This window comes from Saimiri boliviensis, chromosome 7 (genome assembly GCF_048565385.1).
Source record: "Saimiri boliviensis isolate mSaiBol1 chromosome 7, mSaiBol1.pri, whole genome shotgun sequence".
In the NCBI taxonomy this organism is placed as follows: Eukaryota; Metazoa; Chordata; class Mammalia; order Primates; family Cebidae; genus Saimiri; species Saimiri boliviensis.
Genome location: NC_133455.1, coordinates 70,633,082 through 70,870,099, shown reverse-complemented (window position 1 = coordinate 70,870,099; position 237,018 = coordinate 70,633,082). Strand labels below are relative to the sequence as shown.

At 49.2% G+C, this 237,018-nt stretch overlaps 14 protein-coding genes, 2 long non-coding RNA genes and 2 other non-coding genes across 35 annotated transcripts in view; 5 read left to right on the top strand and 13 right to left on the bottom strand.

The window, feature by feature from the left end:
• Nucleotides 1-3,594: 3,594 nt before the first annotated feature.
• LOC120364922 (SRA stem-loop-interacting RNA-binding protein, mitochondrial-like) lies at nucleotides 3,595-4,615 on the top strand (the record flags this gene model as incomplete). Its single annotated transcript, XM_039471755.2, has 2 exons — nucleotides 3,595-4,134; nucleotides 4,457-4,615. Coding segments are annotated over exons 1-2 (321 nt in total), but the record flags the coding sequence as incomplete, so codon positions are not given.
• Nucleotides 4,616-8,845: 4,230 nt separating this feature from the next.
• Nucleotides 8,846-32,004, top strand: ANKRD52 (ankyrin repeat domain 52). Of its 2 annotated transcripts, XM_039471754.2 has the most exons (28): nucleotides 8,846-8,999; nucleotides 9,324-9,407; nucleotides 9,870-9,948; nucleotides 10,145-10,215; nucleotides 11,279-11,479; nucleotides 11,990-12,077; nucleotides 12,282-12,424; nucleotides 12,724-12,936; nucleotides 13,200-13,278; nucleotides 13,577-13,691; nucleotides 13,893-13,975; nucleotides 14,080-14,197; nucleotides 14,406-14,474; nucleotides 14,661-14,801; nucleotides 14,881-14,961; nucleotides 20,553-20,664; nucleotides 20,859-20,930; nucleotides 21,211-21,412; nucleotides 21,660-21,747; nucleotides 21,824-21,941; nucleotides 24,214-24,433; nucleotides 24,616-24,703; nucleotides 24,816-24,899; nucleotides 25,008-25,153; nucleotides 25,376-25,458; nucleotides 25,681-25,763; nucleotides 25,938-26,029; nucleotides 26,418-32,004. In XM_039471754.2, the coding sequence occupies exons 1-28, from the start codon at nucleotides 8,973-8,975 to the stop codon at nucleotides 26,666-26,668; spliced, it is 3,231 nt and encodes a 1,076-aa protein (XP_039327688.1). In that variant the 5' UTR covers nucleotides 8,846-8,972; the 3' UTR covers nucleotides 26,669-32,004. The 2 variants fall into 2 exon arrangements, with proteins under 2 accessions (XP_039327688.1, XP_010348264.1); XM_010349962.3 differs by lacking the exons at nucleotides 8,846-8,999; nucleotides 9,324-9,407 and adding an exon at nucleotides 9,421-9,570 and having other exon boundaries at nucleotides 26,418-29,995.
• SLC39A5 (solute carrier family 39 member 5) lies at nucleotides 31,962-39,182 on the bottom strand. 4 transcript variants are annotated; one of them, XM_074402744.1, is made up of 12 exons: nucleotides 39,075-39,178; nucleotides 38,302-38,619; nucleotides 37,643-37,999; nucleotides 36,365-36,548; nucleotides 34,533-34,695; nucleotides 34,192-34,361; nucleotides 33,799-33,939; nucleotides 33,321-33,417; nucleotides 33,070-33,234; nucleotides 32,805-32,885; nucleotides 32,475-32,665; nucleotides 31,962-32,221 (listed from the first exon to the last, which is right to left on the bottom strand). In XM_074402744.1, exons 3-12 carry the CDS (start codon nucleotides 37,927-37,929, stop codon nucleotides 32,078-32,080), a joined length of 1,623 nt encoding a protein of 540 aa, XP_074258845.1. In that variant the 5' UTR covers nucleotides 37,930-37,999; nucleotides 38,302-38,619; nucleotides 39,075-39,178; the 3' UTR covers nucleotides 31,962-32,077. The 4 variants fall into 4 exon arrangements, with proteins under 4 accessions (XP_074258845.1, XP_074258844.1, XP_010348266.1 ...); XM_074402743.1 differs by having other exon boundaries at nucleotides 38,329-38,619; XM_010349964.2 differs by lacking the exon at nucleotides 38,302-38,619 and having other exon boundaries at nucleotides 39,075-39,182.
• A 149-nt stretch (nucleotides 39,183-39,331) lies between these two features.
• NABP2 (nucleic acid binding protein 2) lies at nucleotides 39,332-46,195 on the bottom strand. The gene is made up of 7 exons (XM_010349961.3): nucleotides 46,088-46,195; nucleotides 45,594-45,695; nucleotides 45,005-45,143; nucleotides 44,823-44,894; nucleotides 43,941-44,022; nucleotides 43,782-43,845; nucleotides 39,332-40,175 (listed from the first exon to the last, which is right to left on the bottom strand). The coding sequence occupies exons 2-7, from the start codon at nucleotides 45,670-45,672 to the stop codon at nucleotides 39,976-39,978; spliced, it is 636 nt and encodes a 211-aa protein (XP_010348263.1). The 5' UTR covers nucleotides 45,673-45,695; nucleotides 46,088-46,195; the 3' UTR covers nucleotides 39,332-39,975.
• Nucleotides 46,196-49,146: 2,951 nt separating this feature from the next.
• On the top strand, nucleotides 49,147-85,675 carry RNF41 (ring finger protein 41). Of its 3 annotated transcripts, XM_074402739.1 has the most exons (8): nucleotides 49,147-49,346; nucleotides 53,852-54,035; nucleotides 74,824-74,929; nucleotides 75,273-75,385; nucleotides 81,037-81,308; nucleotides 82,846-82,981; nucleotides 83,372-83,475; nucleotides 84,322-85,675. In XM_074402739.1, exons 4-8 carry the CDS (start codon nucleotides 75,296-75,298, stop codon nucleotides 84,671-84,673), a joined length of 954 nt encoding a protein of 317 aa, XP_074258840.1. In that variant the 5' UTR covers nucleotides 49,147-49,346; nucleotides 53,852-54,035; nucleotides 74,824-74,929; nucleotides 75,273-75,295; the 3' UTR covers nucleotides 84,674-85,675. The 3 variants fall into 3 exon arrangements, with proteins under 3 accessions (XP_074258840.1, XP_003939368.1, XP_010348262.1); XM_003939319.4 differs by lacking the exon at nucleotides 74,824-74,929; XM_010349960.3 differs by lacking the exons at nucleotides 49,147-49,346; nucleotides 74,824-74,929 and adding an exon at nucleotides 49,485-49,514.
• On the top strand, nucleotides 64,153-64,256 carry LOC120365139 (U6 spliceosomal RNA). The gene has a single exon (XR_005580158.1). It is a non-coding gene; the product is annotated as a U6 spliceosomal RNA (small nuclear RNA).
• On the bottom strand, nucleotides 85,517-102,252 carry LOC141585129 (uncharacterized). The gene is made up of 2 exons (XR_012518456.1): nucleotides 101,687-102,252; nucleotides 85,517-97,610 (listed from the first exon to the last, which is right to left on the bottom strand). It is a non-coding gene; the product is annotated as an uncharacterized LOC141585129 (long non-coding RNA).
• TRNAS-CGA (transfer RNA serine (anticodon CGA)) lies at nucleotides 101,473-101,554 on the bottom strand. The gene has a single exon. It is a non-coding gene; the product is annotated as a tRNA-Ser (tRNA).
• Nucleotides 102,253-102,315: 63 nt separating the features above from the next.
• On the top strand, nucleotides 102,316-133,340 carry SMARCC2 (SWI/SNF related BAF chromatin remodeling complex subunit C2). 7 transcript variants are annotated; one of them, XM_039472398.2, is made up of 30 exons: nucleotides 102,316-102,559; nucleotides 104,596-104,715; nucleotides 106,260-106,345; nucleotides 107,617-107,698; nucleotides 107,792-107,884; nucleotides 108,484-108,553; nucleotides 108,794-108,863; nucleotides 110,678-110,753; nucleotides 110,908-111,039; nucleotides 111,145-111,260; nucleotides 111,639-111,763; nucleotides 113,783-113,842; nucleotides 113,994-114,031; nucleotides 114,308-114,438; nucleotides 114,747-114,818; nucleotides 118,911-119,024; nucleotides 120,271-120,424; nucleotides 121,100-121,192; nucleotides 121,428-121,544; nucleotides 121,640-121,702; nucleotides 122,379-122,637; nucleotides 122,880-123,041; nucleotides 124,209-124,273; nucleotides 124,506-124,641; nucleotides 124,721-124,887; nucleotides 126,369-126,503; nucleotides 130,291-130,672; nucleotides 130,946-131,029; nucleotides 131,309-131,374; nucleotides 131,915-133,340. In XM_039472398.2, the coding sequence occupies exons 1-30, from the start codon at nucleotides 102,449-102,451 to the stop codon at nucleotides 131,989-131,991; spliced, it is 3,456 nt and encodes a 1,151-aa protein (XP_039328332.1). In that variant the 5' UTR covers nucleotides 102,316-102,448; the 3' UTR covers nucleotides 131,992-133,340. The 7 variants fall into 7 exon arrangements, with proteins under 7 accessions (XP_039328332.1, XP_039328331.1, XP_039328327.1 ...); XM_039472397.2 differs by having other exon boundaries at nucleotides 121,425-121,544; XM_039472393.2 differs by having other exon boundaries at nucleotides 130,946-131,374.
• A 1,140-nt stretch (nucleotides 133,341-134,480) lies between these two features.
• Nucleotides 134,481-137,741, bottom strand: MYL6 (myosin light chain 6). 4 transcript variants are annotated; one of them, XM_003939314.4, is made up of 7 exons: nucleotides 137,649-137,736; nucleotides 137,351-137,378; nucleotides 136,320-136,463; nucleotides 135,911-136,084; nucleotides 135,735-135,812; nucleotides 135,386-135,430; nucleotides 134,481-134,674 (listed from the first exon to the last, which is right to left on the bottom strand). In XM_003939314.4, the coding sequence occupies exons 1-6, from the start codon at nucleotides 137,649-137,651 to the stop codon at nucleotides 135,402-135,404; spliced, it is 456 nt and encodes a 151-aa protein (XP_003939363.2). In that variant the 5' UTR covers nucleotides 137,652-137,736; the 3' UTR covers nucleotides 134,481-134,674; nucleotides 135,386-135,401. The 4 variants fall into 4 exon arrangements, with proteins under 4 accessions (XP_003939363.2, XP_003939364.2, XP_074258841.1 ...); XM_003939315.4 differs by lacking the exon at nucleotides 135,386-135,430 and having other exon boundaries at nucleotides 137,649-137,741; XM_074402740.1 differs by lacking the exon at nucleotides 137,649-137,736.
• Nucleotides 137,742-138,045: 304 nt separating this feature from the next.
• Nucleotides 138,046-144,350, bottom strand: MYL6B (myosin light chain 6B). 2 transcript variants are annotated; one of them, XM_003939312.4, is made up of 8 exons: nucleotides 144,267-144,350; nucleotides 142,814-143,033; nucleotides 142,083-142,110; nucleotides 141,721-141,864; nucleotides 141,330-141,503; nucleotides 138,483-138,560; nucleotides 138,292-138,329; nucleotides 138,046-138,145 (listed from the first exon to the last, which is right to left on the bottom strand). In XM_003939312.4, exons 2-7 carry the CDS (start codon nucleotides 142,985-142,987, stop codon nucleotides 138,301-138,303), a joined length of 627 nt encoding a protein of 208 aa, XP_003939361.1. In that variant the 5' UTR covers nucleotides 142,988-143,033; nucleotides 144,267-144,350; the 3' UTR covers nucleotides 138,046-138,145; nucleotides 138,292-138,300. The 2 variants fall into 2 exon arrangements, with proteins under 2 accessions (XP_003939361.1, XP_010348258.1); XM_010349956.3 differs by lacking the exon at nucleotides 144,267-144,350 and adding an exon at nucleotides 144,228-144,248.
• On the bottom strand, nucleotides 144,333-145,142 carry LOC141585128 (uncharacterized). The gene is made up of 3 exons (XM_074402742.1): nucleotides 144,847-145,142; nucleotides 144,709-144,770; nucleotides 144,333-144,500 (listed from the first exon to the last, which is right to left on the bottom strand). The coding sequence occupies exons 1-3, from the start codon at nucleotides 144,911-144,913 to the stop codon at nucleotides 144,333-144,335; spliced, it is 297 nt and encodes a 98-aa protein (XP_074258843.1). The 5' UTR covers nucleotides 144,914-145,142.
• Nucleotides 145,143-151,201: 6,059 nt separating this feature from the next.
• ESYT1 (extended synaptotagmin 1) lies at nucleotides 151,202-170,812 on the bottom strand. The gene is made up of 31 exons (XM_039472391.2): nucleotides 170,312-170,812; nucleotides 168,226-168,267; nucleotides 167,606-167,740; nucleotides 167,397-167,470; nucleotides 167,194-167,266; nucleotides 166,944-167,033; nucleotides 166,706-166,761; nucleotides 165,702-165,825; nucleotides 165,428-165,604; nucleotides 165,224-165,306; nucleotides 164,556-164,604; nucleotides 164,347-164,433; nucleotides 164,152-164,244; nucleotides 163,863-163,934; nucleotides 163,609-163,695; nucleotides 160,562-160,711; nucleotides 160,084-160,239; nucleotides 159,781-159,957; nucleotides 159,537-159,619; nucleotides 159,367-159,415; nucleotides 159,169-159,258; nucleotides 158,943-159,038; nucleotides 158,608-158,679; nucleotides 158,434-158,520; nucleotides 153,808-153,948; nucleotides 153,501-153,655; nucleotides 153,325-153,423; nucleotides 153,111-153,242; nucleotides 152,926-153,031; nucleotides 152,635-152,684; nucleotides 151,202-152,057 (listed from the first exon to the last, which is right to left on the bottom strand). The coding sequence occupies exons 1-31, from the start codon at nucleotides 170,699-170,701 to the stop codon at nucleotides 152,018-152,020; spliced, it is 3,315 nt and encodes a 1,104-aa protein (XP_039328325.1). The 5' UTR covers nucleotides 170,702-170,812; the 3' UTR covers nucleotides 151,202-152,017.
• Nucleotides 170,813-173,821: 3,009 nt separating this feature from the next.
• Nucleotides 173,822-182,024, bottom strand: ZC3H10 (zinc finger CCCH-type containing 10). Its single transcript, XM_010349954.2, has 3 exons — nucleotides 181,945-182,024; nucleotides 181,085-181,148; nucleotides 173,822-179,692 (listed from the first exon to the last, which is right to left on the bottom strand). The coding sequence occupies exon 3, from the start codon at nucleotides 179,638-179,640 to the stop codon at nucleotides 178,336-178,338; it is 1,305 nt and encodes a 434-aa protein (XP_010348256.1). The 5' UTR covers nucleotides 179,641-179,692; nucleotides 181,085-181,148; nucleotides 181,945-182,024; the 3' UTR covers nucleotides 173,822-178,335.
• A 527-nt stretch (nucleotides 182,025-182,551) lies between these two features.
• Nucleotides 182,552-183,652, bottom strand: LOC141585127 (uncharacterized). Of its 2 annotated transcripts, XR_012518455.1 has the most exons (4): nucleotides 183,615-183,647; nucleotides 183,476-183,500; nucleotides 183,066-183,088; nucleotides 182,552-182,780 (listed from the first exon to the last, which is right to left on the bottom strand). It is a non-coding gene; the product is annotated as an uncharacterized LOC141585127 (long non-coding RNA). The 2 variants fall into 2 exon arrangements; XR_012518454.1 differs by having other exon boundaries at nucleotides 183,476-183,652.
• Nucleotides 183,653-187,873: 4,221 nt separating this feature from the next.
• Nucleotides 187,874-199,566, bottom strand: PA2G4 (proliferation-associated 2G4). The gene is made up of 14 exons (XM_010349953.2): nucleotides 199,386-199,566; nucleotides 196,494-196,622; nucleotides 196,094-196,199; nucleotides 195,843-195,912; nucleotides 195,474-195,566; nucleotides 193,253-193,316; nucleotides 192,934-193,012; nucleotides 192,177-192,255; nucleotides 191,962-192,095; nucleotides 191,590-191,684; nucleotides 191,336-191,463; nucleotides 191,117-191,170; nucleotides 188,883-188,949; nucleotides 187,874-188,789 (listed from the first exon to the last, which is right to left on the bottom strand). Exons 1-13 carry the CDS (start codon nucleotides 199,471-199,473, stop codon nucleotides 188,884-188,886), a joined length of 1,185 nt encoding a protein of 394 aa, XP_010348255.1. The 5' UTR covers nucleotides 199,474-199,566; the 3' UTR covers nucleotides 187,874-188,789; nucleotide 188,883.
• A 1,119-nt stretch (nucleotides 199,567-200,685) lies between these two features.
• Nucleotides 200,686-225,571, bottom strand: ERBB3 (erb-b2 receptor tyrosine kinase 3). Its single transcript, XM_003939310.3, has 28 exons — nucleotides 225,198-225,571; nucleotides 221,654-221,805; nucleotides 220,431-220,617; nucleotides 219,293-219,418; nucleotides 218,301-218,366; nucleotides 218,031-218,149; nucleotides 217,781-217,922; nucleotides 217,283-217,396; nucleotides 217,070-217,190; nucleotides 211,997-212,070; nucleotides 211,742-211,832; nucleotides 210,971-211,176; nucleotides 210,627-210,759; nucleotides 210,336-210,426; nucleotides 209,970-210,124; nucleotides 209,525-209,578; nucleotides 208,996-209,137; nucleotides 208,187-208,306; nucleotides 207,964-208,062; nucleotides 207,571-207,756; nucleotides 206,550-206,705; nucleotides 205,421-205,496; nucleotides 205,083-205,229; nucleotides 204,271-204,368; nucleotides 203,988-204,179; nucleotides 203,772-203,843; nucleotides 202,678-202,978; nucleotides 200,686-202,503 (listed from the first exon to the last, which is right to left on the bottom strand). The coding sequence occupies exons 1-28, from the start codon at nucleotides 225,277-225,279 to the stop codon at nucleotides 201,977-201,979; spliced, it is 4,029 nt and encodes a 1,342-aa protein (XP_003939359.1). The 5' UTR covers nucleotides 225,280-225,571; the 3' UTR covers nucleotides 200,686-201,976.
• Nucleotides 225,572-236,324: 10,753 nt separating this feature from the next.
• The window catches only part of LOC120365017 (small ribosomal subunit protein uS15-like), a 776-nt gene continuing 82 nt past the window's right edge, over nucleotides 236,325-237,018 (bottom strand). The window contains exons 1-2 of the mRNA XM_039472253.1: nucleotides 236,806-237,018; nucleotides 236,325-236,500 (exon numbers count right to left, since the gene is read on the bottom strand). The exon at nucleotides 236,806-237,018 is cut by the window's right edge and continues 82 nt beyond it. Coding sequence (XP_039328187.1) covers nucleotides 236,325-236,500; nucleotides 236,806-237,018 — 389 coding nt within the window. The remainder of the gene's footprint in view (nucleotides 236,501-236,805) is intronic.

The following is a 237,018-nucleotide window of genomic DNA, read 5'->3' as shown; positions in this document are numbered from 1 at the left end:
ACCCCTCATGGGGGCCTGTGCCTCTTGAGCCCCACTATTTCCCTGACTTTCCACTTTCAGGAATGCTTTGCCTGAGAAGTGCTGTGTGTGGTGGTTGTGGAGAGGGGCAGGGGGTAAAGTAAATAAAGACTGCTGTAGTCAGTCGTGGTGTCTTATACCTGTAATCCCAGCACTTTGGGAGGCGAAGGTGAGTGGATCACCTGAGCCTGATAGTTTTTTTGTATTTTTTTTTTGAGATGGAGTTTCGCTCTTGTTACTCAGGCTGGAGTGCAATGGCACGATCTTGGCTCACCGCAACCTCCGCCTCCTGGGTTCAGGCAATTCTCCTGCCTCAGCCTCCTGAGTAGCTGGGATTACAGGCACGTGCCACCATGCCCAGCTAATTTTTTGCATTTTTAGTAGAGACGGGGTTTCACCATGTTGACTAGGATGGTCTCGATCTCTCGACCTCGTGATCCACCCGCCTCGGCCTCCCAAAGTGCTGGGATTACAGGCTTGAGCCACAGCACCCGTCCAAGCCTGAGAGTTTGAGACCAGCCTGTCTCAAACTATATGGCGAAACTTTGTTTCTACAAAAAAATTAGCCAGGCATGGTGTCACATACCTGTAATCCCAGCTACTTGGGAGTCTGAGTTGGATCACCTGAGCCCAGGAGGTTGAGACTGCAGTGAGCCGTGATTACACGACTGCACTCCCAGCCTTGGTGATGAGAGTGAGACCCTGTCTCAAAACAAACAAAAAGATTGTGTTGCAATGCTGGTCTAATTAGTGTGGAAGAGACATCTGACCTAGGCACAGGGTGGTTCTGGAAGCACTATAAATCCTTCAATACCCCTACTCCTTGAGTTTGGCATTAATCTGGGGACTTCCATTGGATATGGACTGATTTAATGTTTGAGCCCATCGGTTGGGTACGGTGGCTCACGCCTGTAATCCCAGCACTTTGGGAGACCGAGGGAAGCGGATAACCTGAGGTCAGAGTTCAAGACCAGCCTGGCCAAAGTGGCAAAACCCTGTCTCTACAAAACATACCAAAAACAAAAAAATTAGCCAGGTGTGATGGTGCATGTCCCAGCTACTCAGGAGGTTGGGGCACAAGAATCACTTGAACCCGGGAGGCAGAGGTTGTAGTAAGTGGAGATTGTGCCACTGTACTCCAGCCTGGGTGACAGATGGAGACTCTGTCTCAAAAAAAAAAAAAAAGTTTGAGCCCATCTTCTCTGGATTTCATGTAAGCAAGAGCCATTGGGTGATCACCAAAAGCCATTTTCTTTTTTTTTTTTTTTTTCTTTTCGAGACGGAGTTTCGCTCTTGTTACCCAGGCTGGAGTGCAATGGCATGATCTTGGCTCACCGCAACCTCTGCCTCCTGGGTTCAGGCAATTCTCCCGCCTCAACCTCCTGAGTAGCTGGGATTACAGGCACACGCCACCATGCCCAGCTAATTTTTTTTTGTATTTTTAGTAGAGACGGGGTTTCACCATGTTGACTAGGATGGTCTTGATCTCTTTTTTTTTTTTTTTTTTTTGAGACGGAGTTTCGCTCTTGTTACCCAGGCTGGAGTGCAATGGCGCGATCTCGGCTCACCGCAACCTCTGCCTCCTGGGTTCAAGCAATTCTCCTGCCTCAGCCTCCAGAGTAGCTGGGATTACAGGCACGCGCCACCATGCCCAGCTAATTTTTTGTATTTTTAATAGAGACGGGGTTTCACCAGGTTGGCCAGGATGGTCTCGATCTCTCGACCTCGTGATCCACCCGCCTCGGCCTCCCAAAGTGCTGGGATTACAGGCTTGAGCCACCGTGCCCGGCCCCCTTTTTTTTTTTTTTAAAGACAGAGTTTCACTCTGGTTGCACCGGCTAGAGTGCAATGGCGTGATCTCAGCTCACCACAAGCTCCGCCTCCTGGGTTCAAGTGATTCTTCTACCTCAGCCTCCTGAGTAACTGGGATTACAGGTGTGTGCCACCACACCTAGCTAAGTTTTTGTATTTTTAGTAGAGACAGGGTTTCTCCTTGTTGGTCAGGCTGGTCTCGTACTCCCGACCTCAGATTGTCCGCCCACCTCTGCCTCCGAAAGTGTTGGGATTACAGGCGTGAGCCACCAAGCCCTTTCATTTTATCCTCTTCCAGGAAACCCCAAGTTGGAGGATGATCTCACTTATTTTGTCTCCTAAGGTCTCTTCTTTTCCCCTCAGCACTCCAGAGAGAGCCTGTTAAAATGTCCACATCCCCCAGTCCTCCTCTTTACTACCGTAGTATGGTATCTCCTTCCAGTTCACAAGCGGTAATCTGGAGCCACCTTCAGATGGGCACATGACATAAAAGGACAGATTTACTCTTTCCAATCCCACTCCAGCCCCACCCTCCCTCTAAGGGCTTATACATGTGAGACAGCTGCTTTGAATGAGGAGTAAGGATCTGGTTGGTTAAAAGACAGAAATTAACTGGGACACATAACTGAACTGTCACCTCACTATCACTCTGCCTTAACGAAGTTGACTGTTAACAGAATCCCCAAGGTCCAGTAGGCCTGCCAAGCCAATTTACTTGCTGTGCCCCTACTAATTAGTTTAACTAAGTACTGCCATTTAAACCTTTCCTAGTTTATTACCTGTACTGGAAACAACTGATTTCCTTCCCATGTCTCCACCATTCAACCTCAACAACTTCTTTCAAGTACTGACTCAAAACACACCTCCTCCAGGAAGACCCCCCTGACTGAACCCTTCCTTCAACATTGAACAAACACATAGTGCCATGTAATCTAGCATGTATCCTCTATTCTGTAGTTCTTTCACATGTATATGTATGTTCATCTACTAAGTTATAATCTCCTCATAAAGAGACACCATTACCTCTTTTTTTTTTTTTTTTTTTGAAACAGAGTCTCACTCTATCGCCCAGGCTGGACTGCAGTGCCACAATGTCAGCTCACTGCAACCTCCACCTCCCAGGTTCAAGCAATTCTCCTGCCTCAGCCTCCTGAGTAGCTGGGACTACAGGTGCATGCTTCCACACCCAGCTAATTTTTTGTATTTTAGTAGAGACAGGGTTTCATCATGTTGCCCAGGCTGGTCGAGAACTCCCAAGCTCCGGCAATCCGTCTGCCTTGGCTTCCCAAAGTACTAGGATTACAGGCGTGAGCCATTGCACCTGGCTGACACCATTACTTCTCATTTTTGACCTCCCAACCAGTTAGTACAGGGCTGTACATAGGGTGAATCCTCACATTTAGTCCTCACATTGTTAGGAGAAGGAAAACTGAGACTTAAAAATAGGCAGGCATCTGACTACAGTTACCCAAATATGAATGCAGTTGTTCAATCCAGAAGGACTGTCCACCTAAGAGGCTTTTCTCACCACTTCTGGCCTCCTTCTCCCACACCCTGCGTGTCTCCCTGAGCCCTGAAAGTATCAGTGTTACCTACCTTACATCCTTTTTTTCCCTACTGGGAAATCCTCTTTCGGTGCTCTAAATAATATTAAAAATAACTCTTCTAGCCCTTCCTCCTCCCTCCAGTTGCCCAGAGAACCAGGCTGGCAGCCTCTCTTGTTCACCTCCATCCTCTAGCCAGACCCAGGCACGTGACCCTAGCTCAAGCCCTGACTCCAATTCCTCAGGTTACCAAGAGTTATTTTGGGTAATGGAGACCGTGTATGCCCCTCCTTCCTATCCTCTGGGCCATATCCTAGCTTAGCCTTTTCTGGAAGGCCCATCATACCCAATAGCCAAGTTTCAACATCCATATCCATTTGATCCTTTGTTACGTTTCTGCTTCTTCATCAACATCATCATCATCAATCACCAAATATTAAATGCCTGTTTCTGTATACTGATATGCTGGAGCCAAAAAAACAAAACAAAACAAAACAAAACAAAACAAAACAAAACACAACTGTTTAACATATACCTTTGCCTTCAGAAAGCTCAAAATCATTTTTTTCATAAAAAAAATAAAAACAATTTGAGTCTAATGATGGCGGCCTTAGCAGCGAGTGGTGCTGTGGCACTGTGTAGAAATATCAGTCGGCCAGTTGCTTTTGTGAGAAAAATTCCTTGGACCGTGGCGTCCAGTCAGCTGAGAGAACACTTTGTACAGTTTGGCCATATAAGAAAGCGTATTGAGCCGGGCGCGGTGGCTCACGCCTGTAATCCCAGCACTTTGGGAGGCCGAGGCGGGTGGATCACGAGGTCAAGAGATCGAGACCATCCTGGTCAACATAGTGAAACCCCGTCTCTACTAAAAATACAAAAAATTAGCTGGGCATGGTGGCGCGTGCCTGTAATCCCTGCTACTCAGGAGGCTGAGGCAGGAGAATTGCCTGAACCCAGGAGGCGGAGGTTGCGGTGAGCCGAGATCACGCCATTGCACTCCAGCCTGGGTAACAAGAGCGAAACTCCGTCTCAAAAAAAAAAAAAAAAAAAAAAAAAGAAAGCGTATGGTACCTTTTGACAAGGAGGAGACTGGTTTTCACAGAGGTTTGGGTTGGGTTCAGTTTTCTTCAGAAGAAATTCAGAATACACTACAACAGGAAAATCATATTATAGATGGAGTAAAGCTCCAGGTTCAAGTTCAAAGGCCAAAAATTTTGCAAATATCTGATGAAGAGAAAGATTTTTTTTTTTTTTTTTTTTTTTTTGAGACGGAGTTTCGCTCTTGTTACCCAGGCTGGAGTGCAATGGCGTGATCTCGGCTCACCGCAACCTCCGCCTCCTGGGTTCAGGCAATTCTCCTGCCTCAGCCTCCTGAGTAGCTGGGATTACAGGCACGCGCCACCATGCCCAGCTAATTTTTTGTATTTTTAGTAGAGGCGGGGTTTCACCATGTTGATCAGGATGGTCTCGATCTCTCGACCTCGTGATCCACCCGCCTCGGCCTCCCAAAGTGCTGGGATTACAGGCGTGAGCCACCGTGCCCGGTGAAGAGAAAGATTTTTGAGACTACCAGCCTATTAAATAAAGTTAACATAACTAAAAAAAAAAAAAAAAAAAAAAAGAAAAAGAAAAATTTTATTGTCCATGTTAGGGGCTGAAGCTGCAGTGAGCCGAAATCGTGCCACTGCACTCCTGCCTAGGCAAAAGACTCCAGTGTAGGCGACAAAGCAAGACCCTGTCTCAAAAAAAAAAAAAAAAAAAAAAAAAGCCGGGCGCGGTGGCTCAAGCCTGTAATCCCAGCACTTTGGGAGGCCGAGGCGGGTGGATCACGAGGTCGAGAGATCGAGACCATCCTGGTCAACATGGTGAAACCCCGTCTCTACTAAAAATACAAAAAGTTAGCTGGGCATGGTGGCGCGTGCCTGTAATCCCAGCTACTCAGGAGGCTGAGGCAAGAGAATTGCCTGAACTCAGGAGGCGGAGGTTGCGGTGAGCCGAGATCGCGCCATTGCACTCCAGCCTGGGTAACAAGAGTGAAACTCCGTCTCAAAAAAAAAAAAAAAAAAAAAGTGAAATGAGAAACAAAGGTGTACAATTTAAACCAGACTGTGGCAGTATAAACTAAGTATGTAAGTGTTAAGGAGAACTAAAAAAAGAAAAGAGCCTGTTAACCAGGGGAGACTTCCTGGAAGAGGTAAGTTTAAAGAAATATTTCATTTATTTTTAATTTTTGTGTGTGCACAGAATCACAGAATGATTGCTCCTAAGCAACATTTTAACTTTTTTTTTGAGAAAGTTTCGTTCTTGTTGCCCAGGCTGGAAAGCAATGGTATGATTTTGGCTGACTGCAACCTCTGCCTCCGAGATTCAAGTGATTCTCCTGCCTCAGCCTCCCGAGTAGCTGAGACTACAGGCATGCGCCACCATGCCCGGCTAATTTTGTATTTTTGGTAGAAGTGGGGTTTCTCCATATTGGTCAAGCTGGTCTCGAACTCCCGACCTCAGGTGATCCATGCACCTCAGCTTCCCAAAGTGCTGGGATTATAGGCTTGAGCCACCATACTGGGCAATAGTTTTTTCAATAGTTTTTTTTTGTTTTGTTTTGTTTTTTTTTTTTTTTGAGACGGAGTTTCGCTCTTGTTACCCAGGCTGGAGTGCAATGGCGCGATCTCGGCTCACCGCAACCTCCGCCTCCTGGGTTCAGGCAATTCTCCTGCCTCAGCCTCCTGAGTAGCTGGGATTACAGGCATGTGCCACCATGCCCAGCTAATTTTTTGTATTTTTAGTAGAGACGAGGTTTCACCATGTTGACTGGGATGGTTTAGATCTGTTGACCTCGTGATCCACCCGCCTTGGCCTCCCAAAGTGCTGGGATTACAGGCGTGAGCCACCGCGCCCTGCCTGGGCAATAGTTTAACTTGTCTTTTCTTTCTTTCTTTTCTTTTCTTTTTTTTTTTTTGAGACAAAGTCTCACTCTGTTGCCCAAGCTGGAGTGCAGTGGTGCGATCTCAGCTCACTGCAACCTTCACCTCCCAAGTTGAAGCAGTTCTCCTGCCTCAGCCCCTGAGTAGCTGGGATTATACACATGTGCCACCATGCCCAGCTAGTTTTTTTGTATTTTTAGTAGAGACCGGGTTTCACTATGTTGGCCAGGCTGGTCTTGAATTTGTGACCTTGTGATCTGCCCGCCTGGGCCTCCCAAAGTGCTGAAATTACAGGCATGAACCACTGTGCCTGGCCAACTTTTATTTTCAATACTGTAAAAACTAAAAAAATTCTAGGCCCGGCGCGTGGTTTACACCTGTAATCCCAGTACTTTGAGAGGCTGAGGCGGGCCTATCACCTGAGATCAGGATTTCAAGACCAGCCTGAGCAACATGGAGAAACTCTGCTGTCTCTACTAAAAATACAAAATGAGCTGGGTGTGGTGGCCATGCCTGTAATCCCAGCTACTCAAGAGGCTGAGGTTTCGGTTAGCTGAGATTGCGCTAATCCCGTCACTTTGAGAGGTCGAGGCAGGTAGATCATGAGGTCAGGAGTTCAAGACCAGCCTGGCCAAAATGTTGAAACCCCGTCTCTACTAAGAATACAAAAATTAGCCGGGCATGGTGGCAGGCGCCTGTAATCCCAGCTACTTGGGAGGCTGAGACAAGAGAATTGCTTGAACTCGGCGTGGGGGTGGGGGGTAGGGGGCAGCGGTTGCAGTGAGCTGAGATCGGGTCACAGCACTCCAACCTGGGTGACAGAGTGAGACTCTCTAAAAAAAATTGTGTGTGTGTGTGTGTGTGTGTGTGTATGTGTATATATATAAATGTGTGTGTGTGTGTGTGTGTGTGTGTGTGTGTGTGTGTGTATACGATAGGTAAATTTCCCTCTCATTCCTTATTTCCTGTAAGGCAGTTTTTCACTACAGGAAAAAGGAATGTTACTAGTGTCTTAAGTATCTTTCTGGCAGGAAATCAAAGGGAAGGCTTTTTTTTTTTTTTTTTTTTTTTTTAAGATGGCATCTGGCTCTGTCCCCCAGGTTGGAGTGCAGTGGCTCTGTCTCAGCTCACTACAATCTCTACCTCTCGGGTTCAAGCGATTCTCCTGCCTCAGCCTCTCAAGTAGCTGAGATTACAGGCACGCACCACCACACCCGGCTGATTTTTTACGTTTTTGGTAGAGACGGGGTTTCACCATGTTGGCTGAGAAGGCTTTTTTTAAAATGTATTTTTGCTGGGCACGGTGGCTCACACCTGTAATCCCAGCACTTTGGGAGGCTGAAGCGGATGGATCACCTGAGGTCAGGAATTTGAGACCAGCCTGACCAACATGGTGAAACCCCGTCTCTACTAAAATACAAAAATTATCTGGGCGTGGTGGTGCATGCCTGTAATCCCAGCTACTCGGGAGGCTGAGACAGGATAATCACTTGAACCCGGGAGGCAGAGGTTGCAGTGAGACAAGATTGTGCCACTGCACTCCAGCCTGGGTGATGAGAGTAAAACTCCGTCACAAAAAAATAATAAAATGAAATAGAATGTATTTTTATTTTTTCCTCTCCCAGCAAGGGAGGCCTTTTATATATAAAGACTTGACAGGATGCCAGCATGCTACACTTCTTCCATTACATGTTCCCTTCAATGTACTGAGTTGTGAAACTGAACAGGACTCTGGATCACCTTTTATAAATTGTACCAATTTTTCAGTCTCCACTTTTCGTCTTCCTTTTTTTTCCGTTTCTGGGCCGGGATGACTTCCATTCATTCCTTCTCTAACTGACAGCTCTCCAGCCTCTCCATTGGAGGAGGGGAAGCACCGCATGCTGTTCTAGGGGGAAATTTTTGTTGAGTGTTTTCCACTTTCACCTTGCAATGGAGTCATTAAGGAGTTGGAAAATGCCCCTTCTGTTAGTCTTGGCGGCCTCTTCCACCTGCCAGTTGTCATGGCCTCTTTGTGGGTGTTTTCTGCAGTAGAATCCTCCTTGGGGTTTCTCTGCAGTTTGAGCACTTCTGCTATTTCTTCTCTGCCAAACTCACCCCTCCGCCAGTGGAGATACACGTCTTCCCTCCCTCTGGGGCTATTGCCATACCTCATTCTCAGTTCCCGACCTGCCAGTTCCCCCTAGTCTGTGGGGGATTTCGGGGTGTGGAATAGCTGACGGGAGGAGTTAGCTCGGGCGGGAGCATCGTCGGCTGGGTGAGATCTGGCCAGCCGTACGGTCCTCAGATTGGAAAGCATAGCGGGACCAAGGCCCAGGTTTCCGCTAGGGTCTTGTGGAGAACCCCCTGGGCCGCCAGACTGGAGCGGAGAGGATTGCGCGGCCGGCTGCGGAAACCGGGGAGCGGGCGCGCGCGTTCGGGGGTGCAGGGGCTGCTGGGGCCGCCAGGGTGGGGCGGAGAGTGCGGCGGTCCGGGTCGGTTTGCGCGGGGAGCGTCGGGCCCAGGACCGCCGCCAGAGAGCGCTGCGGCCTCCCGCTCGCCCGCCCCCCGGTAGGCGGGGCCGCGCTCTCCCCGCAGCCGCCGCCGCAGCCGCCGCCTGGGCCGCTCCGTGTCCCCGGTGGAGCCGCCGCCGCCGCCGCCGGGAGCTCGATGCGGACGGAGCCCGGGCCGGGCCATGGGGATCCTCAGCATCACGGACCAGGTCAGCCCTCCTGCCCTTCCCCGCTTCCTCCTTCCCGGGCTCGGCGTCGCCGCCACGCGAGCCCGGGGATGTGCGGCCTAGGTTGGGCCCGAGCCCGGGGCTCCCGCAGCTCCCGCCCCGCCCCATGCCGCGCTCCCCTCTACCGAGCCGGTGTCCTTGGGGACCTGGCAACCGGCGGAGGCACCGCGGGAGCCCGCTGCAGCCAGAATCCCCAGAACGGAGCCCCTCCACGGACGCCCCCCCACAAACCTGGGTGCTCCCCCACCCCCACCCCGGTTCCGCTCCGGCTCCAGCCCGCTCCCTGAATGCCGGTTCTCCCTGCAGCCGCCCCTGGTCCAGGCCATCTTTAGCCGAGATGTGGAGGAAGTGCGTTCCCTACTCTCGCAGAAGGAGAACATCAATGTGCTGGTGAGTTGGGAGCAGGGAGGATGGCGAGATCGGAATCCTGGCTCCCGTGTTCTGGACCCCTCCCCACCGGTGGGGCGGCTCCGTGTCTCCTCTGCTCAGAAGAGGCCGCAGTTCTTTCCATCCTGGAGTGAAAGCCTGCTCTGCATTTGGGGATGGATAGCAGGTCAGGCTTGGAGCCCAGATCACTTGGGCTGGGGATGCCCAGGAACGTTGTTCTCTTCTGAACCACCGGAGTCTGCAGCGCCCCCACCCCTCCTGGAAAAAGGAGCCGGCTTCTCAGCCCATTGGCCCTGACTCCACCCTCCCTAGGTGCTTGCCTTTGACTCCCAGTACCGGGACTTAGGATGCTGCAGAAACTATGGGAAGAGGTTGTGGGGAAGGGCCTGGAGCTCTGAGGCTTGGGCTGGGGTCCTTGATAGCCCCCCATCCCCCACCCACAGTCCCTCTTTTCTGCCTTCCCAGGACCAAGAGAGGCGAACTCCATTGCATGCTGCTGCCTACGTAGGCGATGTCCCCATCCTCCAGTTGCTACTGATGTCAGGTGAAAGTGGGGAGCTAGAAGGTGTGGCACATAGGGAGGGAAGGAAGGGGAGGAGTCTTTTTTGATATTCAAGGATTGGTATCCCTTGCTCGGTCCAGGCGAGACTCCAGCTCCATTCAGATTTTCTGGCCTGATTACTGGCTTTCTTCCCACCCCCTCCCCGCCTTCCATCAAAACAGGAATTATATCCCCACAGGTGCTAATGTCAACGCTAAGGACACACTGTGGCTGACTCCTCTTCATCGTGCTGCTGCCTCCCGAAACGAGGTATGCACCCTCACCTTCTTTCACCCTTTCAAAAAGGATGAGTTGCTTAAAGGTGGAGGTTAAGGGTTAAGGAGCCTCAGTCCTCAGCCCTACAAACTGTTCTACCCCAGGTAGGGAGGAGATCAAATCCTGGCCCCTCCCTCCTACCCCTAGAACTGGCTGGTAAGGGGGCTGAGCGCTGCCAGCTGATGTGACTCAGGGAGAGCTTAACACTGGGCTGGCAGACTGCGGGGGCCCTGCTGCCAGGCCTGAGTGACTCATCCCTCCCTGGGGGGCCACCTTGAGTCTGATCCCCCTCTGGGCACTGAGATGTCTTTCCTTGTGATGGGGGATGGGTATAATAATCTGTTGCACCTTGGCCCTCAAGCAACTTGAAAGTTGACAGCACAGGGGCCAAACATATTTCATCAGTTGGGTCCTTAACCCTATTAGCCCTGAAGAGAGGGAAAGGGGGCCTCCTCCTCAGTTCATCACTTCCTTGGCTTCAACCACCGGGGGGTGGGGGGCCAAGGCCACTGAGAATGCGATGGGTAGTGGTTAGGGGGCGCATTTTACCCTGGGTTTTGCGAAGGAACTGCTGTTTGCTTACTGAGATACTGAAAATAATTTTGGTGCCTATGAGGAGGCTACATGTTCAGGGTAAGGCATGGATAGCAAGAGCATTTAGTTTTCCTAGAAGTAGTTGGGGGTTGGGATGTGTGGCTCTGCATGTGTGGATTTGTTTGGGAATGGATGTATGTGTGAGTGAAGAATTTTATTTTGCAAAAAAAGAACATGTTTCAGTGTGAGTGAAGATTTTCAGGGTCTAGGTTAACGAGTTAGGTGGCTTGAAGAAGAGCAAAGGGTCCCTGTTTTCCTCAGCAAGGTAAGGAAGAGTTTAAGCTCTAAGAAGATCCAGAAGATGGGAAGTAGGTATTGAGAGTCTAGGTATGTTGGAAAAATGAGAAGAGACTGTGCTGGGGAATACGGGGCCATATATGCTATGCTGACCTATCCCTCCTTCTATTTCCTGTTGTTTTACCTCCTGCTCCCACTCTCTCTTTTGTCCCCTGCCCCTCAACAGAAGGTGCTGGGGCTGCTGCTGGCACATTCAGCAGATGTGAATGCCCGGGACAAGCTGTGGCAGACACCGCTGCATGTGGCTGCTGCCAACCGGGCCACCAAGTGTGCTGAGGCTCTGGCACCCCTGTTGAGCAGCCTCAACGTGGCTGACAGGAGTGGACGCAGTGCTTTGCACCATGCAGTGCATAGTGGGCATCTTGAGGTGAGGACTGTTCCCACCTTCCCTTCCCTTTTCTTACCTTCCTACTTAACCTTTCCCTGTTTCTGGGTCCTCAAACCTGAAGGAGAAGCAGCCCGGGTGGTTATATAAACACTTGAGCTCACACAGTAAATGAATGGTTAGACTAGATTAAAATTCTTAACTTGGAGTTCAGGAAGTTGATAAAACCTGGATTTTGTGTGGAAAATATTTGCATACATGCCTTTCTGAAGAGAGTCTATGTCTTTCAGCACCTTTGCAAAGACTTACAAGAGTTTAAGAACCACCAAATCACCTGAAGAGACTCCCTTGTTTCCCTCAAAGTTCCAAATCTCTCTAGTATCTCCTCCTTAGTGTCTGCCTCTGCTGTTCCCTCGAGTCTTCCAGGTAGTTTTGCTCACGGAAAAAGGCATTAGGCTGCCTCATCCTTTTCAGGAGATGAGGCCTCTGCTCTTAGGTAGGTTGAGGGCATGAGTCTGGCTCTGAACAAGAATTTTTCATGTCCTGATACAGACAGTGAACCTGCTTCTCAACAAGGGGGCCAGCCTGAATGTCTGTGACAAAAAGGAGCGGCAGCCTCTGCACTGGGCAGCTTTCCTAGGTGAGAGAGAACACACGGGAAAATCAGAAATTTGACATTTAATTCAGCTAAAACTAGATTCTTGTTACATGAAATAAGTAAATAAATAAATTTGACATTTAGAATTTCTAGGGCAGGGTTACGGGGTTGCAGCCTTTGAAGAGAGGCGCACAGGGCCTTAGAGTTTACCTTCTACTTCCTTGAGAATGCCTTCTCTTTGCTCAGGGCACTTGGAGGTCCTGAAACTGCTCGTGGCACGGGGAGCAGACCTCGGCTGCAAGGATCGCAAGGGCTACGGGCTGCTCCATACAGCTGCTGCCAGTGGCCAGATTGAAGTGGTGAAATACCTGCTTCGGATGGGAGCGGAGGTCAGGGCGCTCAGCACTGGGATTGGGGACTCTGGGCAGGGAGTAGGAGATTATAGGGTCTGTTACGGAGATATGAGGTATTGGGTTGTTGGTGTGGTTTTGGGAGCTTGGAAGGTGTGGCAGAGAGGTTCTGAATAATGCTTACCTTAGCCATAGTCCCCCCAGTACCTTAGTACCTTGGGTCAGAAACCCAAGGGGAACTGAGGCAGTCGTTGGATTTCTGGGATATGCAGGCTACATGTGCTGGCTTCTACTTTGTTTAAACTGATATCGCCTTACTCTCACCCCTGAATATCCAGATCGATGAGCCCAACGCTTTTGGAAACACAGCTTTGCACATCGCCTGCTACCTGGGCCAGGATGCTGTGGCTATTGAGCTGGTGAATGCTGGAGCCAATGTCAACCAGCCGAACGACAAGGGCTTCACGCCGCTGCATGTGGCTGCAGTCTCCACCAATGGCGCGCTCTGCTTGGAGCTGTTGGTTAATAACGGGGCTGATGTCAACTACCAGGTGCCTGAAGGGATAAAGCTTAGACCAGTGGGGAGCGAAACCTGGCTCTTGGGGTCCTGACTATATCTGGATAGCTTTCTTGGGGAATTATCCACTTGCTTCCTGGGGTGATCAGACCTTGCCAGGGACTCAGGAGAGAGTGGGCTAAGAAGGTGCCATATGACCCTTTTGTCTTTAGAGATATGTCCTTCGGGATAGGGCATTCTCTGTGCTTTGCACTGGAAAAACAGAAACAACAAAAAAACCCCACCATGTTTCCACAGAGCAAAGAAGGGAAAAGTCCTCTGCACATGGCTGCAATCCATGGCCGTTTCACACGCTCTCAGATCCTCATCCAGAATGGTATGGACCTGGGAAACTTTGTGCTGTCTTCCCCTCTTCCCCTAAGGAACTCATTTCTAAAATCTCCCTAGCTTCCTTCTACCCTCTTCCAGTAGGATAGAGGAACTCTGACCTTGGAACTCTGACCAAGGGACCTGTGAAAATGGCCACAGTCTCCTAAGGCTTAGAAACAGGATAAAACATGTAGAAAGCTGGGCCTGGCACCTGATGCATAGTAGGCACTCATGTGGTGGCTAGTTTGTGAGAGTGGTCTTACCCCTGAGGTCCACCTGAGCTGTGTGTGTGCATCCCCTCGCAGGCAGTGAGATCGATTGTGCCGACAAATTTGGGAACACGCCACTGCATGTGGCTGCTCGCTACGGACACGAACTGCTCATCAGCACCCTCATGACCAATGGCGCAGATACCGCCCGGTGAGTCAGGGCCCCGACCCCACTTCTGGGCTGCCCACCTCTGCACAGACTGCTCACATCAGCCATGGAGGCACAGAGAAGTTTCCCAGAGGGCACCTTGGAGAACCTCCTCCCCTGACTATAGGGTGTTGGTGGGTCACAGAAGAGGTCTTACCTTGTCCCTCCTTGACCCAAGGACTGAGTCCCGCAACTTCTCTCCAGGCGTGGCATCCATGACATGTTCCCCCTGCACTTAGCTGTTCTCTTTGGATTCTCTGACTGTTGTCGTAAGCTTCTTTCCTCAGGTATGTGCCGATGGGCTGGGGATTGTCAGGTGTATAGGAGAGCAAAGGCCTTTCCCTCCCTGCTGAACACTCAGATGTGACCTGTGGCTGGTCTGTGCCTCCAGGTCAGCTGTACAGCATTGTGTCTTCACTCAGCAATGAGCATGTCCTTTCAGCTGGGTTTGACATCAATACACCTGATAACCTTGGCCGTACCTGTCTTCATGCTGCTGCTTCTGGAGGGTGAGTTGTCTTTCTCTCTCGCATGCTTTAAGCAGGGAGCTGGGCAAAGGTCTGAGCCCCTCATTCTTGCCTGCCCAGATCTATTCTCCCTCTCACCATAGAACAGTCACAGCAGAAAGGGCTTGCTAGTTCCATCCTTCTTTAGCCCCACCCTGGGCCTGTGGCTTCCCTTTGAGGCTGTAACTCTGTTAACATATCTTTCTTTTAGGAATGTTGAATGTCTTAATTTGCTGTTGAGCAGTGGAGCTGACTTGAGGAGGAGAGACAAATTTGGCAGGTGTGCTAATGTGCAGGGGTATACATAGGGAATACCCGATGGAGAAACAAATGGTAGAGGGAGGAAGGGGTGGAAACTGGAGAGTTAAGTAAGGAGAATGTTACAAAGCAGCGTTTAGCTGCACCTCAGATTGCATTTGGATCTGTCTCTGATTCTCTTCTCTGCCCTCCTTCACTTCTTCCCCAGGACCCCACTGCACTATGCAGCTGCTAACGGTAGCTACCAGTGTGCAGTAACACTGGTGACTGCTGGGGCAGATGTCAACGAGGCCGACTGTAAAGGCTGCTCTCCCCTCCACTATGCTGCTGCTTCTGACACTTATCGGAGGTGAGGCTATTGGTCTGGACCTTCTCAACCTCGTTTACCTCCCTTAGCCCCACCCTAACTTTCTCTCTCTCTTCCCTAGAGCGGAACCCCACACACCTTCCAGCCATGATGCCGAAGAGGACGAGCCACTGAAGGAGTCCCGCAGGAAGGAGGCCTTCTTGTGAGTAGCAGAGAGGGCCCCTGGGATGTGCTTTCCCACCCATGCAAGCTCTGGCCCTACTGTCCTCCTTCTTACTCTGAACCTCCACCCTACACTGCTGCTATCCTGCTGGTCAGCCAGCAATGTGTCTTCAGCTCTCTGGTTTAGTCTAGAGTGGGCAAAGACAAAAGTATGAGATTGAAGCTCAGGAGTTTGAGGACAAGAAACCCCAAAAGTGTGAGACATAGTTCCTTCCCTAAAGGAATGATGGTCTTTTTGAGAGGATCGGAGAAGCTAAATGTAAAAAATCATTTGTTTATTCCACAAGCATTAATTGAATATTTACATATTCGGTTCCAAATACTGTGCTAGATACTAAGGATAAAAGATGAGGCCTGGCAGGGCGCGGTGGCTCACGCCTGTAATCCCAGCACTTTGGGAGGCCGAGGCGGGCAGATCATGAGGTCAGGAATTTGAGACCAGCCTGGCCAACATGGTAAAACCCCGTCTCTACTAAAAATACAAAAATTAGCCAGGCATGGTAGTGGGCACCTGTAATCCCAGCTGCTTGGGAGGCTGAGGCAGGAGAATCGCTTGAGCCCAGGAGGCAGATGTTGTAGTGAGCTGAGATCCCATCACTGCACTTCAGCCTGTGCAACAGAGTGAGACTCTCTCAAAAAAAAAAGACGAGGCCCGGCATGGTGGTTCAAGCCTGTAATCCCAACACTTTGGGAGGCTGAGGTGGGCAGATCACCTGAGGTCAGGAGTTCAAGACCAGCCTGACCAACATGGTGAAACCCTGTCTCTACTAAAAATACAAAACGCCGGGCGCGGTGGCTCACGCCTGTAATCCCAACACTTTGGGAGGCCGAGGCGGGCGGATCATGAGGTCAAGAGATCGAGACCATTCTGGTCAACATGGTGAAACCTCGTCTCTACTAAAAATACAAAAAATTAGCTGGGCATGGTGGAGCGTGCCTGTAATCCCAGCTACTCAGGAGGCTGAGGCAGGAGAATTGCCTGAACCCAGGAGGCGGAGGTTGTGGTGAGCCGAGATCGCGCCATTGCACTCCAGCCTGGGTAACAAGAGCGAAACTCCACCTCAAAAAAAACAAAAAACAATAAACAGGTATAGTGGTGTGAGACTGTAATCCCAGCTCCTTGGGAGGCAGAGGCAGGAGAGTCACTTGAACCCAGGAGGCAAAGGTTGCAGTGAGCCGAGATCACACCACTGTATTCTAGCCTCAGTAACAGAGCAAGACTGTGTCTCAAAATAATAAAATTAAAATTAAAAATAGGCCGGCCATGGTGGCTTACGCCTATAATCCCAGCACTTTGGGAGGCCGAGGCAGGCAGGTCATATGAGGTCAGGAGTTCGAGACCAGCCTGGCCAATGTAGTGCAACTCATGTCTACTAAAAATACAAAAATTCACTGGGCGTGGTGGCAGGTGCCTGTAATCCCAGCTACTCAGTTGCCTAAGGCTGGAGAATCGCTTGAACCAGGGAAGTGGAGGTTGTGAGCCAAGATCACCCCACTGCACTGCATTCCAACCTGGGCGACAGAGTGAGACTCCATCTCCAAAATTTTTTTTTTTTTTTTTTTTTTGAGGCGGAGTTTCGCTCTTGTTACCCAGGCTGGAGTGCAATGGTGCAATCTCGGCTCACCGCAACCTCCGCCTCCTGGGTTCAGGCAATTCTCCTGCCTCAGCCTCCTGAGTAGCTGGGATTACAGGCACACGCCACCATGCCCAGCTAATTTTTTTTGTATTTTTAGTAGAGACGGGGTTTCACCATGTTGACCAGGATGGTCTCGATCTCTTGACCTTATGATCCACCCGCCTCGGCCTCCCAAAGTGCTGGGATTACAGGCTTGAGCCACCGCGCCCGGCTTTTTTTTTTTTTTTTTTTTAGTAGAGACGGGGTTTCATAATGTTGACCAGGATGGTCTTGATCTCTTGACCTCGTGATCCACCCACCTCTGCCTCCCAAAGTGCTGGGATTACAGGCGTAAGCCACCGCGCCTGGCCCAAAAATTAAAATTAAAAGATGAATTGTCCCAAATTTCTGTCTTTTGAAAGCTAAGAATCTATTGGGAAAAATAAATAAAAGGCTGCTTACACATATGGTAAGATATTAATGACGGGAAACTAGGTGTACAGTATGTGAGAACTCCCTGTACTTTCTTCACAATTTTTCTTTTTCTTTTTTTTAAATTTATTTATTTTATGGAGACAGGGATCTCTCTATTTCCCACACTGGTCTTGAACTCCTGGGCTCAAGCAGTCCTCCTGCCTCAGACTCCCAGAGTGCTGGGATTACAGATGTGAGTCACCATGCCCAACCCACAATTTTTCTATAAATCTAATAATATTCTAAAACAAAAAGTTTATTTTTTTGCTGAGCACGGTGGCACATGCCTTTATTGCCAGCTACTTGGGAGGCAGGTGCAGGTAAGGGAGGAGGATTGTGCAAACCCAGGAGTTTGAGACTGTAGTGCACTATGATCATGCCTATGAGCAGCCAGTGCACCCCAACCGGGACAGAATAGTGAGAACCAATCTCTAAAAAAAAATAATAATAATTAGCTAGGCAGAGTGACTCATGCCTGTAATCCCCACACTGAGGTAAGAGGGTTGCTTTTGGCCGGGCGCGGTGGCTCAAGCCTGTAATCCCAGCACTTTGGGAGGCCGAGGCGGGTGGATCACAAGGTTAAGAGATCGAGACCATCCTGGTCAACATGGTGAAACCCCGTCTCTACTAAAAATACAAAAAATTAGCTGGGCATGTTGGCGCGTGCCTGTAATCCCAGCTACTCAGGAGGCTGAGGCAGGAGAATTGCTTGAACCCAGGAGGCGGAGGTTGCGGTGAGCCAAGATTGTGCCATTGCACTCCAGCCTGGGTAACAAGAGCAAAACTCCGTCTCAAAAAAAAAAAAAAAAAAAAAAAAAGAGGGTTGCCTGAGCCCAGGAGGATGAGACTAGCCTGGCCAAAACATAGTGAGGACCCATCCCTATTTTATTTTATTTTATTTTATTTATTTGAGATGGAGAAGTCTTGCTCTGTCACCCAGGCTGGAATGCAGTGACATGATCTTAGCTCACTGCAACCTTTACCTCCTGGGTTCAAGCAATTCTCCTGCCTCAGCTTCCCAAGTAGCTGGAACTGCAGGTGTACGTGGCCACGCCCAGCTAATTTTTTATATTTTAGTAGAGACAGGATTTCACCATGTTGCCCAGGCTGGTCTCTAACTCCTGAGCTCAGGCACTCCTCCTGCCTCGGCCTCCCAAAATGCTGGTATTGCAGGCTTGAGCCACCATACCCAGCCTAATTTTTTTTTTTATTATTATTTTTTTTTTGAGACGGAGTTTCGCTCTTGTTACCCAGGCTGGAGTGCAATGGCGCGATCTCGGCTCACCGCAACCTCCGCCTCCTGGGATCAGGCAATTCTCCTGCCTCAGCCTCCTGAGTAGCTGGGATTACAGGCACGTGCCACCATGCCCAGCTAATTTTTTGTATCTTTAGTAGAGACGGGGTTTCACCATGTTGACCAGGATGGTCTCGATCTCTCAACCTTGTGATCCACCCGCCTCAGCCTCCCAAAGTGCTGGGATTACAGGCTTGAGCCGCCACACCCGGCTGACCCAGCCTAATTTTTGTATTTTTAGTAGAGACAGGGTTTTGCCATGTTGGCCAGGCTGGTCATGAACTCCTGACCTCAAGTGATTGGCCTACTTAGGCCTCCCAAAGGACTGGGATTACAGGCATGAGCCACCACACCAGGCCACCATCTCTATTTTAAATAAATGAATAAATAATTTTTTTTTTAAGATTTATTTTTTTAGGCCAGGCACGGTGGACCAAGCCTGTAATCCCAGCACTTTGGGAGGCCGAGGCGGGTGGATCATGAGGTCAAGAGATCGAGACCATCCTGGTCAACATGGTGAAACCCCGTCTCTACTAAAAATACAAAAAAATTAGCTGGGCATGGTGGCACGTGCCTGTAATCCCAGCTACTCAGGAGGCTGAGGCAGGAGAATTGCCTGAACCCAGGAGGCGGAGGTTGCGGTGAGCCGAGATCGCACCATTGCACTCCAGCCTGGGTAACAAGAGCGAAACTCTGTCTCAAAAAAAAAAAAAAAAAAAAAAAAAGATTTATTTTTTTAGGCCGGGTGCAGTGGCTCACGCCTATAATCCCAGCATTTTGGGAGGCTGAGGTGGGCAAATCATGAGGTCAGGAGTTCAAGACCAGCTTGGCCAACATGGTGAAAGCCCATCTCTACTAAATATAAAAAAATTAGCTGGGCATAGTGGTGGGTGCCGGTAATCCCAGCTACTCGACAGCTGAGGCAGGAGAATCGCTTGAACCTGGGAGGTGGAGGTAGCAGTGAGCTGAGATCGCTCCACTGCACAGAGTGCAGTGAAGACTCTGTCTCAAAAAAAAAAAAAAAAAAAAAAGAAAGGACACTAAAATCGAAGAGGCTCAGGTGTTACCTTCAGAGGTTACTTCACTTCTCTGTGCCTCAATTTCATCACTCACAGTAGGGATAAAAATATAGTATCTACTTTAGGCCAGGAGCGGTGGCTCATGCCTGTAATCCCAGCACTTTGGGAGGCCGAGGCAGGCAGATCACGAGGTCAGGAGATTGAAACCAGCCTGTGGCCAACTAGTATCTACTTTATAGAATCTTTATTAGGATTAAATTATTTAATATAAATGAAGTACTGGCCGGGCGCGGTGGCTCAAGCCTGTAATCCCAGCACTTTGGGAGGCTGAGGCGGGTGGATCACGAGGTCGAGAGATCGAGACCATCCTGGTCAACATGGTGAAACCCCGTCTCTACTAAAAATACAAAAAAAATTAGCTGGGCGTGGTGGCGCGTGCCTGTAATCCCAGCTACTCAGGAGGCTGAGGCAGGAGAATTGCCTGAACCCAGGAGGCGGAGGTTGCGGTGAGCCGAGGTCGCGCCATTGCACTCCAGCCTGGGTGACGAGAGCGAAACTCCGTCTCACAAAAAAAAAAAAAAATATATATATATATATATATATAAATGAAGTACTTAGAACTGTGCTTGACAGTAAGTGCTAAATACTTTATTATTGTTATTATTACTACCACTACAACTACCACTAAGGTATGAGAAGGCTGCCAAGAGAGTACAGAGGAAAAGGCACCTTCCGCAGGGAAGACTGGGAAAGGCTACCGAGGAGAGATGCTGGGACTGAGTTTGAGATGAGCAGGACTTGTTCAGATGGGCTGGGAGGAAAAGATGTCCTAGGGCAGGGCTCGGCATGCCTGGAGGTTGGGGAAAGTGTCAGTCAGCAGAAGGTTGATAACTGAACATCATGCTCTAGGTTCTCTAGGAGAGCGTTCAGAGGATAAAGGAGGGCATTGAAGCCAGAGAGGTTCAGGGCAGACCTTGAGAAGGTAAAGTGGGTCTGGAGCTGGGATTGAAGAATGGGTAGGATATAAAGAACCTACCTAGAGCTGAGGACGCACGGTAGCCAGGTATGCTTGGAGGCGTTCCCTTGGTCCTCTCCTCTGGCCCTCCTGGAACTGTGCCCTCCTGGGCTGGGTCTGTCCTTGCCTCACAATCCACCCCCGGCTCCCCAGCTGTCTGGAGTTCTTACTGGATAACGGTGCAGACCCCTCCCTGCGGGACAAGCAGGGCTACACAGCTGTGCACTATGCAGCCGCCTATGGCAACAGACAGAACCTCGAACTGGTATGTGTTGGGCCCGGCCTGCGGGAGGGGAGGCTGGGACAGGGCACGGAGGGTTGGTGGATTCGGAAACCAAGGGTGGTTCGATCAAATGTGGTCTTTAGATCCAGAAGCTTAGCGGGGACTGCTGCTAGCTGGGGACTGGGGCACTATCTTGGGAGTTCCAGAGTCAGCACCTACTTTCCTGTCCATTGCAGCTCTTAGAAATGTCCTTTAACTGCCTGGAGGATGTGGAGAGCACCATTCCAGTCAGCCCTTTGCACTTAGCTGTGAGTCCCACGTCTTTTTCTCTTGCCTTCCTTGTCCTACCTGCTCACAGGCCCAAGCAAAGATGCCAGTACTTGTGAAGTTATCCTTGCTTCTGTCTTCTTGTGGGAGAGGGGATAAGCACAGCTCAGGGTCAGAAGGCTCAAGGGGTCCAAGGAGCTTGTTGACAACTAAGGCCTTGAGCTTTCCATGGGCCCCAAGAGCAGAGAAGGGGCAGGGAGGAGCAGAGAAGGGGCAGGGAATGTCCCGAGCTATGTGCTCTGGTTGCCTGCACCCCGCCAGGCCTACAACGGTCACTGTGAAGCCTTGAAGACCCTGGCGGAAACGCTGGTGAATCTGGACGTAAGGGACCACAAGGGCCGGACCGCACTCTTCCTGGCCACGGAGCGCGGCTCTACTGAGTGTGTGGAGGTGCTTACGGCCCACGGCGCCTCTGCCCTCATCAAGGAGCGCAAGCGCAAGTGGACGCCCCTGCACGCTGCTGGTTAGTGCCCACTTCAGGCTGTTGCTCTACCCTTGCCATGCCAGATCCCTCCTGGATGGGGATGGGGCTGGAAGTGGAATAGGGTGAGGAGAATGGAAACTTCAAGCCCTGATTCATAGCTTCCTATCCTCAAAGATTTTTCCCTGCCCCAGGTCTTCCCATAACATTGACCCCAAGTCCTTTAGGCTTGACCTGGCCTCCCTTCCTCCTCCTGGCCCTGCCCTGACACGGGGTCCCTTTCCCCTAGCTGCCTCTGGCCACACTGACTCCCTGCACTTGCTGATCGACAGTGGGGAACGAGCTGACATCACAGATGTCATGGATGCCTATGGACAGTGAGTGTGGGCCAGGGTGGGGTGCAGGTTTTCCAGTCCTTATGGGACCCTCACTCCACCTCCTCTCCCTCTGTAGGACCCCACTGATGCTGGCCATCATGAATGGCCATGTGGACTGTGTACATCTGCTGCTAGAGAAAGGATCCACAGCTGATGCTGCTGACCTCCGGGGCCGCACCGCCCTCCACCGCGGGGTGAGTGAGCTTCCTGGGGGGATCATTTGCATGTGGGCCTCAGTGTGGGAGCATAGGACTCACCAGCAGTAGAGTGTGCTATTGTTTAGTTATTGTCTAGGAGGCAAGCCAGGATTTTGTGCCCAGTCTTTTTTTTTTTTTTTTTTTTTTTGAGATAGGGTCTTACTCCCATTGCCCAGGTTGGAGTACAGTGACACTATCACAGCTCACTGTAGCCTCCACCTCCTGGGCTCAGGTGATCCTCCTACCTCAGCCTCCTGAGCAGCTGGAACTATAGGAACATGCCACCATGCCTGGCTAATTTTGTATTTTTAGTAGAATTTTTGTATTTCTTTTTTTTGTTTGAGACACAGAGTCTTTTTGTATTTTTTGTAGATACGGGGTCTGGCCATCTTGCTTAAGCTGGTCTTGAACTCCTGGGCTCAAGTGATTCCCCAACCTTAAGCCTCCCAAAGTACTGGGATTACAGGCATAAGCCACCATGAGCTCTGCCCAAGGTCTTATTGAGCCTTGTGCTTGCTCCAGGATGAGTCCCTGATATCCCCAGCTGATTTCCCTGATATCTGTGCTTTTTGTTTGTTTGTTTTGTTTTTGAGATGGAGTTTCACTCTTGTTGCCCAGGCTGGAGTACAATGGTGTGATCTCGGCGACTGCAACCTCCACCTCCCAGGTTCAAGTGATTCTCCTGCCCCAGCCTCCCGAGTAGCTGGGATTACAGGCATGTGCCACCATGCCTGGCTAATTTTGTATTTTTAGTAGAATTTTTGTATTTCTTTTTTTTTTTTTTTTTTTTTTTTTTTTTTTTTTGAGACACAGAGTCTTGCTTTGTCACCAGGCATCAGGCTGGAGTACAATGGCGCGATCTCGGCTTACTGCAACCTCCGCCTCCCTGCAACCTCCGCCTCCCTGCAACCTCTGCCTCCCGGGTTCAAGCAATTCTCTTGCCTCAGCCTCCTGAGTAGCTGGGACTACAGGCACGCACCACCATGCCCAGCTCATTTTTGTATTTTTAGTGGAGACGGGGCTTCACCATGTTGGCCAGGATTGTCTCGATCTCTTGACCTTGTGATCCACCCGCCTCAGCCTCCCAAAGTGCTTGGATTATAGGCGTGAGCTACTGCACACAGCCTTGTATTTCTACAAATACAAAAATTGGTAGAAATACAAATACAAAAATTTCCATGTTGGTCTCGAACTCCCAACCTCAGGTGATCTGCCTGCCTCGGCCTCCCAAAGTGCTGGGATTACAGGTGTGAGCCACCGCACCTGGCCTGTTTTTTGTTTGTTTGTTTTTACTATTTTTGAGATGGAGTCTCGCTCTGTCACCCAGGCTGGAGTACAATGGCACGATATCTGCTCACTACAACCTCCACCTCCTGGGTTCAAGTAATTCTCCTGCTTCAGCCTTTCAAGTAGCTGGGACTACAGGCGTGTGCCACTGTGCCTGGCTAATTTTTGTATTTTTAGTAGAGACAAGGTTTCACCGCATTAGCCATGATGTCTCAATATCCTGACCTCGTGATCCACTTGCCTCAGCCTCCCAACATGTTGGGACTATAGGCGTGAGCCACTGCTCCTGGCCAATATCTGTGCTTTGTAAGACTCTGCCTGGGATACCCTGCTGGCCCCATCCCATCACATAATGTTGCCACCACCTAGATCCTCTTACACGACCACCTGTCCTAAGCTGCCTTCTCCTCCCATAAGATGTTTTGATCCCTTAGTCTCCTTCTTCTCTCCATTTAGTCTTTCACTCCAGAGCTCCAGTGTTAACTCTCAGCATCCTGATTGTCTGTTAGCATAGAGAGAGTCAAGGAGGAAGATGTGGGTCCCTAACACTTAGAATCATTGTAAAGGGCTGGGCACGGTGGCTCATGTCTATATAATTCCAACACTTTGGAAGGCCAAGGCGGGCGGATCACCTAAGGTAAGGAGTTTGAGACTAGCCTGGCCAACATGGTGAAACTCTGTCTCTACTAAAAATACAAAAATTAGCTGGGCATGGTGGTGCATGCCTAAATCCCAGCTACTCAGGAGGCTGAGGCAGGAGAATCACTGGAACCTGAGAGGTAGAGGTTGCGGTGAGCCAAGATCACACCATTGCACTCCAGCCTGGATGACAAAACGAGACTGTATTTTAAAAAAATAATCATCATCATTGCTATAAAGACAAGGATTGGAGCCCTGGAAGTGGTTTTTACTCCTGAGCCAGACCCCAGCCAGTGGAAAAGGAGGAGCTTTTCATCCCCCTCACTCCCCATGTTACTCACAGGCAGTGACTGGCTGTGAGGATTGCCTGGCTGCCCTGCTGGACCATGACGCGTTTGTCCTGTGCCGAGACTTCAAGGGCCGCACGCCCATTCACCTGGCCTCAGCCTGTGGCCACACTGCAGTACTGCGGACCCTGCTGCAGGCCGCCCTTTCCACAGACCCCCTGGATGCCGGGGTGGATTACAGCGGATACTCGCCCATGCACTGGGCCTCCTACACTGGTATTAGCCTGGGGCCTCTAGAGGCACGGGAGTGTGTGTTGGAGTGTGTGTAGAGGAGGATGGGTGGGTTGTGGGAGGGACCTGGGTTGATCTCAACCTGGAAGTGGAATGTAGTGTCAAGACACAGGACAGACAGGGACCATTGCTGTTTTTCTCCATCACTATTTCTTCCTCATGCCCAGGACATGAAGATTGTCTGGAGTTGTTACTTGAACACAGCCCGTTTTCATACCTGGAAGGAAATCCCTTCACTCCTTTGCACTGTGCAGTGTAAGTGCCTTCTGCTGCATCAGCCCTTCTCTCGAGGGCCCATGACCTGAGCTTAGGACAGGTAGTCCACTTCCCTTGTCCTTCCTGATGACCCTCCTCCCTCTTCCTCTAGGATTAATAACCAGGACAGCACCACAGAGATGCTGCTGGGAGCTCTGGGTGCCAAGATTGTGAACAGCCGAGATGCCAAAGGACGGTGAGTGACGGAAGACTTGGGGAGAAGCCCGGTTGCCTGTGGCTTCCTCTTTCTGCTCCAGCAGTAGACTCATCCCTATTTTAATCTACCCTGATCCCCGCCTCACAGGACCCCCCTTCACGCCGCTGCCTTCGCGGACAATGTCTCTGGGCTCCGGATGCTGCTGCAGCACCAAGCCGAGGTGAACGCCACTGACCACACTGGCCGCACTGCGCTCATGACGGCGGCTGAGAACGGGCAGACCGCTGCTGTGGGTGTGTAGAGGCCGCGTGTGGAAGGGAGGAGCTCCCCTGGGGCGTTTGCAGGATGGGTCAGCCCTGCCTGCTAGCTGGGGCTGGGGTTCAGAAAGCAGGAGGGTTGTCTTTGGACATCTGTGGACGGGATGCAGAGTGTTTGCAGATAGAGGAGAGTGGAGAGCCGGGGTGGCTGCTGCTCTGGAGGGAGGCGTCAGCTCCTCTGTCACATTTCTCTTGTAGAATTTCTGCTGTACCGAGGGAAGGCAGACCTTACTGTGTTGGATGAGAACAAGAACACGGCCCTCCACTTGGCTTGTAGCAAGGTACTGCCGGAAGCGATTAGGGGTCTGCCTGCGTAAGGGGCAGAGCTTGATGAAGCGGGGTAGGTCTCGGTTGCAGAGGGGACTGGGCCAGAAGTGAGGATTGTCCAGCTTATCCAACTGGTGGGGCAGCTGTTTGTCCTCCTGTCACTCTTCCCAATTCCTGCCTTGCAGCCTGCCACACTTCTACTTCACAAGTCTCCACTCTCTGTTCCCCTTTCTCAGGGCCATGAGAAATGTGCCCTCATGATCCTGGCAGAAACCCAAGACCTTGGCCTTATCAATGCTACCAACAGTGCGCTGCAGATGTGAGTGCCTGGGGAAGGGGGCTCCGGGCTGGGGGAGGCTGGTGGGTGACAAAAGAGTAGCCGTTGTTAAGGGGCTCTCTGGAGCCGATAATACTCATTCAGCACCCTTGCCACGCTGTCTGGAGGTGGAAGGGCAACTTAGCATCAAGCTCCTTCTTTTTCCTTTTTTCCAAGGCCACTCCACATTGCTGCCCGGAATGGTCTAGCTTCTGTGGTGCAGGCCCTGCTGAGTCGTGGGGCCACAGTGCTGGCTGTGGATGAAGAAGGTGGGTGGGGTCCGGAGCCCCCTGCCTCTCCTGGGTTTTGGGTCAGAGACGTTCTTCAAGAGTGACTTCTTAATCTTGCTCTACATGGGATTTTCTACCCAAGGGAACTCTTCAGAGCAGGGAGTCCACACCAGTACTCTGGAGTCTCAGAGGGGAGCCTGCAGGGTCAGGAGGACTCCACACCCAGGCTCTGTCTCCCATGCCCTCCCTTTAGCTGGCACTTAGAGAATCTGCCTGTCAGCCTTCCTGGGCCCTTGTCACCCTTGGATTCTGCCCCTGCTGGGTACCTGCCTGCCTTGACTTCCTCCATAGAGAAGAGACTTCAGGGCCTGGGGGAGGCTGGCTGGGATACAGGACTCTGCCTCAGTTCTCCCCATTGGCCCTGCAGGTCACACCCCAGCACTGGCCTGTGCTCCCAACAAAGATGTGGCAGACTGCCTGGCCTTGATCCTTTCCACCATGAAGCCTTTCCCACCCAAGGACGCCGTCAGTCCTTTCAGCTTCAGCCTGCTCAAGAACTGCGGCATTGCAGCCGCCAAGACGGTGGGTGGCTGCGGCGCCCTGCCCCACGGGGCCTCCTGCCCCTACAGCCAGGAGCGGCCCGGTGCCATTGGGTTAGACGGCTGCTACTCTGAGTAGCCCCCTCCAGTGTCCCTTCCCCGCCAGTGGCTTGATATCTAATTCTATTTATTTAGAAAAAGTCTAAACATTTAGGGCACTTTAAAGGAGAACACGACTGGGTGGAGGGGGCAGAGGGGAAGAAAGCCCTGGGGAGCAGCTGCTCACCCCTTTGCCACACCATCTTGGCCTGGCAGGGGTCTGGGACTGACAGGGAGCACCCCAGGCCCTTGGCACCCCCAGGGTGACCCCTTCTGCCAAGTGTCCCAAAATGATTGCTAAATGCCTGGCTCCCCCACTCTTTGACTCCATCTCTTGGTTCCCTCTTTCTGCTGCCAGCTACCCCCACTCTTCCCTGGGGACTCCTCTCTGTGTCCCCCTTCTTCCCTGCCCCTACTGCCAGGCAGATCCCCTCTTCTTCCATACCCATCACTGCCTCCCTGCTCGGCCGGTCCCTCCATCCCCGCAGCAGTGAGAAGCCTTAATTTCTGGTACTGTGTGAGCACTCTGGGGGTGTCCCCCTCCCCCTTCAGGGGCAGCTAGAGGATGAGGGGGGAGGATATTTAGCACTGGGGCCTGGAGCTTTTTCCCCACTTTGTACCCTATCACCCCTAAAGTCCAAATGCAAAACACTTGAAGCAGCAACTACTGTACCTGGGCCCCAATCCTGCACTCTCCCCTGGCTCCTCATATGCAAATCAAGGGCTGGTTCTGCCCCCACAGCCTGCCCCTTTCCCCTTCCTTCCCACTCCTAGCCTGGCCCCTAACCACGCACTTTAACCTTGCTTCTTTTATCTTCTTTTGGGAGGGCAGAGCCTTTGGCCATTCCCACCCTAGCTCTCCTTTCCTTGAACTTTGAGGCTTGTCATGAATTTTTAAGTAAGCGTTTTATCCTTTAGGGGAAGACACAAGTTAACTTCCTGCCCATTTCAAAACCACAGCCCTAGTATGTCCTCTGTGTTTCAGGCATGTGTTTGCATGTATTTGGAGGGAGGGACCATGTTCTTCCTCCTGTGCCCCTGATCCCACAGTTTCTCTGTGCTCCCTGTCTGCCTCCACCTCCACCTTCCTTTATGTCCAAGAGTACCCACTGCCCCAGTCACTCCTGATCTGAAGCCAAAGATGGTAGGAGGGGCAGGGCCAACAAGGGACCGTGGCTACTCGGGACCCAGGCTTCCCCTCCAGTGTGAGGAAGAAGCTCTGACCTAGAGAAAGATGAATAGGTACTGGGGCTTGGTCCCTGCCTTCCCAGCAGGGAGGAGAGATGGGATCGAGCTAGGGACTGCACTGGTAAGATTTCTAACAGTCACACCCCAAAAGCCAAACTGGGCTGGAGTGAGGAGGGGGCAGTTTTCTCTCTAAATGTAGCATTGAATTTGGCCCTGGTCCCTTTAAGTGCTCTGTCCACCCATCTCCTAGTGCAGCCTCCTGGACAGTTGGACCCACTCCTGCAGCCCAGTGTTCCCTTCCTCACACTCAATACCTCAGCCAGGGGCCAAGACACAGAACTTGAATAGAGGTCATGCCCCCTCTGCCCCCACAGTGCATCCTTGCCCAGTTTGGCTGCCATCAGTATTGTCCCCTGAGAACTGGACAGGCTTCGTTTACACCGTACAGGGTCTCCCCCTGGGGGGGATCCTTCAGCCTCCCTCCCCTACCCAAGTTTGCTTTATTCACAGTCTTGCCCATCTTTCAGTTGTGTCCCCTGAATGTCTCGCCACCCTTGCCAAGGGTGGGCTGAGGGGAGGGGGGCGTCCCAGGGACCCCCTCCCTCCCCAGTGGATACCCTTAACCATACCTCATGCTGGTTTCCAGACGCTTGGGGTGTTTTCCAAGTCCCTATCTTTTGATGGTCCCTTTTGATCCCGTTTCTCTGCGTCTTGCTTCTCCCAACCCTCAGTTCCTAAACCATTTCAAGGCTTCCAAATGACCATGATTGGTGAGAAGGATTGTGCAGCTTTTAGTTTTTATTTTTGTTTTCAAAGCCAAAGGGCCTGTGACGCCCCTCTTGCCCACCTCCCTCCACACCATGTCCTTCCCTATACGACAATCAATGTGACCTCTCTTAAGGGCTGCAGCCCCCATCCCCAACCCTGCTGGCTCTGCAAAGCTTACCCTCTCTTCAATTCTCTCTCCTGAAATCTTCCCATTCCACCCCCTCCCTCTCATCTTGGTGCTGGGAATTAGGTGGTGGGGGGCAAGGGGAGCGGGGAGATGGGTCCTCCAGAGAGAACTTGTGGGGTGTGAGTCGTGTTCTCCTTTCTTGACATTTGGCGATGGCGGGAAGCATCTGAGTATCTGTCAGGAGCCCCGCTGTCTTGCTAGATGAGATTTCTGGGGGCTGACTGCTCCCTGCTGCCCTCCGTGCACTGTCAGCAGTGCCGGGAGGTGGTGGGGAGTCCTCTGTCCCTACATATGTGGCTGTGAGGAAGCCTGGGGGGACAAGCAGCCTCCTCTCCTTATGCCAAAGGAAACTCCACGCCCCACCCCGGGCTCCCCAGCCCTAGTGTTTTTTGAAGCATTTTGACCATTCTCATGGCCACTGAATATTTATTTAAATGTTAAGATTTTTTTTTTAAACCTCTTTGACTTAAACGGGTGTGGAGAAGTAAAACAGGCAGAATGCCCCCCAATCTTCAGGGGGATGGGGGGGAACAGCGCCTTCCCTTTGTCCTCCCCGTCCCCCCTCTCCCACCGCAGCTCTAAAGCACTTGCTTCAAGTAATAAGCACTTTTGTGAAAAGGCCTATTTTAAGCAAGGACCCTGGGAGCAACCCCAGGTCCCAGCAAAGGAAACAGAGCGAGGGTGACATAGGAGACAGGGAAACGGATGTGTGAATCAGAGGGTGAGATGGAAAGAGCCAGTTTTTAGTTTCTGATTTTTGGAGAGCTGTTCCTGGTTGGGCGGTGGCTCTGGTAGGGCCGTGTACTATCCTTCAGAAAGACGAACGGCACAAACTGTGGGTCCCAGGATGGACCAGCAGACCCGGGTCACTGCCACTGTCCACTGCGACTGATGGGCCACCTCCCCTGCCCCGTGGCCCCCTGAGCCATAGGACTGCTGAAAACCACTGAATGTACAGCCCAGGTTGGGGTGGGGAGCAGCCCCTGGGGGAGGGGGCTTCTCCTTTTGTTTGGTGCTGTGGGGGGTGGGAGAGACGAGACTGAGGGACTGCCACCCCACGTAGACGTGTTCCTTGGGGTGGAGGGGCTGAGGAGGGCCTACCTCCCTCTCCAACCCCAGCCATGGCCCCTCCTCCTTCCTCACCCCTATCCGTTTTGACTGTAAGTCCAGCTCACCTTTGCCTTCAATATGTAACCAAAGGAAAACTCAATACTGTTTCCACCACTGTCTGCCCACCCGAGCACCTTCTTACTCCCTGGACCTAGAAGAGGAGAAGAGGCTGGGGGTGGGGTGGATGGGGCCCGAGTGAATGGTCTCCAGCTATACCCCCAAAACCTCCTCCAGGGTCTTGGAAGGGGTCCTGAGAGGTGGGATTAGGGCCAGGCTGGTGGGGCTGAGTACGCACACTGTGTATCTTACGCACATGAGTGTTTTTGTCTAAATGACTCCAGTGACTGCTCCAGCGGGGAGGCCCCTTCCTCCTTCCCTCTCAGCCATTTCTCACCCCCTTCCCATACCCAGTGTTCATCCCCTGCCTCCCCTTCCCACCGCAAAGGAAAATAGCCTTACAGACCCTAGCCCAGAAACCCTCCTCCTGGGGCAAACCAGTATGGGCCCCCATCCCGCCTAGTTTGAGCCCTACCTTGTAAGAAGGAGGGATAAAGAACAAAGCAGCCCCTTCCCCTCTCATTGTGGTGGCTCCAGCCTTCTGCAGCCTTGACCCAGGTTGGGCAAGGGTGGAGGTGAGGAATCTTTGAGGACCAAGCCCAGTGGTCTGGGAAGCGGGAGGTAGAGAGGGAAGGGTCTGCCTTGGGGGCTCCCTCCTCCCAACCCAACCCCTAGAGAAGCGACCAAATCCCAGAGATGGGGTGAAGCTGGGGTGGGGAGGGTCTGCTCTTTGAATTACTTGAAGGTACTGACTCTAAGGCTGCTGTTGCCCACTTAGGTGTGAGGGGGACACTGTCACTGCATTTGGGAGGGTAGAGGGTGGCGGGTAACCAGAGGATCCACCTTGGCCCTCGCCCGCTCCTGCTAGGCCCTTTCCCTGGGGGATCTGGAAGCCTGACATTGCCCCCAGGGAAGTAGGGGAGCACCTTCCCTCCCTTCTCCACCCCTCACTCTGGGCACCCTCTCCAATTGCACTAAAGTAGCTGTTGTGCCAGTCTTCCCCCCGCAAGGGGGAGGTCTCTGCTTCCAGTCTTCTTCCCCCGCTGCCTCCACTCCCTCCCCAGACAATCTCCTTGTTCCCCTTGTGTTCCTGGATAGCTCAGCTTTGTATGTGTGTTTGGGGTGGGGGTGGGTCCTGGCTGGAGTGGGTTCGGCAGGGGTTTGGGAAGGGTTAGGGAGGATGGAGGATGAAGTCTCCTGCCCCCTTCCCCAGCTCCAGGCCGCAGAAGCCTGGGAGGGAGGGTGCCTACTCTCGCTGCTGTGTGTCTTGCAGATGTGCCAAAATGGGGGTGGGTGGGAGGGGAGGGTGCCTGGCAGAGCAGCCCCCGGGGTGGCTCTCTCAAAGCAATATAGTTCCCCTGCGGGGGACAGCAAGACAGGGGAGAGGGTTGGGGTGGGGACCTGGGGGTTCCCCGTGTACAGCTGTGTATATTCAGGGGTGTTCTCTGTCTGGTACCCGCTGTGGGCATCTATGTGTGCGTGAACCTCCCCTTCCCCATGCCCTGCATGACCTGTGATGCTGCAGACACCACCATCCTGTGTGCAGGTGTGTGTTGGGGGGCACGGAGGGGCATGTTCCACGTCCTGTTGCACCCTCCACCCTGTGACCCATGTACTCGGTTGTAGGAAGTAAAGAGAACTGAGCACAATTCACTGGATTCTAGTGGAATCTTTCTCTAAGCAATTTTCCCATTCCTGCCTCCCTGCCCCAGAACCACCTGTGGTGCTAGTGTTGGGATCGGGGGTGTTTAACGCTGGTGGGCAGCAATAAGGGGCAGATGTGCCCAGATGCCTGCATCCCCAGGGTGTTAAGGGCAGCAGGAAAAAGTGGGGACCTCGGTGCATTTGCCCCACCCCTCCCCTCCCTGGGCTAAAGCACAATGCTCTCCCTGCAGATTAATGACCCTGCACCCTCCAGGCCCCTACTCATGTTCACATCCTCCCCCAACTGGCTTCGGGTTCTCCCACCACACCCTGATTTTCTATGCTGTTTTGGTGCAAGTACAACTGTCGTAGTCATGGCTTTGGGATGGGTTCTGTTTATTAAAATCCTATTGCTCCTACTGGCCCTGTGTCCCGCCTCCATTCCTGTGGTTGGGGGGAAGGAAGGGCAACCCTGACCCCTTTCCACTGGCCCTGTCAGCCCTCAGCAGCCACAGGCAGTAGCCGCTCCTCCAGCAGGGCTATGGCAAGCATGAGGCTGCCCCCCAGCAGCAGCCCCAGCCCCTGCAGGAGCACGTGGAGCGTAGGCAGGGGCTCCGGAGGACGAAGCAGGGCTGGCAGCTAAAAGAAAAGGAGGGAGGATGTCAGGATTCTGGCCTTGCCCCTGACCTCTCAACACCAGGGGGAGGGTGTCAGAAAGCATCGCCAGCCCCCACCCAAACACCTCAGCCCCTTGTTTCTCAGACTTTTGCGGGCTTGCGGTCTGACGCCCTTCCAGGAGCTGGTGGTGGAGGCGGAAGGACTGCTGCCTCCCTCTGCTCCATGCCTGCTCCCCACTGCCCTTCATTTCTCTGCTCTACCCGACATCTCTCACCATGTCCACAAGGGCCACGTAGAGGAAGACCCCGGCAGTGACCCCAAACACCCAGGGAGTGAGGGGGACAGGGCCCCGGCTCAGCCCCACCCCCAAGGCTGCGCCTCCCAGTCCCAGGGCTCCAGACACAAGGCTCAGCAGCAGCAGCCGCCGAAAGGACAGCCCTGACTGGAGCAGCATGGCAAAGTCACCTGTTGGAGAGAGAGGACAGGATGAGAGGGAGTCAACTGGGGCTGCCCCTCACCCATGCCACCCGCCAGTCTCCAAGCTGTACCCCTTAGAGCTGTCTCCTCTCTGGTGTCCACCCCACCCTACTCCTGCCATTCCTACCCAGTTCGTGGGGCAGCTCATGGCAGAAGACTGCTAAGGTGGTACTGAGGCCACTGGAGAAGCCATCAGAGAAGGCAGCACCTGGGGCCAGCAGGGTTGGAAGTTGTCATTCCAGAAGAAAAGTCTCCCCAGAAGCAGGCTCCTGTGTTCCATGGTGCTCCCATCCTCTCCCCGTCCTCCTGATGACCCTCTCCTAGTCCCAGCTGATAACTCGGAGCCCTGGCCTCCCCTCGGACCTGCCTCCCTCCATTCCCACCCCTCACACCTATGGCCAACCCATCAGTGAGGTTGTGTAGACCATCTCCCAGGAGGACCATCCACGTGATATCGGTGCCTCCCTGGTGCCCATGACTGTGGCCTTGGTGCCCAGGAGGGGCTGGGGCTGGTGGGTGCTGGTGGTTCTGCTCCCTCTGGCCCTGAGCCCCTGGCTCTGTGGTAAGAAGCACAGGACAGTGTTGGTGGCTGCAAGTAAGGACTGTGAGCTAGGAACCTACTCTTCAAATTTTCTCCTGTCACCTCGAGCTGCCTGTAGGGGCTGAAGGGCCATCCCACTGCCATCCTCTGGGTCCAGGTTTCGTGTTTCCAGGTCCCTTCGTTTTCGCCTGCAGCATCTCTGAAATAGGAAGGCATTCCTTCCGCTGGAGGAGGCAGCAGAGCCAGGGACTAAGGGGAAGCCAGGGCACAAGCTGGGAAGATGAACACCTGGTTCCACCTCTGGCACCTGGGATGTTCTTTGGCCTCTACCTTCTTCCCAGGTTGGCACCTCCCCTCTGTTTTTTGTTGACTTGAGATCAGGAGAGGACGAGATTTGGCCAGAAGTCTTGGCTCTGTGCTTAAGGAGTCCCTACCCACTCCCTGTTAGCCAATAGGCCCTGCACACCAGGCAAATGTCAGAGATCCAGGAGCACACACTGCTCCTCACCTTCTGGCTTTTTGGGCCAGTTCTTGACTGGGACTCTGGTCTCAGCAGAAGGAAGAGAAGAGTATAACTCACTGGCCTGAGCCCTCGGTGTCGCAAAAGCCCCAGCACGTTCTCCAGCACAAAGAGCAGGAAGATGCCTCCGAGCACAGACAGCCCTGGGCCCAGGTCCTCCTCTGGTAGTCCGCCAGGTCCTGTGTGCCACCCTTCTTGTGCCTGACAGAGAAAAGGTCAGGGCAGACCCTGGAAGCCCCTATACCCGACAGCAGCCCCTTCACGCATGGGCAGTGGCAAGCCTTTGCTCATATGCTCTGCTACAAGGCAGCCATGGGCTGAAGCCAGGGTCCGGGAGTAGGATGCGAGAGCTGATAGAAAGGGAGAGGGGATGCCCTACAGCTGGGGACACCTTAGAGCCAAGGAGGCCATCCTCCACTGGGGACAGGGGTACAGGGAAGGGGTTTCACATACATGTGGCAGCAGGTGTAGGAGTGCGTCCCCACAAAGAGTGCCCACGGCCAGGGCCCCCAGGAAGCCCAGCAGGGGCCGCAGTAGACGAGGTCCCAGGAGCCGCAGCAGCAGCAGGGATAGGGGAGAAGGGAGGCTGAGCAACAGGACTGCCAGGGCACTCTGAAGCAGGGCTAGGGAGAATCAGGGGCCGAAGTTAGACCAGGGCCAGAGGAGGGTTCCATACGTAAGGTAGGACAGAGAGAACACTCCAAGGAGTGGCAGGACCCCAGTAAGCCTCCTTCCTTGGCATGGGCCCCACTTCCAGGATTCGGGGTGCCCCCCACCCACTCCTACTTGCTGACCAGATAGTAGATCCCCTGGGGGTGCAGGGGCTGGAGCTCCTATGCAGACACGGCTGTCGATCTGATAAAGCAGGGCTGGACACAGCAGAGCAAACTGACGAGGGGTCAGAGGAACAGCAGGGCTCAGGCCAAAATTGACCAGTAGCTGGGAGCCATTCAGACACTAGGGGAGTCGAGGGTCATACATTGGAGAATCGCCAGGAACTATGACTCAGATCTTTTAACACCTGGCCAGGTGCAGTGGCTCACACCTGTAATCCCAGCACTGGGGAGACCGAGGCAGGCTGATCACCTGAGGTCAGGAGTTCGAGACCAGGCCAACATGGCGAAACCCTGTCTCTATTAAAAATACAAAAATTAGCTGGGGATGGTAGTGAATACCTATAATCCCACTACTTGGGAGGCTGAGGCAGGAGAATTGCTTTTACCCAGGAGGTGGAGGTTGCAGTGAGCCGAGATGGTACCATTGCACTCCAGCCTGGGTAACAGCAGACTCCGCCAAAAAAAAAAAAGTGATATTTTACACCTGTCCTTCCATTGCATAGACTCCTGGGTCTCTCCTAGGGTCCCCTTTGCTCCTACTAGCAGGTCCCGTGGGGACTGGAGCAAGGGTACTTATAAATCAATGTGTATTTATTATTAGTGGATATTCAATCCAATACAGACACTCAATTCAGTACAAACTGGGTGCTAGTGAGCATCGTCCTCATTCCCCCGCCAAACCCTGATCATTTCAATCATCGCATTGATTTGATAAAGGAAGCTCCAAAACTAGAGTTCTCCATGCCAGAATCTTAAAAGGGAAAAGACCTGAAATGCCATCCAACCTCCCTCTCAACATCCCTGTCCCATGTTCATCCGGTCTCAGCTTGAATGCTTCCTGTGATGAGGCACTCACTGGACCCCCATCAGGTTAGAGCAGCTTTGTCTGCATTCTCTGTCTTTCTGGATGAAGACAGCCATCCATTCCCTGCAGGTCTCCTCTCCAGATGACAATCCAGATTCTACCCTGGGCTGCTTCTCTACAGTCTCTGCTTTGCCAACTGTGACCCTAAACTGGGTCCTGGAGCTCTGAATATGGGTTCACCTGTTCTGATCCCAAAGGGAACATAGCTCACTATTGAAATAACATTCCCTAAAGCCACAATGGGATTTTTTTTTTTTTTTTTTTTTTTTTTTTTTTTTTTTTTTTGAGACACAGTCTCACTCTGTTGCCCAGGCTGGAGTGCAGTGGCACGATCTCGGCTCACTGCAATCTCTGCCTCCTGGGTTCAAGCAATTCTCCTGCCTCAACCTCCAGAGTAGCTGGGATTATCAGCATGCACCACCACACCTGGCTAAGTATTTTTAGTAGAGACAGGGTTGGTCTTAAATTCCTGAACTCAGATGATTCACCCGCCTCGGCCTCCCAAATTGCTGGGATTATAGGTGTGAGCCATTGGGCCTGGCCTTTTTTATTTTTTATTTTTTTGAGACAGAGTTTCACTCTTCTTGCCCAGGCTGAAGTGCAAATGGCGCAATCTTGGGTCACGGCAATCTCTGTCTCCCAGGTTTAATGGATTCTCTCATCTCAGCCTCCTGAGTAGCTGGGATTCTAGGTGCCTGCCACTACACCCGGCTAATTTTTGTATTTTTTAGTAGAGATGGAGTTTCACCATGTTGGCCAGACTGGTCTCCAACGCCTGGCCTCAGGTGATCCACTCACCTCAGCCTCCCAAAGTGCTGGGATTACAGATGTGAGTCACCCCTCCTGGCCCAACTCCTGATTATTTAAACACTTCAGCCCATCCGATCCCATGGCTCCTTCCCCCTCTAGAGACCATCAGACTCACATCCTCATTCAGGTGGTCAGCCAATGAGTGGTCCAGCAGCAGAAGCCTGTGAAAGAGGTCCAGGCCCGAGGGGGCTGGCCCACGAGGTAGGTGAGGGGCCTTTGACTCTTCCAGGTCATCCCACCCTGAGGGACCCAGAGGCATCCCTGCCCAGATATCCACACTCAGCTCAGGGTTCTGCGGCCTGGAATGGATGAGATAGCAGGTCAGCCTCCCTTGTGTCCTATCGACCCGCTTTGAGAGGCTCCCAGGGAGCTTAGGGGAGAAGGGGGAACCAGCCGCTGACTGGAGATCCTGGGACGCAGAAACCATGGAATGTCATCCTTAGGAAGATCTGAGAGTTATCCATATTCTGCCTCTGGGGTGACAGAAAACAAAAGGAGGACAACTGAAAGGGCTATGAATGGCTGGGCACGGTGGCTCACGCCTGTAATCCAAGTACTTTGGGAGGCCAAGGCAGATACGTTACCTGAGGTCGGGAGTTCAAGACCAGCCTGACAAATATGGTGAAACCCTGTCTCTACTAAAATTACAAACATGAGCTGGGTGTGGTGTGTACCTCTAGTCCCCGCTACTCAGGAGGCTGAGGCAGGAGGATCATTTGAAATCGGGAGGTGGAGGTTGCAGTGAGCCGAGATTGTACAATTGCACTCCAGCCTGGGTGACAGAGTGAGACTCTGTCTCAAAAAAAAAGAAAAAGGGCTGTGAATTTGGAGCCAAGTCAGCCCAGAGACACTGAACATTGGGACTAACAGCATGAAACCTAAGGGCTTAGAGATTTGGAGGAGAGAATTAGAAGGCAACAGAGGGCCAGGGTGGTGGCTTACATCTGTAGTCCCAGCACTTTGGAAGCCCAAGGCAGGCAGATCCCTGAGCCCAGGAGTTTGTGACTAGCTGGGCTGGGCAACATGTCGAAAACATTTTCTCTACAAAAAATTTAAAAAATTAGCCGGGCATGGTGGTGTGTGCCTGTGGTCCCAGCTGCTTGGGAGGCTGAGGTGGGAAGATGGCTTCAGCCTGGGAGGTGCAGGTTGTAGTGAGCCGTGAATGTATCACTGCACTCCAGCTGGGTGACAAAGTGAGACCCCTGCCTCAACAAAACAAAACAATAGAGAAGGCAATAGAGGCATGAGAGGCCTTGAGAAGATACCAAGGAGCTGGGTTCTGAAGAATTTGTAACTCCAGGGATCTCATGAGGAAGCCAGAACAAGGCAACTCGGGGCAAGCACTGAGAGAGCTGGGGGATTGACCCTGTGGGGTAGAGGAAGGGGTCAGTACCTGTGCGTGGAATTGTCTGCAGTTGGGGGTGCAGCCCGTCCAGTCAGAGGCCCATGCTGTCCCAGGCGAAGCCCCTGAACTCGGCCTAGCCCCAGGCTGTGGAGAAGCCTTGCCAAGCCCCCTGCAGTCAATGTCCCGTTCTCTCCGTACAGGCCAAACAGCTGGGCAAGGTAATGGCTCTGCTCCTGCTCAGCAGGGCCCAGGTTGGGGACTGAGCCCCCTACCCAGCCCAAGACAACCCACACACAGAAGCTGGCCAGCAGATGACTCACTGGGGACCCCATCATTGCAGGGGAAATGGCTCAGGAGCTCTGGTTCTGGCTCCTATTCTCCCCGAAGCATCCTGAGGACAGTGTCCTGGAAGAACAAGGATTGGGCTGGAGCTGTTGCTCTGCTCTCCAGCTCAGGGCCACAGGGGAGCCAGAGCTCCCTGTACCTGCCCCACACCGAATCCAGCCGCAGCCCCTACTGCAGCCTTCCTCCCTCCACACTGCCTCCTGCAGGAGCAGCCTCCGGCTTGCCAGTTCCTAGGGCACCTCCCTGACTCGGAGCTCTCCCCATACTTCATCCAGAGCGGAGTGTCCATCCCTTGTCCTCTAAACCCCACCTCTCAACTTTGCCCCACCTCTCTATTCCCCCCTCAATCCCCAGGGCCTCACCCCCACTGGCAACGTGAGAGCTGTCACCTCAGGTCCCCTATTAGGCCTTGATGTGGAAATTAAGCAGTTCCTGAGTCAGGGAGGGGGAAATCCAGACTGAGCCTCCAGGTGTCCAGGTGGAACAGAGGCCACGTCACATAGAAGGCTGAGATGGACACTTACCCACTCCTAGCCCACCTGCCTTGGGGTGGGGTCAGGGGTGGGGCCAGTGTGGGAAGGCTCACCACAGAGAGGAGTTAATGGTTCACTGGTCTCTGGGGTGGGGGTCAAAGGTCAGTCTCTGCTGGGCCTCTGAGTAGGGAGGGGCCACCCTCTGCCCTGGGAAAGCCACATGGTTAAGGAGAACCTGGGCCTAGTTTTTTTTCCTCTTAAATAATTCACCCCACTTTTAACACAGTACCATTTTAGCCTTTTCCCGCATATACTTCCACCCCATCTACCTTACATCTGGCCCTGAATTCATCTCCAACCCCCATCCCCATATTCCCTGGGAAGGTTGGATTCAGGTATCCCTAACCTGGGAGGAGGGAGAAGAGGCAGATGAATGCCAAGCCCAGATGCATGCATGGGAAAGAAACTGTTCTTAGCAACAGTTTCTCACCCCAAGGAGAGAAAGAGCCGGAGCTCTAGGGATCGATGACCAATAAAGGGGACGCTCTGCAGGGGAGAAGAAACAGGGATCTGGGCTCCCCTCTGAAGTCTGACCTGACCTAAAATCAGGCAAGCAATGTCTGATCGGGGTGACCAGTCCATGGGGTTGAGGTTGGCATTACCTGTTATCAGGAGACAAGAAAGACACCCAGAGGAAGGGGGACACAACCTTCTTGCTTCCAGCTGGGGGCGCAGGCAGGCAGGCAGGCGGGCAAGGGTCACCTGCAGGGAGCGGGTAGGGGAGGGACACTACCTTAAAGGGGCAGGTCTGCTTTGCCTGGGCCTCCTTATCTGTAACCTATCTTCCTTCCACCTTCCCAAATGCCTCATTGCTAACTTCTTCCTTTTCCCACAAAAAGCAAAGGAGTCCAATACAGAGTAGAGTGATAACATTTATTAGGAAAGAGATTTCAGTTAGACCCCCATGTCTCACACAGAAGAAATAGATGGTAACTGCCATTTCTTTTCTTTTTTTTTTTTTTTGTTTTTTGTTTTTTGAGATGGAGTTTCACTCTTGTTGCCCAGGCTGGAGTGCAATGGCACAATCTCAGCTCACTGCAACCTCCACCTCCCGGGTTCGAGCGGTTCTCCTGCCTCAGCCTCCTGAGTAGCTGAAACTACAAACATGAGCTACCATGCCCAGCTAATTTTGTATTTTTAGTAGAGATGGGGTTTCTTCATGTTGGTCAGAATGGTCTCGAACTCCCGACCTCAGGTGATCCGCCTGCCTTGACCTCCCAAAGTGCTGGGATTACAGGCATGAGCCACCGCGCCCAGCCGGTAACTGCCATTTCTAAAGAGGAAAGAGAGCAGGTGGAGGGTCCTGATTCCCAGGGGACAGGTAGTTCATCTGGACAATGGGGGAGTACAAGATTAGGGTTGATAAGGCCACTGCTCACCACCCCGCCACTGAAGTTCAGTGGCTAAAATACTACTACACCAGCCAGCCAGTAGAAGGCTATCTTGCTCTCCAGCAGACACTTGGAACGTGGTTGGTTGGTGGCAGGAAGGAAGAATGCCATGCTATCTCTTGCTGCTCCTCCGGGTTTCTTTGCCGTTACTAACAGCATTGCTGGAAGGGCCAGGCGGGCCTGCAGGTGTGTGGTTGGGCTGGCTTCGAGTGATTCGGGTGCTGGGTGGGTGGGAGGGAGTATGAGGGGGATGTGGGCCACCACTGGGACCTGATGGGGCACTCAGTCCATTCCCGTTCTGGCTCTCCAAGGCTAGTTGTTGGAGGAGAAGAAACAAAGGAATTAGTTAACATAGAAGAGGGTTCCATCCCAAGACCTGCCTGCATGCCCTAAAGAGTGGCACTGTCTTCACCATGCACAACTGCACCTTAAGGCCAAATGGACCAAATGCAAAAGACAGTGGGCCGCAAATATGAACCACGCTCCGGAGAAGACTCACACGATCATTTTGGAAGTTGCTACATGAACCTTGGTAGGATATTTTTCTCTTGTACTTACCTGTCTTACTGGGAATCAGACCTAATTAGCTGTTTAGTTCTAGGCTCAAGGACCTGACAAAAATGCCCCTTTACCAAAAGTGATTGTAAAACTGGAGAAGCATGACAAGGGGAAAGGCCTGAAGTATCAGTGTTAAAATATGAGGCACTTAAAAAAAAAAAAGGTGTGTATGTGTGTACCACAATGATACTGTTCATTTTAGAAAACATAGATAAAGTGGTTGGGCGCGGTGGCTCATGCCTGTAATCCCAGCACTTTGGGAGGCCAAGGTGGGTGGATCATGAGGTCAGGAGTTCAAGACCAGCCTGGCCAAATAGTGAAACCCCATCTCTACTAAAAATACAAAAATTAGCTGGGTGTGGTGGCACATGCCTGTAATCCCAGCTACTCAGGAGGCTGAGGCAAAAGAATCACTTGAACCTGGGAGGTGGAGGTTGCAGTGAGCCAAGATCATGCCACTGCACTCCAGCCTAGATGACAGAGCAAGACTTTGTCTCAAAGAAAAAACAAACAAACAAACAAAAAATATATATATATAAGCATAAGTGAAAAGATAAGATTATTATACATAATCTTACCCGCCAAGGGTAATAAGTCAACATTTTTTTTGTATATCTATTTTTATTTTTTAATTTTTACTGTTTTAGAGATGAGGTTTCACTTTGTCACCCCGGCTGGAATGCAGCGGTGTGATTATGGCTCACGTAGCCTCAAACTCCTGGCTCAAGCAATCCTCCTGCTTCAGCCTCCTGAGTAGCTAGGACAATGGGTGTGCACCACTGCATCTGGCTTAGATTTTCTTTCTTTTTTGTTTTTCTTTTGAGATGGACTCTTGCTCTGTCGCCCAGGCTGGAGTACAGTGGCTCAATCTTGGCTCACTGCAATGTCTGTCTCCTGGGTTCAAGCAATTTTCCTGCCTCAGCTTCCCAGCAAAAAAAATATTTTTAGTAAGATACATTTGGCCAGGTGTGGTGACTCATGCCTGTGATCCCAGCACTTGTGAGGCCAAGGTGGGAAGATCACCTGAGGTCAGGAGTTCCAGACCAGCCTGGCCAACATGGTGAAACTCTGTCTCTACTAAAAATATAAAACAGGACAGGCGAGGTGGCTCATGCCTGTAATCCCAGCACTTTGGGAGACTGAGGCGGGTGGATCAGGGGTTCGAGACCAGCCTGGCCAACATGGTGAAATGCTGTCTCTACTAAAAATACAACAATTTAGCTGGGCATGGTGGTGGGTACCTGTAATCCCAGCTACTCGGAGGCTGAGGCAGGAGAATCGCTTGAATCTGGGAGGTGGAGGTTGCAGTGAGCCAAGATCACGCCACTGCACTCTAGCCTGGGGCAACAAGAGCAAAAACTCCGTCTGGGGGGCGGGGGGGAAGCCAGGCGTGGTGGCATGTGCCTATAATCCCAGCTACTCAGAAGGCCAGAGAATCACTTGAACCCAGGAGGTGGAGGTTGCAGTGAGGAAGATCTTGCCACTGCACTCCAGCCTGGGCAAAACAGTAAAACTCCAAAATAGTGAAACTCTGTATTTAAAAAAAAAGAAAAGATATATTTAAGTCTCTTTGCCCCTAATGTTCCTTTGCTACATGTGGAAAAGTTGTTATTTTTCACCTTTGAGTGACAGTTACAGAAGGGTACCCAAGGTCTGTCATGATTGAAATAGGTTCCCAGGCCAGCTGTGGTGGCTCACATCTGTAATCCCAGCACACTGGGAGGCTGAGGTCAGGAGTTTTGAGACCAGTCTGGCTAACATGGTGAAACCCCACCTCTACTAAAAATACAAAAAATTGGCCAGGTGTGGTGGTAGGCGCCTGTAATCCCAGCTACTCAGGAGGCTGAGGCAGGAGAATCGCTTGAACCTGGGAGGCAGAGGTTTCAGTGAGCCGAGATCAAGCCACCACACCCCAGCCTGGGTGACAGAGCTAGCCTCTATCAAAAAAAGAAGAAAAAAAAAGGTTCCCAAATTTTTCACTATAGGCACTTACAAAAGGTATCAAAAAAGGGTGTGCTGGGCATGGTGATTCATGCCTGTTAATCCCAGCACTTTGGGAGGCCAAGGTGGGCAGATCACTTGAGGTCAGGAGTTCGAGATCAGCCTGGCCAACATGGTGAAACTCCATCTCTTTTAAAAATAGAAAATTAGGCTGGGTGTGGTAGCTCACACTTGTAATCCAAGCACTTTGGAGGCCAAGGAGGGCGGATCACCTGAAGTTGGGAGTTCAAGACCAGCCTGACCAACATAGTGAAACCCCGTCTTTAAAAAAAAAAAAAAAGATTATAATAATAATAAAAAAAGAAAATTAGCTGGGCATGGTAGCACATGCTTGTAATCCCAAGTATTAGGGAGGCTGAGGCATGAGAATCGCTTGAACCTGGGAGGCAGAGGTTCAGTCAGCCGAGATCATGACATTGTATTCCAGCCTGGGTGACAGAATGAGACTCCTTCTCCAAAAAAAAAAAAGGCTGGGAGCAGTGGCTCAAGCCTGTAATCCCAGCACTTTGGGAGGCCGAGGCGGGTGGATCACAAGGTCAAGAGATCGAGACCATCCTGGTCAACATGGTGAAACCCCGTCTCTACTAAAAATACAAAAAATTAGCTGGGCATGGTGGCGCGTGCCTGTAATCCCAGCCACTCAGGAGGCTGAGGCAGGAGAATTGCCTGAACCCAGGAGGCGGAGGTTGCGGTGAGCCGAGATCGCGCCATTGCACTCCAGCCTGGGTAACAGGAGTGAAACTCCGTCTCAAAAAAAAAAAAAAAAAAAAAAAATTAGTTGGGCATGGTGGCATGCACTTGTAGTCCCAACTACTCCGGAGGCTGAGGCAGGAGAATTGCTTGAACCCGGGAGGCAGAGGTTGCAGTGAATCGAGATCACGCCACTGCCCTCCAGCATGGCACCTGGTGACAAAGCAAGACTCTGTCTCAAAAAAAAAAAAAAAAAGCCAGGCACAGTGGCTCATGCCTCTAATCTCCGCACTTTGGGAGGCCAAGGCAGGCAGATTGCCTGAGGTCAGGAGTTCGAGACCAGCCTGGCCAACAAAATACAAGAATTAGCCAAGTGTGGTGGCGCATGCCTGTAGTCCCAGCTACTTGGGAGGCTGAGGCAGGAGAATCGCTTGAACCTGCAAAGCAGAGGTTGCAGTGAGCCAAGATCACGCCATTGCACTCCAGCCTGAGCAACAAGCACAAGACTTCGTCTCAAGAAAAAAATAAAGAGGGGGCTGGGAGAATTGAGTGAAGGCGGCTATACTGAGAAAAGAGAGATTTGGAAAAGGGATGAGGGAAATGCATTTTTCTAGGCTGAGGAGAGTGGGGAAGCTAGGAGGACCAGTGGATGGAAGGGAACAGATTTACCTGGAGAAGCAGCTGGAGGTCCAGTGGTAGGCTGGGAAGCTGAAGGGTTGCTGTCATTCTGCACCTGAAGGCCCAGATTACATATTCAGATCCTGCTCCCTCCCATGCTTCTTGTCTTGATCTGCCCTCCTTTCCCACCATTGTAGCCACAGGACTCACCGCCTTGTTGGGTGCCTGCTGGGTGCTATACTCTGGGTTTGGCTCACTGAAGTTAGGAACCTCAGAATAAACCATACAGAATCTGTAAGGGAAGAAAGCAGCTAAAGCCTTGGATTCATCCTCTGGGCCATTGCTGGAGGCCTCAGAAAAGTCCAGATAGGTTGTGTGTGGTCACTCACACCCGTAATCCTAGCACTTTGGGAGGCAGAGGCAGGAGGATCACTTGAGCCCAGGAGTTCAAGACTAGCCTGCACAACATGGTGAAACCCTGTCTCTACAAAAAATTTTAAAAAATTAGCAAGGTGTGGTGAAGCATGCCTGTAATCTCAGCTACTTGGGAGGCTGAGGTGGAAGGATCAGCTGATCCCGGGAGGTCAAGGTTGCAGTGAGCTGAGATCATGCCACCGCACACTCCAGCCTAGGTGACAGAGACCGTGTCTCAAAAAAAAAAAAAAAAAAAGTCCAGGCCGGGCGCGGTGGCTCAAGCCTGTAATCCCAGCACTTTGGGAGGCCGAGGCGGGTGGATCACGAGGTCAAGAGATCGAGACCATCCTGGTCAACATGGTGAAACCCTGTCTCTACTAAAGATACAAAAAAATTAGCTGGGCATGGTGGCACGTGCCTGTAATCCCAGCTACTCAGGAGGCTGAGGCAGGAGAATTGCTTGAACCCAGGAGGCGGAGGTTGCGGTGAGCCGAGATCGCGCCATTGCACTCCAGCCTGGGTAACAAGAGCGAAACTCCGTCTCAAGAAAAAAAAAAAAAAAAAAAAAAAGTCCAGAAATAGGGCTTGGACTGCACAGCCTGTGCTACCTCCTTGCAAACCTCAATTTTCCTCCTTGTGCTGGTGCTGCTTCCTCCCAATCCCCAAGACCGCACTTACTCTCCAATCTTCTGCAGATCACCCCCACGGCCCGTATACAGTGTCAGACAACCTTTGAAAACTGAAGCATACCTATGGAGGCAAAGAAAGCAAAATTCAGACTACTGAGAAGTCTTACAGGAACTGTTAACCCCACTATTGATTGTTGCCTTTGGAAGGCTAAAAGTTACCACCTGGCTTACCCTTTGGTGAGCCGGATAATGTCCCCAGGCTGAATCAGATTGCCGACGTCATCCCAGACGGAGATATTGATGCTGCCTGTTTTGTCTGCCACTTTGCAGGTCCGAACCTCATGCCCGTCCTTTGTCTTGGTCACTCGGCCTGAACGGAACAGATAAATCGAGGTGGGAGGACGATCAAATAAATGGAGTGGTAGTTGTCAGAAGAATGAGATGTGGATATTGGTGGGATGAGGGAGAAGGTGTACAAACAGGGCAATGCCCAAATCCCTGAGGCATAAGGGGCTGGGATTATGGAAGGTGTGTGTGGGAGGGGGCGGGGGGGGGGTAGCAGTTCAGGGGCCAGCACCATGGAGAGGGCCCTGAGGGGAAAGAGACACATGTGGCACAGGAGGTCTAGATCTGGCAAGACTTCTATCTACCCTATACCAGACTGCAGCCTTCTGTCCCAGGGTCGAAGAGAGAGACTGGGAGTGAGGGGTGTCTTGTGGCTCGCCTTGCCATCCTCACACCAAGTTAAGAACGCAAACAGCGTTCTTCCCCTCCTGCCCCCTACCCCCACCCCGCGAACCTGCCACCCCAGTATAGACACCTGTCTCCAGCACAATGAAGATAAGGTTCAGATTCTTGAGCCCGGGCTTGATATCCTTCACAAAGGTCTCCGTCGTCATGCTGCCCGAGCCTCGGCACCCCACTGGATGGGGAATAGGGTATGAAGGCTCAACGCTTGGATCCTTTGCCCCCATGCTCCACTTCCCAAGGCCTACCTACCACATTAGGCTGGGGTCAGGCAGCCTCAACCCCTCTAACCCTTCTAAAAGATTTAAAAAGAACATCCCCGGAGGCCTCCAACTTCAAGATCAGAATTTGGGGGTCTCTGGACAGGCTGCTTTGGGGCTGGAAGGCCCCCTGCCGAGATGCTCTTTTAGTCTCAAGCCATGAAGTGGCGGAGCCGACGTAGACAGGGGTAGGGAACCCGGTGCAGAGCCAGGGAGTAGAATCTTACTGGCCAGACCTTCCCGAACCCTCATCCCGACAACCCGGGACTCGGTCCATCCCCTCCCCCACCCGCAGCCCACCACCCACCCAGCCAGCCGGCAGGACTGTGCACGCCGCTGAGCAGCCCGCAGGGGGAGCCACAGGCTCTGCTGCCGCCGGAAGCTGCTCGCTGGAACGCTGGAGTGCAGACATTCCCGGAAGTTTCCCCAGGCTGCCCTCCTCCGGCCAATCAGCACCGCCCGGGCGCGCCCTGCGTCGGGCCGCCTGCCCTGCCCAGCCAATCGGGATCTGAGACTCGTGCGCCGGGAAGGGGGCGAATTTCAGGTATTAAAGGAGCCTCGGAGATAGTTGGCTCTGTAGGGGGAAAAGATTCACCGCTAGTGGGCGCACAGGGCCCCAATTTTCCGTGACATGGCTAGAGAGAATGCGCTTAGCCTCTGAGATGTTTCTTTCCAAAGAGTGATACCATGGGAAAAGGAGCAAGGGCTTCGGAATCTGGCGGACAAAAGTTTGAATCCTGGCTCAATGCTTCACTTCTTTTCTCGACGATTTAAACATACGTAATTCCGTCAGGCGCAGTGGCTCACGCTTGTAATCCCAGCTCTTAGGGAGGTGTAGAGGCTGGAGGATAGCATGAGCCCAGGAGTCCAGACCTGCCTGGGCAATATAGCGAGACCCCATTCTCCACAAAAAGGCAAAAATAGACAAAAAAAAAAAAAAAATGTAATTCCATCTTGCAGACGAGAAAACAGAGGTTGTTAAAAAGCAGTGCCTTGCACACAAGGTTTCCTCCATTTTATTGCTCTAACTCTTATATTTATTCCTTATTTGGGGTTTTCATCTTTTTATTTTTTAATTTTTTATTTATTTTTTATTTTTTTATTTTTATTTTTTTTGAGACGGAGTTTCGCCCTTGTTACCAGGCTGGAGTGCAATGGCGCGATCTCAGCTCACCGCAACCTCCGCCTCCTGGGGTCAGGCAATTCTCCTGCCTCAGCCTCCTGAGTAGCTGGGATTACAGGCACACGCCACCATGCCCAGCTAATTTTTTGCACTTTTAGTAGAGACGGGGTTTCACCATGTTGACCAGGATGGTCTCCATCTCTCGACCTCGTGATCCACCTGCCTCGGCCTCCCAAAGTGCTGGGATTACAGGCTTGAGCCACCGCGCCCGGCTATCTTTTTATTTTTATTTATTTATTTATTTTTGAGACGGAGTTTCGCTCTTGTTACCCAGGCTGGAGTGCAATGGCGCGATCTCGGCTCACCGCAACCTCCGCCTCCTGGGTTCAAGCAATTCTCCTGCCTCAGCCTCCTGAGTAGCTGGGATTACAGGCACGCGCCACCATGCCCAGCTAATTTTTTGTATTTTTAGTAAAGACGGGGTTTCACCATGTTGACCAGGATGGTCTCGATCTCTTGACCTCGTGATCCACCCGCCTCGGCCTTCCAAAGGGGGTTTTCATCTTTAATGCACTACCTAGCTTGGTCAAGGTCTCTGGGAAAAGTGGCACACCAGAGACAAAAGGCAGGCTCACCTTTCTTGGAAGAAATGGAACCTGCAGCATAGAGAGAAATACTTGTTAGCCCCTCCTGTTTTTGGAAACAGCCTCGCTGTGTAGCCCAGGCTGGAGTGCAGTGGTACAATTTCTTTTTTTTTTTTTTTTTTTTTTTTTTTGAGACGGAGTTTCGCTCTTGTTGCCCAGGCTGGAGTGCAATGGCGCGATCTCGGCTCACCGCAACCTCCGCCTCCTGGGTTCAAGCAATTCTCCTGCCTCAGCCTCCTGAGTAGCTGGGATTACAGGCACGTGCCACCATGCCCAGCTAATTTTTTGTATTTTAAGTAGAGACGGGGTTTCACCATGTTGACCAGGATGTCTCGATCTCTTGACCTCGTGATCCACAGTGGTACAATCTTGACTCACTGCAACCTCTGCCTCCCTGGCTCAAGCGATCCTCCCACCACAGCCTCCCTAGTAGCTGGGACTACAGTGTGTCCCACCACTCTCGGTTAATTTTTATATTCTTTTGTAGAGACGGAGTTTTGCCATGTTGCCCAGGCTGGTCTCGAACTCTGACTTCAAACGATCCGCCCACCTCGGCCTCCCAAAGTGTTGGGATTACAAGCGTGAGCCACTGTACCCGACCATACTACTTTTATCTTACTCGATCTGAGTCCCCTCTAGTGGACGGCAGAAAAAAAGTCTGAAACTTTGGTTCCTTTTGGGAGCTGTCAAATTGTCCACAAAAGATAGCTAGCTCTGTATTGTTGAGTATAAACAAATTTACATAGAGGTGTGTGTGTGTGTGTGTGTGTGTGTGTGTGTGTGTGTATTAATGTGCAGTAACATTGCTTAGCCAACGTCCACAATAAATGCCATACCATTTAATACCAGATTAGCCTAAGAGGTCATGTAATTGTAATGCCTTAGTTTGCTTAATTAACCCCTTATCTTTTCATGGAGCTCTTTAGGCTCCACATTGACTTCCCTTGGATCCCAGGTTCTCTACCACCCACACCCCCAACACCATGGTGTTGTAAGCTAAGGAAATCAAACTCCAACTGAGGAAGAGGGAAATTTTCTCTCCTTTCCTTCTTAGGTGTTTCAGGAACTCCTCAAGTGTTCGAGGAGCCATCGTGGATACGGGAAGAGTGCGCCTGGGAGACAGGCAGGCAACCCATTGAGCACCCCAGATCTAAGCTTTGCGGTCAGACTCCCTCACTCCCCACCCCGCGACCGCCTTGTTAACTGCAATATCCATTCCCATGACAGGGGTCAAGGGGTGACGAGACTCCGGGATGCCGACCGGGGCTCTGGAAAAGGGAGAGGGGCTGGACCCACAGCCGGTCACGCTGCAGACCCGCCCCTCCGCAATGATCTCGCACCAATCCGCGTCAGCTCTAGGACACAAGTCACGTGCACCCTTTAAAAGCGAAGCGTGGCCGGCCAGGCCCACCCGTTCTTGTCGGGAAGATCATAGAGTTCTTCCTCCCAAATGACTATATAGTCCTGACTGAGACCACAAAGACTTCCCGTCTAGAGCGGAGGCCTGGCTAGCCTTCGTCTCTCCTCGTAGGTCGCTCGTGGCGGCTAGCGTAGGGGCTGAGTTAAACAAAGAGGCGGGGCTTGGTGACGAGCTTCCGCCGGGTTGCGTAGCAGCAGTGGGCGGGGCAAAGGATCCACCAGAGACAGCGACGAGTGGTCGGAGCCTTCTTTCCCCTCCTTCCCCTTTCCCTTCCCTTCCCGGGAAAGGCTGGGACCCGGCATCAGGGCAGACCTGTGGCCGCTGCTGCCTGAGCTCCAACTGGGCCAGGGTGCGGAGAGTCCAGGCAGCTACCAGGGCGGTGCGTACTGCGCCTGCGCGATCTTCCACCTAAAAGAGGGTGTGGGAGGGGAGGAGGTGATGTCCCAGGGGTATTGGGGCAGGGGGTTGAAATACTGGGGTTCAGGAGGAGGGATGTTGGTAAAGATGAAAATGGGGGAAGGAAGCAGCACTGGCGAGGAGTCGAGAGGTGAGAAAGGAGCTCTGGAGATTGGGTTGTTGGGGAAGGTCCATTGGAATAGGGGAGCTTTGAGAAGTGCGGGAGGGGCCCGGGGCTAGCTGGAGGACCGGCAGCTGCGGACCTAGGGGAACAACGCGGTGTTTAAATGGGCAATGATTGACGGACCAGAAGGGGAGGAAGGGAGCATTCCGGGGGCCAGCCTGGGCCGGGGCGGTGGAACCTAAGCCCCCGCCCTCGAAGCGCCATAGCTTGGCTCCTCTCCCATGCCTTGTCTTTGGCAGCCTTGTCCTCTCATTCCTTCCCCGCTCCTCTCCCCCTCTTAGCCCTCCATGAAGGAATCTCACATTCTTCACATCTCTGCGCCTAGTTTGCAGCCTGGTCCTCTGATAGGCTTCACACACCACACACTGGAAGGCCTTCCCTAACCCAGGACTTTGGGAAATTGGGGAGTGGGAAGGAGGGGGCCAGAGGAAGAGCAGAAAGCTAAGAGGGTTAAGGGCGTTTTTCTTGAGGGATTGACAGACTCCTTCCCCATTCAGAAACTTCCTTTCACCTAATAACAAGTGGAGTTGTTAATGAGGCCACTGTTCCTGGGGACTGGCCCGCGATAGTGTTATCCCTTTCTATAGAGTGGTTTTAGAGTCTGACAATAGGGCAAGAGGTTGAGTGTGTTGTTGGCTGATAGTTTTGCCCCAAATAAGAATGGGGTGGATTCGTGGTAGGGAATGTGAGTGATGCAACGTTACTACCTTGCATGTCCAGCCCACCTGTGGCTAGGCCTACCTTCTAGTAAAAAGAACGAACAAACTTCTTTTAAGCATTTTCTCTCCGACTTTCAGTACTCTAAATTTATTTATTTTGCCTTTTTTTTTTTTTTTTTTTCGAGACTGAGTCTCACCCTTGCCCAGGCTGGAGTACAGTGGCACAATCTCAGCTCACTGCAACCTCCTTCTCCTGGGTTCAAGCGATTCTCCTGCCTCAGCCTCCCGAGTAGCTGGGATTACAGGCACCCGCCACCGTGCCCAGCTAATTTTTTGTATTTTTAGTAGAGATGGGGTTTCACCATGTTGGCCAGGCTGATCTCAAACCCCTGACCTTGGCCAGGCGCGGTGGCTCACGCCTATAATCCTAGCACTTTGGGAGACCGCGGCAGGCGGGTTGCCTGAGCTCAGGAGTTTGTGACCAGCCTGGGCAACACAGTGAAACCCCGTCTCTACTAAAAATACAAACAATTAGCCAGGTGTGGCTGTATGCACCTGTAGTCCCAGCTGCTCAGGAGGCTGAGGCAGGAGAATTGCTCGAACCCAGGAGGCAGAGGTTGCCATGAGCCGAGATTGTGCCACTGCACTCCAGCCTGGACGACAGGGTGAGGCTCCATCTCCAAAAAACAAAAACCCTCACCTCAGGTGATCAGCCCACCTTGGCCTCCCAAAGTGAGAGGATTACAGGTGTGAGCCACCGTGCCCACCCTTATTTTGCATTCTGTTGCTACAAATAATATCTCACTTGAGGATGACAGTATTCAGTATCCTTTCATGTTTGTGTATTTATTTATTTATTTTTGAGATGAGGTCTCACTGTCACCCAGGCTGGTGTGCAGTGGTGCGATCTCTGCTCACTGCAACCTCTCCTCCTGGGCTCAGGTGATCTTCCTGCTTCAGCCTCCTCAGTAGCTGGGACTACAAGCGCTCACGCCACCATGCCTGGCTAATGTTTGTATTTTTTGTAGAGACAAGGTTTCACTATGTTGCCCAGGCTGGTCTCGAACTCCTGGACTCAAGTGATCCATCCACTTCAACCTCCCAAAGTGTTGGGATTACAGGCATGAGCCACTGCGTCCAGCCTCCTTCCATATTTATTATTTCACTTGATTTACAGGACAGTATGTATAAGGGGTGTGTGTGTGTGTGTGTGTGTGTGTGTGTGTGTGTGTATGTATGTATGTGTGTATACACATACACACATAAACACAACTTATATTAGGCGGGGCTCAGTGGCTCACACCTGTAATCCCAGGACTTTGGGAGGTCAAGGTGGATGGATCACATGAGGCCAGGAATTTGAGATCAGCCCGTCCAACCTGTTGAAACTCCATCTCTACTAAAAATATAAAAATTAGGTTAGGAGATCGAGACCATCCTAACATGGTGAAACCCATCTCTACTAAAAATTCAAAAAATTAGCTGGGCGTGGTGGTGTGCACCTGTAGTTCCAGCTGCTTGGAAAGCTGAGGCAGAAGAATTGCTTGAACCCAGGAAGTAAAGGTTGCAGTGAGCTGAGATCGCACCACTGCACTCCAGCCTGGGTGACAGAGTGAGACTCAGGCTCAAAAAGAAAAAAAAAAAATTAGCTTGGCATGGTGACATGGGCCTGCGATTCCAGCTACTCAGGAGGCTGAGGCAGAAGAATAGCTTGAACCTGGGAGGTGGAGGTTGCAGTGAGCCGAGGAGATCACATCACTGCACTCCATTCTGGGTGAAAGAGCAAGGCTCCATCTCAAAAACAAAAACAAACAAACAAAAAAAAAATATATATATATATATATATATGTCTTGTATTAATATATAAGGCAGGTATCATTTTCCCTACTTGACAGTTGAAGAAACAAAACTACAGAAGGGTTACTTGACTTGTTTAAATTTGTACATTTGGGGGTGGGTGCAGTGGCTGGTGCCTGTAATCCAGGCACTTTGGGAGGCTGAGGTGGGAAGATTGCTAGAAGCTGCCCAGGAGTTCAAGACCAGCCTGGGCCACGTGGCAAAACCCCATTTCTACCAAAAATGCAAAAATTAACCAGGCGTGGTGGTGTGTGCCTGTAGTCCCAGCTATTTGCGAGACTAAGTTGGGAGGATTCCTGGAGCCTGGGAAGGGAGGCTGCAGTGAGCTCTGATCATGCCATTGTATTCCAGCCTGAGCAATAGAGCAAGACCCCCTGTCTCATAATAATAATAATAATAATAATAGTAATAATTTATGTGGGCTGCAGTGGCTCATGCCTGTAATCCCAACACTTTGGGAGGCTGTGTTGGGCGGATCACCTGAGGTCAAGAGTTTGAGACCAGTCTGGCCAACATGGTGAAACCCTGTCTCTACTAAAAATACAAAAATTAGGCCAGATGCAGTGGCTTACTCCTGTAATCCCAGCACTTTGGGAGGCCGAAGTGGGCAGATCACCTGAGGTCGGGAGTTCGAGACCAGCCTGACCAACATGGAGAAACCCCGTCTGTACTAAAAATACAGACTTAGCCTGGCATGGTGTTGGGCGCCTGTAATCCCAGCTACTCAGAAGGCTGAGACAGGAGAATTGTTTGAACCCGAGAGGCGGAGGTTGTGGTGAGCCAAGTTTGTAGTTTGTGCCACTGCACTCCAGCCTGGGCAACAAGAGTGAAACTCCATATCAAAAAAAAAAAAAACAGCCGGGTATGGTGGCAGTTGCCTGTAATCTCAGCTACTCAGGAGGCTGAAGTAGGAGAATCACTTGAACCCAGGAGGCACAGGCTACAGCAAGCCAAGATCATGCCACTGCATCCTAGTCTAGGTGAGAGAGCAAGACTCCGTCTCAAAAAAAGAAAAAAATAATAATTATGTGGAAGCACTTTGGAAACTAATATTTTTTTCTTATTATTTTTTGGAAATTAATATTAAAGCAGCAATCCCCAACCTTTTTTGGAAGACAGTTTTTCCACAGATGGCGAGCAAGAGGGTGGTTTCGGGATGAAACTGTTCCACCTCAGATCATCAGGCATTAGATTCTCATAGGGAGTGTGCAACCTAGATCCCTCGCATGGGCAGTTCACAATAAGGTTTGTGCTCCTATGAGAATCAAATGCCACTGCTGATATGACAGGAGGTAGAGCTTAGGCCTTAGTGCTTGCCCGTTTCCCGCTTACCTCCTGCTGTATGACTCGGTTCCTAGCAGGCCACAGTCTGGTACTAGTCCACCTGGGGAGTTGGGGACCCCTGCATTAAAGCATTGTACTGTACACTTAAGGTATTATGGATCGATGCATTTTGTAGCCACAGATTTGAAGTCATTATTACTTGCAGTTATGTGCACTGAATAAAGGAATCTTAAATCTCCAACAATTCCTCTTGTCCACTTTTCCTCTTCTCCTTTTCTTTCCCCCTCCCAGCTATGTTCAGATCTACTGGACCCTGTGTGTGTTCTTCCTTGGCCACTGAGCTCCCTCCTTAGAAGGTAGTCTTGCCTAGCACTGAAAAACTGTAGTGCTTAATGGAATTATCTCATCCTCCCCAGCCAACTGCCAGATTTGTCTTTCCAGTCTCCCTGCCAAGTGAAGGTAGTTGTACTGACTCTTCTTTCTCTTCCTTGTTCCCATTACTAGAGTTCTCCTGATTGTGACATCACATTCATCCCCTGGGCGATGGAGCTTGTTACTGGGAAGGAAGACTCAGTTGGAGAATAGCCAACAAGATGGGTTACTGGGAGAATCTCTTCAGGGGCTCTGAGTGGAGGCATCAGGGGGTTGGAGCCTTGTGAACAGGAAACCTGCCCCCAACGCTTGGAAGGTAAAGAGCTTTGATTCAGAATCCTCTTCTAGGCTTCAGCCTCTACTCTGTCACTTGGGATTCCTTCTGGCCTTGAAAGCCCAGTTTTTAAAACTCCTTTCTGCAGAAAGCTTTCTGTAATTAGTTTATACCATTTGTTCTTTTTTGCCTATTTACGACTTACATTAATTATTAACTTTTACTTGTTAATAATTTGCTTAATACATTTATATCTTTTTATGTGTTTTTTATCCTATGTACTGATTCGGTTCGAGCCTACACCTTAGTTGGAGAATAAGGATTATGTGTGTGTTTCTTTTATTTTTTTGAGACAAGAGTTTTGCTCTGGCACCCAGGCTGGAGTGCAATGGCATGATCTCGGCTCACTTCAGCCTCCACCTCCTGGGTTCAAGCAATTCTCCTGCCTCAGCCTCCCGAGTAGCTGAGATTAGAGGCACACACCACCATGCCCAGCTAATTTTTGTGCTTTTAGTAGAGATGAGGTTTCACCATGTTGGCCAGACTGGTCTCAAACTCCTGACCTCAGGCGATCCGCTCACCTCGACTTCCCAAAGTGCTGGGATTGCAGGCATGAGCCACCATGCCTGGCCCATGTATTTTTTCTTTATGTCTTTACTGACAAGGGGATTATGTATTTAAAGTGATGAAGTTTGGGGTATCCACACAAATAGTGCTTGGAGCTGGTGACCAATTGAGAGGTCATTGCTGGCCTTTGATGCCTGGCAGACCTCTTTTTAGACATTAGATGAACTCTTGGAAGAATTATATGCGTTCTAGATTCTTTTGTAAATCGAATAAATTAAAACTAAAAGACCTCACTTTAAAATCCCCATGTGTTTAATCCAGTATGAACCACAGCATTCTGGAATTAGACAGAACTTTAGAACCTCTCATCTCACAAGTGAGGAAACTGAGTTCTGAAGAGAGGAAGTGACTACAGTCTAAGAGTTGTATTGCTTAAGTAAAAACGATCACTTCCCTTCACTTAAAAAGTCAGGAGCTGGCTGGGCATGGTGGCTCACGCCTATAATCTCAGCACTTTGGGAAGCTGAGGTGGGTGGATCATGTCAGAAGATCGAGACCATCCTAGTCAACATGGTGAAACCCCATCTCTACTAAAAATTCAAAAATTAGCTGGACGTGGTGGCAGGCGCCTGTAATCCCAGCTACTCGGGAGGCTGAGGCAGGAGAATCGCTTGAACTAGGGAGTTGGAGGTTGCAGTTAGCCGAGATCGTGCCACTGCACTCCAGCCTGGAGACAGAGCAGAACTCCATCTCAAAAAAAAAAAAAATGTCAGGCCAGGCGTGGTGGCTCAAGCCTGTAATCCCAGCACTTTGGGAGGCCGAGGCGGGTGGATCACGAGGTCAAGAGATCGAGACCATCCTGGTCAACATGATGAAACCCCGTCTCTACTAAAAATACAAAAAATCAGCTGGGCATGGTGGCGCGTGCCTGTAATCCCAGCTACTCAGGAGGCTGAGGCAGGAGAATTGCCTGATCCCAGGAGGCAGAGGTTGCGGTGAGCCGAGACCGCACCATTGCACTCCAGCCTGGGTAACAAGAGTGAAACTCCGTCTCAAAAAAAAAAAAATGTCAAGAGCTGCTTGGAGAAGCAAGGTCAATAATGTTAAAGCCAGGACATCGGGCCGGGCGCAGTGGCTCAAACCTGTAATCCCAGCACTTTGGGAGGCCGAGGCGGGTGGATCACGAGGTCAAGAGATCGAGACCATCCTGGTCAACACGGTGAAACCCCATCTCTACTAAAAATACAAAAAATTAGCTGGGCATGGTGGCGTGTGCCTGTAATCCCAGCTACTCAGGAGGCTGAGGCAGGAGAATTGCCTGAACCCAGGAGGCGGACGTTGCGGTGAGCCGAGATCGCGCCATTGCACTCCAGCCTGGGTAACAAGAGTGAAACTCTGTCTCAAAAAAAAAAAAAAAAAAAAAAGCCAGGACATCTTGGCCGGGTGCAGTGCCTCACGACTATAATCCCAGCACTTTGAGAGGCCAAGACGGGCAGATCACGAGGTTAAGAGATTGAGAGCATCCTGGTTGACATGGTGAAACCCTGTCTCTACTAAAAAATACAAAAATTAGCTGGGTGTGGTGCCACATGCCTGATGTCCCAGCTACTCGGAAGGCTGAGGCAGGATAATTGCTTGAACCTGTGAGGCAGAGATGGCAATGAGCTGAGATCTCACCACTGCACTCCAGCCTGAGACAGAGCAGGACACTGTCTCAAAAAAAAAAAGAAAAAAGAAAAAAAAGCCCAGACACCTTTTATAACATTATTACTCATTGACTCATCTATTTTATTTATTTATTTATTTATTTATTTATTTATTTATTTATTTATTGAGATGGAGTCTCCCTCTGTCACTAGGCTGGAGTGCAGTGGCTCAATCTTGGCTAACTGTGGTTTCCACCTCCCAGGTTCAAGTGATTCTCCTGCCTCAGCCTCCCAAGTAGCTGGGACTATAGGCATGTGCCACCATGCCCAGCTAATATTTTGTATTTTAGTAGAGACCTGGGGTTTCACCATGTTGGCCAGGCTGGTCTCCATCTCCTGACCTCATGATCCTCCTGCCTCAGCCTCCCAAAGTGCTAAGACTACAGTCATGAGCCACCGCGCCTGGCTAGAGTGACTTAATGGTTCTCTACACGTGTGCATGAATGAATGTGCATGGTTTCATCTATGCTTATGGGTTCAAGAAATCCTGAATAAGTGAGGATAAATGTCTTTTAGGAAAAATGTGAATTCCTAGCTTTCTGTAGTGGGGGACCAGAGAAAACAACCCCAACAGTAAGTTAAAGGAGCATAGAAAGGGATCTGATAAGGCTCTTATATTCCTTAATAAAAATTAAGTCTATTATAATGCTGACCAGAAAGAAAAAGAGATATCCCAGTGTGGCACAGAGGAGGTAAAGCATTGTAGTTACCTGTTTTGGATCTGGACTATGGAAAAGGAGACTGGGAATGCAGTTTTCCTTTTGGGTTTAGGATGGTCAGATAAGGGAGGTTGACAGAAGTCCTGTAAGGCCTCAAGGGGCACTTCAGTGCTACTTCACTTGAGCTCCCCAGTTTGAGTAAAACCGTCCAAGGCCTTTTCCTATCCACCCAAGGAGAATATCCAGGAAACTGCTTCCAGGGGCTGTGGTCACTGTCTATGACTCTTGAGGTCCCTGTGGTTTCAGTTTTACTAAGGGCTTTTGCCCCAGGGCAGTGAGCAGCTCAATTCTTGTGAGGTGTCTCCACTGGAATGATAACCTTTCCCTATGACAACCCACCACAGTGTTAAGAGTCCCAGAGATTAGAAGGAATAGTCAAGTAAACCTAACCTGACAGATTTAGATTGTTTGCCTGGGGGCAAGGCAAGGCACCTAGTCTGTAGCTGACTTCCAAGGTTTCGTATAACCATGTCAACATTTGCTTCCCATAGATGACAAATAGGAAATACCTTAACTGGATTAGAAATCTAAATGTTCCCTTAATTCTTTAATTCTTTTCTTTCTTTCTTTTTTTTTTTTTTTTTTTTTTTTTTGAGACGGAGTTTTGTTCTTGTTACCCAGGCTGGAGTGCAATGGTGCAATCTCGGCTCACTGCAACCTCCACCTCCTGGGTTCAAGCAATTCTCCTGCCTCAGCCTCCCGAGAAGCTGGGACTACAGGCGTGCGCCACCATGCCCAGCTGATTTTTTGTATTTTTAATAAAGGCGGGGTTTCACCATGTTGACCAGGATGGTCTCGATCTCTTGACCTCGTGATCCACCCATCTCGGCCTCCCAAAGTGCTGGGATTATAGGCGTGAGCCACTGAGCCTGGCCTCTTTTCTTTATTTATTTAAATAAAAGGGTATGGGATGAGACCTGGCCCTGGTCACAGGTTCCCCAGACTAGGGGCTGCCTCCACACACTAATTTTCCCTTAATTCTTAAGGCCACATCCCTGAAAGGGTACAGTTACAGAAAGGTGGATAAAGCAGGAGAACCTCCAGGCAGATAAAGAGTGGTTTAGATTTAGGAAGAACATTGCTTAGCATCTCTGCAGTTTTGTGAATGATGACTTTATGGTGGGAACGTTGATTCTCGTACTCTGTAGCCATCTCTGCACCAAGTCAGGCGAGTTCTTTGCTGTTTATTTTGGGGGACTGGGGATCTCCTGAAATCCCATTAAGAAAAATTTTCAGTATTTGTGTTTCTCCTCAAGACACTATTACTAGCATTGCTTTAAAATTAAAAGACGGCTGGGCATGGTAGCTCATGCCTATATCCCAGTGCTTTGGGGAGGCTGAGGTGGGAGGATCACTTGACCCTGGTAGTTCAAGACCAGCCTGGAAACATGGCAAGACCCCATCTCTATTTAAAAAAAAAAAAATTAGCTGATATGGTGGCACACATGTATAGTCCCAGCTTCTCAAGGGGCTGAGGTGAGAGGATCGCTTGAGCCTGGGAGATTGAGGTGGCAGTGATTGTGCCACTGAACTCCAGCCTGGGTGGCAGAATGAGACCGTGTCTTTAAAAAAAAGAAAGAGAAAAAATATATATACAATGAAGCACAGTACAAGCACTAGGTCTATTTTCTGCATTATCTCTACATAGCAACAAGGAGAAGAGATTAATGGTTTGGTTTTTTTTTATTTTTGAGACAGTCTCACTGTGTTACCCAGGTTAGAGTATAAATGCACCATCATGGCTCATTGCAGCCTCCACCTCCTGGATGAAAGCGGTTCTCCTGCCTTAGCATCCCAAGTAGCTGGGATTACAGTTGCCTATCACTGTGCCCAGCTATTTTTTGTATATATTTTTCTGAGACGGAGTCTTGCTCTGTCGCTCAGGCTGGAGTGCAATGACGCAATCTTGGCTCACTGCAACTTCTGCCTCTTGGTTCAAGTGATTCTCCTGCCTCAGTCTCCTGAGTAGCTGGGACTACAGGCGTGCGCCACCATTCCCAGCTAATTTTTTTTTTTTTAAGGTGGAGTCTTGCTCTGTTGCCCAAGCTGGAGTGCAGTGGCATGATCTTGGCTCACTGCAACCTCTGCCTCCTGGGTTCAAGCAATTCTCCTGCCTTAGCCTCCCAAGTAGCTGGGAATACAGGCTCATGCTACCATGCCCAGCTAATGTTTTTTTGTATTTTTAGTAAAGATAGGGTTTTACCGTGTTAGCCAGGATGGTCTCGATTTCCTGGCTTCATGATCCACCCGTCTCAGCTTCCCAAAGTGTTGGGATTATAGGCTTGAGTCACCACGCCTGGCTAATTTTCTATTTTTTTTTTCAGTAGACATGGGGTTTCTCCACGTTGGTCAGGCTGGTCTTGAACTCCTAACCTTGGTGATCTGCCCGCATTAGCCTCCCAAAGTGCTGGGATTACAGGTGTGAGCCACTGTGCCTGGCCTTAGTTTTTTGTTTTGTCTTGTTTCTGAGATGGAGTTTCGCTCTATCATCCAGGCTAGATATAATGGCGTGATCTCGGCTCACTGCATCCTCTGCCTCCCAGGTTCAAGTGATTCTTCTGCCTCAGCCTCCCAAGTAGCTGGGATTACAGGTGCCTGCCACCACACCCAGCTAATTTTTTGTATTTTTAGTAGAGACGGGGTTTCACCATGTTGGCCATGCTGGTCTTGATTGCCTAACCTCAGGTGATCTCCCCGCCTTGTCCTCCCAAAGTGCTGTGATTACAGGCATGAGCCACTGCACCCAGCCCCAGCCCTAGATTTTTAAAATGTATACGCTACATTTATTTTCCTTTGTTATTATAATTATTGTTAAGTTGGAGTCTCAGTCTCTCACCCAGGCTAGAATGCAGTGGTGCCATCTCAGCTCACTGCAACCTTTGCCTCCTGGGTTCAAGCAATTTTCCTGCCTCAGCCTCCCACGTAGATGGTACTTAAGGGTGCGTGCCATCACACCCAGCTTATTTTTGTATTTTTTGTTTGTTTGTTTGTTTTGTTTGTTTGTTTTTTTTCAGATGGAGTTTCGCTCTTGTTACCCAGGCTGGAGTGCAATGACGCGATCTCAGCTCACCGCAGCCTCCACCTCCTGGGTTCAGGCAATTCTCCTGCCTCAGCCTCCTGAGTAGCTGGGATTACAGGCACGCGCCACCATGCCCAGCTAATTTTTATTTTGTATTTTTAGTAGAGATGGGGTTTCACCATGTTGACCAGGATGGTCTTGATCTCTTTACCTCATGATCCACCCGCCTCGGCCTCCCAAAGTGCTGGGATTACAGGTGTGAGCCACCGCGCCCGGCCCCTATTTTTGTGTTTTTAGTAGAGATGGGGTTTCACCATGTTGGCCAGGCTGGTCTCGATCTCTTGACCTTGTGATCTTCCCACTTCGGTCTCCCAAAGTGTTGGGATTACAGGCATGAGCCATCATGCCTGGCCCAAGTTATTTTAATAAAAATGGACGCATACACTACATACTGTTATTGCAACTTGTTTATTTCAGTTTGAAAAGCAATTTAGCCAAGCAGTTAGAAGCTTGGGCTTAGCAGCCAGTCTGTCTGGGTTTGAACTGGCTCTACCACTTGTTAGCTATATGATTCTGGAAAAGCTTTTTAACCTTTGTACCTCTGTTACTCATCTGTAAAATGTGAATAATTATAGTCCCAACCTTCTGGAGCTGTTGTAGGGATTAGATGAGTTAATAGGCAAAAAAATGCTTAAAATACTGCCTGCCATATAGTAAGGCTCAATAAATGCTTGCTTTGTTATTATTTAATTATATATGTAGAATCAAGGCTGCAGTGAGCTGTGATTCTACCACTGTACTCCAGCCTGGGCTACAGAGTGAGAATCTGTCTCTTAAAAAAAAATAGCACAAAGCATATATAATATCTGTAAGTATAAATTTTTTTTTTTTTTTTTTTTTTTTTTGAGAAGGAGCTTCGCTCTTGTTACCCAGGCTGGAGTGCAATGGCGCGATCTCGGCTCACCGCAACCTCCGCCTCCTGGGTTCAGGCAATTCTCCTGCCTCAGCCTCCTGAGTAGCTGGGATTACAGGCACGTGCCACCATGCCCAGCTAATTTTTTGTATTTTTAGTAGAGACGGGGTCTCACTATGTTGACCAGGATGGTCTCGATCTCTTGACCTCGTGATCCACCCGCCTTGGCCTCCCAAAGTGCTGGGATTACAGGCTTGAGCCACCGCGCCCGGCTAAGTATAAATAATTTTTATTTCTATATAACAAATATATTAAAACAGTTTATTTAGAGACAGGATCTCGGTCTGTCACCCAGGCTGGAGTGGAGTGGTGCAGTCATAGCTCACCGTACCCTTGAACTCCTGGCCTCAAGTGATCTTCCTGCCTTGGCCCCCCCAAAGTGCTGAGAGCCAGTGTACCCAGCACAAATAATTTTTTTTTTTTTTTGAGACAGAGTTTCACTCTTGTACCCAGGCTGGAGTGCAATGGTGCGATCTCGGCTCACTGCAACCTCCGCCTCCTGGGTTCAGGCAACTCTCCTGCCTCAGCCTCCCGAGTAGCTGGGATTACAGGCACGCGCCACCATGCCCAGCTAATTTTTTGTACTTTTAGTAGAGACGGGATTTCACCGTGTTGACCAGGATGGTCTCAATCTCTTGACCTTGTGATCCACCCACCTCGGCCTCCCAAAGTGCTGGGATTACAGGCTTGAGCCACCGCGCCTGGCTTGTTTACTTACTTGAATAGTGAATACACACACACACAAAACCTTTTTCAAAGGTACAAAGGGTTAATTAGAGAAATTAAAATTTCCTACCTATTCTTGTTTCTTTGTACCTCCTCCTTAGCAGCAAACACTGTTGGCAGTTTTCTATTTATCCTTCTGGAGAGTTCCATGCATATGTAAGCATATACTCATACATATTGTTTTTCGTACTCTTGGTAGTGACCTTTTGTACTTTATATATACTAGTCTATATCTTAGTTTTTTTCTTTTCTTTTCTTTCTTTTTTCTGTTTTTTTTTTTTTTTTTTTTTTTTTTTTTTTTTTTGAGACAGACTCTTGCTTTATTGCCCAGGCTGGAGTATAGTGGCACAATCTTGGCTTACTGCAACCTGCCCCTCCCAGATTCAAGCAATCCTCCTGCCTCAGCCTCCCTAGTAGCTGGGAATACAGGCACATGCCACCATGCCTGGCTTTTTTTTTTTCTTTTCCTCTTTTTTTGAGACGGAGTCTTGCTGTCTCCTAGGCTGGAGTACAGTGGCATGATCTTAGCTCATTGCAAACTCTGCCTCCCGGGTTCAAGCGATTCTCCTGCCTCAGCCTTCCTGAGTAGCTGGGATTAAAGGTGCACATCACCATGCTGGCTGTGTTTTGTTGTTGTTGTTGTTGTTTTGTTTTTTTAAGTAGAGATGAGGTTTTGCCATGTTGGCCAGGCTGGACTTGAACTCCAGACCTCAGTGAACTCCACCCGTCTTGGGCTCCCAAAGTTCTGGCATTACAGGTATGAGTCACCATGCCCAGCCTATCTTAGCTTTTTTTCTCTTAATAGTATATCTTGGAATTTTTCCATACCTGGTGTATTTTAAGGACAGCAAGGGTTTTTTTTTTTTTTTTTCTGGAGGCAGAGTCTCAGTCTGTTGCCCAGGCTGGAGTGCAGTGGCGCAGTCTCGGCTCACTGCAGCCTCTACTTCCCAGGTTTAAGTGATTGTCCTCCCTCAGCTTCCCGAGTAGCTGGGATTACAGGTACCTGACACCATGCCTGGCTAATTTTTGTATTTTTAGTAGAGACAGGGTTTCACCATGCTGGCCAGGCTGGTCTTGAACTCCCAACCTCAGGCAATCTGCCCGCCTCTGCCTCCCAAAGTGTTGGGGTTACAGGCATGAGCCATGCCCAGATGAATTTTTTTCTCTAATTAATTAATTAATTTTTTTTTTTTTTGAGACAGTTTCGCTCTTGTTACCCAGGCTGGAGTACAATGGCGCGATCTCGGCTCACCGCAACCTCCGCCTCCTGGGTTCAGGCAATTCTCCTGCCTCAGCCTCCTGAGTAGCTGGGATTACAGGCACGCGCCACCATGCCCAGCTAATTTTTTGTATTTTTAGTAGAGACGGGGTTTCACCATGTTGACCAGGATGGTCTCGATCTCTTGACCTCGTGATCCACCCGCCTCGGCCTCCCAAAGTGCTGGGATTACAGGCTCGAGCCACCGCGCCCGCCTCTCTGATTAATTTCATAGCTATTGTAGAGAAAACAAATTGCAGCTTGTTTCATTGAGGTAAATATTGTAAAGTCAGCAGTTTAATGGATGAATTATGGATATTTGGGGATATTTTTGCTCTCATGTAGTAGTTATCTCAGCCAACTCCTCTTCTTGACATTTTCTCTTGCCCCTTTCCCTTCTTCCCAGCCCTATGTATTTGTCTAGACTATGAAAGTAGCAGTAGCTATCATCTTTAATAGCACTAAGCAGTCTGAAGTTGCATTAATTGAAGTAGGGAAGTAAAGTTGTGTCCATATCGGTCAGTCCACATGTACAACTCTGGACATCCTGTTTTATTTATTTATTTATTTGTGTTGTTTTTTTGAGTCAGTGTCTCACTCTGTCCTCCAGGCTGGAGTGCAGTAGCGCAATCTTGGCTCACTGCAACCCTCGTCTCCCGGGTTCAAGTGATTCTCCTGCCTCAGCCTCCTGAGTAGCTCGGATTTCAGGTGCTTGCCACCACTCCTGGCTACTTTTTGTGATTTTAGTAGGGATGAGGTTTCACGATGTTGGCCAGGCTGGTCTCGAACTCCTGACCTCAGATGATCTGCCTGCCTCGGCCTCACAAAGTGCTGGGATTATAGGCATCAGCCACTGCACCTGGCCTGATTTTTACAAGTTTATTGGTATGAATTTTTGAAAACCTGTCTGTCACTGGACCTCTGACCTCTGTTTACCATTTTCCCTTCCTTCATGCTTTAGAATTGTCTTGTTTTTGTTTAAGATAATTCCAGATCTCCCTACTGCTACCTCAGTGACCAGATTCTCTCCTGTCTTTATCTTTCCCTCTTCCCCCATGCTTTCCTCTCAGTACATAAAGACACTTAAGCCTTTCTCACCGTAAGGGAAGACGCCCCCACACAACCCACTTCCTCAGCTTCCTTTCCCCGCTAGCTAGTTCTGTTTCGCTTCCTTTGAAATTTGGCTTTTGAGTGCTGGCTTCAGAGTCACATATACTAAAATTGGAATGATAAAGAGATTAGCAGGGCCCCTGTGCAAGGGTGACATGAAAATTTGTGAAGTGTTCCATATTTTTCCTGCAGCCCCACAAGGTCCTGGCATCTCTAGCAGAAGCCAACACTTCACCACCATGAGGCCCAACACCTTCTTCTAGGTGCATAACCCTTACCCTGAGTCTGGCCAAATAAACTCAAGAATGCTCCCCCACCAGAACGTCAGGTTTTTGACAGAGTTGAGTCTTTGGTCCCTGTCTCTCCATCTCACCTCTTGTTCACTTTGTGCCACTGAAGTCTAGCTTCACTTTCAGTGCTACACAAACACTACCCTCCATGGAACTGCTTTACTGTGGTGTCCACTGTCCCACATCCCAGCAATTCTTTGTTTTCTTTATCTGATTTGTCTGTTCGTAGCTTTGGACAGTTATCTTCCCTCCTGTAAGTTCTCCACTCCTTGACATTTTATTTTTCTGAGATGGAGTCTCGCACTGTCGCCTGGGCTGGTGTTCAGCGGCACAATCTCGACTTGCTGCAACCTCCACCTCCCCAGTTTCGGTCGATTCTCCTGCCTCAGCCTCCCAAGTAGCTAGGATTACAGGCGCCGGCCTCTACACCTGTCTAATTTTTTTGTATTTTTAGTAGAGGCAGGGTTTCACTATGTTGGCCAGGCTGGTCTCAAACTCCTGACCTCATGATCCACCTCCAAAAGTGCTGGGATTACAGGCATGAGCCACCGCACCTGGCCCCTTGACAATTTTTTTTGTTGTTGTAAAAACAAAAATAAAAATTTACCATCTTAACCATTTTTAAAGGTACAGTTCGGTAGTGTTAAATATATTAATATTGTTGTAAAACAGATCTCTAGAACATTTTCCTCTTGCAAAACCAAAATAAAAACTCCCCTTTCCCTCCCACTAGCCAAGACTCCCTTGACTTTGTGAACCTCTTCTCTCCAGGGTTTTTTTCTATCTCTGGCCTGGCCAATCATTTTTAGTCTTTTTAAAAATTTTTTTGTAGGCTCCTTTTCTTTCAATGTTATTGTTAAAGAATTATCATGCACTGCTGGTGGTAGTGTAAACTGAAAATGCCTTTCCAGAGGAAAGTATCTAGGAAAACAAATAATAGGCATACCGTTCAGTCCAACAACTCCACTTCTAGGTATCTGTTCTAGGAGAGAGATTTGTTCCCTGCTCAAAAAGATCATGCTGCAAGGGTGCTAAATGCAATATAATTTGTTTCAGGGGGGAAATATCCAGTCATGAGGGAAATGGTAAAATGCATTGTAATCAAGGTTTAGATTGGTGGGTTGGAAGTTTTTACCACTAGAATGTAGACTGTGTGAGTCCAGGGGCCCTGTCTGTCTATCTCACTCATACATGAGTCAGTGAATAGCAGAGAAGGGCAATTGAAAGCATTAATACACACCAAGCAACTGATAGGAAGAGGAGTGTGAGAAGAGAGGCTCATAGTTATGTTGTTTCAGTCTTTTAAAATGAGAATATATTCATATATCACTTGTGAAAAAGGATAAAAAAATAAAGCAAAGACTGATCAGGCGTGGTGGCTCATGCTTGTAATCCCAGCACTTTGGGAGACCGAGGCAGATGGATCACAAGGTCAGGAGTTGGAGACTAGCCTGTCCAATATAGTGAAACCCCGTTTCTACTAAAAAATACAAAAATTAGCCTGGTGTGGTGGCATGTGCCTATAATCCCAGCTACTTGGGAGGCTGAGGTGGGAGGATCACTTGAGTCCAGGAGATGGAGGCTGCAGTGAGCTGAGATCATGCTACTGCACTCCAGCCTGGGTAATAGATTGAGACTCCTGTCTCAAAAACAAACAGAAAAACCCCAAACACGTCAATTTCTTGCTTAAACTTCTTCAGGTGTGCCTACACTCAAAGTATATCCACAGGTCTTAGTCTGTTTAGTGTTACTATAAAGGAATACCTAAGACTGGGTATTTATAAAGAAAAGAAGTTTATTTAGTTCATGGTTCTGCAGGCTGTCCAAGAAGCATAGTGCTAGCATCTGCTTCTGATAAAGGCCTCGGGCTGCTTCCACTTACAGCGGAAAGCAAAGGGGAGCAGAGATCGCATGGCAATAGAGAAAAGAGAGGGGGAGGTACCAGGTTCTCTTTAACAACCAGCTTTTGTGGGAACTTACAAAGCTTGAGAACTCAACTACCCCCCAACTCCCCAGGAGGTGCATTAATCCGTTCATGAGCAATTTGCACACATGACTCAAATACCTCCCATTAGGCCTCACCTCCAAAGTTGGGGATCAAGTTTCAATACAAGATATGGAAGGGATAAACATCCAGATTGTAGCACCCCGTAAGTTTCTTATTAATTATAAAAAGGAAAAAACAGTAACCCTATAGTAGACAAATGTGGTAAACAGCACTTAACCAAAAGATCAAAGTTAATATCAGTACAAATCAACATCATGTGCTACTGATCTCTATTGCCCAGGCTGGAGTGCAGTGGTGTGATCTCAGCTCACTGCAGCCTTGACATCCTAGGCTTAGGTGATCCTTCTCCCTCAGCCTCTCAAGTGGCTGGGATTACAGGCGTGCGCCACCATGCCTGGCTAATTTCTTGGGCTCAAGTGATCTTCCTGCCTTGGCCTCCCAAAGTGCTAGAATTATAGGCATGAGCCACCACATATGGCCCAGATGTTCTTTTGCTAAAGGAGATTATTGGGCCAACTGGCAAAATTGGAATAAGGTTTATAGATAACACAGTGTCAATTTCCTGATTTTGATAAGTTTACTGTCATGTAAGAGAATATTCTTTAGGAAATACACAGAAAGGTATTTAGAGATAAAAGTATCAAGTATACACTCCCCCAGGCTAGAGTGCAGTAGAGTGATCTTGGCTCACTGCGACCTCTGCCTTCTGGGTTCAAGCAATTCTCCCTGCTTCAACCTCCTGAGTAGCTGGGATTACAGGTACCTGCCACCACACCTAGCTAATTTTTGTATTTTTAGTAGAGAGGGTTTTTGCCATGTTGGCCAGGCTCATCTTGAACTCCTAACCTCAGGTGATCTGCCTGCCTTGGCCTCTCAAAGTTCTGGGATTAAAGGTGTGAGCCACCACCCCTGGCCAATTCCCAGATTTTTTTTTTTTTTTTTGTGATGGTGTTTTCGTTCTTGTTACCCAGGCTGGAGTGTAATGGCGCGATCTCGGCTCACTGCAACCTCCGCCTCCTGGGTTCAGGCAATTCTCCTGCCTCAGCTTCCTGAGTAGCTGGGATTACAGGCACACGCAACCATGCCCAGCTAATTTTTTGTATTTTTAGTAGAGACGGGGTTTCACCATGTTCACCAGGATGGTCTCGATCTGTTGACCTCGTGATCCACCCGCCTCGGCCTCCCAAAGTGCTGGGATTACAGGCTTGAGCCACCGCGCCCGGCCTACCAGATATTTTTTTCAGAAAATTTAAAAAAATTTATCCTGGCCGGGCGCGGTGGCTCAAACCTGTAATCCCAGCACTTTGGGAGGCCGAGGCGGGTGGATCACAAGGTCAAGAGATCGAGACCATCCTGGTCAACATGGTGAAACCCCGTCTCTACTAAAAATACAAAAAAAAATCAACTGGGCATGGTGGTGCGTGCCTGTAATCCCAGCTACTCAGGAGGCTGAGGCAGGAGAATTGCCTGAACCCAGGAGGCGGAGGTTGCAGTGAGCCGAGATCGCGCCATTGCACTCCAGCCTGGGTAACAAGAGCGAAACTCTGTCTCAAAAAAAAAAAAAAAAAAAATTTATTCATCTGTGTGTATATATAGAGATAATTATTAAAATGGTAAAAATGTTAACATTTGGAAAACTGGAATGAAGTACATATGGAAATTTGTATTATTTTTACAACTTTTTTGAGTCCAAAATTGTCCAAATAAAAGGTTAAAACATCAAAATTTGGCCGGGTGTGGTGGCTCACACCTGTATCCAAGCACTTTGGAGGCCAAGGCGGGCGGATCACCTGATGTCGGGAGTTCAAGACCAGCCTGACCAACATGGTGAAACCCGTCTTAAAAAGAAAAAAAAAAAAAATTAAAAAAACAAAAACAAAAAAGCATCTTAATTCATGTTAACAAAATAAATCCCTCCGGTGCGCCCTACAGATTATTTTTTTGGGATAGACTCTCTGTTGCCCAAGCTGCTGGAGTTCAGCAGTACAATCTTGGCCCAACCTCCGCCGCCCGGTTCAAGCAATTCTCCTGCCTCAGCTTCCCGAGTAGCTGGGACTACAGATGTGCACCACCACACCTGGCTAATTTTTTATATTTTAGTAGAGATGGGGTTTCACCATGTTGGCCAGGATGGTCTCAATCTCCTGACCTTGTGATCTGCCCCCATTTGCCTTCCAGTGTTGGGGATTACAGGTATGAGCCACCGCACACAACTATGTTTTATATATATATATATATTTTTTTAGGACGGAGTTTCACTCTTGTTACCCAGGCTGGAGTGCAATGGCGCGATCTCAGCTCACCGCAACCTCCGCCTCCTGGGTTCAGGCAATTCTCCTGCCTCAGCCTCCTGAGTAGCTGGGATTACAGGCACGCGCCACCATGCCCAGCTAATTTTTTGTATTTTTAGTAGAGATGGAGTTTCACCACATTGACCAGGATGGTCTCGATCTCTTGACCTCGTGATCCACCCGCCTCGGCCTCCCGAAGTGCTGGGATTACAGGCGTGAGCCACTGCGCCCAGCCTCATGTTTTATATTTTTAGTAGTGATGGGGCTTCACCATGTTGGTCAGGCTGGAGGCTGGTCTTGAACTCCCAACCTCAGGTGCTCTGCCTGCCTCGGCCTCCCAAAGTGCTGGGATTACAGGCATCAACCACCACGCCCAGCCTCCTACAGCTTTTTCAGGTTAACTCTAACCATAGCTAGTGGCCTTTGGTGCTTGGTTCCTGCCCTTCTTTCTGTCCTCATCTTCCAGCACAACTCTATACAAACCCCTTCAATTTCTTTTTTTTTTTTTTTTTTTGAGACAATTTCTCTGTCACCTTGGCTGGAGTGCAGTGGCACAATCACAACTCACTGCAGCTTCGACCTCCTAGACTCAAATGATCCTCCCACTTCATCCTGAGTAGCTGGGACTACAGGTGCATGCCATCATGCCCAACTAATTTCTAGCTAAAAAGTTTCTGGCTTATTTTTCAATTTTTTGTGTAGAGATGGGGTCTCACTATTTTGCCCAGAGTTGATTTGTTGCTTTTATTTTTGCTTTTTTATGCCCCAGAAGCCCTGTGCTCTGTTCCAGGACGTTAACTCCTTCTCCTATTTCTAGATCACTGATTCTCAACCAGGGGCAATTTTATCTTCTAGAGGATATTTGCCATTTGTCTGGAGACATGTTTGGTGTTCACAATGGGGGAAACCTATTGATATCTAGTGGGTAGAGGCCAGAGATGCTGCCAAACATTCTACAGTATACAAGATAGCCTCCCACGACAAAGAATTTTCTAGCTCATTATGCATATAGTGATGACGCTGAGGAACTTTGTTATAAACAAATCTCAATAATCAGTTCTGGCGGTCTGGCGTGGTGGCTCACTCCTGTAAGCCCAGCATTTCGGGAAGCCAAGGTGGGCGGATCACCTGAGGTCAGGAGTTGGGAGACTAGCCCGGCCAACATGGTGAAATCCTGTCTCTAATAAAAATACAAAAGCCGAATGCTATGGTCCGTAAACCCAGCTACTCAGGAGGCTGAGGCAGGAGAATCGCTTGAACGTGGGAGGGAAAGGTTGCAGTAAGCTGAGATTGTACCACTGAATTCCAGCAGCCTGGGCGACAGAGCCAGACTCTGTCTCAAAAAAAAAAAAAAAAATGCAATTCTGGGAAGGCTTTCTAAGCCCATCCCAGTCTGCTACGGAACCCGCTGTCTGGTGGAGGGTGCCGTGGTTCACGCTTGTAATCCCAGTGCCTTAGAAGGCCAAGGCAGGAGGATCACTTGAAACCAGGGGTTCAAGACCAGCCTGGCCAACATAGTAAGATCCTGTCTCTACCAAAAAGAACCCTTTCTTCTGTGTTTCTCATACTTACGTTTACCTCCCCCATCACTTATCTCATAGGAACTAGGATTTTTTTTTTTTTTTTTTTTTTTTTTGAGATGGAGTTTCGCTCTTGTTACCCAGGCTTGAGTGCTGGAGTGCAATGGCACGATCTCGGCTCACCGCAACCTCCGCCTCCTGGGTTCAGGCAATTCTCCTGTCTCAGCCTCCTGAGTAGCTGGGATTACAGGCACGCGCCACCATGCCCAGCTAATTTTTGTATTTTTTAGTAGAGACGGGGTTTCACCATGTTGACCGGGATGGTCTCGATCTCTTGACCTCGTGATCCACCCGCATCGGCCTCCCAAAGTGCTGGGATTACAGTCTTGAGCTACCGCACCCAGCCTAGGAACTAGGATTTATTAGGCTTCTTGATGTACGGATGGTACTCATTAAATGTTTATATATGAATATATATAGATTTATATATTTATTTATATCGAGATGGAGTGTTGTTCTGTCAACCAGGCTGGAGTGCAGTGGTGTAATCTTGGCTCACTGCAACCTCTGCCTTCCAGGTCCAAGCGATTCTTCTGCCTCAGCCTCCCAATTAGCTGGGATTACAGGCACCCACCACCATCCCTAGCTAAGTTTCGTATTTTCAGCAGAGATGGGGTTTCACCATGTTGGCCACGCTGGTCTTGAACTCCTGACCTCAGGTGATCTGACCCTTAGCCTCCCAAAGTGCTGGGATTACAGGTGCGAGCCCCTGCACCCAACCTTATTTATATTTGAGACAAGGTCTCACTTTGTTGCCCAGGTTGGAGTGCAGTGGCACAGTCATGGCTCACTCCCTCAACCTCCTGGACTCAAGCAAACCTCCCCCTGAAGCCTTTCCAGTAAGTGGCACTGCAGGCACATGTGACTGCACCAGCTAATTTTTCCCTGTGCAGCTAATTAAATTTTTTCTGTAGACGCAGGATCTTGCCATGTTGCCCAGGCAGGTCTTGAACTCCTGGACTCAAGCAATCCTCCCGCCTGTGCCACCCAAAATGCTGGGATTACAGGAGTGAGTCATTGTACCTGGCCTTTTAAAAAGTTTTAAGTATCGGCCGGGCGCAGTGGCTCACATCTGTAATCCCAGCACTTTGGGAGGCCGAGGTGGGTAGATCACGAGGTCAAGAGATCGAGACCATCCTGGTCAACATGGTGAAACCCCATCTCTACTAAAAATACAAAAAATTAGCTGGGCATGGTGGCGCGTGCCTGTAATCCCAGCTACTCGGGAGGCTGAGGCAGGAGAATTGCCTGAACCCAGGAGGCGGAGGTTGCGGTGAGCTCAGATCGCGCCATTGCACTCCAGCCTGGGTAACGAGCGAAACTCCGTCTCAAAAAAAAAAAAAAAAAAAAAAAAGTTTTAAGTATCAAAAAAAAAAAAAAAATAGATACAGAGGTTCACTCTCCATGTTGCCCAGGCATCTTGAACTCCTGGCCTCCAGTGATCCACTTCAGCCTCCAGAAGTGCTGGGATTACAGGCCTAAAAACATCATTTTGTTTGTTTGTTTGAGACAGGGTCTCACTCTATCGCCAGGCTGGAGTGCAGTGGTGCGTTCTTAGATCACTGCAACCTCAGCCTCCTGAGTAGCCAGGATTACAGCTATGCGCCACCATGCCCAGCTAATTTTTGCATTTTTAGTAGAGACGGGGTTTTGCCATGTTGGCTAAGCTGGTCCCAAACTCTTTACCTCAAGTAATCTGCCTGCCTTGGCCTCCCAAAGTGCTGGGATTACAGGCGTGAGCTACTGTGCTCAGCCAAAACATTGTTCTTAACTTCATCCTTCCCTGCCAGAATTCTCAAGTGATGCTAAAATGCTATTTTTTGTATGAGCCAGGACTCTTTTGGTTGTAAGGTACAGAATCCCAACTCAAAGTGGCCAAAAGAGGCTATTGTATTGTCTCACAGAACTCAAAGACAGGCAGGCAGCTCAGTTTTGGGAATAAACTAGGACCTGACTCTACAGGACACTTTCCAGCTCTCATTTGTGTCTTTCTCACTGTGACTTTCAGTCTTTTATTTCCATCTTTAGACCTGATTTCTGAGTTCAAGGCAGCCAGAGAAAGACAAACTCAACTTTCTTGGTATCAAGCTCACATTTTCAAGGATAGGATTCATTAGTCCCGCTTGGTTCACATGTGCACCCTTGGCTCAGTCAGCTGTAGCTTAGGGTAAGGTCTCCTAATACTAGGGAGCCAACTCCTACCAGAGTCAAGTGGATAGAGAAGGAAAGGGAGTACAATTCTCAGAATGTGGTTGCTGGTGAACAGTACCAGGAATACCTACTGCAGCTCTCAACAGTCTAGGTACTTAGAAGAACAAAGACACTGTGGACTGCTCTTGTTCTGTTACCACTATTCTCCCTTTTCAGTTCAGTAAATTTCAACAATAATCACAAAGGGCCGGGTGCAGTGGCTCACACTTCTAATCCCAGCACTTTGGGATGCCAAGGTGGGTATATCACTTGAGCCCAGGAGTGCCACACCAGCCTGGGCTATGTAGCAAGAGCCCTGTCTCTACCAAAAAAAAAAAAAAAAAAAAAAGTCAAGTGTGGTGGTGCATGCCTGTAGTCCCAGCTACTTGGGAGTCTGAGATGGGAGGATCGCTTGAACCAGGAGGACAAGGCTTCAGTGAGCCATCATGGCACTCCAGCATGAGTCAAAGAATGAGATTGTGTCTCAAACAAACAAAAAGATTAAACACACCAAACATTTCTTTTTTGGGGGGTGGGGGGATGGAGTCTTGCTCTGTCACCGAGGCTGGAGTGCAGTGGCACGATCTTGGCTCACTGCAACCTCTGCCTCCTGAGTTCAAGCAATTCTGCCTCAGCCCATAGAGTAGCTGGGACTACAGGAATGCACCACCACGCCAAACTAATTTTTGTATTTTTAGTACAGATGGGGTTTCACCGTGTTGGCCAAGATGGTCTTGATCTCTTGACCTCGTGATCTGCTTGCCTTGGCCTCCCATAGTGCTGGGATTACAGGTGTGAGCCACCATGCCTGGCCTATTATACTTATTTTATCTATTAAAAAGTAACTTCAGGGGCTGGGCGTGGTGGCTCACGCCTGTAATCCAAGCACTTTGGAGGCCAAGGCGGGTGGATCACCTGAGGTTGGGAGTTCAAGACCAGCCTGACCAACATGGTGAAACCCTGTCTTAAAAAAAAAAAAGTAACTTCAGCTTAGGAAGGCTGTGTTGCCTGCCCCAGGTTACACAGCTAATGAGTAGTAGAACTGGGAATGTGAACCCAATTGGTTTTGACTTAATTCAGTGCTGTACATTAGCTTGCACTAAAGAGCTATCAAGACCTCTCTGCACCTCACGTTTTAAAATTGGGCAGTTTTTTTTTTTTTTTTTAATGGGGAGATGCAGCCTTCAGATTAAACTGAAGATGCATTCCAGAATTGGACAGTTTGAGCTTAAATTCCTGAAAACTGTCTGATTGACTCTGCTCATCTTTTCTAGGACATCACAGATTGATGCCTGGTCTGTCGACTGGCTGCCCTCCTATCAAGTGACCATCCTTGATCCAATTAGCTCCCCAGTTGCTATGTTGCCCAGGCTGATCTCAGATGCACACAGTGGGGCTCTCATTAATTGTTTACTGACCTCTTTGGGTTTGACCTTTGGGAGTCCAAAGAAGGGGCATGGCCTCATTCCTGCTGTTTGAATCCTTGCTCTTTTGAACCTTTCTTATTCTTTTTTTTTTTGAGACGGAGTTTCGCTTGTTACCCAGGCTGGAGTGCAATGGCGCGATCTTGGCTCACCGCAACCTCCGCCTCCCGGGTTCAGGCAATTCTCCTGCCTCAGCCTCCCGAGTAGCTGGGATTACAGGCATGCGCCACCATGCCCAGCTAATTTTTTGTATTTTTAGTGGAGACGGGGTTTCACCATGTTGACCAGGATGGTCTTGATCTCTTGACCTCATGATCCACCCGCCTCGGCCTCCCAAAGTGCTGGGATTACAGGCGTGAGCCACCGCGTCCGGCCGAACCTCTCTTATTCTATATCCCCATCACCACCACCTAAGTTCAGACTCTCACCGTCTCTCTTTTGCTTAGATGTTCTTCCAGTCTCTGGTTTCTCCCCGGTTAATATAGTGATTCTAAAATAGAACTATTATCACATTCTTTTTAATTCCTTCAGTGGCTCTTTCATAGCCTTCAGAGTAAAGTCCAAACTCCTCACAGAAGACTTTTCACAGCATGACCGTTGCTTGCCTCTCCAGCCTTGTCTCTTGACAGGTCTTCCCTCCCACCCCTCAGGTCAGCCTTTTCCTGAACCACTTGAAATTCTCTGAACCTACCTTATGCCCTCTCCTGTTCTGTTTTATGTGCATAACATCCTAATGCCATGCTCCCTTAGCTCACTCTTGCCCTACAGGACACATTTCTGGTGACACCCAGTCCTGGAAAACTTGTCAAAACCACCCTCTGCTTTCAGCCAGGGTTAGGTATTCATGTCTCTTATCCTCATAAGGTCCTGGGTCTACTCTGAGTATTTATCACTTTATATTTTAAATGTGTGCTTGTATATTGTCTTTTCCCCATTGGAATTAAATTTCTCTCTTTTTTTTTTTTTAAGATGGATTCTCACTCTGTCACCCAGTCTGGAGTGCTGTGGCGCAATCTTGGCACACTGCAACCTCCGCCTCCCAGGTTCAAGTGATTCTTGTGCCTCACCCTTCCAGGTAGCTGGGATTACAGATGTGTGCTACCACGCCCAGCTAATTTTTTTTATTTTTAGTAGAGATGGGTTTTCATCATGTTGGCCAGGCTGGTCTCGAACTCCTGACCTCAGGTGATCTGCCCACCTTGGCCTCCCAAAGTGCTGGGATTACAGGCGTGAGCCACTGTGCTGGGCCTTAGCATTAAATTTCTTGAGTCAGTTTCCACCCAGCCAAATGACTGCCACATAGTAGACTCCCAATAAATATTTGTTGGATAAATAATGGATCTTGGCAATGAGTTTATTTTTGTCACGTATTTGTAGGGTTCTTCTGAACTGGCCTCTTTTTCTTGTTGACCTTTCAGGACCTGGGTTTCAGTGATGAGACATGGGGTATGATGTAACCCGTTTCCAGGGGGATGTTGACGAAGATCTTATCTGCCCTATTTGCAGCGGAGTCTTGGAGGAGCCTGTTCAGGTGAGTTGGTCTGATGGCAGGTTTGGTGGGGCAGGAGGTAGCAGTGGAACTAGTAGAAAATATTCATGGGTCATAGGACCCATGGGGAAGTCGCTGTGTTCTTCCCTCGACCCCCACCCAATAAAGGTTTAGGTCAGAGGAGTAATGGTTGCTACAAGAATAAGGCCTTCCATAATCAATCTAGAGGTGGATGCTACAGAGATCCAGTGGTTCAGATTTTTTTCTGAAGTCACTCTCAAAGTTTTCTCCTGTAAAATGGTCAACTGCTTGTTTCTGTCTTGTGATAGTAGCTCAGTAGCTTCCTTTCCTCTGCAGGAACTCTTACTAGGTTCCATCTTCCTGTCCATGATTGAACTTCTGGACTCTCCTAATAAGTTCTCTCTGCGTTTTTATGATGTAGTGCTTCAGGTAATCAGCCAGTCTCCCTGCAGGCCTCTTCTACCTACCTACTGTCTAACAAATAGGAAGTGGGGAACTATATGTACTGACCTATTTTCTTCCTGGGATCTACTGAAAAGACCAGCTTTTGATGCAGCCATGCACTCTGCATTTTGATGTGAAAGCTGCTACCTGTAATAGGTCATTTCTCTGCCACCCTTGCCAGACCAGAGTCAGTTGTATCATCCTGGGGCAAGTATGAGGAGAAGCTCACAGTTACCAGGCAAGTACAATTAGTGAGGTATCCTTAGCAGTTGTATTCATGGGACAGCATCTTCCAGGATCCTTATTGCCCTCATTCTGGCTATCTAGAAATTATCACATTTTCCAAACCAGGACAATAGGCAATGAGGTCTCATGGCCCTTCCCTTATTCACTGCTTACCTAACTCCCAGGTGCTCCGCTTGAGCCTTTGAGTTTATTTTTTCTCCCAGTACTCCCAAAGGAGTACAGATGCTTGAACTGAATAAAATTCAGACTGCGTTCCAGTGGCAGCCAGCTCTGGGCCTGTCTTCTTTCTAGGCCTTTGCAGCCTACTGCCATTAGAGGCATATTGGATAGATGTGGAGCAAGTCCATCCAGTAGTAGTGTCAAGAGGTCACAGGGTGTGTCAGGTTCCCTCCTTGCCCTGGCAGGGGCTGTTTTCTGGCACTATCATTTGAGCCAAGCCACTTCGGGAAAGGTGAGTCTTAGTTGGTGACAGTCTAGTCAGAAGCCACCCATCTACCTCCAGGGTTTAGCTTCTGAGGAGCAGAGCAGGCAACCCTCATGATGCCAGGTTCTCAGACACATTTTCAAGGTTAGAAAGCTCCTGCTAGGGATGCTGATTTCCCCATGTCATATATATTTATTTTTTTGAATAAGTGAAAAATGAACATTCTTCAGAAATCAAAATAGTAGAAAAAGGCATACAGTGAGAATTCTCACTTCTGTCATTATTACTGTCCACCTAATTCCCCCATAGATAACTATTTTTATTAATTTGGTATCCTTTCAGTGTGTATTAAGGCAGATACAAGCAAATATGAATAGGTATGTCTACATGTATATGTATGTGTATACATGTGTATATGTCAATATATGTGTTTTATGTCTACATGTATATGTATGTGTATACATGTGTATATATCAATATATCTGTGTTTTTACAAGCAAATATGAATAGGTATGTCTACATGTATATGTATGTGTATACATGTGTATATATCAATATATCTGTGTTTTTTCACACCTACTTTTCTTTCTTACACAAAAGGTAGCACATTCTGTATGCATATGCAGGGGTGGCAGATTTAGCTAAGACGGTTATGAAAAAGTTGACAGGCCAAGCAGGTGGTTCACACTTGTAATCCTAGCACTTTGGGAAGCTGAGGCAGGTGGAGTCAGGAGTTTGAGACCAGCCTGGCTAACATGGTGAAACCCCATCTCTACTAAAAATAAAAAAAAAAATTAGCTGGGCATGGTGGTCTGCACCTGTAATCCCAGCTACTCAGGAGGCTGAGGTAGGGGAATCACTTGAACCCAGGAGGCGGAGGTTGCGGTGACCCAAGATCGCGCCACTGCACTCCAGCCTGGGCAACAAGGGTGAAAATCCATCCAAAAAAGAAAAAATGGGAAACTACTGTAAAGTTTTTTGTTTTGTTTTGAGACAGTCTTGCTCTGGCGCCCAGGCTGGAGTACAGTGGTGCGATCTTGGCTCACTGCAACCTCTGCCTCCCAGGTTCAAGTGATTCTTGTGCCTCAGCCTCCCAAGTAGCTGGGATTACAGGTGCATGCCACTATACCTGGCTAATTTCTGTATTTTTAGTAGAGACAGGGTTTTACCATGTTGGCCAGTCTGGTCTTGAACGCCTGACCTCAAGTGATCTGACTGCCTCAGCTTCCCGAAGTGCTGGGATTACAGGCGTGAGCCACTGCACCCAGCCTCACTGTAAAGTTTTTTTTTTTTTCCCTTTTTTTTTTTTTTTTTTTTTTTTTTTGAGACGGGGTTTCGCTCTTGTTACCCAGGCTGGAGTGCAATGGCGCGATCTCGGCTCACCGCAACCTCCGCCTCCTGGGTTCAGGCAATTCTCCTGTCTCAGCCTCCTGAGTAGCTGGGATCACAGGCACGCGCCACCATGCCCAGCTAATTTTTTTTTTTGTATTTTTAGTAGAGGCGGGGTTTCACCATGTTGACCAGGATGGTCTCGATCTCTTGACCTTGTGATCCACCCACCTCGGCCTCCCAAAGTGCTGGGATTACAGGCGTGAGCCACCGCGCCCGGCTTTTTTTTTTTTTTTTTTTTTTTTTTGTCCTTGTCTCAGGGTCTGCTTTCAGAAGATACTCTAAAGTTTTAAGCAGGGGAGTGATATGGTGTGGTTTGCATTTTTTTTTTTTAATTGAGTCCAGTTCGGCCGTAGAGACCCCCACCCAAGCGGTGCTGAAGGCATTAAGAAGCAGACACCCAGATAGAACAGCAAAGTGGGACTGTTGAGGGGGCCAGCAGCCTTCCAAGCTGAGAGCCTCAGGGGCTGACAGCATTCTGGGCTGAAGGCCTTGAGCAGACTCTGACCCACATATGTATTGTCTCTGAACAGTTGATTATTACTAAGAAACAGGTGTTCTGTGTTTTCTCATAGAACCAAGAGAAACCAGGTAGGCAGCTCGTGCCTGCTTACCACTGATCACAGACGAACTAAAAAGTAGTCGCCACGAGGGAGCCAGGGAGGGGGTGGAGTGACAGGGTCACATATCCTGTGCTTAAAGAATTGTTTTAGCCAGGCGCGGTGGCTCAAGCCTGTAATCCCAGCACTTTGGGAGGCCGAGGCGGGTGGATCACGAGGTCGAGAAATCGAGACCATCCTGGTCAACATGGTGAAACCCCGTCTCTACTAAAAATACAAAAAAATTAGCTGGGCATGGTGGCACGTGCCTGTAATCCCAGCTACTCAGGAGGCTGAGGCAGGAGAATTGCCTGAACCCAGGAGGCGGAGGTTGCGGTGAGCCGAGATCGCGCCATTGCACTCCAGCCTGGGTAACAAGAGCAAAACTCCGTCTCAAAAAAAAAAAAAAAAAAAAGAATTGTTTTAAAACTCATATATGATACACATATATTATCTTGCTACTTGAGAACGCCCCAAGTAGTTTTCCACATGTTGGGGCAGGGGTTAGGTTTTCTTTGCTGCTGTTCTTAGCAAACAATATATTTTATCATACACTCAGCATTTCTCAACTTTTTTTTTTTTTTTGAGCCAGAGCTCACTCTGTCACCCAGGCCGGAGTGCAGTGGCACGATCTCAGCTCACTGCAACCTCCACCTCCCAAGTTCAAGCGATTCTCCTGCCTCAGCCTCCCAAGTAGCTGGACTACAGGTGCATGCCACCATGCCTGGCTAATTTTTTGTATTTTAGTAGAGACAGGGTTTCACCGTGTTGCCCTGGCTGGTCGAGAACTCCTGAGCTCAGGCAATCTGCCTGCCTGGGCCTCCCAAAGTGCTGGGATTACAGACGTGAGCCACCACACCCAGCTGGTGCGGTTTGCATTTTTAAGTCATCACTCCAGGTGCTAAATGTAGAATGGATTATTAAGGGACAAAGTAGAAGTAGGGAAACCAGTTAGAAAACATTTAATAATTCAGGTGAGAGGTGATAGCAGCTTCAACTAAGTTAGTGGCAGTAGAGATAGAAAAAGGTGGAGAAATTAAGGGTTTCTTTGGAGATACTGTATATACTACTTTGAAAAGAATCAGGTATATCTTTGAAAAATAAAAATCAGGCTGGGCACATTGACTAACACCTGTGAGCACTTTGAGAGGCTGAGGTGGGTGGATTGCTTGAGACCAACCTGGCCAAGATGGCAAAACCCCAATTCTACAAAAAAGAAAAACAAAAATTAGCCAGGTGTGGTGACGCGGGCCTGTATTTCCAGCTATTTGGTGGGTGAGGCTGGAGGACTGCTTGCGGCTGGGAGGTCAAGGATGTGAAGAGCCAAGATGATGCCCTTTTACTCCAGTCTGGATGACAGAAAAACAAAAACAACTCCGGCCCTGTTTAGGAAGCTAGATGTGGCTACTGGGCCTCAGGGCAACACCTCAGGTCATCCCTCATAAAATAAGAACTTGAGCCCTATGAGAGGTGTCTTAACCTCTCAACAGGAGGGCTTTTTTGTTGTTGTTTAGCTTTTTTTTTTTTTTTTTTTTTTTTTTTTTTTTTTTGAGACAGTGTCTCACTCTATTGCCCAGGCTGGAGTGCAGCGTTGCAGTTTTGGCTCACTACAGCCTCTGTCTCCTGGGTTCAAGCAGTTTTCTCACCTCAGTCTCCCAAGTAGCTGGGAGTACAGGCACACTCCACCACGCCTGGCTAACTTTTGTATTTTTAGTAGAGACAGGGTTTTGCCATGTTGGTCAGGCTGGTCTCGAACTCCTGGCCTCAAGTGACCTGCCTGCCTCGGCCTCCCAAAGTGCTGGGATTACAGGTGTGAGCCACTGCAACCGGCCTTATTTAGCTTTCTTACATGAATTTTTGCCGGTAAAATGTCCCCTTCCTCTCTAAATCTGTAATGATCTTTCAAGACCCATATCAAATTCTGTCCTCTCTGTAAATACCTGGCATGATTGAGCTGGCCTGAAAAGACCTTACCCTCCTCTGGACTTTTTTGGCAATTACTGTGTATGCAATCCAGATGGCAATTAATAATTGGCTGCCTTGTGTCATCTGTCCTGTTGTCTGGGAATATCATTTATATCTCTTATTGTTATATAACTTTTTACTTGTTTGTCTTGTTTCACAACTCATTTTTAATCTTGATCACAGGGAACATATATATACATTTTGAAACAGGTTCTGGCTGTCACTCAGGCTGGAGTGCAGTAGTGCAATCCTGGCTCACTGCAACCTCCACCTCCCGTGCTCAAGTCATCCAGTGTCCTCCCACCTCAGCCTCCTGTGTATCTGGGACTATAGGTTTGTGCCATCATGCCCAGCTAATTTTTGTAGAAACAGGGTTTTGTCATGTTGCCCAGGCCAGTCTCAAACTCCTGAGCTCAAGCAGTGTGCCCGCCTTAGCCTCCCCTACAATACCTTGCCCATAGTAGATCTGTACTTTGTTGTGACCCAAGGGACCTCTTGTCTTAGAAGCTGCACAATGGCTTGATTGGCTTTGTAGAGTTATCATATCCAGGCTCTTCGTTTCTGCCAATTCCCTTGTGCCCCTTTTGCCTTGTTCTCCCTTCTAGGCACCGCATTGTGAGCATGCTTTCTGCAACGCCTGCATCACCCAGTGGTTTTCTCAGCAACAGACGTGTCCAGTGGACCGTAGTGTCGTGACGGTCGCCCATCTGCGCCCAGTACCTCGGATCATGCGGAACATGTTATCAAAGCTGCAGATTGCCTGTGACAACGCTGTGTTTGGCTGTAGTGCTGTTGTCCGTCTTGACAACCTCATGTCTCACCTCAGTGACTGTGAGCACAACCCGAAGCGGCCTGTGACCTGTGAACAGGGCTGTGGGTGAGATTCCCTCCCTTCTTTTACCCCACATGGATAAGAGCCATCTCATTTATGCCCCGGTCTCTGGATGCCCTCCCCACTAGCTGAGGAGGTGTCTTATGCATGTTGGCAAGGGGTATTCCTAACCTTCTTGGCTTCCTGCCAATCACACCTGTAATCCCAGATGTGATTGCAGGTGTGAATGAGACTGTGTTCCCTCCAGCTAAATAATAAAAACAGGTCCGGTACTGTGGCTTACACCTTTAATCCCAGCACTTTGGGAGGCCAAGGCAGGCAGATTCCCTGAGGTCAGGAGTTCAAGACCAGCCTGGCCAACATGGTGAAACCTCGTGTCTGCTAAAAATACAAAAAATTAGTCGGGCATGGTGGTGGACACCTGTAATCCCAGCTACTTGGGAGGCTGAGGCAGGAGAATTGCTTGAACCTGGGGGGCAGAGGTTGCAGTGAGCCAAGATCACACCACTGCATTCCAACCTAGGCCACAAGAGTGAAATTCCATCTCAAAAAGTAAAAAAATAAAAAGAATGTTGATAGCTGGGGCTGTGTATATAGGGCTTCTCTGAAGGAATAAGTGCATAGGCAGAATCTGGAGGAAAAGCAGAGCTGTGCGGTAGATAAAATAGTGTGTCAAAATAAATAGGCCAGGTGTGGTGGCTCATGCCAGTAATTCCAGCACTTTGGGAGGCTGAGGCCAGCAGATCACCTGAGGTCAGGAGTTTGAGACTAGCCTAGCCAACATGTTGAAACTCCGTCTCTACTAAAAATATAAAAATTAGCCAGGCATGGTGGCAGATATCTGTAATCCCAGCTACTTGGGAGATGAGGCACCAGAAGTGCTTGAACCCGGGAGGTGGAGGTTGCCGTGAGCCAAGATGGTGCCATTGCACTGCAGCTGGGCGACAGGAGTGAAACTCCATCTCAAACATATATACATACATACATACAAACATATGTACATTAGAGGCTGGGTGCAGTGGCTCATGCCTGTTATCCGGCACTTTGGGAGGCCAAGGCAGGCAGATCACCTGAGGTCTGGAGTTTGAGACCAACCTGGCTAACATGTTGAAACCCAGTTTTTACTAAAAATACAAAGAATAAACCAGGTGTGGTGGCGCGTGCCTGTACTCTCAGCTACTCAGGAGGCTGAAACAGGAATATCACTTGAACCCGGGAAGCAGAGGTTTTAGTGAGCTGAGATTGTACCATTGCCCTCCAGCTTGGACAACAAGAGCAAAACACTGTCTCAAAAAAAAAAAAAAAAAAAAGAAAATACTAAATAAAATACATTTTAAAAAATGGATAAAACACTGTGTCTTGATTGGGGAAAGAAATTTAAGGAAAATAGACAGCAAAGGGGCAAGCTGGAAGGTTGGAAGAAGAAAGTGAAGGTAATAAACAAGAGGGAGGCCTGAAATGAACGTTAGAAATTTTGGGTAGGACAAAATCTACTTAGCAGTTTTCTGCCACAGAATAGGCCATTTTCATACATGTCCCATTGATCACCACTATTCTGCTCTTTCCCCACCCTGGCCTGCAGCCTGGAGATGCCCAAAGATGAGCTGCCAAACCATAACTGCATTAAGCACCTGCGCTCAGTGGTACAACAGCAGCAGACACGCATCGCAGAGCTGGAGAAGACATCGGCTGAACACAAACACCAGCTGGCAGAGCAGGTAGGCTCGGAGACATGGGGGAGAGTATATCCCTCATATGCAGACAACTGCCTACCCGGTTGTGAACACACAGACCTGTGTTTACACTTGTGAGCCTGGATGAGTGGATATTCTGCCTGTGGCTTAGCATGGAATCAGATTGGAGCTGTCCTTGACTTCCATTCATAGCATTCATTCACCTAATAGTTACCAGATGCCTTCTCTGCGAAGGCACATTTGTAAGTACTAAGGAGACAGCTGTGAGTGAGACAGTCCTATCCCTGTCTTCCTGAAGCTTACAAACTGGTTGTTCTTTGGATCTCTCAGCTTGCCCTCATTCTCGGATAAACTTTTGTCTTTTTTCTGTTTTCTGCCCTAACCATTATTCCTGGTTTTTCTTCCCCACGACAGAAGCGAGACATCCAGCTGCTAAAGGCGTACATGCGTGCAATCCGCAGCGTCAACCCCAACCTTCAGAACCTGGAGGAGACAATTGAATACAACGAGATCCTAGAGTGAGTGTCACTCAGGACGTGGAGTGATTCCACGTCTTGACAACAAGGCCTGAAAGGAGGAAGAGCAGGAGAGTGGCAGAAGGAGGGTCTTAGGAGAGCTGGGCTGGGGTCATTGCTTCTCAGATGTTCGTATTAAGGACAGGGGCAGAGGAGAAGAGGATAACCCTTAGCTGCACCACAGGATATCTATGCATTTGGGTGGATGGAAGGGAAAGCCTGCCCAAGGATGCACTTTGTCCAGAATTAGGTGAGTACCCATGTACGAATCCCTGTATTAAAGGCTGTGGAGTGCTAGGAGGGCCAAAAAGAAATAGAAGATATCGTCCCTGTCTTCAGGTAGCTTACAACCCAGAGAAGAGGAGGCAGAGTGCAAGTCCAGGAAAGTGATCTCTAAAATGCAACAAAGACAAGCGAAGTATACAAACGAAGTCTAAGATCTCTTTCAGTTCTGGAGTCCTATACAGTTCATAGACACTGTAAGTGTGAATCAATATATATAGGGCAACTAGTGCTGAGTGGGACATAGTATAAGGAATAATTGTTTTATTCATTAAACATAGAGCACTAACTATGTGTTAAGTGCTATGTGTGCTAAGTATTTGGATTTCAAAGAAAAGTAACAGGGACAGAGTGCAGACTTGTGGAATTTAATCTGGTGAGTAACGTGTGGTGACTCAGCTGGGACTAGCTGGGGAAAGATTTGGGGTTTCTGAACCAATGATGTAAGGAAAGAAAGAAGAATAGGTAAGCTGAGTATAGAGTGGGTGGCTGTTTCTATTAGCAGAAAAAGCCAATACAGAGTAAAGAGATGAGCTGAAATGACCGACTTTAATCATCTCCACACAGGTGGGTGAACTCCCTTCAGCCAGCAAGAGTGACCCGCTGGGGAGGGATGATCTCAACTCCTGATGCTGTGCTCCAGGCTGTAATCAAGCGCTCCCTGGTGGAGAGTGGCTGTCCTGCTTCTATTGTCAACGAGCTGATTGAAAATGCCCACGAGCGTAGCTGGCCCCAGGGTCTGGCCACACTAGAGACTAGACAGATGAACCGACGCTACTATGAGAACTACGTGGCCAAGCGCATCCCTGGCAAGCAGGCTGTTGTCGTGATGGCCTGTGAGAACCAGCATATGGGTGATGACATGGTGCAAGAGCCAGGCCTTGTCATGATATTTGCGCATGGCGTGGAAGAAATATAGAACTCGACTGGCTATCAGGAAGAGACGGAAATCAGAGAATCCCACACTCCAGCAGCTGGGACCTGAGTCCTCCCCACTATCCTTAATACTGTGGCTTATGCCTGAGCCACATATCTCCCTAGGCTCTTCTGGCACTGAAGGGCTCTGGGGTACTTTGCTCAGCCTTTCAGGTGGGAAACCCAGATTTCCTCCCTTGCCATGTTCCCCTAAAATGTCTATAAATTATCAGTCTGGGTGGGAAAGCCCCCACTTCCATCCATTTTCCTGCTTAGGGTCCCTGGTCCCAGATATTTTCAGAAAGCACAAAGAGATTCATTTTCCCTGGAGGATCAGGGCAGAGTGAGGAATCTCTAATCGTCCGTCTCCTCTAAAACCAGGGAACCAGAGCAGGCAGGCCTATTGACTCTTAAGTAGCAGACATCCTGAAGAAATGGTAAGGGTGGAGCCAAATCCCCAGAAATATGTAGTGAGGCCAATGATTGGCCACCACTGATGGCCCATAGGGAAAGACTGGACCTCTGTGCCAAGCAGTATCCTTGTTCAGCCCACCTTAAAGGTGCAGGCTCCCACCGGGTCTACCAGTATGCAGGCTGGGATACTGAACATTTCCAGATGAGCTCTTCTTTCCTGCAAGTTTTCATAATTAGAGAATGCCAGGGTTTAGGGTAGGGGTTAGTCTGTTGGGGTTGATGTGTTCAGCAAGAAGCTATGTCTAGCTTTTGCTAAAATGTGGTCAGCACTGCCTCTTGTGGCATGAGCCATAATTGTTCCACAGACCCCTCTCTAGCCCTGTGACTAGAGTTAGTTATTTTGATAATTTCCTTTTGCCATTGTTTGTTTATATTTCGTAAACCCTACCTACTGCCCACTTTTTTTTTTTTTTTTTAAGAATGGCCTGATCATGGCTAGCCCAGCCACATTGTTGGCAATTTAATTTATTTACTTCCTTTTTTTGTTTTTTAAGAAAGGAAAAAAAGAAAAAAAATCAAACTTAAAGCTTTTCTTTTGATGTTCCTATTGTGGGGATTCTGGATAGGGTGGGACAGGGATGGGGGTGTGTTTTATATTTTTCCTTTTCAGCACAACCTTTGGCTTTAATATAGGAAGAGCCAAGGGAGTCCTCGGCTGAACTGACCATATCTGCCCCAAACCTCTGTATCCGCAACTGAAATGAGGAGCTGCCTCGATTCCTGTGAAGGATATGACAGTCCAGCATCTATGCCTGTGGCCTCTGGAAAAATTTCCTCCTAGCCCTTCTAGGATCTCATCATAAAACTCTGGGTTTAGAGTATTCATTTTGAAGGCAACACCCACTTCCCCAAGTTTTCTTGGGGCTGTATAGCTGGGTTCTAAGCTTCACCATGCAAATCAGATAGAAATTTTATCTTTGTCTCTAAGTACAGGCTGTGCTGTGCCTCACCCACACCCCCTTAGGGACCTCAGTTCCATTTCAGGTTACCTAGGACATACCTTGATTCCTAAAGTGACTGGCAGAGTAAGAGAAGGGGAGGGATAGTAGGTGTGATTATTTTAATATGTGGGTGGGAATGTGATTGGAGATAGAAAGGCTCCTCCCTACCATGTAACGGCTTCTTCTCTTCTCAGTTTTATTCCAGGCTAGCTTGCTGCAGGTCTGGGTAGTTGGATCATGGCTCCACTGGAACTGTCTGTGGTAGAGGGATACAGCTTGAGGGGAGTAGGGTTCCAGCTCCGGGACATTGTGCTCAGGAATTTGAAAACGCTGCTATACTTATTCTGGTTACTACATTTCTTCCACTCCCCTTTCCCCTACCTGCCTTACCAAGGCTCATACTCTCCAGTCCTTACCCTCAGATGGAGCCAGGAAGCTCAGTGAAAGGCTTCCCTACCCTTTGCACTAGTGTCTCTGCAGGTTGCTGGTTGTGTTGTATGTGCTGTTCCATGGTGTTGACTGCACTAATAATAAACCTTTTACTCAACTCTCTAAATTATAATTCAACATTACTCCCTTCTTTGTGAAGGTTTCCCCTCTGCTTTTTGCCTTTCTCTCACCTTAATTCCCCTTCTTCCTTACTTTGTTACCTACTCTTATCTTAGTGCTAACTTCTCTTTCAGGAGGATGTCTGTCTGGGAGGAGTGTGCACGTCACAGCGGCTCTCCTGTGTGTGCCCTCCTACATTGTTCCCTCCCGTCTCCTGTTCTGTAGCAGTCAGAGCTCTCTCTCTAATGATTGAGCTATGTGCTTACCAGGATCTGCCTTTATCCTAAATTCCATGTCTTTCCTGAGTGCTTCTGAGTTTTTGGAATATTTTCTATAGAGCATATGTATGTATCTTTTTCCTTTGTCCCACAAGCAACTTTGCTTTAGAATTTGGAATTCCATTGCAGGCAGAGAAGCCTCCACCCCTCCTTGTTTCCTAAGAAAGTAAATGTGAGGAGGGAAATGTACTTGCTGAGGTTTCATAATTATTTACTTATAAAAATCGTCTTCAAAAGTATTTGCTGCTACCTTTTCGGTGTGGTGGCACACGCCTGTGGTCCCAGCTCTTCAGAAGGCTGAGGCACGAGAATCGCTTGAACCTGGGAGGTGGATGTTGCAGTGAGCCAAGATCATGCCACTGCACTCCAGCCTGGGTGACAGAGCAAGACCCTGTATCAAAAAAAGAAAGGAAATCTCAGGCTGGGCGCGGTGGCTCATGCCTGTAATCCCAGCACTTTGGGAGGCCGAGGCGGGCGGATCACGAGGTCAAGAAATCGAGACCATCCTGGTCAACTTGGTGAAACCCAGTCTCTACTAAAAATACAAAACATTAGCTGGGCGTGGTGGCACGTGCCTGTAATCCCAGCTACTCAGGAGGCTGAGGCAGGAGAATTGCCTGAACCCAGGAGGCGGAGGTTGCGGTGAGCCGAGATCGCGCCATTGCACTCCAGCCTGGGTAACAAGAGTGAAACTCCGTCTCAAAAAAAAGAAAAAAAAAAAAAAAAGAGAAAGGAAATCTCTCCATCCCCAGAAGTATGTTTACATTTGTTGAGCATTTATCATGTGCCTAATGTCAATCTAATAGTACTCTAGATACTCTAGTGGCTTGGGGAAAAAAAAGGCATTTCTGTGCTCACTGAATCTGCGCTTCTGTGCACACAAGGTATTATTATAAAATACTGATAAGCATGTCACAGTATAGAGCATAAGAGGCAATGTCTGTGTCCTAGTGACACAGCGGTGTTTTTTCCCCCTTCAACTTTAAAGTTACTTTTAGAACTTGCTGCTCATTCTTGTGATATTATGAATGGTGTCATACCTTCCTTTTAGGGTAGATTTGATTTTTAGAAACAAATATTCATTGAATGTCAGAGTGAAGATGAGGAGGCTTATGTAGCAAAATGGTACCTACCTATAAAGAACTTAGTCCCTAATGGAGATGAATATATAATAAGAGATCGTAAATGTGCTAAGTGGATTTACTAGTAATATGTGAGCCAGCCATGATAAAGCCACTGATTCTGATGGGTATCACGAAAGGCTTTTCAGGAAGTGTTATTTGTCCTAGGTCAGAGGTCAGCAAACTACAGGTTACAATCCTACCACCTGCTTTTGTAAAAACTTGATTGGAATACAGATATGCCCATTTGTTTATATATTGTCTGTGACTGCTTTCACATTACAACAGCAGGGTTGAGTAGCTGCAACAAAGCCTAAAATACTTGGTCTTATACAGAAAAAAATTTGCCAACCCACTCTAAACTTTTAAGGTCAGGAGAATTGGGGGAAGGAGGGAGTAGAAAGAGCACTGTGTCACCCAGGCTGGAGTACAGTGGCACCATCATAGCTCACTGTATAGCCTCAAACTCCTGGGCTCTAATGATCTTCCCACTTCAGCTTCTGAAGTAGCCAGGGCTACTGCACCTGTCATTGTCTTAATTTGTTTTAATACTATTAAAAAAATTTTTTTTCATCTCTCAGTGACTTTGATACATTCTCTATCCCAGGCTGGAGTGCAGTGACACAATCTTGGCTCACTGCAACCTCCACCTCCCGGGCTGAAGCGATCCTCCTACCTTAGCCTCTTAGGTAGATAAGGTCACCACACACCACCATACCCAGCTAATTTTTTGTATTTTTTGTAGAAACGGGGTTTCACCATGTTGCCGAGGCTGGTATCAAACTCCTGAGCTCAAGCAATATGCTCACCTTGGCATCCCAAAGTGCTGGAATTACAAGTGTAAGCCACCGCACCTAGCCTCATTGTCTTAATTTTTTACTTCAGTACATACATTAGAAAAATAAAAATATTTTTGACATTGCCTAAATAACAAGTGCTTAAAATTAACAATGGATAATGGATAATCTAATACAAACCCATATTTTCATTTCTCTAATTATCTCAAGAAAACTTTTTTTTTTTTTTTTTTTGATAACAAAATAAACTGGCAGCAACCCTTACTGTTCTACAGCCACTGCAGGTGATCCCCAGGCAAGCCGAGTCTGGAGTGGACCTCCAGCAGTCCTACAGTCGGGGGAGCGGGTGGGACCTGACTGTTAAGAGTCTTTTTTTTTTTTTTTTTTTTTTTTAACACAGGATCTCAGTCTGTCACCCAGGCTAGAGTGCAGTGGCACGATCACAGCTCACTATAGCCTCAAGTAGCCTTCCCATCTCAGCCTCCCAAGCAGCTGGGACCACAGATGAGCACCATGATGCCCAGCTAATTTGTTTTTTGTATATTTTGTAGAGACAGGATTTTACCATGTTGCCCAGGTTGGTCTCAAACTGCTGAGCTCCAGCGATCAGCCCACCTTGGCCTCCTAAAGTGTCGGGATTACAAGTGTGAGCCATTGCACCTGGCTGAAAAGTCCTTTTGTAGCTAATTTTTGTCTAAAGCGGGGTCCAATCCAGGACCATGAGTTACATTAGATTATTTCTCTTTTATTAGCTGGGTTCCTGAAACAACCTTTATGTGTGTGTGTAACACTATAATTTGTTGAAAAGATTGGTCCAGTTTTCTGGAGAATGGTCTTTTCAGCTTCATTGACTGCTTTTTTTTTTTTTTTTTTTTTTTTATCTTTTTTCAGACAGAGTCTCGCTCTGTCCACCAGGCTGGAGCGTAGTGTCACAGTATCAGCTCACTGCAACCTCCACCTCCTGGGTTCAAGTGGTGGTTCTGCCTTCTTAGCCTCCCAGGTAGCTGAGACTACAGGCATGTGCCACCACGCCTAGCTAATTTTTGCATTTTTTAGTAGAGACAGGGTTTCACTGTGTTGGCCAGGCTAGTCTTAAACTCTTGATTTCAAGTGATCCGCCCACCTTGGCCTCCCAAATTGTTGGGACTACAGGCGTAAGCCATCATGCCCGGGCTAGCCCATTCATCTAAAATTTAGATAGAGTCTTGAGAGATTCAAGTTAAACAGTTCTGGGGACAGAAGACATCACAGGAGAGAGATGTTCTTCATTTTGTAACATTAGGAGATATGTCCTATTGCCCTACTGTTAGCCTGATCTCTTCATTATACAGCAGTGATTGATTTATTTTAACTGGCTAGGTGACTGGCTAGGTGACAAATACATGCCTTGAGAAAAGATGGCAGCTAGCAATACAGCTCTGGTTGGTTGGTCCTGAAATAAGAACAGGGACCCAGTATTGACAGATCTTCTGACTTTTCAAGAAACTGGACATATGAAGGTTTATGCATTTTTTTTTTCTTTTTTTTTTTTTTTTTGAGACGGAGTTTCGCCCTTGTTACCCAGGCTGGAGTGCAATGGCGCGATCTCGGCTCACTGCAACCTCCGCCTCCTGGGCTCAGGCAATTCTCCTGCCTCAGCCTCCTGAGTAGCTGGGATTACAGGCACGTGCCACCATGCCCAGCTAATTTTTTGCACTTTTAGTAGAGACGGGGTTTCACCATGTTGACCAGGATGGTCTCGATCTCTTGACCTCGTGATCCACCCGCCTCGGCCTCCCAAAGTGCTGGGATTACAGGCTTGAGCCACCGCACCCGGCGCATTTTTTTTTTTCTTTGAGACGGAGTTTCACTCTTGTCACCCAGGCTGGAGTGCAATGGTGCCATCTTGGCTCACTGCAACCTCTACTTCCCAGGTTCAAGCAGTTCTCCTGCCTCAGTCTCCTGAGTAGCTGGGATTACAGGCGCTTACCACCATGCCTGGCTAATTTTTGTATTTTTAGTAGCGACAGGGTTTCACCACGTTGGTCAGGCTGGTCTTGAACTGCTGACCTCATGTGATCTACCCACCTCGGCCTCCCAAAGTGCTGGGATTACAGGCGTGAGCCACTGTGCACTATTATGTGCTAAATTTCACAACTTTTAAATGTTGGCTCAAATTTAAAAAAAACAAAAACAAAAACAAAACAACAAAAAAAACTGGGCCAGGCACAGTGGCTCATGCTGTAATCCTAGCACTTTGGGAGGCTGAGGTGGGAGAACCATTTGAGCACAAGAGCTCAAGACCAGCCTACAAACACAGTAAGACCTCATCTCTACTACAACAACAACAACAACAAAACTTTTTAAAAATTAGCTGAGTGTGGTGGCATGTGCCTGTAGTCCCAGCTGCTTGGGAGGCTGAGGCGGGAGGATCCCTTGAGTGCAGGAGTTGGAGGATGCAAGGAGCTGTGATTGCACCACTGCCCTCCAGCCTGAGCGAGAGAGAGAGAGAGAGAGAGAGAGAGAGAAAAAGACCGACCCTATCTCCTCTCTTTTGAAACAGGGTCCTGCTCAGTTACCCAGGTGGAGTGCAGTGGTGTGATCATGGCTCACTGCCACCTCCCTGTCCTGAGACCTCATCTGCTTAAAATGCTTGTGGGCAAAAAACAAAAAGGTCCACCAATTTGCACTTTGTTTTAAGTTGAGATCCCAGCATGGATAAAAACAAATAAGGGTGAAGGATATGTTGAAGAACGCAGAGACTAACGCAATCTGGAGCAAAGAGTTTATTGGAAGATAAATAATGAAATAATGGAATCTAAGACTAGAAATAATTTGGGGCCAGTTTTTGGAAGGCCTTGAATGCATGCTAGGGAATTTGGACTTTATTTTACCGTAAGTTTTTGAGAAAAGGAATGACTTCCAACCCATTATTCTAGAAAGAATGCAAGAAACTGTAAGAATGCAAGAATGGGAAGAATGTAAGAAACTGGTGTCATCAGTGTCAATGAAGCAGAGGATAAGGGTTTGAAATACTGCAGGAAAGGGAATGACATTTGGGAAGAAAAATTGACAGGTTTTAGTAACTGATTAGATTCAGCCAACATTTATGGTGTACCTGTCATGTGTTAAACATAGTACCAAGCATTTGAGATACATAAATAATTGAGAAATAAGACTAAAGGGGCCAGTGCCTCATGCCTGTAATCTCAGCACTTTGGGGTCCAAGGTGGAAGGACTGCTTGAGCCCAGGAGTTTGAGAACAGTCTGGACAACACAGCAAGACCCTGTCTCTAAAGAAAAAAAAAAAAATTGGCATGGTGGCACGTGCCTGTGGTCTCAGCTACTTGGGTGGCTAAGACGGGAGGATCACTTTTTTTTTGGCGGGGAGAGACAGATGAGTCTTTTGATAGAAAAACACATGTGCAACAGTTATCAACACATATCTCTGGCAATCCAGACAGTGCTGAACTTCAGTTCTTCACCTTGGGGGATGGCCTGTACATGATGGGAGGATCTCTTGAGCCAAGGAGATCGAGGCTGCAGTGAGCTGTGTTTGTACTGCTGTACTCTAGCCTGGGTGTCAGAGTGAGACCCTGTCTCAAAAACAAAAACAAAAACAAAAACAAAAACAAAACGAACAGACTTTAAAGGAATTTGTAGGTGACACACACTAGAACAACAAATAATGGGAAATACAGAATGGTATGTTGCTAATAGATACGGACTAAATACAATGTGACAATGGGAAGGAAAGGGGCCAACTATGTACCTGGCGGAATGTGGGAAGGAAAGCTTTGTAAAGGAATCATCAGAGCTAAGTTCTGAACAGGATTGGACACTGGCAATAAGGAAACATAATGGCCAGATTATTTACTGTGAGGCATTATTTTAAGCATTAAACATTAATTTAGTCATCCCAACAACTTTTAATAAAGAGGCACTATTGCTGAGTGTGGTAGTGCATGCCTGTAGTCCTAGCTACTTAGAAGGGTGAGGCAGGAGGATTGCTGGAGCCCAGAGGCTATGGTGAGCTATGACTGTGCCACAGCACTCCAGCCTGGGTCAACAGAGTAAGACCCATCTTAAAAAAACAACACCATGGTGGGTCACGGTGGTTCACACCTGTAATCCCAGCACTTTGGGAGGCCGAGCCGGGTGGATCACCTGAGGTTAGGAGTCTGAGACTAGCCTGGGCAACATGGCAAACCCCATCTCTACTAAATACAAAAAATTAGCTGGGTGTGGCAGCAGGTGCCTGTAATCCCAGCTACTCAGGAGGCTGAGACAGGAGAATCACTTGAACCCAGAAGGCAGAGGTTATAGTGAGCTAAGATCGTGCTACTGCACTCCAGCCTGGCGACAGAGTGAGACTCCATCTCAAAGAAAAGAAAAGAAAAGAAAAAAAAATGGGCAAATAAGCAAAAATAAGTCACAAATAAAGATGGAGGTTTCCAGACTGCATGGATGAGAACATGGTATCATTAACCTAAATAGGGAGTAGAAGAGGATGAGCAGGTTTTGGGGAGGAAGTAATGAGTTCATCCGGGGAACACTGGTCGGAAGTACTCCCACATAGATGTGTTTAACTAGAAAACGGAAACATGGTCTGGAGCTTAAGAACAAGAAGCCAGGGCTAAAGTTGTGGATGGAGTAGTTATCTGCCCAGAGATCAAGAAATGCTAGGAATGCATGCAAACACTTAAGGAAAGAACAGGAAAAAAGCTAAGAATGGGACTTGAGGAATTCCAGATATAATCTGGAACAAAATGTGGCAAATAGCTGCATAATAAAGTTGGCTAATTTTTTAAAAGTAATTTTGAAGTAATGAATCACTTAAACGTGGCTCACAAACTAGCTGTGAAGGAGTCCCGAAAACGTTTTGTGCCATGAGAGCATTCCTGACACAAGTGTAGGATGAGGTCATTTCAGCCCAAGTCCTAGAATGATTTGCTTTACTGGATAAACTGCAGAGACCCAAGCCTCTTAAAATTTGGAACAAGTCACTGGGCACAGTGGTTCACACCTATAATCCCAGGACTTTGGGAGGCAAAGGTGGGTGGATCACCTGAGGTGAGGAGTTCGAGACCAGCCTGGCCAACATGATGAAACCCCATCTCTACTAAAAATACAAAAAATTAGCCAGTTGTGGTGGCCTAAGGCATGGAGACTGAGGCAGGAGAATCACTTGAACCTGAGAGGCGGAGGTTGCAGTGAGCTGATATCACACCACTGCACTCCAGCCTGGGCAGCAAGGGTGAAACTCCATCTTAAAAAAAAAAAAAAAAAAAAAAAATTGGAACAACTCAACAACTTGGAAGAGGATAATACTAAGTTCTTGCTGGGTGCAATGGTTCGTGCCTATAATCCCAGCACTTTGGGAGGCCAAGGTGGGTGGATTGCTTGAGCCCAGATGTTCAAGACCAGCCTGGGCAATATGCTGAGACTGTGTCTCCACCAAAAACTTAAAAATTCATTGCCGGGCGCGGTGGCTCAAGCCTGTAATCCCAGCACTTTGGGAGGCCGAGGTGGGTGGATCACGAGGTCAAGAGATCGAGACCATCCTGGTCAACATGGTGAAACCCCGTCTCTACTGAAAATACTAAAAAAATTAGCTGGGCACGGTGGCGCGGCCTGTAATCCCAGCTGCTCAGGAGGCTGAGGCAGGAGAATTGCCTGAGCCCAGGAGGCGGAGATTGTGGTGAGCCGCGATAGCGCCATTGCACTCCAGCCTGGGTGACGAGAGCGAAACTCCGTCTCAATAAATAAATAAATAAATAAATAAATAAATAAATAAATAAAATAAAATAAAATAAAAATTCACTGGGTGTGGTGGTACATGTATGTAGTCCCCAGCTACCGGGGAGGCTGAGGTGGGAGGATCTCATGAGCCAAGGAGATGGAGGTCACAGTGAGCCGAGATCATGCCACCACACTACAGATTTGAGACTCTATCTCAAATCTTATATATAGTTCTTCCTCAACTTTAGCTTTAAAAAATGTTAGTTATGGCTGGGTGTCGTGGCTTACGCCTGTAATCCCAGCACTTTGGGAGGCTGAGTCAGGTGGATCACGAGGTCAAGAGATCGAGACCATCCTAGCCAACATGGTAAAACCTCATCTCTACTAAAAATACAAAAATTAGCTGGGCATGGTGGTGGGCGCCTATAGTCCCAGGTACTCAGAAGGCTGAGGCAGGAGAATCGCTTGAACCTGAGAAGTGCAGGTTGCAGTGAGCCAAGATTGTACCACTGCACTCCAACCTGGTAACAGAATGAGACTCCATCTAAAAAAAATTTTTTTTCTAATTACAAAAAAGTAATTTTAAGGCCAGGCCTGGTGGCTCAGCCTGTAATCCCAGCACTCTGGGGAGCCAAGGTGAGTGGATCACCTGAGGTCAGGAGTTCGTGACCAGCCTGGCAACATGGTGAAACCCCATCTCTACTATACAAAAATAAGCCGGGTGTAGTGGTATGTGCCTGCAATCCTAGGCACCCAGGAGGCAGAGGTTACAGTGAGCAGAGATCACACCACTGCACTCCAGCCTGGGCAACAGAGCAAGACTCCATCTCAAAAAAAAAATGTAACAGTGATTTTAAGATCTGGGAATTTATTGCTGAAAAGATATTATAGAGTGAGATTACCTAGTCAGTAAAGAGAAGGAACTTCATGAGGGATGGGAGGAGTTGGGCTTTCACATGGAGATGATCAGCCAGATTAGATGGAAAGTGTCTTAGCTGAAAGATTTAAGGGTAAGAAAAATGGCAAATTTAGGCAGGGTATGTTTCCAACCTTTATATATGTTTTTTTGAGATGGAGTCTCTGTCACCAAGGCTGGAGTGCAGTAGCAAAATCTCAGCTTATTCCAACCTCCGCCTCCCAGGTTCAAGCGATTCTCCTGCCTCAGCCTCCTGAGTAGCTGGGATTATAGGCACACGCCACCATGCCCGGCTGTTTTTTTCTGTGTGTATTTTTAGTAGAGACAGGGTTTCACCATGTTGGTCAGGCTGGTCTCAAACTCCCCATCTCGTGATCCGTCTGTCCTGGCCTCCCAAAGTGTTGCGATTACAGGCGTGAGCCACTGCGCCCAGCCTTCAGCAGTATGTTGATAATAGGATCTTGTGTTTGATTAGACGGGGAATTGAGGTTTCTGGAATAATGTGATGAAAGTCATGTAATTGCACTAATGTAGGGTGGATTTCAGTGTGGTGAAACTGGGGCACCTTTAAGGCCATTGTAACAGGCATGAATTAAGATGATGGCGGAAGCAAATGATGAATCAGTGATGGACATGGGAGAAAACAAAATTTCAGGTAATTAATTCTTCAAGCTGGAAATGAAGGAATTGAGTGAGTCGTGGTATCAACAAAAACGGGAAAACTTCAGGACAATGATTCTGGGAGAGAAAGAGAAGTATTGTTTGAATATTAGGTGACACTAGGTCAGCTGTGCAGACATGTAGGCTGCTGGAGATAAAGGATCATGGTTTAGCTGAGGACATACCTGGAAAGGTGGCTCTGCAATTTGGTCTTGAGAGAAGAATGAAGCTTTGGTAAAATTCCATAGGAGGGGGAAGAAAGCAAATGAGGTGGAGAAACAGTGTACTGAGAAGGAGAAAAACAGTAAGTGTTTCTGAAGGCCAGTAAGAAGTCAGTGGTTTCAAACACACAAAAGATGGAGATTGAGAAGAGATTATTAAATTTGTCCGGTGGTTTCTTAATGTCTAAAAAACTTCAGGAGGCTGGGCGTGGTGGCTCATGCCTGTAATCACAGCACTTTGGGAGGCTAAGGCAGGTGGATCACTTGAGATTAGGAGTTTGAAACCAGCCTGGCCAACATGGTGAAACGCCAACTCTACTAAAAATACAAAAAAAAAAAAAAACTGCTGGGCACTGTGGCAGGCACCTGTAATCCCAGCTACTCAGGAGGCTGAGGCAGGAGAACTGCTTGAACCCCGGAGGTGGAGGCTGCAGTGAGCCAAGCTGAAGCCACTGCACTCCAGCCTGGGGGACAGAGTGAAACTCTATCTCAAAAAAGAAAAAAATAGATTTAAAAAAAAAAACCCAAAAACAGAAAAACACTTCAGGAGGCAGAAACCCGATGACAGGGTATCTGATGGTATAGAACTGGAGGAAGAAAGGTATCTATTTTATTTAAAAAAGGAAGTAGAAAACAATGTGGAGATTTGAAAGTGTCAAAGGAAGGTAGGGTTTTGTTTGTTCTGAATTCATGAAGGATTGATCCAGTGGAGTAGAAAAATTTGAAGGTGTTATAGAAGGATATTTATGGAAGGTTCCTTACCAGATTTAAATGAGTGGGACTACAGGCCTAACTGGAGAAGGTTACTTCAGGGAAAATATGCAAGGCCACGTACTGTAGCAGGAACTAAAGAATGCAAGTGGGTGTTATGTGAATATGTAAAGAACGGTGAGAGAGACAGGGGGCCAGATCATGCAAGGTAAAGAAAGGTAAAAGAACAGACAGAATTTGTTGGAGTAGAAGAGGAAGAGTGAAGGAACTGGGGAGTTGGGGTGGGTATATTGGGATGACAGAAATTTAAAATGATCTATTGTATATGAAGGTTCGAAGCCTTGGACTCTCACCCACAAAAGTTACAAGAGAAGCATTTGAGAGTAGAAGGGATGATCTTAAAGTAGCAAACCACCTCTGCCATACTTCCCTTCTTGGTCCAGATCCTCCATTTTGTCAACCATGGAGCCTTCTTCCCTTCACAGCATAGTCGTTGGTTGCCCTCTGCTGGTCCATACTGGTCTTGCTCTCCAGACATTTAAATATGAGAGCCTGTGCAAATTGGGATTTGGTAGGAAGCAGAATCGTGAGCCTGTGAGATTTTATAAATTCATTAAATACACAGTTGATCATATCTATAAAGCCTTGTAGAGGAGATACAAATAAGTAAAATACACAGAGCTAACTCAAGAAGTGTATAGGGCTGGGCGCGGTGGCTCAAGCCTGTAATCCTAGCACTTTGGGAGGCCAAGGTGAGCAGATCACGAGGTCAAAAGATCGAGACCAGCCTGGCCAACATGGTGAAACCCCGTCTCTACGAAAAATACAAAAATTAGCTGGGCATGGTGGTGTGTGCCTGTAGTCCCAGCTACTCGGGAGGCTGAAGCAGGAGAATTGCTTGAACCCGGGAGGCAGAGGTTGCAGTGAGCCGAGATTGTGCCACTGTACTCCAGCTTGGCGCCTGGGGACAGAGTGAGACTCTGAGTCAAAGAAAAAAAAAAAAAGAAGAAGCAGCGTATAGACCAGTCTGAAGATTAAAACATGTACATATAACTACTTTAAAAAAACACCCATTTATGCAACACATTTTTTTTTTTTTTTTGAGACGGTCTTGCCCTGTCCCCCAGGCTGGAGTGCAATGGTGCAATCTCCGCTCACTGCAACCTCCTCCTTCCAGGTTCAAGCAATTCTCCTGCCTCAGCCTCCTGAGTAGCTAGGATTACAGGTGCACACCACCACGCCCAGCTAACTTTTTGTATCTTTAGTAGAGACGAGGTTTCACCATATTGGCCAGGCTGGTCTTGAACTCCTGACCTCATGATCCACCCACCTTGGCCTCCCAAAGTACTGGGATTACAGGCATGAGCTACTGCCCCCAGCCGAAACAAATTTTTAAAATATAAATTCATTCAATACACAGTTGATCATATCTATAAAGCCTTGTAGAGGAAATACAAATAAATGAAATCCATAGCCCTAACTCTCAAGAAGCTTATAGACCAGTCTGAAGATTAAAATATGTATATAGTCGGCAGGACACAGTGACTCATGCCTGTAATCCTAGCACTTTGGGAGGCTGAGGCGGGCAGATCACAGGGTCAGGAGTTCAAGACCAGCCTGGCCAATATAGTGAAACCCCATCTCTACTAAAAACACAAAAATTAGCCAGGCGTAATTGCACGCGCCTGTAGTCTCAGCTACTCGGGAGGCTGAGGCAGAAGAATCGCTTGAAATCACCTGTAATTCCAGCACTTTGGGAGGCCCAAGTGGGCAAATCACGAGGTTAGAAGTTCAAGACCAGCCTGACCAACATGGTGAAACCCTGTCTCTACTAAAAATAGAAAACTTAGCTGGGCATGGTGGCGCACGCCTGTAATCCCAGCTACTCAGGAGTTGAGGCAGGAGAATCACTTGAACCCAGGAGGCGGAGGGTGTAGTGAGCCAAGATTGTGCCACTGCACTCCACACTCCAGCCTGAGCAACACAGTGAAACTCTGTCTCAAAAAAAAAAAAAAAAAAAAAAAAAAAAGATGAGAGCATAGGATGTGGTGAGCAACAAGTGGTCAGAGAAGACTCCTCGGGAAAACCAACATTTAGGTAGAGAATGAATAGAAAGAAAGTGTGGAAGAGAAAGATTATTCCAGGCAGAGAACACCATGAGCAAGGCCAAATAACTACCAGGAACTAAAAGAAAGCCAGTGGACAGAATGTAGTGAATATGCAAGAGGGTGAAAAAAAAGGGGTCATATCCTGCAACACAGAAAGCAGCCATGGAAGGGTTTAAGGTCCTGGACTGCAGTGTGGATGCTTTAGCGCAGCTTTATATGTATCACCTCGTATGGTCCTCACAAATACCACCACTTTCCAAATGAAGGCTCTAGCCCAGCCTGTGCTCACCCCTGAGAAAAGTGAGTAGATTTGAGACATATTTGGAAGGTAAAATAAATTGAATTTGTTTTTATTTTATTGTATTTTGTATGTGTGACAGAGTCTCGCTGCTGTGAGTCGCTCAAGCTGGAGTACAGGGGTGGGATCTTGGCTCACTGCACCCTCCACCTCCTGGGTTCCAGTGATTCTCCTGCCTCAGCCTCTGAAGTAGCTGGGACTACAGGTGCCTGCCACCATGCAGGCTAATTTTTGTATTTTTAGTAGAGAAATACAAAAATTGGCCAGGCTGGTCTTGAACTCCTGACCTCATGATCCACCTGCCTCAGCCTCTCAAAGTGCTGGGATTACAGGTGTGAGCCACCATGCCTGGCCCCTATCTTTATTTTATATTTATGTTAGCATATCAAGGGAGAGGCCTTTTATGCAATTCAGTGAATGGTGATGGACTGATAGGTAGCTGGAGTGATCAAGATCATCAGAGAGGAGAGGTCTAAAGGATTTTGGAAAGTGTTAATGGTGAGGGACAGGGAGGTGGTGTGAGGGTCATGCTGGAAAGAACAGCCCAAGCAGTGGTATGAAGGTGGGAAGCTGTAAGGTATAAATGTGTAGAAAGCTCTATGCATTACCCGTGAGCCCAGTGCCCTTTGGGATTCTGTTTGGAGAAAAGGCTGTGCAAGAAGTACAAAAAGAACATCCTTGGCCAGGTGTGGTGACTCGCGCCTGTAATCCAGCATTTTGGGAGGCTAAGGCAGGTGGACTGCTTGAGTCCAGGAGTTTGAAACCAGTCTGAGGAACATGGTGAAATCCTGGAACCCTACTAAAAATACAAAAAGTTAGCTGGGTGTGGTGGTGCATGCCTGTAGTCCCAGCTACTGAGGAGGGAGGATCGCTTGAGCCTGGGAGTTTGCGATTGCAGTGAGCAGAGATCTCACCACTGTACTCCAGCCTGGGCCACACAGTGGGACCCTGTCTCAAAAACAACCCTCCGAAACAACAACAAAATCCTCAACAAGCAGCCTAGATTCTCCCCACAATCAGAAATTAGGGAATAAGAAAAATAGGGTAAGATGAGTATAAGAGGGTTGGGGGTTAAAGATGAGATTAATTTCCTTGCTTGGTTAATACATATAGATAACTTAGAATAGTACCTGGCACACAATAAGCATTCAATAAAAAGTAAGAATTCTCTTCTCACAACTTAGCTCTAGCTGGATCTGCAGTGATGTTTCAATAGGCTATTCCCTTCTAGTCCTGTACACCTCAAGGAAATCCAGATGAGAGAATGCCCCGTTCAGTGTAATCAGACCTACAGGGTGTGACTTCTGGTCACAAAATTCAGAGGAAACTCTAGGTTTGATTAATATTGCAAAACAAGCACTCACATTCCCAGACAAAATGTAATCCTTCAAACAAATCCTTCTCTATGCCCTCAAAAAAATGAGACATGTGGCAAAGCTCTCCTACCAAGCCTGAAGTTATAAAATTCTGACAATGCCTTGCAGTCTAGCAGCCAATACAGTCGTGCATAATTAAGCTTCCCAAGATCACTCCCATCCTCCCAAATCCAGGGGTAAGATCTTTTCGCAGCTTCCCTTTTGGAGACAGAAAGGAAAAGTGCACAAAAGACACGTGAGAGAACGAGGGTTACCTTTACATGTTGGGAAGGGGGTTAAAAAAGTCGCCGTCAGGCCGGGCGCGGTGGCTCGCGCCTGTGATCACAGCACTTTCGGAGGCTGAGGCGGGCGATCGCCTGAGGTCAGGAGTTCAAAAACAGCCTAGGCAACATGGTGAGACCCTCCCCCCACCCCCCTACCCCCGTCTCTACTAAAAACACAAAATTTAGCCAGGTTTGGAGGCACGTTCCTGTGGTCCCAGCTATTCGGGAGGCTGAGGCGGGAGAATTGCTTGAACCCCGGAGGCAGAGGTTGCAGTGAGCTGAGATCACGCCACTGCACTCCAGCCTGGGCAACAGAGCAAGACTCCGTCTCGAGAGAAAAGAAAAAAAAAAAAAAAAAAAAAAAGCCACCGTCACGAACAGGATTCGAACCTGTGCGGGGAAACCCCATTGGATTTCGAGTCCAACGCCTTAACCACTCGGCCACCGTGACTTCCAAAACCACGGTCTGCCGCGCGCTTACAGAAGGGGTCCGCACTGCAAGCGAGGAAGGCATCTGAGAACGGGAAGCAGGGGCCCGGCCGCGAAGCGCACACCACAGAACTCCCCAGCCCTGGCTCCTTACCTCCCGCCTACGACACTCAAAGAAAAAGAGTCGGATGAACCGGGTGACCCAGGGAGAGAGGGTCTCCTGCCCAGCGACGGGCGAGGCCTCAAGGAGCTCACACCTACTTAGGAGGCGATGGCGAGGCCTGCGGAGGAAGCAGCCGAGGGAAGGGACTGGGGCCCCAGGGTGGCGGCTCGGGAACGTCTGGGTTAACAAGCGAGGGGGGTGCTGGGGGGGACCAGGCGCGAGCGGGGAGGGAGACTCAGAAGAGTTTAAATAGGGAGCTCCTGGGAAGGATGGAGGAAGGAACTTCTGGGGGAATGGAGTTTGGGGTTTTGGAGGACGAGGGGCTCCGCGGGGTGAGGAATGCGCAAGGTGAGAGCCACTCGCGGCTACGGGTTGGGGTTCCTCTGGGGACGGGCAGTCGCCCGGGGTGGGATGGCGAGGTGACACTGCCGAGCTGAGGCAAGAGGGAAAGGGCTTCGCGTCTGCTGAGAGCTATCTCTGGAGAATGGCGCCCCCTCCAGGAAGCGTCCTCCTCCGCGGAGGCTCCCGCCGCCGCCGCTGCCGGGGAGGCCGCCAGGGTCAGCCCGCGCCGGGAGCTCCGCCGCCGCGCCCGGCCTGCCGGCAGGGGGCGCAGCGCGGACCGGGGCCGGCCCAGGCGGCGGGAGGCGGCGGCCGCGGCGGCGGGAGGCGGCGGGAGGCGGGCGGAGGAGGAGGCAGAGGAGGCGGGAGCTGAGCTGAGTGGGGCGGGCGGCGGCGGGGCCCGAGCCCGAGAAGATGGCGGTGCGGAAGAAGGACGGCGGCCCCAACGTGAAGTATTATGAGGCCGCGGACACCGTGACCCAGTTCGACAACGTGCGGCTGTGGCTCGGCAAGAACTACAAGAAGGTACGCGGGCCGGGCCGGGCCGCGCGGCGACCGGGGGCGGGACAAAGGGACAGCGGCCCTGCAGCCCCAGGATCCTGCCCACCCTCCAGCCGCCCCGGCCCCTCCCCCGCGGCCTCGGGAGCAGCCCCCCGCGCGCCCTCCCGCGCGCCCGCGCCCCTCCCCCAGCCTCCCTCTCCCCGCACCCCCAGCCTCCGAGCCCAGCCCCCGCCCTCACTGCTGCGCCCTCTGCCCCTTGTTTTTCTCCACTGCCCGGCGGGCCCCGATGCCATTAGCCCACCTTCCCCCTCAGCCATCGCCCTCCTGGCTTTTCTGGGAGAGGCAGCCGGCCGGGAGTGGACCGGGTGCCCAGTGAGCTCCCCCGCAAACCCGAGCGTGCCCGCCAGAGCTCCCCACGGAGCCAGGTACCAGCCGGGCTGAGGCCTCCCCGGTGCTTTGTGTATGTTCAGGATGGAAAGCAGAAGGGTAAACAGTCACACAGCAAGCCGCTGGCTGCTCATCAGCCTGAAAAAGGTCCCCACCCTGGGATCACCTGTCTCCGCCGCTCATCCCCCACCTTCATCTAAGGGGGAACAATCTCCCAGGGAGCCAGGGTACAGGAGTTCTTGGGTAGCGGCCCCTTCTGAAACCTTTCCTCGATTTTACAATGAAGTCACCCTGCAACCTAGCTTTGCAATACCCTGGGTTTGGGGTCCAGAGGTTAGGGTGAGCTTTCTCTCTCCAGCCCCTCACCCCCTAACCCCAGAACTGGAGATCATAAGGTAGTGAACAAAGGGTTCAGGAATCCTTACCTGTCTTTTCTATCAAACCTCTTCCTGGTGTCGTCTTTGTCTCTAGGCCTGGTTTTCTCTGGAAATGGTCTGCCTCTCTTCTTTCTCACTACTCCCAGAGAGGGGTTCTCTTTGTGGCTTTCTTTCAGCTCCCTGGTTCTTCCTGCCGGCTTTGCAACTCGTCAGAAGTGTGCTTAGTGGCTTAGGAGAACTTCCTACTGATCCTGGTTATGAGACTAGCCCTGCCCTTGGGGTCTCTCTGGGTGTCAGAATCCTGACAAATAGCTGCTGTTTCTATGGCTGGTCTCTGCCCCTTTGTGAGGCTCTTGTTCCCAGGCCTTTTGACCTTTTGCAGGGAGATCAGGCTAGGGGCTTAGCCTGTGGCCTTGGGGTGATTGACAACTGTGACCTGGTTCAGCTTCCTTGCTCTTAGCCCTTTGTCATTTACCTTTCCCTTCACAGATCTCTTTTCACCTCTCACTGAGAGGTGCTGTCTTCTTTGTGATGAGGGTGGAGAACACAGGTCAAAAGGTAAAAAGAAAGTCTCCTGGCTCAGGTTCAAATTAGAATGGAAGGCTAGGATGCTACTAGGTAGCATAGTGTAGAAACACTGAAGCAGGGCCAGGGTTACTTGTCTCAGATACAGTTTCCTCTGACAGGGTAGATGTCTTGCTCTTCTCCATCAGGCTAAGTACCTGATGGCCCTTCCTGTCTAAGAGGGCCTATGAAGATGTTTATACCCATTCTTCAGAAGCAAAATGCACAAGCTCACTCTCTCAGTCAGCTTGCCCTCCTTCACTTCCTTGACCTTTTCTTGTTAGGCTACATCATAGGGGGAATCACGGCTTTACACAGAGTTCCCCTAAGAAATACACTTTTGTCTCTCTTAGAACCCCAAAGGTATTGTTTTCATGACCTGATCTCTATAAACCTCCAGGATTTTACAGCCCTCAGTGCTGTGGGCTAAAGATGAGGTGCCAAAGTAATAGGGTCCTGCAACTCCAATTTCAGAGTGTAGCTGAGGATGAGTAGTAAGCTTCCCTCTTCCCCCCACACTGGCAACCTGGGCTGGTGGCAGCAGTGTTTCAGCTTCCTGGTTGGGGTGTCCAGGGCCTCCCTTCTGCCATTTTCTTTATAGAGACTAAATGGAGTGAAAGGCACTATTTTCTCTGCTCCAAATGCTTCCAGAGCGCCTGGGGGAGAAATATGGGAGATAGTGGACAATTCATCTGGGGTCTATTTTTCTTTTCTTTCCCTCTTTTTTCCAAGTATATACAAGCTGAACCACCCACCAACAAGTCCCTGTCTAGCCTGGTTGTGCAGTTGCTACAATTTCAGGAAGAAGTTTTTGGCAAACATGTCAGCAATGCACCGCTCACTAAACTGCCGGTGAGTGCAGAAGTTGGGGGGAGGGTGGGGGGACTGGTGGTGAATCCTTCAAACTGGAGAGTTGTATTTTTTTAAGAATTTCTGAATTTTGTATTTTTTGAAATTTGGGTTATTTTCTACCATTCCTATCCCTGGTCAGGGCATATTGGCTTGGCCTAGTCCCCAATTTACCATTCCTTTTGTCTTAGTAATATTTTGTGCAGAGTGCCTGGGACTAGTCCACAAGTCTCTTATGGTATGGTGAAGGGGACTTGAGATTTGGATTTGCACAGGCTTGTGTTCACATCCTGGTTTTGCCACTTCATGGCTCTGTGACCTTGGGCAACATTCATCAGTCTTGGTTCCTTCATCTCTAGATGGGATTAGTAAACCTACCTTGTAGGGTTTCTATAGTGGTTCCTGAGGTAATTCAGTAAAGTGTTAGCATATATTGTTTCTTTCACTCCCCTCTTCCAGGCCACATGATACAATGGCACAGGGGTTAAAGAATTTCAGCTTTGAGGCTGGGCATGGTGGCTCACGCCTGTAATCCAAGCACTTTGGGAGGACAAGGCGGGCAGATCACCTGAGGTCAGGAGTTCAAGACCAGCCTGACCAACATGGAGAAACCCCATCTCTACTAAAAATACAAAATTAGCCGGGCATGGTAGCGCATGCCTGTAATCCCAGTGACTCAGGAGGCTGACGCAGGAGAATCACTTGAACCCAGGAGGTGGAGGTTGTGGTGAGCCAAGATCACGCCATTGCACTCCAGCCTGGGCAACAAGAGCAAAACTCCATCTCAAAAAAAAAAAAGATCTCCCTCTTAGCTTTGAGAGGGAGATCTGCTGGCTCTGTGGCTCACACCTGTAATCTCAGCATTTTGGGAGGCCAAGATGGGTGGATTACCAGAGGTCAAGAGTTTAGGACCAGCCTGGCCAACATGGTGAAAACCTGTCTTTACTAAAAAAATTTAAAAATTAGCTGAGTGTGGTGGCAGGTGCCTGTAATCCCAGCTACTCAGGAGGCTGAGGCAGGAGAATCACTTCAATCCAGGATTCGGAGGTTGCAGTGAGCCATGATTGCACCATTGCACTCCAGCCTGGGTGACAAGAACAAAACTCTGTCTCAAAAAAAAAAAAAAAAAAAAGAGGCCGGGCACGGTGGCTCATACTTGTAATCCCATCACCTTGGGAGGCTGAGACAGGTGGATCACAAAGTTGAGATTGAGACTATCCTGGCCAACTTGGTGAAACCCCGTCTCTACTAAAAATACAAAAATTAGCCGGGTGTGGTGGTGGGCGCCTGTAATCCCAGCTACCTGGGAGGTTGAGGCAGGGGAATTGCTTGAACCCGGGAGGCAGAGGTTGCAGTGAGCCAAGATCGTGCCACTGCACTCCAGCCTGCGCAACACAGTGAGACTCAGTTTCAAAAAAAAAAAAAAAAAGAGAGGAAGGGAGGGAGATCAGTTCAGCATGGGATTTTGTGTGAAAGGATTATTATTAAGTTATGACAGAATTTACAATGGAACCTTGACATGCTTCTTCTGTATCTTAATTTTGTAGATCAAATGTTTCCTAGATTTCAAAGCTGGGGGCTCCTTGTGCCACATTCTTGCAGCTGCCTACAAATTCAAGAGTGACCAGGGATGGTGAGATGATTCTCTCTATTCTTCTTACATTTAGTTTAGAGGAAATCCCCAGTTTTGACTCCCTGGGGTCTTTCTGGGGTAGAAATTCTTGTGAGTCTATTTTGCTAGGTCAGTAGACCTGACTTACTAGGTCAGAGAAATGGTTGGGAGTCAGAGCCAAAACAGTCTCCATGAGTGAATGTGTGAGTGTCAGTGTGTGTTTTGTAGAGGAAAAGGGATTCTTAGCTTGGCATCTTAAACCTTTTTTTTGTCCCTTTGGAGTAAGCACAGAGAGTGATTCATGGAGTTGAGATCAGTGAACCTCAGATCGCAGGTGATTTTGGCAACAGCTGTGAGCAAGCTTGCCTCCTAATTTCCCATATTAAGAAGTCATGGCTGGGCACAGTGGCTCCCACCTGTAATCCTAGCACTTTGGGAGGCTGAGGTGGGCAGATCACTTGAGGTCAGGAGTCCGAGATAAACCTGGCCAACATGATGAAACCCTATCTCTACTAAAAGCCAGGTGTGGTGGCCTGCGAGGGTCACCTGGGCTACTTGGGAGGCTGAGGCAGGAGAATGGCTTATACACGGGAGGCGGAGGTTGCAGCGAGCCGAGATCTCACCAGTGCACTCCAGCCTGGGCAATAGAGCGAGACTTCTTCTTAAAAGAAAAAAAAAAAGGCTGGGCGAGGTAGTTCCCGCCTGTAATCCCACCACTTTGGGAGGCCAGGGCAGGTGGATCATGAGATCAGGAGTTCAAAACCAGACTGGCCAACATGGTGAAACCCCATCTCTACTAAAAAATACAAAAATTGGCTGGGCATGGTGGCTCGTGCCTGTAATCCCAGCTACTTGGGAGGCTGAGGTAGGAGAATTGCTTGAACCAGGACTCTGGAGGTGGAGGTTGCAGTGAGCTGAGATCCCACCACTGCACTCCAGCTTGGGCTACAGAGCAAGACTTCATCTCAAAAAAAAAAAAAAAAAAAAAAAAGCCCAGGTGCCATGGTTCACACCTGTAATCCCAGCACTTTGGGAGGTCAAGGTGGGCAGATCACAAGGTTGAGATCGAGACCATTCTGGCCAACATGGTGAAACCCGGTCTCTACTAAAAATACAGAAATTAGTTGGGTGTAGTGGCGCATGGCTGTAATCCTAAGGAATAGGGAGGCTGAGGCAAGAGAATCACTTGAACCTGAAAGGCGGAGGTTGCAGTGAGCCGAGATCACACCATGCCTTCACCTCATCTGCACACCAGAGCTATACCACTCACTAGATTATTGCCTCTTCACAAGGCGGCGTTACGATTTCCAGAATCCATCACGCATGGACCGCAATGTGGAAATGTTTATGACCATTGAGAAGTCCTTGGTGCAGGTAATAGGCATATCCCCTATTTATCTCTGTTCCCTCAGTGAGAATCTGAAGCACTCCTTTCCCATAGTCTCATTCTGTTTCTTCTCTCCACAGAATAATTGCTTGTCTCGGCCTAACATTTTTCTGTGCCCGGAAATTGAGCCCAAACTACTAGGGAAACTAAAGGACATTATCAAGAGACACCAGGTAAATGGTCCGGTCAGGAAAGGTTTCAGAAACCCCATGACTCTTTTCCCAACGTTTTCCATACCAAGCAGCAGCCCTGCATTACCATGTTTTCTACTTCAGAGGTGGCTCTGTCTACTTGGGAAAAGAGTAGAGTTAAAACCTTGAGTCTGTCTTTTCTGTCTGCTTCTCCCATTTGTCAGTCCTGACAGATTTGCATTACTATTCCTGGAGACTATGTTGGCCTAGAGGAAAATAGTATCCATTTCCACTCAGCTGAAGATTGCTTGATTTCAGATAAATGAAATTCCTGCTCTTTGGAACTTTATAATAATGAACAGATGTCATTGATAGTGACATACAGTTGACTTTAAATTCCCCATGTGTAGGTTGTCTGTTCAGAGGATTGTTTGTAACAGTTTTTAATTCTTTGACTTTTCTGCATTATTAGCACAATTCCAGCTATTTCCCTCTGCCACTTAGCTGGCATGTGCTTAGAGAATGCAAACTAACTTTAATATCATTCAAAGCAAAATATGATTAGGAAGGCAGCTCTGTGACTAAACTTTGAGTAATTCAGAGGGGACCATAATTTACCTGCTTCTCCTTGTACCATCCAGGGAACAGTCACTGAAGATAAGAACAATGCCTCCCATGTTGTGTATCCTGTCCCGGGGAATCTAGAAGAAGGTGAGACCTGGTTTTTTCTGGCTATTTGAGTGGATGGCTTGGAGTAGGAGGCAGAGGACTAAGATCACCGTTCAGTATCTAGGCCCCTCTCCTTTCAATCTTGAATCCTCCTACCTCCTTAAGTTCCTGTTACCAAGTCCCCTGCTACAACAGGAGAGCACTTTAGTTAGGGCTTATGTATAGTATTTTTTTGTGTCCCTCTTTAGCTTATCTGTCTCCCTTCTCTGCCTCTATCCCCAGAGGAATGGGTACGACCAGTCATGAAGAGGGATAAGCAGGTTCTTCTGCACTGGGGCTACTATCCTGACAGGTGAGGATGGGTTCCTGGGGCAGGTTTAAGTATAAGAGCCAGACCCAGAAGCCCTAGAACATCTAGCAAAGCAAGAAGCCACTCTTTCAGTTATTTTTAGGTCACTTAATTGGTTCTCCTGTCACCTATTAAGTGAACCTCTGTCTTGCGGCAGGTTTGGACTTATTGGACAAGGCTTAGCCTAAAAGGATTGAGGCTTTTTTTGTGAAATGATTATCCCAGCATAAATGTTATAAACAGTCTAAATGTCTAACAGTAGGAAAATGTTTCAGTAAATTTGTATATCTACTCAGTCGGCTATTGTGCAGCCTTTAAAGTGATATGAAATAACATGGATAATTTATAGGTGAATATTACTATTAATTGCAAAAAGTAACATGTAGGCCTGGCGTGGTATCTCACATCTGTAGCCCCAGCATGTTGGCAGGCCCAGGCAGGCGAATCACCTGAGGTCAGGAGTTCGAGACCAGGCTGGGCAACATGGTGAAACCCCATCTCTACTGAAAATACAGCAACAACAACAAAAAACAATTAGCCAGGTGTGATGGCATGCCCTGTAGCCCAGCTACTTGGGAGGCTGAGGCAGGAGAATCACTTGAACCTGAGCAGGGGAGGTTGCAGTGAGCTGAGATCTCGCCACTGCACTCCAGCCTGGGTGACAGAGCAAGACTCTGTATCAACAAAACAAAACATATAGGCTGGGTGCACTGGCTCATCCCTCTAATATGTAGGCTGGGTGCCGTGGCTCACGTCTATAATCTCAGTACTTGGGGAGGCTGCAGCAGGCAGATTGTTTAAACCCAGGAATTTCCAAAAAAAAAAAAAAATTAAAAAAAAAAAAAAAAAAATATATATATATATATATATATATATATATATACACACACACACACAAATTAACTGGGTGTGGTGGCATGCACCTGTAGCCCTAACTACTTGTGGGGCTGAGGCCAGAGGATTGCTTGAGCCCAGGAAGTTGAGTCTGCATTGAGCTGTGATTGCACCACTGCACTTCAGCCTGGGTAAGAGAGCAAGACCCTGTCTCAAAAAAAAAAAAAAAAAAAAAAGGCATGTAAAATGTCATCAATGTGATTATAACTATGTAAAAACAAAATTGTGGACCAGGCACAGTAGCTCACTCTGTAATCCTAGCAGTTTGGGAGGTCAAGGCGGGGGGATCACTAAAGGCCAGAAGTTCAAGACCAGCCTAGACAACAAAGTGAGACCCTGTCTCAACAAAAACAAAAACCCTGGCCTGGAGTGGTGGCTCATGCCTGTAATCCCAGCAGTTTGGGAGGCCGAGGCGGGTGGATCACAAGGTCAGGAGTTCGAGACTAGCCAGGCCAAGATGGTGAAACCCCTTCTCTTCTAAAAAAACAGAAATTAGTCGGGCACAGTGGTGGGCACCTGTAATCACAGCTACTTAGGAGGCTGAGAGGAGAATTGCTTGAAGACAGGAGGCAGGGGTTGCAGTGATCTGAGATCACCCCATTGCACTCCAGCCTGGGCAACAGCAAGACTCCATCTCAAAAAAAAAAAAAAAATTACTGTGAAAAATATATATACAAAAAAAAAATTTACTGTGAAAAATATATATACAAGTGTCAAGAGTAGTTGTGTAAGGGTGATTCTTTTCATTCTCTATTTTTGAAATGTTTCGTAATGGGCTTTTATTACTTTATATGAATAGAATACCAAAAAAATAAGCCAACAACCCAATACTTTCTGCAAATAGAAAGGGTAGAAGATCTGCACTTTACTTTCCCACAACTCCATCTCATTGATTCTACTGTATGCCCAATTTCCCGTGGCAGTTATGACACGTGGATCCCAGCGAGTGAAATTGAAGCATCTGTGGAAGATGCTCCAACTCCTGAGAAACCTAGGAAGGTGAGCTTTTCTTGCACCCCTGCTTCCCAAAAAAGAATGCCAGGACCAGTCTACTCTTTGGAAGTGAAACAGAGGCTCCTGTGTCCTTGGGCTTTTTCTGTTAAGGTTCCGCAGACAGAGCTTCTCTGCGGCATGATCTGCCTTCGTACTTTAGGTTCATGCAAAGTGGATCCTGGACACTGACACCTTCAATGAATGGATGAATGAGGAAGACTATGAAGTAAATGATGACAAAAACCCTGTCTCCCGCCGAAAGAAGATTTCAGCCAAGACATTGACAGATGAGGTGACAAACCCTGTTCTTTTTTCCAGGCGCCCTTAGCATAAGTCTCAGAAAAAGTCTTCACTGGGGATTGTATGCTGACATTTGTCCTGATTCTCCATCCTATAGGTGAACAGCCCAGATTCAGATCGACGGGACAAGAAGGGGGGAAACTATAAGAAGAGGAAGCGCTCCCCATCTCCTTCACCAACCCCAGAAGCGAAGAAGAAAAATGCTAAGAAAGGGTGTGCCAGCCCCTAGCCTGCCCCTGAGTTCACCACTCTCTCCACATCGTGTTGAAAGAAGGAAAACCAAATCCCTTCCTTTAACCACCTGGCCATGACCTGGGTGTGCCGTATAATAGTGCAGGTGTCCTGAGAGGGAAGATGAGATTTTTAGCTGCTTAGTTGTTAGTTCTGGTCCCGGCCCCACTAGTAAACTTAAAGAGAACTTTATCAAATGAAAGGCCTTTGCCAGTTCCCATTACTCTGTAATTACTGGTTTCTGTTTGTACTCAACTCTACCCTTGGGATTCTATGTCACTTCCCTTCCCTTGAACTTCCACTTCCAGGGACTCTTGTCCAAGGATGACTGGGTTCTCTTTCACTCTCTTTTCTTCCCAGTCCCTCAACACCTTACACTAAGTCAAAGCGTGGTCACAGAGAAGAGGAGCAAGAAGACCTGACAAAGGACATGGACGAGCCCTCACCAGTCCCCAATGTAGAAGAGGTGACACTTCCCAAAACAGGTACAGACCAGGCTGAGCTCCTGGGATTCAGCTTCACTCCCTGTCCTGACTTCTTTGCCAAACCCCAAGTGAGCTGATTTCTCAGGTCCACCTCACAGTCTACAGGATCTTTTCCTTAAATTTAGTTGGTTATTAGAATTATATTTGTTAGCAGGAAAATCCTCTAACTTTGTATTCATATCTGTGTTGTGGACTGTGCTTTGTACCTGGTGGTAGTTGTCTCCAAACACCAATTATGAGCTTTCAATAGTAAAATACATTTGAGCATGGCCAGGCACGGTGGCTCACACCTGTAATCCCAGCACTTTGGGAGGCCGAGGTGGGCAGATCACCTGGGATCAGGGGTTCAAGACCAGCCTGGCCAACATAGTGAAACCTCATCTCTACTAAAAATACAAAAACTAGCCAGGCATGGTGGTGGACGCCTATAATCCCAGCTACTCAGGAGGCTGAGGCAGGAGACTTGCTTGATCCCAGGAGGTCGAGGTTACAGTGAGCCAAGATCCCACCACTGCACTCCAGCCTGGGCGACAAGAGCAAAACTCCACCTCAAAAAAAAAAGCCAGGCACAGTGGCTCACGCCTGTAATCTCAGCACTTTGGGAGGCTGAGGCTGGCAGATCATGAGGTCAGGAGTTTGAGACCAGCCTGGCCAACATGGTGAAACCCCATCTCTACTTAAAATACAAAAATTAGCTGGGCATGGTGGCGCGTGCCTGTAGTTCTAGCTACTCAGGAGGCCTCATGAGGCAGGAGAATTGCTTGAACCTGGGAGGCAGAGGTTGTGGTGAGCTGAGATCGTACCAGTGCACTCCAGCCTGGGCAGCAGAGTGAAACTCCGTCTCAGAATCCATCTCAGAGTAGCTTAACAGTACATGTGGCCGGGCACGGTGGCTCAAGCCTGTAATCCCAGCACTTTGGGAGGCCGAGGCGGGTGGATCACGAGGTCGAGAGTTCGAGACCATCCTGGTCGACATGGTGAAACCCCGTCTCTACTAAAAATACAAAAAATCAGCTGGGCATGGTGGCGTGTGCCTGTAATCCCAGCTGCTCAGGAGGCTGAGGCAGGAGAATTGCCTGAACCCAGGAGGCGGAGGTTGCGGTGAGCCGAGATCACGCCATTGCACTCCAGCCTGGGTAACAAGAGCGAAACTCCGTCTCAAAAAAAAAAAAAAAAAAAAAAAAAAAAAAAAAAAAAAAAAAAAAAAAAAAAAAACAGTACATGTACGTAATTTATGCTCAAATATATAAAAATATGTGTATGTGTGTGTATATATATATATATATATATATTTGAGCATAAATTACGTACATGTACTGTTAAGCCACTACTATGGGAATGTTATAAAACACAAACATACCTAAAAAATTTAAAATGTAAAGAATGATAAACATAAAAGAGAAGTTTTGATACTATGTTCCTGAATTGCAGTGGATCATCTTTTGCATCCTATGCGAGAACCCCACTTTGGAGACCATTGCTCTACCAGTCCTGGTTTACAGTCTGTATTCCATAGACTTGCCCCAGGTATTCCAGGAGTGTATTTCAGGGGTAGGATTAGGGGTGCCACTGAGAGGAGTTCTGACTTTCGTCTCCTCGTCCATCAGCTCTCTTCTCTATGTTTGTTCCTGAGGATATACATATGAATTCAGTTGAGGAAAGTATTCCCTGCTTTCAAAAATGTTTAACACCTAACCACTCCTCTGCAGAGTGATTGGGTCAGACTCAGTATCAGACCATTAAAAGCTTACAGATACATACATAGATGGAGATCCAGGCCTCTCAAAGGCAAAAATGATTTATGAATTTACATAGAGAAATAAATTAATTTTTGGTTAGAGAAGTGGGGAAAGTAGCAAGCAAGTTTCAAGCTCTAGAATAATTGTGACTGGAGAGAGTTACTCTATTTTGAGATCAGATGGAGAAAATTTTTGGAGAAAGTAGGATCTCTGGGATTATTAAATTGAAGACTTGAATTAGGCATAATCTGTCTGATAAAACGACTCTCTGTTTTGGCAGTCAACACAAAGAAAGACTCAGAGTCAGCCCCAGTCAAAGGCGGCACCATGACTGACCTGGGTAAGATGGGGAACTCTTGAGCAAGGCAGTCAGAGCCAAGGGGAGGGGAGGGCTCATCTGCCCCCTTTTTGCTAGCCTGATGGGCTTTTGGTAGGGCTTTCTTGCCCCTCAGGGGGCTCCAGCCTTACATTTTGCTGTCTTTCTCTTTCAGATGAACAGGAAGATGAAAGCATGGAGACGACGGGCAAGGTGGAGCCAGTTTAGAGAGGCCCTACCTCTCTATGTGATTCTTACTTGTGATTATAAAGTTCATTCTGCCCAAACTTTTCACTGCCCAGACTTTTCTCACCCTAGACTAATTCTAGCTGTTGTTCAAAACTCTGACCCTTTCAGAGTCCGGGGGCCCATGACTGCTCAGTCTCATCACCCATCTTTAGTGTCCACATTCCTGGGGTGTGGGAGAAGCACAGGGTTGCCAGGGAGGGAACAGGAATGCTGAGTGTCCAGCAGCCTCCATACTTGTAGGATGAGGATGAGAACAGTACAGGAAACAAGGGGGAGCAGACCAAGAATCCAGATCTGCATGAGGACAATGTGACGGAACAGACCCACCACATCATCATTCCCAGCTATGCGGCCTGGTTCGACTACAATAGGTATGGCTTCCCCAACTTCTCGCTCAGCTATTTCCCTGCCTCCAGGGGTCAACAGACTGTTCTTCTCCCTGCCTCCTCCAAATGAATTATTTCTTCCTCAGCCAGATAGACTAGAGTACACTTTAGTTTTAGGGGAGCTCCTGGTGTCCTTTTGAGTCTTATAGCCCTTGTGGGATGTTCTCCCCAAACTTCTAATTACTTCCAGCAATTTCGAGCTCTTTTCCTTCTCTTCTAGGGTTTTCCTCCCTTTGGGGTCCCCATCCCTTCACCAGTGCCTTCTTCTGAAACCACTCTGGCTTCTCTTGCAGCGTTCATGCCATTGAGCGGAGGGCTCTTCCTGAGTTCTTCAACGGCAAGAACAAGTCCAAGACTCCAGAGATGTAAGGAAATCTCAGCTCATATTTCTCCTTCTCCCTCCTGTTCCCCGATTCACCCTTCCTGATCCAATAACATTCAGTTTAGCAAACATTTCTTGAGCTTCTTCCATGAGCCAGGCACTGTGATAGGCTTACAAAGACATAATATCTGCCCTTAGGCAGCCCTGACCCAGCATGTAGACACATGTTCTTTAGGATTTGCCCAAGGGTGATATTAAGCATGTTCTATACATAACAAGTACATAGTCCAGTGCCTCAAATTCTTTTTAACAGGATATAGAGCTTTTCAATCCATAATTACTGATAATTGTCCTATACTGCAGATATCCTCAGCAAAAGTAATCATTTTGATTAAAGTATAAATTACTATTACAAGGCTGGTTCCCGAGAGTAGGTATTGATAGAAAAACAAGAGAAGGAACTAATAGAAGACCCGTTTATATGAATTAAGGGATGGAGAGGGCTCTCTGGGAAAGAAGTGTAGGAGCCATGGTGGCTCACAACTGTAAATCATCCCATTAGGACGCTGAGAGAGAAGGATTTCTTGAGGCTAGGAGTTCGAGAATAGCATGAGCAACATAGGGAGACTCCCATCTCTAAAGAAGTAGAAAAAAAGATTAGCTGGGCATGGTGGGGCATGCCTGTGGTCCCAGCTACTTGGGAAGCTGAAATGGGAGGATCCCTTGAGCCCAGGAGTTTGAGGCTACAGTGAGCCATGATCATGCCACTGCACTCCAGCCTTGGTGACACAGCAAGACCCCATCTCTAAAAATTTAATGAACAAATAAAGTATGGGTTTGGGGCTCAAAAGTCTGCATCATCTTCAAGATTTTGCCTCAGGCCAAACCTGCTTGGCTTTAGATAAGACTTGACAATCTTCTTTGGTTAGGGATACTTCAAGATAACCACACTGATGAGATGGGTGAGACAGAACTGAACAAATGTTCTTCCCAACTATTCCACAGCTTCCTCTCTCTGGGGGTCCCTCCATGTGTTTTCCCTATAGTTTTGTATGGTTTTCTCTTCCTGGGGAAAGCAGTATGTGTGAAAAGAAGTAGTGATCAGGTGAAATGAATTCAATATGACATGCAGTCAGGGATGGAGTAAGAAATGAACTTTTGGTATAAAATACTAAATGATGATAATTGCCTACGTTTATTGAGAGCTTACTATCTCCCAGGCACTATCCTAAATGTCCAACATACATTGAGTAATTTAATCTTTATGTCAGCCTTAGAGGTGGGTATCGTCTTCAGTTGACAGATAGGATATGGAGGAGTCAGGTCACCTGCATAAACTCACAGAGCTAGTAAGTAAAACCAGAATCTGAATCCTTTGATCTGACCCATGTTCTGAAACTTTACACTGTACCACATATAGCTGCCATTTTTTCTGAGCCCCTACAGTGTGCCAGGCACTGTACTCCTACTTTATAGACCTCTCATTCTCAACAGACATTCCATTGTACAGATGAGGGAATCAAGGTTTAAAAAAATTGAAGTAAATTGCCATGGTCCTCATGGTAGAACTGGGATTTGAACTTAAATCTTTTCAACTTCAAAACATATGTTTTTAGGCCGGGCGCGGTGGCTCAAGCCTGTAATCCCAGCACTTTGGGAGGCCGAGGCGGGTGGATCACGAGGTCAAGAGATCGAGACCATCCTGGTCAACATGGTGAAACCCCGTCTCTACTAAAAATACAAAAAAACTAGCTGGGCATGGTGGCGCGTGCCTGTAATCCCAGCTACTCAGGAGGCTGAGGCAGGAGAATTGCCTGAGCCCAGGAGGCGGAGGTTGCGGTGAGCCGAGATCGCGCCATTGCACTCCAGCCTGGGTAACAAGGGCGAAACTCCGTCTCAAAAAAAAACAAAAAAACAAACAAAAAAAAGTATGTTTTTTACCATGTTATGCTGACTAGCTGTGTGCATGAATAAGGACTTCCCTTTAACATCTGAGTCGGAGTTTCTTTTTCAGATGGTGTCTTGCCCTGTCACCCAGGCTGGAGTGCAATGATGCAGTCTCGGCTCACTGCAACCTCTACCTCTCGGGTTCAAGTGATTCTAATTCCTCAGCCTCCCGAGTAGCTGAGATTACAGGTGCCCGCCACCATGCCCAGCTAATTTTTGTATTTTTAGTAGAGATGGGGTTTCACATGTTGGCCAGGCTGGTCTCGAACACCTGACCTCATGATCTGCCCACCTTGGCCTCCCAAGGTGCTGGGGATTGCAGGCATGAGCCACCGTGCCCAGCATTTTTTTTTTTTTTGAGACAGAGTTTTGATCTTGTTGCCTAGGCTGGAATGCAATGGTGCAATCTCAGCTCACTGCAACCTCCACCTCCCAGGTTCAAGTGATTGGCCTGTCTCAGCCTCCCGAGTAGCTGGGATTATAGGTGCATGCCACCATGCCCGGCCAATTTTTATATTTTTAGTAGAGACGAGTTTCATTATATTGGTCAGGCTGGTCTCGAACTCCTGACCTCAGGTGATTCTCCCACCTCAGCTTCCCAAAGTGCTGGGATTAAAGGTGTGAGCCACTGTGCCCAGCTGAGTATTTTTTCTTAACTTCTAATTCCTTGTTTAAATATTACATAGGCCAGGCTCAGTGGTTTATGCCTGTAATCCCAGCACTTTGGGAGGCCAAGGCAGGTGGATCACAAGGACAAGAGTTTGAGACCAGCCTGGCTAATATGGTGAAACCCCATCTCTACTAAAAAGACAAAAAGAATTAGCCAGGTGTGGTGGCAGGCGCCTGTAGTCCCAGCTACTTGGGAGGCTGAGGCAGGAGAATCACTTGAATCTGGGAGATGAAGGTTGCAGGGAGCCGAGATTGTACTACTGCACCCTAGCCTGAGCGATAGAGTGAGACTCTGTCTCAAAAAAAAAAAAATTTTTTTTTAATAAAAATTGTATAAAGTGGCCAGGCGTGGTGGCTCACACCTGTAATCATCCCAGCACTTTGGGAGACCAAGGCGGGTGGATCACCTGAGGTCGGGAGTTAAAGACCAGCTGACCAACATGGAGAAACCCTGTCTCTACTAAAAATACTAAATTAGCCGGGCGCGGTGGCTCAAGCCTGTAATCCCAGCACTTTGGGAGGCCGAGGCGGATGGATCACGAGGTCGAGAGATCGAGACCATCCTGGTCAACATGGTGAAACCCCGTCTCTACTAAAAATACAAAAAAACTAGCTGGGCGTGGTGGCGCGTGCCTGTAATCCCAGCTACTCAGGAGGCTGAGGCAGGAGAATTGCCTGACCCCAGGAGGCGGAGGTTGCAGTGAGCCGAGATCGCGCCATTGCACTCCAGCCTGGGTAACAAGAGCGAAACTCCGTCTCAAAAAAAAAAAAAAAAAATACAAAATTAGCCAAGTATGGTGGCGCATGCCTGTAATCCTAGCTACTTGGGAGGCTGAGGCAGGAGAATTTGCTTGAAGCTGGAAAGCAGAGGTTGCGGTGAGCCAAGATCACACCATTGAACTCCAGCCTGAGCAACAAAAGCAAAACTCCATCTCAAAAAAAAAATTGTATGAAATATCCCTAAGTATAGCCAAGGAGATAACCCATTTAACTAAAGAAAATCCCAGCCGGGTGCGGTGGCTCAAGCCTGTAATCCCAGCACTTTGGGAGGCCGAGGTGGGTGGATCACAAGGTCAAAAAATCGAGACCATCCTGGTCAACATGGTGAAACCCCGTCTCTACTAAAAATACAAAAAATTAGCTGGGCATGGTGGCACGTGCCTGTAATCCCAGCTACTCAGGAGGCTGAGGCAGGAGAATTGCTTGAACCCAGGAGGCGGAGGTTACGGTGAGCCGAGATCGTGCCATTGCACTCCAGCCTGGGTAACAAGGGCGAAACTCCGTCTCAAAAAAAAAAAAAAAAGAAAAGAAAATCCCATCAAGGAAAAGTAAGACATATTTGAAATCCTTACATCTAACATATAGCAGGCACTAGGCATATTGAGTCATATAATCTACTTTTTTCTATCTTTGTCATGTAGGAGAAATCATTAGCTCTCTTACCATTTTTTCCCACTCTTCAGCCCTTGAACAAACATTTATTTTTCTTCTTCTTGTTCCTCTCTCTCTCTCTTCTAAGCTACCTGGCGTATCGAAACTTTATGATTGACACTTACCGACTGAACCCCCAAGAATATCTTACCTCTACTGCCTGCCGCCGAAACCTGGCAGGTGATGTCTGTGCCATCATGAGGTGGGTCTTGTGGCTGAGGACAAGGGGGTACATGAGAATGTCTGCCTATGGATTTGTTTTGGCAGTAGTAGAAATGCCAGTAAGGAACATAGAGGAACAGGCAGAAAAAACACCTCTAGAGAAAGGCAAAGTACGAGTTTGGGGAATAAGTGACTTGAGAGATTAGCAGTGGCATTCTCTGAAGGGTAGAATAAAGGACAAAGAGGCCAGGCTTGGTGATTCACGCCTGTAATCCCAGCACTTTGGGAGGCCGAGACGGATCACGAGATCAGGAGATCGAGACCATCCTGGCCAACATGGTGAAACCCCGTCTCTGCTAAAAATACAAAAAAATTAGCTAGACCGGGCACGGTGGCTCAAGCCTGTAATCCCAGCACTTTGGGAGGCCAAGGTAGGTGGATCACGAGGTGAAGAGATCAAGACCATCCTGGTCAACATGGTGAAACCTCGTCTCTACTAAAAATACAAAACATTAGCTGGGCATGGTGGCGCGTGCCTGTAATCCCAGCTACTCAGGAGGCTGAGGCAGGAGAATTGCCTGAACCCAGGAGGCAGAGGTTGCGGTGAGCCGAGATCGCGTCACTGCACTACAGCTTGGGTGACATTGTAAGACTCCGTCTGAAAAAAAAAAAAAAAAAAAAGGACAGAGAGGAAGCACGTCTGTAATTGAAAGATACTGATTCAGGCCAGGCATGGTGGCTCACTCCTGTAATCCAAACACATTGGGAGACCAAGGTGGGAGAATTGTTGGAGCCCAGAAGTTTGAGACCAGCCTGGTGAAAATGGCGAAACCCCATCTCTACAGAAAATGCAAAAATTTAGCTAGGTGTGTTGGCATGTGCCTGTGGTCTTAGTGACTCAGGAGACTGAGGTGGGAGGATCACCTGAGACCTGGAGGTGGAGGCTGCAGTGAACGGTGATCACACCACTGCACTTCGGCCTCTCTCAGGGAAAAAAGAAAGAAAGAAAAACTGGTTCAGTTTTACTAGCTATTCAGAAAGAAATGTCCGGTAGGTAGGTGGCTATAGAAATTGGCCCAGGCTGTAGATGTAGATGTGGATGTCACTGGCATTTAAGTGGTAGATGAACAATTGGATTAAGTGAGCTTTCCTAAGGCGTACAATGAACAGAAGAAAAGGCCAGGGTTGGGTGGGGAGGGAGTTTATGCCCCAACTTCTGCCCTCAGTTTTCCTCCTAATGCAGCTTTCTGACTATCCGTGTGACCGTGTCTGCCCTCTCCACACAGGGTCCATGCCTTCCTAGAACAATGGGGTCTTATTAACTATCAGGTGGATGCTGAGAGTCGACCAACCCCAATGGGGCCTCCGCCTACCTCTCACTTCCATGTCTTGGCTGACACACCATCAGGGCTGGTGCCTCTGCAGCCCAAGACCCCGCAGGTAGGGTGAGGTTCTATGGGGACAGGGCAGGTTGGGAAGATTGGGCTTCTTTGGACTTTTCTTTTTCTGGTTTTGAGGGTAATGGTTCAGTTGTGTTTTGAGGCTTCTTCCTTTTCCATGGGATGCAAAGGGCCGCAATAATCAGCCCCATGTGTTTAGCACCCTCCCTTAGCCTTTGTACCTAAGGCTGTAATTGCTGAGGGAGAAGAGATGATCCTTTTACTCAAGGAGCAGACAGGCTAATGTAGGGGATTCAATAGATAGAGAAAAATGGCTTAAAATTAACTTGCATGAAATTTTTAAACTTTTTCATCTTTCCCACATTTTTTCATTTTTGCCTCATAATTATCACCTTCATTTTTTTTTTTTTTTCATTTCCACTTCATCCATTACAGAAATTAGGAGGAAGGTTATGTGGCTTGCCCAAGGTCACAGAGTACCAAATCTAGGATTAGAACCTAATTGTCCAGCTCCTAAGAGAACCTGTAAAGATAATGTGAATATAAATGGATATCATGCCAACGACATGTCTTATTAATCGTGAAGGGAACATGGAACAGTGGCATGAGTGCCCCCAGAGCTTGCAGGCCACCCAGCATTTGGTCTTGAGGCTTCCAGGGCCTTGGCCTGGTCATTTCCTACCCAGCCTCCATGACGCCAAGCTCTGTCCCCCAGGGCCGCCAGGTTGATGCTGATACCAAGGCTGGGCGAAAGGGCAAAGAGCTGGATGACCTGGTGCCAGAGACGGCTAAGGGCAAGCCAGAGCTGGTAGGTGGGGTGCAGACCCCGCTGGGCTGCTCATTTGCCCCTTTATTGGGGGGCCCCTGCCCGGGAAGAAGAGACATGAGAGCAGAGGAACTACAGCAGTAAGGGAGGAAGTCCCACCCAGGGGTGTCCCTGGATTTGGGAAAGAAGCTCCTTCTGTCTGTTTTTTCTCTCTGTCAGGCCCTGGTTCCCACTGGTCACTTGTATTTACCTCTTTCTTTCCCTCCACAAATAGCAGACCTCTGCTTCCCAACAAATGCTCAACTTTCCCGACAAAGGCAAAGAGAAACCAACAGACATGCAAAACTTTGGGCTGCGCACAGACATGTACACAAAAAAGAATGTCCCCTCCAAGGTAGGATGTGTGAGCCGACTTTAGGGGTAGAGAATGTTCGCTTCTCTTGAGATCACAGGCTCCTCTCTCCTGACCTGCCTGTGTTTCCCCTGCAGAGCAAAGCTGCAGCCAGTGCCACTCGTGAGTGGACAGAACAGGAAACCCTGCTTCTCCTGGAGGTAACTGGGGCAAGGAAGAGAATTCTTCTCTGAAAACAGAAGTGGGCTTTGTGTAGAGGCTCACGCCTATAATCCCAGCACTTTGGGAGGCCAAGGCAGGAGGATCACATGAGCCCAGGAGTTCAAGACCAGCCTGGGCAACATAGTGAAACTCTGTCTCTATGAAAAATTTTAAAAATTAGTCAGGTGTGGTGGCACAGACCTATGGTCCCAGCTACTCAGGAGGCTAAGTGGGTGGATTGCTTGAGCCCAGGAGGTCAACACTGCTGTGAGCAGTGATCACGTCATTGCACTCCAGCATGGGTGACAGAGTGAGACAAGACCCTGTCTCAAAAAAAGAAAACAATACGTGTTGAAGGTGCTGGCCACACTTGTGAGTGAGGAGAGATTGTGGAGTCTGGCATGAGCAGAGCATGATCTTGCCCTCAGTCTTTCCCCTTCCTCATGCCTGTAGGACCTGCCCCAGGAACCAGCTCCAGGCTTGGGATTTGGGCCATTTCATTAACTTCATATCCTTTCTTAGTGCTACTTCAAGATCCCCCTTGGACCTAGCAGAGTACACAAATACCAGAACATAGAGAGCTTTGAAAACATCTGCCCTTAGTAGGATGGGGGGAGTCGGCCTTCAAGAAAAGTGGCTAAGTAAGCGGAGTTATGTCTCCACCGCTACCACCAGGCACTGGAAATGTACAAAGATGACTGGAACAAAGTGTCCGAGCATGTGGGAAGCCGCACACAGGACGAGTGCATCTTGCATTTTCTTCGTCTTCCCATTGAAGACCCATACCTGGAGGACTCAGAGGCCTCCCTAGGCCCCCTGGCCTACCAACCCATCCCCTTCAGTCAGTCGGGCAACCCTGTTATGAGCACTGTTGCCTTCCTGGCCTCTGTCGTCGATCCCCGAGTCGCCTCTGCTGCTGCAAAGTCAGCCCTAGGTAATGAGGGGTGGGCGGTTCCACCTGGCCTTCTTAGTTTGCTTTTGAAAGGCTAGTCTATGAAACCTCTCAAGTTTGGCTACCCTGCTGGCCTTGTCTGTGCAGACCTCAGTTCAGGCACCTGTCTAGGCTCTCTATACTGGTCTTAGATGAAGACATGGGCTTGTGAATAAGCTTTTGCAGGGATTGCTAGAACTGTCCCCCTGCACTGCTCACAGCCTCATCCTTTCTGGATCTTGCAGAGGAGTTCTCCAAAATGAAGGAAGAGGTACCCACGGCCTTGGTGGAGGCCCATGTTCGGAAAGTGGAAGAAGCAGCCAAAGTAACAGGCAAGGCGGACCCTGCCTTTGGTCTGGAAAGCAGTGGCATTGCAGGAACCACCTCTGATGAGCCTGAGCGGATTGGTAAGGCCAGGCAGGTTCCCAGATTTCTTGCCTTTCACAAGAGCTAGAGCCATCTGGCCTCCTGAGCCATTCCTGCCTCAAGTTGGCATCAGAGCATAACATGAATGAGAAAATCGGTAGGGTTTTTATTTTCCCCATGACTTTACCTTAGGGGCTCTGGACCCCTACCGGTCCTTTCGTGAAGATTTGGGGTAGAAAAATCTTGGCTGGTAGAAAAGTCTTGGGAATGTTGGATGCGGTGGTTAAACCCAGCACTTTGGGGAGGCTAAGGCAAGCAGATCACCTAAGGTCAGGAGTTTGAGACCAGGCTGGCTAGCATGGTGAAACCCCATGTCTATTTTAAAAAAGAGAGAGAGAAGGCTGGGCGCAGTGGCTCAAGCCTGTAATCCCAGCACTTTGGGAGGCCGAGGCGGGTGGATCACGAGATCAAGAGATTGAGACCATCCTGGTCAACATAGTGAAATCCCGTCTCTACTAAAAATACAAAAAATTAGCTGGGCATGGTGGCGCGTGCCTGTAATCTCAGCTACTCAGGAGGCTGAGGCAGAATTGCCTGAACCCAGGAGGCAGAGGTTGCGGTGAGCCAAGATCGCGCCATTGCACTCCAGCCTGGGTAACAAAAGTTAAACTCCGTCTCAAAAAAAAAAAAGAGAGAGAGACAAAAGTCAAGTCTTGGGAAGGCTGGGCGCAGTGGCTCACGCCTGTAATCACAACACTTTGGGAGGCTGATGTGCCCAGGAGTTTGAGACCAATCAGCGTGAGCAACATGGCAAAATCCCATCTCTACAAAAAATACCAAAAAAATTAGCCAGGCGTGGTGGCATGCGCCTGTAACCCCAGGTACACAGGAGGCTGAGGTGAATCATTTGAGCCCGGGAAATCAAGGCTGCAGTGAGCTATGATTGTGCCACTGCACTCCAGCTTGGGTGACAGAGCGAGACCCTGTCTCAAAAAAAAAAGGGTATTGTGGAGAAGCTGGGTGCAGCGGCTCACACTTGTAGTCCCAAGCTGCTCAGGAGGCTAAGGTGGGAGGATTGCCTGGGCCCAAGAGTTTGAGACCAACCTGGGTAACATAGGAAGACCCTCTCTCTGAAAAAATGAAAAGTATTACAGACAGACCACTGTATTAGACATTTCCTGTTTTCCTTTCTTTTCCCATGGGCCCAGAGGAGAGTGGGAATGATGAGGCTCGAGTGGAAGGCCAGGCCACAGATGAGAAGAAGGAGCCCAAGGTATAGAGGGATTGCTGGGAGCTGCAGGGGCTGCATGCACCACTGTGGTGATGGGGGAGTTGGCCTTTTTCAGCTTAGGTGGGCAAGAGCTGGTTTTGGATGGGGTTGTCTCATAGAATCAGATCACCTCCAAAGTAAGAGAAATAAATTCAGTTCCCCATCTGGCCCCTCTGTGTGAGAACTAATCACCCCAATCCCTGACAACTCTCCTTTTCTATCACTGGAATTTCAGGAACCCCGAGAAGGAGGGGGTGCTATAGAGGAGGAAGCAAAGGAGAAAACCAGTGAGGCTCCCAAGAAGGATGAAGAGAAAGGGAAAGAAGGCGACAGCGAGAAGGAGTCTGAGAAGAGTGATGGAGACCCAATAGGTGAGCCTCCCAGAATGGTAAGTGGGGTGCAGGAAAGAGGTGAAGCTGTGGGGCTAACTCAACACTTGTCCTGGCCTAGGTGATCCTGAGAAGGAGAAGGAGCCGAAAGAAGGGCAGGAGGAAGTGCTGAAGGAAGTGGTGGAGTCTGAGGGGGAAAGGAAGACAAAGGTGGAGCGGGACATTGGCGAGGGCAACCTCTCCACCGCCGCTGCTGCCGCCCTGGCCGCCGCTGCAGTGAAAGCCAAGGTGAGGCCAGACCTTGAAGACCTCAGGAAAGAAAATGCCCACTTCTCTAATCTCATGTCACTTAGAGGAAATCCTTCCTCACTCACACCTTAAATAATGCTGACCTATTTCTTTTTCATTTTTACCTAAAGAGGAGGTAAAGTTAGTCATCCCTCTCTAAGCTTAAAATAATACTTATTGGGCCTGTTTTCAACCCCTCGGTATTTGACTCTGTATTACCCTTTGCTACACTCTCTGTGTTCTATTTTTTCTTTTTTGGGGGGAGGGGACAAAGTCTTGCTCTGTTGCCCAGGCTGGAGTACAGTGGCGTGATCTTGCTCATTGCAGCCCCTACCTCCCAGGTTCAAGTGATTTCTCTTGCCTCAGCCTCCTGAGTAGCTGGGATTACAGGCATATGCCACCACACCTGGCTAATTTTTTATATTGTCAGAAGAGACATGGTTATGCCATGTTGGCCAGGCTGGTCTTGAACTCCTGATCTCAGGTGATCCACCTGCCTTGGCCACCCAAACTGCTGGGATTACGGGTGTGAGCCACTGCCCAGCCTCCATATTCTTGCTCTCTCTTTCACTCTCTCTCTCTCTCTCTCTCTGTCTCTGTCTCTGTCTCTCTCTCTCTCTCTCTCTCTCTCTCTCTCTCTCTATATATATATATATATATATATATATATATATATATATATACATACACACACACAGTTTTGTTTTTTTTTGAGACAGGGTCTTGCTCTGTCACCCAGGCTGGAGTGCACTGGCATGATCTCAGCTCACTGCAACCTCCACCTCCTGGGTTCAAGTGATTCTTCTGCTTCAGCCTCTGAAGTAGCTGGGGCTACAGGCGCGTGCCACCATGCCTGACTAATTTTTTGCATTTTTAGTAGAAACAGCGTTTTACCCTGTTGCCCTGGCTAGTCTCAAACTCCTGGACTCAGGTGATCTGCTTGCCTCGGCCTCCCAAAGTGCTGGGATTACAGGCGTAAGCCACTGCGCCCAGCCAAAATAAATTAATTTTTTTAAAAGGCTGGGCACGGTGGCTCACACCTGTAATCCCAGCACTTTGGGAGGCCGAGGTGGGCAGATCACCTGATGTTGGAAGTTTGAGACCAGCCTGGCCAAGATGGTAAAATCCCATCTCTACTAAAAATACAGAAATTAGCCTGTCATGGTGGTGCATGTCTGTAATCCCAGGTACTGGGGAGGCTAAGGCATAAGAATTGCTTGAACCCCGAGGTGGAGGTTACAGTGAGCCGAGATGATGCCACTGCACTCCAGCCTGGGCAACAGAGTGACTCTCTGAAAAAACAAAAAAAAGACATGGTGGCTCACACCTATAATCCCAGCACAAAAAAATTCAAGCCCTTTCATGGGTTGTGACCACAGCAAGTTTGTCCTTAAACCTGCCAGCATCCACCTTACCTTTCTTATGTATTGTCTTCAGTCGAGTCCTCCCAGTGATGTGGTGTCTCACCCCTCCTTTCTTAGCACTTGGCTGCTGTTGAGGAAAGGAAGATCAAATCTTTGGTGGCCCTGCTGGTGGAGACCCAGATGAAAAAGTTGGAGATCAAACTTCGGCACTTTGAGGAGCTGGAGACTATCATGGACCGAGAGCGAGAAGCAGTGAGTAGCAGGAGCCCTGGAACTCTGCTGTGCTGTGCCTCAGTTCAAAATCTGTGTGTGTGTGTGTGTGTGTGTGTGTGTGTGTGTGTGTGTGTATGTGTGTTTCAGTGAAAGACTAAGCAACAGTGTGTGTGTGTGTGTGTGTATGTGTATGTGTATGTGTATGTGTATGTGTGTGTGTTTCAGTGAAAGAAAGACTAAGCAACAGTGGGGAAAGCCTGAGACTGACAGGGCTTCAAAGCAGAGCAGGGCAGGGCAGGGCAGGGGGAGCTAGCATCAGCCAGTTAAGGACAGTTAAGTGGTCTCACGAGTGAAGCCTGGGGATTGAGGTCTCACAGAAGGTCAGCTCCATGAGGCAGGGACTCTAGTTGGTTGTTTTGATTGCTGCTTCTCCAGGTCCTTGAACAATGTTTGGCCCGTAGTAGACTCAATAAACAGTTATTGAATGATTGAATGGGCTTAAGTGATGATGAGAGAGAGGGTAAGGGCCTTAGTCCAGGAGATGAACTTGGAAAGGGAATGGGACAGACACAGTATTGAACCATTTTGTCTTTGGAGGATATCAAAAGAAATAAATGATGGGGGCCAGGCACAGTGGCTCACATCTGTAATCCCGATACTTTGTTAGGCTGAGGTAGGAGGATTGCTTGAGCCCAGGAGTTCAAGACCAGTCTGGGCAACATAGTGAGACCCTTGTCTCTAAAATTTTTTTTTTTTTTTTTTTTTTGAGATGGAATTTCACTCTTGTTGCCCAGACTGGAGTGCAATGGTGCAATCTTGGCTCACCGCAACCTCTGCCTCCCAAGTTCAAGCGATTCTCCTACCTCAGCCTCCTGAGTAGCTGGGATCACAGACATGCACCACCATGCCCAGCTAATTTTCTATTTTTAGTAGACGGGGTTTCTCCATGTTTGCCAGGCTGGTCTTGAACTCCCAACCTCAGGTGATCTGACTGCCTCTGGCTCCCAACGAGATGGGATTACAGGGGTGAGCCACAGTGCTTTAAAAAATTTTTTCTTGAGACAGTCTCACTCTTTCACCCAGGCTGGAGTGCAGTGGTGCAATTATGGCTCACTGCAACCTCTACCTCCTGGGTTCAAGTGATTGTCCTGCCTCAGCCTCCCAAGTAGCTGGGATTATGGGCGCACACCACCATATCCAGCTAATTTTTTTTTTTTTTTTTTTTTTTTTGAGACGGAGTTTTTTTTGCTCTTGTTACCCAGGCTGGAGTGCAATGGCGCGATCTCGGCTCATCGCAGCCTCCGCCTCCTGGGTTCAGGCAATTCTCCTGCCTCAGCCTCCTGAGTAGCTGGGATTACAGGCACACGCCACCATGCCCAGCTAATTTTTTTGTATTTTTAGTAGAGACGGGGTTTCACCATGTTGACCAGGATGGTCTCGATCTCTTGACCTCGTGATCCACCCGCCTCGGCCTCCCAAAGTGCTGGGATTACAGGCTTGAGCCACCGCGCCCAGCCCTTGTTTGTTTTTTTGAGACGGAGTCTCATTCTGTTGCCCACACTGGAGTGCAGTGGCACCATCTTGGCTCACTACAACCTCTGCCACCTGGGTGGGATCAGTTCTCCTGCCTCAGCCTCCTGAGTAGCTGAGATTACAGGTGTGCACCACCATGTCCGGCTAATTTTTGTATTTTTAGTAGAGACAGGGTTTCACCATGTTGGCCAAGCTGGTCTTGAACTCCTGACCTCAGGTGATCCACCCACCTTGGCCTCCCAGAGTGCTGGGATTACAGGTACCTGCCACCATGCCTGGCCTAATTTTTGTATTTTTAGTAGAGACAGGGTTTCACCATATTGGCCAGGCTGGTCTTTTTTTTTTTTTTTTTTTTTTTTTGAGATGGAGTTTCACTCTTGTTACCCAGGCTGGAGTACAATGGCACGATCTCGGCTCACCGCAACCTCCACCTCCGCCTTCTGGGTTCAGGCAATTCTCCTGCCTCAGCCTCCTGAGTAGCTGGGATTACAGGCACGCGCTACCATGCCCAGCTCATGTTTTGTATTTTTAGTAGAGACCGGGTTTCACCATGTTGACCAGGATGATCTCGATCTCTTGACCTCATGATCCACCTGCTTCGGCCTCCCAAAGTGCTGAGATTACAGGCTTGAGCCACCGTGCCCGGCCTGGCCAGGCTGGTCTTGATCTCAACCTCAGGTGATCCACCTGCCTCAGCCTCCCAAAGTGCTGGGATTACAGGCATGAGCCACCACACCCAGCCCCCCTCAAACAAATTTTATTTTATTTTATTTTATTTATTTTATTTTTTTTTTTTTGAGACGGAGTTTTGCTCTTGTTACCCAGGCTGGAGTGCAATGGCAAAATCTCGGCTCACCGCAACCTCCGCCTCCTGGGCTCAGGCAATTCTCCTGCCTCAGCCTCCTGAGTAGCTAGGATTACAGGCACGCGCCACCATGCCCAGCTAATTTTTTTTTGTATTTTTAGTAGAGACGGGGTTTCACCATGTTGACCAGGATGGTCTCGATCTCTTGACCTCGTGATCCACCCGCCTCGGCCTCCCAAAGTGCTGGGATTACAGGCTTGAGCCACCGCGCCCAGCTCTTTTTTTTTTTTTAAAAAATTAAAGCCACCAGGAAATTCGGACTAGGCAGAGCTCACTGCAATGCAGCAAAGCCATTGTAGCCAGACTACCTCTCTAGATACCTCCTCTCTGGGCAGGCCATCTCTGAAACCAAAAAATTTTAAAAACAAACAAATTAAGGCCGGGAACGGTGGCTCAAACCTGTAATCCCAGCACTTTGGGAGGCTGAGGCGGGTGGATCACAAGGTCAAGAAATCGAGACCATCCTGGTCAACATGGTGAAACCCCATCTCTACTAAAAATACAAAAAAATTCGCTGTAATCCCAGCTACTCAGGAGGCTGAGGCAGGAGAATTGCCTGATCCCAGGAGGCGGAAGTTGCAGTGAGCCGAGATCGCACCATTGCACTCCAGCTTGGGTAACAAGAGCAAAACTCTGTCTCAAAAAAAAAAAATAAATAAAATAAAATAAATAAACAAATTAGCTGGGCATGGTGGTGTGAGCCTGTGGTCCCAGCTACTCAGGAGACTGAGGTAGGAGGATCGTTTGAGCCCAGGAGGTCAAGGCTGCAGTGAGCTAAGTTTGCACCATTGCACTCCAGCCTGGGTGACAGAGGGAGACCCTATCTCAAAAAAGAAAAAAAAAAAAAAAGAAGAAAACGAAATAGAAGATAGGGACCTCAGAGAACTTATAGTTTAAAGGGAGACATCAAATAAATATACAATATGGAGACATTAGAAACAGTTAAGAAGGTTGAAAGTATCTGACAAATTCATATTAAGAGATTGCAAATCAAGTGTCTTAAGTCCTGAGATCATAGAATCAAGCTAAAGCTCAGAGGTGAACGAATTGTTCTGGGATAGCTCCCTAAGAAAAGTGAGTTTTTAGTGAATTTTGAAGTAAGAAAAGAACTTCAGTTGACAGGAGAAACTGGAAGCATTTTCCAAATCAAGGTAATGGCAAGTTCAAAGCTTTGGAGCTGAAGTTGGCTGGGCCAGATTAAAGTCATTGCAATAAGAAACCATGTGAGCACCCAGGAGACATAAAGGTCATGGGAATTTGCACGAAGTGCGGTGGGGAGGACAGAGGAAGCACAAGCATAAGATGTAGATTTTGGGAACCTTCTGATTGAGAGTTGGGATCTTTCAGAAGACAACAAAGCAGGGGTCAAGGCATTTGCCTTTCGGATCTGTTGAAAATTGGATAACAATACTCAATTGGCACTGGCAGCTGGAGTATCAGAGGCAGCAGCTCCTGGCCGACAGACAAGCCTTCCACATGGAGCAGCTGAAGTATGCGGAGATGAGGGCCCGGCAGCAGCACTTCCAACAGATGCACCAACAACAGCAGCAGCCACCGCCAGCCCTGCCCCCAGGCTCCCAGCCTATCCCCCCAGCAGGGGCTGCTGGGCCACCTGCAGTCCATGGCTTGGCTGTGGCTCCAGCCTCTGTAGTCCCTGCTCCTGCTGGCAGTGGGGCCCCTCCAGGAAGCTTGGGCCCTTCTGAACAGATTGGGCAGGCAGGGTCAACTGCAGGGCCACAGCAGCAGCAACCAGCTGGAGCCCCCCAGCCTGGGGCAGTCCCACCAGGGGTTCCCCCCCCTGGACCCCATGGTAAGTGGTGTATTCCAGAACTTTTGTTGGCTAGAGGGATCCAGGTGAATGTCCCAGTTCCCCTCAAAGGGAATAGAAGATGAGTCTGTTAGGCCTCTAAACCAGCAGGGATCCCTCCCCAAACTTGAGAGCGCTGGAATTTTATTCACTTACTCTAATGTCAGAAAAAGAGAAGATAGTGCCAAGGAATGGCTAGATTATCTTTGCTGTAAAAGTGAGTTGTTAGGCAAAATTTTATACCTAACTCTCTCCATCTCTCATCTTTGTTCTCAGGCCCCTCACCGTTCCCCAACCAACAAACTCCTCCCTCAATGATGCCAGGGGCAGTGCCAGGCAGCGGGCACCCAGGCGTGGCGGGTAATGCTCCTTTGGGTTTGCCTTTTGGCATGCCGCCTCCTCCTCCTCCTCCTGCTCCATCCATCATCCCATTTGGTAGTCTAGCTGACTCCATCAGTATTAACCTTCCCCCTCCTCCTAACCTGCATGGGCATCACCACCATCTCCCGTTCGCCCCGGGCACTCTCCCCCCACCTAACCTGCCTGTGTCCATGGCGAACCCTCTACATCCTAACCTGCCGGCGACCACCACCATGCCATCTTCCTTGCCTCTCGGGCCGGGGCTCGGATCCGCCGCAGCCCAAAGCCCTGCCATTGTGGCAGCTGTTCAGGGCAACCTCCTGCCCAGTGCCAGCCCACTGCCAGGTGAGAAGGGGCCAGGAGGGGAGAAGGGTGAGGGAGAGGGGTCCACGTGGAGGGAGGGCAAGTGGGCAGGTGGGGAAGAGGTCAGGTAGTAGAGTTTCCACAATCCTTTTTGAACACTCTGGTAAAATTAAAATATAGGAGGAAGGGCCTCTCTGGCTGTCCTCCACCATTCCCCAGCCTGGCAGCTGCCACCTTTGGGATGATTTTGGGGCCTTTCACTGGTGGGTCATGGAGCAGTCCTGTGGCACAGAGCATCTCAGTTGTAAACTTGAAAGGCAGCTGTTTGCATGATGATTGATTGGCATCCCTTTGCTTGTTCCCATCATGTTCAAATGCCCCATTTAGAGAGTCTCCCTTCTATCAGTTTTTCTCAGTATGAAGTGGAAGAGGGTGCTGGGAACAGAAGTTGAACATTGTGGGTACCTCATTCATCCACCCAGCCACTGCATGCTATGCCCAGTTCTGTCTCTCTATGGTGGTCTGGGTCTGGAGCCCCCTCTCCTGCGCACTCTAACTGATTCCTCTTTCTTTTCTCCACAGACCCAGGCACCCCCCTGCCTCCAGACCCCACAGCCCCGAGCCCAGGCACGGTCACCCCTGTGCCACCTCCACAGTGAGGAGCCAGCCAGACATCTCTTCCCCTCACCCCCTCTGGAGATCATGGTTCCAGGAACAGCCCTTCCCCAACCACTGGGACCCTCCCCAGCCCGGAGAGTACATCACTACGTAAGGAAAGCTCCTTCCGCCCCTCCAAAGCCCTCACCATGCCTAACAGAGGCGTGCATTTTTATATCGGATTATTCAAGGACTTCTGTTTAAAAGATATTTCTAACATCTGGGAGAGAGGATAGGATAGGATAGCTGCCCTAAAGGAAGGGCTGGTGACAGGTGTTTATACAAGGTTCTCATTAACCACTTCTAAGGGTACACCTCCCTCAAAACGACTGCATTTTCTATGGATCAAAAAAAATTAATCCCTTTAAAAGGAAGTAGATTTTAAAAAGCCACATTGGAGCTCCCTTCTACCCACTAAAAAATAACCAAGTTTTACATTTTTTGACGGGGAGTGTTTTAGGAAAGGGGAATTAAGGTTCCAGGGAGAGCTCTGGGGGTAGAACAGGGTGCAGAATCCATCTCTTCCCAAGCCCCTTTTTAGTGACTGCGTCAAGGCCCCAGCTCCCCTCCCTCACCCCACTCCACGCTTATTCGAGTTTATTCGAGTTTATTTGTACTAATAACCCCTCCTTCGGCTTCCTCATTGTTGCTGTTTTAGGCCACCCCAGCTCAGCCAATGATTCCTTTCCCTCTGAATGTCAGTTTTGTTTTGTTTTTAAAAGTCACCTGCTTAGTTGATGTCAGCGTATGTGTATTTGGTGGGGAAAACCTAATTTCGGGGATTCCTGTGGTAGGTAATAGGAGAAGAAAGGGCACTGGGGGCTGTTCTCCTCCCTTCCCTGGGCTGTATCCATGGACTGCTGGAAGGCGCAGAGAAGGGAGCTGTAAGAGGATGGGAAGTTTTAAAACCCAAAATTGTTTTTTTAAAGCACTTAAGCACCTCCTTATTGACTTGGTGGGTCACCCCCGAGCTGCCTCCCTCTCCCACCACGACTGTGAGAACTTCAGCTAATAGCTGGGGGCTCCCCAGATGAGGATGCAGGAATCTGGGAGCAGTAGAAGAGGGTCCCCAACCTTGGGTTGGACCAACCCTTGGCTTGCAGCTCAATTCTGCTTCCTGCATTCCTGTTCTACGTCCCAGCTCCTCCCCAGTGACTGAAAGGCAGGTGTGACTCCAGGCTCTGCACCGGTTCTTCTTGGTTCTCCCACCAAGCCCTTTGTTCCTCATGTCCCCGTGTTTCTCTCCCTTTGCGTCTTAGCACCTTTCTTCTGTTCAAAGTTTTCTGTAAATTTTTTTTTCTTTCCTTTTTTTTTTTTTTTTTTTTTATAAATTAATTTGCTTTCAGTTTCATCTTGTGGGTGCATTCTGTGTTCTTACCTGTGGCTGTCAGGCAGGGGGATTGGGATGGGAGCAGCTTTCCTGGAGTCCTTCACAGCGTTGTTTATCTGGGCTAAAGAGACACTCTGCGAGCCACAGGGCCTACAGATACACCTTACCACACAACGCAAACAGCAGCACAGCTCTCAGGACCATATATAAGAGCAGGGGCTATGTATAAGAGGCCGGGCGTGGTGTCTCAAGCCTGTAATCCCAGCACTTTGGGAGGCCGAGGCGGGTGGATCGCGAGGTCAAGAGATCGAGACCATCCTGGTCAACATGGTGAAACCCCGTCTCTACTAAAAATACAAAAAATTAGCTGGACATGGTGGCATGTGCCTGTAATCCCAGCTACTCAGGAGGCTGAGGCAGGAGAATTGCCTGAACCCAGGAGGCGGAGGTTGCGGTGAGCCGAGATCGCGCTGTTGCACTCCAGCCTGGGTAACAAGAGCGAAACTCCGTCTCAAAAAAAAAAAAAAAAAAAAAAGACTATGTATGAGAGCAGAGACTTACACCTTTTAGGGCAGGTCTAAGAGCAGAGGCTCTCACTTGCCCTTAAAGCTATTTAAGACTTGGAAGGACATTCCCACAACATGGAGATTTTGTATCTTTTTCCCTTCAGAAGTAGTGGTTTCACTCCTTCCCTTATTAGGGAGGAGGCAAGCCCCTTTCCTACATCTGTTATTATTGGCCCTTCGCCCTGCTGAGGTGACGGGCAGGCCTAGGCAGTGCTAATAACTGCCTGGCTTTAGCTCCAATAAACACTCCACAGGCTTCCCCACAAAAGGCCTTATTGGAAGATTGGGAGGGCAGGGGCCAGATTTAAGGAGCTGGAAGGCTAGAAGACAGCCAGCCCGATATGGAATGGAACAGGGATGACCAGCCTTGGTCCTGCTGGGATCTATGACTTTCCTAATCTCCCAAGAGGTAGCTTGTGTAAGATGGATGAATGGGGCCAGCAGTTCTTAACCGGAGCCCAGTTAGTCCGCGGGCCTTCCCCAGCTTTCCTCAACCCCCTGCTTCATTGACCTCGGACTCTGCCTCAGGGCAGAAATCATCAGCACCTCACCTTCCTCTCCTTTACCCTGCTCAGGGAAGAAAGCAGAACCAAACTGAGGGCCAGAGAGCAAGTTTTATTTGGTGAATGCTGACAGCAAACATCATCCGAAAGAGATGAGATGGGAAAGGTGCTGACACAAGAGAGCCTAGGGAGCCTTCAGGCTAGATACAAAATTCACACAGGGAAAGGCACGGACTCTGGGGAGACTGGGAAGGTCCTCAGCCATTCAGCACCATGCGGACGAGTTCTGTGGAAAGCAAAGTTGGGATGAGCCAGAGAACAGGGCTGTGGAGGGGTACGCCAAGGGCCAGGGACGACACGACTGCAAAGGTAGCATAAGAGGGAACATGTCCACAGCAACCAACCCTGGGGTCAGTATGCAGAGGAGCCACCTTGAGTCTGACGGTTCTCCCTGACCCTAGCTCCCCTCCCACCGCTGTTAGTCCCCCACCCCACCCTGAGCAGCAAGAACACAGCAGAGGCAGAAAAGTTCTCAACTACACCTACAGCTACTGTCAGCCACTGGCGGGAAAAGAGGACAGAGTTTCGGGTTAGGGTACCTCCAAGCTGCCCAGCGAGGGAAGGGGAAGGGACTGTTCAGCTATAGCAGCAGAATGGGGCAGGCAACCCATACCCCCTATGCCAGCTACCCATGCTCCCGGGCCAGAAGATCACCCTAAAGCAAGACTGGTTTACAGGCTGGTGAGAGTTCCCAGACACCAGCTCTCAGGGCCCTGTAAGTAAAACCTCAGGGCCCATTCTAGAAGTATGGAGGTACCATACCCCCAGGCTGTCTTCCTCTTTGAGGAATCCCTCCCCTCCCTAGTCAGCTCCATGCAGAAACATGCCAGGAGGAAGTCAGATGGTAGTAGAGTAAGGGCAGGGGATAAAGAGCACAGGTTGGGAAAAAAAGAAACACTGGGGAGATAACTAAAGGAGAGGCTGGGAGGAGCCGTACCCGCCCCATGGGCCCGTCACCCCGACAGGATATGCCTCACAAACGCTGCAGGAAGGAAGAGACATTCATGGTGAAGACAAGACACAGACATGGGGTGAGGGGGTCAGGTGGTAGGGAAACAGACATTCCATTATTTACTTCTCATTCCTTACCCACCCTTTACAACATTACTCCTTCCTTTCCTGTCATACCCGCTTTACCTCCCACTCCTGGGCTAGGCTAGGCAGGGCTGTGCCCCTTGCTTCCTGGCTTTTTGGAGCCGAAGTCCAGGGATAGGGAAAGCCCCAAACACTATACTTGACTTGCCCCATATGCTGCTTCCTCCGAGAAAGCCCATTTCACCCCTTACCTTCGTAGTTGATACAACCATTGCTGTCCTCGTGCCCGGCCACCAGCATCTCTACTTCTTCCTCTGTCATCTTCTCACCTGCAGGGGGAAAGAAACCATTTTTGGAATTGGGTGACAGGGTGACAAGGTATCTCAGGGTGCTGTCTCAGCTCAAGGACAAGGACACAGAACCTTACCCAGTGTGACAAGAACATGCCGGATTTCAGCACCCATGACGGTGCCATTTCCTTCTTTGTCAAAAACCCGAAGTCCTTCGACATAATCCTCATAGGTGCCCTGGTCCTTGTTCTTGGCCACTGTCTGCAGCATGGGCAGAAAGTGCTCAAAGTCCAGCACCTTCACATTCATCTCTGCCATAAAGGAGGTGGAAGTGTCAGGCCAGAGAAGTGACACAAGTTCTCTGGACAGGGGATTATGGAGACCTCAACTGAACAGAGATGACTCCCCGCTAAAAGCAAGGAAATTCATCGGATTTGTTAATCCAGACTTGCTTGAGTTTGGGGCCTTTGAAGATAAAGGGAAAAGCTCTTAGCTGAAGAACTGGGCCCACCACCACACGGAGGAGTTGTTCTTGAGGCCCCTCACCATCACTCTTGGGGTTCCCCAGGACTTTGAGCACCTCGGCGTTGGTGGGGTTCTGGCCCAGGGCCCTCATCACATCCCCACACTGGCTGTACAGGATCTTGCCATCACCTGTTCGGTCAAACAGCTGGAAGGCCTCCTTGAACTCTAAGGATTCAGATGAATGTCAATACAGGATTTCAGGGTTAGCCCAAACCGTACCTCGGAGCTCTGCTGCCCATTCAACTTTGATCATGCTGAGGAAACCAGATATCTGTACCAAACTGTACACCAAAGTCTACTTAAGAGAGATCTATTTCTCTTCCTCCCAACTCAGGTGTCCTATATAGAGCCTGCCTCCCCGCTTTGGCAGCCTGGTAACATCCATTTACACACACCGCCTCTGCCTCCAGCAGGCCCGCCAATCTCCGCTGCTGCTGCTGCTGCTGCTACACTTCATGGCAGGAATTTGCCACCACCCAGTCTCAGTCCTGTCCTTATAAGGAAGCGGGAGCAGCAGCCTGGGACTAGGGTCATCCCAAACTGCCACTTCCCAGCCCTCCAGTACAAAGAGAAATTCCAGAGAGTAGCCCTACAAAGTCATATCCTTAGCAAACTACCCTGTCCTGTCCCCATCTGCACAGAGTATCAGGTCACTGCTCTACAATCTTTACAAGTCCAAGTTGGGAGGGCGGGGACAGTTATCACAGGACGAGAAAAGACGCAGAAGTAGCTGATTAAGGGACAAAGGAGCACAGGCAGCTTTATACACCCTCCCCAAGCCCCACACACGGCAGGCATTAGGTGACCAAGTTTTTTCACATACCCACACCACCTAAAAACTCACCCAGTGCTTGGGACTCAGATCTAGAGTGGAAGGGGAGGGAGGAAGATAGTGAGAAAAGGAAATGGAGGATCCAGAAGAAGAGAAAATAATCCAGGGAGTAATTTCATGGGGGTGCTGACGAGATGACAGGTTAGGATTAGAGGATAGGTGCTGGGGGGAATGTCCCTCTCCCTAAGGGTGACCTCGGTATGGATCAGAGATTACCTACCTGCGGTCTGGTCTTCGGTGAAGTCACACTGCTCAGAGAAGAGAAGAATGGTCAGCAGCTGAACGCCAATCCCCCGAGTTTGTATCCCAGCCCCACAAACTCTGACCCACAAGTTCCTGTTTCAGGCTGCAGACTCGCTTTCCCGCAGGACAGAGCCCCGGGCTTTCCAACCTCACCTCCAACCTTTCGGGTCCTCAGGTTCCCTTTGCCTCCTACCACTGCCTTCTCCTCGCCCCCCACCCGTTTCTTCCCGCCTCTCGCCCCCAATCCTGCCCATCTCCCAGGCCCTGGGCCCCACCATCTTGACTGCTCAGCTCTGCGGGACCTTTTCCTGCAGTAATGGCTCCGACTCTCGGCCCAACCCTAGTCTTAGTACGTCCCAGTGACGTCACCCGCAGCGGATTCAGCCAATAGGAATCGTGTTCTGGGTTTATACAGACGATTGCTACATTAGTAATGACGTAGGCGGGACCTGCTGTTCCTTTCTCCAGCCTACCTGGGCTCGGAAACTAGGGTAGAGGGTAGGGGTCGGGATGGGGTGCAATGAATCTGCGCCTCCCAACAGGAAGATCAGAGGATCGGAAGAGGAGAGAGCCTTCCCTTCCCTCCCTCTCCTCCTAGCACCCTCCCGCTCCTCCTAGTACCCTCCCCGTTTCCCCCGCTCCCCACACCAGGAAGAAAACAGCAGTCTGAAACCAAGGGAGGAACCGAGTCTTTATTTTGAAACAATAGGTGGCCTCCTGGTGGCTGGAACGTGCTTCTGCCTGCGGGGCCCAGTATTCGGGCCCCACTGATCTGTGGAAAAAAACGAAAAGTTGCCAAGCGTGGAGCTCGCGCAGGAACCGTACAGCAGAACGCACTCCGCTGCTTTTCTATGCTGGCTGTGAGAAGGGCAGGAGACTTGGCTCTTAGGGCGGGTTGAAAGGATGGGAGGGCCCTACCTGCAGCACTCAGACGCTTAGGATGTGTTTCAGGAAGGCTGCAGAGAGAGGAAGCAAGAGGGGCTTCAGAAGCAGGCTTTTGGATAATACATCTGAGTCTAGGTAGTCCAGGGGTGCCCCCGCCCACACGCGGCCAGACGCCGGGCTCCCCTCCTCCCCCGGCCCCGCTCCCACTCCTTTTGGCCCCTCACCCTCGTAGTTGATGCAGCCGTTGCTGTCCTCATGTCCTGCCAGAACAGTCTCCACCTCCTCCTCAGTCATCTTCTCTCCTGAATCCCAGACAGCGTCTAAGCCCCTGCTTTCCCTCCTTCACCCACCCAGGCCACGCTCTTTTTTTTTTATTTTTTATTTTTGAGATGGAGTTTCTCTTGCTGCCCAGGCTGGCACGCAGTGGGGCGATCTCGGCTCACTGCCTCCTCCTCCTCCCCAATTCAAGCGATTCTCCCTGCCTTAGCCTCCAGAGTAGCTGGAATTACAGGTGCTCACCACCATGCCCGACTCATCTTTTATATTTTTAGTAGAGACAGGATTTAGCCATGTTGGGCAGGCTGGTCTCTAACTCTTGACCTCAGGTGATCCGCCCACCTTGGCCTCCCAAAATGCTGGGATTACAGGCATGAGCCACCACGCCCAGCTTTTTGCGACGTGGTTTTGCTCTTGTTAGCCACGCTGGAGTGCAATGGCGCGATCTCAGCTCACCGCAACCTCCGCCTCCTGGGTTCAGGCAATTCTCCTGCCTCAGCCTCCTGAGTAGCTGGGATTACAGGCACATGCCACCATGCCCAGCTAATTCTTTGTATTTTTAGTAGAGACGGGGTTTCACCATGTTGACCAGGATGGTCTCGATCTCTTGACCTCGTGATCCAACCGCCTCGGCCTCCCAAAGTGCTGGGATTACAGGTGTGAGCCACCGCGCCCGGCCTTTCCATCTATTTTTATATATAATATGAACATAACAATTGTAATCTTTTTTTTTTTTTTTTCCGAGACAGGTTCTCCCTCTGTCACCCAGGCTGGAGTGCAGTGATGTCATCATGGCTTACTGCAACCTCCACCCCCTGGGCTCCAGCGATTCACCTCAGCTTTCCAAGTAGCTGGGACTACAAGCACCACCATACCTGGCTACTTTTAAAAATTTTTTTGTAGAGGTACGGTTTTGCCAAGTTGCCCAGGCTGGTCTCAAACTCCTGAGCTCAAATGATCTACCTACCTTGGCCTCCCAAAATGCTGAGATTACAGGTGTGAGCCACCATGCCTGGTCTTGTAATTTTTTTTTTTTTTTTTTTGGAGACAGAGTTTCAGTTTGTTGCCCAGACTGGAGTACAATGGCACAATCTTGGCTTACTGCAACCTCTGCCTCCCAGGCTCAAGCGATTCTCCTGCCTCAGCCTTCTGAGTAGCTAGGATTACAGGTGTGTGCCAGCACACCTGGCTAATTTTGTATTTTTAGTAGCGACGGGGTTTCACCATGTTGGTCAGGCTGGTCTCGAACTCCCGACCCCAGGTGATCTGCCCATCTGAGCCTCCCAAAGTGCTGGAATTACAGGTGTGAGCCACTGCACCTGGCGGTAATTTTTTTTTTTTTTTTTTTTTTTTGAGACAGAGTTTTCGCTCGTTACCCAGGCTGGAGTGCAATGGCGCGATCTTGGCTCACCGCAACCTCCGCCTCCTGGGTTCAGGCAATTCTCCTGCCTCAGCCTCCTGAGTAGCTGGGATTACAGGCACACACCACCATGCCCAGCTAATTTTTTGTATTTTTTTTAGTAGAGACGGGGTTTCACCATGTTGACCAGGATGGTCTCGATCTCTCGACCTCGTGATCCACCCGCCTCAGCCTCCCAAAGTGCTGGGATTACAGGCTTGAGCCACCGCGCCCGGCTTAATTCTTTTTTTTTAAATAGAGATAGAATCTCACTATGTTGCCCAGGCTAGTCTCAAACTCCTAGGCTCAAGCGATCCTCCCACCTTGGCTCCGCTCTTTTCTTTTTTTTTTTTTTTTTTGAGTCTTGCTCTATTGCCCAGGCTGGAGTACAGTGGTGCCGTCTTGGCTCACTGCAACTTCTGCCTCCCCTGTTCAAGTGATTCCCCTGCCTCAGCCTCCTGAGTAGCTGGGATTACAGGTGCCTGACAACATGCCTGGCTAATTTTTGTGTTTTTAGTAGATGGGGTTTCACCATGCTGGCCAGGCTGGTCTCGAACTACTGACCTCAAGTGATCTGCCCACCTTGAGGTCAGTAGTTGGCCTCCCAAAGTGCTGGGATTACTGGCTTGAGCCACCAGACTGCCCAGCATTTTTTTTTTTTTTTTTGAGACAGGTCTTGTTCTGTCACCCCGGCTGGTGTGTAGTGGCACAATCTTGGCTCACACAACCTCCAAGTCCTGGGTTCTAGAAATTCTGCTGACTTGGCCTCCTGGGTAGCTGAGACTACAGGAACCTGCCACCATACCTGGCTAATTTTTGTATTATTAGTAGAGACGGGGTTTCACCATGTTGCCCAGGCTGGTCTCGAACTCCTGAGCTCTGGTGATCCACCCACCTTGGCCTCCCAAAGTGCTGGGATTACAGGTGTGAGGCACTGCACCTGGCCAGGCCATGCTCTTTAGAGTGGTACCTCTTCTTCTCCCACCTTGGAAACTTCCCATGGCCTCAGTCCTCAAGGGAATCCTCCCCTGGTCATGGATGCCTCTTGCTTTCTATTTCACCTTAGTACTGGTGAAAGTAGTGACCAACAAGGGAGCAATCCCAGGAAGTTAAGAGACTTGTGCCAGAACACACAACCCACACATCTCTCCCTACATGAAAATTCACGATTCCTGCTTCATCCCCTTTCCTCTTCCCTCTGGAAGGTACTCTGCCCTCTGGAGAAGCAAGTCCTTCAGATTCTGCCCCCATAGCTCTGACCTTCTCAGTCTCCTGCTCACAACCTGCAGGACAGTAATCCCCTTGCTGGCTCTGCTTATCTGGCCAGCCTTCTTTCTGGTCCACCCCATCCCCCTCTGTACTCTAAAGGAGTTCTGGTCTCCTTGGCCTGCCTCACCGAGGGTGGTGAGGACATGTCTGAGCTCTGCTCCCATGACTTTGCCGTTCCCCTCCTTGTCAAACACACGAAGCCCCTCCAAGTAGTCCTCATATGTGCCTTGGTCCCGGTTCTTGGCCACCGCCTGGAGCATGGGCAGGAAAGTCTCAAAGTCCACACGCCGGGACTTCAGCTCTGGAGGTTGGAGAGAGGTGAAGGAGAGGTCACTGCAGTATCATGTAGGACCCAGTTCCCAACCCTACCACAATGCTTTCGTCCTGTTCAGCATTCAGGATATTTTCCTGCTCCTATGTTTGACAGTTTCTGAAGTCCTGAGGCCCACCTCATTCTTTGTGACCAACATCCCACTGCTGAAAACTAAAAACCCGATTTGTTCCAAGAGTCCCCTCACCATCACTCTTGGGGTTTCCCAGGATCTTGAGCACCTCAGCGTTGGTGGGGTTCTGGCCCAGGGCCCTCATCACGTCCCCACACTGGCTGTACAGGATCTTGCCATCCCCCACTCGGTCAAACAGCTCAAAGGCCTCCTTGAACTCTAAGGTATAAGGAGGAGTCAGTGTAGACACAGACTAGGGGTTCCCATCACCCCCAGACAGAAGGGAATTTCATAAACTATATGAACAGAATGAGGGCGGAAAAGAAGAGTAGTATGGGAGGTTTTAAGGTCAGGACTGGGGTTAGGGGAATAGAAAGAGAATCTGACCAGGGGATTGGGGACTGGACAGTGGGCTTAGGAGACCAGCTTCTCCTCACCCTCCAGTTGGTCCTTGTTAAACTCGATCTGTGGAAGAAAAAAGCAGGTGGGGAGAGATGACAGAGTTTATTCAATCCCTCTCCAACACTCCTCCCAACCAACTGGCAGCCACTTCTGGGGAGGGGCCCAAAGGGACCAGGCTGGAAGCCCAGCCACTTCAGTCCCATTCCCAGCTCTGGGCCTTGGGAGAATCCCAAGAAGAGGAATTATAGGGGGGAGGGTTTCCTGGGAACAGGGTTAATCCCATGCCACCTGTTCCCCTCCCTCCACTGCCCTGAGCCCTGCATCCCTCACATAACTGGGGGCTGAACAAAGGCTAAATTTACCCCTGGCCCCCAGCTGTGATTGTCTAACAAGTCTGTCCTCTTCAGCCTCCCCTCCTGGAGTTCAGAGCTGCAGGCCTTTTGAGTTGAACTACCAGGCAGCAGGCAACAGCTCTCTTCCCTTCACCTTGAAACTCATCAGAACCCAGATGTTCCCCATCTCGGAGTCCCTGCCTCCAGCAGGGGGTAAATGAGTGTGTATGTGCCGTACACACATGTTTACAGGTTAGAGGGAGAGAACAGAAAAGACAACAGCAGCGTCATAACCCTGGATGCTTCCAAATGAGGGACTAAGGGGAACCCCCAATCTCATTCCAGGGCTCATGATCCCCTACATTCTAGATAACCCCTAATCCCCTAGGCTGTATCCCACCCTCCAATTCTATCTTCACTTTCCAGGGACTCACCACCACTTTGGAGAGATCGACTGGAGGCTCCTGGGTTTTCTGAGGGGCCTGGGGGACAGCTGGCTCAGCTTTGGGTTTGGCTGGAGGAGCCCCTGCTGCTGCTGGCTTAGTAGCAGGTTTGGAGATGGAGGGCCCTGCTGGTTTCTTCACGGGAACATCCTTCTTGGGAGGCATGATGTCCGGTGGCCAAAGGACAGTGTGCGGATGGGGGCACCCATCTCTGTTTAAATAGCCAGGGAGTCTGGGATGTCAAGGGGCGGGGGCAGGGGCAGGGAGCCAGTTGGCAGTGGCGAGGGTGAGGTAGAGGAGAGATATAACCGCCTGCCCTCACTCCCCTGGACTCCTATGGTTCAGGACTACTGCCCCAAGGTCTTCTTCCCTGTCCCCTCATCCCCAAAGGCTGGCCAGAAAAGAACAATGTTCCCTTTAGGGGTAGGGGAGGAAGCCAGAGACTGCCCAGAATGAGGGAGTTAACCTCTGGGGTGGGGGTGAGGATAGGATGCTTGCCAGTGGCACTGAGATGGGGGTGAGGCAAAGCAGGTGATCCAGCAGCTTTTGTCTTCTTGAAGGGTGGGGTGAAGGGTAGCAGTCAGGGAGGCTTGTGTGAACCGGAACAAGTTAAATTGTGGTCTGGGAGCAGTGACAAAAACAAGCAGCCCATCCACCCAGCCCCTCCACTGACAGCGGGGGTATTTAACCCTACTCTGATAATAATAATCCCTAATACTTGTAGTCCCTGGGCCCCCACCCAGCTGAGATTTGGAACTATTCCCAGTATAAAGGAAGAACAGTCATAGAAACGGGAGTGTGACATCCTTCGTTGTCTTCTGTGCCCAGTGTTGTTTTAGGGGTAGGAGTAGAGGCAAAGATCAGCTTTAACATCTGCTACCCATGCTTCCAAGGAAGAACCTTCTTCCACAAGCCCACAGCCATTCAAGAGAAACAAAAGGTAGGGCGCTTGCTGAACCTGCAGGGACCCCATGGTGGTACCTGGGGAGAAGGGCGGGCTCTGGGAGACAAAGGGCTTAAATTCCCTAATCCAAGAGGATGTGGGCGTTCCTCTGGCCTCCAGGAGTATTCACCCCACAACCAGGAGGGATAATAAAAGTCCTGACCCAGGGGCCAGGTCACAAACCTTGCTCGGGACCCTGGGGGAGGGTCCAAATGAGGGGCGGTCAAAGTGGGGGGCGTTTGGGAGTGGGGAGGGGTGGCTAGCTACTTTTGTTCTGGATTCCACTTAGGCCCTGGGGTTGATGCTGGGTCTCCCATTCGCAAAATAGCGTCTGAATCTCATTACTGCAAACTGTCCCATTTTTAGAAAATACATCACACACACACGACCCAGACACACACACACACACACACACACACTCACACTCTCACAACCCCCCTCCCTCGCACCCCCCCCGCAAACCTTAAAGAAAGCGGCCCTCCTCAGCCCCGAAAAACTCACCCTGCGGGGTCCGGGTCTGGGGTTGGGGCGGGGGCGGGGCACAGCACGGCTCCCGGCCCTGAAGGGTTAATTTTGGCGGCCGCGGAGCATGCCGGGAGTCGTAGTCCCCTGCGCGCCCGCGGGCTCACGGGATACGCCGCGCTGGAGATTGCAGCTGACACGAGGGCGGTGGCTTCCGGCCGACGGCGGCGGTTGGTGACTCAGTGTCTTTCCAGCGCGCTTTTTGTCCCGGAACTGAAAGGCAATGAGCAATTTCCAATTTACCCCTACCCTAAAACCCTGCGGGGCCCCTGGGATGTCCCTCCTACTTATCCCTGGCGGACTCCTCGTCTCACGGGGGCTTGGATGTTTTCCTGGATCTACTGTTGAAAGAACTCAGAACCAGGGGAAAGGTTGAGGCTGCAGTAGGCAGGGTCGCGGTCAGATAGCTGGAAGCACTTACGGCCCCGGGGAGAGCGGCTGCGGTCTCTCTCGCTTCCTCTCGCGGTTTGGTAGAAAAAAAGGCTACAGAGAAGTTTGTTTGTTTTTAATGAGCTGGTTGCTGAAGCAAATGTTAAAGTTTGCAATTAACGCCAGTCACCTGCCCCAGCCTTCTGATTGAGGCTTCCATTCAGCAGCCGCATATGCGCCATCCTCCCGGTCTTCATAGGTTTCTGAGCGGAGGGATGGGCTTTCCAGCCCTACTTTCTGAGACACTTCTGCTCAGCATTGGAGTTCACTGGTTACCCTAGGCGTTGATGAGAGGATGGGAACCGGCCCGGCCGGGCCCAACTTCACTCACTGGATCAGCAAATACCCTGGCGGTGCACCTGGTGTTGGAGGCTGGGGCTGCACGGTCGTGTGACGATTAGAGTAGAAAACCCGCTCGAGGGCAGGGTGGTGAGGCACGGGTGAACTTTATGGGCAGTAAGTGAGGTTCACTGGTTGGGGAAAAGTTTATTGTAAAAATAGAAATGAATTGTACGACAGAAATAACGATGGCAGTAAGTTAGCAACCATTTCTGGAGGCCACCATAGATCCAATACCAATGAAGGGGCTAAATTATCTCAGAGGCAGCACAGAGGGTGCTCAAGTGCTTGGGGCTCAGATTTGAATCCGGGTTATGCCAGGTGCTGGTTAGTGACCCTCAGCAGGTTATCTCTCCTGGGCCTCAGTCCCTCATCTGTAAAATAACGATACTTACCTCATAGGGCTCTTAGGAGGATTCGAAGTATGATACTGGTAAAGTAGGGCCGGGCGCGGTGGCTCGTGCCTATTATTCCCAGCACTTTGGGGGGGCGAGACAGGTGGCTCACCTGAGGTCAGGCGTTCGAGACCAGACTGGCCAACAGGGTGATACCCCGTCTCTACTAAAAATACAAGAAAATTAGCTGGACGTGGTGGCGGGCACCTGTAATCCCAGCTACTTGGGAGGCAGAGGCAGGAGAATCACTCGAACCCAGGTGGCAGAAGTTGCTGTGAGCCTAGATCCCTCCACTGCACTGGGGCCTGGATGACAGAGTGACAGAGCGAGACTCTGTCTTTAAAAAAAAAAAAAGGTTGGAAAATAGAATAGGCCTGGCACAGCATAAGTGCTGTATAAGTGTTTGTTAAATAACTTTCCTTTAATCTTCCCAAGTATGAGGTCGCTGGTATTTTCCCCATTTTACATCAGTGAAGGAAGGATCAATAGGTGTCATGAAGAGACGGAGAGGAAGAAGGAATACATCTTTTGAGTGTTTGGTTATAAGACTGGGAAAGGGCCACATTATAGATGCCTTTGTGTGGCTTTCATCACTTTCGCAGACGTTGGTTTCAAACATACAGCTCTTCTAATTTTTTTTTCTTTCTTTTTCTCACTTGTGGCATTTTGCCAAGTATGAGTGGTATGGCATCAGCTGACTTTCCTTCTTTCTTTCTTTCTTTTTTTTTTTTTTTTTTTTTTTTTGAGATGGAGTTTCGCTCTTGTTGCCCAGGCTGGAGTGCAATGCCGCGATCTCAGCTCACCGCAACCTCCGCCTCCTGGGTTCAGGCAATTCTCCTGCCTCAGCCTCCTGAGTAGCTGGGATTACAGGCACGCACCACCATGCCCAGCTAATTTTCAGTATTTTTAGTAGAGAAGGGGTTTCACCATATTGACCAGGATGGTCTCGATCTCTTGACCTTGTGATCCACCCGCCTCGGCCTCCCAAAGTGCTGGGATCACAGGCTTGAGCCACCGCGCCCGGCCTCTTTTTTTTTTTTTTGAAATGGAGTCTCACTCTGTCACCTAGGCTGGAGTGCAGTGGTATGATCTCATCTCACTGCAACCTCTGTCTCCTGGGTTCAAGCGATACTCCTGCCCCAGCCTCCTGAGTAGCTGGGACTATAGGCTCGAGCCACCACGCCTAACTAGTTTTTGTATTTTTAGTAGAGATGGGGTTTCAACATATTGGCTAGGCTAGTCTTGAACCTCTGACCTTGTGATCTGCCCGCCTCAGCCTCCTAAAGTGTTGGGATTACAGGCGTGAGCCACGGTGCCTGGCCAGCATCAGCTGACTTCATAGCTTTTTTTTTTTTTTTTGAGATGGAGTCTTGCTCTGTCGCTCAGACTGGAGTGCAGTGGTGCAATCTCAGCTTACTGCAGCCTCCACCTCCCAAGTTCAAGCGATTCTCCTGCCTCAGCCATCCAAGTAGCTGGGACTACAGGCACATGCCACCACACCTGGCTAATTTTTTGGTATTTTTAGTACAGTCGGAGTTTCACTTTGTTAGCCAGGATGGTCTCCATCTCCTGACCTGGGGATCCGCCCACCTCAGCCTCCCAAACTGCTGGGATTACAGGTGTGAACCACTGCACCCGACCAACTTTCTAGCATTTTCTATAGAGAAGCAGTACAGGAAAAAAACATTAAGACCCTTGGAGAGATTGGAAGGCTGTCCTACATTTTCTCTGCCATCCCTGTTCTTTTAATCATAAGTAACAAACTGGGCCGGGCGCGGTGGCTCAAGCCTGTAATCCCAGCACTTTGGGAGGCCGAGGCGGGTGGATCACGAGGTCAAGAGATCGAGACCATCCTGGTCAACATCGTGAAACCCCGTCTCTACTAAAAATACAAAACATTAGCTGGGCATGGTGGCGTGTGCCTGTAATCCCAGCTACTCAGGAGGCTGAGGCAGGAGAATTGCTTGAACCCAGGAGGCGGAGGTTGCGGTGAGCCGAGATGGCGCCATTGCACTCCAGCCTGGGTAACAAGAGCGAAACTCCGTCTCAAAAAATAAATAAATAAATAAATAAATAAATAAATAAATAACAAGGCCGGGCGCGGTGGCTCACGCCTGTAATCCCAGCACTTTGGGAGGCCGAGGCGGGTGGATCACAAGGTCGAGAGATCGAGACCAACCTGGTCAACATGGTGAAACCCCGTCTCTACTAAAAATACAAAAAATTAGCTGGGCATGGTGGCGCGTGCCTATAATCCCAGCTACTCAGGAGGCTGAGGCAGGAGAATCACTTGAACCTGGGAGGCAGAAGCTGCAGTGAGCCAAGATTGTGCCATTGCGCTCCAGCCTGGGCAACGAGCAAAACTCTGTCTCAAAAAAAAAAAAAAAAAATTTACCCATCAATTGGCAAGATTTTTAAAACTTATAAAAATCAGGGTTGGCCGGGCGCGGTGGCTCAAGCTTGTAATCCCAGCACTTTGGGAGGCCGAGGCGGGTGGATCACGAGGTCAAGAGATCGAGACCATCCCGGTCAACAAGGTGAAACCCCATCTCTACTAAAAATACAAAAATTAGCTGGGCATGGTGGCGCATGCCTGTAGTCCCAGCTACTCAGGAGGCTGAGGCAGGAGCATTTTAGGAGGCAGAGGTTGCAGTGAGCCGAGATCGCGCCATTGCACTCCAGCCTGGGCAACAAGAGCGAAACTCCGTCTCAAAAAAAAAAAAAAAAAAGAGATCGAGACCATCCTGGCCAACATGGTGAAACCCCGTCTCTACTAAAAATACAAAAAATTAGCTGGGCATCGTGGTGCGTGCCTGTAATCCCAGCTACTCAGGCTGAGGCAGGAGAATTGCCTGAACCCAGGAGGCAGAGGTTGCGGTGAGCCGAGACCGTGCCATTGCACTCCAGCCTGGATAACAAGAGCGAAACTCCGTCTCAAAAAAAAAAAAAAAAAAAAAAAGGCTGCTGCAGTTCCAGACATCTTATCCTCATACCAGTGATGTAAGCAGAAAGGAAGGGGCATTGAGGCGTTTCTTCTTTAGATGCTTCCTCTTACATCTTGTTGACCGAAGCTGGGTCAGGGTCATTCTAAGTTGCAAGGGAGGCTGGGAAAGTGACTGTTCAGCAAAGGGGACCTTGATTAATTTCTTGGGGCTGGCACACTGCCACCAGGGACATTCTGGGATTCTGTATGTAGGGGAGAGGGGAAATGGCTGTTGGGTAGACAACTGTGTTACCACACCTAGTTAAGTATAGTACATTGTTTGGTCCAATGAAACCACATTCCAAAAGGATAGCATTTGCAAACATCAGTGATAGCATAACCATATGCAGTCATATCTTTCTCTGGAAAAGGTATACAGTGTATGTGTCAAAAGTCAGCTGTTTGAGAAATGACAGAAGTATATTTAATTTATGTGATTAATGACTCTTAAAATGTGTTCCATCTCATATATAAAAGTGCAACTGGGCCAGGCAAGGTGGTTCATGCCTGTAATACCAGCACTTTGGGAGGTCAAGGCGGGCAGATCATGAGGTCAGGAGATCGAGACCGTCCTGGCTAACACGGTGAAACGCCATCTCTACTAAAAATACAAAAAAAATTAGCCAAGCTTGGTGGCATATGCCTGTAGTCTTAGCTACTTGGGAGGTTGAGGCAGGAGAATCGCTTGAACCCAGGAGGTGGAGATTGCAGTGAGCCAAGATCGTTTCACTGCACTCCAACCTGGGCAACAAAGTGAGACTCTTATCTCCAAAAAAAAAAAAAAAAAGTGCAATTGTGTTCTATGTCTCATCTTGCATGAATTTAGTTGGGTTTTTCTCTGCAGACATTCTTGGTTGTCATCTTTTTTTTTTTTGGAGGTCACCCAGAGTGGAGTAGAATGGTATAATCCTAGCTCACTGATTTTGAACTCCTGGGCTCAAGCGATCCTTCTGCCTCAGTCTCCTAAGTAGCTGAGACTACAGGTGCATACCACCAAGGCTGGCTAATTTTTTTTTTTAAGGGTAGGGGTTTTCTCTGGATCCTTTGCCTCAGCCAGCCTTCCCAAGTATTGGCATTATAGGTGTGAGCCATCGAAGTTAGCCATCATCTTGTATTTAATATGTAGATTAGTACCTCTTCCCTTATACTTAACTCGAAAAGGTTAGAAACGATTAGGGACCCTTCTGGGATGGGAGAATTTGTGCCATCTCCTCTAGTTTTCTGGAAATGTAATTACTTGCGGTGATAAACTAGTTAAGAATGTTTCTTAAAATCACACATTGCAGCGCTGGGCGCGGTGGCTCAAGCCTGTAATCCCAGCACTTTGGGAGGCCGAGGCGGGTGGATCACGAGGTCAAGAGATCGAGACCATCCTGGTCAACATGGTGAAACCCCGTCTCTACTAAAGGTGCAAAAAGTTAGCTGGGCATGGTGGCGCGTGCCTGTAATCCCAGCTACTCCGGAGGCTGAGGCAGGAGAATTGCCTGAACCCAGGAGGCGGAGGTTGCGGTGAGCCGAGATCGCGCCATTGCACTCCAGCCTGGGTAACAAGAGCGAAACTCCGTCTCAAAAAAAAAAAAAAAAAAAAAAAATCACACATTGCAAAATCCTAGCTTGTATTATCTGATGCCAGTTACAACAGCAGACCTTGGGCTGTTTGCCCAGCCAGTATCTAGAAATTTGACAAGACCTTAAAAATATGTTTCAGCCGGGCACGGTGACTTAAGCCTGTAATCCCAGCACTTTGGGAGGCCGAGGTGGATGGATCACGGGGTCAAAAGATCGAGACCATCCTGGTCAAACATGGTGAAACCCCGTCTCTATTAAAAATACAAAAAATTAGCTGGACATGGTGGCGCGTGCCTGTGATCCCAGCTACTCAGGAGGCTGAGGCAGGAGAATTGCCTGAACTCAGGAGGCGGAGGTTGCGGTGAGCCGAGATCGTGCCATTGCACTCCAGCCTGGGTAACAAGAGCGAAACTCCGTCTCAAAAAAAAAAAAAAAAAAAAAAAGTTTCGGCCAGACATGGTGGCTCAAGCCTATAATCTTATCACTTTGGGAGGCCAAGATGGGCGGATCACAAGGGCAGGAGTTCAGACCAGCCTGACTAATATGGTGAAACTCCGTCTCTACTAAAAATACAAAAATTAAGTTTCTATTTTTCAAGAGAAGACAATAAAGTCCCCCTGAGGCAATTATGAAATCCCCAAGTTCCTATGCCAGTGACCCTGTTTTCAGCAGTTCACTCTGTCCATCTCTCTCCTTTCAGTGGGAGGAACAGATGGAGCACAGCTTCGGTAGCTTGCATTCCAGGAAGGTTCCTGGAAGGAGCAGAGTTCAAGGTGAAAAGATATCCAAATTGGCATATTTCCCAGCTCCTGTTGGATGGGTCTGAAGCCCTTTTGGATGTAGCTGAGCATGCCCTGATGGCACAGACACACTAGGAGCCTGTGCAGTGGCACAAAGCTTCCAGGTTTACCAGGTGTAGGAATCCCTTCCCTAGAAAGCCTAGAGCGGTCAGCAGACAAATTGGATGGGTAACAGAGTTCATCACGGTGCCTGGAAATGCATCTCACCTGAAATGCAACAGCGGCTACTTCCCACAGGTCTCTTGACCATCCTCAATATTCTTGGTGGTTGCGACTTTAGTAGGCTTTGACCATTAATTAAACAGACATGATTCACGAATTGGATAAAGGCTTTTGACAGTTGGAATAAATATCAAATGGGCAGGCTGATTCCTTAGGCTTAAGGAAGAGAGCCACAGCTGGTTTGAATATGATGTTTAATAATAAGATACAGTGGCTTGGCAGAGTTGGTGCAAAACTAAAGAGTACCAGATTCAGGTCTAGTCAGTGAATTAACAGCCTAGGCACTTGGGCAAAAAAATTGGCCCTGCTCTCCCAAGTCCTCCAAGGCCCTCTGCACATCACCAGCTAGGAGCTCCAAGACTGACATCCCGTTACGTGGAGGCTTGGGTAGAATCCAAGTGTCCCCAGTTCCCAGAGTAAATCAAGAGACTGGCCCCAGCCATCAGAGCAGTAGAATTTTCAGGACAGGCTTGAGGAAAGTGAGGACAGAACTGGACATGGGGGCCTGAGCCGTTGTCCATTTGCTACATGCAGGAAGTAGTCCAAGAGGCTCACAGCCGGAGAGCTCAGCTGTCTACCTTTTCACCCATGTGTGGTAGGGAAGAAGGTGACGACCATCGAGTTAAAGAAAAAATCCTTCCAAAGCTGTATTTGGCATAAGCTAATACCACTGCTAGTGCTGCCAGTGGCCAGGCACAGATACAGAAGGCCCTGAGGAGTTGGGAGGAAGGGAGAACAATATGCAGGCAGAGCAGAAAACAGTCAGCTCAGGCCCCACCCCAGGGCCCAGAAGGATAAAGGCCGTGCAGTAAATGGAACATACAGTTCTTCTCTTTGGTCAGGCAAAGGCCCAAATATGGGCGTGGAAGGTGAAAGGACTGAAGGGCGAAGGCTCTGCCCTTGGACCCTGGCTTTAGGCTCATCACACTGAGGTGGTGATGCAGTGAGGCAAAGGCAGGAAGACAGAGCAGAGGCAGACCGGGACGCGGGCTCCTAGGAGCTGCCCTTGTCCTTGTCTTCCATTAGGTCATACCTGTGGAAACAAGAAGGCTCATGTAGAAAGATGACTCTTAAGGAATTTAAAAAAAGGCCGGGCACAGTGGCTCAAGCCTGTAATCCCAGCACTTTGGGAGGCCAAGGCGGGTGGATCACGAGGTCAAGAGATCAAGACCATCCTGGTCAACATGGTGAAACCCCGTCTCTACTAAAAATACAAAAAAGTAGCTGGGCATGGTGGCGCATGCCTGTAATCCAAGCTACTCAGGAGGCTGAGGCAGGAGAATTGACTGAAGTGACTGAACCCAGGAGGCGGAGGTTGCGGTGAGCCAAGATTGCGCCATCACACTCCAGCCTGGGTAACAAGAGCGAAACTCCATCTCAAAAAAATAAAATAAAATAAAATAAAAAATAAAAAGAATAAAAAGAAAATTAAAAAAAAAAATAGATGACTCTTGTGTCATCTTATTTATATTTGAGGCACAATCCAAGGACTTCTCTACTTCATAGAATCAATGGTTCTCAGCTCAGATTGTATCTTTTCTTCCTTTCCTGTGATAGGAGTTTCTCCCACGTAAATATCCAGACCACCCCTGACCCATGCGGACACTCACCACTGAGCCACACCCTGGGAAAGGTCTATCTCAGCTGGGTCCACCTGCACCTGTGTTGGAGGATGGCAGGGGCAAGATGTTATTTTTTTGAGGCAGGATCTCACGCTGATGTTGCTATTTTGAAATCTCCAAAGACCATGTGCCTTCATCACACACTCATCCCAAACCATTGCAGAGGTGGCAGAGTTACCTCTAAAGGATCACCCAGGGTACTTCCTTCTAACAGGTACTATGGCCTTGGTACCAGCAGCTCCCAGGCCTCACCTCTGCCCTGCCATCCTGCCCTCTTACCTTCCCCAGCAGCTCACGCTCTCTTGACATAAAGGAGGAATTAGACTTGACAGAGACATCCAGCTTTCGTCTCAGGACCTCATCCAGGGGCAGTTCCCACTCAAACCTGGGATAGGACCGGGTGTTAGGGGCCAGGAGTCCTTTCCAAGCCCGCCATCCCTCCACCTGAAGGCTCGCTGACTGACCGTTCATTAAATTCAGGATTCAGGGTCCTCTTCTTCTGTGAGGTCTTCCTCTTGGTGCCTCGGTTCTTGTCTGGCAGCAGCAACAGTGACACATAGGGATCAGGAGGATCCCGTCCATTCTGTCGAAGGGCCCTGCAACAGGAGGATGTAGGTGATACGGTATATCCCAAGGGAAGGGATGGAGGCGACCGGGACAGGAGGGATGGGGTCTCACCGGCAACCGTGAACAATGCTGACCAGCTTTCGTTCTTCACTGTAGTACCACACAGTCAGTTTCACCTGGCCCAGAGGCCCGGCTGGAGCCTCGCGGGGACTATGGAGAAATATCAATAGGTCTGGGAACAGCTAGAGCCTGGGGAACCTGTAATACTTTTTTATTCCAGCCCTTACCTGTCAACATGTGTTAGGCGCTGCCGGAGCTCTGGGGCTGAGGAGGTGATGTGAGGGGGTCCCCCCCAGAGCTCTGGTTCCTCACTCAGTGATGAGGAGCTGTGGCTATAGCTGTGGCTATGAGCTTCCACTCCCGAGTGCTGGGATACCAGGATCTAGGGACAAGAAAGCTGTGAGCTGGGCAGAGTTCTCTCAGTTCCCTCACTCTAAGGACACGGCCCGCAGTGCCCACCCTCCTGGGTGTCCCTCAGCTGTGAAGGCCCTCCCCTCCTCCCTCTCATCCTGCCCACCATCTCCTGTCACTCACCCCTAGCTGTGCTCTCAGTAGCACCTGCCCCTGACCACTGCTGAGTGTAAACCAGCGGTCCAAGCAGAGCTGGTCAGCCACGAGGAGCTCTGAGAGGGGCAGGGATAATGAGCCCAGCGCGCCAGTGCCCTCACCCCGAACCTGTGGGGCAACAGGACTGTGATCAAGAGGCGAATGCATCAACAAATGAATTAATCCTGGTGTTAAAGGTCCAAACGCTTGGACTCATAGGTGGTTTGTTGAGATTTCCCTTGAGAAAGGCAGGGAAGCCATGGTAACAGCTGCTAGTCCCTCTGTCCTTCCTTTCTTAACTAGAGTAGATTGGACCATCTTTACTTCATAAGCTTTCAGAAATTATACCAGTAATACCTGCACAGAGTACAGAAAACAACAGTAAAAACAGAACTAAAAACTAAAAGGAAAATGTTTCCTGCCCATTCTACTCCCATTGCCATATTCCAAATGTAGCAATCTTTAAACCCCTCCTATTTTCTTATTCTTGTGGAATTCTAATATGCTTGTTGTATCTCTGTTGATTCCCTGCTATAAAAGATGAAGAAATGAGCTCATTTGTACCTCCTTTCTACTCTGCTAGCATTAAGTTACATTACTGTAAATTCTATTTTTTTTTTTTTTTGAGACGGAGTTTTGCTCGTGTTACCCAGGCTGGAGTGCAATGGCGCGATCTCGGCTCACCGCAACCTCCGCCTCCTGGGTTCAGGCAATTCTCCTGCCTCAGCCTCCTGAGTAGCTGGGATTACAGGCACGCGCCACCATGCCCAGCTAATTTTTTGTATTTTTAGTAGAGACGGGGTTTCACCATGTTGACCAGGATGGTCTCGATCTCTCGACCTCGTGATCCACCCGCCTCGGCCTCCCAAAGTGCTGGGATTACAGGCTTGAGCCACCGCGCCCGGCCCCTGTAAATTCTATTAATTTCGGCTGGGCACGGTGGCTCCCGACTCTAAGATAGCTCATGGCCATCTTTTGTCTCCTCTCCATTTGTGCTCCCTAAGAGATCTCACCCATGACTACAATTGCTAGCAGTTGCTTGCCCATATGTTCCAACAAGAGGGTGAGGAAGGAATACCGCGTGGGCAATAGATTTGTCTTCTGCATGTCTCCCCTTAGATGTCCTGCAGGGATCTCAAATACAAAAATTCCCTCTCTGTGCACTCCCTAAGTCAGCAACAGCACCCTTATCCATCCAGCCACCCTGTGCCAAAAACCCCAGAGTTAACGTCTAGGCTGTTCCTTGCTCCTCTACTTGCTCCTTGTCACAACAACCTTCAAATCCCACCAGGCCTTTGTCATTCATTGCTTTTCCTGCTCTAACAGTCTCCTCACTGATCTCCCTACCTCCATTGTTGTCCCTCTCCAGTCCATGCTTTACCCTGTTATCCCCATGATCTTACCAAAATGCAGATCTGGATATGTGACCTCTCAGCAAAGGTTTCTCTGGCTAGGTGTGGTGGCTCACACCCATGATCCCAGCACTTTGGGAGGCTGAGGCAGCGGATCACCTGAGGTCAGGATTTAGAGACCAGCCTGGCCAACATGGAGAAACCTGGTCTCTATTAAAAATATAAAAATAGCCGGGCGTGGTGGCTCAAGCCTGTAATCCCAGCACTTTGGGAGGCCGAGGCAGGTGGATCACGAGGTTAAGAGATCGAGACCATCCTGGTCAACATGGTGAAACCCCGTCTCTACTAAAAACACAAAAAATTAGCTGGGCATGGTGGCGTGTGCCTATAATCCCAGCTACTCAGGAGGCTGAGGCAGGAGAATTGCCTGAACCCAGGAGGCAGAGGTTGCGGTGAGCCGAGATCGCGCCATTGCACTCCAGCCTGGGTAACAAGAGCGAAACTCCGTCTCAAAAAAAAAATATATATATATATATATATACGGCCGGGCGCGGTGGCTCAAGCCTGTAATCCCAGCACTTTGGGAGGCCGAGGCGGGTGGATCACGAGGTCAAGAGATCGAGACCATCCTGGTCAACACGGTGAAACCCCGTCTCTACTAAAAATAAAAAAAATTAGCTGGGCATGGTGGCGCGTGCCTATAATCCCAGCTACTCAGGAGGCTGAGGCAGGAGAACTGCCTGAACTCAGGAGGCGGAGGTTGCAGTGAGCCGAGATCGCGCCATTGCACTCCAGCCTGGGTAACAGGAGGCGAAACTCCGTCTCAAAAAAAAAAAATATATATATATATATATGCTGGCGCAGTGGCTCATGCCTATAATCCCAGTGCTTTGGGAGGCTGAGGCAGTTGGATCACAAGGTCAGGAGTTCGAGACCAGCCTGGCCAACATGGTGAAACCCCATCTCTACCAAAAATACAAAAAATTAGCTGGGCGTGGTGGCAGACACCTGTAATCCCAGCTACTCGAGAGGCTGAGGCAGGAGAATTCCTTGAACCCGGGAGGCAGAGGTTGCAGTGAGTCAAGACCGTGCCACTGCACTCCAGCCTGGGCAACAAAGAGAAACTCCCATCTCAAAAAAAAAAAAAAAAAAAAAAAAAAATTAGCTGGATGTGGTGGGGAGGGCCTGTAGTCCCAGCTACCGGGGAGGCTGAGGCAGGAAAATTGCTTGAACCCAGGAGGTGGAGGTTGCAGTGAGCTGAGATTGTGCCACTGTACTCCAGCCTGGGCAAAAGAGCAAGAATCCATCTCAAAAAATAAAAAAAATAAAGGTTTCCCTAAGCTTTTAGGATAACATCCATAGCATACTATTCAATAACCCCTATGATCTTGCTCTGCCTGCCTCTTGGATCATAATAAATATGCCTTCTCTCTCCTCCATTTTTTTCTCGGCCTAAAGAGTTTTCCTGCTCTTATTTTCTTGATCCAGAAGAACCTGGAAATCTACCCTTAACAACCTACCCTTAGGCTGGGCACTTTGGGATGCCGAGGTGGGCGGAATACTTGAGTCCGTGAGTTCAAGACCAGCCTGGACGACATGGCAAAACCTCATCGCCACAAAAAGATACAAAAATTAGCCAGTGTGTTAGTGCACACTTGTCATCCCAGCTGAGGTGGTAGGATCGCTAGAGCCCAGGAGTTGAAGCTGTAGTGACCCCTGATTGCACCACTGCACTCCAGCATAGGCAACAGAGTAAGACCCTGTCAAAAAAAAAAAAAAAAAAAGCCAGGCACAGTGGCTCGGACCTGAAACCTCAGCACTTTGGGAAGCTGAAGCAGATGTATAACCTGAGGTCAGGAGTTGGCCAACATGGCGAAACCTCATCTCTACTAAAAATACAAAAATTGCCGGGCGCGGTGGCTCACGCCTGTAATCCCAGCACTTTGGGAGGCCGAGGCGGGTGGGTCATGAGGTCAAGAGATCGAGACCATCCTGGTCAACATGGTGAAACCCCGTCTCTACTAATGGTGCAAAAAATTAGCTGAGCATGGTGGCGCGTGCCTGTAATCCCAGCTACTCCGGAGGCTGAGGCAGGAGAATTGCCTGAACCCAGGAGGCGGAGGTTGCAGTGAGCCGAGATCGCGCCATTGCACTCCAGCCTGGGTAACAAGAGCGAAACTCCGTCTCAAAAAAAAAAAAAAAAAAAAATACAAAAATTAGCTGGGCATGGTGGCAGGCACCTGTAATCCCAGCTACTCAGGAGGCTGAGGCAGGAGAATCGATTGAACCTGGGAGGCCGACGTTGCAGTAAGCCGAGATCACACCATTGCACTCTAGCCTGGGTGACAAGAGTGAGAATCCCATCTCAAAAAAAAAGGCCTGGCACAGTGGCTCACACCTGTAATCCCAGCACTTTGGGAGGCCGAGGCAGGTGGATCACAAGGTCAGGAGTTCAAGACCAGCCTAGCCAAGATGATGAAATCCCATCTCTAGTAAAAATACAAAAATTAGCTGGGCACGGTGACAGGCACCTGTAATCCCAGCTACTCAGGAAGCTGAGGCAGGAGAATCGTGAGAACGTGGGAGGCGGAGGTTGTTGTGAGGCGAGATAGTACCACTGCACTGCAGCCTCAACGACAGAGCGAATCCATCTCAAAAAAAAAAAAAAGAAGAAAAAAAGAATCTACTCTCAGGGCCGGGCACGGTGGCTCAAGCCTGTAATCCCAGCACTTTGGGAGGCCGAGGCGGGTGGATCACGAGGTCAAGAGATCGAGACCATCCCGGTCAACATGGTGAAACCCCGTCTCTACTAAAAATACAAAAAAATTAGCTGGGCATGGTGGCGCGTGCCTGTAATCCCAGCTACTCAGGAGGCTGAGGCAGGAGAATTGCCTGAACCCAGGAGGAGGAGGTTGCGGTGAGCCGAGATCGCGCCATTGCACTCCAGCCTGGGTGACAAGAGCGAAACTCCGTCTCAAAAAAAAAAAAGAATCTACTCTCAAGCTCAGGGGTCATCTAAGGATGCCTTTCTTTCTACCTCCAGCTTTTCCCCAGCCTGAACCCCTCCTTTCTTCCCCACAGTGCCCTTTACCTCAGTTATCATTCTGGAAATTTTATCTGGTTATTTTTCTCTCAAAACAGAGTGTGAGCTCCATAAGGATAAGAAGTCAATCTTTTATCTCATCTCTGAATGCTCTGTGCCTGTTTACTGCCTGGCCATGGCAGAAATCTGCTAAATACTGGAAGCATGAATTTACAGTACCTGCAACTCCAGGCTCTCAGTGTATGGTTTCCTGATGAGAAAGGAGGCACTCTCATCCCAGACAGGGGCTGAAGTTTGTGAAATAGTCTGGTGGAGATGGGGGCTTATGATCAGTGACTGATACTCCTATCCCTCTTGTCCCTCCCATTTGTACCCTGCAGCATTTCTTCATACCTTGGTTTTATGAGTAGTATCTCCCACCGCGAGAGTAGCATAAGAGCTGGGGGGCTTGGTGCCTTTTCGCAGCTAGAAAGAGAATACTGTTAGTCTTAAATTTGAACCCAGTTAGGCAGATCCCCCTCACAAATTATATCCACAGCCAACAGCCATGCCTCCATTATTACTTGGCAGCCACTACCCTTGAGGCCTTAGACAATTTTTCCCATCCCTGCACCAGAAAGAAAGGAGCCATTTTTCCTGTTTGACATACACCAGGAGCATCCAAACCTGAGGGAGGTAGAAGAAGGGCCAGGAAGTTATGGGGCGTAGGGAGCGTAGTGCGATCTTACCGGCAGGTCCTCTGCCCGCTCCAGATAGACGGATAACAGGGCCGCGGCCAGCTCTGCACTCTTCTGAGTCTGGATCAAACTATTCACTTGCAGCACCTGCGGGGGACACACGGGGGTGGGGAGTGGTAACTGACACCTTGGGGTCTGGCATGTGCCTTGAATGCTGAGAGAAGAGCTCACCCTGCCCCATCTTGGATCCCATCCTTCCTCCAGTCTCCTGCCCTACCTCCTCTAACTCAGCAGCAGTGGGACGGGGGGTGAGACGCTCCAGGCGCAAGTGCAGGCGGCCAGATGGGACATCCTCCAGAGTCAGCCACTGTGGAAGTAGGCAGGGTGAAGGATTGCAGATATGCAGACAGGAGAACTATGAGAATGAGGCTTGGGCAGGATCAGGAGGGGTCGTGGACTCTAGTTCCATGCTCACCTCGTCAAGGAAGCCACTGTTTAAGACTGTGGTGAGACTCACTTTACACCTGTTGAGGAGAAAGAGTAAGACAAAAGGCAGAGGGTGAGAACCAAGTCTCTGTCCCGGAGGCCAGACTCCTCAGCCTAAAGAACCCAGCCTGTTTTCTACCTGGACTCCTATCCTCTCACCTGCCCAGAAAATCATCCTTGTCCAAGTCCTTGTCAAAGACTTCAACGTCTAGCTCTTGGCCTGGAATTGATGTGACAATCACCTAGTGGGAGAAAAAAGTGCAGATGAAAGGGGATTCTCTCCTTTTCCTCTGCAAACAGCTGGACCCCCTCACCCAAGCAACTGAACCTCAGAGGTTTCTGGAGCACTCTTGGAGTTGGGGAAATGGGGCAGAACCAGGAGTCACAGCCACTGAATTCTGACCTCAAAAACCTCATTCCAGCGGGGATTGAGATCTTCCCGAACAACATGGCTCCGGAAGCTTCGTCCTGCCAGCTTTAGTTTGACATAAGGGTCTGACTTGCCCTTCACCAGTCCCCCCAGGAAACGGTCTTTGGCAATCAGGTCCTGGGCCTCTAATACATGGATCCGAAGCACATGCTGCAAAAGGGACAGAGGGGGCACCAGATGGCAAAGGGAGAGAGACCTGTGAGAATCTGCCCTCAGACAGGCTTTGCACACTTAGTGGGACAAACAGACCCTAGTCCTTTCCAGATACAGACTCACCTCCGTCCCAAACTGGCTATCAGGAGTAGTGTAACAGGGTCGAGGTGGGGCATCCACACTGCTGCCTCTCTGGGGACTCTCATTGTCCTCATCCCAAGCACCAGGACTACCGGGCACAATGGGGAAGCTTATTTCTGATGAATCCAAGTACAGGATCTGGGAAGCGTAGTGTGATGTTGAATCAAAGAAGTGCAGCTTGCCACCAGCAGGCAAGGCATGTGAGGTGGGCTACAGGAGGGGCTCTGACAGGGGAACCAGGTGCTGCCTTGGCTGGGTCCTCTCTACAGGGTTCCCTCCACACCCCCTCAACTCACAAGCCATTCCTTCCACCAGATCAACAGATATGTTTTGTGTGCCTGCTCAGCATTTCCATATATATTAGCTCATTTAATCTTACGGGGCTCCCTTTCCTTACACTTCAGAACAAGGAATCAACAGGCCCTTTTTCCAACCCTCAGCACCTCCTCCATTTCCATACCCTCATGACTAGTTTCATGTAGAGTCTGGAGTTTGGGCCAGAGCTGCTGAGCTGGAACCACTGGTCCAAGGTGAGTTCTGGGGCAGTCAGCAGGCGGGCCAGAGGCAGGGTCAGTGCTCCTAAAGTCAGGGCCCTGGAGTCATCCTTTACCTGCAGACACAGGAAGAGGGACTACAGTGAAGAGATTTGGGGAAAGGAAGGCATACTTGAAAAATGCTAACATGGCACCAGCTTCCTTCCTCTCTGTACCAATCACAAAGCTCCTGCTCCACTCAGGGCTATCTTTCATAGTCCTGTGCCCACTCCATGGCCCCTTCCACCTTTGTTCATTCTGCTTCCACTATTTGGAAAGTCCTCATTCTCTTCCCTCTGCCTATTTAAATCCTATTGATCCTTCAAGACCCAATTAAAATCCTACTTGCAGACTGGGTGCAGTGGCTCACGCCTGTAATCTCAGCACTTTGGGAGGCCTAGGCAGGCAGATCACTTTAGGTCAGGAGTTCAAGACCAGCCTGACCAAGATGGTGAAACCCTGCCTCTACTAAAAATACAAAAATTAATGGACGTGGCCGGGCGCGGTGGCTCAAGCCTGTAATCCCAGCACTTTGGGAGGCCGAGGCGGGTGGATCACAAGGTCAAGAGATCGAGACCATCCTGGTCAACATGGTGAAACCCCGTCTCTACTAAAAATACAAAAATTAGCTGGGCATGGTGGCGCGTGCCTGTAATCCCAGCTACTCAGGAGGCTGAGGCAGGAGAATTGCCTGAACCCAGGAGGTGGAGGTTGTGGTGAGCTGAGATTGCGCCATTGCACTCCAGCCTGGGCAACAAGAGCGAAACTCCGTCTCAAAAAAAAAAAAAAAAAATTAATGGACGTGGTGGCACATGCCCGTAATCTCAGCTACTTGGGAGGCTGAGGCAGGAGAACTGCTTGAACCCAGGAGGCAGAGGTTGCAGTGAGCCAAAATCACGCTACTGCACTCCAGCCTAGGTGAAAGAGTGAGAATCTGTCTCAAAAAAAAAAAAAAAAGAAAAAGAAAAAAGAAAAAGGAAATCCTATTTGCTTCATAAAATCTCCCTAGTTAATCCAGCCTGTCCGTTTCTCTCACCCTCCTTGGTCCTATACTATGGATATTTTACTCCCACAAGTTCATATGTAATTGTTGTTGTTGATTTTTTTTTTTTTTTTTTTTTTTTTTTTGGAGACAGAGTGTGGATCTGTGGCCCAGGCTGGAGTGCAGTGGTGCAATCTCAGCTCACTACAACCTCCGCCTCCCAGGTTCAAGCAATTCCCTGCCTTAGCCTCCCAAGTAGCTGGGATTACAGGTGCCCACCACCATGCCCAGCTAATTTTTGTATTTTTAGTACAGACAAGGTTTCACCATATTGTCCAGGCTGGTCTTGAACTCTGACCTTGTGATCCACCCACCTTGGCCTCCCAAAGTGCTGGGATTATAGGCATGAACCACCATGTCTGGCATTTTTTTTTTTTCTTTTTTGAGACAGAGTCTTGCTCTGTTGCCCAGGCTGGAGTGCAGTGGCGTGAAATCAGCTCACTGCAACTTCCACCTCCTGGATTCAAATGACTCTCCTGCCTCAGCCTCTCAAGTAGTTGGGATTACAGGTACATGCCACCATGCCTGGCTAATTTTTTTATTTTTAGTAGAGATGGAGTTTTGCCACGTTGGCCAGGCTGGTCTCGAACTCCTGGCCTCAGGTGATACACCTGCCTTGGCTTCCCAAAGTGCTAGGATTATAGGCGTGAGCCACCTCGCCTGGCCTTAGTTCACAGGTACTTATTCTTGAATGATTTTATATATTTGTGTCTTATCTATGAAACAGGCCACTAGGCATCGTGAAGCCAGATACTAAGTTTCGTGCTTTTTCTATGACCTTTAAAATGCTGAATGTAAACAATTTTATTGAGGCATAATTTAAATTTACATACCATAAAATCACCCATTTTAAATATATAATTCCCAATTATAAAAAATGATTCTGTTGGGAGGCCGAGGTAGGTGGATCACAAGGTCAGGAGTTTGAGACCAGCCTGGCCAACATAGTGAAACCCCGTCTCTACTAAAAATACAAAAAAATTACAGGCATGGTGGGGATGCCTGTAATCCCAGCTACTCGGCGGCTGAGGCGGAATTGCTTGAACCCAGGAGGTGGAGGTTGTGGTGAGCCAGGATTGTGCCACTGCACTCCAGCCTGGGTGACAGAGTGAGACTCCATCTAAAAAAAAAAAAAAAAAATCTGGAGCAATAGTTGGAGAACAGTGGAGAGATATTCAGGGAGCTGGGGAGTCTAGGCAGATGGATTAAAACTTGGCATCAGCTGGGCGTGGTGGCTCACACCTGTAAACCCAGCACTTTGGGAGGCTGAGGTGGGCAGATCACGAAGTCATAAGATCTAGACTATCCTGGCCAATATGGTGAAACCCATCTCTACTAAAAATACAAAAAATTAGCTGAATATGGTTGTTCGTGCCTGTAGTCCTAGCTACTCAGTAGGCTGAGGCAGGAGAATCACTTGAACCTGGGAGGCAGAGGTTGCAGTGAGCCAAGATTGTGCCACTACACTCCAGCCTGGTGACAGAATGAGATTCCATCTCAAAAAAAAGAAAGAAGGCCGGGCGCGGTGGCTCGAGCCTGTAATCCCAGCACTTTGGGAGGCCGAGGCGGGTGGATCACGAGGTCAAGAGATCAAGACCATCCTGGTCAACATGGTGAAACCCCGTCTCTACTAAAAATACAAAAAAATTAGCTGGGCATGGTGGCGCGTGCCTGTAATCCCAGCTACTCAGGAGGCTGAGGCAGGAGAATTGCCTGAACCCAGGAGGCGGAGGTTGCGGTGAGCCGAGATCGCGCCATTGCACTCCAGCCTGGGTAACAAGAGCAAAACTCCGTCTCAAAAAAAAAAAAAAAAAAAAAAGAAAAGAAAGAAAAAAAATTGGCATCAAGGAAAAAGAAGGAGAGAAGAAATGGCACAGATCTGGGAAGACAGAACAGGGTATTCAGGAGGGGATGAAGGGGCGATTATCTCACCTGCACATCGAGCTCCTGGCTTTGAGGGTCTTGTAGGAAGAACCGGAACGCTTCCTCCCACACTGGGCAGTTGGTGCTGTAGACAGCCTAGAGATGTAGATAGAGGAGGAGGGATTAAAGGTGTATACCACAGCATCACTCCTGTTTCTCCAGAAAACCCCTGCACTTAACAGGCATTCTAAAGGGGAGACCATCCCAAGAGCAGGCCTCTCCCCATCCCACCTGGCCCCCCACAATGATGTCCTGGCCCTCACCTTGCTCTCCTGAGTCACATCCTGAATTGACAGTTGTACCATGGGGTTGGGTTCCTTGTTCCCCTTCTTCAGCTGTGGGGGTACAAGTCAGAGGTTACCATCTTGGGGGTTTTGGTTTTGGTGAAGAACGGTGGGATCGCATCAGAATCCTTTCCCTGAGATGGATCTGATCCCCTCCCTGGGACCCTTGTGTTACATGGTGATACTTCTGGAGCAAAGCAGGCAGGGACATTTGTATCTTCAGCAAGGCAGGGTGGGAAAATGCTCCTGTTCACCCAGCCCAACTCACAGGAAGATCCTGGCCCCGATCCAGGTAGACAACTAAGATGGCAGCTGATGGGGGCTCTGGTCGAGAGGAGACTCCCCGATTCCACTGTAGAACCTGGGGAGAGGTAGTAATCGATGTTGGTCCCCCCTCCGAGTCCCCTACACTTCCAGCTACCTGTTTCTCCCCTGCCAGCTTCCTGTTTCCCATGTGGCTTACCTGCTCCAGTTTCTCTGCATCTGACAAAAGCGACAGCCATTCTAGCCTCAAGTGAACTTGGCCTTGCCCACCTTGTAGAGGGAACCACTAGAAGAAATTGAGATGTAGTAGAGATCAGATACCTGCCCAACTCCTTCCATACCAATGTCGCAACTACTGTCTGCCCAAAGGGTGAGATGAGCCCCCACCTTCCTCTTCTTCCAACTTACATCATCCAGGACGCCAGCCTGTAACACCTTCCCTACATCCAGCTTCATTCTGGGGGTGGGGAGGGGAGAGGGTAGTGAGAGGGAGAAAAGGGGAGTGTTGTAATTAGCAGCATGTCAATGCCCTCCACTCAGCCACCAAGAAATGACTGGTGGATCTCAGACTCCCTTCTTCCTCTCAGGAGATATTCGCCTGCATATGTGAGTGTGTGCATGGTAGGAGTTGGGGTGGGGAGGTTAGGAAGGAAACTTATACATGATTCCGAGGCCCAAAAAGTGAGTATAATTACCTCTAGAACCTTGGTAGCATGGGCTTTAGGATTCTTTTTTTTTTTTTTTTTTTTTTTTTTTTTTTTTTGAGACGGAGTTTCGCTCTTGTTACCCAGGCTGGAGTGCAATGGCGCGATCTCGGCTCACCGCAACCTCCGCCTCCTGGGTTCAAGCAATTCTCCTGCCTCAGCCTCCTGAGTAGCTGGGATTACAGGCACACGCCACCATGCCCAGCTAATTTTTTGTATTTTTAGTAGAGACGGGGTTTCACCATGTTGACCAGGATGGTCTCGATCTCTCGACCTCGTGATCCACCCGCCTCGGCCTCCCAAAGTGCTGGGATTACAGGCTTGAGCCACTGCGCCCGGCGGGCTTTAGGATTCTAACAGGCAGAGTCTCACCTGCCCAGAAAGTCATCTTTATCTGGATCCTTGTCGAACACCTCCACTTCAATCTCCTGCCCTGGTACCTCGTGTACCATCACCTGGGGAACACAGAAGGCTGAGTGTCTCATGGGGCTGCAGCTGTGAGGATCATCCAATCAGCATCTTCTCTCACAACCTCCTGGGGCTTCCCCATTTCACACAGATGCTCAACTCTCCCACCTCGTAAGTCTCTCTCCACTGGGGGTTGAGTTCTTCATCGATGACGCGACTGCAGAATGTCTGGGTACCTAAACGCACAAGTGCATAGGGGTCTGACTTGCCCTCAATCAGGCCCTTCACATATTTGTCCTTGGAACTCAGCCCTCGAGCAGCCAGCAGGTGAATTCGGATAATGCCCTGGGGGAAGAAATCAGACAGTGAAAAACCAAGGACCCAGCATGGGGCTCCTGAGAACTGAGAGAGAGGGATCTATCTAGTCGGGGAGAGGCCGTACCCTGGGCAGAGGGGAACGTAGCTGAGCCACATCTTGAAGGTCAGGCACAAGGGGCACCAGCAATCGGTTGGGCAACACGAGGAAGGCCGCGATGGAGTCCATGATCATGGTGTCAGAGAGGGAGCTGAACAGAGGAGGGGGAAGAAGTGGGTATGGCCTCAACTTCCAGTCTTCTTCCAACCCCAACTACGTTTCCCACAGCCAAGAGAGACCCGAAGCTGTAAGAAAGTCCTTTTGTGAAAATCCTTTGTGCTACTCCTCTACCCTAATTTCCCACGTACTGTTCTCTCCCGTCTTCACTGTCATCCCCATTGCCTTTTTATTTATATATATATATATATATATATTTTTTTTTTTTTTTTTTGAGATGGAGTTTCGCTCTTGTTACCCAGGCTGGAGTGCAATGGCGCGATCTCGGCTCACCGCAACCTCCGCCTCCTGGGCTCAGGCAATTCTCCTGCCTCAGCCTCCTAAGTAGCTGGGATTACAGGCACGTGCCACCATGCCCAGCTAGTTTTTTGTATTTTTAGTAGAGACGGGGTTTCACCATGTTGACCAGGATGGTCTCGATCTCTTGACCTTGTGATCCACCCGCCTCGGCCTCCCAAAGTGCTGGGATTACAGGCTTGAGCCACCGTGCCCGGCCTATTTATATATATTTTTAAGACAGGGTTTCACCATGTTGGTCAGGCTGGTCTTGAACTCCCAACCTCAGGTGATCTGCCCGCCTTGGCCTCCAAAGTGCCTGGATTACAGGCGTGAGCCACACCACGCCCGGCCCCCATTGCCTTTTGCAGTCTTCCACCATCTTCATTCCCTACCCACTCCTCCAACCTGAAGAAAAATCACAGTATCAGACTTTCCAGGGGTATTTGTCTTCGCTCCCCGACTGAAGCTGGGGCTCCTAGAGGACACAATCAGCATCTTTACTGCTCTGTGTCCCTCAAACCCCCAACCCAGCCAGCACTGGAGCACTCAGCGGCTGCTGAGTAAGTCCTTGATACCTAAGTCCTGGGATATCCAGCAGGTTGGTCATCCCTGTCCAGTTGATGTCTAGGGTCTGGAGGGAAAGAGTAGGGGTCAGAACAGATCCTATGGGGTGTGGTCATACCCATCCAACAGTCACCAGAACCCCTCAGCCCTCTTGTCAAGTCCCTTCTCATTCCCCATAGCTGACTGCCCTCATCCTCCCAGCCCTCTCTGTTCCCCTGCTTCCCCGTCCCCTTCACTGTTTTCCTTTACCGGGCGTCGGATGAAGAACATCGACACAGCCCCCACGATGGGAAGGTCCCCAATGAGTGGCTCCAGAATCACCCGTAAGACCCCGTGTAGCTGAGGCAAAAAGAGAAAATCAAAGCCTTTCCACAGAAAAATCCCTCGTCTTCCTCCCAGACTTTCCCAGCCTTGGTCCTTCCAACCTGAAACTTCCCCATATCCCATGAAACTTAGGACAAACACTCCTTATTACGTGGGCCCCTGACATCTGCCCTACCTGCATGCCCTTGACTCCTGCTTTGCAGAAGTATTTCTTCACTTCCACATCAATCTGCACATCACCTACATAGCTAGGGGTTGATAAGGAAGAGAACCAAGAGGGTTAGTCCTTGGCCGAAGTTGAGGGGTTGAGGAGTGAGGTAGCCTGGACTGACCAGGACAAATTGAGGGGGAAGCAGTAAGCATGGTGAGTGGTATTACCTGATGTTCAAGTCCAGCAGGATCTGCTCTTTTCTCCGACCACGGTGAACCTTGACTCCGATGATGCGCAATGGCTGTGGAGAGAGAAATTCCTGAGCGGGGAGGGGAGGGGAGGGGAGGGGAGGGGAGGGGAGAAGTACCTCTTCCGTCCACTCTGGGCCACTCACCCTCCCTATCCCACCTCCTCCCTTTCCCTCCCCCACAGGTACCTTTTCACCCAGTTCCACTCTTGTAAATGTAAATGTTTGCAGGTGGGGATTAGATCCCCGAACAGCTGGGGCCACAGTTTCAGCCAGAAGCTTCTCCATGTACTGGCCCAGGAAGGGCCAGACCTGGGCCACAATCTGGAAGGAAAGAGAGACGGTCAGAGGAGAGCCCAGTCTTCCCTCTCAAGGCAAGTTCCATGGGCCGGGCACGGTGGCTCAAGCCTGTAATCCCAGCACTTTGGGAGGCTGAGGCGGGTGGATCACGAGGTCAAGAGATCGAGACCATCCCGGTCAACATGGTGAAACCCTGTCTCTACTAAAAATACAAAAAATTAGCTGGGCATGGTGGCGCGTGCCTGTAATCCCAGCTACTCAGGAGGCTGAGGCAGGAGAATTGCCTGAACCCAGGAGGCGGAGGTTGCGGTGAGCCGAGATCGCGCCACTGCACTCCAGCCTGGGTAACAAGAGCGAAACTCCGTCTCAAAAAAAAAAAAAAAAAAAAAAGGCAAGTTCCTCCAGGATCCTCCCCATGGAGCACACTGGGGGGATGACGCTGGGTCTGGCAAGAAGAAACAAATCCCCATCTTCCACTTATCAAGACTAAAAATCAAATCAGTCCTCACCTTATTGAGCCATTCAGCCTTTTCCACGTCTGGGAAGCTGACCTGGAAGTGGGGAAGGCAGAGACAGTGATGTGCACACCCTTGCCTCTGGTTTCCTACTAAGATGCTGGTGGGATGCCGCAGAGAGAGGGAGTAAAGTGTGACACATTCCTCACATTCTGGGTGGGCAAGGGGCTGGGATGCCCAAGGGTTCATTCCTCACAGAGTTCGGGGGTGAGGTCTCTTTAATAAGAGGAGCTGACAGGGTAGAGGCCACACTGTTGCTCTGCGGATAGCTCAGGGACTTGAAAAATCAAAGCTGCTGAGGCAGAGAGGAAGGGGAGGAGGAGAAGGAGACATTCTTTCTGGAAGGGGAGATCCAGTCAAATCAGAGGGAATCCTGGGATTTAAAAAGTCCTGGTTCCAGGCCGGGTACAGTGGCTCACGTCTGTAATCCCAGCACTTCGGGAGGCCGAGGCGGGTGGATCATGACGTCAGGAGTTCGAGACCTGCCTGGCCAACAGAGTGAAACCTCAGCTATACTAAAAATACGAAAATTAGTCGGGCATGATGGAGCGCCTATAGTCCCAGCCACTGGGGGGGCTGAGGCAGGAGAATCACTTGAGGGGTTGTGAACCTGAGAAGTGGAGGTTGTGGTGAGCTGAGATGGCGCCACTGCACTCCAGCCTGGGCAACAGAGCAAGGCTCCATCTCAAAAAAAAAAAAAAATTAGCCATGGTGGTTCATGCCTGTAATCCCAGCTACTCCGGCGCCTGAGGCAGGAGAATCACTTGAACCCAGGAGACAGAGGCTGTGCTGAGCCGAGATGGTGCCATTGCACTGTAGCCTGGGCAAATAATGAAACTCCATCTTTAAAAAAAAAAAAAAAAAAAAGTCCTGGTTCCTTTTTCCAGCCTTCCTAATTACCCTAAGACAGGGCTTCTAGAGCAGGAAGGTGAGGAGTGAAGCCAGTCCTCGAGTCAGGGAGCGCCAGAAGATCTAATTAGGCTTGTCTTTGTGGGGTTTTTGGTGTTGTGTGGTTTTTTTTTTTTTTTTTTTTTTTTTCTTTTCCTCTCTCTATGTGACTCCTTTTAAGGGAAAGGACACCTGAGCTTTGTATTGGGGGTGGAAAGATTGGTTTCCATGATGAGGAGGAGGCAGACAGTTGCTGCCTGGGCTACAGGTCTCCTAGGGCCATTTCTCCCCCTTTCTCCTCCCGTTTCCAGTCCAGGGCCTGGGAAGCTTGGCTGTGTCTGCCTAGTGTCAATTTTGATTTCTCTCTGCTGTCATTCTTCCCCTAGACTGGCACCTCTGCTGGGAGGGGCCGGGTAACGGGCTTTGCCTCTGAAAGGCTAGAGAGCAGGCATCCGCCTCCGCACAGGACACGCAGTCGCCGCAGAAACAAGGGTCTCGGCCCCAAAGGAACAAACGCAGCCCACAGTCCGGAAAAGGGTGTGGCCGGCCGGGTGTTGGGGGAGTGCGGGCCGCGGGCGCTGCAGCAACCGCACCACCTCCTCCCTCACCCCGCCCTCCGTCCAGCAGCCGCCTCTGCCGCGCCGCAGCCTGACTGCTGGAAGCTTGAAGGCGGCTGCCCGACGGCCCTGCAAGGGCCGGCACTGGGTCCCAGCGGGTACCCGGGGATAAAAGCAAGAAAAGGGAGAACCGTATGGCCTTAAGTAGGTAAAAAGTCTCGAGGACGATGCGAGAGGCGAGGGAAACCCTCGAGAAGTAACGGGATCAGGATTTCTGGGAGCAGCAAAGGCGCGAGTGGCACCAAAAGCAAGAGGGGCGTCATGATGGCTTGGCAAGGAGGGAGAGCTTCGGCTGAGATGGGCTTCCCAGACGTAGTTACTGCTGTTGCCCAAGAGTAGAGGAAGAAGTCCTGATTCTGTGGAAGGATCCAGTCTGGGCATGCGAAAGGGTGGGTGGGGAGAGTGAGCGGTCGGTCCTAAGAGTGGGGCGTCCAGTAGGCAGGCGGCTAGTGGGGAGAGTGTGGGGCCCACTGTCCCAAGGCGGGGAGCTGACTCTAGGCATAAGGAGAGAAAGCCCCAGAAGGAAGGGGTGGAAGGGGGCTAGGCTGCACCGAGGACCGAGGGTGGTCGCTCACCCAGGCAGGTAGCTCTCGATGACTCATATAAAGAGTTTTCGCCGTGAGCTGCTCCTCGTCGTCCAGTAGCTGCCTCGCTGCTCGAAGGCTCCGTTCTTTCTTGTCGCGGACCCGGCGCCAGCCCAGGTAGAGGGCGAGGCCGAAGAGCACGAAACCCACGCTGAGTCCCGCTGCCCCGGCCAGGTACACCGGTATCAGCACCAGCAGCCGCCTTCCGAATGAAGTCAGCACCGCCAGGGCCTCACCCGCCGCGCCAGGGCCAGCAGGTTGGCCCCCGGAACCTGGGTCTGGCTTTGCGTGAGCAGCGGGGAGCTGGTCAGTGGGGTCGGAGGGAGCAGCGGGCTGGTCCATGGGGCTGGGGCTGGGGCCCTCTCCTGGAGACCGCTCCATTGTGTCACCTCTGGGAGGATCCGCCCGACCCGGGGACCGGCTGGAGGTATCCCAGTCTTGCGACCAGCTCCCCCCGGCAAAACGTGATCCCCGGGAGGGAGGAGGGGACTTCAAGCCACGCCCCTCCTTTCTGGCGATTTGGGTTGGTCTGCGCTGCACAGACCAAGGTGGAGTTAAAAGGTTGAAACTCCTCCTCTCTTCCGCGGGGAAAGGAGAGGGTTTCTGATAGGTAGGGCCTCCCTGATTGGGCCCGAAGGCCAAGATGGGAGGTCTGGGATGGCGGGAAAAGGAAGAAAGGGGCTCAGAAGCGGCATTCGATTGGTAATAAAGAGGAGGAGGCGTGGTGCACCATTTCAGGAGAGGCGGGACCAAGAGCTCCCCCACGTGGGATTGGAGTGCCTGTGGTATGACGTCATGCAGAGCCGCACCGCCAATTTCTGGGTTTTGGAGAAAGCCCGAGTTGCGAAGTTGAGGGGTTGTGGAGCGTCATTCGGACAGTTTGGCAGGATTTGGTCTGGGATATGCATATGTTCTTTTTCCGACTTTCTCTAGTTTTCATACTCTAAGCCCATTCCTTATCCTTCAACTTTTCCCTGCCTGCTCTTAGAAAAGGAAAGGACACGATCGTATTTGGAATGAAAGTGTTTGAAGACTGACCCTGTCTATCCCGTCCGCATCCCCTGCCTTGTTTGTGTGGTGTAACGAATGACCCCGGAGAGTCAGAGAAGTACAGAGTTGAGATAATCCAGTCTTCATGGAAAGGGGGGGAAAAGCAGAGGAGTGAATAGAAAGTGAGGCTTTATTTCTTTTTGGAAATTTCCAAGAGTTGGTAAGTCATCTCTATCATCGAGGATGGAGTAAGACTAGTTGGCTCCAAAAGGGAGGGAAGCAGTGGAAATTATTACATTTTCCAGTAATTTCCTGACCCTGAGGAACTTCTAGGACACTAAAATGAGGAATCAAGAGTAAGGGAAAGACAATTCCCTTTCTCATTTGCCTGAGTTAGAAGAAAAGTTTGCCATACAGTCAGGTGCAGAACTAACGTAGTTCCACAAAGTACTGTGTAGGTTTAGGAAGGAAAAAGTGCAGAGTACACTGATGACTATCGTCACTAGTTAACTGGTCTTAAAGGTGGAGTGTTGTCCTGGGATCTAGGTATGAGGCTAATTGGAAGTTTAAGTATTGGTCATAAGACGATTACCCTTTACTGCAGTATATATGGGGCATATTATGGAACCCTGTCAGATGCAGCAGCAGAACTGGGGTTGATCACTGGGGAGAAACTAGCCATTTGTTAGAGGAAGTGTCTTACAGGATGAGGACTGCAGCTGATAAATTTTTTCTGGTTCAGCAGAGCATAGATTTCATCAGGCTATATTTACCAAAGTTCCCTAAAACCTGTCCCTACTGCTGGGCACAGTGGCGTACGCCTGTAATCCCAGCACTTTGGGAGGCTGAGGTGGGCGGATCATGAGGTCAGGAGTTCGAGACCAGCCTAATATAGCGAAACCCCGTTTCTACTAAAAATACAAACAAGGCGTGGTGGCATGCGCCTGTAATCCCAGCTACTCAGGAGGCTGAGGCAGGAGAATCGCTTGACCCTGGGAGGCGGAGGTTGCAGTGAGCCGAGATTGTGCCACTGCACTCCAGCTTGGGTGACAGAGTAAGACTCCATCTCAAAAACAAACAAAAAACCTATCCTAGCCTGAACTCGGTGGCTCACGCCTGTAATCCCAGCACTTTGGGAGGCCAAGGCGGGCAGATCATGAGATCAAGAGATCGAGACCATCCTGGCCAACATGGTGAAACCCCATCTCTACTAAAAATACAAAAATTAGCTGGGTGTGGTGGCGTGCGCCTGTAGTCCCAGCTACTTGGGAGGCTGAGGCAGGAGAATTGCTTGAACCCAGGAGGCGGAGGTTGCAGTGAGCCGAGATGGTGCCACTGCACTCCAGCCTGGCGCCTGGTGACAGAGCAAGACTCTGTCTCAAAACAAAACAAAACAACAAAAAAACCTGTCCTGTCCCTGCCCAGCCTCTATCCCTTAAATTTTTACACTTCCTTTTCTCTACTTCCCTAGGGCTAGCAGTATCTCAACTGCTTCATTCAGTTTGCAGAACTATTTAAGAAACAATATTCTGTCTCCTATATCCTCCATATTCCCAGAGGTGAGCAGGTAGAAAAGGGAAACAAGGAACTTGGAAGAATTATGAGTGATCTGCTCACTAACGGATGAAGCAGAACTATAGCAGGAACATGGATGAACCTCCTTAGAGAGACACCTCTCTATAAACTGAAATTTGCCAAGCACTGGAGCAGGCGAGGAGATTCCTAAGGATGGGAGAATGGAGAGGATGACCTATGGAGGTTCCTTTCCAAACTTCTCTCTTCCTCACCTCATCCAGATCATCAGAAATTATATGGGGGATAAAACTTCATCCTCAGGAAGGTCTTGTCCCAGCTGGGGCCCAGGAGCCACAGGATCACCAGCTGCAATGCAGTTACCAACACAAGTAAACAGGGTGGGTCCCCACCCACTGACAATCCTGCTGCCCAGGTGCCACCTGGTGGTGATAAGCAGTAAGTGGACAACAGGAAGGGATGGCCATTTGTAGAGGAAATGTTTGGCCAACTGTTAGAGGATGAGGCCTATAGGAGAAGAGAGAATACTTAAACTTCCTGGACTTGCAATCTGCATTTATATGTAAACTACAAACACCTTCCAGAAGCAGAGGATCAGATATGGTACTCTGATCTCAGCTCACAAAGATGGGAAAGGCAACAGGATTTGAGGAAATTCCTCTGTATTCTTTAGTCCTCAAAAGTTACTGCCAAACCAGGCATGGTGGCTCATGCTTGTAATCCAAGGCATGATTTGAAGCAGACGGGTCACCTGAGGTCAGGGGTTCAAGATCAGCCTGGCCAACATGGCGAAACCCCATCTCTACTAAAAATACAAAAATTAGCTGGGCGTGGTGGCAGGCCTGTAATTCCAACTACTCTACTTAGGAGGCTGAAGCAGGAGAATCACTTGAATCCAAGAGTCAGAGATTGCAGTGAGCTGAGATCACACCACTGCACTCTTGCCTGGGCAACAGAGTGATACTCCGTCTCAAAAAAAAAAAAAAAGTAATGATCTTTACTGCCAAGTAATGATCCCTTTGTTGGATGGCTATATCATTAGAACTTTCTTTTTTTTTCTTTTTTTTTTTTTGAGTTTCGCTCGTTACCCAGGCTGGAGTGCAATGGTGCGATCTCGGCTCACCGCAACCTCCGCCTCCTGGGTTCAGGCAATTCTCCTGCCTCAGCCTCCTGAGTAGCTGGGATTACAGGCACATGCCACCATGCCCAGCTAATTTTTTGTATTTTTAGTAGAGACGGGGTTTCACTATGTTGACCGGGATGGTCTTGATCTTTTTTTTTTTTTTTTTTTGAGACGGAGTTTCGCTCTTGTTACCCAGGCTGGAGTGCAATGGCGCGATCTCGGCTCACCGCAACCTCCGCCTCCTGGGTTCAGGCAATTCTCCTGCCTCAGCCTCCTGAGTAGCTGGGATTACAGGCACGCGCCACCACGCCCAGCTAATTTTTTGTATTTTTAGTAGAGACGGGGTTTCACCATGTTGACCAGGATGGTCTCGATCTCTTGACCTCGTGATCCACCCGCCTCGGCCTCCCAAAGTGCTGGGATTACAGGCTTGAGCCACCGCGCCCAGCCAGAACTTTCTTATGTCAGTCTGGAGTCAGACTGTCTGAATAGATTGATTCCTGGTCCCATTCCTTACTTGCAGAACCCTGGGAAGGTTACTTTTTAAGCCTACTTTCTCCTCTGTAAAATGGGTACAATAATAGTACCCACTCTGTCAATGAGATATTGCATGTCAAGTGCCTAGTACAGAGCCTTGGCTTATATTAAGCAATCAACAAATGTTAAGCCATTATTCTAGAACTCCCTTTTTATTTCCTGTGTAGCAAACAGGACCTTCCTCCATTGGGCAGCCCTTCAAAGATCTGAAGCCTTCTATTTTAAGTTTTATCTTTTTTTTTTTTTTTTTTTTTTTTTTTTTGGAGACGGAGTTTCGCTCTTGCTACCCAGGCTGGAGTGCAATGGCGCGATCTCGGCTCACCGCAACCTCCGCCTCCCGGGTTCAGGCAATTCTCCTGCCTCAGCCTCCAGCTGGGATTACAGGCACGTGCCACCATGCCCAGCTAAATTTTTTTGTATTTTTTTTTTAGTAGAGACGGGGTTTCACCATGTTGACCAGGATGGTCTCGATCTCTCGACCTCGTGATCCACCCGCCTCGGCCTCCCAAAGTGCTGGGATTACAGGCTTGAGCCACCGCGCCCGGCCTATTTTAAGTTTTATCTTGCCAACCTTTTCTTGTTTCCGGTAAACCCCACTGGTTTGTCAATGGCCCTCTTTAAAAATTACATTTAGAAAGAACACGCTACTAAGTAGTTACACTTAGGCAGAACACAGAACTGCTGTATTTATAATCCATGACCAAGGTTCTACTACCCTTGTGGAGCTCCTAGAAAGATGCCTAGAACATTGCAGGCTCTTAATATTTATAAATTGACATATTGAGGGCTAAGATTCTAATTTCTTGTAGCCAACTGGAAGTCCCAAGTTATTCTCATGTGAATTATTGCTAATATAGATCTCTAACACTGTTCTTCAGACAAGCTCAAGACCTAAACAATATTTTAGTGGGAGAGTGCTCCAGTGTTTTAGTCAATCGAAGTCACAGACATTTTGAATATAATTTAGCTCTTCCTGTGTTGCTGTTGATAAATGGGCTTTTTATATGTTTACCCAAGTTGGGTTTTTTCTTTTTATAATAAAATACAACACTTGGGCACATCACTAGAGAACAGAAATTTCTCTAACATAAAGGCACTAACCAACACTAAGTACAAGTGTTCAGTTAGATTCCACCAAATGCTACTATTTTTTTTCTTATTTTTTAACCAGAGCCATTTGAATGGAAAAACTGCTACTATTAACTGACCCATAATTTTCTTCTTATCTGTGATGACTTAGCAGGTGAGAGAGAGGAAAGCAGCTCCTGTAATCTGGGAACTGGTCTGACACAGCCAGGCTTCAGAGCTGTTAGGGCTGACCTGGTGCTCACAGGTAGCCAATGTGTTCTCTTAGACACAAACAATCTCACAAAACACCAGCATCGGACAAGGTCACTCAGTGACTGTGATGAAGTGAGACAAAAAACAAAATCACTTCACAATTTTGTTTAAGCACAAAACAAGGTCTGTGTGCAAATCACAAAACGGCAAACATCCCCTTTCCCAGCTAGTGACTTCATCATCAATTGCAGCTTAGGTTCACTTGTCTGCCCTTCTTCTAGACAAGCTACTCAATCACAGAATTATCCTTGCTTCCCTTAACAGCACCCAATCCAAAAGAACACCCATTTTCTTGAATCTTCCCCCAAATCAATTACCCAAAGTCTAAGTCCTCTGAGTCCTTCCTAATACCCTCTTGCTGAGACACACCACGAATTCCCAATGGTGTGCCCTCTCCCTCACTGCAATGAACATTAAACCAAACTTGTTCAATTACCAGGTGTATTCTTGGTGGTCTTTAGCTGGAATAAATACATATAAGACACACAATGTCTAAAGTTTCCCAATCTACCTCTTTGGAGATAACCTGGCAAGGAGGAAATAAAGTCAGTCATGATTTGACTGAGAATCCACATTGGTATCTATGGTTACATTCTTCTTTAAATGCTTGTAAGCCATCTCTTTTAATAGTCTAGAATTGCCGGGTACAGTGGTTCACGCCTATAATCCCAGCACTTTGGGAGCCCGACGTGGGCAGATCACGATGTCAGGAGTTTGAGACCAGCCTGGCCAACAGAGTGAAACCTCATCACTACTAAAAATATAGAAAATTAGGGCATGGTAGCAGGCACCTGTAATGCCAGCTACTCAGGAGGCTGAAGCAGGACAATCACTTGAACCCAGGAGGCAGAGATTGCAGTGAGCCAAGATTGGCGCCACTGCACACCAGCCTGGGCAACAGTGCGAGACTCCCTCTCAAAAAGAAAAAGTCTAGAGTTGTGCCAGATGTGCACTTAAAAATCTGTTAAGAAAAAATTGTGCCCAAAACAACATTAAACTTATCAATGTGTTGTTTCTAAAACCCACAATGTTTGCTTTTAGTCATTAGGCTTTTTTTTTTAATGACTACCCTTGACCTAGCCCACCATCTCCAACCCCACGTGTGACCTGAGTGATCAACCAGACAAGAGAGCAAGAGGTAGGAGATACGATGAGGGGGAACACAATCCAGGATCACTCTCTACCCCCAAATCTACTGTCCCATTAGACTAGACACCTGAGTTGTTTTCCCTACATCAGCTGTGAGCTGAGAAGGAACTGAGGTTTGGCTGTTGGGGCCCCTGGCCTTACTAAGTAGATTTAAAACATCTGGTCCTATGTGGAGACAGAGGAAAGGGATAAACCCTGAGGCTTGTGTCCCTAGGACTCCCGTTTCCCAGACCTCCCAAGCCTTAAAGGCTTAAGGAACTGGCCACTGAGGAAGGGCTGGGATAGGAGGGACATTAACTGCCATCAACTCAGAGGCAACTTCCACCTGTCCTACTCTGTTTGAATAAGGATCTTTCAACTATGTAACATCCCATCCCCATTTTTCAGCACATACACCCTCCTTACTGCCTGCCCCACTAAATGACCCTAGGAGCCCTGGTTACTAAGGCAACCTGGGAATAGCACATACAGAGACGAGAAACAGATGGGACTATTTTTAAACTAGACTAGGTGGCTCCAAAGCTTCTACCCCAAAAAGTGCCTTCCCCAAAGCCCCATCTGGTCTTGTTCTGGGTCCCTACCCTTCTTCATTGGCCTCTATCCATCTTACCCAAGCTATGTGAGGCTGGGGTCTTTATCCCATTTTGACATGAGATCTACTTACTGCTCCCATTTTCCACACAGAATATCTAAGCAAGTTTTCACTGCCTCCATTTGTTAAAAATAATTGTTCTTTTATTTCTTTGGAAAGTAGTGGGCCCTGCCCTATGGATTTTCAGGCCAAGCTAGGGTAATGAATGCTCCCCTAGTCTTTGGGCTGGAGCACTATGGTCCCAGCATTCCCAGGGCCCAGAAGCAATTCCTGTATTGTCCAACCCAACCAACTAGGACCCAAATTGTCTGAAGGCTCCTATCAGGCCTTCTCTCCTGACCACCCACTTCTCAATCTTTCCTGGCTTTCCCTCTGGGCAGGGTATTTTTTTCTTCCAAAACCAGTGCTGGAAACTGTGCTGTGTAGAAGAGAGGACAAGACGAGGGATGTTCCCAAATTCCCATAAGAGGACACAGGCCCTCAGTCAGTCCTTCCTCTCTGCTGGCTTCAGTCTGCACTCCTCTGCAAGCCCCCACTGTGAGGCTTGAAGATGGACAAGAGGACCCTCATAAAAGGGAGGTGAGAGAAAACACACCAACCCAGCCCCTCCTCAGGACTACTCCTTGTAGTCTCTTGTCCTAGTTCTCAAGGGAGCCCTTCGGACAGGGCTGGGGAGGGCTAGGAGAGTGGGCAAGGGCTCCTCAACCCCAGCCACAGGAGGCTATACCAGGGGAGTGTCCATTAGCCCCATCAGTGTGGCATGGCTGTGATGCGCATGCTCTGGGAAGCAATAGGGTAAGTCACCATGGGAGTGGTGGTGTGGCTCATTGTGATTCCTGCCAAGGGTTGGGCCATCGATACAGCCACAGGGGCCACAGGAGCCACAGATACAGCCACAGGAGCCATGGAGACAGGTGGGGGTGCCATTCCCTGGGCAATTGTTTGAGCCAGGGCAGCTGACAGTGGTGTGATCTCTGGGTTCAAGTGTGGGGGTGGGGGTGGTGGAGCAGCAGGAGGTGCAGCGTTAGTTGGGGGAGCAGCTGGAGCTCCAGCAGGGGCCACCAGTTCTTGCTGGGACACTGGACGAGGCTGTAGAGCCTGGCTGCTGAGAGTCGTGTGAGTCTGGGCAATGCCATGGTTAAAAGTGGCGACAGTGCCCACAGTGGGGGCCAGAGTCTGCTCAGTCGCTGGTGCAGTGGAGCTCAGGGTTATGACCTTAGCCTGATTGCGGAACTGAGCATTTTGTTCCAGTAATACCTCATTGGTGGCCAGCAGGTTACTGACCTGCTTCTTTAGTTCCTCTACCCGCTTCCTGAGCATGGCATTCTCCTCCTCTAGCAGTCTGCACTCTACCCCTCGCGGCGGAGCCAAGCTATATTCATATGACTCAAAATGAGGACCATCAGGGGGGCAGCATCCACCTCGCCGGCGTTTTGGGCCTGGCTCATGGTCCTCAAAGCCCCTGTCAGGAAGGTCATAGATATCATAGAGATCATGACGTCGTCCTGGGGGGACTGAGCCTGTTGATCCCCCACCAGTGCCTCCGCCACCCCGAGCATCAAACTCAAAATCCCGTTGCAGGTGACGGAACTTGCACTTAGCTCCTCTCTGACAGTCCCCCTTGAGAAAGTCACGGCAGATAGGGACCTCCTCCTTGCCATTTGGTAAGTCAGCCGGAGAAAGGCCAAGGCCAGCTGCTACTTTCTGCCTCAGCCGTGGGGGAAGCTCTCCTGTCTTCTTGTAGCCATCCTCATCCTCCTTGGAGCCATGGATGAAACGGCAGTTTGGGCGGCTACACTCCTTGTTCTGGAAGTCATGGCAGAAGATGAACTCATTTTTGCTCACCCCCAAGTTAGACACCTCGCTCATGTCTGGGTGGCGATATCGGCAACGCTTGCCTCGCTTGCACACATTCCTCAAGAAGTCTCTACAGATGGCATCTGAGCTGGCCACGCCACTGCCTGCTCCTGCCCCACTGGCCTCCTCGCTGCCACCACCTCCAGGGCCTCCACCGCTGCTCCCAGTGCCGTTGGCATAGCTGTCCCGATCAGGCATCCTGGTCCCGCCCAACTCAGGGTTTTCTTTATCTTGCCACTCTTGGTGACCACTGAAAAAGAGGAAAACGGTATCAACAAGAGTCCTCCAGGGAGATCCCACTCTTCCTGACTACAGAGCAGGCAGCCCAGAGGGGCAATGGCTTCAGAGATGGAGAATCTAAGGGATAAGAATTCTGGCTGAAATGTCTGACTCATCAAAAGTCCCGCCCAGGCTTTTGCGCACCTGGTCTGGGTCAGAATGATTCACACTTGCCTGGCTGACGGAGGAGGGAAGGAGTTGGGGTGAAGCCACCTCATTTCACTAATGATGATAGGCCAAAGAGAGCAGAGAAAAAATAGTGTTGGATTTTATGTTTCCATCTGAGCTGACCTTATTAAAGTTGTAGAAGTGAAATTAAAACTGTGGTTGATATCTGAATAGTCTGGGAACTGGGAATAGTGCCCAGGATGGGCTGCTGAGCTACTAGGGTTGTATAAGATGGGACACTGGTAACAAAACTTCCTTAACCCCTTTTCCTTTTCTTCAGGTAAGAGCTCTGTACATATCAAATCTCTGGAAGCCACAAAATCCTGAGTGAAGAGACTGGTGTCACCAGCTTGAGGGCAGTCTCGAAACCTGCCATATTTTAATATTCCCTCCCAGGCATCATCTCTATCAACCCCAGACAGGTCAGCCCCCTCCATTTCAGGGTAGGAGTTCTAAGTTAGAATCTCCACTTCTAGACCTCCCAGGACAAACCATTTGTGGTAAGGTCACGGTGGGAAGGAGTTAATTTCACAGGAACAAGTGACCTTTCCCCACGCCCCACCCCCTTCCTACTCCCCTATGTGAAGATCCCACTGACATCCAACCACACCATTCCTCACCCCATAAAGATCCTCTTTATTTATAGACTCTATAAAAGCTTTTTAAGTCTCCTATTTCCCAAGAGAGCTTTGGAATGTCAGTCCACTGCCCTGATTCTAGCCCTCCCCGCTCTCTACCCCTAGTAAGACCTGGAGTCCCTGCTACCACGTGTCTGACCTCCCAAGCCTTTCCTATACGGTATTCAGGCTCCCCCTGCTGCTGAAATAGGAAAACTTCATATTGTTCCCTTTGATCATAAGAGAATCTTTCCTGATTACTTTGGCCTTGACCTACCCCCACCCCACTGCTGTGACTTTGCCTTCAGCTCTCCCTAAAATGAACTAACCAAACCAGAGGCCAGAGTTACATGAGAATCTATTAAAGGGTCCTCTTCCTCTAAAGGGAAGTAGTCCCAGAATAATAGAAGCAATCAAGGAAAGAAGTGATAAAAGAAGATACAAACTTTTAGCAAAGGGGAATGACCAGGTGAAGTACAAATGGCATCTATCCAAGCCTGGCTCACGTTGCAAGTCGCACCAGCAGCAGATAATTAGATATGAAGCTCCTCCCCACCCAACTGTCCCAGAATTGATACCTGAGGTAGCTCAGGTGAAGTCCGGGGCTCCTGTGGGTCTCCACCTCCACATCACTGCTGGGTTCTGGGCAGGAAAAAAACAGAGACTTGGGTGGGAGAAGGAGTAAGAGTGGAGGTGGCTGTCCTCCACTCTATGGGGTGGTTGTTACAAGAAGGAAATCTGACAAAACGGCAAAGCTTTGGAAACGTTAGGATTTCCTTAGGGTTCAAACTGAAGTTCACCACTTGTCCAAGGGAGAAGTGGCCAGTAAGCAGAGTAAAAGATAAAACTAATTCGGAAGGGCTGGGAGGATGGGTTGGAAAACCAGCCCTGAGTGAACAAAGGGTGTGGGGCGCCCTGCCTCAAGATGAAAGAGGATGTGAGGGTCAGAGCGCGGCCAAAGGTTGGAGTTAGTAATGCCAAGTGAGGAATCTTAAAAGGGCAGCGCCTGACAGTGCAGTGGAATGGCCGATTAGACTTGGGGGCAGTGATTGTGACGCTTCCCAACACCCTAGACTTTGCGAAAAAAGTCCTAGGAGTTTTCCCGCAGCAAGTCTTCTAGCTTGGCAGTTTCTGTGCAGTGCCGCCGGCACTCAGCCGTGGACTACGTGAATGGGACACTAAGGAAGCGCGAAGTGAAGCGGTGAGATGGGGCTCCAGGTGTCATCAAGCTGAGGGGATGGGCAGGGCTGTGACGTCACGAAGCTGGCGTTTGCTCGCGATGCGGGGTCAGTCAGAAAAGGGGCACTGCCCTGGGGTGTGAGGACGAGCCAGCTCGATTCTGGGGGGCCTTCTGCGGCCCGGCCGAGCCCAGCAGCGGGGCTGGCCCGACTCCTCCCCTCCGGGCGCGGCCTCCACCTAAGTCTCCCGCCTCCCTCACCTGCCGCCGCCGCCGTAGTTGCTGCTGCCGCCTGCCGGTCCTCTAGCTTCGACAAAGAGCCGCCCACCCAAACGCTCTTCCGCTTCCTGCGGAAGAAGTGACGCTCTAGCCACCAGACCCGGAACCATACTCTATGGTGTACGAAGCGGGCGTGCGACATATCGCAGGAAGCTCCCAGCACGCTTTGCGTGTCACCATGGCAACCCAACCCAAAAGCACGACAAGTTTAGAAAGTGGTAGTCCGTCTGGCAGACTTACTGAAAAGTAGGGGCGGTTACCACCAACAGCGCCTAATAACTCACGTAACCTAAAACCTGCCTCCATGGGCATACCATACCCTATCCAACTCCAGCCAGGTGCAAACCACACCACATAACCCAGGCTGTTGCCTTTATATCCCTCATAGCACAGGTAGGACAGGGCAAACTGTACTGATAGAAAACCCCCACCCGATGAAACCATAAAAAACACGTAATAGACGAGACGATTTAATTCTTCAGCTAAGACAGCGGAAGAGGTGATTTATTTTATGGTTGTTACACTCGGCCACAAGTAAACACAGAAATAGTCCAGAATGTCACAGGTCCAGGGCAAAGGACCAACATGGGCAGTTTTGGTTATGAGCAAGGTGGGTCTCAGAGGTGATCGACGATCAGATGGCGATGAAGTTCTAGATCCATTGAGACAAGCTCTAGACAGTAGCATGCAGTCCCACAACTTGTACCAGCATCCCCAGCGTCTGGCATTCCATGTTTCTGCTCCTGTGGCCTCCACGGTGCAACAAACTAGCGGTTTACTTGGACCTCTGCCTCATCTTTCTTCTTTTGCGCTTCAGCCTGAAAAGCAGACACAGGAATGGAATACGCTTCCTATTCTTAAACCAGAGTTGTCTTCCCCTCCCACATGAAATCAAACGTGCATAGAATGCATGAGGTGGTAAAATGAACAAGCACTATGATTCTATCGTCCTCTGTTTTGTTCAATCCTTGGCTCTAGGAAGAAAATACTCAAACGTCTTTTTCCTAAAGCTGCTTTAAGATTTCCAAACCAAATATTTATCGTAAGTTTTGTCCAAGGAACAGTCCCCCTTCCCTCCTCCTGGACTGGCAGTCTCAACATACCTGCGCATTCGTTTCTTCCTCCACTAGCAACCGATCACAAACAACAAAGAATTTAAAAAAAAAAGAGAGATTAATCTTAATGAGCTTAGGAGGGATATAAAAATGCACTCTTTAGAACCCGACAGATTCTTAACCAAGAAGTATGAAGCATTGATCATAGCAACTATACCAGTAACTTGGACACCCTCTTAACGTAAAATCCAATTTCTACCTTTTTCTACTCCCACTCTTTACCCACAGCACTTAGCCGCTAGCCTCTCAGCTTCTCTCACTAACTTTCCTCTCCCATCAACTCTTGGGCACCCCTGAAACCCAGTAGTTCAGGAGCTATGGCGGACTTGCCTTGCCTTAGTCTCCTACTACTACTCGCCAACTCCTACTTTCCAAGCTTACTATCAGGAACCGCTCACCTTGGCTCTCATGGCGCAGAGGTTTCTACGGAGAAAAAAAGAAAAGCTACAGTTAGTTTGCTGTGATGATGGTAAGTGCAGAGGTCAGATGTCAATGGATTGTACGTGGAATCCGAACACAGAAACCAAAAACACTCACCCAAAAAAAATGGCGCTAAGGCCGAGAGAAAGCCGAACTTCCGTCTATAGCTATTTAATAGCGCGCCGGGTGTCGTCACTTCCGTTTTCCCGCCCTTTCCCCCCCACAGGGCGGAGCTACCCAATAGGCGTAACAATGGGTTTCGGCGCGTCTTAGCGACGGAGTGGTTGAGTTAGGTGTTCTCCGGTAGACCGACAATTTGGTTTTGGAGTTACCAGTTCCCCACCCCCCCCCAGATTTAGTACGAGGACACTGTGTTATTTAAACGTCAGCACCTATGTCCAATATTGGACCGAGAGGTGCAGCCGGGGAGAAAATAGTGACCGCCACCTTCCCTCGCATTGTTTCTTGGGAATTGCAGTTCCTTGGAGAAGTCCTCCATTTTGCTGTGGAAAGGCGCGGACTGTACAGAAATTCTTGTTTTACTGGTTTGTCTTCTTTTCTTTATAATTTATTTATTTTGCCGGGCGCGGTGGCTCAAGCCTGTAATCCCAGCGCTTTGGGAGGCCGAGGCGGGTGGATCACGAGGTCGAGAGATCGAGACCATCCTGGTCAACATGGTGAAACCCCGTCTCTACTAAAAGTGCAAAAAATTAGCTGGGCATGGTGGCACGTGCCTGTAATCCCAGCTACTTAGTAGGAGGCTGAGACAGGAGAATTGCCTGAGCCCAGGAGGCGGAGGTTGCGGTGAGCCGAGATCGCGCCATTGCACTCCAGCCTGGGTAACAAGAGCGAAAAACTCTGTCTCAAAAAAAAAAAAAAAAAAAAAATTATTTTTTTTTTTGAGACAGGATCTCACTGTGTCACCTAGGCTGGAGTGCAGTGGCGCGATATCGGCTCACTGCCACGTCCGCCTCCCGGGTTCAAGCGATTCTCCTGCCTCGGCCTCCCGAGCAGCTGGGTCTGCAGGCGAACGCCACTTGGCCGATTTTTGTGTTTTTAGCAGAGACGAGGTTTCGCCTGTGGCCCAGGCTGGTCTCCAATTCCTGAGCTCAAGCCATCCTCCCGCCTCGGCTTCCCAAAGTGCTGGGATTACAGGGATGAGCCACCGCGCCCAGCCGGTTTACGTTATTTTCTAAAATAAATTGCTGCGGGGTGATTCGGTTCCGGAATTATCGATGGTACCAAGAGTTCAGAACGTAGGAAGATATAAAGTGGGGAGTCGGGAAAGCTGCCATACTGCAAAAAATATTCTCACTGTTTAAGATAGAGCAATTCTTTTTCCTAAACTTCAAGAATAAAATAGCTGATTATGGTCTTTCCCTACAATGCCTGAAGCAAAATATCACTAGAGAATCCTGGCTACAATGCATGGCTATGTTAAGAAAATACGTCAGCGGCCGGGCACGGTGGCTCATGCCTGTAATCCCAGCACTTTGGGAGGCTGAGGTGGGGGAATCTCGAGCCCAGAAGTCGAGGCTGCAGTGACCTATGCAGTGATTTTCTAGGGGTGAAGAGTGAACCAATGGATATAGGGAGAAAATTAGCTAAATCTAGAAGTATAACATGTGGTGTTAAGATAAAGAACTTCCCAGTCTTACTGTATACTCGGGTGAGAAGCACTGGAAAACAACCAGATCCCGTAAGATTTGGCTACAGGAAACTTTTCAGTTAATGAACCCTTTCCTGACTGGGCGCGGTGGCTCACGCCTGTAATCCCGGCACTTTGGGAGGCTGAGGCGGGCGAATCATCTGAGGTCAGGACTTCGACACAAGCCTGGGCAACATGGTGAAACCCTATCTCTACTAAAAATACAAAATTAGCTGGGCGTGATGCCACATGGCTGTGATCCCAGCTACTTGGGAGACTGAGGCAGGAGAATCGCTTGAACCCGGGATGTGGAGGTTGTGGTAAGCCCAGATCATGCCATTGCACTTCCAGCCTGGGCAACAAGAGACTCCGTCTCAGAAAAAAAAAAAAGAAAAGAAAAAGAAAAAAAGAAAAGCAAAGAAAAAGAATACTTTCCCTATACATACTACTTTTTATAGTTTAACATACTGTAACATTTTGTATGTGATTGTTACAATCCCTCCTTTTTTGTGGTTTTCCTTTACTATATTTCTAGAATAGCATTCCGTTTTCAATTCCTGAAAAACTTTTAAAATTAGGGTTCTTCTAAGTAGTTCTAGTTTTATCACCACCCAACTATATATGATGACACTTTTTTTTTTTTTTTTTTTTGAGATGGAGCCTCACTCTGTCACCCAGGCTGGATTACAATGGCAGGATCTGGGCTCACTGCAACCTCAGTCTCCCAGGTTCAAGCCACTCTCCTGCCTCAGCCTCCTGAGTAGCTGGGATTACAGGCACAACCCACCACACCCGGCCTATTTTTGTATTTTTGGTAGAGAGTACAGGCGCGGCTTTGCTATGTTGGTGAGGCTGGTCTCAAACTCCTGACCTTGTGATCTGCCCACTTCGGCCTTGTTAAGTCCTGGGATTACAGGCATGAGCCACTGTACCCTGCCTTATATAAGACAAATTTTTTGAAACAAAAAAAAATCCTAGCAGAATTATTTTCTATCAATTCCACAAGGATTCCAATTGATGATTGCCAACTAGTCTATAAGCTCTTTGAGGGAAATTTTGTTTTCGAGACAGAATCTCGCTCTTGTCATCCAGGCTGAGTGCAGTGGTGTGACCTCAGCTTACTGTAGTCTTCACCTCCAAGCAAATCAAGTGATTCTCCTGTCTCAACCTTCCGAGTTATTGGGACTACAGGTGTGCGCCACCACGCCCAGCTAATTTTTTGTATTTTTAGTAGAGACCGGTTTCACCATGTTGGCCAGTCTGGTCTTGAACTCCTGACCTCAGGTGATCTGCCTACCTTGGCCTCCCAAAGTGCTGGGATTACAGGTGTGAGCCACCGTGCCCGGCCTTTTTTTTCCAATAGACTTAAATTTTTATTTTCATTTTTATTTTTTTTTTTGAGATTGGAGTTTCACTGTTGTTACCCAGGCTGGAGTGCAATGGCACGATCTCGGCTCACCGCAACCTCCGCCTCCCGGGTTCAGGCAATTCTCCTGCCTCAGCCTCCTAAGTAGCTGGGATTACAGGCACACACCACCATGCCCAGCTGATTTTTTGTATTTTTTTTTTTAGTAGAGACGGGAGTTTCACCATGTTGACCAGGATGGTCTGGATCTCTTGACCTCGTGATCCACCCGCCTCGGCCTCCCAAAGTGCTGGGATTACAGGCATGAGCCACCGCACCCGGCTCAATAGACTTAAATTTTTAGAACAGTTTTAGATTCACAGCAAAAGTGATGAAAGTATAGATTATTTCCCACACATTTAGCCTCCCCTTTATTTTTGAGACAGAGTCTTGCTCTGTTACCCAGGCCGGAGTGCAGTGATACGATTGCAGCTAACTAATTTGCCTCCCAGGTTCAAGCAATTCTCCTGCCTCTCAGCCTCTTGAGTAGCTGGGATTACAGGCCTATGCTACCATACCTGGCTAATTTTTTTGTATTTTTAGTAGAGACAGGGTTTCACCACATTGGCCAGGCTGGCCTGGAACTCTTGACCCTGTGATCTGTCCTCTCAACCTCCCAAAATGCTGGGATTACAGGCGTGAGCCACCGTGCCTGGCCTAGCCTCCCTCTTTATAAACATCCCTCCACCTTGCCGGAGTGGTACATTTAACAACTGAACCTATATTGACATACCATTATCACTCCAGATCCAGTTTAGTTTACACTAGGGTTCATTCTTGATGTTATACATTCTTTGCCTTCAGATAAATGTATAATCAAGGAGAGAGGGATGAACAGGGAAAACAGAGGATTTTTAGGGCTCTGAAACTGCTCTGTGTAATTTTTTTAATGGTGGATATACATCATTACACATTTGTCCTGTGTTCAGTTCTGTTCACTTGTAGTATCTCCAGTTTAGCAATGCCTGATATGTAACAAGATAAACTAATTACCCATCTGACCTCAGTCTGGCTCTGAAAACTAGCGTACCAGACATTCTTCCTGGCTTCTTGAATCAAGATAAACACCTGTAGTGCTGTTCGGAGTACGCATTGTAGTGCTGTTCTTGGAGTACGCATTAAGTGTCCGAACCCCAAACAAATCTTAGCAGTGAGGACCGTTTCTACTGAGAAAATTATATCACCCAACTCCAGCAGGTAATTTACTATATCACCTACCTTCCTCATTTTAGGAAGGTAGATCATGGCAATGTGGAGAAACAGTTCCAGTACTACTTCAACTGACATTCTCCCCACCCCTATCAAAGCAGCATACAAAGCACATTATGAGCAAATCCAAATTTATTATAATGTCATGTCATTTTCAATGTGTTTAAAAACCTCATAAGTTAGTGGGAGCCCTAGTTTCCTGGGACAGCATGCCAGAGGTACTGAAATGTGTCACCTTTCTCTACAAACCCCCAGCAATCCAATCCAAGTCCACAGCTTCAGAAAGCCAGGAGTTGTATCTTCAGTCAGTCTACTCCTCTGGTTCTTCCTTTTTCTTTCAAGGGAGGGAGATCACAATATTTCAAACAGGGAACAAAACCAGTTGAGCTTCCAGCTCAGGTTTGTGTAAGATGGAGGGAAGACCCCACTGACTCCAGAGAAAAGGGTAAGGTTGAGATGAATTATTTCTTTACAGCTTTTTGAAAATGGAAGAACAAAGATTTACAAATGAGGATCCATTTCATAGCTGAGAGTCTCTTCATAAATGAAGGCTCCAACTCCTAAAATGGGAGGGCCTGACTGGATGGCCTGAATCAAGATGAGGAATCAGCCACACTGAATAAAAACAATCTGAAAAATAATCCTCCTAATTTTGAAGCCAGATAAAATACTTGGGGAAAATGGGAAAAAGAGGAAAAAGCCCCAAACAGATGGAAAAACGCTGACATCAGAGTGGTATAAAAAAATTCAGCTGAGTTTTCAGTGGCGGTGGCTAATTTAGCCCTGTTCTGTGGTAGGGCTACAAACCTTGACCAAGCAGAAAGTAGTAGAAAAGGCTACAAAGAGGGGCTTGAAGACGATGAATTTTGACTCCTGATTTTATTATTCAATTTCTTTTTTTCATTTAAAGTAGTCTTCCGTGGTTGGGAAGCCTTGCCTCCCAAGACCAGAGTCAGTTGGAGCTGGTTGTTGTTGGAAGGGAGTGGGCTGGGGAACTGGGGTAGGGAGACCCCCTGCTCTGCTGGCGGTCCTAGGTGGAGAAGAAGAACTGCACTTCACAGAGTCTGGGGTGTAGTGGGAAGGGGATGAGGCAGGAGCAGCAAGCTGGGGAGATGGGACCCACCTCAGTCCCCAGCTTCATTTTCTTCTAATGTTTCCCCACTGGTGGCATTCTCTGCAGTCTTGGAGGCCTATGTGCAAGAAAAGGAGAGGGAGAAGACATGTCAGTTTCTAACTATTTGGGGGGTAGTGTCTGGGACTAGAGATAAAGTTTTTTATTTTCAATTTATTTTTTTAAGAGATGAGGTTTCTCCATGTTGGTCAGGCTGGTCTTGAACTCCTGACCTCAGGTGATCTGCCCACTTCGGCTTCCCAAAGTGCTGGGATTACAGGCCTGAGCCACTGTGCCACCTTTTTTTTTTTGAGACAGTCTCACTCTGTCACCTAGGCTGGAATGCAGAGATACATGGCTCACTGTAGCCTCAACTTCCCTGGGCTCAGGTAATCCTTCCACCTTAACCTCCCAGGTAGCTGGGACTGTAGGCACATGCCACCATGTACAGGTTTTTTTGTAAAGATGAGGTTTCAGCATCTTGCCCAGGCTGATCTTGAACTCCTGGGCTCAAGTGATACTCCTGCCTAGGCCTCTCAAAACGTTGGGATAATAGGTGTGAACCACCGCACCCTCAGCCAAAAAAGTATCTATCCTCTGGGTCACAGCTGATATAAAGATATATAAGTCTCTGACTTACAATGGTCAACTTGTGATTTTTCGACTTCACAACAGCGTGAAAAGCAATATGGATATTTTGATACATGATAATTTGTTTAGTAAGTGTTTTGAGCACACTGAAGGTAGGCCAGGCTAAGCTTTGAGGTTCCTGGTAGGTTAAGGTATATCAAATCCATTTTGAGCCAGGCATGGTGGCAGCTACTCAGCAGGTTAAGGTGGGACAATCACTTGAGCACAGGAGGAGTCTGAGACTACAGTGAGCTATGGTCATGCTGCTACATGTCAGCCTGGGTGACACACTGAGATCATCTCTCTCTCTCTCTCTCTCTTTTTAAGATGGAGTTTTGCTCTTGTTGCCCAGGCTAAGTACAATGGCGTGATCTTAGCTCACCGAAACCCCTACCCCACCCCGGGTTCTCCTGCCTCAGCCTCTCAGCCTCCCGAGCAGCTGGGATTACAGGTGCCCACCACCACAACCAGCTAATTATATATATATATATATATATATATTTTTTTTTTTTTTTTGAGACGGAGTTTCACTCTTGTTACCCAGGCTGGAGTGCAATGGCGTGATCTTGGCTCACTGCAACCTCCGCCTCCTGGGTTCAGGCAATTCTCCTGCCTCAGCCTCCTGAGTAGCTGGGATTACAGGCACGCACCACCATCCCCAGCTAATGTTTTGTATTTTTAGTAGAGATGGGGCTTCACCATGTTGACCAGGATGGTCTCGATCTCTCGACCTCGTGATCCACCCGCCTCGGCCTCCCAAAGTGCTGGGATTACAGGCTTGAGCCACCGTGCCTGGCCGCTAATTTTTTATATTTTTAGTAGAGATGGGATTTCATCATGTTGGCCAGGCTAGTCTTACCAGACCTCAGGTGATCCACCCACCTTGGCCTCCCAAAGTCCTGGGATTACAGGTGTGAACCATTGCACCAGGCCAAAAAATTTTTTTTTAATCCATTTTGACTTATTTTCACTTTATGATGGGTTTACTGGGACAAAGTCCTATCATTTAAGCTGAAGAGTATCTGTACAAAAATCCGTATCCCACCATGACCTAACACAATGGGAGAAAGCGGGATCAGGTTCACCCCGCCAGAGAGGGATGATCACAACACACCTTTTAATCCATTTTGACTTATTTTCAATTTATGATGGATTTACTGGGACAAAGTCCTACCATTTAAGCTGAAGAGTATCTGTACAAAAATCCGTATCCCAGGCCGGGCGCGGTAGCTCAAGCCTGTAATCCCAGCACTTTGGGAGGCCGAGGCGGGTGGATCACGAGGTCAAGAGATCGAGACCATCCTGGTCAACATGGTGAAACCCCGTCTCTACTAAAAATACAAAAAAAAGTAGCTGGGCATGGTGGCATATGCCTGTAATCCAAGCTACTCAGGAGGCTGAGGCAGGAGAATTGCCTGAACCCAGGAGGCGGAGGTTGCGGTGAGCCGAGATCGCGCCATTGCACTCCAGCCTGGGTAACAAGAGCGAAACTCCGTCTCAGAAAAAAAAAAAAAAAAAAAAAAAAAAAAATCCGTATCCCACCATGACCTAACACAATGGAAGAAAGAGGGATCACATCAGGTTCACCCTGCCAGAGAGGGATGATCACAACACACCTTCTTTTTTTTCTTTTTCTGGGTTTTTCGACTTGCAGAACTCTGGAGGAGGGCCTGGAAAACAGGAATAAATAAATAAATTTTGAGGAATGTGGAGGAAATTTTAAAAAAAGGGTTACTTTCAGTACTGGAGCTCTTTTCAGGACTTTGCTGGCATTTAGCCCTCACTCCCAGCACAGGTACCATACACATACTCACCACCTTCTATTCCATACTAACCTTTAGCTCTGCATCCTGGACCTCCAGCTCAGACTTATAGAGGTCAGGCTCGAAAGGACCACTGGTTATCCGCATGGGGCCATTGGGCATGAGCAGAACTGTAAATTTAAACTGGGCAACAAATTCACCTATGGCAAAAATGAAGATGTGTTTTGATAAAAAGCTCCTTTGTTGTCATACTTAGCTCTTCTGAACTTATATGAAGGATATCATATAATCAGGGAATCCAAAGTGAAGCTCTTTTTAGAACTTACCCTCCTTCTCATAGAGAACATTAAATGGTTGTAGCAGTTCATGTTTGGCGCACTCTACCACACCCATCCGAGCCTTCTTCTCATCTTCAAATGCTCTGTCAGGGGAAGATGATATTCAGAAGTATTCTTAACTCCCCATCAAGTCTTACCATTTTGCTTATATTTTAAAATAGCTCCTACCCTCAGGCAGAAATCATGCTTAGGATTGCTCTTTTACATTACCTTCAGTGAGAAGGAGATGGGGAGAGAGAGGGAGGGAGTGAGCACGTGCACGCTACAAGTCTAGGCAGGAAGGGAGAGGAAAAAGTGTTCCTGGGTGTATGGTCTGTGAGTCAGACTGGTTCCAAGTACTATCATCGCTACGTGTAGTACCTTAAAGTAAATGGCATGGCATCAAAACGCCTTTCCACCTCACTGAAGAAGGCACGTGAAGTTTTCATTTTCAGTCCATACTGTTTAGAGGGGTCTCGTTTGTAAATAGTGGTTCTCTGTCCTGCATCCTTGGCCTGCAAGAGTAATTTAAGTAACATTTGGTCTGGCAAACACTTTCAGTCACCCCTCTTTGCCAACTCTGGTACTCTCCTCACCTTGCCCTCTCCTGAGCTGACGAGAACATCCACAGCATATACTTCATGTACCTCAAATTCAGCTTTTTCATGGTCCTTCCTAAAAGGAATAGAAAGAAAGGTTTTTTGTTTTTTGTTTTTTTCTTCAGACAGTATCACTCTGTCGCCCAGGCTGGAGTGCAGTGGCATTATCTCAGCTCACCGCAACCTCCGCCTCCTGGGTTTGAGCAATTCTCCTGCCTCAGCCTCCTGAGTAGCTGGGAGTATAGCTGCATGCCACCACACCTGACTAATTTTTGTATTTTTTCTTCTTTTTTATATTTTCATGTTCCTCACAGACAATTTTTTTTTTTTTGAGATGGAGTCTTGCACTGTCGCCTAGGCTAAAGTGCAATGGCACGATCTCGGCTCACTGCAACCTCCGCCTCCCAGGTTCAAGCGATTCTCCTGCCTCAGCCTCCCAAGTAGCTGGGATTACAGGCACACACCACCATGCCCAGCTAATTTTTGTATTTTTAGTAGAGACGGGGTTTCACTATGTTGACTGGACTGGTCTCAAACTGGTGACCTCAGGTGATCCACAAGCGTGGGCCTCCCAAAGTGCTGGGATTACAGGCATGAGCCACCACGCCTGGCCTAGAGAACGGGAATATTAAGAGCAATAGGTCACTCCTGAAAGCAAGGAGTAGAAGGTAGACAAGATTCAGCTGAGAGTATAGAAAAAAGCCTGTTGACTAGTCTAGTTTGGTAGAAGGTGATGAGTGGGGTTGGCACCTACTTCTGCTGGTCTGTGGGATTCTGGATAATGGTTTTTTCTCCATCGATGACATGCTGCTTCAACTGGTGTGACAGCATACCTGTAGACAGGACATAGCCTATGGAACAAGCTATCCAGAACCCCAAAAGCTTTCCAAATCCACCCACTTCGGTAGTTTGAAGGGGCAGGCAGTGAGAAAGTACCTGGCTATGGAAACACAGGGCACTGAGATTTTTGGCTTCAACTGGGCTATAGCCAGGATAGATCTTCAAGGGAGCAAAAGCCTGAATTCTGCAAAGCCACTCATTCTTAGACCCTCAACCCTGTTAACTGTTCTCACCTTCTATTGGCGTGCAGTTAAATGAGTGGGCAACTTTGTTCCAGGCTTCTGTCACTTGTGTGTTCTAGAAGTACAACATCAAACAAAAGGTGAGATATCAGGAGCTAATGAGTTCTCTACAATGAGAATAAGAAGCATAAAAGAACAGGGCGTTCTAATATCCTCCATCCAATACCAATGATTCTTATTCACTGGATTTTCATTTCATAGCTCGATTATCCTTACAATCTAAAAATACTTTATATAGATGCTCCCAACTTATAATGGGGTTACATCTCAAAAGAACTCATCATAAGTTGGAAATATCACTAAGTCAAAAATGCATTTAACTGGGCACAGTGGCTCGTGCCTGTAATCCCAGCACTCTGGGAGGCTGCGGCAGGCAGATCACGAGGTCAGGAGTTCGAGACCAGCCTGACCAACATGGTGAAGCCCTGTTTCTACTAAAAATACAAAAATTAGTGTGGTGGCACACCCCTGTAATCCCAGCTACTCACGAGGCTGAGGCAAGAGAATCGTTTGAACCTGGGAGGAGGAGGTTGCAGTGAGCCAAGATTGCACCACTGCACTCTAGCCTGGGTGACAGAGTGAGACTCCATCTCAAAAAAAAAAAAAAAAAAAACAACCCAAAAAGCGCCGGGCGTGGTGGCTCAAGCCTGTAATCCCAGCACTTTGGGAGGCCGAGGTGGGTGGATCACGAGGTCAAGAGATTGAGACCATCCTGGTCTACATGGTGAAACCCCGTCTCTACTAAAAATACAAAACATTAGCTGGGCATGGTGGCACGTGCCTATAATCCCAGCTACTCAGGAGGCTGAGGCAGGAGAAATGCCTGAACCCAGGAGGCGGAGGTTGTGGGGAGCCGAGATTGCGCTATTGCGCTCCAGCCTGGGTAACAAGAGTGAAACTCTGTCTCAAAAAAAAAAAAAAAAAAAAAAAAAAGGGGCCGGGCGCGGTGGCTCAAGCCTGTAATCCCAGCACTTTGGGAGGCCGAGGCGGGTGGATCACGAGGTCAAGAGATCGAGACCGTCCTGGTCAACATGGTGAAACCCTGTCTGTACTAAAAATTCAAAAACTTAGCTGGGCATGGTGGCGCGTGCCTGTAATACCAGCTACTCAGGAGGCTGAGGCAGGAGAATTGCCTGAACCCAGGAGGCGGAGGTTGCGGTGAGCCGAGATCGTGCCATTGCACTCCAGCCTGGGTAACAAGAGCGAAACTCCGTCTCAAAGAAAAAAAAAAAAAACCCAAAAAGCATTTAATACACCTAACCTACCTAACATCATAGCCTAGCCTAGCCTACATTAAGTGTGCTCAGAACACTTAGAAAACATTATCCTACAGTTGGGCAGAATTATCTAAAACATGCCTATTTTATAATAATGTTGACTATCTCATGTAATTCACAAAATATATGGAAAATGAAAAACAGAATGGTTGTATGGGTACTCAAAACATAGCTTCTACTGAAAGTGCCATCAAGCCGAGGAATAGGTGTATTTGCATATCATTTTACCCAGTGCTTTCACAAAGATGGTCTTATTTGATAAATTTTGCAAGTGAACAGGGCAGATGTATATCCCAATCTAGAAGACAAGGAAACTGAGTCTCAGGTTAAATGACTGTTAAGTGAAAGAACTTGGTCATAAACCTGGGTTTTCTTTTTTCTTTTTGTAGAGATGGGTCTTGCTATGTTTCCCAAGCTGGTCTCAAACTCCTGGGCTCAAGCAGTCCTTTCACCCTGACCTTCCAAAGTGCTAGATTTACATGTCTGTGCCACTATGCCTGGGTTTTCTGATGTTAAGTCCAGGGTTAATCCTTTTATACCTGGCATTCTTATCAGTTTTGTGGGGACAGCAAATGCTTATTTTTCCTTTTTCTTTTTTAAGACATAGTTTCATTGTCACCCAGGCTGGAGTGAGTGGTGTGATCATAGCTCACCACCGCCTCAATCTTCCAGGCTCAGCTGATTCTCCCACCTCAGCCTCCCTGGCAGCTGGGAATACAGGTGCATGTTACCACGCCCAAGTAATTTTTGTATTTTTTGTAGAGACGGGGTTTCACCATGCTTCCCAGGCTGGTCTTGAACTCCTGGCCTCAAGCTATCCTCCTACCTTGGCCCCCCAAAGTGTTGGGATTACAGACATAAGCCATTGTGCCCAGCCAAATATAGCTAATTTTAAAAAGCTGTTTTATAATTTGGAATTGGATAAAATAGCTTACCTGGTTTCCAGGTTTGACCAAGCGTAGGGCAGCTTCTGCACAAAGGTGAGCTGCCTTAATAACATCTGCTTTCCTTCCGGTTACTTGGGTCCCCTGTAGATAAGGACATGCAATCAGGATCTTCCTGGAAAGCTTGTTAACTCAGCTGGCTATCTGGTTAATATATGTGAGCCCATATGTGAAGGCCAGCTAATGAACAGGAGAATTAAAAAAAAAAAACAAAAAAAAAAAACACCTTTCTCCTTCTCCTTTTGCTTCTCTAGAGACTCTCTCAACTGACGTGGTGATTGGGGGTGGGGATAAGAAGCAACTGGCAGTGCATTCCCCTCACTCCCAAGGCTGAACGGAGATCAAAAGCAGGCCACCTACCTGAGCTACATCAACCACAAAAGTATGAGCTACATTAGCGATGAAGCCATCCACATGGACCCCAAGGTCACTGAAAGGCAAGATCAGAGTACTACATTAGGAACTAGCACTTTGTAAATGTTTTAAAAAAAGAAAAATGCTTTAAAACAGTTTGACCGACTTGCCCCACTGGCCCCACCCTCAGGCTGGGGGCAGCCCCTCAGGACAACCCGCCAAAAAAAAAAAAAACACAAAAAACAGTTTGACCTTACATTTTTACCAAGTCACCTTCCTTGAGAATATAATCCTGGTCGCTCTTCAAAGGGGAGAAGTGACATACACAATTATTTACCGAAATGCTGGTGGGAAAAGCAATACCTGTAAAGAAAGAATCATCAGCCTACTGCCTTGCTGTCTCCTGGGAGCCCTGTTGCCCTTCAGAAAAGTGTAAGGATGTTTTCAGGGACTTGCTTAAGTTTCATCAGTTTGGATTGGGAAGAAAACTGCTTGTATCCCACTTGCCATTCCAAATTTCCAAATATCTCAACCAGAGCTGGAGTGGAGACTGCATCATTAATTACAATAAAAAAAATAAAACATATAGAACCAAATAAGGGTCAAATGGGAAATTAGTGAGGGATTTTTTTTTTTTTTTTTTTTTTTTTTTTTTACCTTTCTTCATTTCCTTTTCTTTCTTGAAGATTTTCCCTGTTTCTTCCATAATCATGGCATCGCCTTTCTCACACAGGCTCAGTACCGACACACCTGAGCTAGATGCTTCCACCAAGGACCGAAGTACCCCTGAAGACAGAATCCCATCTTGTCAGCCTTGTATGTATTTATTGTCTAGTTACCACCCAAGGAATACCTGGAAATTGGACTTAAGAGTTTGTAATACTCTCTAGTACTAATTGCCCTGAGGCTGAAAGGACAACATTACCTTCCCTTCCTTATTATGTGACAAGTGGGTATATACAATCCATCGGCCTAGGCAAGGCCTTGGACTTTCCAAAGATGCTACCTTTGGTGTGACAGGACAGAGTTATGAACTTTAGAGGGTTCTTGCCAAGGTATGCCCACATATGCACAAGGAAAGCTGAAATTTATAGGCATCAGGGACATGTTACAAGAAGGTAGACAGAATTGCAGACTCGAAGCTGATGCATTATTAAATGTTACTGCCTTCCTTTCTCAGACATTCTAATTAGGTGCTAGGAATCTCAATCTATGTAGACTTACTGCCTCATAAACAAGTGTATAGGCCGGGCGCGGTGGCTCAAGCCTGTAATCCCAGCACTTTGGGAGGCCAAGGCGGGTGGATCACGAGGTCGAGAGATCGAGACCATCCTGGTCAACATGGTGAAACCCTGTCTCCACTAAAAATACAAAAAAATTAGCTGGGCATGGTGGCACATGCCTGTAATCCCAGCTACTTAGGAGGCTGAGGCAGGGGAATTGCCTGAACCCAGGAGGCAGAGGTTGCAGTGAGCCGAGATCGCGCCATTGCACTCCAGCCTGGGTAACAAGCGCGAAACTCCGTCTCGGAAAAACAAACAAACAAACAAACAAAAACAACAAAAAAAAAACAAGTGTATAAGCCAAAGGGGCTTAACCTAAGGTCCCTGGGTTTCATTTCGGGGGATCATGGCTTATCTCAAAGAGATGTGAGGCCAAAGTTAGAAAATTTGTATCTGAGATCACAATGGCCTGAAGTTATAAACTGCAAGAAAGAGATTTTCTGGGCCGGGCGCGGTGGCTCAAGCCTGTAATCCCAGCACTTTGGGAGGCCGAGGCGGGTGGATCACGAGGTCGAAAGATCGAGACCATCCTGGTCAACATGGTGAAACCCCGTCTCTACTAAAAATACAATAAAACTAGCTGGGCGTGGTGGCGCATGCCTGTAATCCCAGCTACTTAGGAGGCTGAGGCAGGAGAATTGCCTGAGACCAGGAGGCGGAGGTTGCGGTGAGCCGAGATCGCGCCATTGCACTCCAGCCTGGGTAACAAGGGAGAAACTCTGTCTCAAAAAAAAAAAAAAAAAAGAAAGAAAGAAAGAGATTTTCTGATTCAAACTACTATCTCAAATACTAACCGGCACCAAAAACCATAGTACAGGTTAGATTTTTGAAATCTCAGTTTTGGTGATTCTTTGAAAGCTAGTAAAAACTCAGCTTTTCACCCACAGGACCGGAGGCATCCTAAACACCGCTTTCCCACCATCTTTGCTGTTAAAACCATTTAAAAGCTGGGCGCATTGGCTCACACCTGCAATCCCAGCACTTTGGGAGGCCAAGGTGGGCGATCACCTGAGGTCAGGAGTTCAAGACCGGCCTGGCCAACATGGTGAAACCCGGTCTCTACTGAAAATACAAAAAACTAGTTAGGCATAGGGGAATGCACCAGTAATCCCAGCTACTCGTGACGCTGAGGCAGGAGAATCGCTGGAACCCAGGAGGCGGAGGTTGCAGTGAGCCAAGATTGAGCCACTGCACTCCAGCCTGGGCAAAAAGAGTGAAACTCTGTCTCAAAAACAACAACAACAACAAAAACGAAAAAACCACACACACACACAAACCCCAAAAAACATTTAAAAGCCCACGGACAAGCAGTTTGTACCTCCCTGAGTTTTAAATAAAACGGAAAGGTGAATTGGAAAGAGAGAAAAGAGAAAGTTGCATCTGCCTAGAGTGACAGGCTACTGCTGAGACCGTCGGAGCACAGCTCGAATAAGGATGACTTGTGACAATCCCAAAATCAGTCCTCCCTTTTCCATTACTGTTCGCAAGCTTTCCTAGTTGGAATAAGACGAGGACTCCAAAACATTCGAGTTGTCAAGTCACTGAGAACAACAAATGTGAATGCTAACTAAGGCTACCTGCACAGATTGGAAAGGTGGTAGTAATGAGTAACTTCAAGAAAAGCCATATATATCTCCAAGACTTGGGTTAGAAGCTCCCGGAGAGCTCTCCAACGGTCCCCTTAGCTGGCCCAAATGTAGAAGGGGGCCCCCACCAGGGTAAGAACTGAAGTAAAGAAGGAAAGGCTCCAGCAAAGCACGTGGCAGGGAAGCTGGTGTCAGGGACAGTAGTGGAGGAAGGGGGCCAGCCATCCGCAAGGGGACCCAGCAACACGTGCCGGCTCGGCTCCTGACGCCCCAGAGAATCGACAAAACAGAGGGGCGCTTTGTCGCCAATAGCTGGGTGCTTCCTTTTCGAGGTGGCCTCGCCGCTGCCAGAATCAGAGGAAGCAGAAATCGGGACTGAAGGATTGGAACAGGAGAAAACCTGTCTTGCCTCCTAACAAACAGCCTCGGGTCGGAGCCTGCCAGGGGTCCCACTCTGCGCTCATCCCAGTCGCCGGCCCGCACCTCCACAGACTTCAGCCTGGGCCTGGCCACTCAGGTCCCAGGCGCGACACCGGGTCTTTCCACCACGCCGCCCCCAGAGGACCGGTGCGGACCCCTCAGTAGCTCACTCCGCATGACCCCTCCGCTCCAGCCCCTTTGGGGCCAGCCTGGCACCTTTCCCTGTCAGCCTTGATTCCCCGACCCGAGGCCGCACTCACGGTTGGCGATGTCGCCCCCCATCTTATACTTGGTCACGACCAGGTCCTCGGCGATAGTTTGCTCCTGCTGCTCGTCCTCGCCCGACATCTTCCTACCACCACCACTGCAGCCTGGTTTCCCCTGAGCCGCCGCCTCTGTCCCCCTTCCCAGCCGCAGGCTGTGGTCAGAGTCTCCTAGGTCCTCGAGGAGAGGGCGAGCGAAAGCGCGAGCAAGCAAGGGAGCGGGCAGGCTGGCGAGAGCGAGAAGCTGCGAGCGCGCGGGCTGAGGCGCAGGGGACGCTGGGACAACTAGTCCTCTTCACCGCCAGCCTCTAGCCGCCCTCAGGGGCTTGAGAACTACAATTCCCAGCCTGCCTCTCGCCCTCCTAAGCCAGGCCCAGGGGCCTTGCCCTCCGAGGGCCTCGCACGCCGGAATTGCCGGGCACGCTGGGAAGGGTCAGGCTCCGGCGGGAAGGCGGAGCCGTTGGGGAGCTTGCGGGGAAGCGTGGTCTCTCCCAGAAAAACCTCTTCCACCAAGAACTCTGAGCGAGAGCCCGTAACAGAGAGGGGCGGGCTGAAGGAAAGGGGCGGAGCTACGGCGAGGAAATAGGATTAGAGGCGGCGGGGCAAGGGTGGAGCCGCGGTGGGTGGGTAGTGTCTACACCTAGGGCGGGGAGGCGGGGTGCGCCCTTCCTTGGATCCCTGGATCGGCTGGCGAAACCCGCCCAGCCGGTCCAGTGGCCCTGCGAAGCTGAGAGAACAGGGAGAGGCAGACAGGTGGAAGAAGACCTAGGGTGCTGGGAGCAGGGGCTAACTGGGTGGCCAGACTCCGGAGGGATCATCCATTTAAAGGCCTCCCAGTCTGGAGGCTGGACTCCTAAAGAAGTAACATGACATTGTTCCAGTAACAGGCTGGATGGAGCACTTAAGGGAAGTGTTCAGAAAGACAGCTGTTTGTTGAGAGCGCTTACCGTGAAAAAAATGTATATATATTTGGTGACTTTTCTAAGAATGAATTCAGAAGCATGGGGAGGTTTCAGTATTTGGCCTCTGAAGGAGACCGGACATGTATAGGGCTTTTTATAAGTCCCCAAGCACGTGGGTTCTTTGTTTTTGTTATTCTCAGTTGTTTGCCTTGTAGATTCCTACTAAAACCCCAAAGGACTATACGCTATGCTTGTTCTAAAGAAATACAATAATAGGACTAGAGAAAGCTGCATGGGACAGAGTAGCATTGTCAGAAGACAGAAAGGTGACTGTCCACTGCTGAGGAGCAGATCTATCTAACATATGAAATGTCTTCATTTGACAGACAGGAAGCTGAAAAAAACTTTGGCATTTTTATTCAGACACGTATAAAAACAAAACAAAAAATTTCAGTGATACAACAGATATTTTCCCTCAGTTCCCCATCCAAAGGAACGGAACAGAGGCGTGAAACTGGGTCTTCTATCCTACCTGGAAGCTTGTCACTGCTGGATAAGAATGGCTCCTAAAAGTGGATCTTGGGGGATCCTTGTGAATCTGTCCTCAGATAAGGTGTAAAGATCATTCACGGCACATGTGGGTTATGGTTTACACAAAGATGTCCAGTTATTTTTCCTTCTGACTACCCCCACCACCACTTCCTGAGATGAGATGTCTGCGTATAGGAGGAGGATGTGGCTGTTGGGGTTAGACTTGATTCAGTGCAAACAAGAAACGTTGCCCCTTACAAGGGCTGTGACTTAAATCGGTTTTCCTTGGCACCTTACAGTAAGAGCACATGCACAAGAATTGGGAGGATTTTGCATTCTGGACCTACTGCTTAATTAATCTCTTTTAGGCTCAGTTTCCTTCCCCCCCCTCCCCCACCACCCTTAGAGACAGTGTCTTGCTGTGTTCCCTAGGCTTGTCTAATCCTGGGCTCAAGTGATCTTCCCATTCTCAGCCTCCCAAAATGCTGGGATTATAGGTATGAGCCACCATGCCTGGCTTCCCTTTTTTGTAAAATGAGTTAATATGTATGTCACAGAATTGTTGTAAGGATGATAAAGGACTTAGTGAGATAATGTAGGTAAAGTTTAGTATGATGCCTGGCTCATAGTTAAGTGCTGAATTATCAAAGTAATCAATATCTACTCCTAACCTTTATCTTCACAGATTTTAACCTTCTGTCTTTCTAGGGGGTTAAGAGTCATAAACCAAAATTATACTTTTCTCTGCTAGGTTTCCTCCCTTTCCTCTTCCTGACAGTCTGATGGGAAACAAAGGCACACCTAGGAGCCTAGTTCCAAGTAGTCAGAGCCTGAGAGGAAGGGATATGGAGAGTAATCCTTCATATCTCCAGAAATACCTGTGAGGAAGCTGAGGAATGGGATTGAGAAAGCATACAAAACAAGGAAAACCTTCTCCTTTCCTGGGGTTAGGAAAGAGAAGAAAGTGCACATCTTGCTATATACCATAAGAATTTTGTGTCAAATGTTTAAAAGCCTCCAAAGGTTGAATGGAATTGTCTGGGACTGGGGAAATGGGGCTGAGACCTGGGAGAGAGAGGGAATAGGGAGAAGAGAGTACCCTCTAAAGGCACTAGCTGCCATTAAATGCTCCCTGAGTGCCACAGGGAGCAGGGGTTATGTTCTCTGGGCATTAGCCTTGGGGAAAAGCCTGCTATGCCAGTAGTCAGGGTTATCAAAGGCAGAGTCTGTAGCCTCTAAGCTACGTAGAGTTTTTAGGCGGGCATAATGGATGTGGGGGGCCTGATGTCCAGGCCCCTGAAAAGCTCTCATCTCTTCATACCCTTGCTCAGATGCTGGGCAGGCCCCCATGGCTGCATAATCACCCCCAGGACCACCTCCACCTCGTTGCCGATTCATATATTCATAATCTTCATCTGGAGTTGTGCCAGCAGTGGGCATGATTGGTACAGGGTGGAGTGGGCAACTCTGTGTGCTGCCCAGAGAGGCACTGAGGTCTGACCCCACATCCATGTACTCATAACCCAACTCCTCAAGGGAACTTGGCCTAGGGGGATGAGGTGGACTGTGCCTTCTCCTCCGGTTCATGTATTCATACTCCTCATCTTCATCATCTTCTTCAGTACCCAGGACAGAACTGAGACCCACTGAAGAAAGGGTGCCTTCCCGGGAGGAGGGAGTACCTGAGGGTAGAGAAGAAAGACTAGGTATGTGAAGAACTTCACAGGGGTAAGGGAAAGTTTGAAAAAATGAATAGGATATAGAGGCATACGATCGGAGAAGACAAAATAATTTAGAGGAGCCTGGGGGAAGAATTTGAGGAAGAATTGAGGAAAGCCCTAGGAAGAGGCAGGCACCTTTGAGGTGTGTATCTGGCATGACATAACCATTGACATCCTCTTCCTCTAACCCTGGTGGGGAGAGAGGGGTGACAGGAGTAAGCAGACTGTGGCGCTGGGAATGGTAGGCACTGTCTCCACGTGGCCGTGGGCTCCGGCTCCGGCTCCGGCTCCTACACGTTGACACTTTCTCCTGGAGCTCAACCTCAGAGCCTGTTACATGGCCCTCTGATGACTCTGATACCAGGCGTCCCCGTGGTATTGGGTGCAGAGAGACTGGACGGGGGCACCATTCACTGCCCTGAGAAACTGCAGACTCCTAAGGAAGAAAATAAACCAAAAATAATGCAAGGAGATTTACACAGATGAAGAAAGAAGTGACATTTGTTTAGAAGGAGATTGGGTTGTTCACTGCCTTTTTTTTTTTTTTTTTTTTTTTGAGATGAAGTCTTGCTCTTGTTGCCCAGGCTGGAGTACAGTGGCACAAACTCAGTGCACTGCAGCCTCCCAGGTTCAAGCAATTCTCCTGCCTCAGCCTCCAGAGTAGCTGGGATTACAGGCACCCACCACCATGCCCAGTTAATTTTTGTGTTTTTAGTAGAAATGGTGTTTCGCCATGTTGGCCAGGCTGGCCTCAAACTTCTGACTTTGTGATCTTTCTGCTTCGGCCTCCCAAAGTGCTAGGATTATAGGCGTGAGCCACTGTGCCCAGCCTTTTTGTTTTTTGAGACGGAGTCTCTGTCGCCCAGGCTGGTGTGCAGTAGTAAAATCTCAGCTCACTGCAACCTCTGCCTCCCAGTTCAAGCAATTCTCCTGTCTCAGTCTTCTGAGTAGCCGAGATTACAGGTGTGCACCACCATGCCTGTCTAATTTTTGTATTTTGGGTAAAGACAGGTTTCACCATATTGCCAGGCTGGTCTCGAACTCCTAACCTCAGGTGATCCATCCACCCCGGCCTCCCAAAGTACTGGCATTACAGACATGAGCCACTATGCTTGGCCCTCACTGCCTTCTTTTTTTCAGGACACTGATTAAACCTCAAAGGTTTCTAATGTCTTCCATACTACTCTCATTCTGATCCTAAAACCCAGCCTCTCAGCTACCAACCTTACCTGGCAAGCCTCCCCGAGATTACCCTGGTTCATGGGCATATATCCAGATGATGGACTTAAAAGGCTCTGGCTCTAGGATGAAAAAATAAGGACAAGGTTAAGGTGAAGGGAGAAATCTACATTCAACATGGGGGACTTTGAGTAGTTAATCTGGGTCTCTGTAGGGTTCGTGAGGGCTCAGGGTGCAAAGTGTTGGGTAATTAGAAGTTGTCTTACCCCACGTTGCCGAGTAAGTGTTCCAACTGGTAGGCTGAGGACGGAGCCCAGTGTGGTGGTTGTCAGGTTGTCCTCCTCTGCTTCCAAGTCTGGATCTAGGTCTAGTTCTGGCTCCAGCTCTACTTCTTCTAGCTCCTTGTTCGTCAGACCGTGGTGCTCTGCCCCAGGGTCTATTCCAGGCCCACTCCCTCTCTACATTGATAGGTGATTGTTAGGGGAAATCCTGGTTCCAGCCAACTCCCCCTTTTTAAAATTTCCTTAGCACCTCCTACTCCCTACTCACCTTTATGACCAGATACCGTGGTGGGTCTCGGGCCATCCTGGTGAACTCATTGGCTAATTCTTTAAAGGTTGGGCGAATGTTCTCATCAATCATCCAACCTGGAGGTAAGATGTAGGAGGTAGAGACATGAAAGGAGATACAGCCATGGCCAGGTGCAGTGGCTCACACCTGTAATCCCAGCATTTTAGGAGACCAAGGCGAGTGGATCACCTGAGGTTGGGAGTTTACAGCCTGACATAGTGAAATCCTGGCTCTACTAAAAATATAAAAAAAATTAGCAAGGTGGTGCACGCCTGTAGTCCCTGCTATTTGGGAGGCTGCGAAAGGAGAATCGCTTAAACCTAGAAAGCAGGGGCCGCAGTGAGCCAAGGTCATGCCTCTGCACTCCAATATGGGTGACAGAGCGAGACTCCATCTCAAAAAGAAAAAAAAAAGAGAATAGAGCCATAAGAAGAGTACAGAGGGAAGTCGGAAAATAGCTGGTGTCAGGCCAGGCACGGTGGCTTATACCTGTAATACCAGCATTTGGAAGGCCGAGGCAGTAAGATCATGAGGTCAGGAGTTTGAGACCAGCCTGGCCAACATGGCAAAACCCCGTCTCTAATAAAAATACATAAATTAGCCGGGCATGGTGATGGTGGCAGGTGCCTGTAATGCCAGCTACACCAGAGGCTAACGCAAGAGAATCACTTGAACCCAGGAGGTGGAGGTTGTAGTGAGCCGAGATTGTGCCATTGCACTCCAGCCTGGGCGACAAGAGCTAGATATCGTCTCAAAAAAAAGAAAATGTCTGGGCTTAGCCGGTAACTCACACTTGACCATCACCATGTAGACATCGATTGTGCAGATCTGGGGCTGTGCCAACCGCTCCCCCTTCTCTAGCAGGTCTGGTACTTCAGCCAATCGCAGCCCGGCATAGGGCTCTGCCCCGAAGCTCATCAACTCCCAAACTGTCACACCTGGTGCAGGAAGAAATGGAGTAGTCACTGGCAAAATAGTCGACATAGGCATGAAGTGAAGGGAAAGCAGAACCTGATCTGACTCAAAAATCTGAAGTGCTTAGAAATTCTAAGATTCTAAGAGAGGGTCTCAAAAGGTAACTTTGAAATTGGGGCCAGTGATGGTAGAGAGGGCATCCAGATGCACTGACCATAGCTCCAGACGTCACTCTGGTGTGTGTATTTTCCAAAGTGGATACTTTCAAGGGCCATCCACTTAATTGGAGTCTGTGGATTAAAGATAGAGGTATCACCAGTTTATTTCCACAAATTTTCTTAGCATTTCCAAGTCTCAAGTTCTTTTTTTTTTTTTTTGAGACGGAGTTTCACTCTTGTTACCCAGGCTGGAGTGCAATGGCGCGATCTCGGCTCACTGCAAACTCCGCCTCCTGGGTTCAGGCAATTCTCCTGCCTCAGCCTCCTGAGTAGCTGGCATTACAGGCATGTGCCACCATACCCAGCTAATTGTTTGTATTTTTAGTAGAGATGGGGTTTCACCATGTTGACCAGGTTGGTCTCGATCTCTTGACCTCGTGATCCACCCGCCTCGGCCTCCCAAAGTGCTGGGATTACAGGCTTGAGCCACCACGCCCGGCCTCAAGTTCTTTTTTTTTAAAAGACTAGTCAAGTGCAGTAGTGAGAAGGGGGGAAAGAGTAGAACAAGGAGTTCGATCTGTAACTGACTGTAAACAATCAATTGAGATAACTCACTACCTTCGGACCAGCCTTTATTTATTTATTTTTTTGAGATGGAGTCTTGCTCTGTCACCCAAGCTGGAGTGCAGTGGCAGTGGTGCGATCTCAGCTCATTGCCACTTCCACCTCCTGGGTTCAAGAGATTTTCCTGCCTCAGCCTCTGGAGTAGCTGGGATTACAGGCACATGCCACCATGCCCAACTAATTTTTGTATTTTTAGTAGAGACAGGGTTTCACCATGTTCGTCAGGCTGGTCTTGAACTCCTGACCTCGTGATCCACCCACCTCAGCCTCCCAAAGTGCTGAGATTATAGGTGTGAGCCACCGCGCTCGGCTAAGTCCCAAGTTCTTTTTTTTTTTTCCTGCTGGGCATCTTTCATGTTACCATGTTGGTTTTTTCCACCCAAGTTCTTGATCATTCTTTTCTTTGTTGCTCTCTGAACTAAGATATCCGGCCATCTGCAGCCTCCTCTCCTTGAACTTACCATGAAGTAAGTTTGCCTTTGGAAGAGACCACTGACTGCTCCCTAGCCCCATGCTTCATTCCATGCCCACCACCTTACCCAGCCCTTTGTGTCACCTCACCTTGGCCTCACTGTATAGCAGCTGCTTATCATCAGGAGGCAGCAGGTCAGCCACACCAAAATCTGCCACCTGAACCTGACTGGGCGACTTGAGTAGCACGTTTCGGGCAGCGAGGTTTCTATGCACCATACCATGTTCCTCAAGGTAGTACATACCCTGTAGATATAGGGGAAGAAAGTATTCTTAAAGTTGGGGGAATCAGTCACCGAGATCTGGAATTCCCCCAAATCTTGCAGGTATCTCTCAGCAGTGGTCCCCAACTTTTTGGCACCAGGGACCGGTATTGTGGAAGACAGTTTTTCTGGTGGAAAGGGAGGGTTGGTTTTGGGATGAAACCGTTCCATCTCAGATTATCAGGCATGAGTTAGAGTCTCATAAGGAGTGCAAAGCCTAGATCTTTCACATGCACAGTTCACAATAGAGGTCACTCATGCTCCTATGAGAATCTAATCCTGCCGCTGATCTGACAGGAGGTGGAGCTCAGGTGGTAATACAAGTGATGGGGACTGGCTGTAAATACAGATGAAGTTTCACTCACTCGCCTGCTGCTCACCTACTATGTGGCCCAGTTCTTAACAGGCCATGGACCAGTACCAGCCTGTAGCCCAGGGTTGGGGACCCTACCTCTCAGAACTTCAACCTTTCCACTTTTTCCTGGCCTGCCCCCAGCCAAGCAGTTCTTTTCTTTTTTTTTTTTTTGAGACGGAGTTTCGCTCTTGTTACCCAGGCTGGAGTGCAATGGCGCGATCTCGGCTTACCGCAACCTCCGCCTCCTGGGTTCCAGCAATTCTCCTGCCTCAGCCTCCTAAGTAGCTGGGATTACAGGCAAGTGCCACCATGCCCAGCTAATTTTTTGTATTTTTAGTAGAGATGGGGTTTCACCATGTTGACCAGGATGGTCTCGATCTCTCGACCTCGTGATCCACCCGCCTCGGCCTCCCAAAGTGCTGGGATTACAGGCGTGAGCCACCGTGCCCGGCCAAGCAGTTCTTATCACAGAAATCCTCCAGGCTCCTTTCACCTTGGCAATTTGTACTCCCCAGTTGAGCAGCAGCTGTGGCCCCAGTGCTTCCCGGTGTTGTCTCACATGATCCAGCAGAGAACCCAGAGGCAAGTATTGAGTGACAAGCTGCAGAGATGACCCTGGGCATAGTCCCAGCAGCCGTACGATGTGGGCATGGTCCAGGCTGCCAATGGCCAGCATATGCTAAGAGACACAAAAGGTGTTATCCAGGAAACCAGCAGGTTCACATACACTCAGTATCTGCACAGCCAGCCCAGGGTACCCCCCAAAATTCAAGCGCATCAACATGGCTAACACAGTAGCTGCTGAGAAGCACAGGACCATGCTTCTACATGATTATATCTAATATTGTCCTCTCTCCTAGCGACATGCAGAATACCCTTCACTTACATCTGTCACAGCTTGAAAACTCTGCCGTCCACTCTTGTCCTCAATGACTTTAATGCAGACTGGAATCTTGATTGACTCACCCTCAGGGATCCACACTCCCTGGGAAGTTTGGGATAGGAGTCAGCATAGGGTCATTCTCCCTAGGTCAGTCTTTTGCAAAAATCTTTCACCGTTCGCCCTAAATGCTTTCCCCACCTCTCCAGAATTCCTTTAGGTCACTCACTTTGTGCACAGTTCCAAAGACACCCGAGCCAAGCACTTTAAGCTTCCTCAACTCTGTCTCTTTGAAGATTCTGGCCAAGACTTTGTTAGCCTTCTCACTGGGATCCAGAGGCTCTATGCTCTAAGGAGCAAATGGGAAGGAGGTACTCAGGAAAGACCATTCCCATGTCCCACTCCAACCCGCTCCCCAGAAGTGAATGCCAAAAGTAGCGAGCCAAAAGGACTGGAAGAGAAATCATTGTTAGTCCTGGAAAGCGTTATAGGCATATTGAGGAATAACAGACCTTGAAGATTGAGGAAGTTATTTGTGCTCATGAGATCAGGAATCAAAGGGGTTGGGTTTTCCCTTTGACGGGGGACCAAGAAGTGGGGTAAAGGGACAGCTAGGGAGAGTTGGTAATACTATTACCACCTTCACTACTTTTATACAGTGCTCTGTGCTTTCCAAAGCACTTTTACATCATCTCTCCCTACCCTTACAGCCATGCTGGAAGGATGAGTGTTATTTCTTCCGTATAAATGCATAAACTTAGGCACAGAGAAGTAACTTCTTCAAAGTCATGTGGCAAATTAATGGCAAATTCGGGACTAGAATGCATGCCTCCTATTTCTCTGACCAGTGTCTTTTCTAGGGGATCACACTACCTCCTTGAAGAAAGGGATCAAATCTCTGCGGAAAGATGAGGGGACTGATGTTCATCCCATCACTGACCACTGGGTACACAGGGTACCACTGAAAATTAAGCTATAAAGAGATTTCCAGGGCATGCAAAAAAGAAAAGAAAAAACAAAAGTAAACTAAGTACTCACCTCACCCCGTTCCAAGTATCGCCTCATAGCCCTTTTATTCTGAATCCGGCGCCCACGCCAGTAGAGAAAAGTGCCACCCAGGAACACAAAAATCATTACCAATCCTGCTATCACTGTCAGAGCCATTGTCAGGTGGGTTTTGCTATGGGATATACAGAAACCCAACATTATTCTGGATTTTCATCTTCCTTACAAATGTCAACTATACTTGTGCTAAAGGTATGGTGCATATCTGGGGCAAGAAATTAGCATTCACATATATATCCTTAAGCACGGAAGGGACCAACCTAAATCAGGACCACTCTTAGAATACTGCAAGTTATCGCTTCTCGGCCTTTTGGCTAAGATCAAGTGTAGAATACTGCAAGTTAACTTTAGGAAGGGAAGTCCAGAAGCCTGCGTTCTAACGATAGTGGACCGCGTACATAAAAGGCCAGAATGAAGACACCCTCGCTCTTCTCTCCAGGAAACTACCTCTCTCCCAACTCCCAAATATCCCCAGTTTCCAGAATCTCCAAACCCATCATACCCGATCAACACCGGTGTTTGTCCTAGACAGTCTTGAAGCTCTGGTCCTTTACACCTAGAGAAGAAAGTCACAACCTTAAATGAGAGCTTGGACAACAGAGGCTCAATTTCAACAGCCTCAACATACAAAAGCTTATTTCAGAACTTACCATGGCATCCCATCCTGGAGCCCAAAGCTGATCCCAAGACATGGCCTCCACCTCCAGCTCACTAGCTCTCCCCAAGCCCCTCTTGAGTAAAACTCCCTTGAACTGTGTTTATTCCAGGTTCCCAAAACTGTGGTGTAATTTTGTGCTGTTACTGATTTTCCCTTTCTCCAATCCTTCAGTATGCAGCTGGGAGTGATTCTTAAATCACAGCCACTCTCTTCTTTCTGCTTCCCTCACCCTAGTTCTGTGCTCCTACTGTTCCACCTGACCCCCTCTCCCTATCATCCCATCACTGACCCCTGGGTGCAGTTCTCATGGCAGGGCCGACATTCATTCTGAACATCTGGGTACTTGTAGATGGGCCCCTTGGCACCTAGGACTCCATGGGGGCAGCTGCTCACACAGTGGGGCCCATCTCGAAAATGGGCACATTGAACACAAGTATCGGAGCCCTGAGTGGAAGAGAGAAGGTCAGGAAGAATCAGATCCAAGGTCAATTCCATACCTCCCAGCAAAGACCAGCCCAGACATTCAGAATCTTCTATCTGCAGACCCTAGCATTATCTGTTCTTTCTGTGCTCTCCTTAGCCATATCATTCCCCACATGCTCCAAGTATTGCCCCTTCTGTGTCTCCCTTGGAGATCCTGGTGCTGCTACTATACCGAGCCATTGCATGTGACAGTTCCCTCCATGAGCTGGCATTCCGGGTGGCAAGAGAAGCATCTGGACTCATGGGCAAACTCTCGAGGCTCCCTGCATCGGAGAATAAAGGGAGGGGGGTCACTTCCAAGTCCTGACCTTCATGCCCTGATCCCACAACCACAGGTCTCCTATCTCACTCCCACCAAGGCATATGCAGAAAGCTTTCTAAAGGCTTTTATTATATGCCATCTGAACAGTTCCATTGCAGGGTCTCACCCCCACCCATCCTTGACTGGCTCCCCTCACTGTACCCATTCAGAAAGTTGCAGTTGGTTACACAGACACCTTCTCGGCTGTAGTTTCGACAGGACAAGCACTGACCAGGGCCCGGGCCCCAGCATCCCCCAGAGGAGCACAGTGGGTCACACACTTTGCCCTCTGCCACTGGAAAACAAAGGGTAGATTAGGAGAGAAGTCTGAGGACTCCCAGCAGGCCCTCTCCTCATTGCTTTTCCTCGTTACTGCTTCCATCCTAACATCCCCCTTCTCCTTGATTCTATCCCTCAACCCTACTCCCACGTGTGGGCAGAAGAGTCCTTCCAGCCTCTCCTCCCTGACTTCCTGTTCTTACCACCCAGCAGACCCTCTCCCTCACCGCATTCTCTGCGGGGCCGATTATGCTTGATGTCTAGTCGCTCTTCCGAGGGCCCCCGAAGCAGCTTGGTCCAGTTCAAAGAATGGTGGTAACAGAGCTGCCGATTGGCACTTATATAGATACGCCCAGCACTGATTTCCTTCAGGGATCGGAAGCCCAGAGATGTAACATTCAAGTTCTTCATAATCAGCAACGAGAAGCCCCGGCTGAGAATAAGGAGACAGGATGAGAGGAGAGACTACTAAGGGAACATTAACCATGCAGTGGATTCATGTTAGTCAAGAAATGTGGGCCGGGCGCGGTGGCTCACGCCTGTAATCCCAGCACTTTGGGAGGCCAAGGCGGGTGGATAACAAGGTCAAGAGATTGAGACCATCCTGGTCAACATGGTGAAACCCTGTCTCTACTAAAAATACAAAACATTAGCTGGCCATGGTGGCGCGTGCCTGTAATCCCAGCTACTCAGGAGGCTGAGGCAGGAGAATTGCCTGAACCCAGGAGGCGGAGGTTGCAGTGAGCCGAGATCGCGCCATTGCACTCCAGCCTGGGTAACAAGAGCGAAACTCCGTCTCAAAAAAAAAAAAAAAAAAAAAAAGAAATGTGCTCAGTGCTTAGTCAGATCACTGAGAGGGAGCCCCCCTCCTTTTGCCCTTTCCTCATCAAACTCTGAAACCCTTTGGTTTTGAGGCACTGCTTGTATTTTACTCAAGAATGCCTATGACACAGGCTTCATTGCCTGGAGATGCCACTTCCTCCATACCCTTTACTCACTTGTAGAGGCTTCTGCCTCCAATGGTTGTCAAGTTGGAAAAAACACTGAAGTTGTGCATGTGGGGAGGCCAGGACTGGATGTTCAGGTAACCTGAGGGGTTGGAGAGAGGCAATATGGGCAGGGAGCCTTCTTCTTTATTGGGTTCTCCTGGTTCCTCCCCTGTAACTTGGGACGTGATTTTTCTCAAGTAGTTAGAGCGCAATTTATGCCAGTGGTTCACCTATTCTAGAAAGGGCAAACACTCTGCCATTCACCTGTGATCTCCTGTACTGTCTGGAAGACATTGAGCTTCTCCGGGTCCAGGGCAGGTATCTTGTGCCAGGGGTCTCTGAGGAGAACAGTAGAAACCAGTCAACAAGGTAAGGTATAACCCAGTGTCAATGAGCACACTCAGCCTCAGAATTTGGTTTCTTTTCTTTTCTTCTTTTTTTTTTTTTGATACAGAGTTTCACTCTTGTTGCCTGGGCTGGAGTGCAATGGCACAATCTCAGCTCACTGCAACCTTGGCCTCCTGGGTTCAAACGATTCTCCTCTCTCAGCCTCCTGAGTAGCTGGGATTACAGGTATGGGCCACCATGCTCGGCTAATTTTGTATTTTTAGTAGAGACAGGGTTTCTCCATATTGGTCTGGCTGATCTTGAACTCCCGACCTCAGGTGATCCACCCACCGCAGCTTCCCAAAGTGCTGGGATTACAGGCGTGAGCCACCATGCCTGGGCTTCAGAAGTTCGTTTCTAAATATTATTCTCCACTAAAAGGAAACATTCCTTGGAGAAATGGCGGGGACAGGGGAACTATAATATGAGCCGAGAGCATCTTGTGCAAACAAGGAAAGACTCAAAGAACTAAGGATACAGCCCAAAGAACACAGGAGCCAGCTTGGAGGGGCTCCCAATGGCCAAATCAGGGACACCTAAACACCAAAATAAATAATGATTGTAAAGGATTATAACCATTGACTAGAATAAAATAAGTATCCATAAGAGTAAATAAATAAATAGGAAAGAAAGACTTTTTTTTTTTTTTAAGAGACAGGGTCTCACTCTGTTGCCTAGGCTGGAGTGCAATAGTGTGATCACAGCTCACTGTAACCTTGAACTCCTAGGCTCAAGCAATTTTCCCACTTGCTCCCAAACTGCTGAGATTACAGACATGAGCCACTGTGCCCACTGGAAAGACTCTTCCTAACACTAGAATGCCAACAAACAAATGCAGAAGAAATGATGGAATTAGAAAATTATCATTTGTCAACTATCATAACAATAATTGATTCAGGCAGTTATCCCAAGACATTTAATAATAGCAAATGGAAAAAACAGTAACTTTACAGTAGAAAAACCTGACAGATATCACCTTAACTAAATGACCAGAGACATTATAGCGAGTGCTGGGGCAAATCAACATCACGTGCATTCTCCATAGGATGCCCTGAGCTCACAGCCTCTGTGGTGTTCCTATCAAACTCCAGCCTGGAGGCAGCGCATGCCTGTAATCCCAGCACTTTGGGAGGCTGAGGCGGGAGGATCGCTTGAGCTCATGAGTTTGAGACCAGCCTGGACAGCAGGGTGAAACCCTGTCTCTATAAAAAACCAGCCCCAGGCCGGGCGTGGTGGCTCAAGCCTGTAATGCCAGCACTTTGGGAGGCCGAGGCGGGTGGATCACAAGGTCAGGAGTTCGAGACCATCCTGGTCAACATGGTGAAACCCCGTCTCTACTAAAAATACAAAAAATTAGCTGGGCATGGTGGTGCGTACCTGTAATCCCAGCTACTCAGGAGGCTGAGGCAGGAGAATTGCCTGAACCCAGGAGGCGGAGGTTGTGGTGAGCCGAGATCGCGCCATTGCACTCCAGCCTGGGTAACAAAAGCGAAACTCTGTCTCAAAAAAAAAAAAAAAAAACCCAGCCCCACGTGGTGGTGTGCACCTGTAATCCCTGCTACTCCCGGGGCTGAGGTGGGAGGATCGCTTGAGCCCAGGAGGCAGAGGTGGCAGTGAGCCGAGATCATGCCATTGCACTCCAGCCTGGGCAATAGAGCCAGACCTTATCTCAAAAACAAAAACAAAAAAATCCCCAAAACCCTAGAAAAACTTGAATCTAATCATGAGGACACATCAAACAAATCCTAACTGAAGAACATTCTGCCCATTAACTAACCTATACTCATTAAGAATATCACGAAAGATAAATAAAACCTGAGGAGCTGTTATAAAGGAGACTGAAGAGGCACGATAACCAAATGTAATGTTTGATCCCAAACCTTAGGAGGACAATTAGTGAAATCTGAATAAGGTGTGTAGGTTGATAATACTTTTTTTTCAAGGTGGAGTCTCTCTCTGTTGCCTGTTGGAATGCAATGGCGTGCTCTCAGCTCACTGCAACCTCTGCCTCCCAAGTTCAAGTGATTCTCCTGCCTCAGCCTCCTGTGTAGCTGAGATTATAAGTGTGAGCCATTATGCTTGGCTATTTTTTAATTTCTAGTAGAGACGGAGTTTCACCACGTTGGTCAAGCTGGTCTTGAGCTCCTGACCTTGCGATCCACCCGCCTTGGCCTCCCAAAGTCCTGGGATTATGGGTGTAAGCCACTGTGCCTGACCCGATAATATTTTGCTATTATTTGTATTATAACGTTAATTTTCTGATTCAAACAACTATATCATGGTTATGTAAGAAAATATTATTGTTTTTGGCTGGGTGCAGTGGCTCATGCCTGTAATCCCAGCACTTTGGGAGGCCGACGCAGATGATCACCTGAGGTTTGGAGTCTGAGACCAGCTTAACTAACATGGAGAGACCCTGTCTCTACTAAAGATACAAAATTAGCCAGGCGTGGTGGAGCATGCCTGTAATCCTAGCTACCCGGGAGGCTGAGGCAGGAGAATTGCTCAAACCTGGGAGGTGGAAGTTAACAGTGAGCTGAGATTGCGCAATACACTCCAGCCTGGGCAACAAGCACAAAACTCGGTCTCAAAAAAAAAAAAAAGAAATAAAGAAAAAGAAAATATTATTGTTTTTAAGGAATACACAATAAAATATAACAAGCGAAAGAAAGAATCGTGTGAAAATTTATCCTCAAGTGGTCCAGAAAAACAAGAGCATATGTTTTGTGTGTGTGTGTGTGTGTGTGTGTGTGCAGAAAGAAGTGATAAAGCATATGTAGTATGTTAACATTTGGGAGATCTGAGTAAAAGAGCCAGGCATGGTGGCTCACACCTGTAATTCCAGCACTTTGGGAAGCTGGGGTGGGCAGATCACTTGAGGTCTGGAGTTCAAGATCAGCCTGGTCTACTTGGTGAAACCCTGTCTCTACTAAAAATACAAAAATTAGCTGGGAGTGGTGGCACATGCCTATAATTCCAGCTACTCAGAAGGCTGAGGCAGGAGAATTGCTTGAACCTGGGAGGCGAGGGTTGCAGTGAGCCAAGATTGCACCACTGCACTCCAGCCTGGGCGACAGAGTGAGACTTTATCATTAAAAAAAAAAAAAAAAAAAAAAAAAAAAAGCCGGGCGCGGTGGCTCAAGCCTGTAATCCCAGCACTTTGGGAGGCCGAGGCGGGTGGATCACGAGGTCGAGAGATCGAGACCATCCTGGTCAACATGGTGAAACCCCGTCTCTACTGAAAATACAAAAAACTAGCTGGGCATGGTGGTGCGTGCCTGTAATCCCAGCTACTTAGTAGGCTGAGGCAGGAGAATTGCCTGAGCCCAGGAGGCGGAGGTTGCGGTGAGCCGAGATTGCCCCATTGCACTCCAGCCTGGGTAACGAGCGAAACTCCGTCTCAAAAAAAAAAAAAAAAAACAGCCGGGCGCGGTGGCTCAAGCCTGTAATCCCAGCACTTTGGGAGGTCGAGGCAGGTGGATCACGAGGTCAAGAGATCGAGACCATCCCGGTCAACATGGTGAAACCCCGTCTCTACTAAAAATACACACACAAAAAAAATTAGCTGGGCATGGTGGCACATGCCTGTAATCCCAGATAGTCAGGAGGCTGAGGCAGGAGAATTGCCTGACCCCAGGAGGCGGAGGTTGCGGTAAGCCAAGATCGCGCCATTGCACTCCAGCCTGGGTAACAAGGGCGAAACTCCGTCTCAAAAAAAAAAAAAAAAAAAAAATCACTATGACCACCTGTTTTTTTTCCTTTAATTTTTTATTTTGACGTAATTTTAGATGTACACTGAAGTTGCAAGAATGGTATAAAATTCCCCCTATACTTTTTTTTTTTTTTTTTGAGACGGAGTTTCGCCCTTGTTACCCAGGCTGGAGTGCAATGGCGCGATCTCGGCTCACCGCAACCTCCGCCTCCTGGGGTCAGGCAATTCTCCTGCCTCAGCCTCCTGACTATCTGGGATTACAGGCATGTGCCACCATGCCCAGCTAATTTTTTGCACTTTTAGTAGAGACGGGGTTTCACTATGTTGACCAGGATGGTCTCGATCTCTCGACCTCGTGATCCACCCGCCTCGGCCTCCCAAAGTGCTGGGATTACAGGCTTGAGCCACCGCGCCTGGCGTGGTTTTTTTTTTTTTTTTTTTTTTTTTTACCTCTCTCTGTCTCTCTCTCTCTTTCTCTCTCTCACACACACACACACACACAGACACAGACACACATACATTTTAAGTGCTGTCCTATGGATTAGAAAGTCCCTTTGTTCTTTATTGTTCCAAGGAGCGGAATGAGTAAAAACAGCTAAAAGTCATGGGGAGACAGATTTTTATCCAAATTTAATTAAGAACTTTTAGAAAACTTTAAGAATGAGATTAGGTTCGGTAACTCATGCCTGTGATTCCCAGAACTTTGGGAGGCCAAGGCAGGAAGATCGCTTGAGCCCTGAAGTTAGAGATCAGCCTGGGCAACATAGCGAGACCTTGCCTCTACAAAAAATAAATTAAAAAAAAAAAATCAGTCAAGTATGTTGGAGTGCACCTATAGTCCCAGCTACTTAGGAGGCTGTGGTGGGAGGATCACTTGAGCCCAGGAGGTCGAGGCTGCAGTGAGCCAAGATCACGCCACTGCACTCCAACCTAGGTGACAGAGCAAGACCCTTTCTCAAAAGAAAGAAAAAAGAAGAAGAAAACTTTAAGAAGGAGGATATACTGTTTCTGTCTCTTGTTCCTTGGCAAGGTGATATTGAATTGCTCAAAGATGTCCCTGAGGGGACCCAAGGCCTCAATGGAGGATGTGTTCAGCATTCTCTCAGATCCTTTGTAACAGACTAGGATTTTATGACTTTGATTCCTAGTCAGCTCCACATAGGAAAGTTTAGGCCAATGACGTGAACTGTAAGGGGTGTGTGGGCTGGGGTCTAGGGAGGGAAGGCAGGATCTCTAACCCATTGAGGCCGGTGATCAGGAAGTCCAGGTTGCCCAAGATCTTGGTGCAGTTCACAAATCCATCGATGTTGCTCGAGTCCACAGTCTGGAAGCGGCTCCCAGAGCCTGTCCCCTCACAGGCTGCAAATGTAAGAAAGGCTCAGTAGGGGGGGGTCTGCGCAGGCTCAGAGGAAAGGCTGTGTCTTCACAACTTCTTACCATCTCCTACCCACCTTTGGGACATAGTCCCCCACAAGGCTCACATATTTTCAGCCCGTTTTTATCTACTTCCATCTTGTCAGGAGGACAGGCCCTGACACAGGATGTTTGATCCACCACAAAGTTATCTACGGAAGAGAAGGAGGAGGATACCATCAGAGAGGAGCGATGAACACTGCCCGCTACCAATGGAACCCTTGCTCTGGGCCTGGGCTCCCTCCTGCTCTGCACTGGATTTGTCTCCATCTGCCACCCTAGGTTCCTTAAGTGCTGCCCTATAGATTTGAAAGTCTCTTCACTCTTTGTTGCTACCAGGAGCAGAAGTAAGGGTGATAGCTGAAGTCATGGGTGGACAGGACGTAGGGGTCACTCACTGGGCTGGTTAGATGATCATAACCATTCACCAATCTTCCTATTTATCACCCAACCAGATTCTTTTTGCCTCCCAAAATTTTGTCTAAAATCTTGGATCTACTATTGTTGATGATTGTTCCCTCCCCTCAGACACTTACGGGGACAGCTGGCTACACAAACTCCTCCATACTGATACTTGGTGTGGGGATTGGGTTCCAGCTGGAAAGTTAGCTTGTTGTAGACAAGAGGCTGTGGACATCGAGGTACACAGGCTCCACTGTCATTGAAGTGCCGACAGGCCTGGGAAAAAAAGCAGGCTCATCAGATTGCTGTTACATAGGTACCCCAACCTCCTCCCCAAAGGCCACATCCCAATTTCAGAAGGCAGACAATGGAAAGAGTACATACAAAGCAGTCTGTGTCCTGAGGGCCTGAGCAGCCCCCGGCACACTCATCATGGCAGCACTGGTTGGGGTTGGGCCCAAAGCAGTGACCATTACACTGAGGGGCACAGATGGTCTTGGTCACTACAGAAGGAGAGAAAGCATGGCAGTTAGAGCTTCTGGAACTGAATTCTGAGGCCACTGCTCATGCCTCCCCCCAGTGTTGACCCGGGCTTGGAGAGGAAGGGATATGAAAGCATCTGAGTGAAGTTTTTGGAGGGAAGTTCAAACCCACATGTCTGGCAGTCTTCAGGTCCAGGACCCCAGCATCTCCCCTTGCAAACCTCATGACAGGGGGGACCTGGTTGGGAAGGAAGACAACACAAGGGGCCATCAGGGCTAAGAAAGGCTTGTTTGAATCAACAGGGTATGATGTCAGCACACAGGCACCTCAATCCCGGGAAGCAAAAAGCCAGGGCTGTGTCCCTCCCTGCTCTTGGAGAGCAGGGCTGGGCTCAAATGAACCTGTCAACAAGGGGCGGGGCCACGCCTCCACACCACCCACTGGGCAGCTGAAGGGGAGGGACTGGGGCAAATGCCAACCTTAGCTCCAGTCCCAACCCAGGAACTTGGTTCCTTCTGGGCAAACTGAATATATGCATGTGAATGGTCAGGGGAAGGTGGGCTCCAAGGAGAGGGGAGCATATTCTAGAGGAACAAATAACAGATGTGGAGTCTAAATATCTGGCTTCCCTGCTTAATACCCAGGAATCTTTGTGGGTTTTTTGTTTGTTTGTTTGAGACAGGGTCTCACTCTGTTGCCCAGGCTAGAGTACAATGGCACAATCACAGCTCACTGCAACTGCAGCCTCCTGGGCTCAAACAATCCTCTGCCTCAGCCTCCCGGGTGGTTGGGACTACAGGTGTGTGCCAGCCACCACATCTGTCTGATTTTTAAATTTTTTGTAGAGATGGGGTCTTGCTATGTTACCCAGGCTGGTCTTGGACTCCTGGGTTCAAGCAATCCTCCCACCTTGGCCTCCCAAAGGGCTGAGTTTACAGGCATGAGCCACCATGCTCGGCCTGCTCCTTTTCTTGAAACACCTCCGCTGTGGTTTGGATTCCAGGGGACTGGCATGGTCCTTCCTGGCGGGCTGCTGGGTCAGGGACCTGAGGTGTTTGTTCCATGGGGAGGCGAGTTCAGATCAGGAATGTTAGGATGATGGGAAGAAGGGAGTCACTCTGGTTTGGTGGGGTGGGGGAGCAGTCTTGATCACGGCCACTCACAGCTTCTGCCATTGTCCTTCACTACTATCTCAGCATCTCGGTCCCTCACGATGTCCCTCCAGTCAATTGTGTCCAAGTGACAAAGCTTATCGTTCTTCTCAATATAAACACCCCCTGACAGAATCTCTGTGGTAGGGAAAGAAGTGACAGGGTTAAGGGCTGCAGCGGAACACCTCTGCCTTACTTTCCCACCCATCCAAAAGGACACCTGACACTCATGAGTGGGAGAACAACGCAGGCAGATAGATCCAATTAAATCCAAGCTGCAGAGAAGACTTGCTTTATAAGAGGAGGAGTCAGGCCAAAAGACACTCCTGCCTCTTCAGTCACCTGTCCAGATCCGGTTTAGCTAGTTGGGGAGGGAAAGGGAGAGAGGGAGAGAAGATCTCTGACTCAACATCCCCCAAACCCTGCCTGTATGTTTTCCAACTGACTGGGACAGGGAGAAGCAGAAGATGGACAGGTGATATTTAACCCCTATACTCCCCCAGCTCATGGGAGTTTGGTTTAGGAGAGTAAAGGTAGGATTCCCAGGAAAGGAGGAACATCCAGGTATACTGTACTTTGGATTTTTTTTTTTTTTTTTTTTTTTGAGATGGAGTCTCACTGTCACCCAGGCTGGAGTACAGCGGTTCGATCTTGGCTCACTGCAACCTGCGCCTCCCGGGTTCAAGTGATTCCCCTACCTCAGCCTCCCAAGCAGCTGGGATTACAGGTGTGCACCACTACACGCAGCTAATTTTTTGTGTGTGTGTATTTTTAGTAGAGACGGTTTTGCCATATTGGTCAGGCTGGTCTTGAACTCCTGATCTCAAGTGATCTGCCCTTCTTGGCCTCCCAAAGTACTGGGATTACCAGTGTGAGCCATTGTACCCAGCCTCTGATACACTGTACTTTGAAGTTAGAGAAATGGGTAGCAGATCCAGCTCTGACTCCAGCCCCACCATGACTCTAGCGCCCCCTACTGGGGGCCCTCTATTAACCTCTATTGGGGACCTTTAGACCACAGTTGCTAAGGTGATGGGCACCTTGGAAGAGGCACTTAGAGTGAGCAGTCTTGGGACATCATCAAGGAGGTGCAAGTACAAGTCTTGGGCTGGCTGAGGGGTGAGGCCAGAAGGAACCATGGGGAACTGACCGGTGAGCTGAGTCAAGCGGAGCTGGCGCAGAGCATGGCTGGAATTGGTGTTGTAGTTCAACATGACGAAGATGGCAAACTTCCCATCGTAGACCTGGGTCCCCCGCACCACGCGGAGGTTGGACAATGGTAGTATAGAGAATTCATTCATGGCCACGAGGACATAGCCTGTCACTTCTCGAATCCACTGTTACAGAGCAGATTATGCAATGAGAGGGACAAGGGGGCAAAAAAAGCTCAATCCCTCTCCCTCCCTCAGGCGTAAATGACTCTTTAAAAACTTTTTTTTTTTTTTTTTTTTTTTTTTGAGACGGAGTTTCGCTCTTGTTACCCAGGATGGAGTGCAATGGCGCGATCTCGGCTCACCGCAACCTCCGCCTCCTGGGTTCAGGCAATTCTCCTGCCTCAGCCTCCTGAGTAGCTGGGATTACAGGCATGTGCCACCATGCCCAGCTAATTTTTTGTATTTTTAGTAGAGACGGGGTTTCACCATGTTGACCAGGATGGTCTCGATCTCTTGACCTCGTGATCCACCCGCGTCGGCCTCCCAAAGTGCTGGGATTACAGGCTTGAGCCACCGCGCCCGGCTCTTTAACTCTTTTAAGTCTTCCTTCCTCCCTTTTTATTTATTTATTTGTGTGTGTGTGTGTGTGAGCAGGGTCTCACTCTGTCACCCAGGCTGGAGTGGAGTGGCAGGATCTTGGCTCACTGCAGCATCAAACTCCTGGACTCAGGCGATCCTACCACCTCAGCCCTCTGAGTAGCTAGGACTACAGGTACGTGGTACCATGCCCGGCTAATTTTTATATTTTTGTGGAGACAGGGTTCACCAAGTTGCCTGGGCAACTTGGTGAGTTCTTGGTCTTGAACTCTTGACCTCAAGTAATCTGCCCTCCTTGGCCTCCCAAAGTGCTGAGATTACAGGCATGAGCCCCTGCACCCAGCCTTAACTCTTTCTAATTCCTGTTTTGGAGTAGGGAGTAGACTGTGTCACACTACTGTGTCACTTCTGGGAGTAAAGACAGGCAGCTTTCTCCTCAAAGCTCCTCATGCCAGGAGGGTCCCTTCCCCATCTCCCCAGATACCCTCTCGGTCCTCAGGTGTCTCTCTGCACTAGTCCCTGCTGACCTCGCACTATCACAGAACACCACCTGCCCCTGCCCCTGCCCCTGCCCCCTACATATCCTTGGTTACAACAGAGTAAGGAGGGCAGGCCTGCTAACCTGCAGGAAGGAGAGGTCGGCATTGCGTCCCGTGAGCACAATCTCGAGGTTCCCCATCACCACCTCACACTTCTCGTAGAGCTTGTACAGTGTCTGGTATTGGTTCTCAGCATCGCCGGTCACACTCAGCCCATTCAGAGTCCCAGGACACACTGTTCAAAGCAGAGGGAAGAGTGGCTGAGGGCTGGACACAAGTTCTCGGTCCGTCTGCCATCCCCCAAGATCACCCCCTTGGTTGCCCTCTTCCAGTTACACTAGACAGGATCAGAGGGCATTTGCCTCCAACCCTCCCGCAAGCGACAGACAGAGGCTGGAGTGGCCTGAGAGCCTTTTCTCTTCTCAGAATCCCCTCCCGACTCCATGAACAGGACGGTGAAGATTTGAAGATTTCCTTTTTCTACCTGGGACCCTTCTGTGCCTCTTTTGGGTACGACTTTGGGTACTAAGGGGTTAATTGAGAAAGAAGACAGGGAATTTGTTTCCCTCTCTAGAAAGGAGAAGTTAGGAAAGGGCCACAACTTTGATTATCCTCCTCTCCCCCTCCAAGCAGGGCACTCACTTCTCTGTCCCTCATCCTGCTTCTCTCTAGGTCCTGGAATAAATATCTCTTTGGGGCTAGTACACAGCCCCTATTGTGTCTACTGAGGGTGGGATGGGGGCAGAGGGTGGGGGCAGTGCCTGGGGCCACAGTCCAGCCCACAATGAGGCGATTCTATCCAGGAGGGGGGCTGCCCCACCCTGTCCCTAGACACCCCGTCCTCAGCAGCACCCCCCTCCACCCTCAAGCCTTGGGATCAGACAAGTGACCTCACTAGAGGGGGGAGCTCTGGCAGTCGTGGCAGGGGGGGGGGGTCAATGGGCACTTTGTCTTTAAAACTGGAAGATAAGGAGCTGGTTGCCTCCCCTCTTTCCTAAACTCAGGCTTTCCTTCTCACTCTCCCCCTATCCCAACACACTCTAGCAACCTCGGCATCACTTTCCAGCCCTAGAGTATTTTTCAGCAAATACAGAGAAGCCTAGAGAGAAACAGTAGCAGACATCCCACACTGAGCCTCCACCCAATTTCATTGTTAGAAGAGATTCATGAAAAAGGCTTTCACCAAGGCAGTCTGCACCCGCACTTAGCGAGAGCCTAGACTAGAGGCACGTGAGGCGTGTCAGCCTTGGGAGTTCACTCTTCTTTGCAAATGTGGTGGACGATGGGCTATGGGCAATCCTGGATTCTGAAGCCCTACCCCAGTCTCTTTCTTCTGGTTCAGTGGAAGATCATGTGTGTGGTGTGGGGAGTAGGGGGTAGATACCACCTGTTCCAGCCACCCTTCCCTGAGGCGGTGGTAGCTCAGTGGGAATAGAGGGAGGGAGACTGGTGAGGCCCCAATCCCTCCTATAACATACACCCCTAGTCTGACCTCTTGACCCCCTTATCACTCCCCATGAAGGTTGGCTAGTCCCACCAAAGAGAGCTAGTTCCAGAGGAGCAGGGAACTCCTTGGTCCTTGGGTTGAAATGAAAGAGACTGGGAAGGTTAGTCATTTCTGGACAGCCCCACCCCCACCCCCTTCCTGGCAGGACACCCCCTTTCCCAAGTTATGGTGCCAACCCGTCTCCCCAGACAAGGAGGAGCCAAGCTTTCTGCACAAGGAAGTAGTAGTGTGGGCACACACATACGCACACAACACACACACGAACACAACACACACATACGCACACAACACACACACACACACACACACGAACACGTACACATTGGTCCTCCTGGCCCAGAAACCTACAGTTGGGTTTCCTTGCAGGAAGTACTTCAGGTGGCCCTATCTATCCCACGTGCCCATAAGTGTTGGTGCAGATTTTGTGTCTGTGCTTGGAAGGCTACAGTTTCCTTGCTACCTTAAGGGTAAAGTCCATGTTACACAGACAGGGGCAAAGGGCCTGGGCAATAAGGGAGCACAAACAACATCTCTGGGGAGGAGCCAGGCAGGCTGGGGAGCAGGGCAGAGGAGGGAATCACAAAAATCCCTGCGGTACCCAGGGACTGGGAGCATAGGGAGGGCACAGGCCCTCCTTTGGTAGAGAGCACTGGGGGTGGGTCAGAGCCAGAATCTCCAGCCCCTCCTCAAGCAGAGGCCTCCCCTCCAACATCCCCCACCCCCATCACAGCCAGGACAAAGGGGCTATAGAAGCACTGAGACAGGGCCGGATGCCCAGAGGCTGCAGGACCCAGATAAAGGGTAAAGAGACCCAACCATGCCTGCCTCCTGCCTCCCCAGGGAGGATGGCCAGAATCTAGTACTCCTGGGTTTCCGAGTGAAGATTGCAGGGTCTGGATGGGACAGTTACACAGTCACTCCACTGCTCCCTCCCACGCCAGTCCCCAGACCACCCCCCTCCACCAGCTGGGAGTGTTCACATCTCAAAATCCCAGACTCTAAATTTAGGCCCAGCAACTGTGGGGGAAGCACAGGTGGTTCCTTCCACTCCCACACTGGGGAAGGGGCCCTGGCGGTGCCAAACCCTAAGCTGGGATCTGGGGGGGGAGGGGAGGAGCGCCACAGGACTTCAGTCCTCAGGTGTCCAGGGACCCAGAGACACCCCGAAGGAGTGGGCTCAGATAGCATGGGAGTCGGGGAGGACTAGAGAAGAGCAATCCAGGGGTCTGTCTAGGGTCCTAGAGACAGTGTCAAGACAATAAACAAAATGGGGACAGGGGGCACACGAGCTGGGCCCAGGAAGGACTCCCCAAGGTGGGAGGCTTACAAAGCAGCAGAGGTGCCCTCTTGATCCTCAGGCTGGGGAGGGAAAAGACAAGAGGCTGGGCATCCTCGCCCCTACAGCTCCTGGCCCAGGGCCTTGTATATAGTAGATGCTCAGTAAATATGAGTTGTGTTGACCTGGGTTTTGACAAAGAGTTGTTGCTCAAGCTCTACTATTTTGAGGAAAGCGGGCGCCAGCCTCTGCTGGGCCTCCCGCCTGATGTCACCTGAACTTGGCCCTCTGGTTAATCTCAGACCTCCCCAGGGCAGGCTCACTCACGGAAGAGGAGGTGCCGCTCCTGTTTTTCCAACACCAGAGAATAACAACCCCCTCCAACCTTGTGTAGCTCCGCCCTGTCGACAAAACAACGAAACTAGGGGTGGCTGAAATCGGTGCGAGGTAGGGGGTAGGAGGCTGGAGAGCAAACCGAGACCCTTCCGCCAGGGTCCCCACCTCCAAGCACCTCCTGTTTACAGAATGAAGGTCCCCGCTCCGCTCCCTGCAGGGCCCCTTAGAAGTGTGAACTACTGTTTCGGCCTCAGCATCTTCTGGGGAGACCAATTAGAGGGTCGGCGACGCTCTGGGGAAGCGGGTCGTGAGGTTCCAGGAATGCCGCCGTCGGCCGGACCACGCCGATAACCCGAGCCCGACCGCCCCACTCCCAGGTGGTCCCGGCGGACCCGGCGCAGCACCCACACCCCGCGCCGCCTGGGACCCTGCCCCTGCCCTCCGAGACTGCGCGCACTGGGTTCGGGCTCCCAGGTGCGGAGCCCGCCGGTGCTCCCGCGCCGCTTACCTGCCTGAGAGTTGCCCACCTCTGAGCCCCGGGCCAGGCTGAAAAGCAAGCCCAGCACCTGCAGAGCGCCGTTCGCCCTCATGACTGCGACGGAGGGTGAAGGGAGCCCAGCCCAGTCCGGCCCGGGGGTCCCTAGGCTAGGACATCGAGGCGAGAGCCACCTGAGCCGCCAGCGCACTGGTGGCGGCTGCGGCGGCGGCAGCGGAGTTTACAAATTGCAATCGGAGCCGGAGCCGGAGTCCGGGGCGGGACGGCAGGGGAGGGGTGTGTGTGTGTGAGAGAGAGAGGAGGGAGGAACGCAGAGGGAAGGGGGTGAGTCACGGCCGCGCCCCCTCCCGCGCGAGGCTGGAGTAGGGATTGCGGAGCCTCTGACCGCCAGCCCCGAGCGCGCCGCGCCACGCCCCGCGGTCCCGCAACTTGGCGGAGAAGACCGAGGATGGGGCTCGCCCTAATTTTTCTGCAGGAGCTGGGCCAAGGGGAGGTCGAGATTCCAAAAGGCCCCCAGATCCAGGGAAGGGTAATGGCTGAGGGTGGGGAAAGCGCTCCGAAGCCCTGCCCCCTGAAAGTTGGCCTCGCCCATTAACCAAATCACTCAACTACCCTAGCCGGTTGGTTCACTTGGTTGATTTTCTCTCTGAATGTGAATATTTCTCTCTGTGTGTTTTTGAGGGGGAGGGTGTTTTTTGCCTCACGTCTGGGCCACCTCAGTTTCTCCCAGACTCGAAACCCCATAACTCATCCATCCAGCCCAGGAACCCGAGCCACAGAGGCCGCGTGAAATTGCACTGTCTCCGGCCGCTTCCTCCCCCAGACCCGGCGCCGGCCGGGCCTCTCCCGGGGATTTGGATGGGGGGCGGGGGCGGTTTCCAGCCTGGGAACAGACCCCGGAGCCCGCCTTTCCACTTCTACCCCGGGAGGGGCTCCCGCACCTGTCGCCGTCCCCTCTGCTGCCCCCCACGGCCGCCTGGGAGAACAGCTGCCTCCCCTTCCACACTGGAGCCCGGCGGCGGCGCCGTCCGAGCGGCCGCAATTCCCGCCGCTCTTCCGGGGACCCAGACAGGCTCACACCGTCCCAGGTGCCTTCCAAGTGCAGGCTCGCGCAGGAAAGGGGGTGGGACGCGGAGAGGACACTAGAGACTGCGTTCACTAGTGGCATGGACCCCTGGAACCTCCCGCATCAGCTGCCCGGACCTGGCCAGAGACGGTCGGGCTCGCCGAGGGTTGCTGCCAAAAGCCCTGCTAGCCCCGGGACGGATCGGCCCCGCGCCTACTGGTGCCCAACACGTGGCGGCAGTGGAGTCTCACACGGCCTTGCTTTTCAGATCCCTTAAATTGGTATTCGGGATCTCGCCCAGAGAGCCTAATTATTTTCCCCAGAACTTCAAGCCTGAAGTCTTCGAGAACAGTTGATAAAGAAAAAATGTACCCCTCAGGCTACCGGCTAACTTTCCTTAAACATGCTTCCTATTGGTATGCAACCTAGAGGGCCTGTTCTCTGTTGGGGAATTAGTGCTTTGAGGAGCTTGGCTTTCTCCAGACCACATGTATAGCAGTCATAATAATAATAGCAACAACCAAACCACTAACATATACAGGTATTTCCGCATATAATTTCATTTACAAAGTATGTCCTCAAACTTAGTGCCATAGAGAATGTGTCACTTAACATAAACTATATGATCTGACCCGGGCTCGGTGGTTCATGCCTGTAATCCTAGCAATTTGGGAGGCCAAGGCGGGCAATCACGAGGTCATAAGATCGAGACCATCCCGGCAAACATGGTGGTACCCTGTCTCTATTAAATTACAAAAAATTAGCTGGGCGTGGTGGTGCACGCCTATAATCCCAGCTACTCAGAAGGAGAATCGCTTGAACCTGGGAGGCAGAAGTTGCAGTGAGCTGAGATCGCGCCATTGCACTCCAGCTTAGGCAACAGTGTGAGAATCCATCTTAAACAAACAAACAAAAAAAAGATATCTCATGGCAAGTTTAATTACTAATATGTTTGAGCATCTGCTCACATTTTTTCTTACTTTTGGTTTTTCTCTTTTATGCATTACCTATTTATTTTTCTTTGTCCACTTTTGTATGGAGTTTCCCATATTTTTTATGTTGATTTGTAATAGTTTATTAAATATTTTAGATATTAGTCCTTCTTTGATATTAGACATTGTAAGTATCTCCAGTCTTTTATTTATTTATTTATTTTTGAGACAGAGTTTCGCTCTTGTTACCCAGGCTGGAGTGCAATGGTGCGATCTCGGCTCACCTTAACCTCCGCCTCCTGGGTTCAGGCAATTCTCCTGCCTCAGCCCCCTGAGTAGCTGGGATTACAGGCACCTGCTACCATGCCCAGCTAATTTTTTTGTATATTTAGTAGAGACGGGGTTTCACCATGTTGACAAGGATGGTCTCTATCTCTTGACCTTGTGATCCACCCGTCTCGGCCTCCCAAAGTGCTGGGATTACAGGCTTGAGCCACCGCGCTCGGCCTAATATCTCCAGTCTTTTATCATTAACTCGGTCAATAATATTGTTTATTGCACAGAAATTCTTTTTTTTTTTTTTTTAAAGACGGGGTTTTACCATGTTGGTCAGGCTGGTCTAGAACTCCTGACCTCGTGATCCACCCGCCTCGGCCTTCCAAAATGCTGGGATTACAGGCATGAGCCGCCACACCTGGCAAAAATTCTTTTTTAGCCTGGGCAACATGGTGAAACCCCGTCTCCACCAAAAATACAAAAAATTAGCCTGGCATGGTGGTGTGGGCCTGTGGTTCCTGTTACTCAGGAGGCTGAGGCTGGGAGGACAGCTTGAGCTGGGGAGGCAGAGGCTTCAGTGAACCTGACACTGCACTCCACCCTGGGTGACAGAGTGAGACTTTGTTTCCAAAAAAAAAAAAAAAAAAAAGAAAGAAAGAAAAGGAAACACTACTGAAATTGAAAATATCTACATAGCTCTCTTAGGAACTGATAGATCATACATAAACAGAATGTGTGTGGAAAAAAAATGAAAAGAATAAAAAGAAAATGGCAGGCCCAGTGGCTCACGTCTGTAAGCTCCCAGAACTTTGGGGGGATGAGGCAGGTGGATCACGGGGTCAGGAGTTTGAGACCAGCCTGATCAATATGGTGAAATCCTGTCTCTACTAGAAAAATACAAAAATTAGCTGAGTGTAGTGGTGCACGCCTGTAGTCACAGCTCCTCAGGAGGCTGAGGTAGGAGAATCCCTTGAATCCGGGAGGCGGAGGTTGCAGTGAGCTGATATTGTGCCACTGGACTCCAGCCTGGGTGACAGAGTGAGAATCCATCTCAAAAAAAGAAAAGAAAAGAAAAGAAAAGAAAAAACTGTAAAAATATACTGCTTTTTTTTTTTTCTTTTTTTCTTTTTTTTTGAGACGGAGTTTCGCTCTTGTTACCCAGGCTGGAGTGCAATGGCGCGATCTTGGCTCACTGCAACCTCCGCCTCCTGGGTTCAGGCAATTCTCCTGCCTCAGCCTCCTGAGTAGCTGGGATTACAGGCACGCGCCACCACGCCCAGCTAGTTTTTAGTATTTTTAGTAGAGACGGGGTTTCACCATGTTGACCAGGTTGGTCTTGATCTCTCGACCTTGTGATCCACCAGCCTCGGCCTCTCAAAGTGCTGGGATTACAGGCTTGAGCCACTGCGCCCGGTCCTTTTTTTTTTTTTTTAAAGGCAGGATCTCATTCTGTTGCCCAGACTAGAGTGCAGTGGTGGCACAATCATGGCTCACTGCAGCCTTGACTTCCTGGACTCAAGTGATCCTCCCACCTCAGCCTCCTGATTAGCTGGTACCACAGGTGGGCACCACCACACTCAGCTAATTTTTCTTTATGTGTGTGTGTTTCCATCTCCCTGGTTCAAGCAATTTTCCTGCCTCCGTCTCCAAAGTAGCTGGAATTATAGGTGCCCACCACCACACCCAGCTATTTTTTTTTTTTTTTTAGATATAGTCTTGCTCTGTCACCCAGGCTGGAGTGCAATGGGGCGATCTCAGCACACTGCAACCTGCAACATCTGCCTCCCAGGTTCAAGTGATTCTGCTGTCTCAGACTCCCGAGTAGCTGGGATTATAGGTGCACACTGCCATGCCCGGCTAATTTTTTGTGTTTTAGTAGAGATGGGGTTTCACTGTGTTGCCCAGGCTAGTCTCGAACTCCTGAGCTCAATCCACCTGCCTTAGCCTCCCAAAGTACTAGGATTACAGTTGTGAGCCAGCAAGCCTGGCCATTTTTTGTATTTTTAATAGAAATGAGGTTTCACCATGTTGGCTAAACTGGTCTTGAACTCCTGAAGTCAGGTGATCTGCCCGTCTCAGCCTCCCGAAGTGCTGGGATTACAGGTGCCAGCCACTGCGCCTGGCCGAGGTCATCAGTTTGAGTCCAGCCTGGCCAACATGGTGAAACCCTGTTTGTACTAAAAATACAAAAATTAGCCAGGCATGGTGGTGCATGCCTATAATTCTAGCTACTCAGGCTGAGGCAGGAGAATCATCTGAACACAGGTAGTGGAGGTTGCTGTGAGCTGAGATTATGCCATGGCACTTCAACCTGGGTGACAGAGCTAGACTTCGTCTCAAAAAACAGACAGGCCAGGCACAGTGGCTCATGCCTGTAATCCCAGCACTTTGGGAGGCCAAGGTGGGCAGATCGTTTGAGGTCAGGAGTTTGCAACCAGCCTGACTAACGTGGTGAAACCCGGTCTCTACCCAAAATACAAAAACATTAGCTGGGTGAGGTGGTGCATGCCTGTAATCCCAGCTACTCAGGAGGCTGAGGCAGGAGAATAGCTTGAACCCAGGAGGCAGAGGTTGTAGTAAGTGGAGTTCGCACCACTGCACCCCACCCTGGGAGACGGTTCAAGAGTTTATTTAAAAAAAAAAAAATTTCATCTTTGGGGTTGTTTTTGTCTGGTAAAGCTTGCCCCTTGATCACAGAGTTTCCACAGAAGCCAATTTTTTTTTTTTTTTTTTTTTTTTTGAGACAGAGTTTCGCTCTTGTTACCCAGGCTGGAGTGCAATGGCGCGATCTCGGCTCACCACAACCTCTTCCTCCTGGGTTCAGGCAATTCTCCTGCCTCAGCCTCCTGAGTAGCTGGGATTACAGGCACGTGCCACCATGCCCAGCTAATTTTTTGTATTTTTAGTAGAGACGGGGTTTCACCATGTTGACCAGGATGGTCTCGATCTCTCGACCTCGTGATCCACCCGCCTCGGCCTCCCAAAGTGCTGGGATTACAGGCTTGAGCCACCGCACCCGGCCCACAGAAGCCAATTCTAAGGTGAAAACTAGAGTGTGGGAAGCTTATGAGTGAGTGCACTTGGTATGAATACTCCTGGGAAAGAAAGTGGGAAGCAGGACTGGACAGAAGGAGAAGTCTGGCTGCAGAGTAGGCACTGGACCAGCAGCCAGGCATGGTGGTGAGGACTTGTGGTCCCAGCTACTCCAGAGGCCAAGTGGGAGGATAGCTTGATCCCAGAAGTTTGAAGCTGCAGTGAGCTGTGATCATGCCATGCACTCCAGCCTGGGCAACAAAGTGAAACCCTGTATCAAAAAACAAAACAAAGCAAAAAAACAACAACAACAACAACTAAGTTCGATGGCTCAGACCTATAATCCCAGCAGTTTGGGAGACCAAGCGGGTGAATCACTTGAGGGCAGGAGTTTGAGACCAGCCTGGCCAACATGGTGAAACTTTGTCTCTACTAAAAATACAAAAATTAGCCAGGTGTGGTGGCACACATCTGTGATCCCAGCTACTCAGGAGGCTGAGGCAGAAGAATCACTTGAACCCAGGAGGCAGAAGTTGCAGTAAGCCAAGATTGCACCACTGTACTCCAGCCTGGGAAACAGAGCAAGACTTGGTCTCCGCCCCCCACCGCCAAAAAAAGACTTCAGCTAATCCTGAAAAGAACTCTGAATTAAAGTGTATTAATATCCTACCTTCTGGAGGGCAAGTGTCTTTTTTTTTTTTTTTTTTTTTTTATAGATATGGGGTGTCACCATGTTGGCCAGGCTGGTCTCGAACTCCTGACTTCAGGTGATCCATCCATCTTGGCCTCCCAAAGTGCTGGGATTACAGGCATGAGCCACTGTGCCCGGCTGTTTTTGTTTTTTGTTTTTTGTTTTTGAGACAGAATCTTACCCTTTCTCCAGCTGGAGTGCAGTGTGGCACAATCTTGGGTCATTGCAACCTCTACCTTGTGAATTCAAGCAATTCTCCTGCCTCAGCCTCCTGAGTAGCTGGGACTACAGGTGCGCACAACCACGCCCAGCTAATTTTTATATTTTAGAAGAGATGGCGTTTCACCATGTTGGTCAGGATGGTCTCAATCTCTTGACCTTGTGATGTGCTCACCTCGGCCTCCCAAAGTGCTGGGATTACAGGTGTAAGCCACCAAGCCCAGCCTCAGATTGTTTTATGATAGAGGGCCAGAGAGTTAACATAGGCCTGAAGCACCACGAAGCCCAGGTAATTTTTGTATTTTTCATAGAGAATGTGTTTCGCCATATTTGCCAGGCTGGTCTCAAACTCCTGACCTCAGGTGATCTGCCTGCCTCAGCCTCCCAAAGTGTAGGATCACAGGCATGAGCCACTGCGCCCAGCCCAAAACATTTTTATCATCCCAAAATAAAACCCTATATCTTTTTTTTTTTTTTTTTTTTTTTTTGAGACGGGGTTTCGCTCTTGTTACCCAGGCTGGAGTGCAATGGTGCAATCTCGGCTCACCGCGACCTCCGCCTCCTGGGTTCAGGCAATTCTCCTGCCTCAGCCTCCTGAGTAGCTCGGATTACAGGCATGTGCCACCATGTCCAGCTACTTTTATGTATTTTTAGTAGACACGGGGTTTCACCATATTGACCAGGATGGTCTCGATCTCTTGACCTCCTGATCCACCCGCCTCCGGCTCCCAAAGTGCTGGGATTACAGGCATGAGCCACCATGCCCGGCAAAACCCTGTATCTGTTAGACAGTTACTCTCTATCTCCCCCTACTTCTAGCCTCTGGCAAACACCAGTCTTCCTATTTCTATGGATTTACTTATTCTGGATTTATATAAATGGAATGATACAACATGTAACCTTTTGTGCTTGGCTTCTTTCAACTTAACATAATGTTTTCAAGGTTTATATATGTTGTAGCATGAGTTAGTACTTCATTCCTTTTTATTACTGAATAACATTCCATTAGATGCAATACCACAAATTGTGCTTTTTTTTTTTTTTTTTTTTTTTTTAAGATGGGATATGGGTCTTGCTCTGTCATCCAGCCTGGAATGCAGTAGTGCAATCATAGCTCACTGCAGCCTTGAATTCCTGGGCTCAAGTCATCCTTCTGCCTCAGCCTCTCAAGTATCTGGCACTACAGGCACATGCCAGCATATCCAGCTAATTTTTTTTTTTTTCGTAGAGATGTGGTCCTGCTTTGGTGCCTAGGCTGGTCTTGAACTCCCAGCTTCAAGCAATCCCACCACCTCGGCCTCACGAAGTGCTGGGATTATAGCCATGAGCACCTGGCCTACACAAATTGTTTACCCATTCATCCATAGAGGGACATTTGGGTTGTTTCCACCTTTTGGCTATGGTGAATTGTGCTACAGTGAAAAATATTTATATTTGTTTGAATGTCTGTTTTCTTTCTTTCTTTTTTTTTTTCTTTTGAGATAGGGTCTTTTTCAGCCAGGTTGGAGTTCAGTGGCCTGATCATAGTTCACTATAACCTCAAACTCCTGTGCCCAAGTTATCATCCCACCTCAGCCTCCTGAGTAGCTGGGACTATGACATCTACCACTATGCCTGGCCAATTTTTTAAAAATTTTTATTTATTGGCCGGGCGCGGTGGCTCAAGCCTGTAATCCCAGCACTTTGGGAGGCCGAGGAGGGTGGATCACGAGGTCAAGAGATCGAGACCATCCGGGTCAACATGGTGAAACCCCGTCTCTACTAAAAATACAAGAAATTAGCTGGGCATGGTGGCGCGTGCCTGTAATTCCAGCTACTCAGGAGGTTGAGGCAGGAGAATTGCCTGACCCCAGGAGGCGGAGGTTGCGGTGAGCCGAGATCGCGCCATTGCACTCCAGCCTGGGTAACAAGAGCGAAACTCTGTCTCAAAAAAAAAAAAAAAAAAAAAAAAAAAATTATTTATTTATTTATTTTTGTGGGGAATGCTATCTCACTGTGTTGCCCAGGCTGGTCTCAAACTTGGCTCAAGTGAGTCTCCTGCCTCAGCCTCCCAAAGTGCTGAGATTACAGGTGTGAACCACTGCTCCTGGCCATTAAAAAAAAAAAAAAAATCCACTGCACTCCAAGTGCCACTGCACTCCAGCCTGGTGACAGAGGGAGACTCTGCCTCAAAAAAAAAATACACTTGTAATTGTTAATTGGGGTATATATTCAGGCTAACTTGAGTCTATGCTGACGGGTTGCAATCCTCAATGTCAGCCCAAATAAACTCCACTTAGATTAATTTTGTCTCAGCTTCTTCCTCTTAGGTCAACATATCTGGCATAGTTGGCAGGATTCAGAGTGACTACCCCTACTCCCCTCCCCACTCACCCAGTGTTTCTCTCTGAAAACAGCACTTAGAACCAGCAGGAACATTCTGCCTTCAAATGTTCCATCAGGTGTTTCAGGTTAGCTCTCCCCAAATTGCACCTCTCAGTCTTTAGTTGGGAGTCTAGACTTTAGGCTGGGCATGGTGGTTCAGCCTGTAATCCCCGCACTTTGGGAGGCTGAGGCAGGTGGTAGGTCACTGGAGTCTAGGTGTTCAAGACAAGCCTGGGCACCATGGCGAAACCTGGTCTCTACAAAAAATACAAAAATTAGCCAGGTGTGGTGGCATGTACTTGTAATCCCCCTACTTGGGAGGCTGATGTGGGAGGATTGCTTGGGCCTGGGAGGCAGAGTTTGCAGCAATCCTCCTGTCCCAAGCATCCCAAGAAGCTAGAACAAGCTGTTCCACTTGAGGCCCACAGGCTGCATGTGGCCCAGGACAGCTTTGAATGCAGCCCAACACAAATTCATAAGCTTTCTTAGCATTTTGTTTTTGAGATGGAGTCTCACTTTGTCGCCCAGGCTGGAGTGCAGTGGCACGATCTCAGCTCACTGCAACCTCCTCCTTCCCCGGTTCAAGCAATTCACCTGCCTCAGCCTCCCGAGTAGCTGGGATTACAGACATGTGCCACCACACCCAACTAATTTTTGTGTTTTTAGTAAAGATGGGGTTTTGCCATGTTGGCCAGGCTGGTTGCAAACTCCTGACCTCAGGTAATCTGCCCACCTCAGCCTTTCAAAGTGCTGGGATTACAGGCATGAGCCACCATGCCCAGCCATGGGCTGTTTTTTCAAACCATCTCTTTTTTTGAGATGGAGTCTCACTCTGTTACCCAGGCTGGAGTGCAGTGGTGCGATCTCAGCTCATTGCAACCTCTGCCTCCTGGGTTCAAATGATTCTCCTGCCTCAGCCTCCTGAGTGGCTGGGATTACAGGTATGTGCCACCATGCCTGGCTAATTTTTTTTTTTTTTTTTTTTTTTTTTGAGTCAAAGTCTTGCTCTGTCACCCAAGCTGGAATGCAATGGCTCGATTTCTGCTAATTGCAAACTCCTACTCCTGGGGTCAAGCAATTCTCCTGCCTCAGCCTCCCGAGTAGCTGAGACTACAGGCGCCCACCACCACACCCAGCTAATTTTTGTATTTTTAGAGACAGGGTTTCACCATTTTGATCAGGCTAGTCTTGAACTCCCGACCTAGCGATCCCACCCGCTCCCCGACTCAGCCTCCCAAAGTGCTGGGATTACAGGCGTGAGCCACCACACCCAGCCTAATTTTTGTATTTTTAGTAGAGACAGGGTTTCACCATGTTTGTCAGGCTGGTCTCAATCTCCTGACCTTGTGATCCACCCGCCTCAGCCTCCCTAAATCCTAGGATTACAGGTGTGAACCACTGCACCCGGTCTCAAACCCTCTCTTTAAGAATAAGGGCTGGGCTGGGCATAGTGGCTCATGCCTGTAATCCAAGCACTTTGGAGGCCAAGGCGGGCGGATCACCTGAGGTTGGGAGTTCAAGACCAGCCTGACCAACATGGTGAAACTCCGTCTTTAAAAAAAAAAAAAAAAAGAAAAGAATAAGGGCTTGGTCTCTGTCTGGGCTACACTGGAAGAAGAAGAATTGTCTTGGGCCACAGGTAAAATAAACTAATGATAGCCAATAAACTAAAAAAAAGCACACAAAAAAATCTACGAATCCAGCTACTCAGGAGGCTGAAGCAGGAGAATCGCCTGAACCCAGGAGGCGGAGGCTGCAGTGAGCCAAGATCGCAGCATTGTACTCCAACCTGGCCAACACCTCTTCAGGAAAACAGAAGAAGGTGCCAATGACCCCTTTTTAGGGCCTTCTGTCTTCCTGTGGAGTTTACAGAGTCAGAGTCATGGACAGATTCCTCTCAGGTCGAAAACTCTACTCTTCTTTGTATTGCATTACCTGATGTCTTGGCTTTTGGCGGTACCAAAGATTACTTTGTTTGTGAAAGAGAATTTGACCTTGCTGGGTGTCTTTTTTTTTTTTTTTAAGACAGGGTTGCCAGGCGCTGTGGCTCACGCCTATAATCCCAGCTCTCAGGGAGGCAGAGGCGGGAGGATAGCTTGATCCCAGGAGTTCGAGACCTGCCTGGGCAATATAGCGAGACCCCATTCTCCACAAAAAGGAAAAAAACAAAAAGACAAAAAAAAAAAAAAAAGCGTAAAAAAAAGACGGGATTTCACCATGTTGGTCAGGCTGGTCTTGAACTCCCGACCTCAGGTGTTCCGCCCGCCTTGGCCTCCAAAGTGCTTGGATTACAGGCATGAGCCACCACACCCGGCCTATTTTTTTCTTTTTCTTTCTTTTTTTTTTTTTTTGGTGCGTGTCTTGTGTTGACTATGGAGAACTGAAGTTTTGGAGTGGCTGAGGGCAGTTGTTTACAGTAAGTAGTTATTACTACAGGCGCTGCTTGTTTCTTGAGTGTTTAGAAATGTGTGGTTCAAACTCTCAGAAATATGTCTTTGTAGTGAAGTGCACAGTGAAGGTATTGTACCTGTTTCCCTTTTTTTTTTTTAGTTAAATAATCATTTTATTGCAACCAGGACAGAGGCTGTAGATGACTCATATTTCCAGTTTGGAGGGAGGACTCGCTTACTCTTATAATATCTAGCCAAACGGTAAATCCAGCTCTCTATCAGAATCAGATGGAATTTAGCATTCTTATCCTTTCTGTTCCTCTCAAGATGCTTTTGAACAGCAACTGCTTTTTTTTTTTTTTTTTTTTGATACGGGGTTTCGCTCTTGTTACCCAGGCTGGAGTGCAATGACGCAATCTCGGCTCACCGCAACCTCCGCCTCCTGGGTTCAGGCAATTCTCCTGCCTCAGCCTCCTGAGTAGCTGGGATTACAGGCACGTGCCACCATGCCCAGCTAATTTTTTGTGTTTTTAGTAGAGACGGGGTTTCACCATGTTGACCAGGATGGTCTCGATCTCTCGACCTCGTGATCCACCCGCCTCGGCCTCCCAAAGTGCTGGGATTACAAGCTTGAGCCACCGCACCCGGCCAGCAACTGCTTTTTTAATTAAATGGTAGAGATCTTGAGGGAGATCAGGAGCAAGTCTCTTAGACTTAAGAATTATTAAGATTTTATTGCCTGTCACAAAACCTACTTGTGTAACACCATGTGAATCTCTCAGGATCATACCGATTTGTGAAGGAGTCAGGCCCTTCTTGGCCAGTTTGTAAATCTGCTCCTTCACATCGTCAGATGTCAACT

What these genes read in the sequence shown, in the direction of transcription:
- ANKRD52 (XM_039471754.2), top strand. Translation starts at nt 8,973, where the DNA reads ATGGGGATCCTCAGCATCACGGACCAG. An exon ending in CCAGTTGCTACTGATGTCAG is followed by an intron (nt 9,949 to 10,144) that starts GTGAAAGTGGGG and finishes ATATCCCCACAG; the next exon opens with GTGCTAATGTCAACGCTAAG. An exon ending in AGCCGAGATGCCAAAGGACG is followed by an intron (nt 24,900 to 25,007) that starts GTGAGTGACGGA and finishes CCCGCCTCACAG; the next exon opens with GACCCCCCTTCACGCCGCTG.
- SLC39A5 (XM_010349964.2), bottom strand. Translation starts at nt 37,929, where the DNA reads ATGATGGGGTCCCCAGTGAGTCATCTGCTGGCCAGCTTCTGTGTGTGG. An exon ending in CCCAGGGGATCTACTATCTG is followed by an intron (nt 34,362 to 34,532) that starts GTCAGCAAGTAG and finishes GATTCTCCCTAG; the next exon opens with CCCTGCTTCAGAGTGCCCTG. An exon ending in TGAGCTGCCCCACGAACTGG is followed by an intron (nt 32,666 to 32,804) that starts GTAGGAATGGCA and finishes TCTCTCCAACAG; the next exon opens with GTGACTTTGCCATGCTGCTC.
- NABP2 (XM_010349961.3), bottom strand. Translation starts at nt 45,672, where the DNA reads ATGACGACGGAGACCTTTGTGAAGGATATCAAGCCCGGGCTCAAGAAT. An exon ending in ATTATCCGGCTCACCAAAGG is followed by an intron (nt 44,895 to 45,004) that starts GTAAGCCAGGTG and finishes TTGCCTCCATAG; the next exon opens with GTATGCTTCAGTTTTCAAAG. An exon ending in GATCTGCAGAAGATTGGAGA is followed by an intron (nt 44,023 to 44,822) that starts GTAAGTGCGGTC and finishes CTTCCCTTACAG; the next exon opens with ATTCTGTATGGTTTATTCTG.
- RNF41 (XM_003939319.4), top strand. Translation starts at nt 75,296, where the DNA reads ATGGGGTATGATGTAACCCGTTTCCAGGGGGATGTTGACGAAGATCTT. An exon ending in ACCTGTGAACAGGGCTGTGG is followed by an intron (nt 81,309 to 82,845) that starts GTGAGATTCCCT and finishes CCTGGCCTGCAG; the next exon opens with CCTGGAGATGCCCAAAGATG. An exon ending in AACACCAGCTGGCAGAGCAG is followed by an intron (nt 82,982 to 83,371) that starts GTAGGCTCGGAG and finishes TCCCCACGACAG; the next exon opens with AAGCGAGACATCCAGCTGCT.
- SMARCC2 (XM_039472392.2), top strand. Translation starts at nt 102,449, where the DNA reads ATGGCGGTGCGGAAGAAGGACGGCGGCCCCAACGTGAAGTATTATGAG. An exon ending in GATGTCTGTGCCATCATGAG is followed by an intron (nt 119,025 to 120,270) that starts GTGGGTCTTGTG and finishes CTCTCCACACAG; the next exon opens with GGTCCATGCCTTCCTAGAAC. An exon ending in TCCCCCCCCTGGACCCCATG is followed by an intron (nt 130,673 to 130,945) that starts GTAAGTGGTGTA and finishes CTTTGTTCTCAG; the next exon opens with GCCCCTCACCGTTCCCCAAC.
- MYL6 (XM_003939315.4), bottom strand. An exon ending in CACCGAAGACCAGACCGCAG is followed by an intron (nt 136,464 to 137,350) that starts GTAGGTAATCTC and finishes CTGAATCCTTAG; the next exon opens with AGTTCAAGGAGGCCTTCCAG. An exon ending in GCATGTTCTTGTCACACTGG is followed by an intron (nt 135,813 to 135,910) that starts GTAAGGTTCTGT and finishes TTCCCCCTGCAG; the next exon opens with GTGAGAAGATGACAGAGGAA.
- MYL6B (XM_003939312.4), bottom strand. Translation starts at nt 142,987, where the DNA reads ATGCCTCCCAAGAAGGATGTTCCCGTGAAGAAACCAGCAGGGCCCTCC. An exon ending in TAACAAGGACCAACTGGAGG is followed by an intron (nt 141,865 to 142,082) that starts GTGAGGAGAAGC and finishes CTTATACCTTAG; the next exon opens with AGTTCAAGGAGGCCTTTGAG. An exon ending in CGGCTGCATCAACTACGAGG is followed by an intron (nt 138,330 to 138,482) that starts GTGAGGGGCCAA and finishes CTCTCTCTGCAG; the next exon opens with CCTTCCTGAAACACATCCTA.
- LOC141585128 (XM_074402742.1), bottom strand. Translation starts at nt 144,913, where the DNA reads ATGAAGACCGGGAGGATGGCGCATATGCGGCTGCTGAATGGAAGCCTC. An exon ending in CAATCAGAAGGCTGGGGCAG is followed by an intron (nt 144,771 to 144,846) that starts GTGACTGGCGTT and finishes ACTTCTCTGTAG; the next exon opens with CCTTTTTTTCTACCAAACCG. An exon ending in CAGCCGCTCTCCCCGGGGCC is followed by an intron (nt 144,501 to 144,708) that starts GTAAGTGCTTCC and finishes ATTGCCTTTCAG; the next exon opens with TTCCGGGACAAAAAGCGCGC.
- ESYT1 (XM_039472391.2), bottom strand. Translation starts at nt 170,701, where the DNA reads ATGGAGCGGTCTCCAGGAGAGGGCCCCAGCCCCAGCCCCATGGACCAG. An exon ending in CAGGAGTCAAGGGCATGCAG is followed by an intron (nt 167,034 to 167,193) that starts GTAGGGCAGATG and finishes TTTTTGCCTCAG; the next exon opens with CTACACGGGGTCTTACGGGT. An exon ending in TCCCAGGGTGTGGCTCAGTG is followed by an intron (nt 152,058 to 152,634) that starts GTGAGTGTCCGC and finishes TTGTTTCCACAG; the next exon opens with GTATGACCTAATGGAAGACA.
- ZC3H10 (XM_010349954.2), bottom strand. Translation starts at nt 179,640, where the DNA reads ATGCCTGATCGGGACAGCTATGCCAACGGCACTGGGAGCAGCGGTGGA.
- PA2G4 (XM_010349953.2), bottom strand. Translation starts at nt 199,473, where the DNA reads ATGTCGGGCGAGGACGAGCAGCAGGAGCAAACTATCGCCGAGGACCTG. An exon ending in TTGTGGTTGATGTAGCTCAG is followed by an intron (nt 195,567 to 195,842) that starts GTAGGTGGCCTG and finishes CCTTATCTACAG; the next exon opens with GGGACCCAAGTAACCGGAAG. An exon ending in AGAAAAAGAAAAAAAAGAAG is followed by an intron (nt 188,950 to 191,116) that starts GTGTGTTGTGAT and finishes TCTTGCACATAG; the next exon opens with GCCTCCAAGACTGCAGAGAA.
- ERBB3 (XM_003939310.3), bottom strand. Translation starts at nt 225,279, where the DNA reads ATGAGGGCGAACGGCGCTCTGCAGGTGCTGGGCTTGCTTTTCAGCCTG. An exon ending in CTCAGGACACAGACTGCTTT is followed by an intron (nt 217,923 to 218,030) that starts GTATGTACTCTT and finishes TTTTTTTCCCAG; the next exon opens with GCCTGTCGGCACTTCAATGA. An exon ending in CTACATGGTGATGGTCAAGT is followed by an intron (nt 204,369 to 205,082) that starts GTGAGTTACCGG and finishes TCTTACCTCCAG; the next exon opens with GTTGGATGATTGATGAGAAC.